General features: G+C 39.6%; 5 protein-coding genes and 1 long non-coding RNA gene across 13 annotated transcripts in view; 3 read left to right on the top strand and 3 right to left on the bottom strand.

Annotated features, from left to right (window-relative positions):
• LOC139443006 (uncharacterized) overlaps positions 1–9,207 on the top strand; it is an 11,743-nt gene extending 2,536 nt beyond the window's left edge. Inside the window, exons 2-3 of the long non-coding RNA XR_011651714.1 lie at positions 8,358–8,517; positions 8,745–9,207. This is a non-coding gene — a long non-coding RNA (uncharacterized lncRNA). The remainder of the gene's footprint in view (positions 1–8,357; positions 8,518–8,744) is intronic.
• An 18,573-nt stretch (positions 9,208–27,780) lies between these two features.
• LOC139443228 (uncharacterized) lies at positions 27,781–32,490 on the top strand. The gene is made up of 3 exons (XM_071224200.1): positions 27,781–28,288; positions 29,595–29,789; positions 32,255–32,490. Exons 1-3 carry the CDS (start codon positions 27,781–27,783, stop codon positions 32,488–32,490), a joined length of 939 nt encoding a protein of 312 aa, XP_071080301.1.
• A 12,597-nt stretch (positions 32,491–45,087) lies between these two features.
• LOC139443193 (uncharacterized) lies at positions 45,088–61,743 on the top strand. Of its 2 annotated transcripts, XM_071224154.1 has the most exons (3): positions 45,088–45,631; positions 46,503–46,700; positions 48,917–50,736. In XM_071224154.1, the coding sequence occupies exons 1-3, from the start codon at positions 45,088–45,090 to the stop codon at positions 50,734–50,736; spliced, it is 2,562 nt and encodes an 853-aa protein (XP_071080255.1). The 2 variants fall into 2 exon arrangements, 1 of the variants encoding a protein (XP_071080255.1); XR_011651721.1 differs by lacking the exons at positions 45,088–45,631; positions 48,917–50,736 and adding an exon at positions 61,625–61,743 and having other exon boundaries at positions 46,653–46,700.
• Positions 55,132–84,037, bottom strand: LOC139443192 (AT-rich interactive domain-containing protein 4B-like). The gene is made up of 25 exons (XM_071224153.1): positions 83,885–84,037; positions 82,893–83,003; positions 82,593–82,658; positions 81,827–81,920; positions 81,639–81,718; positions 81,254–81,351; positions 78,067–78,315; positions 77,472–77,551; positions 76,456–76,562; positions 75,621–75,693; positions 74,442–74,536; positions 73,926–74,020; positions 73,303–73,471; positions 72,867–73,109; positions 71,780–72,136; positions 70,729–71,114; positions 69,292–69,409; positions 68,710–68,777; positions 68,080–68,188; positions 67,455–67,686; positions 66,888–66,947; positions 64,709–66,538; positions 63,237–63,371; positions 62,408–62,554; positions 55,132–61,884 (listed from the first exon to the last, which is right to left on the bottom strand). Exons 1-25 carry the CDS (start codon positions 83,885–83,887, stop codon positions 61,847–61,849), a joined length of 5,043 nt encoding a protein of 1,680 aa, XP_071080254.1. The 5' UTR covers positions 83,888–84,037; the 3' UTR covers positions 55,132–61,846.
• A 9,448-nt stretch (positions 84,038–93,485) lies between these two features.
• Positions 93,486–240,576, bottom strand: LOC139444352 (alpha-(1,6)-fucosyltransferase-like). 7 transcript variants are annotated; one of them, XM_071225286.1, is made up of 11 exons: positions 240,505–240,576; positions 202,799–202,857; positions 118,236–118,442; positions 109,235–109,353; positions 108,190–108,370; positions 106,134–106,248; positions 105,244–105,481; positions 103,710–103,956; positions 103,153–103,329; positions 102,347–102,497; positions 93,486–101,735 (listed from the first exon to the last, which is right to left on the bottom strand). In XM_071225286.1, the coding sequence occupies exons 3-11, from the start codon at positions 118,427–118,429 to the stop codon at positions 101,412–101,414; spliced, it is 1,746 nt and encodes a 581-aa protein (XP_071081387.1). In that variant the 5' UTR covers positions 118,430–118,442; positions 202,799–202,857; positions 240,505–240,576; the 3' UTR covers positions 93,486–101,411. The 7 variants fall into 7 exon arrangements, with proteins under 7 accessions (XP_071081387.1, XP_071081388.1, XP_071081393.1 ...); XM_071225287.1 differs by lacking the exons at positions 202,799–202,857; positions 240,505–240,576 and adding an exon at positions 173,145–173,170; XM_071225292.1 differs by lacking the exons at positions 202,799–202,857; positions 240,505–240,576 and adding an exon at positions 158,521–158,546.
• On the bottom strand, positions 148,087–148,575 carry LOC139443659 (uncharacterized). The gene has a single exon (XM_071224603.1). The coding sequence runs from the start codon at positions 148,573–148,575 to the stop codon at positions 148,087–148,089; it is 489 nt and encodes a 162-aa protein (XP_071080704.1).
• Positions 240,577–241,241: the final 665 nt, after the last annotated feature.

Below are 241,241 nucleotides of genomic sequence, written 5' to 3'. Positions count from 1 at the left end.
CGGTCCACGTGGGTGGTTGTTTACATGGCGTCACCCGCTTACGCATTAACCAATTAAATTTGTTTTATCATGACGTCATATTGACCTGTCAGATCAATCGTATAAGCTCCGCCCACCGAGAGTGCGGTAGTTCCTACCGCAGATTCCGCGCACGCACGTACACACGCACGCAAACACGCACGCATACACACAGTGCGCACAGTGCACACACAATCTCAGATGCCTTCGATTACCTAACCTTTAAGAAGGGGTGCATGCACGATTGAGATAGGATTGTTCATAACACTATTGCGATACTATTGTATCAGCTTGGAACAAGCATATCCGTGGCGTAAGTAACAACGCATGACATCATCGATTATCTAGTCTGTTAAGCTCCATTCTGTTTCGAGGTTCTGTAGAATGACTGGAGCCATGCTGAATAGATCAGGGTGGTAACTCTGACGGTCTGATATGAAGTATTATCACATAATGGGTAGGTTTCTCGGTAGGATAAAGCCAATGGATAAAAACGATATCCTTAGGGGTCATACGCGGTTAAAGCTGCAAATATCAAATGTCAAGTAGGGACTACTTTCAGTGTTTACAGTCCCTATTTTACCTTTGATAGTTTCAGCTCTATCTGCATATGACCCTTAATGGATATCGGTCTTCAGCAATCCATGCTTGACGTAAAAAGCGACTATGCTTTGGCGACCAACGGGATCGGACGGTCAGGCTCGCGGTCTTAGTTGATGCACGTCATTGTATCCGTGATCGATGCTCATGAGATCAATCAATGAAATGTCTGGTACAGACTCGATTATTTACAGACCGCCGTCATACAGCTGGGATATTGCTGAGGGCGGCCACAAACAGACTAACAGGGTTTACAAACAAAAATGGCGTCACCCTTGCCATTCGAGGATCGAGTCAGAATTTACCATCGGGAATCAGGAGAAACCTAAGGGATAATTGCTATCATTATTAAAAGAATAGTCTAATATACTGACAATCAGTGTCTAACTGTGACGTAGCTAAGGCATTTTGCAAGCTTTGGCAACTTTGGAGACATAAATTGCGAAACAATTTAGCGAGGACACTAGCTTAGCGGCTTCAGTTTCCATATCTATGCTTGTAGACCTCTGTGGCTTGGAACCTTTTCTCCAAATTTAAACAGTTGGATTTGGTCGAAATATGTCCGAATTGTTACCTTGTTTCATTTTGTGACTGTGTGTACATCTGCTTGCACTTCGTAACGTTGTGACAGGACAGGCAGACTCCAAACAAACGTGAGGTCTCATAGACTAGGGTTAGAGCAGCTTGCCTTTGATAAAGGGCAGTTACTCCAGCAGACAGACCGAGGGATTGCTGCGGAAGGAAAGCAGAATCAATTTTTGTGGGCGATTGTTGTTTTGCCTATATGTAGTTACGCCACTGTATAAGAAACAGGATTCAGTAGGAACTGTATTGACTGTTGTCACTGTCCGACTGACACATCACTTACAGTCTAACGTAATAATATATAAATGCGCACATTCCAGGAAAACTTGCAATGTTCAGGTAATGTTTGTGAGACATGGGAAGAGATTTTTCGAGCACAGAACTGAAGAATGACATTATATGATAAAGAGGTTATCACGCTTGTGTGTTTGGGAATGAGATTTACCATCCCCAAACATTGTTTGTTGGACTGCTGGTAGCACTGACTAGCGATTTATACGCGATGATTAGATGGTGATAATATCAGGTATCAGAATTCAATAAAAATATTATTCGATCTCATTTTTCGACCAGTCAGACTGTAGAGCTCACTTATTTTTGATTTACAATGCTGTATAACAAGAACTGTAGCTTGGCTCACTCTCTACATGACACAGCTCACATTGATCCGGGAACAAGACCGGAAGCGACAGGTTGGACCGTCGGTACCATTTCAAAAGGAGAGTTGTTGCCTTATGGAACTAAAAAGATCGCCCATTCATGGATGGTTAGATCAGTCGTCTAGCGCTTACTATTAAGCTTTTACTATTTTTATATTAAGTAAACATGGAAACAGAAGTTGTGCCGTTTACAAGTGTGTGAGTGAGTGAGTATGGTTTTACGCCGCTTTTAGCAATATTCCAGCAATATCACGGCCGAAGACACCGGAAAAGGGCTTCATTCTTTGTACCCATGTGGGGAATCGAACCTGGGCCTTCGGCGTGACGAGCGAACGCTTTAATCACTAGGCTACCCGATCGCCCCACACGCTTATGATATAGTAGGAATCGTACAATGGACACTGCTTTAAGCAGAGATATTATGATTATTAAAAACGGTTTAAGGGCTTTTATTTATATCTATATTCTCCAAAACAAAGTAGGTGATATTCCCAAATAAGAGATGATTACAGAAATACAAAGAGGCATCACGTGATAGTAACGGATGGACATGAACTAGGAAGGACTATAGGTAACATGGCAATCAGAAGATCATGTTGGCAGTGTATCGTAAGGGTGCAAACAACCAAGAAAGACGATTGGTCACACGTTCGTTTATACGGCGTAGTCAATCTCCTTTAGGCAATTTGAGAGAGTCTTATCTTGTGTTCTTCTAGCGCATGGTCCTCTAATAGTCTATGGGGAAAGGTCAGTACTCATGCTGGTCATTGCACTCTGGTGATGTTTTGCTGCGGAAGGTAGTCTGTTACGAAACGTGTATGGTAAGCACAAGTGTTATCGTCTTGGAAGACCAAACGTGGACCAGCAAGGCGCGCAAATAGCACAACTGTTGGCGGCAGTATGTTGTCTTGGTAGTACTGTCCAGTGACCTCGTCTATGGATAATATGTGGCGTTCTGGCAGTCATAGTCATCCCGACCCATATCATACAGACCCGCCCCGAAACCTGGCATGTTGCATTACACCGATGTTCGCATGACGGTCGTGAGGACGCCTCCAGACACTTCCACGCCTATCCAGAAAGTTAAGATTGAATCTGGTCTTGAAAACATTACACGAGGCCATCGGCGATTCCCCAGGTTATAGACCGCCTCTGTGATCTAGTGGTAGAGCGTCCGCCCGGAGAGCGAAAGGTCCGGGGTTCGATTCCCGGCCGCGTCATGCCAAAAGACGTTAAACGAGGGAACTTATTGTTACCCTGTCTCGCGCTCGGCATTAAGGGGGTAAAACAAGAACTGGTCGGCTCGGAGTCAGTATACTGTGTCTGAGTGGGGTATTCGTGTTAAACTGCGGCATGGTATCTCAGTGGGCTAGCACTATAAATTGGCATCAGTCCGGACTAGTACAAGCAGCCACACACACACACACGTGCATGCACGTCGCTATATAAGTACAATCATCTTGGACGCGACGTTAAACCCAATTTCATCTCACCTCACCCCAGGTTATACGTACGCTTTAAACAGCTTTGGCGTCTGGCGAATGTGTCGGCTTGCTGTCCGTGGTACAACACGCGGTCGATTCCGGGGTAGAATAGGTCTTCAGCAACCCATGCTTGCCGTAAAAGGTGACCATGCTTGTCGTCAAAGGCGACTAACGGGATCGGGTGGTCAGGCTCGCTGACTTGGTTGATGCATGTCATCGATCCCAATTGCGTGGATCGATACTCATGATATCAATCACTGGATTGTCTGGTCATATAGCTGGAACATTGCTGAGTGCGGCGTTAAACAACAAACCAATCAACCAACTACAACACGCGGTCGCCGAGCACGTATCGTAGCTGCTAATTTGAACTCCGATGGCCTGGCGCAGGTGAACAGCGATTTGATTTGCTGTTTGGACACGATTTCTTAAAGCCCTTTTTTACGTATACAAACTAAATTTAAATGTTAATCTGTGATAAGGTTGACAGGTTGCTGAAACCCCTAAAGCTTTCGGTATTGGACGCGTAACTTTCTACCTCTGGAAGTCAGTTTTCAATGCTTTCTTATGACGACTGATCATAACATGTATTTTTCATAATCCACTGCCTTTTTTGGAGAGTATATTTACTAATTTGACCGCTGTGCTTAATGTGTTTTGATATTCAGTTTCACATTAGTGTCAATGATTCTCTGTCCACCGTTAACAGTTTGCATGCATTAGGTACTATATTTTCCATGCTTACAGGCTGCCTTTTAACCAAATACACAACCAGCCAACATATTTCTGCAGGCATCAAAATGACTACTTATTCTCTGTTGGTGAAGATGGGCAAAATTTGCTAACGTGTTGTCATCAAGCTTCCAACAGAAAGGGTTATCCCCATCAGTCATCCATGCGGACATGGTGTCAACTTTAGGGGATGATGTTCCTTCCTTTGCCACTGTTACAGGGTGGGTTGTGGAGGGGGAGAGAGAGGGGAACATCTCTGAACACAAAGTCCTTCAACTGCTAGCACTTTGGACATTGTCGATACACTACATGATGTGGTTATGGATGATCGACAACTCTCCACGTCAAACAGCCGATACAGTAATCATCTCTCATGAGGGGGTTGAAAACATTCTCAGGAATGAACTGGACCTGATGAAGGCTTCAGCACGTCCAACGCGTCTGACTCGCTCCAGCTTTATCACCACTCGTGAGAATGTAGGACGTTTTCAAGCAGAATCAGCTGATTTTGTTGAGCTATATATGTAACCATGGATGAGGTTTGGGTTCACCAATATCAATCAAAGACGAACCAACAGTCAAAGCAGTTGAAACATCACATCCTCTGAAGACGAAGGCAGAGTCTGTTCCATCAGGTGACAAGGGGGTGGATTCAGTTTTCTAGGCTTCCAAAGGAATCCTACTGGTGGACTACCCCCTTCCATCAGGTCAATGCACCTATGCACAAGTCTGTTGTCGCCATGGCTGCAATGCATGCCTCTGGCTTTGAACTCAACATCCTCAACAGATCAGATTTGGCTCCGTCAGATTACCACTTCTTCTCAAACTTGAAGAAAGAAGTTATGCAGATTGTGCAAATGTTGTCATATTTAGACTAAGAACTTTTCAACTACCTCTCGTAACTAGGGACCTATTTAACCCAGAATAACCATGGCGGTGCTGCTGCGAAAGAAGATGACATTATAATGTTATCATATCATTTCGATTATACATGACAAACCCTGAGGTGCCAACTTCTGACATCAACTACACTCAGTCGCCGTTCTACTATGTAACAAAGTAGAGCAATATTACACTGGATAGCCGAGGACCGTGTAGCAGTGTTTGTACATTCAACACACATAAACTGTTGCTATATTGCAATTTGATATAAAAAAATGTTCACAAAATTAATATTTGGATCAAACTTAAGAATATTCGTACTGCTATAATCCTTCAAAATTAAACCTGGAGTACGAGAGGGCGAAATTAAAAATAATGGGATCTGTGAAGACATTTGTCAAAAACAAATAATGATGGTCTTCATTGCAGCCACATTTAAATACTTGCAAAGTATGCATGACAACTTGAAAGAAATGTTCGTTGTAATTGACATGTAGTTTGGCAACGGTGGCAAGTCTGTTGTTAGTTGACTATACAACAACATATTTTTCGTACTTTTTATTGGACGGTTTAGTTGAATGTCATGGAATTCGGTTCGTCAGGTTGAAGACACTCCAGGCATCATAACACCGGAATCGTGGTTATGGCAGATCTGAATCTTCCACAGTACGGCGTTTATGCCGATTCACAGCACGCGTGTATGTTCTTTTTTATCTGACATGTGTCAGATAGCCTTCGAGTCGAACACTTTACTCGCAGACTATGAAACACAGGAACCGGCTTGACGTTTTGTAAATGAAGATAAGAGATATTGGATTGTTTATTTATATATCCCAGGGCTGTTAAAGTAGCTTCGTATGTCATAAAATTTTATCTGGTAATCTAGTGGCTACCAATGACAATAGAACGTGCTTCTTGTCAGATTCGTTTCTGATTTCTTTGAGAAATGTAAATGCATATCTGTGACTTTGGCAGCTGTCACGGAATTGTCCAAATTGGGTCGGAGCTATGCTATCAAGATTTATTATTACTAGCTCATCTGACTGAACGTCTAGTGAGCTTGTGTCGTAGCTGGTTTGGCAGGCGCCCGGGGTCCGACTCAGAAACCACTGGACCAGTGAAACTGAATATTACATGCTTCCCTCCACTAGCTACGGACGGCATCCATATTGAAAAACTATTTTCGGCAATTACGCAGCCATTCTATTTTCAAAATATAATGCAAGTTGGTATATATGTAGATAGTTGTAAGGGTTAACACGTATGTTTCGTTATTCACGATATTTTAAATTTCGACCTTTGTACTTTAACCATGCTCTTTAATACCCTCAAAATACATTTCCTCACAGTGTAAACAAAATGACCATGGAAATCAGAATACCGATGTAAGTCAAATTTGACAGGCTTGTTGCCACCAGTGACAAATCTCAATTTGTTCCAGAGGTTTAAATCCGATTTTGCAATATGGCCGCCTTGTCGGTCATATTGTATAAACTGTATATGACCATTACTCGGCCAGAATGTAATGCAGTTTCGTCACTTATATTTAGATTATTTGCCATATTTTTAATAATGCACTTAAACTTTCGTCTGTGGACGTTCAGTTCAACTTTCGCATGTATGTTATTCCTTATGATGACATCATGCTATTCATGAGCATTAGATTGGTGGTCCTGTGCACAGAGCACAGGTCACAAATCAGGTGAAGTTAAGCAACGTCGGTCTCGGAGAGTAGTTGGATGGGTGAACGTGTTCAGCAGCGTGACTCTTGAGAGTTTCAAGGGCCTCGTTCCTGCCCCACACTGAAGCACATGTGGTGTCGCCTAAGACAAGTGTTCGAAATGTGACTCTGAGGGCAGTAGAAACGGGTACCTAGTAGGATGAGATTGAAATGTGACGATCAACCTTCTAGCGCCTGGCAGATTGGGTTGTATACTCCCCAGGGAGTTGAGAATGAAAAATGAGTGCAAACTGATCCTGTATTTATGCAGACATATCCATACCTTTGTTAAGTGTCTGTCGTATTTGACATTATATACCGTTGACCAGGTGAGCTACAGTGCCATGGTACTATTTTTAGTATTTTTGCAGGAAACATTGAGTGCCATTCCTATTGGTCCTCACTAACCATAGTAACCGACGATTGTCGACTACAATAGATCGCATTTTCAGATTAGGTAACCTTCATGTTATCGCACCAAGGGCAGTATATATCAACGGCTGGTTTTCCTGGTCTTAACGTGCGGCGGTGATATCGCTGGAATATTGCAGTTAGAAGTTAGAAGTTTTCATATTAAGAAACAGGATAGTTACCATTAACTATTGTATCCATGTCATAATTCCTTTAACATATGAAATCGGGTCACGGGTGGCCCAGTCGCCCGAGAAGCCGCGATTCGATGTGCCGAGTTGTGTCCCTTTGGCAAGCCAGAGACCTATGATCCTGGGTTCAAATCTGTATGACAGGAGAAACTTCACAACTTTTGAGGTACAATCGAGCGTATTCTTTCTACTCAAGATTTCAAAGATCATAATATCACTCTTTCTCAGAAGTTGTTTTATCAAGGTTACAGCATTCAAAGCATCAGTAAAGCTTTCGCAAAGTTTTATGGAAGACATGTGGTCCAAATTTGACGCATCAGTAAAAAAAAAAGTGTCCAATGCAGTTCCTTTTTTGGCCTTGTACCATATGTTCCAGGAGTGTTTTACAGGCGACAATTGACTTGCCTTTGCATGTGTTTGTGACGGATTTACCCATAAAGTATCTGCCGAGATAATTGCAGTTGAGTGTACGTGGATGCTATATTCGTGCATTCTCTGATCACTTCACTTTAGTTATATAACAAAAACTACACCTGTCATCAAGATTACGTATTGGTGTCTCCAAACTGCAAAATATCTAATAACGAGGGCTCTACACTGATTGATTTGGTGACTCTTCCATAGACCAAGACCGACTTCGTGGTCTAGTGGGAGAATGTCTGCCCGGAGAGCGGAAGGTCCAATCGAAATTATCCATAGAGCCAAGTTACATCCACAAGGTAGGATCAACTTAAAGCTTGAGTCATGAATGTCTTAAAACAGAAGCATGAGGGTAGAACACACACACCCTCACACACACACACACACACACACACACACACACACACACACACACACACACACACACACACACACACACACACACACAAACACACATCCTACCTTCATTGGTCGTAAAAGGTTGTATTACGAAGTTTCAGTCACGCCCCACGTACGACACTGCAGGGTCCCCAACACCCTCTAAATTATCTCCCGTTCCCCCTAGAAGAGGGCAGCTTCAAGCATGGTATGGAGAGCTGTGATTTGTGATCAAACGTTTGGCCAAAGATATATCACGTCCATCCCTATATTACAGGTACGACAGGTATGATACAGCCCTCATATCAACACAACTGCTACCAGTACGAGTCAGGACGGGTTCCAATGATCTGAGGATGGAAACAAAATGTCGACTTCCCATTTCATATACCAAACAATGCTCAGTATATCCTGGGATTCAACGAGCCGAACTTCAGGTAGTTCTGAGAACGAAACCTTCATCGCTTAAATGTACCAGTCGCGTTTATTCTCAATCCAAGCCAGTCAACTGGCCCAACGAGTGAGCTGGTCGTTAGAGGCGAGTAATGTGATCGGGTGTCAGGATCGCTGACTTGGTTGATTCCTTAATACCTTAAGGTTGTTTTGTACAACGTCACCAAGGACTATGCCCAACCTTCCCCTGTACGTTTTGCCTGTGTTTCAGCATCCAGGCCAACTTGGCCCCGCAACTGGCAGCAGAACACTGGCGGCTCATTGAGAGGGCGGGGCAGGGGAAACTACTGGTCAGCCCCGCTGCCGTCCCGTGCTCGGGTAACCCCATCTGAAACTATTACGGTGTCCAATGGTTTAAAGAGTTCTTCCGCAATTGTGCCGGATGTAAGATTGACTACATAGCAACGCATGCGTATTGGTGTAACGCAGACACCACGATGAAATACATGCATGTGCTGTATAACAAGTTCCACAAGAAGATTTGGTTAACCGAATTTGCCTGTCCATCCCACAACTCTGTCCCGGATCAGCTCAATTACTTGAAAGGCATCTTGCCTCGTTTGGAGGCAGCATCATATGCGGCGAGCTTCATAAACCGTTTTTTTCACCTTGTTGGTTATATACAGTGGAATCTCATTAACTCGTGAAGACCATCGAGACTGTATCGAGTTATCCGTGATCTAGATCCAATTACAATAAACTACGGTTATGACGAACGCAAAGGGACCACTCATTTTAATTCGTTATAAGCATATGCACGACATATATACATCAAATGTAAAGGACCAGGAAATTGTTCGTTATATCCGTCAGTTCGTTGTAAGCGAGTTCGTTATAAACGTAGTTTACTGTATCAATAAATGGCTGGTGCTGCACTCTTTCACATATGCCGTTAAAGTATAATGATATACACAAATTCAATTTTGAACATAACGGACTAATAATGGGTGTTTCCTTGATCAGATCGACAACCCACTCAAAACACTGGGACTCAACCCATGTCAGATCCGAACCAAACCTTATTGCGTTTCAGGCCGAGTATAACGGTATATGATGTTCATCAGAACCGGACCTTATTGCGTTTCAGGCCGACTATAACGGTATATGGCGTGCATCATGATTGAATAAGTTAAAAGAACATGTAACACATGTATCCATCTATTTCTGGGTACCCTTTTATGATGAATCCGTGTCAGACACCTATGACTGAAAAACTGATGATCTAATCTTTGCATTACCTTATTCATTCATGTCACAAAACATGTAACCAGTGGTATACAAATAGTTTCTACACATCAATTTATCCATTTATGGTTATACATATTAACATGATCATGGTTTAGTGATCTATACATAATATTAGACACTTTCGCACCTTTGCCAGTTACTAGAAGCCAAACATTGTGCAATAGTTGCAATCAAAGCTATGTCGAGAATGAATATCATATTTTATTAATTTGTAACGCTTATGATGAACTTCGTCTTCAGTATTTACCACAGAAGTATTTTGTACATCCTGCTCTTGCTAAATTCAATATGTTTATGGCGGTAAACAATGAAACTGTTATTAGAAATGTTGCAACTTTTTTATACCATGCTATGAATGTTAGACTCCAAACACTAAGCCTATAAATGTTAACGATGGACCAAATATTGTACCACTGGCCGCTGGCCTACACATGTACATGAATAAAGAAATAGAAGCCAAAATCCAAACAGGGTGTTTAAATAGCAACACGAAAGGTGTTTTTTCCTGGTTCTCCATATTACATAAATGTTGGTGTACTGACCTTTCCGCATAGAAAAGTTGTACGCTTTCAATTCTTATAATTTCCTTAAGGTTACATACAACAGTTAGAATGGGTACAACTATAGCATAAGATAATTGTAGGGTATTGATAAATAACAGTCTGCTTTCTTGCAATACATTCTTATTCGCTTGATCTGCACTGCGTTTCGTTGCATATTTAACTTTGATTAATCTATGAAATATTATACCGTGGTACTTATAAACATCAACAAAATCTAATTAACACTCATGGGTTTTAAGTTTACATTTCATATATTTTTCACTTCCACCAAATATCAATACTTTTATCTTTGATATACAGTCCAACCTCGTTGTGTCGAACTTGGATGTGTCGAATTCACGGTTGTCTCGAAGTTATTGGGAGTCCCAAGTATCCAACCTAAGCCTAAAATGTTCCTGATGTCTCGAACCTCGGTTAACTCGAACTTTTTTCCAGGTCCCAACGAGTTCTTCACAACGAGGTTCGACTGCATTAACTCTTAATTTCCATATCCTACGGAAAGAGGCAACATTGTCAAGAGTGACTTGTAAATCGTTCTTATTTTACTAAAAAGTATTGTATCATCAACAAATAACATGAAAATCTTTTGAATAGCTATATCTATATTTCCATCAGGCAACACAGAGGATATAGATTCCTTAGCAACTGTGTCTTTCAAGGCACATTTCTAGGTCATTAATAAATAAGCTAAAGAGTAACGGGGAAAGTGCTTCATCCTACTCATATTTTACATTGAAAATATGTTGACAGGAAACCATTATGTCTCACAGTTGATTGTATGCCTTTTTAAAGATTGAATATAGTCCTGAAGAAATTTCATTTTACTCCAGCATTCAATATTTTTGTTCACAGACCAACCCATTTTGATTTTTCAAAATCTATAAATGCACAAAATACTTTTTGTTTTACACTTAAGAATTTTCATGAGACTATGTATTGTAAAATAAAAAAAATCCTCAAAAAGTTTATGTATTTATTAATTGGACAAGTGATTCCTTGTCAGGCACATTGCCACTTTCTAAGAGAACATTGAACAGTGTTATCAAAGAAGTTTGTTTGTTGTTTAACGCCGCAATTTTACAGCTATATGACGGCGGTCTGTAAATAATCGAGTCTGGACCAGACAAACCAGTGATTGATGTCATGAGCATCGGTCCAAGCAACTGAGAAACATGACATGCATCAACAAAGTCTGCGAGCCTGGCCATCCGATCCCGTTAGTCGCCTCTTACGACAAGCATGAGTTGCTGAAGACCTATTCTAGTATATCTTCCCCGGATCTTCATGGGTAGGTATCAAAGAAGCTGACCATCCACAACCTTGGCATTAAATTACATATGGACCTTTCAAAGGATTTTGAATGATCTGGGGGCACGGGTGGCCCAGACGTCTAAGGCGCCGCGATTCGCTGTGCAGAGTTGCGTCCCTTGGGCATACCAGAAACCTATGATTGTGGGTTCGAATCCCGGGTCGCCCCGATTATGTTTCTAGGTTTGTCAGCACCATACCCGTGCTCGCTGGTTTCACCGAAGTGGTAAACGTCTGAGGCCTGCATCACTTCGGGCTTTCCGCCCACATTAATCTGACACGCCGCGATATAACTGTAATACTGTTAAAAACGGCGTTAAACCCAACTCACTCACTCATTGAATGATCTTGAAAATAAAGATGGTTTACAAATTAGAAATATATACCTAGGCCAACGGGAAAAGAATAGTCGCTTGTCTGCCTGAAATAGCCAACTGATCCTCAGTAGTCTTCCCTTAAAGGGGAAGTGTACACGCAAAAATCACTTTCTTTCTTGTTTTAAACAAAACGGAATTTTAGAATTAGTTAGTATCAGTGTTTGAAAATATACACTCATTTTTCTCACAGTCAATGTAGCGAGCTCACAATAAGTGTGAAAATGTCATGCCGTTATGAGGCCTTCGTTTTCCGAGCTAAACTGGCCTGAGTTATCCCCCTTAGATTATGACGTAATTGGTGCCAATTTAACTGGGTCCCTGTCTTGTCACAACGCAAAAGATATCAAGTACCAGTTTATGGTGAGACAACATGGCATCCGATACCTTGCCTGGTCCGAAGAAGTTCCCTTGACAGTTCAAGAAATCGCAAAACCATACGATTTTAAACCAAAACGAGCAAGCTTCGCGGTATGGAAACGATGAAAATCAAGTGGAAACAAGAGAAGGCCCACATCACCTAATTTGTCACCTGACCCCGACTCGACATCTACACAATTAGGCCTACCAGTGACACAACGTGGTAAGAATAACACTTTGATGTGTGTATACCTAAATTACCTATATGCTCATTATTACGTTTTCAGAAGCGGAAACGTAATATTCTAAGAGACTTTTGTCACGCCTGGTGACCCGCATGCTTCGTCAGCAGGCCTATTCATCCTGTCCCACCCTGTTACGACCCTATCGCCGGTATCGGCATTGTCGTCAGTCTGACTTTGTCTGTATTAGGTGTAACTATTCCCACCACCTATAGGTTACTTCAACTTTACGGCGTTTGATTACAAAAACATCCCAGCCAGGGTCTTGATGAGAGTGCTGTCCCTTTAGCCCGTTTCCATATAAGGATCGTACACCATCCGCTTCCGATCAGTTTCAGCACAAGACCATATGTAACTAATAATAGTAACAAAAACGGCCTTCGGACTCAACTATAGTTCTTTTAATTGTTATTATTAGTTACATATGGTCCTGTGGTTTCAGAACCAGCAGGTATCTAAACTCTCACGGAAGACGACCGCAACTCAGGAAGAGCCAATATGCACAACACAAATGAACGAATAAGCGCAATTCATACAACGGACCCTTCCAACCATAATCGCGAATCTTACAGTATGTTATCAGTGCATTGTTGTCTTCTCAGTCGCGATTTTGGAAAACGAAATAATTTTAGAGTAATTGTGCTTAGCGTTGTATCTTGGACCGCTCGGCACCGAACAAAACAATAGCTAGGCTGCGCATCTGAGAAGATAGAACCACACACCTACATACACCACGTGAAACGCGTCTAATAAAGTCTTATGACGTCATTCCTTTATCAATTGGCACCAATGACGTCATATTGCAAGGGGCATAAGCCATGGTGTGTTTATTATGGAAATAGAACTCTCTGTAAATGTCAAAAATATGAACCGATTTTATGAACAAAATAAATTTGATACGTGTGATATTTTAATTGTTTTGCCTCCGAAACTACTAGGTAAATAATTTTCATGATGAAAAAGTACAAGAAAAATAGGTTTATTTTCGTGTGAACTTGCCCTTTAAGCCAAGCGTGCTAAGAGACGTATTCTCCCGAGGAAATCTCCACATGGGGAGATGATGACTGGAGACCTATCTTCACAACAAACATGACTTTGATCAACAAATAAGTGGGACATATAGATGTATATGTATCTTGCGATTTTCATCCGTTAAAAACATAATTCAGGTGTTTAAGGTACGCCCGGTTTGCTAGCAGATGGACAGGGAATAGCTTTGAGACCCAGGCCAGTAATCTTCAGGAGCAGTCTTCGTCAACACTCACTACCCTCGGCAAATACTATAACAATTTCTAACAAGAAATTGTCATTGACGTATTGAATGAAAAATATTTTTTTACTTTCCACTGTATTTCCTTCAAAGTCTGGCAAGCAGATGGTCTTTGTTTTTGTTTTCATCCGAGCATTGGCTTCTTTTCATAAATAAAAGCTACAAAGTCCTTTCCATAATCATAAGGCATTTCTGTTTAAAGCAGAGTCCGGTGTACGATTCCGAGTATGTTTTAAGCATGTTTTTGTGAGTCACTATGAAACAGTGATGATACCGGCTGTTCGTAAGCGTATCCTGCCTCACGGTGGCACCTGTCACAAACACATGCAAAGACAGGTCACCTGAAAAACAAAAAAAAGGGAATACGAGGCCTGGTCAAAACGTTCTAAGCCTGACTTACCGTGGGGCCATATCAAAATGAACTAGTCAATGTAGTACATTGTTTGAGTAGTTCTTGCAAGTGTATTTGGTCTGTTTAGGTCGTCTATTTATTAGTGAGAATGAAGATTCAATCAAGGAAATAGAAAATACCATACTGTCAGATAGACGTATTACCATTACCAACTTGAGGAAGACACAGGTCTAAGCCATGGATCCATTGAAAGCATTCATTACCATTTACAGATGAATAAGATATCTGCCAAAGGTTCTAAATTCTGATCTTAAAGAAAAAAGAACTTAGTATCATGGTGATGAAACATGGGTCTACCACTATGATCCCGAGTCAACACGTCAATCCATGGAATGGCACCATTCCACTTCTTCGGCACCAAAGAAATTCAAGTCTTCAAGATCAGTGAAGAAAGTTATGGCCACTGTATTCTGGGATGCAAAGGGTGTTATCCTTGCTGCTTACTTGGAAAGTCAAAAGACGATTATTGGAGCCAACTATGCTGATTTGCTTCATTGCCTGAGAGATTCTATCAAAGCGGCGAGGAATGCTGACTGCTGGAGTTCTACTCCTTCACGACAATGCATCTTCTGACACCTCTCGACTTTCAAAGGCTGCTGTGTGACAATGTGGGTTCGAAGAGCTTCCTCACTCTCCATACTCGCCAGACCTGGCACCAAGTGATGTCCACCTGTTTACTTAACTGTAAGAACACACCTTCGTGGAAAGCGCTATGACCACAACGATGACCCCAAAGCTGCCGTGAATGGGTTTTTCAGGGAAGCTTCCAAAAATCTTTTTTTCTGACCGGAATTGAAAAGCTTCACTGTCGATATGAGAAGTGTATTGAAAAGTAGGGAGAGTATGTTGAAAAATAAAAATTAAAAACACCTTGACAATTGTTGTTTTTGTTTGTTAGGCTTAGAACATTTTTGCCCCACCCTCGTATATGGTGTAAGTGACAATGGTGTAACACTGATCAAACAATTGTGAGCAAGGGTCATATAACGTTCTTTGAAGCCTTCGAAGAAAGACCATGCGCGATTGTCCCTCAAAAGTTATGTAATGTAGACACCAAAGGCTGGAGCTGCTGGAGTTTTACTCGACATTAAAAGGAAAGTTCAATTTAAGGGGAGGCAACTCTTGTATGACAATGTTATGTTCACTGCAATGAACATATCACTTTTCTCAAATTCAGAAAACCAAGTCTTTCACACTGAAGTATACAATAAAGAAAGTCCTTCATTGGGGAGGGATTTCATCCCAGTTTCGCAGAAGTCCTTCACTTCTATCCAAAAACTTCTCCACCACTGCTATGACCGGGTTCCAGTGAGTGTGGGTGCTAAAGTCGTTCATAAATACAGTCATGGGTTGTGGCAATGCCTGATTTGTGCATTGGTGCATTGTCCTGATTTCATACCACAGTTGCCTCAAAAGTGCAACATAATATAATACGTTTGTTTTCTGTCCTTTTGGAAGAAAGACCAGAATGACACTCTCGGCATTCCAGGACATGAGGACGATAACCTTTCCCATATCGTGGATTCTCGGGATCGTTTCTGATTTGCTGAAGTCACAGGCCCCCCAGGACGGAGGTCGTTTTCAAAGCGCTCCTTTCTGCCACGCTTAAACTCTGCTGCCAATCCTTTACTGTGGCACATGAAGGGACACCCTTCCCTACTGTCGTGCCCATATCTTTAAGGATCGGATTTAGTGTTAAGCCCTTTTGTACTTCATGACTGCACGTTTCTCTAGTTAGTCCATTTTCCAAAGGTCACAGCAGACTCCTGCTTATTTTACTGACTTTTCACAACAAAGCACTTTGCTTAATCAACTCAATTGTTTGTGGATATACCTCGATCACATCATGTAATCCACAAAACAATTTCAGTATTACGCAAATCCTTTTGGGTTAGGCTCAGAACTTATCAATGGCGTCCGCCCGTCATACCAAAAGACGTTAAAAGAGGGTACTTGTTGTTACCCTGTCTTGCGCTCAGCATAAAGGGACCAAAACATGGACTGATCGACTCGGAGCCAGTATACTGTGTCTGAGTGGGGTATCCGTGTTAAACTGCGCATGGTATCTCAGTGGGCTAACACAAGCATCCACACACACACACACACACACACACACACACACACACACACACACACACACACACACACACACACACACACACACACACACACACACACACACACGAACTGTTGTGTGTAATTCACGAACTGTTATATAAGTATTCATCGTACAATTGTGTTTGAAGGACTTCAAACAATTTTGGGGATCGACAATTTGGTCGCGCAAAATGCCCCTTTCATTCCTTAACATAAACTGGGGGATTGATTTCTTTGCGCTATGAAATTTATTAATCTATTTGTTAATCTTATGTTTACTCGGACGTGATACCGATGTGTGATGAGACAACCTCTTCATAGGATGTGGCGTCCGTTAAACTTTTATTTAGCCAATAAGTGTAGATTGTTCTAAACTCTCTGAACGAGAGAGAAGCTTCAGGTTTTCAGAGCAAGTGTTATCACTGTCTCGAAAATGAATTCAAACGGCCATTTACGCATATAAATAATAAAGTTATTATATTGTTTGCATCTTCACAAACAATGTGGTTTCAAGGCGCCATTGCATCTGCCCTCACATGTGATATCAATGGAATATCTGTGTTCTCTGTGGGTTTTCGTTTGTTAAATCGAAATTTTGGCCAAGCTCCGAGGGTCATACAGGTCGGGTTTCGGTTTACTCTATCTTCTCGATCTGATTCCCCAGATAATCGAGGATAAATCTGATATTACAGATAGGAAACAAAATGCCACTGACTATTATCGGAAAACACGCACTGTTCGGTATAAATGTACTGGTGGAATGGGGTTTAACGTCGCACCCAAGATTATTGCACTTATATAGCAACCAGTCACCTAGGAGCGTCACGAATAATCGCATCGCATCATTCAGTTGAAATCTTCTAACCCATGGCAATGTTGATGCGGATTGTGGTTGCCCTCATGGGGATTTCGTTTGTTTCGTCGGGACTGGCGCTACCGCCGAACATTTTAAAACCAGCCTCGAACCTCCCTCAACAAACGGGACTTGTAATCAGTTCCAACTCCAACGACCCCCTTACCACAGGACCATCTTCAATATCCACCAAGAATACAGGCAAGAGCAGTCCTTTCGAAGATATCACGGAAGACGACTTAAAACAAAATATTTTTGGAATCAATAATCTTCAAGTCGCCCATTCTGACGAGGAACAGATGACGGAAGATCATTGCAAGAATTCTTGTACCAGAAATACCTCATGCGTCGTTGCTGTGTACTGTGAAGCGAAGGAGTCACGGGGACCGCTGTGTATTGTCCCTAGCTTCGCGTGCCTCCTCACCGGGCCATTACAGAAAAAAGGAGGTCACTGCCATACTTATATCAAGGCTGATGGAGCTGGATATCTGCCTAGCTCTTACTCTGCTAGTCCATGTAAATACCTAAGTGCCCGTAAGTATATTACGCATATCATACCACTGACAATAAATGAAATGGGCTTCTTTGTATACGGATTTATTTTTAATAAATGGTGATCCTTATAAAATTCAATATTAACCTGGGATAAGGTGTATTTTTTACAGAGATTCTTTAAATTCACAGGAACATCCATTTTTCAGACATCTAACTGTCTGGCTTGGGTATTATGTGCAGCCTCGGTAAGTCTGACTTGGGTATTATGTGCAGCCTCGGTAAATCTGACTTGGGTATTATGTGAAGCCTCCTTAAGTCGGGCTTGAATATTATGTGCAGCCTCGGTAAGTCGGACTTGGGTATTATGTGCAGCCTCGGTAAGTCTGACTTGGGTATTATGTGCAGCCACGGTAAGTCGGACTTGGGTATTATGTGCAGCCTCGGTAAATCGGACTTGGGTATAATGTGCAGCCTCGTTAAGTCGAGCTTGGGTATTATGTGCAATCTCGGTAAGTCTGACTTGGGTATTATGTGCAGCCTCGGTAAATCTGACATGGGGATTATGTGCAGCCTCGGTAAGTCTGACTTGGGTATTATGTGCAGCCTCGGTAAGTCTGACTTGGGTATTATGTGCAGCCTCGTTAAGTCGAGCTTGGGTATTATGTGCAATCTCGGTAAGTCTGACTTGGGTATTATGTGCAGCCTCGGTAAGTCTGACTTGGGTATTATGTGCAGCCTCGGTAAGTCTGACTTGGGTATTATGTGCAGCCTCGGTAAGTCTGACTTGGGTATTATGTGCAGCCTCGGTAAGTCTGACTTGGGTATTATGTGCAGCCTCGGTAAGTCTGACTTGGGTATTATGTGCAGCCTCGGTAAGTCGGACATGGGTAAATGTGCATCCCCGCTTCCACATCATGGATGGTCTGTCGGTAACAATTTAGTAAAGGGAATGGAGGGTGTGGTTGTGATTATTTAACCAGTGGGAAAGGGGCTTCTGGCCCTGCTCCCGGGACTGTTCTCAACTCGAGAGGTTTCAACCCCACGCATAACTCAATATTATAAACTACAACCCTCTGTTCTGTTATGTCATAATGTTGAAAACATTTCAAAGCTACAAGCCATTACAAATATCGTCGGATAAACGGGGGCTATGACAGGATATATTTTTGTCAATGCTTCAAAACATACAATTTTTATATATATCCCGAGGACAATGTTGTTGTTTTCTTACCAAGGATCAGAATTAAATAATCTTTCCGCTCGTTATATCACTGTACTGTATTGTAATGTATGCTGCATTGTTCAGATGCTCAACTTTTTGTAAATAGCGCGTACCAGCAATACTGTTCCTTCTCATACTTGTTATCTTTGAAGTGGTTGGTTTTGTTTCCATTACTGAACTTGCTTAACACATACGACGAAAAGAAACAGTACTGTTCTTGATTTATGAAAATCTGGGGTCCCATATTCGTCAAAAAAGTTATAAACAAACGCTTTGCTTGATCCTAATTCCCCGATCCTCCATTACTAAGTTAGTGAATGTTATTTAACCCCGCACTCAGCAATATGTCACTATACCACGTCAGCCTCTCAAAAATCTGGACCAGACATATACTCAACAACAAAAGTTCCAGTGACACCAATATTTTAGTGTATTTTTCAAACAAGTAAAGTTAGGTTTTCAGTATTGTAGTACATGTATGGAATCAAGTCACAAAAACGCAACTGCTGCAGAAAAGCATGTATTCCATGCAAAAGTTGACTTTTAGGCAAGCCCCATGCATTTCACTACCAAAGAATGGGTATAAAAACATGTGCGTTAACGGGATTCCATATGCATTTGTTTAGCATCGTGCTGACAACAACCACTCAGAAAGACAACAAAATTACGCAATTATAGAACATTACGAAATGCCACGCCTGTCCGAAAATGAGTGTCTTCGAGCCATTGGTATGCTTGAAGCAGGATCGAGTCAACGTGATGTTGCAAGACAATTTAACGTCCACAGAAACATAATGTGGTGTTTATGGCAACGTTGGCAACAGATGAAAGCAGTCAGAGACCATCCTCGGAGTGGCAGGCCACGCCTAACCAATAATCGACAAGACAACTGGATTCGAACAACACACCTACGAAATCGATTCCATCCAGCAACAGTGACTGCAAGAAGCATGCCTGGCCTTCGACGAATATCTTCACAAACCGTACGTCGCCGCCTCAGATGTGCAGGGATTGTCGCCAGAAATTCCGCCAGACGTCCCCATTTTGACAGGAAACCACCGTCAAGCACGTCTACAGTGGTGCAGAGAGCGTCTGCGCTGGATGGCCATGCAGTGGGGACAAGTTCTATTCACTGACGAGTCTCGTTTCCACCTCAGCCACAGCTATGGACGGATTCGAGTGTACCGACGTGGCAGTGAACGTTACGTCAATCATTGTGTCATGGAAGAAGATCGGTTCGGGGGCGGCAGCGTTATGGTATGGGGTGGGATTACAGCAAGACAGAGGGCCCGTTTGATAGTGGTGGAGGGAAATCTCAATGGACAGCGCTACCGCGACGAGATCATCGGCCCTGTTGTTCTACCGTTTTTGCGTCGTCATGGCCCAGGCATTACCTTTCAACATGACAACGCCCGGCCTCATATTGCTCGACTTGTTTTGGCATGGTCATGTTTTTTTTAATGAAATCACGCATTTTCTGAAGTCAGTATGGCAAATTAAACCATTTGAACACTTAAAGGAGTCTTTTATCTGCTGCAAACCGAAATTGTTTCAGATTTGGTAAAAACTTAACTTTGCATTAAATCTTATTCAATGTCACAGGAACTTTTGTTGTTCAGTATAGTAACGAAAAACTGGGGTTCCTGTGCAACGATTGACGTCACCGATGCATTTCAGTTGTCTCTTGTGACAAGCATCACATCCCGTCTTGACCAGGAACCCGTTGTTGCACAGACAATTAATCCGACAAACATCATATTTGATCCCTTAGAACAGCCACACACGCTGCGTGCAGTTTAAAGCCGCCTTGAACGGTTTTCCCTTTTGTGAAACTTAAAAGCACTTGTATGGTACTGACAAATCAGGACAAAACTTCTTCTTTTTTTCTAAACCACGAGGGGGCACGGGTGGCCCAGTCGTCTAAGGCGCCGCGATTCGCTGTGCAGAGTTGCGTCCCTTGGACACGCCAGAAACCTATAATTGTGAGTTCGAATTCCGGTTTGCCCCGAATATGTTTCTAGGTTTGTCAGCACCATACCCGTGCTCGTGGGTTTCACCGAAGTGGTAAACGTCTGAGACCTACATCACTTCGAGCTTTCCTCCCACATTAAGCTGGCACGCGGTGTTATAACTGGAAAACTGTTAAAAGCGGCGTTAAACCCAACTCACTCGCGCTCTAAACTACGACCATCAGATCCATCAGGTTAATGGACGCATAGCGAATTGCGACGCCTTAGACAATAACATCACCTCCATGTCTTTTTACATCGTTCTTCCAGATCCCAACTGTCGCATTGAGCCAGAGATTGCTAACACAGTTGGATCAAGGAATCCCGAACTGAAAGCCGATGGGGTAGTTGTATACAAAAGAAGTTGTCGATTCTCCTTCATCAACGCCAACAGCGGCACGACGACGTCCACGTGCGACAGACAGGGCAACTGGGTTCAGGCCAACATGACCTGCGAAAGCACGGGTTGGTGCTCACATTGCGTTCATATGTATATATTGCAGGTTGTGACGACGATTTAAGAAATAATTTCTTTAATAGTTCTCTCCGACGACAAACTGTTTTTTATCCAGTATTAGGCACATATGTATGAGAGGTTTAGGCATTATGTGACCCAAACTCTAGGATGCTATCACAATAACAATATGTTTCACGATATTGTCCCAGCCACACGATATGTTTCACGATATTGTCCCTGCCATACAATGTTTCACGATATTGTCCCAGCCACACAATATGTTTCACGATATAGTCCCTGCCATGCAATGTTTCGCGATATTGCCTCACCACACGATATGTTTCACGATATTGTCCCTGCCATACAATGTTTCGCGATATTGTCCCAGCCACATGATATGTTTCACGATATTGTCCCTGTCACACGATATGTTTCACGATATTGTCCCTGCCATACAATGTTTCGCGATATTGCCCCACCACATGATATGTTTGACGATATTGTCCCAGCCACACGATATGTTTCACGATACTGTCCCAGCCACATGATATGTTTGGCGATATTGTCCCTGCCACACGATATGTTTCACGGTATTGTCCCTGCCATACAATGTTTCGCGATATTGCCCCACCACATGATATGTTTGGCGATATTTTCCCAGCCACACGATATGTTTCACGATATTGCCCCACCATACAATATGTGTCACGATATAACCCCTCCATACAATAGTTTTACGATATTGTCCCACCTTACGATATTTTTTATAAGATATTGTCCCTGCCATACAATGTTTTGCGATATTGCCTCACCACATGATATGTTTGACGATATTGTCCCAGCAACACGATATGTTTCACGATATTGCCCCAACATACAATATGTGTCACGATATTACCTCTCCATACAATAGTTTTACGATATTGACCCACCTTACGATATTTTTTTTAAGATATTGCCCCCATACGATAGTTATCGCGATATTGCCCCACCACACGATATTCATCACAATATTGCCCCAACGTAAGAGGTGCTCATCAAGATATTTCACACTGCACAATGCTTATCGTACAATATTAGTTAAGGTGCCTTTAAGGTGTCACTGTCAGCCCGACACGGTTCGCGTCGATACTACGATAGTTTGGATGTGCTTTTCTTCCTTTTGTTCACTCTAGGTTCTGTCGTAGTGATCATGCAGTTAAACTCTCTGACGTTGCGCAATGTATACTGAAATGCTGAGTTTAAGATTAAAGGGTCTAAATAATCAGAAATAACGCTTCTGTATGTATTCGTGCAAGGAAATTCCCAGGGGTTTCCCCAAGAATGTGGAAGAAGTCCGTCAGTGTTTACGACATTTCAAGAACACAGTCTCGTGAAAATGTCAATTTCGCGGCCATGTGACCTACCACTCGTCCTTGGGAAAAGCCGTATATCGTGTAAACTTCAAATTTATATTTATTCAAAAATATACACTTAAGAACGTCACTTGACCGACCTCTCGTTCAATGGAAAATCCGTACATCGGAAACTCCGTGTTTTCTCTATTATTTGTATGTATAAAGTCACGAACGTGGTTTCTTTACAAATTAATGGCTCTGCACATCACGATTAATGATATTAAAAAAGTGTTGAAAAACAAATTTCTGTACCAGAATTTTGGTGTGAAATATGTGAGTTGGGTGCACGGTCAATAACAACCATCTTGGATTTTTACTGACGGTAAACGGGCTCATATGGGCTTTGTAGTTCTGCTCTCAGATTGGTCAATCTCACTTCGAGGCATAATAATGCTATTATGCGGTATGCATCACGACATTGACCACCATACGGTATGAATCACGATATTGCCCCACCAAACGAAATGTATCACATTGCCCCACCACACGATATGTGTCACGATATTGACCACTATACGGTAGAATCACGATATTGCCCCACCAAACGAAATGTATCACATTGCCCCACCACACGATATGTGTCACGATATTGACCACCATACACGATATTTCCCCACCAAACGAAATGTTTCACATTGCCCCACCACACGATATGTGTCACGATATTGACCACGATACGGTATGAATCACGATATTGCCCCACCAAACGAAATGTATCACATTGCCCCACCACACGATATGTGTCACGATATTGACTCACCATAAGCTATTTTATTCAACCAACACCTTTCGTAATGTTTGTATTCCACTGTATGAATAAATGCTTTGCAGGCACAGGAAGCGTGACAGGCCCGGCAATGAATATTAAGCTCCAGGCGGTAGATGACATTATGCGCAATCAGATGGGGAACACCGACAATCAGAATGTTGACAATCAACCAACGCTGTCATCAGGCGGTCTCATTCCACAGATCCGCCTCAGTCCTACCGGTTTCAAGGCACGATTAACGACTTCTGCAACAACGTCTGCAACAACCTCAGACACTACTTCCGTAACGACTTCAGACACCACTTCCGCAACGACTTCAGACACCACTTCCGCAACGACTTCGGACACTACTTCCGCAACGACTTCAGACACTACTTCCGCAACGACCTCAGACACGACTTCGGTAACGACTTCAGACACCACTTCCGCAACAACTTCGGACACTACTTCCGTGACGACTTCAGACACTACTTCCGCAACGACTTCAGACACCACTTCCGCAACAACTTCGGACACTACTTCCGCGACGACTTCGGACACTACTTCCGCAACCACTTCAGACACTACTTCCGCAACAACTTCGGACACTACTTCCGCAACGACCTCAGACACGACTTCCGTAACGACTTCAGACACCACTTCCGCAACGACTTCAGACACTACTTCCGCAACGACCTCAGACACGACTTCCGTAACGACTTCAGACACGACTTCCGCAACGACTTCGGACACTACTACTACAACTACCACTACCACTACTACTACTACTACCACTACTACCTTCCCAACTACTACAGACACCACTTCCCCAACAACTTCAGACACCACTTCCGCAACGACTTCAGACACCACTTCCGCAACAACTTCAGACACCACTTCCGCAACGACTTCGGACACTACTACTACTACTACTACTACTACTACTACCACTACTACTACTACCACTACTACCTTCCCAACTACTACTACAACTTCTATCTGGGGTGGTTGGTAAACTAGTGTTGCCGACAGAAAATCCTCACACATGTTTCTGTACATTATTGTAAACTTAACAACTATAAAAAAAATATTATTCTAGTTTATAAACATGGTTATGGTTAGCTTTGTGCTTTTGTTTTACTGCCGGTCCTCTATTGTTCGCTTTTTGTAAAGAAGAAGCCCATCGGGTGTCCACTGTCATCGTAATGCTGGAATATAGCTGAAGTCCTAAACCGTTAACCATTGAATTCATCGATTGAAAACGTCGTTTGTTTCCTTTCCCACACTAAAAATAGCAACAGCGGCGAGTCGGGGACAGATTTTACCTTGATGAATGTTATAGTGCATTGCTACACCTTAGTTGCTGTTTCACATTCTAAGTCCTAAATCTGACATTTTTATACATACATGTACAATTGATTTAGTCAATAAACGCACTTTTTTCCCAACGTTGGACTTATTATCTGTCGGCTTGACGGTGCTACTTGGAACATAACCCGTAACGTGAGCTTTCAAATGGTGGGGGCGGCGATCGGGTAGCTTAGTAGATAAAGCAACCTCTCGTCACGTCGAAGACGAGGGTTCAATTCCCAACATGGGGACAATATGTGTCCCCCGCCGTGATATTGCTGGAATATTGCTAAAAGCGGCGTAAAACCATACTCACTCACTCATTACTTGGGGTTAGTGGCTAAAGCGTTCGCTCGTCACGCCAAAGAACGCAGAGATGATTCCCAACATAGGTAATTTGTGTGAATCCCACGCTTGTGTATTTTGGGATGGTAAATAACCTGTATTGGGAACAAACGTTATATGTTTATTCCTAATTAAGGATATTTACCATTCCCAAACACACTTACGTGATAATCTCTATTTATCTATTGCTCACAGGATCCACTCAAGGTATGTGATTTTTACAATTGCCCAATGATCATACTGAGTATTGGTGCTTGAGGATACCAAACGTAACAGTTTATTATTAGAGGAAATTGGTAGTCAATACTTGTTAATACCATATAGATTTAATGTTTTTAAGTGATAAAGAATTTCATGGTATTATACTTTGTTTTCTTTACTATAAAAATTGACTGACAAATGTCATTACCAATGTTACTATTCCCATGGTATTATGACACTTCGTATTTATTTACCCCAATCTTTTAATATGTACACTATTGTATAAATGATCTTTAAAAAAGCGTTTTATCTGATCCATTTTACCTTTTAATGTCAATTAAATATGTTTAAAAACAAAAACAATTGCTCGGGTCAAATTTAGGAAATTAAACAGATATAACTTGAACAATGCCGAAAGAATATCAGTTTCTAAAACTATATTTTGGGGTGTCATTTACTTTGACTGTCCCTATGTTTATGTATTTTTGGGGGGTAATTGATCAGCTTTTGTGTACATCACTTGTTTGATACGTGTTAATATCTACACCGTAACGTTGCAGTCATTGCAATAAAGAAGTTGTATATTGTATGTCCATCATACTGGTTTTCAACTCTGTGAAAGTTGTATACTGCCATAAGATAGGCACTATATAGTGAAGATCCAGTGATGAAAACATGTATTTTGATGTTTACATGAAGAGCATGAACATGACAGAGAAGACAAGACCTACTGGAAGTTTTGTTTGTTCGTGGTTTTGTTGTTTAACGCCGCACAGCAATATTTCAGCTGTATGGCGGCGGTTTGTAAATAATCGAGTCTGGACCAGACAATCCAGTGATTGACATCATGAGCATCGATCCACGCAATTGGGATACGATGACATGCATCAACCAAGTCAGCGAGCCTGACCACCCGTTCCCGTTAGTCGCCTCTTACGACAAGCATAGTCGCCTTTTACGGCAAGCAAGGGTTGCTGAAGACCTATTCTACCCCGGATCTTCACGGGCCGTACAGGCAAGTTGCATATGGTAGTGATATTATCTTCGTCTTGCACCTTGCGTCTATTTCACATCATTGCTGTGCCGTGTATGGTTATGTTCACACTCGCCACAACTAGATTACCAGTCTGGCTGCCGCGGCGCGGCGGATCGAGATTATGTTACAACCGTTCTACCTTTATGATTTTGTTGTTGTCGTCGATGCCAAGTATCAGATAAAGCTGTCATGATTTCTGGTGTATGTTGAATTGAATATGACACAGGTGTTCCAAATCGGAGATCTGAATCTCGGTTAAAAACTCTTTGTGCCATTGGTGGATAAAGGTAAGGCAAGTTATTTAAGTTATGATTGATGAAATGGAATATTTACCTTGATGTGTTTGCTCTGATGATAACGCATTTTGATGCCGTCGGTATGGGTCACGTTTGAAAATACATTTATCATGAAAATAGACCCACACCGAAGAGTGTTCACGGCTATCCTGCAGACAACATGATGGGTTATGATGTACCTGTTTGATGTATTACATTCCTCTGGGACATCGATGAACTATTCCTGACAGTATTATATGCGTTATGTCCTCTTTGTATTGTACGTGTAGTTTGTTTGTTTGTTTGTTTAACGCCGCACTCAGCAATGTTACAGCTATATGACGGCGGTCTGTAAATAATCGAGACAGGACCATACAGATCCAGTGACTGACATCATGAGCATCGATCCACGCAATTGGAATACGATGACATGCACCAGCCAAGTCAGCGAGTCTGACCACCCGATCCCGTTAGTCGCCCCTTACAACAAGCATAGTCGCCTTTTACGACAAGCATGGGTTGCTGAAGACCTATACTTTCGTTCTATCCCGGTGGGCGGACTATTCATATCTTTTGTATAATGTTTTAATAATCATAAGGATCTTGATAGTCAGGTAGAAAACAACGAGAAGTTTTACAAGCAAGTGAGAAAACGTATGAGACATCTCCAGGCCTGGTTTACCTCGGGTATTGAAGGTGAAATATGGGGTTTGACGTCGCCTTCAATCAGATAAAAATGCAAATAGCAAAAGGCTCAAGCTATATAGAACCAGCCAAGCATGAGCGCCCTATGGAGGTGTAGATAATGAGTTAGTTTACTGTTGCTAAGTGGCCGCGATGCCACCTGGATATACAGGTCAATCAGATAACATGTAACGTATTTATTGGCAATACATGTTCGCCTCGAGCCATAACATCATTCGTTTTGGTTTACCATTTATTGAGGGTACACTCATCGCACGTACATTGTTGCAAGCCATTTCCAATGCGTCTCGTTCTTCTCGTGTGTCTGCTTGTCATGGCATCTGTGCCAGAGAGCCAGCAGTTGGAACCTTCGGGTATACGCCTAGGAATCCTATTACAGAAACCAAAGAGTAGTGCCATAGGTACATTGAACACACTCTCAAGCCAGGGCTCTGCTGCGATGCAGTCCTCCAATAGACTGCCATCCAACAGCCCTGATCCTTACAGCGCCATACCGGAACAAGATGTACTCAGCAACACCTTTGGGATGGGAGGTATTCAGCTTGCATACAGTGACGGTGAGAGGATGAGCAAAGAAAAATGCAAGGAACGTTGTAGGACGGATGAGTCTTGCGTAGTTGCGATGTACTGCCATGAAACTCCAGTCCAGGAAATCTGTGCAAATCCCACGTCGTGCACCATTACGAAGATAGAGAAGGGAGGACTGTGCCATATCTACGTCCAAGCTGACAGTCCAAGCTACCTTCCAGACAGCAACTCTGCCAGTTCATGTCAGTTCCTAAGTATACGTAAGTATTTAAACGTTTCTTTCGTATAAAGGGCTTATCGTGTAGCAGCGAAATGTCTTATGTCTTAAAATAAAATAAACGAATTGAAATTACTCATAGATAAGATAACTAATAATGTTTGTTGAAAACATGTCTCCAAACGAGTTTATGATCATGTTAGTCAATCAGACAGCCATAATAGAGCTATCCAGGAAATAAAAGTCAGTTGGATTTAATGCCGCTTTTAACAGTATAACAGTTATTTCGCGGCGTGTCAGCTTCTCAGGGGTCTCAGATGTTTACCACTTCGATGAAACCCACGAGAACGTGTATAGGGTTGGCAAACCTAAAAACATAATCGGGGCGAACGGGATACGAACCCACAATCATAGGTTTCTGGCGTACCCAAGGGACGCAACTCTGCACAGCGAATTGAAGCTAATTAGACGACTGCGCCACGTGTGCCCCCTATCTAGGATTTAGTTTTGAATGTTAAACCCCATTCCACAAGGCGACGTTCTTCTGCGCTCTAAGGGGGCGCCATAGGTCTCCTCATTTTTCGGCTATCTGGGGGCACTTACGATCTGATTACGATCAGATAGCGTTCCTGTTGCGATCCAATAACGTTCTATGCGATCCGATAGCAACTTGAAGACCCTTGAAAACTTTAACACGGGGTATTCCGAACGATAGTTACGGGTTTAACGACTGAATCCATACAATCTAGACCATCTATTAGCCATTCCAGAATGTCTTTTGTTCAGGTTTCAAATATGTAATCGAGAATTTGTCAAAATATGTTTCGAAGCGTTGTCGCCAATTTGAAAATAGTGTCCTAAAGAACGAGAAAGCTGCCTTCTGATTGGTCATTCCATTGGTCGGTCAAAGATCGCGCAAGGTCGGTCTGACGTGACCCGTAATGGGATGTCCTCAGATCTTTGTTTAGCGGTAGCGAAAACTATACTGATTTTAATGAGATTGATCAAGTAGCGATCTGACGGCTTTCTTGGCAGAGCGCCACGCATCTTTGTGCAGGGAAGTCGACAGGGGGCGAACTTGACGATCATGGAGATCAGTTAGCGATCCTTAAACGCTTTTGGAGATCTTAGCGCTCTATATGGCGATCTATGGCGATTTGTAAGAGCGCCACAGAGCGCCGCTTAGTGGAATAGGTGTATTAAGAATGTATGGCAACAGATATGATCGGTTTCTTTGTGGCGAGCTTACCATGTATTGTTCAAATGTTTGTTGAAGTTAGTTCTTGTGACCGAAAAACGAATATCAGTACTCCATTGCGTTTGCGTTTACTCCATTGCGTTGTTTTCAGACCCAAACTGTCGCAATCCACCACAGGTCTCCAACACCCATGTTGATCAACACCCAACACCGGAAGATGGGGTCGTCCGATACCGGTACACATGTCTGTCAGCCTACGAAAACGTAAACAAAGGCTCGGTATTCGGTGTGTGCGACAAGCAAGGCGGCTGGATCGTACCCTCTCTAAGCTGCAAACCATCCACGTGTAGGTCCACTTTTTTATTTTCGCCCAGAGTCAGTCAGTAAATGAGCTAAGTTTATCGCCGCTTCGAACAGTATTTAATTTACCTCAAGTCATCTCAGCGTAAATATAGGAGCCGAAGTCCGACGTGATGCAATTTCTTGTTTACCACTATGGTTAAAACCACGAGCACCGACATGGTGTCAACAAACGTAGAACATTTATACACAGGGCGAATCTGGATTTGGAAAAAGTGATTTAGAAAGAACTAGGGCAACTATGGGATAGGAAACCACGAACATCGGATTCTGGTATCTAAGGGACGCAACTCTCCACGTCGACTTGGCTACCTGTGTCATCTTTATAACTAGAAATGTTATTAGTTCAACCGTAATAGTGAACAAAATATGCACTCTATGTTGAAACATGAACGTTTGCAGGAATTCTATATTTGGTTTAATGTGGGTTTTTTTATGACATTTTAAACCCGAGGGATAAAACCGAGAATGAGGGTTCAAAATCTCATAAAACGTGAGAGTATATATATTTTATCTAACTTATAAACCGAAAAAGAAAATCTAAACAACATTTATCAACATTTTGTTTAAAACATACTTTCCATGAACCTTAGGAAACGGGTGTAAAATATCTGTTGCTGGCGGACGGTACTTGAAATAGACATTCTTGAAAGCATTTCGATTGATCAGCTCGCCTCTAGCCTACTGGTACACTAACAGGGCGGTAGCGAGAACTATACTGATTTTAATGAGATTGATCAAGTAGCGATCTGACGGCTTTCTTGGCAGAGCGCCACGCATCTTTGTGCAGGGAAGTCGACAGGGGGCGGTGAGGTGAGGTGAAAAGGGGTGAGGTGAAATCCCTGGGATATTATATAAATATACGTTCAATCAGTATATTTGAATGACATTTAATGTTTCAATTATTTCAAATAATCTACGCCCACTGATTGATTGTACTCGCAGGGGTTAGGATTATATCGTTAACTCTCAAACGTCCCTTGGTGTGTTTGTCACTTCTCTTCGGGAACTACAGGTGACGTGTATGGTCTGACCAGTGAGGTGAATTGAGGTGAATGGGGTTTAACGTCGCGTCCAAGATTATTGCACTTATATAGCGACATGCATGTACGTGTGTGTGTGTTTGTGTGGTCGCTTGTACTAGTCCGGATTGATGCCGATTTATAGTGCTAGCTCACCGAGATACCATGCCGCAGTTTAACATGAATACCCCACTCAGACACAGTATACTGACTCCGAGCCGACCAGTCCTTGTTTTAGCCGGGCGCCAGACAGGGTAACAACAAGTACCATATTTTAACGTCTTTTGGTATGACGAGCGGCCGGGGATCGAACGCCGGACCTTCCGCTCTCCGGGCGGACGCTCTACCACTAGACCACGGAGGCGGTCCTCCGATCAGTGGGTCACATGCAGTAGCTGTCAAAACCCTCAAATACATGTTTAAGTGAACTTGTGTTACCGGGTACGAATCATATAGATTAAATTATATCATATCTCTGAAGTATGGTTAAATTCGCCCACTGGAGACTTTGTTTGTCTTTGGATTCGCCATGAGGGTGAAATCTTGGTTTGTCAGCACCATATTTCGGCATTGATTCCGGCTTCCCTCCCTCATAGCCGTTGCGGGACATTACAGAAAATATGTTCAAAAACGGCTTGAAACCAAACTCACTCTCTTACTCTTTGGTCTGTGTGCAGCTACGAAGCTTAAACTCCATGGGGATGAAGGCTTTAATTCATTTACAATCTTGACATTAGTGTTCCTGTTGAAATTTAAAAGATAATTAAGAGAAAAAATGTGTTTGCCGTAATGACCTACGCGTCCTCATCCCCCGACGGCGTATATAATAACAATCACTGGATTGATCACCACGACTCGACTATTTAAAGGCCCGTTCGGCGTGCAACGACAAACGAATTGAAACAATGCTCAAATCACTGGATGATTGTGGTAAAACAACGTGGGCAACATACTGGAGCTTTCTCTTCCGATATGGCTTTGGTTTCGCAAGGTTAAGTCAAGAGATCGGTGATATCAAATTGTTTGTATTTTGAACAAAGATTACTCGACTGTCCCTACCAAGCGGCTAACGGGATCGGGTGGTCAGGCTCGCTGATTTGGTTGATACATGTCATCGTATCCCAATTGCGTGGATCGATGCTCATGATGTCAATCACTGAACTGCCTGGCCCAGACTCGATTGTTTTCAGACCGCCGTCATAGAGCTGTAATATTGCTGAGTGCGGCGTTAAACAAACAAAACTAAATGTGTTTAATGCAGATGTTCCTAGATAATAATGATCAGGCTTTGCATGCATGAAATTTATGTTGTATGCTCTTGTCTAATGGGCCGGAGGCCTTGAAAACTGAATCCACTTTGTATGCCTGTCTGTATATCATGAAAGGATTCAACTTCGACTGTTCTATGTCACGATGTTCCCAATTGCAGCGAATGGAGTCCCATCCTCAATGAACAGTCTCGTCCAGAAGGTCACAGCAGTTGAAGGGAAACCGGATCAGCAACGTCCAGTTGAGGTTCCGTTACTTCCGTCAAAGGTGTTGGAGTTGTTTGGTAAATCGCCGGCTGCAGCCACGCCTCAGCCTCCAACAGATGCTCCGAATTCCATGTCGGCGTTAGAACAAGCTGCCGAGCATATCAAATCGCAAATTATGAATGGTACGTAAAGCTGGACCATCGGTTATATCAACACAGCTGGACTGACCCATGATTTCTTTGTTGGGCAGTTGTATGCGTAATAAAATATTTCATAGCGAATGTATGCTTTTGTCTCAGTTGTTCTTGCCCGGGGCAATACAATTAAACAATGCGGGCTAAATGTTTTGTTCTAGTCCTCTGCGCATGGTGCGTTGTTTAACGCCGCTCTCGGCATCATTCCAGCTATATGACGTCGGCCTGTGAATAATCGACTCTGGCCCAGACAATCCAGCGATTGACATGATCACATGAACCGATATCAGCGAGTCTGATCACCCGATTCCGTTAGTCGCTTCTTACGACAAGCCTGGGCTGCTGACGACCATTTCTAACCCTGATCTTCACGGGAACTTTAAGCTTTGTTCAAGACCATTGTTAGCACCTTATTTGTTCTAAGCATAAAATATTAAAGGCTGGTTGGTTTAAGTTCTCCCGAGGCGATGACGAGCTTTCAAAATGTTTATGATAATCAGGCAGGTCATCTAAAACAAACATATCATATGAATGATGTTGGCTATTTTTTGTCCGTGTGATCAAAATGTTTGGTGATCCGTGATTTTGATATTACACCTTAGAATGTCAAGATTGTGGCCATTTAAACTATAGCATACTCGTGACTATATGTAGGTACACGTTATAAACCATAACAAAAGCCGTGAAAAAAGTACAATAATGCAAATAATAATACTAATAAAACGTCAGTGCATAAGGAATGTTCCCACTCCTGTCTCAGTCACACGAAAGGTTGGAACAGCCCAATCAGAGTTAAAGCGGCACACAAACCACTGCATGAAAAGGACATATCACAAATCATTGTATGGCAAGAAATTCTCACGAATCCTTGCGTGACAAGAACCTCTCACGAATCATTGCATGACAGGAACATCTCACGAATCATTGCATGACAAGAACATCTCACGAATCATTGCGAGACAAGAACATCTCACGAATCATTGCATGACAAGAACATCTCACAAATCATTGCGCGACAAGAACATCTCACGAATCATTGCGTTACAAGAACACCTCACGAATCATCGTATGACAAGAACATATCACAAATCATTGTGTGACAAGAACATCTCACGAATCAATGTGTGACAAGAATATCTCACGAATCATTGCGTTACAAGAACATCTCACGAATCATTGCGAGACAAGAACATCAAACGAATTATTGTATGACAAGAACATCTCACGAATCGCTGCGTTACAAGAACATCTCACGAATCATTGCGAGACAAGAACATCTCACGAATCATTGTATGACAAGAACCTCTCACGAATCATTGCGTGACAAGAACATCTCACGAATCATTGCGAGACAAGAACATCTCACGAATCATTGCATGACAAGAATATCTCACGAATCATTGCGCGACTAAACACATATGCCTTCACAAGTGGTATGCCCACAGTGATTTCAGTGCAGGTGTTCGTGGGATTTATGCCTGGTTTGGACCACTGCGCTACCGTTATACGTGGATATGTGGGCACGAGTAGATAATGACACAGGTCACAACTTGTTTGTGGAGTGATGAGGTGATGTCATCCTTTATATCATAATAATGATGTCCACCTGTATCTCTCCGTCCCAGTGAGTTTTGCGTGTTTGAGTGATTAAATATTTAAGTTTGCATCGATAATATTTCAACCGTATAGCGGGAAAAAAGCAATGAGGATAAATATCACGGTTTCAAAAATAAACCAATCTAGATACATACAAGCTGCTCTGGAACGAACAGGAACAGTTGCAGAGTGTACAGTTTTGAAGTAGTTAATTCACGAATCATTGCGAGACAAGAACCTTCCACGAATCATTGTGTGACAACTGACAAGTACATCTCACGAATCATTGTATGACAGGAACCTCTCACGAATCATTGCGTGACGAGAACCTCTCACGAATCATTGTATGACAAGAACATCTCACGAATCATTGCGTGACAAGAACCTCATACGAATCATTGCGATTAATAATGATAAAACGTCAGTGCATAAGGAATGTTCACACTCCTGTCTCGGTAACACGAAAGGTTGGAACAGCCCAATCAGAGTTAAAGCGGCACACAAACCATTTGATTTATATCACCGCGTGTAATCTTGAAAGCCTAAAGTGAAGAGATCTTAGAGCTTTACCACTTTAGTGAAACCCACAAGCATGGGCATGGTGCTGAAAAACCCTGAAACATAATCAGGGCGATTCTGGGATTCGAACCCACAATTGGCCACAAACATATGTTTCTGGCAACTCTGCACAGGGCCTTGGACGCCTGGGCCACCCTATGCTTACGACATGGAAATCCATTCATGTAACAACCACCGGTAAAACGGTACAGGTCTGTTCACACCAATATAAAGAGTAACTTTCAAGCAGAATATGTTTACATGCTGTCTTTCAAAATTATGCTCTACAACTGTAAGGAAGATTTTACTGCTTTCTTGGACAGTTTGACTTTACTCATTGTTGGATTTGATAGTTTGACATTATATTAACATTTTATCATGCGTCGTTCATATCAACTGAATTGATTTGAATTAACACAGTTTTCTAGTACCTACTTCTAACGTAATTGTAGAAACATCGCCTGATGCTTAAAATGGTTACTTCTGTTGGGTAATAGTTTAACAACGAGGTTTCGGATTTTTCTGTTGGTAATTACAGTCTGTATGTATTGATGACCTTGCTTTATATATCTCCTTCTTTATACAGTTAGAGCTTTTAAGTTGACTAATGATTTTCATGTAAAAGTATGGCAAAAATGGTGGGGCCGTGGGGTTGTTCTTACCATACCGCCTAAGTGATATGACCCAGCGGTAGAAACTGACGTTTTAGGTCCACTAGTCCTTATAATGATAATATATAGCAAAACCTAGTCCTTATGATACCTTAACCATTGGGCAGTTTGGCAAGGACTAAAGGACTAGTGCCAATTTCTAACCCCGCGACTTCTGTCGTGTTATTGATCCCTCCATAGGGGACTGACACTATGGGTAGTGAACACATTAATCAGATCATAAAGACATGATTCTAATATCAATGACATGTCTATGAGACATCAGTTACAAGATCTGTCTGTAATGTCTTTTGGTGATTTGGGGGATATCACGGCAGTGGGTAATAGAACTACGTAATGACGTGATCACTTTATAGCACAAACATTTTCGGTGCATTCTAACCCAGCTTTAGTAAATCAATACGCATATAGATATACGAATATCTAATTTCTTTTAAACTCGAAGCTGAGTGATGTTTGGTATTGAAAATAGTCTATCGTTTATGTTTTCGCACTTTCTGCACGATACCAAATACAACTAATATTAATATGGATGGGCTTACCAAACAAATTACAAAGTTTATAAATAAGCATGTAAAACAGTAATGACACAGGCTCATAGTACAAATGGTTTAGCTAAAAAATTAGTTTCTACGCAAAATAGCATAGTATATAAACATGGGCCTACGCATACATAGTTTGTTGCAATGTCATAACTTCGCATTACCAAAATCTGTGAGTGTGTGGGTGTGTGGGTGTGTGGGTGAATGTGTCAGGTTTTACGCCGATGTTTGTAGTATTCACCGCGAGGGGTACTAAATATGGGAGAAACCGAACCCCAGCGTTCGCTTTACCAACAAGGCTACCATCTTCTCTGTATAAGTGTGTATGTGATCATATTATTAAGTCAATGCTTATAATTAAATTCGACAACGTAAAACATGTTTTATCTACAATAGTTTAACCAAAAACAGTTGTATCTATTAAAACAGACACAAATGACGACATTGAAAAACATCCCAGGTGTAGGAATACATAGTGTGGCGTGACATGAATCAGGTGATCGTTTAATTTATGCACATAACTTTACACGCCTACACAGTCAGTAGCCAATCAACGGAGAGTAGGATCAAACAATGTTCATTGGACCTGTCAATTAAGGAAAGAGGCAAAAAGAACTGCAACAGTCAGACTGTAACAAACCGGAAGAAATATGTCCGGGAGAAAGCGGCTGTTTCAAATTGCATGGTCAGTTACCACCAGATTTAAACATTACTTCCCTGTCATGATAAAAAAACAGTTGGAAAAATGCTAGTTAGAAATGAAACCCGAAGACATGAAAGTCGAACCGAGGCGAGTGGGAAAAAAACAGGCGAGCGAGCCTGCACGTTTGCTGTTTCATTCCTTCTTAAAGCTTTCGGTTTCAAAGGGTAGTTTGGACAATGAATATGCACGAAACTCGCTAAATGTCCTGAGCATGACGATACACGTGATCAGAAAGGGAATTACACCGACTGTAATATTGGGATTCCCCGACATTCCGCAGTAATAAATGTAGTGCGCCTCGGTGGGCGTGGCTTAATATTTTAAATTCATTGGGAAATGAATGCAATAACACGTGACCAATTCAGCTAATCAGAATACAGGAATTTCAATGAACACAACGAAAATTTAATTATATATTTATGATATTGTGTTTATTAAGCACATATAACAAGACTCATTTATGGTTCGTAGAAGAGTTATTGTGTTCTGGTGTTAGGAAGGCTGAAGACAGTTAAGATGATAATTTTAAAAATAATAAAAACACAAGTTCAAACCATATCAATGGAAAACACATCATCAAAACACAACAATGCTCTTAGCAGAAAGTGCACGTTTTTATTGTGTCGAAAAAGTGAAAATGTGAAAAACATGTTCCGCTTGGGCAGCCGAAACTACAAGCGCAATAAGGGTATATAAATGATACCGACGGCCTGGCAGACACTCACATTGATAATAAAAAAGCACACCACAGAAATGCCACGACTGACACCCTAACAACACGAGCGGGCCCTGGCTATGATACAGGTGTGACCAACCTATGCCCACATCGCTAGGACCTTTGGTTACTCCCGTGTTGCTGTAACTAACCTGATACAACGTTACAGACAGTCCGGGCAGACATCAGGCAGGCCAAGAAAGGGTAGACACATGGTAACTACACCCAATGAAGACCGGTACTTGCGTACTTGCATCTCCGGAATTGATTTCTGTCTCTGACGTCATCAGCGACGAATGTCTTAATGCATATGGTATGTCGACAGAAGGTGACTCAGGGCTAAAGGGCTTGAGGCCTTACATATATTAATGTGTTACCAGGTTTAATCAATACTCTACGCGAGTCACAATAATGTGTGTGAGTGGTGTATTCATGTTACATTTGCAACACGGTACCATGGTTGGCTAGTACCATGAAACTGGCACAGATCTTGACTAGTGCAACCAGCCACGCGCGTACACACACCTGCATGCACGTATCTATATCAGTTGAATCATATTAAACGCGACGTTAAACCCCCTTTTCACCTCACCTCGGTTGTTAATAAAGTCCAAAATTATATTATTTAAGACATGGCGTAATTTCGCTTCTGATATCACAATCTCAGGATGGAAGAGGGAAGAACATTGAACATTGTTTTAAATAAAAGATTATGTCCATTTGGCCTAATTTCATGTAAAGAATCAGATTTTTGTTGTTGTTGTTGTTGTTTAACGCCGCACTCAGCAATATTTCAGCTATATGACGGCGGTCTGTAAATAATCGAGTCTGGACCAGACAATCCAGTGATTAATATCATGAGCATCGATCCACGCAATTGGGATACCATGACACGCATCAACCAAGTCAGCGAGCCTGACCACCCGATCCCGTTAGTCGTCCCTCACGACAAGTATAGTCGCTTTTTACGGCAAGCATGGGTTGCTGAAGACCTATTCTACCCCGGATCTTCACGGGCCGTACAGGCAAGTTGCGATGGTGATCGAGGCACAGGGCCTCGGGAGCGTCAGACACAGTCTTCAACAATTAACTCCCATCCCGGAAGTACAGGTAACCAGCGTCAGAGGCCTAACGTCACTAGCACCATTTCCTAGCACCATCTCCAGTCAAGCTTTGACATTTACTCCCGTATCTGCTACCCTATTCCAGCGTGAATGCATTTCATGCATTAATTTTGTTTGATGGTTTCCAATCGGGTTTTCGCCTAGGTTATCAGGGACCCTGCCTGTTCAGATCTGCTGGTAACTTGTCGTCGGTCAGACACAATTCACAGTCAAGGCCAAGCTGAATGAAGAAGTCATGTTGTGCAGGATAGCTCAGCCCTACTACGACCCACCATTCCAAAGTTTGCAAGTTTCGCCTATTGGCTTGGTCCCAAAGAATCAAGACACCACATCCCCCGACGGGCCTGTTGAGGATAACTACAGATTAATTAATCATCTTTCCTTCCCACAGGGTACTTCAATTAATGATAAAATCCCACAATAAGAGTGCTCTGTTACCTACGCACCCTTTGACGAAGTCGTGACCATGGTACAACAGCTTGGCCAAGCAGCTCAGTTAGCAAAATTTGACATTAAGTCAGCTTTCAGGACAATTCCCGTACATCCGGCGGACTGAACTACTGGGCATCAATTTCCAAGGCTTGAATTATTTGGACAAATGTTTGCCCTTTGGTTGTGCAAGTTCATGTTCAATCTTTGAAAAGTTTAGGTCCTTTCTACAGTGGTGTATGCAGCTGGACCTCCCAAACGGCCAGCTTATGCATTATTTGGACGAGTTTCTCACATGGGGTGTGTCAGGCAGAGCTGAATGTAACCAAAACCTGCATATTTGTCTCAACCGTTTGAATCAATTTGGTGTTCCGGTAGCTGCCGAGAAAACAGTGGCACCTACTACCTGCATTACGTTTCTGGGTCTCGAGATCGACACAGTGGCTATGTATACCACAAGACAAAATCCGCGACGTTACCATGGACATCATGGGCTTGATTGAAACAGGTAAAAATAAGATCACAAAACACCAGTTGCAGTCACTGGTGGGTTAACTGAACTTCATATGCCACGCTATACCGATTGGTGGTGCATTCTGCCGCAGATTTATTGACCAGATATGCACTGTAAAATCGCCACATCATCGAATCCGGCTTACACGGTGGGTACAACAGGACCTATCTATGTGGCTAACATTCTTGTCGGGTTTCAATGGTATATCAGTGTTTCAGGAAAGTGAGTGGGATGACAATGAAACCCTGTAGGCATTCGTGCATATTTTCAAGGACACTGGGTCTCAGGCAAGTGGCCCCGGCATTGGGTTGAGGACGGTACCATTAGAGATATGACATTCCTGGTGTTATTTCCAAATGCGTTGTCTATGCGATTGTGGGGTATGTCTCTAGCTAACAAAAAGGTCTTATTCAACTGTGATAACACAGCGGTAGTGTACATGCTCAACAAACAATCCAGTAAAGGTCCTAAGACGATGTCATTGGTCAGACAGCTTGTTCTGCTTTCCCACAAGTTTAGCATTCTTTTCAAAGCTAAGTACCTGAGTACGCACGATAACATTGCTGACGCATTATCGAGATTTCAGTGGGACCGCTTCCGACAAGTAGCTCCAACTGATGACCACCACCAGACACCGCTGCCAGACAATATTTGGGGGATTTAGAAGCTGAAACCAGGAGACTGCTTTTACAAGCAATACTTGGTCAACTTACCAAACGGGTCTATCAGCATTTCAGCACTTCCGGTCTACCAATGATCTGAGGGATGAATGGCCAGATCCCATAAGTCACATTGTTCATTTCATTGGTTTAATATCCGTGAGACAATGCTCTATCAATACCGTCAGAACCTATATGTCTTCAATAGCAACATATCATAAATTAAATGGCCTTGTACACTGTTGCGACAATTTTCTTATCAACAAAGTAATCTCTGGCATGTCCAAGAGGCGTTCCCACCAAGATACTCGTAAACCGATCACATCTGATCTTCTTCACTTAATTATCTCTAATTTTCGTTTTGTATGAACTTCCACCTTTGAATGTTGTCTTGCGCCGCTTTCTTCGGATTTTTCAGTGTAGGTGAGCTGGTACAGGGCAGGTTTGGAAAGCCGGGAATCGCCATTCAAGATATCTCTCTGCGAGTTGCTGACGTAATATTCAAACTCCTTTCAAAGGCCGACAGATCCGGAAAGGACGTCTCTGTCTCCATTGCCGCGCTACCCTCCCACCCTCTCTGTCCAGTCAAGGCCATGTCGGAATATCTGCAGATACGTCCTCACGGTCCTACACAGGCTTTTGTTCATTTTAACCATACACCTGTTACCAGACATCAATTTCAGGCAGACTTGAAAAAAGCTCTCGCTCATATTGGCGTCGATACTTCAGAGTTCTCGTCACACTGTTTTCGGATAGGCGCCGCTACATCGGCAGCAGTAAATGGCGTGAGCCAGGAAGTAATCCAACAGCTGGGTAGATGTGGTTCAGATTGCTTTGAATCTTATATTCGTCTTCCGCATTAGTATTATTTCAGAACATAACCATGTTTTCTATTCCTACCCCTTAACTATTTTATGTTAATTATGGGTAGTAGGATCAAGCTACATTGCGAGGGCCGACCAGTTTGTTTGCCGGCATCATATGATTGTTTGTGGCTGGGAAGAGATGGCCGATGGGAGGATCTTAACAAGGATGTGGAGGCAGAGATGCCCTCACTTAAACATCCTAAAGCCCTAATTATCCACCTCGGGTCCAACGACCATGTCGCGACGAAATCAAGCGCTCTGTACCTCGAAATTTATGCGTCCCTTCTCCGGATACAGCTACTGTTGCCATCAACCAAAATCATCTGGTCAAACATACTGCCGAGGAGGCACTGGATGGGGGCACATTCTTACTCCGCCATCGACAAGGCCAGATCAACCCTCAACCGAGTTAGGGAACTCGGAGGTATTCAGTTTCGCCACCCGGCCATCCGGGCCATATATAGTGATATGTACATTTGGGATGGCGTCCATCTCTCCAATAAAGGCCAGTGACTCTTTGTCAACAACCTCTTGGCAGCTGTAGAGTTACTTTCGTAAATAACTTACGCTTTTGGCATTACAGGTCCTTACATCCAGTTTGATTTTAGGTGGTGGGCGTTTTTGGTTGGCTAAGCACGTTCGTGCTTGGCATAGTACTTTTGGACTCAAATAATGTATGCTATAGTTTACATTTCATTTACATCACGAAATTTATAGGCTCCTGATCTTCAGCGGGAACCTTCCATCCCTCTGCTCATCAGCGGTTGGGATTCCAACTTTTTGGCCTATTCAATTTCTGCCCGCTTTTCAACGGGATATGTATTATTTTCTTACCGCTATTGCTGCTGGCGAAACTGATTGTCCATCGCTGTTGCTGCTGGCAACTCAAGTTGCCCATTTAACTACATTTGCTTAACTACCCACAAGTACTGCCTCGCCTAGAGCTTAAACCAAATATATTCTTCTCTTATTTATTTGGCCTGTCTGGGCAACATGTCCTTTCAGGCCGTTTCGGTGGGGTGTGTTTCAATACTATACATTTATCCAGTGAACACATAATTTCAGTTGCAACAACGATATGACTTAAAACACGTGAAATGTCAAACATACGTACATTGCTACGAGATGATTTCAAAATTGGAACGCAACGGTTAACTCACAAATCGGTATATAACTGAATTGTAAGTGAGTGAGTGAGATTGGTTTTAGGCCGCTTTTAGCAATATTCCAGCAATATCACGGCGGGGACACCAGAAATGGGCTTTACACATTGTACCCATGTCGGGAATCGAACCCGGGTCTTCGGCGTGACGAGCGAACGCTTTAACCACTAAGTTACCCGACAGCCCCAACTAAATTGTGACACAGTAGGACAATATAATGGGTCAAATAATTGGCAGGAGCAAAAAGTAAAAGACCCTAAAATTAATGTTATTGCACTCACGATTGCTCAGAATATTGTCCCTGTTGAATGGCTAGAAACAGGTCTAACGGGAAGTTGTCAGAAATTCGTTATATAAACAGGTACCCAAACTGCACACGGCAAGTAGAGAGTAAAAACAAATCAGGCCATAAAGGTCTCGAATCACTTTCTTGTTGCTCTTATCATGGTACAGACAGTCTTCGGGGCACGGGTGGCCCAGTCGTCTGAGGCGCCGCGTTTCGCTGTGAAGAGTTGGGGCACGCCAGAAACCTATGATTGTGGGTTCGATTACCGGGTTCGCCCCGATTATGTTTCTAGGTTTGTCAGCACCATACCTGTGCTCGTGGGTTTCACCGAGTTGGTAAACGTCCGAGACCTGTATCACTTCGGGCTTTCCTCCCTCATTATGCTGACACGCCGCGATATAACTGGAAAACTGTTAACAGCGGCGTTAAACCCAACTCACTCACTCACTGACAGACAGTCTTTTGGAAATTTTCCAGTCGCGAAATTGCTCAAGCCTGCCATGTTTCATCTGCAAAACATCTGGGAGATAACTCTTATTAGAGTACACGGCCCTTATGGAAAGTACAACAAGCGGTTGCTGTAAAATGCTACGGCATTTCAATAATTTGCTGACACTGACAACCACTACAAACGAGATACAAGTCTAAGCCCGTCAGTGATTCGTTCGATCTGAAGAGCATTCGCTTAAAATGGCAATAATGACTTTAACTAGAAATCAATTAAGTATAATCGTAATGTAATGTGACACTATTCCAGTTTATCGCGATGAATCTTCCGTGGTGCCTAACTTTTAAAGTAAGACTCAGGGATCTCTATCTCTGAATTCTGAAGAGAGTATTAATAAACAATGCAAGTACTTCAACGGGTATGATTGCCAGTGCTTTGAACATATCTTTCTTCAGCATTTTCGTTTAAAAGACAACGGTGCTCCCCTTAAGATTTGATAAAGTATTTATTTCACCTATTAAACTCGGCAATCAGTCAGGCACAGTGCCAGACATATCATACACAGTACCAGACACAGTCAGTACCAGACATCGTACTAGACACACCAGACATAGTCGGTACCAGACACACGCGACACAGACACACCGGATACAGTCAGTACCAGACACACCAGACATAGTCAGTATCAGACACACCAGACATGGCCAGTACCAGACACAGTACAAGACACACCAGATACAGTCAGTACCAGGCACACCAGGCAGAGTCAGTATCAGACACACATGACTTTGTGCCAGACATGGTCAGTACCAGACACAGTCAGTACCAGATACACGCGATACAGATACAGTCAGTACCAGACATAGTGAGAACTAGACACACCAGATACAGTCAGTACCAGACACACCAGACATAGTACCAGATACAGTCAGTACCAGACATAGTACCAGACACCCCAGATAAAGTCAGTACCAGACTTGGTACCAGACACACCAGATACAGTCAGTACCAGACACACCAGACATAGTACCAGATACAGTCAGTATCAGACACCCCAGTCATAATGCCAGACACCCCAGATACAGTCAGTACCAGACATAGTACCAGACACCCCAGATACAGTCAGTACCAGATAGTCAGTACCAGCCACATTAGACAAAGTACCAGACACACCAGATACAGTCAGTACCAGACACACCAGACATAGTACCAGACACACAAGATACAGTCAGTTCCAGACACACCAGACAAAGTACCAGACACACCAGATAAAGTCAGTACCAGACACAGTCAGTACCAGACACACCAGATACAGTCAGTACCAGACACACCAGACATAGTACCAGATACAGTCAGTACAAGACACACCAGATACAGTCAGTACCAGACACACCAGACACAGTCAGTACCAGACACACCAGACATAGTACCAGATACAGTCAGTACCAGACACACCAGATACAGTCAGTACCAGACACACCAGATACAGTCAGTAGCAGACACACCAGACAAAGTCAGTACCAGACACACCAGACATAGTACCAGACACACCAGACACAGTCAGAACCAGACTGACAAAAGATGGTCAGTACCAGACACAGCAGACAGAGTACCTGACATGACATAGTCAGTACAAGACACACATAACATAGTACCAGACACAGCAGACAGAGTACCGGACATGACATTGTCAGTACAAGACACACATAACATAGTACCAGACACAGCAGACAGAGTACCGGACATGACATAGTCAGTACAAGACACACATAACACAGTACCAGACACACCGGACACATTCGGTACCAGACAAACCACATTGTATTGACAATGTTCTGTCTTTGCGCAAGTGGACATAGCGAAATGTGTAGTTCAGTCCAACTACTTGAACCTTGTCTGCATCAAATTACAACAGCAATTCTCGACAGCAATGTCGCTAGTTACATCCAGTTGGAAGCTGTTGAAACATATAAATTCTTAAACACTTGAAAGTGTCATTTGGGTAAAGTATATATAACTCAAAACTGTAATTATTGAGGGATTCTTTGATTGAAGTAAATGTACCAATAGTCATGTGCGCATTTTGATTGGCTTTCGTCCAACACGCAAGTCTTCTTGCAGGATAAGGAAAATATGCCTTAGATCCAATCACCGTACTCCAGAGTGTTCGAAGAAACCGAACTACGTAACACCATATTTGATTTGGAATTGAATATTATCTGAAATCTCAAACCATGCACTGTACCTATAAGAAAAGCCAGCCGCGCTCTTCTCTGGACTCAGATCACACGATCATTCATTATCGTCCACTTTCAGACCATGTTGAATCCAGCATGTATTTCCCTGGTAGGAGTGTGTGTTGCCTGGGCGATTCCGCATGTCTTTTCTTTCACGGGTCCCACTATGCTGTTGCCTCCGACAAATATCCCAAAGACTTTAAGTGCAGCATTCTCGAACCTAGTCAGCGGTTCAGCACCAGCACCAGCACCAGCACCAGCACCAGCACCAACAACAGCTTCAGGGACACCTAGCGCAGGATCGAGTGATGTTTTTGTTGACATCTCCGAAGACGACGTGATGAATAACAGATTCGGGTTCAGCAACATCAAGCTGCAGTACTCGGAGACCCACCAGACTACGAAAACCAGCTGTAAGTCGACATGCACTCGAGATGAAACGTGTGTCGTGGCACTGTATTGTGTGGAGGAGAAAGAGGATGCTCCTCTATGTTTGAACCCTATGCTGTGCAAAATGACACTGAATATTAAAAAAGGGGACTCCTGTCACATTTACATGGAAGCGGAATCAGAAGAGTTTCTCCCCTCCACATCTCCTGCAAGTTCTTGCAAGTATCTGACTATACGTAAGTACATTTCCTTTAAGAGAGAGTGAGTGAGTTATATTTTCTTGTCAATGTTATGGATCCATGAGACCTGACGACGAATGCCAAATCTAGGTTTTCGTTCTTAAATCTTTATTAAGAGATTTCGACTAGAAATGTACAGGTTGTGGAAGATATATGATTGGAATTTGTCTAAACTTAGTAGAAACGATCTCTAGGGAAGGATCATCCTCCCTCCAGCACTCGGATATGAAACCATCTATTATAATACAGAATTGTGAAAGGATCTCAGGGGGTATCCACCGTATAAAACCACCAGGGGTCAATAGGGAAATAATTGGTGAAGATAAAATATAAGTAACTGAAGCAACAACAATCATTTGTGAAGTTTGTTTCAAATGGTAAGGTCGCTGTCGTTGCCATTTGCTTATAACATCAATTCAGAACTAACTTTAGTTAGACCTAATACTTGTAACACCACCTAGGAATGTTCATGCATGTGACTGGTGGAGATTTGAGGGTAAAGAACGTACTCCACCCATGTTAGCTTGAGTATTCGCTACGAATATTGACCAATCTGTTAAATAGATGACTTGGGTGTGATCAAAGGTGGAATTTAATCAGCAAAGCATCCAGCCACAGAAAAAGTCAGTGGAGATCGCGTGGCGCTGAGCTCTAGCAATACGTTGTATAATTATTGACAAACTCAAACGATTTTTAATGATTGACAATATATATACTTCACGTACTTTTAGGTATTTCACGATACTAGCCACCTTACAATGTGACCCTACAACACAGCCATTACTATGTATGTTCAGCTGAATACACAGTGTCTATGATGCAGGCCTAGGCCACCTTCCGATGTAACCATAGAACACATTCATTACAGATCCCGACTGTCGGGATAAGCCTGAGGTTGCGAACAGTCTGTCCGCTAGAAATCCAACTCTGAAGACCGGGGGCGATGTTGAATACAAGTACAACTGTATAAATGGCTACGAAAACCTAAACTCAGGAACAACGTTAGCTGTCTGCAGCAAGCAGGGAACGTGGACTAAGCCCACCGTGGTGTGCGGGGCCCAAGCAAGTAGGTTATGATTGGTTGGTTGGGTTGTTGTTTAACGCCGCACTCAGCAATATTCCAGCTATATGACGGCGGTCTGTAAATAATTGAGTCTGGACCAGACAATCCAGTGATTAATATCATGAGCATCGATCCACCCAATGGGGATCGATGACATGAATCAACCAAGTCAGCGAGCCTGACCACCCTATCCCGTTAGTCGTCTTTTACGGCAAGCATGGGTTGCTGAAGACCTATTCTACCCCGGATGTTCACGGGTCTGTAGGTTATGAAGCTACTGGTAAACATACCTCGGACAATAATATTAATATGTACTGGAGACAGGAGTGGGGAATTCACAACAAACGATGTCTTCCAGCAGATGGGAAGAATATAAAGGAACTATTTGGGGAGAGGGGTAGTGGGACTGGAAATTATATTGTCCCAAAAACTTCTTGAACAAAATCGTTATGCTTGACATTGTTCAGAAACGATCAACATCGTTACCGCCAGCGATATTATATACCTGTAACGTGCTTTGCAGGATGTGTGTCCCAATAATCAGCGCCAAACTTCCAATAACGTAGGGGCGGTCGGGTAGCCTAGTGGTTGAAGCGTTTGTCACGCCGAAGACCCGGGTTCGATTCCCGATATGGGTACATTGTGTGAAGCCAATTTCTGATGTCCCCCGCAGTAATATTGCTGGAATATTGCTAAAAGCGGCGTAAAACCATACTCACTCACTCCAATAACGTTATTATCCAGTTATTTCAATCTCTTTACCTGAATACAACGAGATATTGATAGATGGCTATTCACGTAGATTGTCTACAAGGCCATTGATGACATCCTGGGACTTTCATTTGTCTGCGATACAGGAGGTATGCTGACAGCCAAGTCGTAGTGACATATAACGTAGGGTGAGTGAGTGAGTGAGTTGGGTTTAACGCCGCTTTTAGCATTATTCCAATTGTATCACAGCGTGTCAGCTTAATGTGGGAGGAAAGCCCGAAGTGATGCAGGTCTCGGACGTTTACCACTTCGGTGAAACCCACGAGCACGGGTATGGTGCTGACAAACCTAGAAACATAATCGGGGCAAACCGGGATTCGAACTCCCAATCATAGGTTTCTGGCGTGCCCAAGGGGCGCAACTCTTCACAGCGAAACGCGGCGCCTCAGACGACTGGGCCACCCGTGCCCCCCATATGACGTAGGGGCTCCACATTGCTAATATTCTCTTTGTTTACAGCCATTACTACAATGGTGGTGTTTTACGGCTTTGTCTAAATTTTGACACCTCGGAGTATCATTTTCTTGTGTATTTATAAAGGTAATACATAAAGTTATAAATTAAATTCATGAAGTGTTGACTATGGTAAGGTGAGGTTTGGTTAATAGCAACCTGAGAGTGGGGCCTGTGTGATGGGTGACCCATCTTAAAGGGAAAGGCATGTGTATAGCTGTCTTTTAGTACTTGAGGAATAAGCCATGTTTAAAGTTGTACTGTGTAAATTGGAACCTGTGCTTCTATAACCGGAAACAACGTCATTTGACTGAAGGTGATACACCCGTGAAGATCCGGGTTAGAACTGACTTTCAGCAACTCATGCTTGTCATAAAAGGCGACTAACGAGATCGGATTGTCAGGCTCGCTGACTTGGTTCATGCAGGTCATCGTATCCAAATCGATCCTGATAATGTCAATCACTGGATTGTCTGGTCCAGACTCGATTGTTTACAGACCGCCGTCATATAGATGGAATATTGCTGAGTGCGGCGTTAAACAAAAAACAAAAAAAACAAACGAAAGTGATACAGTAAGGCTGGATATAGGTTTGGCCTTCTCCATTACAGTACCTAGTGACAAGGTACTTAATCTGACATGACTTTAGTCAACCCGAATAATACCACACAAATTGTACTGGTATGAATCTGGGCACACTTTTTTAGCTATACAGAGAGAATATGCTCCACGTCCAGACAAACGAAGGCTGTCACTTGATTCTTGTGTTACTTGAATCAGTCTTAGCAGTTAAAGTACAGCCTCTCCTTTATCCGGAGAATTTCTAATCGAACCTAATAACCAGGACAGGAATATTGATTTTATCACCAATACAATCATGGCATATATTTTAAGCAAGCGTTTGATAATATATCCCATCAATAAGATAACACAGCTATAAGTTCACTTTGGTTCGTATTTCATCAGATCATTTTGGCGATTTGGTCCTTTTTCAGCATCTTTGAAAGAGTTTACTGGGTTTGCCTTGCCATCAATCCCTGCAGCCAAGCCGGCTGCATTGTTTACCCCTGCACCAAATTTTGGCACGCTTGTGAATGTTACTCCAAATCCTGGTGTCGTAGCTCCTGTCCTTCCGTCTTTAATCCTGCCGGTAGGTCAATCATCTGTGTTTGGCAGTAAGCCTAAACCAGCCACGACTACCACTACAACTACCACTACAACTACACCTACCCCTCGAACTTCTTCGATCACAACAACAACTACGACCACTAACCCACCTACGTTCAAGACTACCTCCTCAACTACCACCACGAGTCCCACCACGTCGAAGACAACCTCCTCAACTACCACCACGAGCCCCACCACGTCGAAGACAACCTCCTCAACTACCACCACGAGCCCCACCACGTCGAAGACAACCTCCTCAACTACCACCACGAGCCCCACCACGTCGAAGACAACCTCCTCAACTACCACCACGAGCCCCACCACGTCGAAGACAACCTCCTCAACGACGACCACGAGCCCCACCACGTCGAAGACAACCTCCTCAACTACCACCACGAGCCCCACCACGTCGAAGACAACCTCTTCAACGACGACCACGAGCCCCACCACGTCGAAAACAACCTCTTCAACGACGACCACAAGCCCCACCACGTCGAAAACAACCTCCTCAACTACCACCACGAGCCCCACCACGTCGAAGACAACCTCCTCAACTACCACCACGAGCCCCACAACGTCGAAAACAACCTCCTCAACGACGACCACGAGCCCCACCACGTCGAAGACAACCTCCTCAACGACGACCACGAGCCCCACCACGTCGAAGACAACCTCCTCAACGACGACCACGAGCCCCACCACGTCGAAAACAACCTCCTCAACGACGACCACGAGCCCCACCACGTCGAAGACAACCTCCTCAACTACCACCACGAGCCCCACCACGTCGAAGACAACCTCCTCAACGACGACCACGAGACCCACCACGTCGAAGACAACCTCCTCAACGACGACCACGAGCCCCACCACGTCGAAGACAACCTCCTCAACTACCACCACGAGCCCCACCACGTCGAAAACAACCTCCTCAACTACCACCACGAGCCCCACCACGTCGAAGACAACCTCCTCAACGACGACCACGAGCCCAACCACGTCGAAGACAACCTCCTCAACGACGACCACGAGCCCCACCACGTCGAAAACAACCTCCTCAACGACGACCACGAGCCCCACCACGTCGAAAACAACCTCCTCAACTACCACCACGAGTCCCACCACGTCGAAGACAACCTCCTCAACTACCACCACGAGCCCAACCACGTCGAAGACAACCTCCTCAACGACGACCACGAGCCCCACCACGTCGAAAACAACCTCCTCAACGACGACCACGAGCCCCACCACGTCGAAAACAACCTCCTCAACTACCACCACGAGTCCCACCACGTCGAAGACAACCTCCTCAACTACCACCACGAGCCCCACCACGTCGAAGACAACCTCCTCAACGACCACCACGAGCCCCACCACGTCGAAAACAACCTCCTCAACGACGACCACGAGCCCCACCACGTCGAAAACAACCTCCTCAACTACCACCACGAGCCCCACCACGTCGAAAACAACCTCCTCAACTACCACCACGAGCCCCACCACGTCGAAGACAACCTCGTCAACGACGACCACGAGCCCCACCACGTCGAAAACAACCTCCTCAACTACCACCACAACAACAACCCGTAGACCTGCCACAACGACAACATCGTTTTGGGATGTGTTTGTTGATGTTATGACTAGTTGGTAAAGGCCGATTGGCATCAGATCACGTGGTGCTGACACCAGCTATTGACCTAGAGTGTGTTTTTCAGAATAACGTTAGAAATGTTTGTAAATGTTGGATTTTTTGAAAAGGTCAATAAATTTTGAAATATTGGTCATCTACCTTTTTATTGAGGTGGGTGGAAATGAACATCATTTGCTACATACTCACGGAAGTAATATTATATACGTTTAACGTAACAGATTTACACGCAATATGTATACAATTATTATAAAACTTTTTCACAGGTGTTTATTTGATGCGCTGACCACAAATAGATCCTTGTTGCCTTTAAACCTTTGTTGCGACCATTACAATGATCCAGGGAAGTGGGGTAGCCTAGTGGTTAAAGCTTTCAACGAAGACCCGAGTTAAGTTCCCCACATGAGTACAATGTGTGAAGCTCATTTCTGGTGTCCCCCGCCGTGGTAATGCTGGATTATTGCTAAAAGTGGCATAAAACCATATGATCCATTGGTCACAACGGCTTTTGCTCCAGCATTGAAACTTGAGTGCTTTGACATAAATGAAAAAGAAACTCTATACAATACATGTTATCATAACACGTAGTTGAACCGGCACTTATTCATACCGACGTACTGTTAAGTCAAACTTTCTGTGACTATATGTCATTTGATATCCCTTATCTCTGGTGGTGTTAGCGTGGTGAGGGACGAGAACCCAATATATATTCAGGTCTCGGACGTTTACCACTTTGGCGTAACCCACGAGCACGGGTATGGTACTGAAAATCGTATAAATATTAGGTGCGAACCGGGATTCGAACAAATGATCAGAGGTTTCTGGCAAGCCCAATGGACGATATTCTTCACAGCACCTTAAACGACTGGGCCACGCGTAATATACATGAACTACAGTCGAACCCCACAGTCTCGAACTCGGATGTGTCGATTCCCCAGTTGTGTCGAATATCCAGTTATGCCGAAAGCACATGTAGTCCGTACCCCGCAAACTCCCTCTCTGTTTATCACTAACCCGGATGTATCGTCTCGAATTCAAGTTTTACTTACCAAGATGTGTAAAACGCATGTGACGAATCCCAGATACATGAGTTCGAAGCGACAGGGTTCGACTGTAATTTCAAAATATTTGCCATAGAAATGTTCAACCAGTGGTTTTCCCGACAGAGGGGTACAACATTTTGAAAGGGTGCATTGTGTAAAACAAATATTCAACACAACTGCGAGATGACAAGCAATCCCAGAAGCATTTGATGATTTGGTATGTGATATATGTTAGTCTGAACATGACATCAATGAGTTACTCATAGGAGTGTCATACGTTTACATTTAATACAACCGATAACTCTTCATACTTACAAATGTCGATTACTTACAGACCGCCGTCATATGCTGGAGCTGGAATATTGCTGAGTGCGGCGTTAAGCAACAAAGAAACAAACACACTTACAAATGTACTTGGAGTACGAAATAACAGATATTGATTTAAATTATTCCTCACAACTCATGTCCAACTGCAGTAATAATGACCCCATTCAATTTCACATATATTCCACACAACTCATGTCCAACTGCAGCAATAATGACCCCATTCAATTTAACATGTATTCCACACAACTCATGTCCAACTGCAGCAATAATGACCCCATTCAATTTCACATATATTCCACACAACTCATGTCCAACTGCAGCAATAATGACCCCATTCAATTTCACATATATTCCACACAACACATGTCCAACTGCAGCAATAATGACCCTTTTCAATTTAACATGTATTCCACACAACTCATGTCCAACTGTGGCAATAATGACCCTTTTCAATTTAACATGTATTCCACACAACTCATGTCCAACTGTGGCAATAATGACCCCATTCAATTTCACATATATTCTACACAACTCATGTCCAACTGCAGCAATAATGACCCTATCTAATTTCACATATATTCCAGACAACTCATGTCCAACTGCAGCAATAATGACCCCATTCGATTTCACATATATTCCTAACAACTCATGTCCAACTGCAGCAATAATGACCCCATTCAATTTAACATGTATTCCACACAACTCATGTCCAACTGCAGCAATAATGACCCCATTCAATTTCACATATATTCTAGACAACTAATGTCCAGCTGCAGGTAAAATGATCCAATTTAATTTAACATGTATTCCACACAACTAATGTCCAACTGCAGCAAAAATGACCCCATTCGATTTCACATGTATTCCACACAACTCATGTCCAACTGCAGCAATAATGACCCCGTTCAATTTCAAATATATTCCACACAACTCAATAATGAGCTAATTCAACAATAATGAGCTAATTCAATTTCATAATTATTGCAGAAAACTGATGTTCAACTGCGGCAGTAATGACCCTTTTTAATCTAATATGTATAGCAGACAACGGATGGCCGACTGCAGCCTTTCTGACACTATGCGGTTTCACATAATCACAGACAGCTGATGCCCAACTGCGACAACAGTACATTATTCTTTGAAACAAGCATTTCTATTATTCCATGACCACTTCAGAACACGATTCTGCAAGACAACAAAAATATAATGTAATATATGATTTAATGTAAAGGAAAGGAAATTAGAATCCACGAGTTTTACAAGCCTTTAGTATCAGTGAGCCGACCCGCGCAGAACGATGGCGGGTAACGTCCAGTTAATTCCAAGCATCAAGTTTGGCGCTGACAGTTTGCTGTGGTAGATGCATACTTGAAAATAACCACTTGATTTGAGCTCAAGTGAATTGTAGCTTATGAGCATAGTGGGTTAGAATATTTTCAGGCTTTCTAAAACTGTGACTGTAAATATCATTTTATCTTTTCTGCTTTCCTCAAAAGCGTGCTGAAGCGTATTGATATCCAGCAAGTGGATATTGAGAATTGCGCATGCCTGCTTTGCTTTGGGCTTTGATTCATATTTTACACCATCAATGCAAGGCAGGTGTTTTGTGATTTCAAACTATTGCAAATATAACGTACTGCTCTGCTGAAGATGGCTTTTACATGCCGATATGCTTAATATGAATATCATCAGCCGTTAGTCTTTGGATGAAGATCATTTACCTCTGTGCCTTGGGTGAAGATCGTGTTCCATGATGCTTTCGGGTAAAGATCATGTACCTCTGTACTTTGGGTGAAGATCGTGTTCCATGATGCTTTCGGGTAAAGATCATGTACCTCTGTACTTTGGGTGAAGATCGTGTTCCATGATGCTTTCGGGTAAAGATCATGTACCTCTGTGCTTTGGGTGAAGATCGTGTTCCATGATGCTTTCGGGTAAAGATCATGTACCTCTGTACTTTGGGTGAAGATCGTGTTCCATGATGCTTTCGGGTAAAGATCATGTACCTCTGTACTTTGGGTAAAGATCGTGTTCCATTAGTCTTTGGATGAAGATCATTTATCTCTGTGCTTTGGGTGAAGATCGTGTTCCATTATACTTTCGGGTAAAGATCATGTACCTCTGTGCGTTCTGTAATTATCCCATTCTGCTGTGCTAATGTGTATATCTCACACCAGTGAGGATTTCGAGCATGCTTTACATGAACCTCACCTCCTGTAAGTTCAACCAATGGGTACTAGGAATAATTCAAGAACCTTCTCACATCAACTCTCTGCCACAAGGACTGTGGAAACAAATGTATTTGGATACGATTTATGTTCGGGTTGTTAATATTTTATGTCCGTTTCACATGGTGTGTGTATAAGTTGGTTATACCCATACTTACCCTGTTGTTACATGGTGAGTTCTATCGTGTATAGTCTAACAGTCTGCTTGATGTGGGAAGAAAGTCCAAAGTGATCTGTTTTGACGTTTACCACTTTGGTGAAACCCACGAGCTCGGGCATGGTGCTTACAAACCTAGAAAAATAAGTTGGTCCACGCTCAGTTTCGAACCCACGATTATAGGTTTATGACACGCCACGCAACTCGCAACAGATGCCAAGAATGAATATCCCAAGTCACAATGTAAGGAAACAATACTCATAAATAGAATGAGAACCACGATTTAACATAAGAAAGGATTTTTTCTTTCAAATTGAAAAATATGTCTCAATGACATAACGTAAGATGATGTCCTTGACGCCCTGGCATCAGCAGAGTTTCCTGTAACATATTTGTTTCCCTTTATTAGGTCAATGGGGGCTAAAAAAACCGTGCAGTCCCTGTAGGTTCTTTCAGGAGCGTTGATAATAGGGTTTATCGTGTTATGAAAGTATTATGATAACCCAATCCGCTGAGCTTGGTATCACGATCTGATAACTATGCAAGTGAGGTAGCCAAAGTATGCAAGTGGGGGGTACCATGTCATTCAATGCTGTGGCACAACCATTCAAGTCACCAACAAACAACATGTTTATGAGGGATTTTGATTTATTGACTAAGAATAAATTATGTAATAGTGCATTGTATGGTTCAACACATACATAGTAGCATTGCAGATCATCAATTTGGACATTTTGTACAAAACATTTGGGAGAATGACAATCCATATGAAACAAGTCCTCACAAGGACCTATGAGTAGGCTCAACACAACGTTTGCATGATATTACATAAAAAGAAACATGTCACTGAAAATCACTGGAAACAAACACAAGACTTCTTGCATTCCAATGAACTCAACTCACAATCCAGGAACATTGGTGTAAGAATAACCAAGTCGACTTTCCCTTGATTAACACTGAATTATCACTTTCATAATTCTATTTTTCTGATGTAAAAAGGGGGTCTTCCCTAACAGATAAGCTATTTGAAATTGGGCACCATTCATAACAATACTCATTATCAAACAGAGGGAGGTCTAGTTTGATCATGCCTTGATGGACACCTCAGGATTCCAAATAATACATTCAAACTGGACTCGGACCCCTGCCATGATCAAGTCATGATATAGTCTGGCTCTGTATCAAGCTGGTTTGGAAGTTCCATCTCCCATGACCTAACAAACTTCTTATGACATTTCCATATACATCATCCATTTTCGCAGCGAAGCTCATTTGTCTGGCTTTCGGACCTTGTTTCCGAGAAAAGGCTTCCACAAGTATTGTATACAGCCATTAAGTGTGCATCTGTTGCTTTGTTTCCTTTCATAGTTACATGGTATATCACAATACCCTTGCAGCATGTGAAAGATTGGTTCCTATCTATTCAAGTCACAGCAAAAATCTCAATCAAACAATAAAAATATTTGATTTCCCCCCGTCACTTAATACATTTTGTTTTATTCCACTGATCCTTGACTTTTTGAACACATTAACAATGAACTCCCTGACAAAGAGCAAACAAATTTTATAAGCTACCAAGAACCCATCCTTCTCACACAAAAAACCCTACATTCAGATGTCTACATCAAGGTGAGAATTGTCATTGAATGGCACCCCCACTTTTCAAGCACCATCCCATATTGCACCAGTCTGACTTCATGAACTACCAAATACTGACATTGATTGAGAATCTGAGCAGCAAGTCGTTCCAGATGATGTCATAGTTCTGTCTCTCTACTACCCCTCAACGTCCCCATCATTCTTCTCAGTTAATGACATTCATACATAAAGGAAGCTGAACATACTCAATAAGGGGCATGGAAAATATTTCATCAGTTTGGGGTCCATGCAAACTTTAAGAGGTCACAGAAACAACTTGGCTGACTTTCATGTGGATTAGCAGACCTGCTACTATTTCATTACTGTAGGGTTAGATTTACTGGGCATATCAGATCTAATGGTTAATGAGGACATAAAAATGTTCAAAGCAATGACATTCTTAAGTCTTTGGTTCAGTGGTTGTAAAACATTTGTGATGAACATTGAACATCCTACTGATTTAACATGATACAAGCTACTCACACCAAATACAAGAGCACAAATCTGAAATACAGTTGTTAAGACTGAGAATGTTCACTTGATGACAGCTGCTTCCCTCCCAGTAGTTTCTCTATGACTAGATTGGTGTTCATCAATTAATCTAGCTCCAGAAACAAATCTGAGTCAGAGCTTTTCATCAATTTTCATTCAGTACTTCTGTCATAACACAGGTAATCACTTAAAAGTGGGAAGAAAGCCAAAAGTGATGCTGGTCATAGTTGTCTACGACTTTGGCCAAACCCACAAACACTGACAATCAGGTGAATCAGATAGTCAAACCAACGACAAGTGTATCCTGGCATGGCTAAGGGATGTAACTATGAACAGGGAGCAGCATCCGAGACTACTAGATTCACAGTGACCCGTTGAAGGATTATGGTTGTAATCCAAGAATACTTTGTTGGATGTGAGATGATTGGTTGGGCAGGCGTATGTTGGGAGGCCACTGCAGCTGGGAACACATCCTATACAGTCCGTCTCTATTGATGCTCTCTGTGTACATAAAGTACATATCTAATGAAGCTCTTGGTGTTCAGTGTTGAGACATGAGGTCACAGACAAATTCTAAGTATGGCTCATTTGGCAGAATCAATACTGTTATAAATTCATTTTAAAACATCCAAGATCCTCACTAAAACATATTCTAACAAGGGTGGCATTCACAGACAAAAATCTGCTAAACAGGGTCATTTTAATTTTATACAAATAAAACATGGGCTAAAACAATGACATTCTAGGTAGTACTAAAAGTGCATAATGAACAGTACATTTCAATCCAGTTTGTAGAACAATGCTTTGCCTAGAACTTGTGCATAAGTGTGTAATTATTGTTGCTTTGTAAGCAATAGTGGGTATATAAAACACCGAGAAAATATCTCTTTACATATCATGTGTGTTATGATACAGACATTTTCTCAAAATACTGCCATGGAAGTATTTCAACATCACAATTTCATACTGAACACTGAAATATAACCATATCTATACAAGAAATACATCCAGTTAAAATAGTTATACTTTGTTCATTTCAAGTACTTGTTCACAATTCACAGAAGTGTTTGAAATCACATATTGCCGAGTCTTACCACTCAACAGGCTTAACATAGGGAGGGGGAGGGAAGGAAAGATCTTCTACCTTACATCATGTAACGCAGGCACTATTATGAAAGTGGCAAGAAACACCTTTGACCTACAACTTGCAATCAGTTGGTCCAACCATGAAGGAACCATTGATTGTAACAAAGGCAACAATGGGTGTACAGCTAGTGGTGAAGTGTTTGAACTATACTATTAGTTTCCTGCATAATCTATAGTGTCTAATGAGTGATGATTAAATCAAACGTGGTTGTCAAAAACTATATAATGTAATAACATTTTTAATTACATAGAGAGCTGCTTTTAGCAAAATTCCAGCCACACCATGGCACATCACATTGACCTTTGGAACAAAAGGCAAAAGCTCACCACACTTTCAACAATATACTCCAGGTATTTTCAACAATCATGTCACAAATATATTCAAAAACAAATCACCCAGGACTGACTTTCTAGAAATCAGTTGGACTAGCACAAAATAATCCGAGCATAAAGACCATCAACAATCTAACACTGACCTAAGTTTGCCTTTTGTGGAAATTGGCAAGTCCTATTCTAGCACAATTTGCTGGCATCCCATGCAGCTCCAGAATACACAATGTTCTACAGGATTTTGAAAGTGTAGGCCAAACTCAGTAGCTGCACACCATACATATGCTCTACCCAGATCTACACAAGTCTCACTACATACACGTCCTTTCACTAAAAAATAATCTCTTAACGTCTTTCTACATCAGGAAGACAAAAAGATAACGCTTTTGTAACAGTCCTACAAATACTAGAATAAACAATTGCACATAGCTTACCGGTACCAAAAATTGGGAAAAGTGTTCAATTGAACATGTGTCATTGTAGTCTTTTCAATAGCATTTCAAATTTCAATAGCATACAATAAATGTAACGAAGCATTAACCATAAGCCTAACAAATATTTTACACAAGCTCATTCGTAAGCCACCAGGTGATGTGAATAGGCACATGAAAGTGGTAACTTAATCCATACACTGAATCTTCTCCACACTGTGTCCACAAAGGTGGGTGTGGCAGTACACTAACATATACCATGACGGTTGTATGACTTTTGTTTTATTGTTTAACTGTAAATGAACAAAATACTTTACACTCATGTACAATCATGATAACTTTACTCATATATTTTATCTTAAAAATTTCGTGGATTACTCTAAAGGTAAACTGCTTTTAGAAAACAAATACAAAAACAACCACCACTTATGTTTTACAGTTGAACTGACTTAATAGGTTAGTTACACTGATGACAAACCATGATTATCATAATACTTATTTGCTTTAACTTAGTAGTTTCGTTTCAGTTAAATGGTGGCTATTTCTTGCCAAATGTTACTGCTTTGAAAATAACCATCAGGACAAATAAACACCATATTTTCAAAACATGCAATCTCTTGAACTCAAGATTGGAATGTTTGACAATATATTTTGCGCACGTTTGATGAGATTTCATTTGTAAAAAGGCTTAATCCAATGCTCTGCCTCTATCAAACATGACCTGACAATATGCAAAAATAGCTGTATGTTGTACACATGACTGAAGATCACACACAGCCTTACAAGTTGTGACACACAAACTGGCCTTGGTTCTATCAAAAACGTCTGTAACCACTGCAAGACTAGGACTGAACTCTGGGTAAATCATAGCACTTTTTTCAACCAATCAACAGTGACATAACAAACAAAACATTGATCGTAAAACCAAGATCACATCTGACTGGGTGGTGTGATGGAGACTGCATATTTTTTGAACAATACCAAGCCCAGTGACCTATGTCATTTGTGGACTAAGTTGAGTACATGGCACAACTGAAATGCTGAACCAATAAATGCAAAGAAATAAAATATGGTTCTGATACAATCTTCATATTCTTTGGTTTTGATAAAATCTTCATCTTTGAGCTGAATGGTAAGCAGAAGAACTAAACAAGAAATAGCCGATTGTATACATACACATCACAGACCGCTATTTTATAACCATGGATTTACAAATGTAGCAGAAATATACACAGCCAACATTGTCCTTTTCACTCATAAGAAGCTTGACCTTGAAGAATCAGTATCTCAACTTGGCAGTCACGGTGGTATGTGATAATACTCTTATATATACAAAAACATTACTTCATAGCACTTGAAACCATGACAACCACAAAAGTGTATTCAGCATATTTAGATAGTTTTTTTTGGTCTACCTATACCATCTTATAGCATACAATGGCCAGACATTTCCTCAAAAGATTTCTTAAAAAAGGTCTCGTTTGGGTCGCCAGGTAGTCTCTGCAATTTGGATTGAGTGAGTGAATGAATTAAAAAGTATTGTGGCATTGATTCAGTCATATATCTATAGTAACAATTTGTCACCGGAAGTACTTGTATTCAAGGACTGGCAGTTGACTGCCCTCTTTCTTAGTGTTTATGTTTCTTCAAGATACTGTTGACGTGCACATGTTGAAAGACCAGTTGGACTGCCATGTCACACTACCAGCCCTCAGTTCAGACTGGGCACTTACTGGATGACACGGTCTCATCATCATCAAGCCAAGTCCATGTTTGAATATTTGAAGACCCAGGACTTCAACATGTTGTTCACAGTAAATATGATTTCATAAGGTGAAACACTGAATGAAAATGAAGCAATGTGGTACATATCACTGTAACATTGTATAACATGTATGGCCTTTCAAGAGCACTTTTATCAGGGCAAGATACATCATGTACACATCATCAAAGAACAATTCCTGCGTATTTCATACACAATATCAACCAGCACATTAGGCTGTCAGCCACAAGGACCATGTCCCCCTCCTACAGTCAACATGCACATGTAGATATCTCACAACATGTACAATAACCATCATGTAAAAATATACAAAATAGAATTGGTTCTCAGTGTGGAAGAAGTCACGGCAATGGATCCATGGTATTGCTGTTCAAGAAAACAGTTTCCTCTGTTTTGGAATACTCTGAAAGCACTTTGAGATGATTTTACTAAGATAACATACCTTTCATCATCATTTTGTAGTCATAGTAATATCAAGATATGTTACCATGGTTACAATACTCCAGATTAGCTACTCACAAGACTCTTATAATCATTGCGATACGACTTAACAGTTCAATTCTTCACACAAAACAACTACATTGCAGGGTTTTCACAAAATCCATTTTAAACAAGACCAACATAGGTTTGGCACACCAAATCAGTTTACTCCATAATGACCCAGGATGCAACTCGGCTCTAGCCTGCTAACCTGAATCAGTGTGTCTAATATTAATGGTATCCCAAGGACTTGTAGAATTTCAGGCTTTTTCAGCATCCTTCTGTTATCACTATTCAAGCTGGCCTGAGTCAAGTTGTATGATCCTGTGGTCATAGGACATATAAACATTGGTTCCTGAATTTGCAGCATGTTCACTAATGGGGTTTATAAATAACAAATTTCCATTCTTAAAATATCATTCTAGATAGCACTGGCTACTGTGTTGTCAAATCTGGTGTCGCTGATAATTTGCATACTTTTCCATATTTGTTCAGAACTATGATTGTATCACAAGATGTTCCATGACTGTAAACCCAACTACAATATATTACATGGCCCTGGCAGTCAAATAAACATGGTACCAAGGTACTAGCATGTGTACCGAAATGTTGCATTGAAAGAACAAAAAAGTAGGAATCCATAAGTCAACTCAGGGATAGAATCCTTCCACATTTACTGGTAATATCTATTTCATTATCAACTATTTCACCTCAATCAATTTCAAAATTGAAATGAGAGAAAATTGCACAAATGTTACCACGGTTACTGATGATAAACAATTAACAACTGAATGAGACTACTGGAATCATGAATGAGTATCAATGTCTTCACACAGGGCTCAGCGCAAGCAGTGACTGGGGCTTCTGATGCACTGAGGATGATGAGGATGCTGATGCTGATGCTGAAGATGATGATGAGGATGATTTACCGAAAGAGATGACATGATGATGACAATGAAATAATATGGATGAATGTTAAAAATCTAGGTCGTGGATGAAATGCAAGTTACTGGTGACACCTGACCATGTGTTTGCCATTGGTGGCACACAAACTTGTTTCATGAACTGTCGCAGTCCATTTGTGATGACTGGGAATCTGAAACACAAACATCATTATCATTAAAGTTGACAAAGAACAATGGTCATTCTTTTTTTTATCTTTTGGGCATCAATTGACATATCCTGTCTATACATAATTACTTGATTATTTTCCCAAAACATCAACAATTTTTTGTCACTTCACCCGGGTGAAATTATTGCTAGATCATGGCTACTACAGTGGAAGTAGAAGTGAAAAGGAAAGGCCAAGCTCAATGTTGCGGGAAACTATATTCTATCTGCTCACTGAGAACGACTTTCTGGGGTGATTTTGTTCAATTTATCTATCCAGTAATTTATGGTCAAAATCCCTAAAGATTCCTGGAATGATGTACCTAATACACAAAAATACTCAATCAAATAACCACACATTTTGTATGGAATTTTCGTAGTAAAGCCTTCATAATTAAAATATACGTTCAATAAGGTCTAATACTCCTCTTGATTACCAAACAAGAACACAATCTAAGTATCAAGGCAAAGCTGATGACTTTGAACCTGGAAATGATAAGTGGACTTACTTTCTCTCTCTTTCCGCTTTGCACGTTTCCTCCTTCTATCTATACATGCCACCTCCTGTTTGAGATTCATATAGATTTTGCGAATTTCTTGCATCTTGTCTATCAGGAACTCTATCCTTTTATCGCCCTCTAAGTACTTGCCTTCTTCTGGAATAACAAGTAAATGTACATACAACATGCCTCTCAAAGGGAGCCAAGTACACAATTCATTTCAACTAGTTTGTGTAACATTACTATTTTTGGAGAGAAAACTACAGTGACGCTGAAAACACTGAGGTGTTGAAATATTATTGAAAAGAACAAACATTATGATGGCACACAGCAATACTGAAGAAAAAGTTTTACTGTTGTGTAGGGTTGCAACGGATACACTATGAGGCAAATATGATTTGTATCACGAATAGAGGGTAACGGATACAAATATAAATATTATATTACACCATTAAGGTGTAGCGATATGGAAAGCCACAATATCTCGAGACACTGGTCACAATCTGATACATCTTGATATGCCAGAATAACATGTATTTCAAATGAGCAACGGGGAAGCCAAAATGATCCCAAACAGCACATTTGCAGGACTTGTGAAGCATTTTAACCTCACATTTATCTCTATATTTAGAGAGGGTTATTTATCCTTTCGTTAAGAAATTTAAAAATATGCATTGTGTATAGTCATGTATCACAATAAAGGTTTTTATTTATTCTGTATCGTATCACAAGCCACACATCCCATTGCATCAGAGTATCAGTGTATGGTTTCACCCTTAACAAACATGGTGCACTGCTTCTTCCCAACACCATGTGTTCATAATGAAGTACAACTCACCTATATTGAAGTTATATTTGGGAGGTCGGGGTGACCTGGTTTGAGCAGATTCTGGCATCTTCATTGGGGAGCTTGGTCCAGGGACATGAACCGGACTCGGCAGCTTCACTGTGTTGGTTTCATCACTGTCACTGCCTGTAATGCACCGAAGACAATACATGAGGTAGTCTGACACATCACTGTAACGATGGACCCCCAAAATGGACTTCACGCATTGTGCCCTTCTCATCCAACCCTGGGAAGTGGGACTGCCTTAAACAATAGGCCACCTAGCCTCACTGTTATCACATGAAAGCAGCATATAAACAGAATCTAAGAGTATAATGAATGATACCTTTGGGCATTGTTCGGATCTACATGTTCCAACTCAGCAGAATTCATCAATGGGAGGTAACTCCTTAATGGAGAAACGTACCAAGTACTAAGCCACAATCAGAAAATATGACAATAGAAACAGTTTCAGTTTAACAATGAAGAAAAAATGAGTATGTGAGTATGGTTTTACAAGAAATGGGGTTCACACATTGTACATGTTGTACCCATGCATGGAATCGAACCCTCATCTTCAGCTTGATGAGCAAACACATTAACCACTAGGCTATCCCAATGCCAAACAAAAAATATGTGCAGTACAAATATCTAATATGATGTTAACTTCATCATGTTCATCATGTGTTTATGACAAATATTTAATCAAATGCATTTTATATACATAAAATAGTCTGTGGGCAATACAAACACCTTATAACAAGTAGAACAACAACCAAACTTTCTCAGATGTAAGTTTGTTTGTTTTTTGTTTAACGCCACACTCAGCAATATTCCAGGGGGCGGTAAATCATTGAGTCTGGGCAAGACAGTCCAATGATTGACATCATGAGCATCGATCCAAGCAATTGGGATTGACGAGATGCATCAACCAAGTCAGCGAGCCTGACCACCCGATCCTGTTACTCACCTTTTACGACAAGCATAGTCACCTTTTACGGCAAGCATGGGTTGCTGAAAACCTATTCTACCCCGGATGTTCATGGGTCGCAGATGTAAGTAAATATATGTAAAATATGGACCATTAAACAGCTAAACAGTGAACATCCTGGTGAGATTCAGCATTATTGTTTTCCTCTTAAACTGACGAACCCTAACAATTGGCATGCTTTATGTCAAAACAAGATGATGGAGCGAGCTACACAAACATATTCTAAGTACCATGTTCAACAGAAATATTTTATCCTAAAACAAAACAGTGTGGCCTTTAATAATGGTAATATCCATGGGTTCATTCTTGTGTGTACTAACCTGCCCATACATGCCTCATGATCAAAACACTCACATAAAACCATACTAAGCATTGGTAATCACCTTAACAACAAGATGTACTTCTGATTGGACAGTGATTAACAAATATTGCTTATTACCATGATTACTCCCAAGTTAGAAAATCAGGTTCACATAGTAACAACGAAACTCACTTTGAACTGTTTTTATCTTCTTTTCTGATGCTTTTCCACCTTTACTAATTCGCTTCTTCTTCTTGGATGGCGTGGTGTCTACTGTCTCTCTTTTCCTCTTGCCAATAGCCACAGATGCTACTTCCACATCGTTACTACTTTCAGAACATGGCAGAGCACTGTTGTTTTCATTAACCTCCAAGGAGCTTGCACTGCACTCCCCAGCTGACGGTGACTCACTGCGGAGCTTAGCTGTCCGTTCTACAGAAACACTGTCTTTCATTTCGGGCCGAGCTTCGTTTGTCCTGATCGGAGCTGCTGGCTCAGCCTCGTTCAGCTCATGCTCAGGGGTGGTGGGTGGAGTATTGTCCAGCATGGTGTTCACACTTAACTCAGTGATGGGCTCAGCTTCTCTAGGTAGATCTTTGACAGTGGAGACAGTTTCGGCACTTGTACTTGGTTTTGGCGAGGGACACACAGGTTCAAATTTAAGAACTTTTGAGCAAGTATTTACTGGACTTGGTGACCTTGATCGGGGACGTTTTTCTTTTTTCTCTTTAACACCACTCTCAGCTGGCTCAATGTCACTAACTTTCACATCTTTAATCTTTTTAGAGTCCTTTTTAGCACACCTTTCCCCCTTCACTCCCTTCACCTTAGCACTCTCCTTTACAGAATCCTTCTTCACTTCAGTCTCTTTCTTTTCACTCTCCTTCTTACATTCTTTCTTTTCACTCTCCTTTTTACATTCACTAACAACGTCTTTTGAATCACTCTCCTTTTTTACATCTTCTTCCAAGACGGTTTTCTTCTTGACTTTTTTCTTAACCTTCTTCTTTTCTGTTTCTCCACCTTCCACAACATCAGGCTTGACCTCCTTATCAATGGTCAGGAACCTCCTGCCCAGGAGATCAGACTTCTTATCCCGTCTCAATACCAACTCTTCTGGTTCTTCAAATCCCTGAAAGTCATACAAGTCCATCGCAGCCTTCATCCTGGCTTCCTGAGGTGTCATCACATGAGGTTCTGCAGGCTTTGGTTCCACTGCAACCGGCTCAACAACCTTCTGTTTCTTTCCCTCCTTCGTATCTTTTTTTTGTTTCCTTCCCCGTTCCTTCTTCTCTACTTCTTTCTCCTTCTTTGGCACTTCAGGTTCAATCTTCTTAATCTCTGGCATTGGCAAAGGTTCCTGTTTCTTCACCTCTGACACAATCTCTTTAGGCTCTTCGGGCATCTTCTTGAAAGCTTCATGAAGAACTGGCATCTGCAGCAAAGCTTCTGAAGCCTCGTACCTAGCCTCATCAGCAGCGGTATCTGTTTTCCCATCAACACATTTCGTCACTAATTCCTTGAATGGTTTCTCAGCCACAAGTTCTGGAGCAGAATCCTTCTCCAAAGCTTTCTCAATCTCCTCCTTCTTCTCAATTGGTTCAATTTTCCTTGGCTCCTCAATCACAACAGGATCTTCCTTCACCTCAATGACCTCAGAAACTTTCTCTACCTCCTCCTCCACAACCTTCTCAGGCTCTGGTTCCATGGACGGACTGATCTGTTGCTCTCCATGGTCCATGTCTTCTTCCTCTGACTTCAACATCTCCTCTGTGCACTGTAACAATGAATCATCCTCTGCTGTAACCAGATCAAGTTCTCCGTCCCGACTGACATCGGTGTCCTTTTCCTCCACACTTGTGTCATGCTCTTCCTGATGAGGTTCCTCCTCCATGCTAGTGTCATGTTCAGATTCCTTCACATCAAACTCATCGCTATCTTTTTCCAGCTTATGCTCCTCAACCACCACAACAATCTTCTGTTCGGTTTCATCACTGTCAGAGTCACTGCTTTCATCACTCGCTGAAAATAACATGATAACTTTCAGAACATCAGTTCATTACTCCATACATACAGATTCAGGTTTCAACATGAAGACCAAGCTTTCTGGTGTTATCAAGATATTTAACAGTATTGAACTCGGCAATATTCTAGTTGCATATATGACAGCAGACTGTACATAATTCAGTCTGGACCACACAATCCAGTGATTATTATTGTGAGCAACAATCAACACTATCAGGGTACGATGATACTCAATCAACTAAGTCACTGGATCTGCATACCCAGTCCATTTGCTGCCTCTTACGACTAGCATATGTTGCTGGGGACCTCTTCTAACCTCTATAAAGATGATCAGAGATTTGCCTACCATGTGAAACTGTATCTGAGGTTTCTGTAATGCCAGAACTTCTTCGTGTAAGTCTCTTTGCTGAAAAAGCAATGATTAACTTTACAATTCCCTTTAAAGTACCTACGTATTAATCATATCCAAGTCATGAGGCAAGAAACAAGTGACATGGTTAATACTGCTTCAACTCTTGTCATGAATACTTACCAAAGGTATCACGCACAAAACAGTTTTGTTGTTTAATTATGCACTAAGCAATATGTGACAGCAGCCTGTAAATAATCAAGTCTGGACCAAGCAAACCAGTGAATAATATTGAGTGACATCCCACAACCTCAGGGTACAATGACACACTATGAACCAACTCATTGAGCTTGGACAAGACATAATTATTTACAGGTTATGATATAGCTAGAATACTGATGACCGAGTTTTGAAACAGACAAACAGAAGTTTAAGTCAACAGGTATATTGTCATCAAGTTATATGCTAACAAATTCAGATGCTAAGTTTCAGCCACAATAGCGTAAACCTATGGGCGAACTAACTGTCAAGCAACACACATTAATTATTCCCATGTCAACTTACGGGGCAGTCCCTCCATGACCTGTCCCTCCATACTGTTGGAGCGTGTGGGTCGGGTCTTGGAACTCTGGCCACTGCCAGGTGCTGGGGACTTGCTCTTGGGAGTAGGGGTACGGAACTCGGCACTAGTGCTGCCTCCAGGACTTGGGGTGCCGCTAGATGGCGGTCGACCTCGCTTCTTCAGCAGATTGCTCACCTGCTGCTGTTGAGTTTGTTGATGTTGCTGTTGTTGCAGCTGTTGTGAGAATGCAAGCACATTCAGTTAGGTGACTATTATTTATCACATGCTCAGATTGATCCACAAACTGTCAAATTGTCTGTTTGTTTGTTTGTTTGTTTGTTTGTTTGTTTGTTTTTCATTTAACGCCACACTCAGCAATATTCCAGCTATATGACGTCAGTTTGTAAATAATCGAGTGTGGACCAGACTATCCAGTAACTGACAACATGAGCACCGGACATGACATAACTGTTCATTTACACTATAAGATCTTGCCTGATATCTCGAAATGTGGTCTTATGGTCTAATTCAGGTACTCATTCTAAAATATACCTAATCCAATCTTCACTAGGATGAAATAATAATCTTTGTGTAACTTTCATTAATATTGGTAACAGGATTCTGTACCTTTGGAGATGGTGCTTTTGGTGAAACAATTTTCTTCTGCGAGTGTTTTCCTGAATCTGGCCTGTTGACAATGGAGATGATCCTGTCCGCCTTCACCCATTCATCATACCTGGAAGTTGCATAAAGAAACATTAACATTCTGTCGCAGGATTTGACAAGAACACAAACAATACCAAAGTTGGGTAGTGTGGTGAAATAGGGTTTCATGCCGCATCCAAGATTATTTCACTCTGATTGTTAGTTGGGATGTGCATGTGTGTGTGGCTCCTTGCATTATTGTGCTTGCTTACTGATATACCATGCCATGTCTCAGCGGATACTCTACTGAGACATACACAGACTCTAAGTCGGCTAGGCCATTATTTTATTTCCTTAATGCCGAGTGTCTGTCAGAGTAACAAGTACCTATTTTAACGTCTTTTGGCAGAAGTGGGGGATAAAGTTTTTCTCTTAAAGGAAACACAATAGGATGGCATGAAGTTTTAATTTCAATGATACAGGCTTTATCTTGCAAACATCTGGAGACCTTAACAAAGAAGGTCGAAAACTGTTGAGATCACTGACTGAACAAGAGATACTGATCAACGTTCATTTACATATCCAAAGCCAAGATTCTAATTCCTTCTTTACCTGTTGTTCCACCCTGCATAATGCACCAGGTAGGTCTTGTGAGATCCATCCTTATTTGCTTCAACCACCTGCAATTTCAACAAATATAACATTTAACATTGAGAAACAGTTACTGCTACTTTGACCTCTATTCCCCTCATATCCCAACAGAGCAGCCACAGGCAACTCTTGTATCACCTGTTCATGACTATTTCTGTAAAGATATTTCTAGCTCTTAAAAAATGGGTGATCTATTTTGTTATTTATATGATGCTTATGTGATTGTATGGCGCATCGTTTGAAGATACTGTCATACGTACTGGATAATGGGCTGGTGGCCCCTTTACGGAAATAAAACTTCAGCCACAGACAGGGTTTGATGAAACATACAAACTTGTGTGGTGCTGACCAACCTGAGATCATTATCAAGGTGAGTGTGATATGAAACCATGATCATTTACAACTGTAATACCAACCATCTAACTAAAAAGGCTGTGTTTGAGAAGGCCTGATAATAGTAACGCTGCTTCAGAAATGACACATCATAGGGAAAAATAAAACATGAAAGGTTCACTGATGCTTCCACTTCCTGGTTCTGCTCACCTTTGCTTCATACACCTTCTGGTTCCGCCCCCGACCGTACCGGACCTTCAGTTTGGTGCCGGTGGGGAACTCCTCCCGTGGCCGTAGGGAGATTTCCTCTTGTTCCTCCTCAGCATCGCTGTACAACACAACAGAAAGAATTTAACATGATAACTACACCGGCGTTCAGATTTCTCTCAAAAAACATAAATCATTTCCGAAATATTGCCATGATCAATCAGTGTTCCCACTGGCTTTTGAAACTGCCAGTCCTGGTGGACTGGCAACTCTAAAAGTTACCAGTCAACCTTAATTTTTGTCAGTCCCAACTTGAACAAATCAAAATATGTATGAAATTACCTGGTTATAATTCTTTCAATATCATGTTCAATGCCATGACATCATAACTGAAGTAACTAAGATCTACATGTTATTCACACGAAGCTTAGTCACAATTTTAGCTTTTTTTAGTGACTACGTTTTTAACCTCCGAAGAAAAGAAAAATGTTATTTCCTTGCACTACATGACAAGGGGAAACCCTGATGGTAACAGACAAGTTGACTTTGTTCCAAAACTATACTTACCGTATATGAATATGGCTGATGTTTTGCTCAACAACAAAGATTCATAAGCTAATTTATTTGCCGGTCCACATGGACTGGCAGTGACAAAAAACACAGTGACAAATTAACGGTCCAAGCCTACTTTTACTGGTAAAACCCTCTAAACTGCTAAGATAGTTGACAATTTGTATTGTTACTTCCGATAATAAGAGTAGAATGTCAAGATTGGAAAGATGGAACTCTATAAATAGACTTCATACCAGTCAGTAAAAACAAGATGCATTCATAGCCCATGGTTTAAGGTTTAATTATGACCTTCTCTTTAACGGTGTCCATGAACATTTAGTCCTCGTGATTTGTTTTCTTAGAGACTGGCTTATTATGCATATAATAAATTTAGGAAGAAATATATACCGTATTCAACGTAATAAGCACCCCGCTCTACATTCTCTAATAAGCGCCCACGGCAACATTTCCTAATATATTGGCTAGTGAACAATCCGAATTAGCACCCTTCCGAGTGATCAATTTACACAAGTCATTTATTTGTGTATAATACGCACTCATGTGTTATATGTACCCTTAATTAAACGCCATTAAGTTCTGGAAAAATATTTCTGTCATGTATAATACTTTTCTGTTATATCATTTCAGGCTGACAGCATAAACCACGAAATTTACGATCTTTCAACTCTTTCACGGAAATTATATTCTAATAAAGGCCCGCTATTTCTAATTTTGAGAGCACCCTTATTACGTCGAATATGGTATTTTAGTTGCATATTTGTAACAATACAAAAGACATGGGGCATTTGGCAGCTATGGACATGAAAGAATATTAACAAAGAAACAAAAATGAAATTGACCTGGCCTTTTCCTTATTTATGTACTTACTCATCAGATTCCTCTTCCTCCTGTAGCTTAGACTTCATGTCCTCCTTTGGTTTGGGGCTTTCTTTGGGTTCTTTCTTCTTGTCTTCCTTTTTCTCCTCCTTCTTCTGTTCCTTCTTGTCTTCCTTCTTACTTTCTTTCTTGTCTTCCTTCTTAACCTTGCCACCTCCATCCTCCTTTTTCATCTTTTTCTCTTCTGTTTTTTTCTCCTCGACTTTTTTCTCTTCGGCCTTTTTCTCCACGATTTTTTTCTCTTCAACCTTCTTTTCCTCGACTTCCATCTCCTCGACTTTCTTCTCTTCGACCTTCTTCTCTTCAAGTACTTCCTCCGTCTTCTCCTCAGGTTCTTTCTTCCCCTCATCCCCTCTCCCAGATTTCCTCCTCGTTACCTGGGATACAGTACATATCATCATAAAAGAGGAAAGAATCAATGATAACAGGATGAGTGACTATCATTTTCTTCTAGTCAGTCATATCATGGCGGCCTGGAAATACTCACGCAATCCACACAAGGATCATGTCTCAACAGTTAATAGACACCATTTTAATGGGGACTTTTCCCGCAAAACAAATGTATGAACAGGACATAAAGTGGCCAATGAATAACACATGGAGCTGCTTGTTGTGGAAGGATCTATATCAATATACAAGATCTAAAGTCCTTTCATAACAGCAGGGTTTGAAACTAGTCTAAAAGCTCTGCCTACCATTTTCATACATTCATAGCAAATACTCTGCTTTTGCTGAAAGGTTTACTGGACCAGCTGGCTGCTTGGTCAATAAGCAAATATAAATACTCTCTGCTCTTCTTCAAATCAAAAGCTTCATTGCACAATGGTAATTTGACAATAACTAAAACCCTCTGTCAGTGCCTTTTCTTACAGAAGAGACTACGTCACAGTCTTAACACAATGTCAGGGCTGGCCAAATTTAAAACATCCTTACTCAAAATACAGAATTTGTGTTTAAATCTTACGTAAAACAATCATTTCTATTATAATCTTAATATGACTTAACATATCAAGAAACAATCTACGTGAATGAGAATCCTCACCCTTTGTTTCTTAACAGATTTTTCTTCCTCTTCTGCTTTAGTCTCTTCTTCCTTGTCCTTTTCCTCCTCTTTTTCCTTTTCTTTCCGTTTTGGTTTCTCCTTTTCTACCTTCACGTCTTCCTTCTGTCTATCCCTCTGGCCTCGTGTCTCCCTATCAGACTTCACTTCATCCTTTTTACTATCGGACTTATCCTCCTGCTTGTCTCTCCTGGAAGATTTACGATCGTCTTCAGAAGCCTTCTTGTCATCCTTCTTTCCCTTGTGATCATCCTTCTCTTCCTTCTTGCTCTTAGCTTCTTCTTTCTCTTCTTTTTTACTTTTTGCTTCTTCTCGTTCTTCCTTTTTTGATTTGGCTTGCTGTGTGATTAAAAGCATTAGTTATTACTCTTTCCAAAATTAAAGCCAACAACAATTAATATTTTTACTAACCAATATTATCAATATGTAGTGTAGGACTCTAGCTACCCATATTAACAAATGGTAATGGTCACTAAATGGCAGGATCTACTCATATAGAATGTCATTATTATTACTCAAAATATCCTCGATGTTTTGCTCCCCCCAGATCAAACAGGTCCTATGTACTCTAGGCATGTCACAAGAGCAAAATAAAATGAGGATCGGGCAGCTACAATGTGTGACCTGTCTGACAGTGTGACATTGTATACACATAGATGGGTATCTATCTCAACTCATATCAATTTACCATCAGAGTGACTGAGTGAGTGAGTTGGGTTTAACGCCACTTTTGACAGCATTCCAGTTATATCGCGGCATGTCAGCTTAATGTGAGAGGAACGCCCGAAGTGATGCAGACGTTTACCACTTCGGTGAAACCCACGAACACAGGTATGGTGCTGACAAACCTAGAAACATAATCAGGGCGAACCGGGATTCGAACCCACAATTATAGGTTTCTGGCCTGCCCAAGGGACGCAACTCAACACAGCGAATCGCGGCGAAATAGACAACTGGGCCACCCGTGCCCCAATTTACCATCAGACATGACATAGCTTGAATGTTGCTGAAGTACATCACAACATCAGACACTTTTCCAAAACAATAAACTTGACAAACGACAGCTTACCTCTTCTTTCTCTTCCTTCTTCCTCCTGGCTTCTTCCTTCTTTTCTTTCTCCTTCTCCTTGGCCTCCTTCAGATCATCCCGCAGCATCCTGCGTGGAGTTGTCCGCTCTTTGCGCACTGGTTCTGAGTCCGACTCCTCCTTTCTAGTTGACACCTCGTCTTTAGTCCCAGCATCCTCTTCCACTTCCTTTCCATCTTCGGACTGACTCTCATCTGACTTCGACTTGCCCTTGTCGCTGTCCTCCTTAATTGAGTTCACATGAGCATTTATTAAAACTTTACAAAGTAACATATAGTCTTCTTATTTTATAAGGTCTAGTAACCCTTTGCTGGGCTAGCAGAAAAAAACAGATCCCACTAAACCATGGGGCTTGTTTGTTTTTGGGGTAATTATATCATATTTTACTCAGACAGAAGTCTTGATATGTTAAGCTCACCTTATCACTTTCTTTGGGTTTGACAGGTTTGGGAGACTTAGAATCTTTCTCTCTCCCCCTGAAGGCCAGAATGCTTCTTCCTGAACTGTGCCGACTGCGGCCAGGTCGGCTGATGGTCCCCATGGTACTGCCAAGCTTACGGTAAAAGTCTTCAAATGCATGGAGGAACCTAAAACAGAAGATGGGATTGATGCTAAACCGTGGAACAAATCCTGAAAGTTTTTCGAACAGCGAACATATAACCAGTAGCATGTAGGAGTTGGATCTCAAGCAGCAGGAACAGTGCAGCCACCACCAACTTTTAGTTACCTCCACTGAGTGACAGTCTTGCCATATGTGGCTCATGCACATGAATACACATGGTCTGCCATAAACCATAAAAGTGGAGAAGTCTAATGGTTAATGTGTTGGACTGCCACACAGAAGGACCAGGTCGGATACCTCACAAGGGTATAATGTGTGAAGGCCATATCTGCTACACTTTCATTGATTATATTGTTGGGCTGCTGCTCAAAGCAACGTAAAACCATTCTCACTTAATATTTTAATACAGACTTTTAACACATTATCCACCCTGGCTATTTCACTGATGAGCAAAGTCAATGAAGGAAAGCAGTACTCACTTCTTATAGGCATTCTTGATTTGATGTGAGGCAGTGTTTGATTGTGGTAGAGCCATCTTGGAGTAAACCAGTCTCCACTTCATCTGGTTAGTTACCTGAATATAGCAGCAATAATTAATTATAGAATGTGAAACACTGCTTATGAGTAGGATTGTAAATACAAGTGGTTAACAGGTCGATGGCAAAAATCTGAAAATTTGTAAACAAAATCTGAAAAACACTATCGTTTTTATTCCACCTAATGCACACTTATGCGTTAACAACAAAATAATTGTCCATGCTATATTCTAAATAGCCAAACTGTCAACACCTGCTCAACCAACACTACTACAGCCATGTTCACATATTCAGATAACATCTGGACATGTTTAAGAGCAAAAAAGGAAATCTCAAACGTTAACACCTATAAACAAAAACTTTCAGAAAAAGGTTAATTAATCAAGAAATGAAAATTCTCGTCTAACAAAATTTGAAGTTTAAGCAAAGTTTGCCCAAAACTCTCCAAAAAAAACCTACCCGGTTATAACCACCTAGGTTCTGTACAACCCTGAATAACTTGTACAGATTGAGGTCTCGTGTTCCAATACTGGGCCCTTTGTTGATAGGAGTTCCTGAAAAACACAGCCAAACCGATGAAACAAGGACATACTACCCTCCTACCACTAATAAACACTCACAAAACTAGCATCAGAAGGCCAGACCAATTATTATTTCTTTTGCAAATCACAATTTTTTTTATCTCCTGTTCGTTCACCTGAAGCAATACAATGTAGCTTTTGACTGCTCACTCTATATATGGAATTGTAAATTTTCATGAAAATTGTACCAAAGAATGAGCAGTGTATATTAGATCCCCTCCAAACATGTTTTCGAGCTTCACCTCTTTTCGAGCCCCTAAACAATATGTAACCACGAGCTTAATGATATAATCAAGGTAGACACTTCAAAGCTCATTGAAAACATCAAATGTTTGCCACTTGCGCTAGTTAATTTGCCGTAATTAAGCTTAACGAGGTAAGATAGTCAAAAAGTAAACATATCTAAAAACTTACTTTTTCACTTCTGCACATTTTTAAGCAAACTTGATGGGATTGTGATTTTACATCAGAACAATCGTATGCACCGATGATGTTTCGGCTGCTGTTTGTAAACTTTTTGTCTGTAATGTCATGTGATCATGTGTATCTATTTTTAACTTGACTTTTAATGGAGTGGCTCGAAATCAGGTGATGGTAACAAGATGGCACCCAATTGACTTGGTATAATCACGATCAAATTGACAAGATGTGGTCATTGACTATCCAACTGTATACAAAAATAAATATTCTCAAGGCAAGACTTAATTTTAGCGTATTGCGATTGTTATTGGAAACATAATGAGAAATACTTCTTAGGCGCGGGAAAACACAGTGCATGGGGATACAAGTGCACACTATACACAAGCACATGGCCCCTTAAATCCTTAATAAAAACATTTTTTTATTGAACAAGACAGACATTTTTCTTTTCAATCCTCCATCCAGCCAATCTGGTCCTAAGAATCCTAACCACAAGAAAACAAATTGGTCTGGCCTAAATATATACAAAACAGTAGCAACATTGCTGTTCAGGTCAAACATATCACACACTCCCGAATCCAATTTGAGTAAATTTCTAACCGTTTGTTTAATAAGGCAACAGAAGTCCAGAACTAACCTCTATCATCCATAAACTTATACAGCTGGGCTACAAATCGGTCCTTCTCTTCACTGGGCTCATCATCAGAGGACTGAAATAGGATTAAAACAAAAATATTGGAAATGAACAACAAAGCCGAGGAGAGAGTGAAGGGGGACACCTTAGAAGCTTTTTGATTGAATGACTTGGGTCCACTGCTTCTGAAACTAGCATTCCAGTTCATGACATGTATAATGTGGGAGTATAAAGGGACATAGACCATTGCCACATTTGTCAAATTGGTTTGTGACGATACGGGTTAGAATAGGTCTTTAGCAACCCATGCTTGATGTAAGAGGTGACGAACAGGATCAGGGGGTCAGGCTCGCTGACTTGGTTGATGCATGTCATCGTATCCCAATTGTGTAGATTGACGCTTCGGATATCAATCACTGGATTGTCTGGTCCAGGCTCGATTATTTACAGACCACCAGCATATAGCTAGAATATTGCCAAGCGTGGCATTTAACAGCAAAGAAACAATACATCTGTCAACATGGTCAAACCAAGTACAATGGACACTGACCAACAGAGGTACAAATACATTAAGGCAACAATCTAAAATTTATCTGAAAACATTTTACTTTCAGTTGTTGAACATGTTGAATGAAATGTGTTTTCATGCTCAGCGAGCCAGGATTTTGGGTTAAATGTGATACGCTGTGCCCAAACCAATTATTATAGAAGTATCAGTGCATCATGACAATGCACCAGCTTCTCCCTTCATGATGAGTTTCACAATTGTTTCAAGCTTACTTTACATGCTTTGATTGGTAATGGGGCTCTTATTTCAGACAATAATCATAACACCTACATCTTCATCACCCATGTCTTCTTCCTCATCAGAACCCAGCAACTCTTCTCTCTTCCATGGACCAGGCAGCTCATGATTGTCAAAATACAGGAGCGCTTTCTCTAAAGCTGAACAACAAATACAGGTAAAAATACAGCAGCGCTTTCTCTAGAACAACAAATACAGGTACAAATACAGCAGCGCTTTCTCTACAGCTGAACAACAAATACAGGTCAAAATACAGCAGCGCTTTCTCTACAGCTGAATAACAAATACAGGTCAAAATACAGCAGCGCTTTCTCTACAGCTGAACAACAAATACAGGTCAAAATACAGCAGCGCTTTCTCTAGAACAACAAATGCAGGTTCAGAGCATTGTCAAAATGCAGCAGCGCTTTCTCTTATTAGTCTAAAGCTGAGCTACAATCATAGTAAAAGTGTTTGTCCATTAAAAGTTGGACTGTGGGAGATGGAGTAGAGATTACACTATTATTGTACTATTTCAATTACTGTATATGAATCACTGCAAATCACCATGACAAAACGTTATGACATTGATACCAACTACAGGACGAAGTTTACCATGTTTACTTGTGTGTGGCCCCGTGAAGATCCAGGTGTAGAATAGGTCTTCAGCAACCCTTGCTTGCCTTAAAAGGCGACTATGCTTGTCAAAAGAGACAACTAATGGGATCAGATGGTCATACTCGCAGACTTGGTTGATGCATGTCATTGTATCCCAATTACGGGGATAGTCATAATGTCAATCACTGGATTGGCAGCACTCAGCAATATTCTATTCAGTATTCAATAATCAATGCTGGACCAGACAATGAGCATCGATCCACCAAATTGGGATCGATGACATGCATCAACCAAGTCTGACCACCTGATCCCATTAGACGCCCCTTACGACAAGCATAGTCACATGTTACCGCAAGCATGGGTTGCTGAAGACCTATTCTACCCCGCTCGGTTTAGTCATCTTGTACGACTGTATATTCTCACAAGTAGATCATATAGCACATAAAACTCACCAGTTTTGAGATTTTTATCCTCATTCTTGATGGCAATTTCACGTGTGAAATCCTTTAATTCTTTCTTCAATACAGACAAGCTGAATATAGAGAAAACAATTTTTGTAGTTTCTATCATAAGATTATGAGTAGCATTGAACTATAAGGCATAAACCTGTAGGCTCTAATACTGTTTCTCAATATAAGGAAATGTTAAGCTGTCAATTTGACAGCAGTCAATTGTATATTGAAACAGGTAAAAAGCTTAATTGATCATCGTCTTAGTTCTACATTGAAAACAGCATGCTTATCTCCATTCTACCATGTCTACCATGACAAAATGTTAACTCTTTGGCATGTTTGGTGTTGGCAAGAAAGCGAGTAAAGTGGCCTGGGATGAGTGTTAAGTTTGAAATGGGTTGCCAATTTGAATTGATTAAGGAACCGTGATAACTGCCTCAAAAATTGTTTCTTTACCAACAGATTTTAATCATCAAATGCATGCAAGGCAGTAGGCATGTTAAAAGACTTCAGCTCATTCCGTGTCCTCAGGGTAAATCCCTGGACATGACCATGATGACAAAAGAGACATAACAAATATCCATTTGACACTTACAATTTTCCATCTTTGAAAGACTTCACTAGAACGTGATCCTTAGTCTTGAGATCCATCGATGCAGCATCAGGAAGTACGACTAGAACAGGGTTGGGACCTCCTTTTCGTTTGTCTCCAGCCTCAATGACCATGACTTTGCCAACCAGCTCCTGCTGACGACCCCTGTAGGAAGCTCTTTTGGGCGAATTGTCCTCAGAACTACTTTCATCAGACTCAGTGTCCTCTTGGGCAAGATAAAGGGTGTTGAATCTGGAGTCAAAATAATTCTATCATAAATGAAATGGAAATTTTGCAGTCAGGAACAACTGTAACATATAAAGATAGAAAGGCACATGTTAAACAAATGCTTTGTTTGTTTGTTGTTAATTCTGACTCGCTCCCCGAATGACAAGGGTGATGCCATTTTTGTTTGTAAACACTGTTTGTTTACTGTTTAATGCCGCACTCAGCAATATTCCAGCTATATGACGACAGTCTGTAAATAATCAAGTCTGGACCAGACAATCCGGTCACTGACATCATGAGCATCGATGACATGCATCATCAACCAAGTCAGCGAGTCTGACCACCCGATTCCATTAGTCGCCTCTTACGACAAGCATAGTTGCCTTCACGGTAAGCATGGGTTGCTGAAGACCTATTCTATCCCGGGAACTTCAAGGGTTTGCAGGCTAATGACACGTTAGAAGTGTACCTCTGGATGCACTGTTCACAAATACTGATCATGTTGATAGTAGTGGTATAGGAGACATCATTTTGAAAAGCTAAACACGATCAAAGTTGATTCTTTCTATACAGAAATGTTACTGACAGTGTGTAAATCCTTATACACTCAACATCATTATTGAAGAGTCACCTAGGTATGTAGGGTGTCAAACATGAACATACGCCAACAAACTTCAATATGCCTGAGAATGTTGACAATGTGAGGTGGTGAGGTGAAACCGTGTTTAATGCCTTGTTCAAGATTATTGCCCTTATATAGATATGTGCATGCACATGTGTGGCTGTTTGGACTAATGCCAATTTTATAGGGCTAGCACACTGAGATACCATGCTGCAGTTCAACATGAATACGCCACTCAGACACAGTTTACCGACTCCAAGCCGAAGAGTCCTTGTTTCAGTCCTTTAATGCTGCACGAGACAGGGTAACAACAAATACAACCTTATTACGACTTTTGGTATGATGCGCTCTTCAGACAGATGTTCTACCAAAGAGGAAGAACATGAAGAACATGTTGTTTATGTCTATCGCATACTGAATGGAAGCTTTTATAAAACCTGAAAAATTCTAAATTCAGATTAAGGAAGCTGGAATAAACGGACACTAGAAATCTTTTAGTGTGGGATAATTTCTACCAGAGGTCGCAGGGTCAGTTCCAAGGAGTAAAAGTCAAGAACAGCTGGGGTATGTGACCAAAACCATGAACATCTTGCACATTCTCAAGAGCCACGTCTCGGTGATAATGACTAGCAAAGACAGTATCCAAGCTCAAAAAACAACCCTCCATGATGGATTTGATGGAACAATTGCTGTAAAGAGCCATGGTCAAAGTGACAGCTTGATGGGGGTTGTTGGCTCTAGGCGGGTACAGCCAGTGAGATAGTGTTATGACTAACTTCCGCCTGGGATGTAGACGAGACCCGACTGAACAATCGTTTCCGAGATCCATGTTGTGTCTTTGGTCAACGGAGGAAAACCCTTAAGGCTAGAACTGGGCACAGAATTAATTAATTATTGTCCTCAGAACCCACTATCGATGATAAGGGAGGAACGGTGAAGGATCTGTCCTGGGAGTTGATTCTTAGTAATGAAATCCCAGCACAGCACCCTCTGCGTCTGAACTGTACTCGGGATAACAAGCTTGGTGAAGGGCAGGAAGGAGATGGTGCTGTATTATGTGCCACCTGTCGTTTGGTACCAGGAGGAAATCCTGATCCATGCGAAATAGGCTGCCTGTGAATTGGAGCTTGAAGGACGGAGTGAGTTCCGACTTGAGCTCGTTGACAATCCATCCCAGTTGTGTGAGTAAATGATGCATGAAATCGTTGTGGAGGAGCATTTCCTGGTCCTGATGATTCAGTGACAGTCGTCGATGTAAGACTTGAACTGAACGTTCTTTGGGTGCAGCAATGTTCCCGCTGGCAAAGTTTGTTTTAAGCATATATATATATACACAGCATAGGGCGGGACAAAAGAACAGTTCTATATATCCATCAGTTGATTATAATGTAGTTTACTGTATTTTGGGGATTGTTCAAGGTTTTTTAAGGTTGACACTAAACAATCAACACTTTTCTATAAGGATGTTAAAATTCAAGGCCTTTTCAAGCCTGTAAGAATGTTGAATGAAGCCGAGTATATTTCAAGATGATCAAAGCCATACTTTCTATTTCCAGAAGTTACTGTCAGTGTGAAATTCATGATCATTTCAAGATGATCAAAGCTAATACTTTCTATCAAAGCATTAAATTATGAAATCTCAGTGTTAATCAACAGACCATTGTTTCGACCCAATCTAGGTGAGGTTAGGTGGAATGTGGATTAATGTTGTGTCCAAGATTGTTGCATTTATATAGCGATGTGTGCGCATGTGTCTATACTAGTCCGGACTAATGTTGATTTCAGAGTGCTTACCCACTGAGCTACCATGCCACAGTTCAACACAAACACCAAACTCAGACAAAGTATACTGACTCCGAGCTGACCAGTTCTTGTTTTAGCTCCTTAATGCCAACGCCAGGTAGGGTGCCAAAAAGTACAATCTTTTAACGTCTTATGTTATGACGTGACCTGGGATAGAGCCTCGGACCTTCCGCTCTACCACGGAGGTGGTCTCTCAATGTAGGACTTCATATCGTAAACAAAACAAAGGCAACATGATGGCCAGTGAGTGAGCAGGGTGAAAAGTATCACACTGCATAATCACAATAGGGGATAAACGCCTACAGCATGTAGACAACATGGTAGAGTTGACGAGTGTAGACATTTACCACTTTTGTGAATCCACATCAATGAGTTTGATTGTAAAAGCCCCAAGTTTTATAACTGTGTCTTGCACATGAGAGTCAAACCGCTGATACCACAAAGGGATAAAAATGTGTCCCTCTTAAAATCTGCTCTTGGGATTCTACATAATTGCAACATGCAGACGAGATATAGTATTTGTTCTGTTGAACTTACCCCGGTGACCCCATCTTCACTGTTCTCTTCCTACTCTTTGTCTGGAGTACAGGAGTACCAAAGTGTTCCGGATGCGATAGCGGTAGGTTGTCCAAGGTCTGCAAATACGCAACAGCAGTGTCAGAAAATAAGGAATGTCATGAGGTCCTCGAGGGTTCGAGTCATGTTTGTAGAATCATCAGACACCAAAATGTGTACATGTTTTGGTCATATCCCTCCTCCAACAGCCCACATTCCTTCTTTTTATTAAAACACAGAAGAACTGGTGGCCTGTCAAGTGTATGTCAACTGAACAACAGGATAAACAGTGATATCTCAGACTTCTTCTCTTCATGACTTAATAGAATGCATCAAACATCATTCAAAATTAAATTTCTTAACTCACCTCACTCTCAATGAAGTGTTTCTCGCCTTTCAAACACAACTGTGTTCTTCGTAATGTCTTTTCATCTCCATCATCAAACACTGAAATGCAAGGTTTGAAGGTAAGTATAAAGTTTAGTTAAGCTTTTCAAACAAGCATGACATTCAAATAATTGTGACCAGCAATTAGCCAAAGAAAGCTTTACTTACCCACTGTGTACATGCTCTGGTCTGTTAGCTTACTGATAACACCCTCCATCACCTGGCTGGTTTCTGGGTGTTTAATCTCTACACTGACTCCAACCTGAAATGGCAAAACAACTAATGACCATTTGAAGGAGGACAACAATTCAAATATCAAAATATTTGATCAGTGTTTGAAATAAGCGTCTGTATGGGTCCTTATGGCCTGCAAAAACATCTATGTGTTGATTTATTTGTCACAATAAGCTGCAGCTTTTTGTAAATGAGTCCTGAAGAATTTAGTCAGGGCCTAGAGCTCCTTAAATCTGTGGGTTTTGATGGCAGTATGTCATTTTTTTTATATTTCAAACACGTTATGAGATTATCATTAATTACTTTAACAGTTGTAAACAAAGAAACCAAGTTCTCCTGGACTTTAGGATATATACCAGCCACGTCAGTACCATGAAACATAATGCTTCCACACTCACCAAAGGCAAAATGTTATTTTCAAATAAAGAAATGCCATTGTACAAGTATCAGGCAATGACATCAACTAATTCAATTTTTGATCATGATGAAATGAAATGACTGCAGATGTGCATATGTGACACTTTGGAGGTGGACGCCTTTTGTAGAACTCAAAGGCTAATTATTAGTTATGACCGGGTGAATGATTTTCCACTACAGTCAGTAATATTCCAACCCTAGCATGGTGGCATGTAATATCTTAAAACTGTATGAAGGACTGGGTTTAAGGTATGTAGTATGTTACATTAAATAAGTACTATACCTTCAGCGTGCCTTTGACATTGTCATCTGTAACAAGCACCGATGTCTGGGTCTCTTTCAGAATCACCTGTAGAGAGAGATGTTGAAGATAGAAAATTCTTGAATTAGTACAAATGACAGTACCAATACCTCTAATTGGCTTCATGATGCATGCATCTCATAAGCTTATATTACAAAATCAGAGGGATGAGATAACTACCGTCTCACTTCTTCTTGGTGACATCATATCATAAACACACATTTGAGCTACACATAACTACATATACTTTGACATATGACAATGTAATGTCTACATTTTTACCTTGCATTTCACTGTGCGAACAATTTTCTTCACTTTGGCTTCACAGAAAGCACCTCGATATTTTGCACTGACATCAGTCCCAACAGGGAGGTAGGGGGGTTCATTCCCCGCCTGAAAGAGAAAGGAATTTCTGATATGGCATCTTGTATGTTTAGAAGAGAAAAGAATAAAGCCAATGAACATAACATAAGTTTATGTGGTTGTTCATGTTAGGATTTTCAAAAAAGGCACCATGGTGATTAGATGTTGTTTACTTCGTCACACTGTAAAACACAAAATAGGGGGTCACTATAATCTTCATCTTATGATGAATAGTTCATCTATCAGCTTTCAATCATATTTTTTTCGAAGAGGGTGTCTATGATTTCCGTATGTAACATGTTAGTGGGGAACAGAAACAAGTCGTTTCTGGAATAGCATAAATAAATAGTTGTGACATATACTACATTCGGGTATGGGAGAGCTGTCAAAACAAGTGAGGCCATGTTTGGATGCGTCATGATGGCTGCCATTCCAACACGAGTCGAAAACAGCTGGCTTTCAGCCAAATCAATATTCTGAAAGTGTTGCTTGACAAATGCACTTGGTTAAAGAAATGTGCCCGTAGATGCCAAATGTACTTCTTAAAGGTAGTACAGAATGCGAAAGAAGGAAATTTGAACGTAACATCACCTTCATCAACCTCAAATCATGCTTAGATGTCATTGCTTATGTTGCATTTAACGTCAGAAAAAATGACCTAGCGGTTTGTCAATCTGATTTCAAGTCTCCCCTTAACATCAAATTAAATTTAGACCAAATAATACTGTAAGTTAATACTCTTCTAAGCATCCGTTGGTTATTTTACATGTGTGTACAATTTAGTTTTGTTGGAATTAAGAAACACATTCAACGAAATCTGACTGATACTGGCATTGAATGACTCCAAAACATGATCAGCAGAATCAAGGCGTTCGTTAGAGAATGAAATGCAAAATTATCACACTACGTACCATTGTCAGATTGTCACCGATGAAACTTGACAGCAATCGGAGACAATTTTTGGATAAAACTCAGGTGATGATCGTTGAAAACATGAAATATTTGATCAACAAGTTCGGGACGGTCGACAGAGAACCACGATGAGAACAACAACTTGTCATGGAAAGTCCTCGATGCTGATTGGTTAACCGGTCCGTGAATGCGGAATGTGTCTCGAGATTGCGCGTTGCGCCTGCGCACTAGAAATGAAAATGGCAGCCTTTGGTGATTTGAGAAAATGGGAAGTCACTGGTTATTTTATCCATTATGTCTTAAATCAGGATTTTGCCACTGGAATAACCACGAACATTCATAGGAGAGGGTTTAAAGTATGTTCATCTGTGGTCAAAACACATGCTAGATATATGTGAGTGTAGTATTTTGTATTATAATGTAGTACGTGTGGGTTGAGAATGCCAATTTCCATCCGGGTACTGTGTGACCCCGAGGTCATGTTGACAGGTGGCGCTCTGCACCATGTGCCGGGAGCCCACGTGATTTTCTCCAGCTGACACTGCGAAAGGGTATGAAATTTAACAGAACAGAATGTTGTTGATTATATAATTGTATACATTAACTTGTCACAATCAAGTCTGAAGATTCAACACAATTTTTGAAAGAAATCACATCATGTATGTTGCTCCTCCTAAATGTATATAGGCCTATATGGAAGTCAATCATTTTTTATTTGGGTGGGTGTGGAATAATCAAATTGAGGCCTGTAATGTAAGCACATCTTTCTGTTAAAGGTTGATGTGGTAACATTATTGTACTCCACAGAGTGGATGTAGTGTATTGTTGCATTGCATGATGATTGCAATGACTAGATTTTGCAACAATATAGTCATAATAGTTAATGATACGTCTAAATGGTTCTGGGGACGGTCGGGAAGCCTAGTGGTAAAAGCGTTCGCTCGTCACGCCGAAGACTCGTGTTCGATTCCCAACATGGGTACAATGTGTGAAGCCCATTCGTGGTGTCCCCCGTGGTGATATTGCTGGAATATTGCTAAAACGGTGTAAAACCATACTCACTCACTCAATGGTTCTGTGTTTTATCAGAGACCATGTAATATCTATTATATGGTCTTTGTTTTTATTTCAGGCATGAAACAATTTCTGAGTGAGACATCAAATGCCTGATTCAATATTCTCAAACCAAAATCATAGAGATCAGCACAGCGAAGCCAACAACATAAGCCCTGTGCAGAGTAAACTGGCTTCAGTCATCTTTTCTATTTGAGGCAAACTGAAGAGTAAGCTCATGTGTTTTTCTTATGGGTGAGTTACAAAATATACTAATGGCCAGCTTGATTAGATCTAGAAGCCAGTGTTTATTAGAGCCTAGATTACAATATGAATATGCCTTGGTCATGTGAAACCAATCTCCCTTCAAACAGAATTCGACCCATGAAGATTCTGGGGTAGAATAGGTCTTCAGCAACCCATGCCAGATGTAAAATGTGACTGCTAGTCGTAAAAGGCGACTAACGGGATTGGGTGGTCAGACTTGCTGACTTGGTAGATGCATGTCATCGATCCCAATTGAACGGTGATCATGATATTTATAATCACTGGATGTTCTGGTCCAGACTTGATTATGTACAGACAACTGTCATATAGCTGGAATATTGCCGAGTGCGGCATTAAAAAACACAACCAACCAAGCAGAGTTCCTTGGGGCCAGCGTCCTTTGTCACATCGTCAAATCTTGCGCAGTCCATTCATGTGTTTTTTATCTGTTGCCTTTTGAACAAGTCTACAAACTTAGATAAACATAACTTTCAATGAGAAAATATCCTAAAACGTGGAAAAATATTTTCATTTGCATACTTATCCTCCACATGCTGTCATCAAAGACTTTTGGTCTACAACGACCTACGGAGAGCTAGCAAAATAGTCATATTGATGTGTAAAGGTAAATTGTCATTCACCTCACTGTCGCAGTTGTAGTATATCTATGTAATTATGAAAATCAGTGTGTAAAGTGCATTGAAAAGCTTGCATCACGCCCATCTGTTCTTGTTTCAGAAAAAGTGTGTTTGTTTTCAGACAAGAGAAAAGTACTGTCACAGGATAAGCTGACACAGTGTGGTCACTGGAGCAGGCAAATTCTCTCGTGGAATAAGGCACGCAGGGCAGAGTAAGCTTGGGGTTATCAGCTATTGTTAGCTATTATACAGACAAAGCCTCAGAACAGTTGATGTCCTGTGCCTTTAACACATTGTGTATGCTCCTAATTACCAGAACCCTGCTCAACAAAGCGATCTTTTTGTTATAACTATCTCATGTCTTTGTTCAAGTATACGAACACCTTCATTAGCGCTGCCGTCTCTTTGTGGAACTGGTCCCAGAGCATTAAATAATCCATGCACTGCGTATGGCCAATCCTCTTCATACCTAAAAAAAAAGGCACCTGACACTTGTCTTTGAGGGGCTAAAACAAAGATGGGTTGGCTCTGAGTCAGTATACTTTGTCTGATTGGGGTGTTCATGTTATGCTGCGGCATGGTATCTCATTGGGTTAGCTCTGTAAAAACAGTCTTAAGACTTGTACAAACAGCAATACACACTTGTGCATGCACATCGCGATATATGTGACGTAAAACTCCATCTCATGTGACCTGGAAGTTACTTACTGGAAAACTATGCACAAGAGAATGGCAGAAATCCTAGCTATGTGTTCTTGGCAGGCGATTTGGCTAAAACATTGTCTATTTTGTTCAGATTGGTCTGTGAAATACAAGTCATTTGTAAAAAGTCATAACATTGGTTAATACTACATGAACATGATGAAAGGAATAAGAAATTTGTAATTCTATTTTCTGATTTTTACTGATATTTTCTGCAGACTTGGAGCCAAATATCTTTCTCTGAGCAGTCTAGATAGATCCCTGGAAAGGTCGCCGCTTCTCGTCTTCATGCAGACATTGTACACATGCAGTTGGTGCCATATATGAAGACCATGGTGGAAGTGAGTATGGTCACATCATCACAATAGTTTTGTTGATCAAGACAGAAAGGAAATCATGCTAGAAGCATAGCAAGGTGCTCATCGTATTTGAACAGGCACACTAAAGTCAAGTTGTGGACTTGTGATACCTTTGCTTGATTCCATCATTCCATAGTGTGCAGCAACCCATGTGTGTTGTAAGAAGTGACTGACAGGATTGGGTGTTCAGACTCGCCATCTTGGTTGATGCATGTCATCGTATCATCAGTACCAATTGCATCGATAAATGCTCATAATGTTTGTTTGTACTTAATATTCCAGCTTTATGGCAGCGGTCTTCAAACAGCAAAAGATGATCATACCGAAAGTTGTGAGTGGAAATGATGACAGAAACTTATACATGTAATAGTGATAGTTGACATGATTCTGAGCCAATGAATGCAAATAAAGACGCAGAGAAACCGTTCGTGTCGGTGACATTCAAAATTAAATCATAATTGGTTGCTGTTAAAACAAAATTAAACAAAGGATGGCAAATGAAGTATGTGTGTGCAATATACAATTCCAAGATTAATGCTATGACTTGTACATATTAACATGGGAATTTGATTAAAATGCTTTTAAACGTAATTTTAATTGTTTTTAGCTACATAGGCCTGACTTCTTGATATTGCCAGTGGCTACCTGGAAAAATGTATTTGTAGCCATATGCTGTGGTGATATGGATTGTTATAATTAGGAATGTACAATTACATAACTTTTAGCAAACAAAAGAGACATTTTACCTAATTTTAGATTGGATCTGTCCAATATGGACATGGAGAAACAGAAACTATTTGGTGAAATGTAGTACTATATTTTTGTGTATTCAATCTTGACCAGAATATGTTTGGTGAGATGTACACAAATGTTGTGTAGGCAGTCTTTACCAGAAGATGTTTGGTGAGATTTACAATATTATTGTGTGTTCAATTTTGACCAGAATATGTTTGGTTAACTGGACAATGTTGTGTATTCAATTTTTACCAGAATATGTTTGTTGAGATTTACGATGATGTTGTGTGTTCAATTTTGACCAGAATATGTTTGGTTAACAGGACAATATTGTGTACCGTATGTGACCGCGGATAAGCCGACCCCGTAGATAAGCCGAGGTGTTAACTTGACCATTGAAATACGAAAGAAAATAATATGACCCGCAGGAATTGAAAGGCAAAAAACACTGCGAAGTCGGACTGCAAGACATGTGCCGGTACTCACAGGTATTCAAAAATATAAGATGAAAAACGTTTTAATTATATTGAAAAAGTCATTATTATTTCTAATAAAGATTTAACAAACCAGTGATCCACTTTCATAATGTGGGAGCTGTTTCTCGTGGGGTTTTTTAATCTCATAATGATCGTTATATGTTGCCATCAACAACCAAGCGCCATTTTGTGAAACGGTGTATATAGAATTATGATTCCGAAAATATATCAGCTGGAGCGAAGACTTGCAGTTTGAATTCAGCATCTTAAACATGGCGTTTCCGTTTCAAACTCATGATGAGAATGTCAGTCAGTACTTAGTTACTTAAATTGGAGATTTAACATGCGCTTTCCGACTGCAAGCGTATGTCGCACACAGGCCCGGCCAGGCCTTTTAATGTGTTTCCAAAAAGGGGTCAGTCAGTAAAAATGTACCAACTTTTATAACCCCCTTTACACCACTATTGTATGTTAATCCAATTGAATTAAATAAACTATCATACTATGAACACATTGAATGACCATCAATTACTCACAGGCTTCTCCAGTTTATTAAACTAATCTCTCGAAAACAAAGGAATTAAGCCCCTACTCACAACACGATCGCTAAGCACCCACAACTTGAAAATGTTTGTGTAAACAACATGACGATACCAATCAGCCCGTTATTATCAATGCTCATTTCCTTGTGTACAGTGTTGCTTTTTAAACAACAGGAAGCAATCACAGTGGTCACAGGAAACAGCTGATCACATGTTTTTGCTAATGGCAAACGGAATAACTCGCCGATTCAGTTGTTTATTTGCCTCTTTCAATAAAGGTAGACACTTGTTCACTATCAATTTATGAACTTTGCAAAACGTACGTAATAGCTATTGGCGATTTTATTTGGGGATTATATATTATAGCTGTGAATTACATATATTGTTACATGTAAAGATTGTGGAGTTTACGAAGAACGATAAACTTTGAACATTCAATTGAAAACTTATTATCGGAAGTAGTAACATGCATAACATTTTTTTAATAATGATAACATTGGTGTATAATAATAACTTTATTGATAATTTATAACAATAATGGCTCTAGTCGTGGCAACTTCCAAACTTTCGGGAAGTTGTAATCTATCAGACCGTCATTCAACGCGATGTTTCTGACGGATCACGATCTGAAAAATACTATCATGAAAGTGTATCCCGTGGATAAGCTGACCCCTTTCTACAGAATCTTTTCTCTGGTCCTCAAAATTCGGCTTATACTCAGTCATATACAGTATTCAATCTTTACCAGAAGATGTTTGTTGAGATTTACGATGATGTTGTGTCGGCAGTCTTGACCAGAAGGTGTTTAGATAAGAATAAGAAGTTCAGTCCTGCTTGCAGTCTTTTTGATTGCCTAAGATGTCTTCCACAAAGCTACATTTTTGTTTGATGCAAAGATATGTTATACTTGATTTCTTCCAGGCATTGTGTACAAACATTCACTCACTCCTCAGATATTGATACTCATTGCATAAGACTGCCCCTTGGTCTAGTGGATAGGGCATCTGCGTGGAGAGCGGCAAGTCGGCAGTGTGATCATACCAAAACATGTTTGTTTAAAGATGGTATTTTTTATTACCCTGCCTGGCGCTCGGCATAGGGCATAAAACACTGACTGGTTGGTTCAGAGTCAGTATAGTGGGGTATCCATGTTTGTTAAACTGCACTGTGGTATGTCAGTGGCCGAGCACTATGGCTTAGGTACGGACTTGGGGAGAAAAGCACACAGAGATGCACATGCTATATAAGTGCAATAATGTTGAACCATTTTATGCACGTAAAGCACTCCCAACTCTTGTGGGCAGTTGCCTGCAGTAGCTTGTTCAGCTAGTTCACTAAGTTTGTGCTCAAGCCCACAGGGCTCTAGATACTCTCTCGAGTCATTTGGTATTTACTGTCAATGTCATGTTATCAATCCCATTGCGTAGTGAGAATTGTCTTTCGGTGTCCAATATATTTTTCCAATATATTGATACACAATCTAACTGTTGTAATAGATGCATTAATTTTAGTTCCATAGGATATTTATAGTGTTTGTTGTGTATACACTAGGATTTGAATTGTCTGCATATTTCAGGGGGTGGACGGGTAGCCTCGTGGTTAAAACCTTCACTCGTAATGCTGAAGACCCAGGTTCGATTCCCGACATGGGTAAAATGTGTAAAGCCCATTTCTGGTGTTCCCCTGCTTTGATGTTGCTGGAATATTGCTAAAAGTGTCGTAAAACCATAGTCACTCACTAACTCTGCAAATTTCAGTTTATTAAACTGTTTATTTTATGCAATTATGCAGTGTATCAAGGGCTCTGAAGGAAGACATCATCCTCTTTATGCATTATTCATGGCTGTGGAATTCATGTATGTATGGCGTGTCAACGTACCATGATGTCGTGGATCATTACACATATCAATTACTGAATTGGCTGGTCCAGATTCTATTGTTTACAGACCACCATCAGATATGTGGAATGTTGCTGAATTACCTTTTTAAACAACGAACACACACACACAGTTATGTTTGCATGTACTTTTACATCTTCCTGAGGCAAGGTAGTTAACTGACTATAGAAGTCCAGTTTCCACCCTTGCTGAACTGCGCCGGAATTTCTGAGTTAGATTTTGTCTGGCCTAGTAAGTCCATGCTTAGTCAAATCAAAATCTCATAAGGAAATCATAATCTGTTTTTGTAAACAACATGACAATTGTCATGCAGATTTTGGTCAATTTTGGGTTGTGTTTTTAATCGACAAGCTCAAGTGTCTGAGTAATGCATTTTGCGAGATAAAACCCATCTTATTACAATATAGACCTTGATTATTGATCAGATCGTCTTTACAAGGCACCACCATTTTGTTCGAAGAAAATGCATGGGATATGTGATGTGGAATCTGATTGTTCAATGGGAGGGACTTAAACTTGTAATGGCTACTGATTGCGCAATGTTTGAGCCATGAAATTCCAATCTAGTTTGGCAGTGGTGCATACTGGTCTCCTTAGACAGGTAATGGCCTTTGTCTGGGGAAGATGGTACCAAATCTGACCAAATGTCATGTTGATGCTACATCTATAAATGGTCTGTCATCTTTAAGATTATTGTGATACATAATGATGGTTGTACATGTGTAGTCCACATAGCAAAGGCAAGGGAGGTAACTCAGGTTAAATTATGAAACGATTTACACTACTGTTCATTGGCTGAACAATTTGACAAAATATTAATGTCCAATCGAGGATCAAATGTTAGTTTATTAATTTTATTTAAACAGGGAGTAATCTCAAACTTACTTTGCCTTTTGTTTTTTCATTTGGCCATGCCTGGAAGCATCCTTTGAGATTCATGGGGGAGGAAGAGGAAGAGGAAGAAGAAGTTAATGAAGGCATTGTGAGGGGGTGTAGTTCTGTTTATGAACATGGGAACTCACTCAAGCACTCTGCCAGCTTTATTACATCTGCTGCTTCTGTGACAATCCTCACCAACATCTGAGAGGTGTGAGAATGTGTACCACTATTATTCCTCTATTTCAATGTCACTAAAATGATTGTGTGGCACAGTTAGCTCAGTCACCCAGTGCTGCAATTTGCATGCCAGAATCCTATGGTCATGGATTAGAAACCCCATTTAGTCCTGATTTCAAGGGTTTACCAAATATACGATATTTGGTGCTTTTCTTCTAATTTAAGATGACATAAACATGTAATGGCCACTGATTGCGCAATGTTCGGGCCATGACATTCCAGCCTAGTTCGGCAACAGTGCAAACTTGACTTCTATAGTCAAGTTAGGGAATTAGTTAGTTATAGTCAAGTTAATGCCCTTGCCTAGGGAACAAGATGGTACCTTTACAAATCTGACCAAACGTAGTGTTAGTGATACATCTATAAATGGTGTGTGTCATCTTTGACATGGTTGTATCGGCATGATCTGTAATTGTCAGTTACTGTTGCACTGTTACTTGTACAACCCTGAGACTTGGAAACTGCTGGTTCTTCAGAAGTTGACCTGATCATGTTCAAGATATACACGGTTTTGGTACTAGAAGTACATGGTGATATTAATCACTTTAGCAGCTTGGAGGAAATGGCTATGAAAGGACTGCTTCTGTTTTTCTTAATGTAGGAGAAAAGCACCATTTTGTCCTGATCTCAAGGGTTTACCAAATATGTCACAGGCCTGCATTATTTGGTGTCATGTCATGATATAACTGAATATTATTCAAAGCTATGCATCCAACACAACTAATGGATAGAGCATCTGGAGAGTGGAATGTCACAGACACTGGTCTGTCCAGGTCGTGTCATACCAAAAGAGATGTTACTAGTTACTAGGGATGGGTATTCAAGGTTTAAAGTGTATCACAATATTTTGCAATGCACAAGTACGTATTGCGATACATATGACGATATGTTGTATAATTCTAAATTTTCAAATTGGAAGCAATCTGATACATTAAGGTGTGAACTGAAGTCATTAATGAAACAAAGCAAGATGCTGGTACAACATGATGTTTTACTCATTCAAAATATATGCAGCCATCTTGGTCCTCCAGGATGCTCGCTCCTGGGCAGAGAGTGCATTTGGCAAGTACATAACATTAAACACAAGATAAAAATCCCAATTTTAAATCACCCAATATATGAAACATGAAAAAATGAAATTGTGACACTTATCCTGGAAAGAATGAACCTCAATTTACCGATATACCGGTAATACTTCACACCCTTACTTGTAACGCTGTCTGGAATTCAGCATTAAGGGGATAAAACCGGGACTGGTCAGCTTGGTGTCGGCTTGCAGCATGGTTTCTCAGTTGGCTTGCATTGTAAAACCGACATTCGGGTATGTACGTCATAATCATCTTGAACGCGACGCTATACCTCATTTCACCTCGCCCCACCTCACTCACTCACCCAATTAAGCTGCCAGGCTGATAAGTCACTGAAGTACTGTTCAACCAAACTCGCCCACTCACTGTTGGGCTTTCTTCCAACATTAGGTTGACATGTTGTGGCATACATTATGACTGAAGTACTGTTCAATGCACCAAGCGTTTTACACACACGCCATCAACCACTGGTTTGTGTTTTTACAGACCGCAATGATTTAGTTGTGATATTTCTGACTAGCAGCATTATGCTTTGCCCTTTGCTTGTGGCCAGTCATCAAAGGTACTTGCAGAGTTCTGTCCCTTGCTTGTGCCCAAGGCCCACGATCTGTTCAAATCAGGGATTATCCCTGGTTATAGTACTTGGTTTATGCTCCTGGGTTCCAATGAAGTGGTAAATTCAAATTTAAAGACAACGTAATACAAATTTACAAATGATCAGTTTATTCATTTTATGTCATTCTTATATTTATGTATGTATATAACAGGTGAAACAAGAATAAAATTTGTCTGAAGCAGATACCTGTGAGAAGAATTAAGACCTGTATGATGAGGGAGCAGGCTGAGAAACAAAAAGAAGCATGGAAGGCTCCGATAGTTTTATTATGTACAGAAAATTCCAACCTCAGTCTAGACTTCAACAAGATTGAGTAAAAGTGGCCAAAACACCAACCAGCTTGTTACAAAAATTATGTTTCCATTAAGGGTGTTGCTTATCAAATTTGTACATTTGATACTTTAAACTAAACAATTGACCACACCAAAATATGCAAATCCAGGATATATACATAGAGAAAGTTAGCGTCTTATATTGTGGATGCAAATGTAGAAGTGATTGTAACAGAAAAAACCTGGGCATTTACCCCTGGTTACCATGTTTTGAAAGTGGGGATATGTTCATATATACTGGAAAGTAGAGGAGGCGGCTCTTCTCTGGGGTCAGCAACATATAAAATAAGAATGATACCCTAAACAATATTGCATCACATCACATCAACTGATCAGGCTACAGCAAACATACAAAGACACTTTTGTACTACACCTGGTTTTAGATTTCTCTCCCAAAACAATAGGGGGTAGGGTTGAAAATAATGATATGAAAAGGAAATGAAAGAAAAAGGTGGTATGACAAAATCAAAAGTTACCTTTCTTCCTCATGTAAATTGTTTTCAACATTTGATTGGTTGACCAAGTAAATTTTGAAAAAACAACCAAACAATACAGCTTAATATTAGCAAGAAATCAAGGCAAGGCTCTAGTTTCTTCTGCCATCAGTTTCCTCTCTGGAAACACTATTGTGTAATAATGTCCACCCCAAGTTGAGTATACTCCCACTAGGGACTTCCAACTAGGCTAATGTAGCTTACCATGGATTTCATTTCTAAACTTGGTCTTCCACTCCTGACATATCACACCATTTTATCTACTGATACAAAAACTATGCAGTCTTGTCACATGCCAGAGTTGTCTCCCTTGATGGGCACACTTGCACAAAGTGATGGTAGCTGCATCTATTGTAACAACTAAACTTTGACCTATGATATAGTCGAAGCGCACAATTCTATTGTGCAAGGGTGGACCTTGGACACAACTTATGAAGTAATTTAATCACTTTGACCATTGTCATTTTTTGTTGAAGTTTATTTGAATATTACTTTTTTCTTTAAGAATAATCTAGAAAACTAAAAGATTAGTATCAATAAACTAGGGAGAGAAATTCCTCACCTATTGTGAAAGTTTCACTGAAGCTGCAACTAGCACAAGAAAAGAATATGATGTGTATGCTATAGATGGTCTTAAAACAGCTTTTGCATAAACTAAAACTGGACAAACAGATTACGAAGGAATGAATATGTATTCTCAACAAGACAATAATCACCTAGACCTTGTTCAACAAAGCAACCTTAGTCCTACATTCATCACAAGACCATGCCGAGCTCCAAGACAGCTCAGTGGATTGGAGTCCAGGTGACCTGCCACAATGCAAGCATGGAGCATCATCAAACATACATTGAGGAATAGATGTCCCACATCATCTGTCATCTACACATTATACATACTGACATTTATCATGCACTGCTGCTCCATAGTGCCATCTGACATTTCGACAAGCTTCATAAAGTGATCTTACATTTGTCCTGGGCATTTTCAATCAATATCCCAATAAAGGTCTTTAAAAGGATCTCAAATTTCTCCTATGTTCTATGAAATGGTTTTACAGTTGGCCTGGTCATGATCTGAATGTTGTAGTCTAAGATTGCTGATCGTCCAGGAGGTATTTCCATTGCACATCATTATATATACATCTAGCTACCTCTTGAACATAGCAAATACAAGTGAAAAATTAATGGATTTGTAGGATCCTCAAATTGGTCATACAAAGTCACATCCCAATAAAGTTGGGAGTGCTATTCTAGCTACATGGCTGAAGCCTATGTTTGTCAGCACCATACCCATGCTTGTGGGTTTTACAAAATTTGTAAATGTCGTACACCTAGGACCTGCTTCGCATCAGCTTTCCTCCCACATAATAGCGGAGAGCTGTGATCAAACTGAAATACTGTTAAAGCAGCTTTAATCCCAACTCACTCGCTGCATCCTGTAAGTATAGCATGAACAAGGTCCCACGCAAACAATGACATACAAAGTCGCACACTGATCCCCATGTTAATTGGCTGTTCAACACGCATGAGGTACTTGGGACTGGGGGAACCTCCGTAGGTTACAAAATTAGGTGTATCCCAGGGAGGAGGGCGATGTATCATTCCTCCTGTACACTGCCACATGGGGTACATTACTGAATGGATAACATTCGAATGTCAGACGGGAATAAAGTAGACTGGTAAAGGCTTCACCATTGTTCACAGAGCTGTATTCGAAATATTAAGCATCTTCACGTTTTGTGTGAGCAAGTTAAAATTTAACGCTTTATCTAAATTCTTTCTGCAGTACAGTGATTCCCCAACATTTGGAAAAGAATGTTACATCCTCATTGGTTATTTCTATTCAATTACTTAAATTTCACCTATGCATGGATGTTGAGTTGCTGAGAGATTGAGATCCATGAAAGTGGTAGACCAATAATCTGCCCTCAATACCAGTAAACACTGTGGTTGTCAAACTTGTGTACCTATATAGGAGGAAAAGCACTTCCAGAGGTTTTGTGTTCTTTTACCTCTATATGAGATCCCTTTCAAACCCAAACTTCTGACAATACATCTCAATGGTGAAACTGTATATTCCCAATTGTAATACTTAGATCTCCATTGTAAGCTTTGTTACATTCATGATACAACATATCTCAGGCACAATACAATGTGTAATGTATGTCAAAGATACTTTGAGTTAACAATTCTGTGGAAGACATTGTACAACAGTTCTGCTGCCACAGCCTATGTACAGACAACACCAACCCACACTGATGGTTTGCATAACATGTCCATGTTTAGGCATTTGATCTTATTTACTTGGTTTACCTATCTGCCAACTCAAAATTTCACATGGGAGTATGGGTTCTTTTTTTCCCCTCAGTTGATTAACAAATGCCTGTAACACAAATATTTTCAAAGTACCCAAGTCAATATAGCAAGGAAGCAATCTTTTCATTTTTCATTAAAAAGCCAGCTTTCTAAATAAAATCCTTTTTTCTCTTTATTTTTTATGGCCTTCACCGAACCTGGGTTTGGGTTAGATCTGTAAACCAAGTGATATAAAAACAAGGCCCACTATGTCCTCTTTAGGAGACAAGTCAAGAACTGGCCATGGTTCTAACTTTCAGTTTTGCTAGTTCAGTTTTTAATTTTTTAAGAAATCTTTTGACAAGGCTACACTTCACTTTGCAAATGTAAAACAAAATATATATTTTTCTTTGAAAGTGTGCTTTAAATCCACGGTGACTTTCTTAATTCTGCCCCAGCCTCTGCATATATTGACGAAACAAAAACATTACATTGGTTGGACCTTATATTTTACACCTTAAAAAATGATTGTACAGATATCTATTTATCAAGTTCCTCTCATTCAAGAATAATTAAATTATGAAAACTGCTTCATAAATTAATAATATTGCAAGAGAACTGGCTGTTAGCACAGCCTTAACCCTGACAGACACCCTGTAATATCCTGCTAGTGTGAATTACCGGTAGACAACAATAATTATAAGTAATTATCAAACCAGCACTCATCAAATAAGCAGAACACAGCTGGGAATAAATCCTTCATTTGCTGAAGTATTTCCTCAAAGAAACGAAATTCAGTACCACAAAGTTTTCCAGTTTTAACTCCATGCAATTATATGACCTGCATAAAAATTACACAGACTTCAATTTTGAGTATTTATCATGTCATAAGTAAAATATCTGCAACAAATAGAGTGCCAAGACCATTAACCCAACTTGAATTAGTTTTATGTGTATCTGTCAAGCTCCTCACAGCGATAGCCCATTCACAGAGCTCTCTACACTATCGCTGCCACAAGTCAAAGCTCCTCACTGTGATAGGTGACCACAACCATGCTTGGAGTTGAACTCGCAACGGACTGACCGTAATGTTTACAAACAAGTGATGACTGTCTGACGCCGAGAATTCTTGCTCCAGCTAAATGCCTTTATTTGTTTCTCAGTTTGAATTTCTATTTAATTTCAACGAGCATGTACTTGGTATAGTATGAATGTAATGGAAAAGTTGGGTGATTTTTCGTTAGTCTGCAATCTCAAACCAATCTGATTATGCAAACGAAAAGATAAATTCCCCTTTCAAATGTCAGTCATAAACCTTTTCTAATTTTACAGATGGCATTCACAAAGACATAAAAAGTTATAAATGTTACTACGTTTCGGGTTTGAGGGCAAATTTCAAGAATCTTGTAATGGCTGCACCCACACTGGTGGCAGCAATGTTACAGAGAGTGTAATGAAGGTATCACAAGCTGTGAAGGAGCTTGTGTATCTTTTGCAAAAGGGAGATAACTCAATCTTCTCGTCATGTCCTTCATTACAACTCCTCACATTACTGGCAGTGCCTACCTCTTTAGTTATTGATACGACTGTAAACTTCATACCAATGGTGTCATTTCTTGTGCACTTCGTAACCAAACATATTCTTCCTGAAGCAGTTCAGAAAAACAAACAAGAAAACATGAAAAAACAGTTGGACAAAAGACCAAAGAAACATGGCCTCTGGGTAATTTCAGTGTGATGATTTCTAAATGAGATGCAACAAGTGTTTAGTTCAGCCATCATTTGACGTAATACCTTGTATTAATTCATCAATAGTTACATATACAAAATATTTGAAAAGCGTGATATCTAAACTGGCAACAAATGTCACATATCATGTTAAAACTATATTCAAGTAAAACAGCATCTTTTCCTTGCTATTTCCAAACTATCACTCTATTCAAAATTAAAGCTTTCATTTATTGGAAAAATTTCTTGTATACAAAAAATAGTTATTTATCCAAAAATAATCCACATGTTGAACTGGTAATACACATATTTTACTATCCTGCTAAATTGAAATCATTTTGGAATTAACACATGTTTCATATAGGACAATAACCTATGCTGGATAGTTGAGGAAAAGTCAACAATTTACAATTATTTACACTTGTTTCATATTTGTGCCTTACCTCCCTTACAAGGCTGACTAAATATAGACAAGAGCATGTTTTCATATCAGCTGAGTTTTACAATAATAACAGACACATGCATTCTCCCATATGTTGTAACCTACATCATTGTGTTTCCATGAAATGCAAATAATCTTAATACAGTGTTCCAAATGAAAAACCTTGAAATACATATGCCTGGATTATGTTTCAATAAAAACCAGCAATCATAAACGTTAAAGAATAAAAGTTATTACAAAATGGACATATTTATTTAGCTAGGCACTGTCATTAAGCAACCAAAGTGTTTTTCCTTTATCAAAATATTAGTTGACATCTGCTAAAATTTCTCAAAAGGACTTTAAAAAATATTTCAACCTACCTTGCCCAAGAGAAAACTTCAAAAGAAAATTGATACAATTTTAATTTGCATTTTGACCTCCAGCATTATCAACTTTCTCTTATCCAAATAATTTTAAAAAAAGGTTTAAAACTGAACTCATTAATATCAATCAATATCTTGGTTTTATTCCATCAAAATGAAGTTATTTCTTCAGCCATATCTACACAATATGTTTCTGTGAACTAATGTAGTTCAAAGAGTCAATGATGTTTACATGAATATAAATACACCTAGTAATCATAACACACACTACAATGTACACTTCACCCTGTTCATAGGAGGACTGTTAAACATTGTCAGCCAATATATTATTTATCACCTCTTCCTTAAAGGGTCTAATTCTTAATGAGGCTTGTGCTGTAAGGCATCATTCCATCAAATATTAAAATATTTTCATAAAAACCTCCTTATATAACAAAATGAGCATGATCCAACCATACAATCAGGATATAGTATATATTCATCAACATTAAATTCTGTTTAAAATTCAGTAGTACAAGAAAAATGCTGAGGATGAGTAATGATTCCTAGTTGATCCAATCTCCCTGAACTATGCTAGTCATGCTGAACATTCACACCTTAAAGGAATTGACAGTTTATTTCCTGTTATTACAGGAAGGTTTTTTGGTTTTGGTTTTTTGGGGGGAGGGGGGACTTTAGTAAGTGAATTTCAAAACAACCATGCCGACATATTTTCTTTGTATTCTATTGTATTTTTCCTCCTGACTCCGTATTTTGCCAAGGACATCAGCAAGAAATGAACTTAAACCTGCCTACGTCAGATAAAAAAAGATTTTGAGACAAAGAGAAGCTAAACAAATTCTAAGGGTTTAGCGATGAACTTTAGATATCATGGTAATGTCGGATTGATTTACATTGAGACCTTGATAACTTGGAAGATTTTCCAACATAAAACTAAATAATTACAGATGACATTGTAATTACATTTAGAGTAAGAGAACTTAGTAATATGAAAAAATTATATCTATATCTCCACAATGGTTGACAAATAATTGAGTGCATCAGCCTTAAAAATCATTTCAGAATTAGTACACTTCCTGAAATTGACCAACCTGTTTTGGAATCTTTGTGAGAATATTCTCCCAGAGAGGAAGCATGTCATTACATCAACACTAAATTGTACTGATACAACATAACACATGTATCCAGGTTAACTGGAATAGGGGAGAGAAACATATTTGAAAAATCCTTGAATGTTTTATTTCAAAGTTTAATTTCGTAGCTAGTTTAGCATTGCATTCAATGAAAAACTAACTACTTCACATTTTTGTCCTTATTGGTCCTGTTACCATTAAAATCATGTCTTCTTTACAGAACAATGCCCTTATAACAAACTATGATAGCCTGAATACATATTGGGGACCTTTTACTTCTCTGCCATGGACCTGCAATCCTGCCGAACACATGTTATCGTTTGACAAACATCAAGATACATTGACAGTTGGGTCATTTTCAGAACCCACAACAATACTGAACTGATGACTACATATGACATGTGAATGTGGTTTACTCAATGATCAGAAGTACCTGCTGAAAATAGTGACAAATAGAAACGAGCGAGCAAAAGCATAGACCCACCACATCCATCAGAGTAAAATTTATAAAAAACACTGGCAGCTGACATGCATCATTGAAAAATAACAGACTGAACCATGACAACGGAACCAGCACCAACCTGTACATACCTGTCTAAACTGGTTTACACACCTTTGATTTATTTTCTGAGGTCCTAAATCTGCTTGATGAGCACTCTTCAAACTTAACACTTCCATTTTGAAACTGAAAACATCCATGTTCATCTCCCATTCTGTAGTGGAAGATTTGATTTTGAATAACGTTTAAAATATGTTTCTTATATGCAGTAGTAAAATACTGTTTGTCCCACCTCGTCAACTTCAAACTGATGTAGATTCATGAGTGTAATGGCAGCACCCAGGCAACAGATAGTCTACAGCTTTACTACAAGCTAACTTAAGAGCTGGAGGCTGAACATTACTATGAGCTCATTAAATACTGCAATATGTCTTAATATTTGAGATTTACCTATTTGAAGTTTTTCTTTTAACATATTGTGTATGACTACAGTAGGCATTGAGCACATAAGTATCATTTCTATCAGGCTAATAATAATTATGTCAAGAATTTAGGTACATAACAGGCTCAAAACAGTCAATAATATTCACCTACAACTGACCACAAGTGACCGAGCAGTCTCATTCTTACAATAAAATATCCATACCGTTTCAGTTCTCATGGCAAAGTTATTGTCAAATAATGACTGGGACTCAACATATGTATAAAAATAATTATTTAAAATCTGCCAATCTACAAGGGGCTAATGTCACCTGACTTCCTCTGCCTCTGGATATGTGGGGAATTTTACTACAGCGATTTCATTCTTCACTTTGTATGATGGGTAAAGGCCCGATTGTCCTGAGCGCCGGTTTACACCTTTAGAAAACCCATCCCAGTGGTTGCCAGCAATGCCCATCAGATCATCCACCTCCATCTTGATCTCGTGTTTATTCTTTGGTTCATGGGTTTCCAGTGCTCGCATGTTATGTGCATTCTGTCCTCCAAAGTAGTAGACATCGTCAAGAGACTTGAACCATGCTGAGGCATCGCCGTGCATCGTCTGCATCACTTCATACGCCACACGACACACCTGTGGAAATAACATTTAGCTTATTAAAAAGGTAGGTATTGATATTTTTCAAAAACTGCCCTCCTGTTCAGAGTCACTATGCATCTTTATAAACATTTCTATGAAAGAATTTTATTTCTGCATTAGTGAGTTAGTGAGTGAGTCACATTGTTTTAGGTAGCAATATTCAAGCTTTATTTCAGCTGCCTGTAAAAACTTGAGTCAAGACCAGACGACCCGGCCGGTGCCAGTGTTCTGTTTACAGGATGATAGATGGGAAGCCAGATTACTTGATGAGAGTGCTCTGCTTACCTGTAATGAGATAGTGTTCTGCTCACCTAGGATGAAATAGTGTTCTGCTTACCCTTGATGAGATAGTGTTCTGCTTACCTTCTCACCTAGGATGAGATAGTGTTCTGCTTACCTGTGATGAGATAGTGTTCTGCTTACCTGAGATGAGATAGTGTTCTGCTTACCCGTGATGAGATAGTGTTCTGCTTACCTGTGATGAGATAGTGTTCTGCTTACCTGTGATGAGGTAGTGTTCTGCTTACCTGAGATGAGATAGTGTTCTGCTTACGTGAGATGAGATAGTGCTCTGTTCACCTGAGATGAGATAGTGTTCTGCTTACCTGTGATGAGAATGTGCAGACCAGGTAGTCACACATTGACAGGAAGTGAATATCAAGGATGACGCCACGTAGAGAGCTGTCGGAGTAGCGTGTGCCGAGACTTGCAGTCTTGGAAATGTCGTTGTCACTGATGAACTGGTAGGTGGGGTACCTGAAACAAGCCAGTGCTCCATGTTTGTTTGTTGTTGATGCTGCAGTCAGCACAAGTCCAGCTATATCCTTACAGCCTATAAACAATCACCGCCTTCGTAGTCTATAGGTAGAGTGTCTGCCCGGAAAGACTAAGGTCATGGGTTCGATCCCGGCCGTGTCATACCCAAAGACACTAAAAGATTGTACCTGTTATTACCTTGCCTGGTACTTGGCATTAAGGGCCTAAAACAAAGACTGGTTGGCAAAGAGTCAATGTACTGGGTCTGCGGGGGTATTCATGTTAAACAGTGGCATGGTATCTTAGTGTAATAGCATCATAAAAATTGGTATTTGTCTGTCACGGAGCCTGACCATCTCATCCAATTAGGTCACCGTTTACAACAAGCTAGTGTCCAGGATACCAGTTCTACCCTGGGGTCAGTCAGCCATGTACAATAGAAAGAACTATGATATACCATCATATGATAATGTACATACCTTGCATTGGAAAAACTTTAAATCAAAATCACTTATTTTGAGCAATCTCATATTTTAATTTGTTAAGCCCTTTAAGTTTTTCATATCTTTAAGACAAGCTATGCACGAGGATCTTTCCACAAATAATCATCAACACATGCAGAGATAAGAAAAAGAAATCCAAAGTGTTGTCATACTTTTCTCTTGCCTCTCGAAGTAGATTTGCATCATCCGTGGCAAGGTATATCCTTCGTTGCTCAACAGGACTCTTTGCCTCCAGACGGTCAAAATATTCATTGACAAATTCCATGTACTCATCAATGCCATGGAAGGCTGCCTCTACACCCACTTTGTCTGTCCTCCGTACATGCACCCTGTAACAGGGGACATAATCTATCATGCTGAGAAGAAAGCTCAGGGAAGGGAGACAACTCTTGATGTTAAGAGCAACTTTGAAAAATGGGTGTTTCAATTCCGGTGTTCTTTCATTCACACAGTTTTTCAACATGATTACTCATTCATCAACCTCTTAATTAGTATTTTACAAAGACACTGTCCATATTACCCATAAAAATAAAATGCTTCAGACTGCTTGGGAAAACTTGATGTTCTTGCATTTTTTATTAATCTGGATCCCATGGCCCTCTTTATCTTACCTACCAATCAGTATCACAGGTAATAGGTGGCCTGGCCCATGAGAATTCACAGCAATCTAAGACTAAAAACATTTGTGATGAATTCTCCATATACGTACCCAACAATAGGGCTCTTAAAATTCAAGGCCTTCTTTGTTCTCTCCATGTCTTCTTTCAGATGTGGCTGAGGACGAGTGAGGTATTTCACAAACTGCCCGATCCACCAGACGGGTGGGTCACCATGCAGACGGAGGAGTCTTGGTGCAAGGTCTTGTGGGATAGCAAGAGGCATGAAGTCAGGTCGTGGATGCATACTGTCGACAATAGGAAGCTCAACTATTTTGGCCTTCTGTATCTGAGTTGCAGCTGTAATGCAAGAAGATGGTCATACACATGTCGTGGATTATTGAGATTATTATCCATAGAGATTAAGCAAGTTTAAACTTCTCATATTTCTGTTATATCATATTTGTTCGCTTTTGTGGTTGGAATGTGACACAGATCCTAGAAATGTTCAACTCTATGATGGCAAACCAGTGGTTGATAGCATGATTTTTCTACAGCGGAAGAAACTAACAGTTTCAGTCCACTAGTCCTTATAATGATAACATATAGCAAAACCCTTAAAAATGGCAAATTTCTATTAGTCCTTGTGATACCTTTACTATTGGGCAGTTTGGCCAGGACTACAGGACTAGTGCCAATTTCTAACCCTGATGAACAACAAGAATTCATACCTCTGGGGTTAATTGGATAAGGTGACAAAGATTCGGACAAGTCACTCACTTTGATCGTATGACTCTCATCAGTTGGCTATTCTGTTCGTTCAGGTTTAACAACGCACTCCGCAATATTCCAGCTATATATGCTGATGACCCAGGGCTCAAAGCTTACTTTTTATTAGCCATATGGCTACAAGTATTTTTTTCCTGGGTAGCCAGTGGTAAAATTAAGAAGTCAAGCCAATAGTGTAGGTAGCCAAAAGCATTTGAAATGATCTTTAATCAAATAACTATGATATGTACATGTCATAGCACTAGTCTTGGAATTGTATATTAGTGGAAACTGTACTTGAGTTTTGTTATTTGTGACTCGAACAATGATGCAATTTATATCACTAGATTATAAAGGTATATCCTTGCTTATCCAATAAACTATCAACTAAAATAGAATACTAATTACATTAAAATTTATGTATTTCAGTTCATTGTTGACTTTAGGAGATTTGAGTACAATTAGTAGCAGACATGTTTATTTTTGTGGCTACATATGTGTAGCAATAGAATTTAGTTGTCACAAGATATTTTTCCAGGTAGTCATTTGGCTACCTATGAATTTTACACAGTTGACAAATTAAAATTTAGGTGGCATTGGCGACAGTTTTAGTAGCAACTTTGAGGACTGTGACCTGTCAATAATCAAGTGTGGACCAGACAGTCCAGTGATTGATAGTATGAGCAACGATCCATGCCATACGGGCAAGAAAACATGCCGTCACCCAACTCAGGGAGCCAGACCACCCGATCGATTTGGACACCTCTTACAAGAAGCATAGCTTGCTGCGGACCTATCCTACCCCAGAATCCCCATGGGGAGCTGTTATGACTGGTAAGATATATGTCTGGGGTGGTTTCAAGGTGGTTTGCTACTCACGTCCCCAGTGATGAGCCTGCTCCCCTGAGCGTGTGTTGCAGGTGTTGCTGAGGGGCTGGAACACCGTCTCCCACCCTTTGGGGGCGTATCTCCAGCTCTTGGACTCAAGCACCAGGGTGCGCTCCGTGGCGTATGCTACGATCAGGCAGTACACAACATGGTGGAGCTGACATCCATAGCCACAACCCTTGTGCAGGTTGCATACGATCTTCTTGGCTGAGCCACAGTCTTTGGGGTTCTGAAAATAGGTCAGGTAGATCAGGATTTATGTTTTGTCAACTTATGTTTTCTACATATTTTTTAGATCACACACAAAAATACGAATTACTGCATTCATAAAACTGCCTAGCATAGAAAGTAAATTCCATTTAAGTTACCTCTGATTACGGTAGTCCCCATGCACAGTAGGGTCAGGGGTGTTTTGTTTGTGTCAAAATTTGTAAACAAAATATCATATTAGATAAATATAAGGATTTTTTTATTCACTTAGGCCCGATGCATGTATACTGTGGCAGTGATAAAATGAAGAAGAAGAACTGAACATTTTTTTAACATGACCATACTGAATGTTGGCAGTTTCTGGAACAACTTATAACATGGTATTTGATATTTCTAATCAACATGGATTATGGTATACCATATTTGACCGAAGATAAGCCGACCCCGTAGATAAGCCAAGGTATGAACTTGACCATTGAAATATGAACAAAATTATATGACCCGTAGATAACACAAGAGAAAATGAATTCTTCAAACGCATTTCAGTGAGCCTAAAGTTGAATTCTAACGTACAAGCTTGAACATTTGCTTTGAAAGAAAACATGTAAAAATATGTGGGCTTCAGTTGTAAAGCTGCTTTGAACAGCAACAGAATCACCGTGACAACCTACTTGTAAATAGTGAAGTCTCCTCTGTACAATGTCTCCCAGCTCCATCGACTCTCGGTCCCTCCACTCCTTCATGCCATCCACGTTACGTAGACCATCAAAGTCATTTCTCAGAGTCCTGAAATAAAACATCTAATTTAAAGAGAAGTTTCAACATTTGTATCTTCTTTACCCAATCTCATTAAAATCAGATCTTAGTTCTTGCTATCGCTAAACAAAGATCTGAGGACATCCCATTACGGGTCACGTCAGACCGACCTTGCGCGAATTTTGACCGACCAATGGAAGGACTGACAAGAAGTCGACATTAGCCAATCAGAAGGCAGCTTTCTTGTGCTTTACAGCACGAATTTCAAATTGGCCACTCAGCTTCGAAACATATTTTGACAAATTCTCGATTACAAATTTGAAACCTGAACCAAAGAACATTCTGGAATGGCAAATATATGGTCTAGATTGTATGGATTCAGTCGTTAAACCCATAACTATCGTTCGGAACAACCCGTGTTAAAGACACTTTCATGATCTGGTAAGCGATGCTCTGATTGGTCGGATGAAAGGTCGTTCTGACGTGACCCCAAATGGGATGTCCTCAGATCTTTGTTTAGGGGTAGAGAGAACTAAGATCTGATTTTAATGAGATTGCTTCTTTACCACACATATAGTGTCAATATATATTTTCTAGTGGTCTGTGCTTGGTACGACTGCTGAGCAGACAAAGTTAATTTTACTACTGTCACAGTTTAATGAGCTCCACACTCTCCAGATTTTTGTGACTAGTGAATACAGTAGAAATATCACCAACGAACACAATCTCCTTTAAATCCCCTCTATGGCTTTAGTTTTTCACAAGACCTTCAAGCAAGTCTCACTGAAAACAGTGAGTATGACATTATCATCTTATGTGTATACGTAGAAATATCCAGAGAGTGAGCATCAGGTTAAAAATTATGTGCATGAAGACCGATATCAGTGGAAATGATAAATATCATGGACATGTATTGCACTAAGCAGTATATTCATGACAATGAACACCAAAAGATGACACTGATACCATACCAAATTAAATGCCAGCAACATATCAGAACAAAAGGTTGTAACAAACTTTCCTGACTCTTTAACGTTATCTACAAAGTCGGGTGAGGTGAAATAAGACTTAAAGTCGTGTCCATCATTATTGCACTTATATAGCAATCTCATTAAAATCAGATCAAGGTTCTCGCTGCCGCTAAACAAAGATCTGAGGACATCCTATTACGGGTCACATCTGAACGACATTTCGCGAACTTTGACCGACTACTGAAATGACTAACTAGAAGTCGACATCAGCCAATAAGAAGGCAGCTTTCTTGAGCTTCACCGCACTTGTTTCAACCTGGCGACTTCCATTTCAGACTAGGCTTGAAAAATATGTTTACACAGTTCTTGATTGAGATTCTGAAAACTGAGCAAACGAACATTACGGAATGTCTAATATATGGTTGAGATTGTATGGCAGTGCTTCCCACGAACTGTACAACGCCTCCTACATTCAAATGACGATAATTTTGACGGAATTAGTCGTACGGGTCGAAACTGTCGTTAACGTTTTCGAGGTTGCATGATCAGAAAAACACATTCCGACTGTCACTTTCACGATCTGGTAAGCGACGCTTTTATTGGTCGGATGAAAGGTCGTTCTGACGTGACCCGTAATGGGATGTCCTCAGATCTTTGTTTAGCGATAGCGGGAACTAAGATTTTAATGAGATTGCTTATATAGCGACTTGCTTGAACCTGTGTGTTTGTGTGGCTGCTAGTACTAATCCGGACAGATGCCGATATATAGTGCTAGCTCACTAAAATACCATTCTGCAGTTTAACATTAATACCCCACTTAGTCACAGTATACTGACTCCAAGCCAACCAGTCCTTGTTTTAGCCACTTAATGCCAAGTGCCAGACAGGGTAACAACAAGTACCATCTTTTAACGTCTTTTGGTATGACGCGGCTGGGGATCGAACCCCAGACCTTCCGCTCTACCCTAGACTATGGAGGCAGTCAAAGTTATGTACATACCTTTGATAGTTAGCACCATCCCCCAGAATCTGGTCAACCTTGGCTGTAATCTCTGTGTTTCCCCCTGCACTGTCCTTGATCTTCTTTAACTGAGACCGCATGAAATACCAAAACTCGACCGCTGTATTTTCTACTTTTCGGAAAGATTTTTCGTGATCTGCAGTTGGTTCATTGGATTTACCTGTAAAGAAACTTGAACTGATGTATCCTGAAATCTATGCTTGAATTCATCCTTCTATTCCTCTCAGTGAACAGATCAGAAGAAACAACTCTGTAGTATATTTGATATGTGCCCAGTAGTGGTGGGATGATACACCGATGCAACACTTCCCATTCAAGTATTGATTAGGGCTGGGACGGTTATCTAGAACTCTATGGTTACACTATAAGTGATAAATGTTCACAATTTTTTCTGACTTTGCACACATTCCTTCCAACTTTTTATGTTTGCATAATGATAAAACATCAGTCAACTTCAGTGTATGCATGACCAGATCTGTTTACATGTGTGTCTAAATTTATTTTGGCAGGAGTATGGTCAAACTATTCCGAATCGAACATGTTTTTACCTATCTCTTGAGACCTACAGTGGGTACACAGGTAGGGTCAGGTAATAGGGGGGTGGGAACCCGGGTAGTAATTTTGGACTCGTCCCAGCCCTAGTATTGATCACACTCGCACAATAAGTAATAAATACTGATTCCTACCTTCAGTGCTTGCTTTGATAACTGTTACACAACATTTGGAGTGAAAATTAGTAGTGAAAACACAAGTATTTCATCCATTGTGCCAAACTTGTCACTGCCAACTGTAATTCGAAATTCTGGTATTTGGCCATCTTGTCTATGAAAAAAATTGTGTGCCTTTGAATCCTGATAGTGTGGATCGTTGCCCATAATATCTTTCACTGGATTGTCTGGTCTATTATTCACAGGCCACTGTTATATAGCTGGAATATTGCTGTGTGCAGTGTTAAAACAACAAACAAACAAACTAGTGATCTGCACATAGAGGTGGTATTACTACAAGTATGACAAGGGTCTACCTGGTGATCCTTGTTGGCTATTGACAAGTCTCTGGATTTCTTGGTTGGCTTTATGCAGTCTCTGCTGAAGACGGGACAGAGTGCCATCCTGGTTACCTCCCCCTTCCTCCTGAATCTGTCTGCAACAGAGATGGACAAAATATGAGGACAAACACAAAACACAGTGTAGATCTAGCTGTATTGTTCTACAGCAAGTGTGAGAGACTGAGGTCAACTTTAAACACCAACCCAGACCAAGGACCAAGGACCATGATCAGTATTTGAACCCACAACCAGTCAATCCTTGTAGAGATCAAAGTAAGGGACACAACTCTGCACAGCAGATAGCTTGCCTTATACAGTTAAGTCGTGAGACATTGATACTCTAGAAATAGAGAAATGTCCATGTTTGTTTGTTGTTTAACGCCGCACTCAGCAACTCAGCAATATTCCAGCTATATGACGGCAGTCTGAAAAAAATTGAATCTGGACCAGACAATCCAGTGATTGAGCATGAGCATCAATCAATGCAATTGGGATACGATGACATGCATCAACCAAGTCAGCGAGCCTGACCACCCAATCCTGTTAGTCGCCTCTTACGAAAAGCATAGTCGTAAGAGGCAAGCATGGGTTGTTTTGGAAGCCGATTACAGAGAATGTGATTTCAGCACTTTCACTTGATCATTTAGATACTTTCTACGAATAGTAGAATTTTTTCTCTCTTGGAAATTGACTAAATGTATCTTGGAAAATTGATATTGGCAATAAAATTGCAATCATTTGTTTCAGTTTACTTGCCCTTTATGTTGAATGTCTAAAACATTTAAAGGTTACAGGCCTTTACCCACATATCACAACAAAAACAAGATTATTAATCATAAACCGGTCAGAAGGTCTTGTGTCAAACCTCATGTCAAAACGTTATCACAATTTCATAAGAGTAACCAAATTATTTAATGTTTAAAAGCATTTACCCACACATCATCATAACATGGACAAAACTATAAATCACTGCCCACACTACAAGGTCACATGTTAAGCCTCATGTCGAAAGGTCACAATTTCATGAGAGTGTATGTTCACTTAACTGCTGAAACACTGATACTAGCACTACTCTACAGTCAAAATCTAACTGCGTCAGTTTAATCCCCGTGAAGATCCGGGATAGAAGAGATCCTCAGCAACCCATGCTTTCCATAAGAGGCATCTAACCGGATCAGGTGGTCAGGCTTGCTGACTTGTTTTATACATGTCATCATATCCCAATAGGGTAGATCGATGCGCATGATGTCAATCACTGGAGTTATTTACAGATCTCCATCAAATAGCTGGAATACTGGCGAAGGTGGTTTTAAACAACAAATAAACAAAAAGCATTACATGTGTTGTTAAAAAAGGGGGCAGTGACAGATATGAGGTGATACAATATCAAATACATTTTATTGCCGCTCCTGGGTCTTTGATCGCATCTGATATGTCTTAGGTAGCAGTATATAACTGTCTTCACATTCTTCACATTGCTATCTGACACTGTATCACCAACACAATACATAACCTTTTAGTAGCAAACAAATGGATATTAAATGTAGTGTGGCTGACACTAGGGTATTGAATGGTGTCTGTTTTAAGTGATGTGTTTGATGCCATTTAATTAAACCATAAAGAAACACTTCAGGATGTCTGGTATGTTTTTGCGTTCATTGTGCAATGCTAACTGTCATCAAGGAGGTGCATTGTGACCTATTATAAGTCTGTCTATTGCTGAGATGAAGTGCTGCAGTTGGGAAGCACAGACTATAAGTCACATCATCAAAGTCACAGTTGTAAAGACTGCCTCCATGGTCTAGTGGTAGAGCGTCCAAACGGAGAGCGTAAAGTCTGGGGTTCAATCCCCGGCCGTGCCATACCAAAGGATGTTAAAAGATGGTACTTGTTGTTACCCTGTCTGGCGCTGGGTATTAAGGGGCTAAAACAAGGACCGGTCGGCTCGGAGTCAGTATACTGTGTCTGAGTGGGGTATTCATGTTAAACTGCAGCATGGTATCTCAGTGAGCTAGCACTATAAATCGGCATCAGTCCGGACTAGTACATGCAGCCACACAAACAAACACACACTTCCATGCACGTCGCTATATAAGTGCAATAATCTTGGACGCGATGTAAACCCAATTTCACCTCACCACCACAGTTTACACTGCTCCAAATGTATTTTAGTTATTTCGCAACATTCCAGAGTTTGATGCAAATTGTTTGTTTATTTACAATTATTTCCAAGGTTGAGCTTGTTTGTTTTGTTGTTTAATGCCACACTTAATAATATTCCATCTGTTTGAAAGTGGTCTGTAAATAATCGAGTATGGACCAGACAGTCCAGTGACTGACACCATGAGCATCCATCTGCACAATTGGGATACGATGACATGCATCAACCAAATCACCAAGCCTGACCACCCGATCCTGTTAGTCACGTCTTACATGGATTGAGGAAGATCAATTTTAACCTGGATCTTCAAGCGTCTCCAAGGATGTTTATTGCCTACAGTGCAAGAGTGGTGCTATGACTCATTGTGACATCATTGTCACTACAACCAAGAAATTGAGAGAAATATGTCAATGTGGACACATTTATTCATTTAATGAAAACAGTGCACGCTAACCTAGACATTATTATGTTTTCCTTTAGATGAACATCCATGTGGATCTTCTAAAATATTTCATAAAATTTGATTTCTTTGTATCTTAATTCTAAGCATGTTTCCCTATATACCATATATACCTGTATATAGGACTCTGGGTTTCTTTGGGTTTCTTATAAAACAACACATAATATACATGTAACACTTTGAATGATTTAGTACTTAAATATTTTAGAAAATAGTTTATGGCATCCTCTGGTCTGACAAGGTCCCTTCATGTACATAGCACACCATTTATATCTCATGCACGTATCTCTAACCTGGGTTTGATAACCTTACATCGCATCACAACGGTACGATCACTTTCCGTTTCATATATTCCTATTTTTGTTAAAACCATGGGAATACACAGCGGCTGCAATCACTGTTTATAAAATATTAGTCCTATTTCTATGACAGAACTTAATTATCCTAATGCCCTATTATAATCAAAGTCTGTGTATCAGTCCGTATTTGGTAGTTTTTAACTATGTAAATATGCGTATGCAGTTCAACCACTGTTCGTTTATCAATTCATATTTTGGTATTAGCCAGGTAAACATCGCGCGCATGCACAACTTTTCCCTTTGTTCTACGCAGTCAGCCATTAATTGTGTCTCGTGTAATTTTAAGTGCAAACGTTATCCCACCTCCACCCACACCACCACCTTTATTTTCAGGTCATCGATCGCCCCCAGCATGTTGATCTTCTTCTCATCCGTTTAGGTGATGTCCTCCGACACTTATTAACACATTTATTTCAACTTGCTCAAATATGTTTATATCATGTTCTGGTCTAGCTCATGCTTTTGTAGGTCTTTTGTTTTGTACCACCATGCCATGTACATAATGGGATTCTAGTGGAGCCGGCGGCATCACAACGGGCATGTATCACCCCAAAATTATCTTCAACAATTCACAGTTGCTTTGGTGGGGCATACACCTTCAGTCGGCTACACCCGCCGGGGTATTGTCTGTTGGCTACACAGTTTTATGTAGCTAGTTTATACCCGTTGGGGTATCGTTGGCCAGCTACACTGTCATCTGTAGCAAGTTATACCCGTCGGAGTATCGGTTGTCTGGCGTCAGACTACAGCCGACTGAAGGCGTATCTCAATTCTGTCACGTAGCACAGCCTTAGTTAGCTAACCCATCGGGGTAAAGCAGTACCGTTCTATTTTGTCAATAAACAGTGTGCTACCGGCTCTACAAGAATCCCCAATCAACCCAAAAACAATAAATATTTTATTTTATCAGTTGCCTTATGTTGTCTTGTCCGAATCCGAGGAAATAAAATTGAATGAATGAACTAAGACAAAAGAAACAAAGTTTCATTTCGCAGCCATGAAGAAAATATAAGACACATATTTTTCCTTCATATCGGAAAGACAGACAACACCACATACCAACATCTCCAGAGTCTGATTGATTGATCCAACTATTGATGCACTGCAACCCTTCAAACACCCCTATTTCGGGTCCGAAAAATTCATCTTATACCCGGCGATATTCAGTACATACACCATTTGAGATTTTTGTCAATCTGAAAATATTCATAACCTTTCACTGAAGCTACTACCCTTGACACCTTGACAACTTTCTCTACAATTTACTGAATCTATGCAGTTGCCAATCTCATTAAAATCAGATCTTAGTTCTCGCTACCGCTAAACAAAGATCTGAGGACATCCCATTACGGGTCACGTCAGACCGACCTTGCGCGAACTTTGATCGACCAATGGAATGACCAATCAGAAACCAGCTTTCTCGTGCTTTACGGCACGAATTTCAAATTGGCGACTTCGCTTCGAAACATATTTTGAAAAATTCTTGATTACAAATTTGAAACCTGAACAAAAAAACATTCTAGAATGACTAATAGATGGTCTAGAATGTAAGGATTCAGTCGTTAAACCCGTAACTATTGTTTGGAATACCCCGTGTTAAAGTTTTCGAGATTGCATGATTAGAAATCACATTCCGACTGTCACTTTCATAATCTGGTAAGCGACGCACTGATTGGTCGGATGAAAGGTCGTTTTGACGTGACCCCTAATGGGATGTCTTCAGATCTTTGTTTAGCGGTAGCAAAAACTAGGATCTGATTTCAATGAGATTGTGCTGTTGCAGATGCCTTAAATTTGGCATCAAGTAAAATGAAGCCAAAGCAGTTTAGAAGATCAAGATACTCGTCATGCAAATAATGCAATAATGATACAACAACTTCAATAGTATTTTCACCCACTGAAACAGACTTGCAATAGTTAAAAATGCTACCAGTACTTGCCAGCCCCCAAATTATGGTCAGCCTAGTTATGAAACTGGTTTCCAATGAGAGAAGTCAAAGCTGAATGCTTTCCAACTGCAACAGAGGTTAGTTGGGTGTTAATCAATAAAACACTCCCAACCTATTGTACATCAACACTAACTGTACAAATGTCCCCACCACTGAGTATTCTATTCACAAAACACCTCTGAATGGCTCTTACACCACATACATTGATTATCGAATTACAAACTGATCAAATGGCAGACTCTCTATCGGTGTAATTGTAAGGTTTATTTATGATCAATAATTCATAACAAGCAAATGATACAGTTCGACCATATTAGCTTCCTCTTCAATTCATGGCCTCTGACTAGAGCAGGCAATTTCCTTTGAATAATGCATGATTTCAAAACAACACCAATGACTGGATACAAAAGCCATGACTTGAACAATGCACTCTGCAAGGCTCTCTCCCGTATTGCCATCCCAGTGCTAGTACTCTCACCGTTCGACTAAGTACTTAGCGCTAAGTTTACCTCACGTAACAGACCCGAGATCCCCACACAAAACAATCTTAGGGTAACACAATGACGGTTATTGTTGTAAGCTGAGACTGTTTAGAGCAAGAGTCGACAGGTTAATTGCTGTTCATATTGAAACAGCTTGTAGATCAATTTACAGACTGTAATGACTACAATCTACCCATAAAAATCGGCAATACAGCCTCCAGAAACACAGGACAGTACAACAGTCCCACTGGGAGGATGACATCTCAGCATATTGGTCATTAGGTCCTGATGTGAGTAAACCATCATTTCAGCTTGTGAGAAGTAGATTACAGTTTTATAGGCTAAACACTGCCAATCTATCAGGCGATACCATAATCATATCCCCTTAACAAACCCCACATGTAAATGGTCTTAAACTGTTTTGATCATACTACCGGGAAAAGACTTGTGCCCACAATGTAATGTGAGTGATCATCCACTCTAAATCAAAGAGTATCACATACAGATATGCTATGAAGAAAGGATTGACTTTCAATGCACTGAAACAATGAAATGGTTGAAATCCATTAGTCAACCTTTTCTTCATTGATACTACAGCTCCTAAATGCTACTTATAATGATGTCATATAGCCGCTAGTTTCAAGGTTGTCTGTTTATGTCATATCATCCAGCATTCAGCATTGTCTATCAAACACAAGAGAAACATTTTTTCACAGTGCTGTCTTTACTTGTGGCAAGAGTGAATGTGAGTAGCGCTACAGTTTTCTTTAAACATGACGTCAATACAGCTTAAACTGGAGGCCTGATGTAATAACCATAGAAGGAAACCATCGATGGAACACCGCAGCACGTTACAAATTGAGGAACATTTGTAAGTGCACATGTTTTTATCCATTAGCAGAAAGTATGCACAGTAACATATGGAAATAATGGTGTATTTCTAAAAATGAACATTCTATCCACATGGTTTAATACTCTTAATGAAGAGCAAATGACATTGTGATTGTATTTTACGGTGTCTTAATAAGGTAAATGACAAAGATGACTCTAAATATAAAGATATAAAAAATGTTTAGATTTTACAAGGAATACATGGTAGAGGAAAAATAAGATGGACTGCAGTGTATCTGGGCATTTTGAATACAAGTCCAATTTTTTTTAAATTTTGAAATATTTTTAAGAAACTTATCTGACTTGTACTGCTCTTTCTTACTCCTACAAGTACAGATCTCTTGATACATGTATGTTCAATTACATAATTATGTCTAAAATGAGACGAAAGGGCCGATTATCTACCTTGAAGAGTGAGTGTGAGTGAGTATGGTTTTACGCCGCTTTTAGCAATATTCCAGCAATATCACAACAGGGGACACACGAAATGGGCTTCACACATTGTACCCATGTTGGGAATCGAACCCGGGTCTTCGGTGTGACGAGCGAACACTTTATCCACTAGGCTACCCGACCACCTCCTACCTAAAATCTACCAGAAAATCTAAATATGAGCATGTCATTTTTCACCATGTTTGTTTGCTTACTACATGTGTACGTCATTCCATTTGTAACCAGTATGACTAAGGAATGGCCACAATTAACTTGCTCAAAATGGCTGGTGAGGTGTCCATGAAGAAATTCACATTCGAGCATGGTCAAAGGGCAAAGGGCAAAACATATGTACGTGTTGAAACCCACTACCGGTACATGTATATATATATACCAAATTACACAACATTTGGAATTGAAGAGGCTGAGTAATGGTCCAAGGTCAAGTAAAGGTAAAAATTTCAGATATTATTGTGAAAAACGTAACATACGTGTTGAGACGTACTAAATAGATACCACATTTCACTACATTTTGAACTGAAGAAGCTGAGTAATGGTTAAATGAAGCTTCACCTTTCAGTGTGGTCATACTGCAAGGTCAAATTGAGATCAAAAAGCAGAAGATATATTTTGAGTCCTACTACTAACTCACATGTAGCATATTTTGTTCCAATTTGAAAAGGAAAATGGCTGAGTAATAGCCATACATAGGTTTATCAATATGGCTGCCAAGGCAACCATATTGAGAATTTGATTTGAATCTTTTGAAATCTGGATGTCATCATTGGTGGGAACACGCATGGGAAGTTTTAGCTTCATAGGTCCAGTGGTTTCTGAGGAGATGTTTACCATACACAAAAGTTGAGACATGGTGCAAACCGGATGCCTGACACTCACGCACGACATCAGCTCATTGACTTTTCATCTGGTGAGCAAAAAGTGGAATCAGCAATTTTGATACATTTCAGTTTTACCTCTACCTTAAGTGTTGTACAAGGGTGGAAAAGATAAATCTAATTCTTAATCACATCTGATAACCTTCAGAACATTTTCTAAAAGTTTTTGCTCTTTTCTGAAATTATTCAGATCATGTGGACAAAAAGCACCCCAGTCATATCTATCTTCAGCTGAGAAAATAATTAAACAAGAACACAAAAATACCATTTGTGAACCAGTATTCACACAACCCACACAGTATTCCATAATGTATATGGGATGACATGCATCACAATGAAAACTAATGTTGAGAACATGTAGTATCATTACAAACATTCTTTAAATACAATACTGAGATGAATAAATGAACATCTGCCTCGTGAAAGTCATCAGGAAGGAATTTATAACATCTGGCCATTTAAATATGAAAGGTCTCTTTTTGGTAAAGAAAAAGTAACTACACTGCATTTTCTTAAAGATACTAGAAATAACAGAATATTTGTTATACCTCTACATCTTAAAATTAAGCATGTCCACAATATCAAGAAATACACAGAAATCACGTTTGTCTTAATTATTAGGGTTAGCCTAGTGGTTATAGTGTTATAAATATGTGTTGGATTCCCATGGATGCAATGTGTACAAGACCATTTAGTTGACCCTGTTGTATTGATGCTATAACATTACAACATGTAAAAAGATACTAACCCCCTCTTACTTTAGGATAAGATAGCTGGTGGATACATCATTTGCTGTTCATACTAAAGAACCATGTTCGATTCAACATGTGAAGCCTATTCCTTGTGACCCACATGGTCTTGCTAAAAGGTGTCAAATGCTATCAACCCAACCACTCACTCACCTATCCATCCACCCACTCACTCACATATGCTTTTACTCACCCACTCACTTATATATGCTTTTACTCACTCAGTCACCAACACACTCATTCACTCACACACTCCCTCGCACATTTCCTCTATCCACTCACTCACTCACTCACTCAGGCACCCACCAACAGAAAACCCAACTCACTCATTCAGCCATGCACCACCCTACCACTCACCTACTCACTCGCCTACTCACTCCCTCGCACACAAATCCACCCAACCAAATTCTTACTCACTGATCCACCTACCATTCACCAATCCACCACCTACTCACTGATCCAGCACCCACTCACTGATCCACCACCCACTCACTGATCCACCACCCACTCACTGATCCACCACCCATTCACTGATCCACCACCACCCACTCACTGACATACCACCCACTCACTGATCCACTCACACTCTAGTACTTACTTTAAGTCAGCTGCTAACTGCTGTAGCTCCAAGTTCTGGGCCTTGACCTTGTCGAGTTCATCTAGAGCTCTCCTGAGCTGCTGCTCCGCCCGCTGGTTGATTTCCCCGCCCTGCATCAGGGAGTTGCTCATGTAGATCATGATGACCAGCCAGAAGGCCAGGAGGCCACCTATCACCTTCCAGCTCTTCAGCATCTCTCACATAGCCCTGCAACACAATGGACATTGTATCAGTATTGGTCCGTGGTTACATGTCTCAGGTACAGACATAAAACTGATGGTTGCATCTCACACAGCCCTGAAACACAATGGACATTGTATCAGTATTGGTCCGTGGTTACATATCTCGATACAGACACAACACTGATGGTTGCATCTCACACAGCCCTGAAACACAATGGACGGTAATGGTCCGTGGTTACATATCTCGATACAGACACAACACAGATGGTTGCATCTCACACAGCCCTGAAACACAATGGACGGTAATGGTCCGTGGTTACTTTTCTCTATACAGACACAACACAGATGGTTGCATCTCACATAACCCTTCAACATTAAGGATGGTATTGGTCCGCAATCACATGTCTACAGTGCATTCCTCAGTCTCGCTACAAAATACATAACATAAGAGAAGTGTCTGTGACAGTGAAACATCTGGCATTCTGCAACATCATAGGGCATTGGTGCCTATTCTTTCCCTATTACCTCATGGAAGACTATTATAGAACTTAAATCATACCGAGTCCTGGTCTAAGTCCAACAGGTATCTGTAATTACTGTACAGCCTGCTGACTGAATGTATATTGTCCACCACTCAAGGAGTGGTCAATATCAGTCCCAAGATGAATTATAAACATCCACACCACACCCTTGAACACATCAGAGATGAGATCAATGCAGCACTCCTTATCAATAAACTGATTTAGTCAGGAAGTGAATGGGGCGTTGTGTGCTATTTCCTCGCTTCCCTAAATGAAAGAGATTTTCCTTTCCAGATAGACTCCCATGCCCATGGGTTTCACCAAGTGTTAAATGTCTAAATCTTCCATCTTTTAAGGCATTCCTACAACATTAACCTGACACAATGACATAACTGAAATACTTCTAAAATTACTCACTCACTTCAACTCTCGAAGTACCGGTATCTCCATTGTGGACATTTAATCCCCATTAATGTTACCTATTTGACAAAGATGGGTTACCGAGGATATTTTTCTGCTCTGGAATACCAGCCCTGTTCAACTAAGTGAAGATAGCACTCTGGCCATGACCGTGATAAGGTATGGAAGTTACAACAGTCTTAGGGCTAAGATCATTTTGTGGAGAGCTGATGAAGGAGACCATCCTTGAGACAATGCACTGTAGACATCTGGAGATTAATGACTCCTTCCCTACAGATGTCCTTCAATCAATACACATGTAATACTCACCATATCTTAAAGCTGGCAATTATCTTACCACTATTCACAAAAATATTCTCATCAGAATGTACCGGTAGATGTTCATCTACTCACATTGACTCAAATACCAACTTCTAATGCATTCTCTAAAAGCCTCAATCATGACTACACACATACCATGTCTCAATCATGACTACACACATACCATGCCTCAACCATGACTACACACATACTATGCCTCAAGACCCACAGAATAGGTCTTCAGCAACCCATGCTTGCTGTAATAGGCGACTCTGCTTGTCATAAGAGGCGACTAACGGGATCAGGTGGTCAGACTCGCTGACTTGGTTGATGCATGTTATCGTATCCCGATTGCGTGGATCGATGCTCATGATGTCAATCACTTGATTGTCTGGTCCAGGCTCAATTATTTACAGAACACCATCATATAAGTGGAATATTTCTGAGTGCGGCGTTAAACAACAAACCAACCAACTCAATCATGACTAAACACATACCATGCCTCAATCATGACTACACACATACCATGTCGGTATGTACTGATCAAAACATCGACACATTGTCTCCTCCTGATGATAGAATTACTGCTCGAAAGTGTGTCTCACAAACCGGCATACATTCTTAAAGAGCAGCCTGTTTGAAACGGAAAACCTTTTACTTGTACTGATGCAATTCCATTGTGTTCTTCCTGATATTAGATGGAGTGGCTCAATCAGTGAATGGGATTTAATGCATTAAGCAGCTCTATCTAGCTGTACAGCAGTAACCTGAATGAAACGCTGGGTCTTGACAGAGAACAACCAATGAGCATCAGTCAGCAGACACAGCCTAGGAGGAATCCCAGACATCTCAATCTGTGGTCAGCTTCTGACCCACATCTACACCTACCAAATCCAAGTTTTTATGATTACACATGGCGACAGAATCTGACTCAGACATGGTTCTGCAATAATGTCATCAATCAATCTACATTTGAATGTCAGCAATCAAGACTTTTTCCGATTGACTAAGTTACAATGTATCCATATATCACAAATCAATTCAGTAATCATCATGTTGGTTTGTTGTTGTTGTTTGCCCAAAATGCCAATACTCCAGCTACATATAGTGGCGTGGAACAATCCACACTGTCAGAGTAATATGACATGTTATCAACCAAAAAGCCTGACCACCCAATCCATTGAGTCACCGCTTGTGACCAGTAGCCGGGGACCTATTCTAACCTGGAATCTCCGCAGAAGATATGATTTGAAAAGAGGGGCCTCATTGTTATGAAATGTCAGTAATAAGTTACCATATTCACTGTAATGGGTACTTAGAAAATTTACAAAGGGGGAGTGTTCATTAAAACAGTACACAATAGTCAAATACTGAGCAACCATCAGTCTCGCTACAACATATACAACATAAGAGAAGGGCCTGTGACAGTCAAACATCTAGCACTTTGCCACATCATGGGCAGACTTTTACAGAACTTAATACAGAGTCCTGGTCCTGGTCACACAATATGGTGAATACAGTATGTATCACACATCAATACAGTTAAGTGAATGGTTTGTTTAACACCCAAGTTAGCAAACTAGATATATCATTGTGCCCTGAAGATAGTCAACTCTGGGCCAGGCAACTTGTGAATGGTAGCAGGACCAAAAAGCCATGTCACTGGGGACGATGACACAACCAGCATCAGTTAATGGGCACTTCATCTGCCCTTGAATCCCAGTGGGACTTTCACAAGGTCACCAAAGTGATATTAAAATATGAATCACAACGTGGATCGCATTACTTTGTTACATGATATGATAATTGTATTTGTACGTCATGTATAGATACAAAACAATACAAACATTTATACTGAACAATAAATGTTAGGGATCAATATTTTGGAAAAATATTTTTATGACGTGTGCTCTGTCTTCACTACAAAAAATATTCATGATCCCTAACTTTTTTGTTCAGTACATCCCTAACAGTTTTTGTTCAGTATATATAAGGGTGTACTCCAAAATGATGGGAACAAAAACTGTAAAACACTATTCTCTGCTCGTACAGCCACTGTTTCATCCAGTACTCAATTCTGCCAAACATTTTTTAGTGATGCTACTATTAAATTTTTTAAAGATGTGAAAAGCAGTGATAAACCCAACCCACTCACTCACTTAATTTAGATAGGAAAAAAAGTCACATGTTGAGTTTCAAATGGTCACCTTTCTATCCAGAAATGTATAGTATTGCAATAAAATGTACCATGGCAGCCCAAATAAGATCCCCTCTAAAATCAACGAAGCCACTGGTCCTGATGGCACAAATACAGGTTTAATCTTTACAAACGGCTTCATCTGCTTTTTTAACTTCTGGTTGCCGCATCACAACTTTAGGACAAGCAAAATCAGACAACTACATGATAAACACTGCAGCAAATTGAGAGATGTCCCCCTCAATCCATCAATTACTTGTGCTGAGTGGTGTGGGGTCACCTTCAGACATGTCCAGAAACATCTCGGCTGCCTCGACTTGACCTGGGTCAGCCATCTTGCTTCAGTAATGGAAGACATGACTTTCCATGACACAGGGGCCGGGGAGAACATGTGCCTGTCACCTTCGCTTTGTACTTAATGAATAAAGGTGTCAGACCAATACAAAATACTGACAGAACCTTTCTATTGCTTTACCATATTAGGGAAGGAATTTCAATAATGCTAGACCATTACGTCTGCTTCCGTAAATGTCCAGCAAGCCAAACACATGGAAAATGACTCATGACAGTGATTTTGAAGAAAAATATGCCAAAATGAAAATTCTTTTCTACTTATTCTTATATTAATGGTTTAATAACTAAAAAAACAAAAAAAACTAACGTTACAATCAACATTTTCAAAACAATATCCTGATATCTTGAATTGTACCTGGACTTTCCCTATATGTTCTTGTCCTACAATCCTTCCTGAACATATTCATCGAAGAACAGCCCTGAGGAATGCCATCATTTAATACTGAAATGGACATGCATGGTGTCTGTTATAATACAACACTAAATCGTGTGATCAATACACAAGCATTTTTCTAATAACACACTGAATTAACATATGGACCTTTGTAAAACATTTCTTCATTCACAAAAAAAGACAATTCATGAATATTTCATGAGTGTGGACTTACTGCTTGAGCAAAGCCAACATTTGTATTTATACCTGTTTGATATACTAATTACTTAGACCAGAGTGTGTTCACAATGACATCTCTCTTTCATCTTCGTCAACTCACAATATGGCTCCTTGTTCAGACAAGCTTTTTTCATTAAGCTCTACATCTAATATATAATGGTATGCCTTTGATAAAAATGAGCAGATTCCATGCTCTGATTAAATTATTCATAAATTATTAATGTTTTGGATGACAAATGAATGTCATTACCTTATATCTTAGTGAATACCTACAAGCAACCATATTTACCAAAAGATTAATAGAACAGGGCTTACATTGTGATACACACATGGTTCAGATTAGGGGTCTTGATGTATTGTTCTATTGATGCATTGCAAATTTACAACTGCCAATATAATATAGATACAAGTACTGATGATTGATTCATATTTTTATTCATTATCAATTTTCCAAAAGGATTATTTATGAAATCTTAATAACATTTCTCAACATTTCTCTTAGCCCATGTCAAAAAAGCTGCAATGGAAATTCTAAAATAAACATTTCTAAAACTCCTTAATATCAAAGGCACAAGTTCAGTATGCGTTTTATATATAGTATATAACAGTTTATTTGTTATACTCCATAAGTGAACGCACCCTATTTAAATTAAAACTTAAATCCCACTAGTTGCCATGGAAACGTAAAAAATAAAAATTTCTAAAGTGCTTAAATAGCAAAAGGCACCAGTTCAGTATGTGCCTGGTAGACATGCAAAATTTTGTAAGAAAGTATTTAACAGATTTTGTGTTACGCTCCGGAAATGAATACCACCCTAATAGAACCCTTATGCCATGGAAATGTAAAAAATAAAAATTTCTAAAATTCCTAAATAGCAAAAGGCACCAGTTCAGCATGAGTCTGATAGACATGCAAAGTTTCGTAGAGAAATATTTAGCGGTTTCTGAGTTATGCTCCGGAAACGATTTCAGGACGCACACACGCATGGAAGCACGGAACCCATTTCTATATTCCCCACAAACTTCGTTGGGGCGGGGGATAATTAAGCGATACATCAAAGAAAATACCAAAATGATATGAAAATGTCCAGACTTTGTCACTTTGTATTACAGTAGAATGCCAAACACACTCAGTGTCAAGTTCCTCATAAGCAAAGTTCCAAATTAAGCTGTTAACACCTTCTTCCCACAGAAAACAAATGAGTATGTTAGGGAAGATTTGTTCATGCTTCACTGTAAGGAAACAGAGAGGAATAATTTCTCCATTCATCATAGTAAGGGCATGAGTTGTTCATAATTAATATAAACTGCAGTTTGAATTCCAAGGCTGGCATTTTCATTATGATGACAGGGCACACTTGAACACCTCCATGATAAATTACACCAGCACACAAACCCCATCCACATAGCACAAGGTTCTGCCACCACCACATAGAGATTTCTGGAGTGAGTGAGTGAGTGAGTGAGTGAGTTGGGTTTAATGCCGCTTTTAACAGTATTCCAGTTAGATCACGACGTGTCAGTTTAATGTTGGAGGAAAGCCCAAAGTGATGAATATCTCAGACGTTTACCACTTCGGTGAAACCCATAAGCACGAGTATGGTGCTGACAAACCTAGAAACATAATTTGGGCGAACCAGGATTCGAACCCACAATCATAGGATTCTGGCGTGCCCAAGGGACGCAACTCTGCACAGCGAATCGTGGCACCTTAGACGACTGGACCACTCATGCCCCCAGTGAGTGAGTGAGTGAGTGAGTGAGTGAGTGAGTGATCATGGTATATCACCTTGAGATGGGAGGACATTATTCTATGTTATCAAATTTGCAAAATAATCTTTGGGATAGTTTACATTACAATCAGTCAATGAGCTAGGAAAAGAACATTCCTGGAACTTGATATGATATATTTTTAAAATGATGAAAATGCATTTTTCTCTTACAGGTTATGTGCCACTACACTACAGAACGCCCTTCCTTACACCAGCATGTATGGTGATCTCACTTTGTGGAACAGACCCCAATAGGAAATACATAAATATCAACAAATATCAAACCACAAACTGTCACCTGTCATCTTAAACCAGTTATTTCCATCTCTACAGTTAGTTATCATACAACTATCCTACATTTCACATCTGCTCAACTAAACATTCCGAACGTTTGGTAAACATTAATTTATATACAGACATTGAGTCTTGTTTGAAAGTCTAAAGAAAATACAAACCTACCATCACATCTCTGTTCAGAATCCCGCTCCTGATATTCCATATACATTACTACATCTTTGGAAATTTCATGCCTTCAATCTGTCCAAAGTGGCAGCTTCCCAAACTGTCCTGTGTCAGCTTGTATGACAAGCCACATTAGCAACCCCAATAAAGCTATCCCGATTCATCTCAGGGGACCTTCACTATCTTAGAGGCCTGTGCGGGGAAATGAGGCTCCATACCAGGGACTACAATGCACAGTTTTATTTTTACTCCCAGTCAAGTTTTGTTTGTTTGTGTGTTTGTTTGTTGTTTAACACCGCTCTCAGCAATCTTCCAGCTATAAGACAGCAGTCTGTAAATAATTGAGTCCCAGTCAAGTAAGCCTGCAGGGAGAAAATAGGTCCCAAGTAACCCTGCTTGTCCCAAATTGATTGTTTGTTGTTTAACGCCGCACTAGGCAATATTCCAGCTATATAATGGCGGTCTGTAAATGATCGAGTCTGGACCACACAATCCAGTGATTGACATCAGGAGCATCAATCAACACAGTTGAGATATGATGACATGCATCAACCAAGTCAGCAAGCCTGACCTTCCGATCCCGTTAGTCGCCTCTTACGACATGCATGGGTGAACTGGCTGATTGTGGGCCTTTTCATAATGACATTGACCATTGCTCAGGCTCTCAACCACTTGTCTGCCTGGCTGACCTTGATATTGTATTAGGTTTGATGTTGCTGTGATATTTCTGAATGCAGTGTGAATCAACATTTATTATCTGTGAGGGCAAACATATCGGGGTTCATAAGAATCATATGTACCCCAAGGTCACATCACGTCACGAGACAACAGGGTATTGTTTCTGTCATCCGGACGGCATTGTTGATGTCATTGGAATATTATCCTGATGTGAGGTCGGAATGACAACACACTAGAAACGACGTCATAACTGAAGATTGTTGACATCATTCGACAAATGTGGTTCCACTGGTGTTTCGACTTGCTGTCCTTGTAGGCAAACACTAAAATTTGTCTCTGTATGTAGACATCTTCTCCAGTTATACATAGAACATTATATTCGTGTTCATGTCATACTATGTTTATGACATTTGTGCCTAAATTCCGATATTTAGACACTCGTGTCGTAAACATAGTATGATATGAACATGAATATCATATCCTCTATTTTCTAACTCACAATACAATAAGCAAATACAACTATACCGAGATGAACATGGAATGGTCCAAGCTATACTTTAATACCACAAAAAGGCTGAATATAATTTACCTTTTGATAGATTTCTAAATAATCAATTCACATTCATTTCTTGTTTCCCTCCAGATCAAAAGAATATTACAAAAACAAGTTTCGCAATCCTAGCAAGTTCCTAAACAAGACTTTATACACCTGTTCACACAAAGTTCATGATCAGTCAATGAAGTGATATCTCTATAAAGCAAATCATTACTTTACGAGAGTGGTGTCTGTCATTTGCCGCTTAATTTACCAACAGATGAAACATATGAGACAAATAGTCTGTAGGTTACATAGACAGTGCAGATATGACCTTCAGTATTACGGCCATGAACTCCAGATGAAGACTCAGCTTCTAAACCATACACAGTGGCTGGTAACTGGATAAGGTAAAAATGTTATTTTTATTTAAATGTTTGTGTTTTATACAGAGCACATCACTAAGCCTGTATCATTAAACAGCAGATTTACATTTCCGTCGTAAAATCTTGTCAAATGTTACCAGACATGTGTAAAAGTTAAGCAAATGCTGGCTAAGGTTTACACTGATTGGTAGTTATTACTGCGCCCAATGTGATGTGATGAGAGAAGAGAGTCTGCACACCAATAAACTCCAGGACTTCAATCCCCAAAGTGGAGACACTGCTGGCACTACCATAAACGTAGGTTAAAGTACAGGCGTTATGACATTCCTACCACCAAGACCACATCAAGGAACGGGATCTTGCATTTCCACGACTAAAGGACACAAACATACCCATCACTTCCTTGTAATGCTTCTGGCCAGATGAGAGCCGGAGTTGGGTTCAGCATCACTATGAAAATAATTTCAGCTATCACGGCCTGTCGGATAATTGTGGGAGGAAACTACAGTGACAAAGGTCATAGACTGGTTACCACTATGGTGAAATCCATCAGCATGGGTATGGTGCTGACAGACCAAGGACCTTTATCAATTACAAAGCTGGGAACTCCCAACTCGCCACTCTGGTGCCAGAGACAACAGTGTAATCTCAGATTAACAGGTCATGGCAGCCGATGATCTAAATTTGAATCCTGGTAAGAGTAAGGGACACAACTCTGCACAGACAATTGTTGCATCTTAGATCCAGAGTTTGTTTGCTTTGCCATGTATAGTTTCTAAGATCATATATCTGAATAACAAGAAAGACAGATTTATCAGGCTATATTAATGTATTATGGGCCAGTGGCCTGTTACTGAAATAAATTCTGTCTGTCTGTGAATCTTCCATGATTTGGGTAAGAAATTACTGGGTAGCAAACATATTAAGGTCTATCATTTTGTTGGGAACTGACTCCACTCTTTCAGACACCAATTTCACCCACCTAGCTTATAATCGCCAACATAAGGGAGTGGGTATGAAGTTCTTCTGGTAGTAACTGGCAGTTTAGTTACAAAAATAACTAAAGATTAACATACTACATTTCAAGTGAAATAAGCTGCGGACATATCTAATTAAAAACAACAAACCCCTCTCCATATTCACATAAGTCTCCACCAAAAGTGGAGTAATGTGGTTGTTTGTTGGTTTGTTGGTTTGTTAAACGTGCCACTCAGCAATATTCTTGCTATATGATGTAAATAATCAAGTCTGGACCAGATAATCCAGTGGCTGACATCAGGAGTATCAATTTATGCAATTGGGATCGATGACATGCATCAACCTAGTCAGTGAGCCTGACCACCTGATCCCGTTACTCGTCTCTTACAAAGCAAAGTCACCTTTTACGGCAAGCATGGCTTGCTGACATATTCTAACCAGGATCTTGACAGGTCTCATGTGGTTCACAGTCACTGCCTTCATGGAATGTATCTTTTTCACCAAAATACACCAGCATAAATTAAAAAATACAGCCAAGACTTCCCTGCAGTTTGCCTGACAATTGAGTATTACTGCATCAAGTCACAGTGTCAAGATTTGGAGTGAACAAGGATTAGCCTAGTGACAATATACATACTGACAGTGTGATGCTGCTCTAGTCCAGGCAGCTGCTTCCTGTAACAACGGACATCAGTGTCCATTGGTGCTTCATGATAGTTATTACATTCAGTCAGCAGGCCATCCAGGAAACGTGTCAGTATAGGTTAGGCTAATGAATCAGTTCATCAGTTCATGAACAGTTTAATGCTGGCAAGTGCAGCTTATTTCAATCACACAGAAACCTATAATTAACAAAATATTCGGTTTTTATATTCCATCTTGACTAAATGTATCATCATTTGTAATTACTAGTTTCTGACATTCTAGCTATCCTAGACTAACATTTAGTCTCTGAAATCTTATATTACACAATTTCTTTCTTGACTCTAAAAAATAAAAAAATTCCCTATGCTGATTTCAGAATAGAGCTAGCTTGAGCTGGCTAGATTTGCTTTTGTTTGCATTTCTAGATTATTATTTTTCATAAAATAAATATATTCCATGATCATAGTGCAGGACTATAACTATCCCTGTTACCATGCATGCAATCAATAAACACTTCAAGTGACCTTTCAGTATTAAAACTTTATTGGCCTAAGAAACTAACAATCACTCCAAGGTAGAAATAGACATAACATGAAGTGGCGATAATCAATTTATCCTGAAGAAAGCAATAACCTTCCCATATACAGCATATGTGTTCAGCTAATCGAAGTACAGCCATGTCTATTATGGAAGCTGAGGCACCCAACATGGGGCTCTCCATGTCAGCATAGACAATTCAATCCTCATTCTACATTTGCCAGCCCATCAGTAAAATCAAACTCCAAGGAACAGAGAGAGGTGCCTTAAGGTATCTGGGAACTATCACAACAATCTACACCCACTTTATCTAGTCACTAATGAAGACATTCCCATAAAACTATCTGCTGCTGTCTTAAACAAAGGCCAACAGAGTCGGCTGAGGCTCAACATTGCGGGGCCGCACATCTGTGAATGGTAATTAACTATCTATGGTTTCCCAACAATGATATATTAAATGCCGAAGCATAGATATTTTTTCTTCAGATAAGCATTCAGTGAATGTCTACCATCTTATATCTCAGGAACAGCACACAAATGGTTTTCACTAGTTAGTCTCCGAAATCTTATATCACACAATATCCTTCTTGACTCTAAAAATAAAAAAATTCCCTATGCTGATTTCAGAGTGTGGAATAGAGCTAGCTTGAGCTGACTAGACTTGCTTTTGTATGCATTTCTAGATTATTATTTTTTCATAAAATAAATATATTCCACGGTCATAGTGCAGGACTAGGTTTTCACCAGCAATAGCATTAATAGAGATTACTAAACAAGCATGTGTTTCATACTGATTTGACGAAACGAGTGTCAGAATTCTTGTATTTCCTGAGGGAGAGCGAGGGTAATATATGAATTCTTACATGAGATTGTAAAATCAGTATTACACACATGTGAGTGTAATAAGTTTTTTATTACCCATTATTTCATAATCCTTTAGAGCACCCCTTCAGAAAAATGCACTGATCACCATCGCTATCCTAGAAACCCACAATTTGTCGAATGATGTCAACAATGTTTAGCTATGATGTCATTTCTAGTGTGACACCATTCCGACCTTTCGTCACAATAAGATTCAAATGACGTCAACAATGCTGTTGATGACAGATGACGGAAACAATACACTGTTGAGCTAGATGAAATATTGCACTTGTGCAAATACAGTTTTTATGAACTTGGTAATTTCTAACCCTATGGGTAATAAACATACTTATTAGCAAAAACAAGCAAACAACTACCTACACCAGTTGTGCACATAAAAAGATTTTTGACCCAAATTGTCAAATCATCTCATCAAGTGATCTGAAAGAGTTCATATTTTTATGAGTGGCACAGCCGTGTGTGAAAATGTCATCTGTATCAGAGTATAAGACCAACAAAGGCATGTACCATACTTATCAGAAATAGCATAAAGGTACTGGTAATCTAAGTGTTTATCGGCATTTGGAAGCTCAGTCTCACACCTACAAGGTTACTACACATGCAAGAGGCCGGTCACTTGACACACTTCCTATATACCCTATGTGTCAAACATATGGTTGGCTGTCTTTATACGCAGGGGACACTGGACAGTTAAACTAACATCTAGTCTCTCAAATGAACATATTTTACCTAAAAATAGTTGTTAAAATATAGTTATAAAACATAATAAAAGGAGCGAAGAGACTTTGTAGTAATATAGACTTGTCAAATATTATAGACTTGCATGGGCTGTACTGGATATATTCGTTTCCGGGTCTGTATGGAAGACTACAGGACATTTAACAAACAAGTTGAAAATGTGAAGTGTTAACTGGAGGATTTCAACGGAATATTTATGTAACTCGGAGTATCTGAAAGCCACAGTGGTGTCTGCATTTGATTGAATGCAGGACATTCTTAAGCCACATTTACTTAATTGAGTGAGTGTGTGCATGAGTGCGTGCATGAGTGCATGCGTGTGTGCGCGCGTGCGTGCGCGGGTGTGAATGAGGGTATGTGTGTGTGTGGGGTGTCCTAGTTTGGGACGGGTAGAGAGTCCTATTGAACTGGACAGCTGGCTTTGAAGGTTACTCAAAAGACAGGAGGCTAAATGTGTACAGCTACATGGTTAGTTGACCTGGCGACAAATTAATAAGAGATCATTTTCAATGTGGTTTCCTTCGAAACAAAACTTTGGATAGAGATCATCAAACCAAAATAGATTTCACAACTTGCTAAACAATCAAACTGCATGTTTAAAGGGAATTCTAAATATGTACTCAGGTATGGGAAATTCCTACTTCAGCAATTCTAGTTATCTGAAATCCTACATAAACAGTTCTACTTATCGTGAATCAAATAATGATAGACAATGAAGGATTTATTCAAACCCTATTAACTAAAGTATCTCGTTATACAGATTCTACTGAACATTAGCTACAGTAAAATACGGATCATGCTGAAGAAAGACGGTCACATAAAGATGAGCCAATCAGATTTACTGTTGCATACAAAGTTACTCCTGCCAACACTACGATTACTTTTGCAACATTTGTGAAAATATCATAGCAATGTCATGATGCACTGGACCTTTCTTTGCACAGTCACAATATGAGTTATACATGTTAATAAATATGTAATGTATTGTGTTGTATCAATATGTCAACCTGCGACATGATCAGAACTTGATGTATCACTGAATTGTCCAAACCCTAATAATTGACGTAACTAAAAAATGGTGACATCATGTATCTGTTTCAGTATTCAAGATCTTCCCACGAACACAAGAGATTCATTTTCCTCTGAAGACCTTGTGTCAGCATCTGGATGCACATCAACATTACCTCCATCATCCACAGAACACTATGTATATACTGCCTCCCCTCTAACAAGGAAAATAGACCAGACGTAAGTCCATGTAAAAGTATGGGAGTTACGATCATCTTAGCGGTACGATCCCTTTCTGGAATGGGGTCCTGTTCCACAAAGCTATCTTTGCGCTACGATGACTGTAATTAAAGCCTGCGTAAGGCAATGGGAGTTACGATCACCATAATATTAAGATCGCTTTGTGGAACGGGGCCTGGGACTATTAAATTCTCGAAAAAGGATCAAGACATCAAGTAAAACATCCAATTGTCTATTTCCCTCAGTTATAAGCCATATAGCTTCTTTTCCCCCCGGGATATTCGACACAGCTAAGAGACTGCTTCAGATTACACATGACTGATTTATCATCAGTCGTTATTAAAACCAGCAATCTGAATGCCCTGGGGCCACTTTGTGAAAAACAATACAATGGCTAGCCACCATGAGCACTGTGGCATCATGACATTTTATGTCAGATCACTTGCATGTCACTCCACAAATGACGGTGTTTGTACCGTGAGTACCCATACTGAGTGTTCAAAGAGTGAAAATGTAAAAAAAAATGCTGTGAATGTTTAACTAAGTATTTATTACATAACGAGGAGGTACAAGATTACAAGAGATGAATATCCACATAAACTATTCAGCTCATTCCAGCAATTGGGGAAGATGTGTGTTGGAATATAGGGACCTTGAAGTCATTCAGATACATCCAGGGTAGATACTCTTTAGTATTTTTCACTCATTAGGATAACGCAAAAGATGCCTGAGATAAGTTTGCACACTTGCATTCACGTACCTTCAGTAGTTTCTGAGAAAACTTGTCCCCATTTCACACAGAGATAAGTTTGCACACTTGCATTCATGTACCTTCAGTAGTTTCTGAGAAAACTTGTCCCCATTTCACACAGTACACACAAAGTAGAAAAGCATGGAGCAAGGGCCATGACTCTATAAGATAATGAATTCAAGACACCAATTTTCTGATTCATTTCTGATCATGAGTAGTAACATCAGTGTTAAAATTTCATTTTTCTAACTTTAAAATTTTTGTAAAATCTTTGTTCCATGCAGAAGTGGATGGATGGGAGCGTGGACAGATGGACAAAGTGCGTTCCTGTATCCCCTTCCCCGCTCCGTGGCAGGGGATAATAACCATGTGGCTCCTGTACAATTAGTAACCAATCATTCATTATACTGAGTTAGCACGCCAATGAAAGTCACATAAAAAACATGACAAGCAAAGTCTGTAAAAGTATATCGGTATAATACACAATTCAAGCACCTATAAAATGGACCATCCCCTGTGACAACAATATATAAACACTTATTAAATGTTTATAAACAATACAAGCCATGAGGGGGTGCTACGTGTCTTGCATGTAAGTCATGGGGTTTCACTTGCAACATGGTCTTATTAAGAACTGCCTTCAATATTTTTTTGCCTTTATGGAGCTATACACATAAATACCAGCTTGCAAAGTATGCACACGACTTTTAAAAGTTTTTACATATATTCTTCCATAAATGCAAAAACATATTGAAGTCGATTCTTTGAAAATTCCCAGGCTGCTTATAACTGTAGACAACAACATGAAATCAGTGACATCACTCAGCACAATAATGCCACACAAGTCCCGCCTGCTCTATTATAAACAAATCAGGAATCAGGAAATGTTTTTTTTTTCAGCTTCTGGAAACATAAACACATACAAAATTTTTGCTTGGATACACAATGAAATGGCATGGAATCACTTGCAATTTATATTTATATGTTAAAATATCAACTTTCAAATACTTTGGAGTCATGCTTGTGAAGGTTGAAAAGCAATAAATCTACTATATATTATCCATATGTCATACATCACGAACCAGCTGATTTAGCTCACATGGGTAATGATGCCAATGGCACAATCAAGTCACTAAGGATGAGCATGCATGTTCCTGTATACTACATTCAACCATGTTCAAGCTATGTCCCACAAGTCTTGAAATAAGGCATCCTAGTGGTTGACAGCATGGGACAGAAGGGACAGTTTCAAATGTTTTTTTAAATCCTTTTCAATTTTTCAACCCGAACAAATGCTTGCCCTATTTCTTTTCAACTCATCAGACACCAGGTGTAATTTCATGTGGATTCACAGACTTGCTCACAGTTAATTTCTCCCAAACCAGCCTTTTTCATACATTTTAATCATGACTCTACATGAATGCTTTTGTAAGTTGAAAATTGAAAAGTTGATTGAAGCTAAAAAAATTAGACTTATCAAAGATAAGTTTTGCTTGTCAGTTATTTAAACATTTGTGATAAATTTCAAAAGTTACCAAACAATTATACTTTCGTCCTCGGTCTATCTTGCTCTTTTGGGTCCATAGAAACAGGTATTGAACTCATTTGAAGTCCATAATTGTTTTGTCATATGATAGAGAGACCACAGCAGATTCAACATATCAAACGATGTTATACAATAATGTTAAGAGATTCCATTGTTACAATCAGCAACATTTGATTGGCTTAGACTTGGGGAATACCACTTCCAGTTAATTTCCATTCTATTTTCCATAATTCAAGTCAATACCGTAAATTATGAGACCTGACTTGGAGTCCATCAGCATTTCTGTCAAATGACACAAGGCCACTTCTAGCCCAACGAATGTGGGGAAAACTGTAACACATGTGGCCAACATAGAGGTAAGGGACCTTATGGGTGAAAAATCACTACTTATTTTTTTTTTAACTATTTTTTTTATCTTAGCAACCCAAAAATACAATTCACAGGCTTCAATTACAGAGACACTTGAATTCAAACATTTGGACTCATTTTCTGTAAAGTCCCATTTTTCAGGCTTCATGATAATCCTGATTCTGATCAACTGGCATCCTAATACATGTACCGGTAGTTATGAAAAGAGCTCACAATTTTGACATGTGTCAATCATGAATAAACATGATGAAATTTAAGTTTAACTGAATCAGAAAGCTTGACAACTGTTCATAATACAAAGTACTCAAAACCGTTCACCAAATACCGAAACAGTGATACTGGTCTACAAGAAAATACTTTACTATTTCAGTCTCTTATTTGTATTTGAAATTCAGCTTTCAACATGGAGAAAGAAGGTACAGTTAGATCACGTGCAGTCTTAGAGTGAAAAAGCAGACAAATGTTTTTTCACATTACAAACAAACACTACACAAAAAAACACAAGATATTTGCGTACAGTCCACACACAAGGAGATTTTTATGGAAGTAAGTTGACGTGGACGTTTCTTTATGACGTCAGAGCACAATTGTTTCCAAGCACCCACAATGCCCCTTCTTTCCTGGCAATGTCAATTTTATATGACAAATATGGCCTTTATGATTTACCTCATCCTCTATCAACTTCCTAAATATCAGGAATGTGAAAATCATCTATGAACTGCCAGACATATACACATTCAATGGCACCAAGAAGGCTGATAATGTCTACACAGAAATAGATACTTCCATGACATACTGAAATAGGCACAGTCATATAGATATTTAGCAGTGTTCAAAGAACAGTATCTTGACAACATCACAAAACTTCAACAACAAGACCGAAACTCAACTCTTTCATTCCAGATCTGCCCCAGGTCAATCAATATCACACATACTAAAAAACACCTGATCTCTCACGAAAAAAACCACCTTGACTCAATAATCATAATCTTCACTAGAGTAATTCTGTAGATTACAAAAAAATCAAACTCTATTTTCATCCCTTCATTTGATCTTAAATCAATGAAGCACTATTACTCACAGCAAATACTTGGGCGCAAAGAAGATTACATGTTGTTTTTTGTAATGCAAAATGTATTTTCATAACAAGATCTAAGACAGGGCCTCACAGAATCAATACAAAGACAGTGTTTTTCTGGTTGTGTGAGGCTCCTAATGAGGAGGTGTACTCATGTGACACATGGAGGACATATGGAGGAAGAGAATTAGATAAGTCATGGACTCATTGTGGCACTCTTTGGAGTACAAACTTTGTAACATTAACATAATTTCACTTCACATTAACATTTTCTAAATTGCTCTGAAAATGTCAATCTGTCTCATTCTTCAGACATCACTCATCCAGCCACCTCTAATTACCAATTCAGACATAAACCTCCATCATTAATGACCAGTTCAGCTCGAACCTGCCAACATTCACTGACCAGCTCAGACACAGCAATTCACCATCTCTGACCAGCTCAGACATCACCATCCACCATCACTGACCAGCTCAGACCAAACCTGCCAACATTCACAGACACGTTCAGACATCACCATCCACCATCACTGACAAGTTCAGACATCACCATCCACCATCACTGACAAGTTAAGACATCACCATCCACCATCACTGATAAGTTCAGACATCACCATCCACCATCACTGACAAGTTCAGACATCACCATCCACCATCACTACCAAGTTCAGACATCACCATCCACCATCACTGACAAGTTCAGACATCACCATCCACCATCACAGACAAGTTCAGACATCACCATCCACCATCACTGACAAGTTCAGACATCACCATCCATCATCACTGACAAGTTCAGATATCACCATCCACCATCACTGACAAGTTCAGACATCACCATCCACCATCACTACCAAGTTCAGACATCACCATCCACCATCACTGACAAGTTCAGACATCACAATCACCACTAACCAATTCTGATATCCCCAACACCTATCACTATCCAGTTCAGATATCACCCATCAACCTTCACTGACCAGTTCATCATAACCCACCTACCACCACTGACCAGTCCAGACATCACAATGACCACTACTTCCATAGCCTCATCACAATCTGTCAGCTCCATCCACTAAAATATAATTTTAAACATCAATCTTTTCTCACAGTGCCACAGACCAGAACATCTCATCCTCTCTAACGACCCAAATAAGGCAAGCTCCATCTCCAGCCTCCTCCAGCGACCTCTCCAAGGCTGACCGCTGTGACACTGGACTTGTGAGTGTCAGCAGCTGGTGCCATGGTATAACGCAGTTAGACAACCCTTGAGTAATAAGTCAATTCTTTCATTAACACCGGCAACACCTTCCACATGATGGGAGTCCTGAGTTTGGCAGACTGCATGATTACACCCCTGTGGCGACTGCTGCGATATATCATTATCAATGTCTAGTTTTTCTCAGCACCTCTGCACCTCTTATGACATTTCTTTCCCAAGATAGATTGATTCATGTGGACATGGCAGTCCTTGATTGGATTATCATGTTATATATTTTGTACGTCTTCACAAAAAGTGCTTGTGTCATCAGCAAGGGTGAATGCACTGATACAACAGTCAATCCAGACACAATGCAAACCCTGACTGCTAAATCTGATCGGAAGCAGACCAAGATGCTCCAAAATTAATTAACCAATTTCCTGAATCACATGTAGATTGTAAGACTGTTAGGTGCACAGCGCCCTGTTTTCATCTGTAACAGTCAGGAGGTGAGTCTGTGTTGTGTTTAGGGATAAACAAACTTCATACATGAACCAAAGGACCTGTTGCAGCATCTGTGCTTTCCTTAATCAAATTAAGACCTGACAGTGTCTCTTGGACAGAGGGTTTCTTTGTCTGCTTCAGATATAAATGTCAACTCCCCCAGGGAACGTCTGCATTAACGGAGGACCTCTGTAAGTAGTACTGACAGGTAGGAAGCAAAAGATATCAAGGTCAGTTATGAAAGCAAACATGGCCCTTGTGTCCTATGTGCAGTGTAACCAGAAGAGATATAAACATATGGAATGCTTCCCTATTTACAGACATCACTCTTCCCTACTTACAAACATCACTCTTCCCTACTTACAAACATCACTCTTCCCTACTTACAAACATCACTCTTCCCTACTTACAAACATCACTCTTCCCTACTTACAAACATCACTCTTCCCTACTTACAAACGCCATTCTTCCCTACTTTCAAACATCACTCTTTCCTATTTACAGACATCACTCTTCCTTACTTACAAACGCCATTCTTCCCTACTTTCAAACATCACTCTTTCCTATTTACAGACCTCACTCTTCCTTACTTACAAACGCCATTCTTCCCTACTTTCAAACATCATTCTTCCCTACTTACAAACGTAACTCTTCCCTACTTACAAACATCACTCTTCCCTACTTACAAACATCACTCTTCCCTACTTACTATCATCACTCTTCCCTACTTACAAACATCACTCTTCCCTACTTACAAATGCCATTCTTCCCTACTTTCAAACATCACTCTTCCCTACTTACAAACATCACTCTTCCCTACTTACAAACATCACTCTTCCCTACTTACTAACATCACTCTTCCCTACTTACAAACATCACTCTTCCCTACTTACTAACATCACTCTTCCCTACTTACAAACGTAACTCTTCCCTACTTACAAACATCACTCTTCCCTACTTACAAACATCACTCTTCCCTACTTACTAACATCACTCTTCCCTACTTACAAACATCACTCTTCCCTACTTACTAACATCACTCTTCCCTACTTACAAACATCACTCTTCCCTACTTACAAACATCACTCTTCCCTACTTACTAACATCACTCTTCCCTACTTACAAACATCACTCTTCCCTACTTACTAACATCACTCTTCCCTACTTATAAACATCACTCTTCCCTACTTACTAACATCACTCTTCCCTACTTACAAACATCACTCTTCCCTACTTACTAACATCACTCTTCCCTACTTACTAACATCACTCTTCCCTACTTACAAACATCACTCTTCCCTACTTACAAACATCACTCTTCCCTACTTACAAACATCACTCTTCCCTACTTATAAACATCACTCTTCCCTACTTACTAACATCACTCTTCCCTACTTACAAACATCACTCTTCCCTACTTACTAACATCACTCTTCCCTACTTACTAACATCACTCTTCCCTACTTACTAACATCACTCTTCCCTACTTACTAACATCACTCTTCCCTACTTACTAACATCACTCTTCCCTACTTACTAACATCACTCTTCCCTACTTACAAACATCACTCTTCCCTACTTACAAACATCACTCTTCCCTACTTACTAACATCACTCTTCCCTACTTACTAACATCACTCTTCCCTACTTACTAACATCACTCTTCCCTACTTACTAACATCACTCTTCCCTACTTATAAACATCACTCTTCCCTACTTACAAACATCACTCTTCCCTACTTACTAACATCACTCTTCCCTACTTACTAACATCACTTTTCCCTTGAATGTTTTTAATGGATATATTGAGTAAGTTTTTCTGTAATAGATATCATATATCAGTCTGATGTGGGAGGAAAGCTTGAAGCGATGCAGGTCATAGATGTTTACCCCTTTGGTGAAACCCAAGCACTGGCATGGTGCTGACAAACCTAGAAACATCATCATAAGTATTTACGATGAAAACACAAAACAGGTTTCTGGAAAGCCTGCACTGTGAATTCAAGCACCCTAGGTTACTTGGCCACTCATGTCCACTCTTTCTCATACAGGCCAAACATCCATCAAAACATCCTTGTATTTCTTAGGCAGGAAAATTTAATATTAACCAGATTTTAACCTACATTCTTTCGCACACCTTATTGCTGCATTATGTCTGCTACTGTTCAAAGGTGTCGACACCAATTTTTCAGAATTGACATCAACTCATCCAAAATTCAAAATTCCTTGCAGGGTATTCCCTGATGAGATTTGATGTAACAAAATGCCTTCTCTGTCACACGACCTCTCCTCTCACATACTGCTGGGACCTCCCGATCACATCATGCATACAGGAAACAACTGATGGACGATAGTGTCGTCTCAAGAGGGGCATCTGCAGCCACAGGCAAAAAACATCCAACTAGATAAACCTGAAAATGACTTAACTTTCTATGTAATGCCAACATTGCCTGCTTCAGGTTACTCAGGACTCGCAGGGAATCATCTAATTAGCTAATGAAAGTCCTTCCTTCCATCAGCTAGGAGAAAAGTGCTCAAGAAAGTTTGCCGAGAAAAAAATCCTGTCTACAAGTAATTATCTCCTGAGGAAAATAACCGAGAGCTTTTTGTAATTTGGGATTGGTCCTGCATCTACAAACATCAAGGTCTCAGCGGAAAGTTCTTCACAGCATGAATTTTTCAAATTTCATTCCCTAAGAGACATCAATGAAATTCAAGAAAACGAAAAAATCAATACGGCTCCCTTATGGATTTAGAATTTTGGCAAATCGCATGCCAAGCCTGAAAGTTTAACTTGATTAAACTGATAATTCTCCAAAATGAAGCCATTTGGTTAATCTAACTTTGCTGAAATGAAAAAGAAATGTACCCAGTCATGGTTAAATTTAACATTGTTTTAAACAGAGATGTTCACTTTCTGTACAGTATCATGCCTGCAAACCCAATGTTAATCAATAGAGGGATGGCTTGTCTGAGCTTCTGCACTTGCATGGTCTCAGATGAATTTCAAACATGATAAATCTGATGCATCTTCAGGGAATGTACTTCACAACTCTCTCCTCCCTCATCATCATGGTGGACATTATCAAATTACAAGATGATCATCATCATTGACTCGAAGTATATCGGATCCCAGTGCGGTATGTCTCGTAATACAATACAATGCAGCTGCTATCAAGAGACCTGACATTTGGAAGTAAATCTCCACAGAGTAATTGGTCTATTCACTTCAAACAGATTGAACTGTAAATAGGTAGATCATTCCTATATAAGGACCTGGATGGATGGTGGAGCAAGGTTCATAAGAAGATGGATGTTTGGAGAAGAGTTAGGGTGGATGGAGAAGGGTGTTTGGTGCAGGGCTTATGGTGAATGAGTGGATGTATGGAGAGCATCTATGTGTAGAGCATCGGTTAGAAGTGGACATGTGGATGTTTGAGTGAGGGTTGGAGATGGAGGGTGTCTTTGTGGAGCATCGGTTAGAAGTGTACATGTGGATGTATGAGTGAGGGTTGGAGATGGAAGGGTCTATGTGTGGAGCATTGGTTAGGTGTGGACATGTGGATGTTTGAGTGAGGGTTGGAGATGGAAGGGTCTATGTGTGGAGCATCGGTTAGAAGTGGACATGTGGATGTATGGAGCCAGGATTGAAGATGGAAGGGTCTATGTGCAGGGCATCGGTTAGAAGTGGACATGTGGATGTATGAGTGAGGGTTGGAGATGGAAGGGTCTATGTGTAGATGCGGAGATGTTAGGTGTGGAGATGTGGATGAATGGAGCCAGGATTGGAGATGAGTCGAAGGGTGGAGATAGATTAAATATTCCATCTGAAGAATTATTCCTGTGCACTATACCTATACAAGAATCCGAGTATCTTTTTATGCTTCATTGTTCATTTTACATGGAGTTTTGTTGTTTAGTTGTCCTCATCAACTTTCTAACAAATGTTTATCTCTAGCCTTAAAAAGCATCCAAAGGTTCTTTCTATTTGTGAAAAACTCTGATAACCACGCAGTTCCTGTTCCATGTGACTATTGTGAAAGCTTTCAGTTACATGCTTTATTTGTAATATTGTGAAAATGAGCCGCTGGCATAATGACAAAACTAAACCGTTCATTCAGTTGCCTTCAACACCCACTACATTTGGCTACCCTCCTTGTATGAGGCAAGATGTCAGCCCTCACTAATTACACCCATGTAACCAGGAACCAGGAATTCAAGAGGAGTGTGCTTCATAGAAGGCGATGGCACATTAATGAAATAAAGTTGTCAGTGAGTCTAAGCTTAAAGTCATTGATCTTCATTAAACAGCAATCCCCCTGGCTGCAATCCTCCTTCAATGTCCCCACTCTTCCAGCAGTGTACCCTCTCCCCCATCTCCCTTGTATTGTCCCCATTCCTCCGACCATGTCTCCATCCCCACAGTCCCAGTATTGAATCCCACACTACCAGTGTTGTCCCCACTCCTACAGTGCTGTCCTCCACCCAACAGTGTTGTCCCCAACCCCACAGTGTGGTCCTCAATCCCAAAGCATTGTCCTCAACCCGGGTGTTGCCCTCAATCCCAGTGTTGTTCGCAGCCCAACAGCGTTGTCGCCAACCCCACAGTGTTGTCCCCAGCCCCACAGTGTTAACCCTACCCAAACAGCCCAACAGTGTTGTCCCTGACCCCTACAGTGTTGTCCCTACCCCAACAGTGTTGTCCCCACCCCTTCAATGTTGTCCTAACCTCTTCAGTGTTTTCCCCACCTCCACAGGGTTATTCCAGTGCCCCCCTTCAGTGTTGTTCCTCCTCCCTCAGTGTTGTTCCTACTCCCAGTGTTGTTCCTAGTCCTACAGTGTTGTTCTTTCTCCCTCAGCATTGTCCCCACTCCAACAGTTGTCAGAGTGGGAGTATGCTAACAGAGAAGTTAAAGATGCTGTGACTAATGACCATAAAACTCTACTTCTAAATAGCCACCGTACCTTCTGTCTGGGAGGCCAACCTAACCATTCTAACACTGGAATAAACAGAAAATCAATAGAGGTGTTGGCTTACAAGGCAGTTGAATCACGAGCACCAAATGAAATTTTCTGCCTTCCACAACGGACACATCTTTCTCTGTTGCAGATGCATGCATGATGAACTGCTTTTTCTCAAACTGATTGAAATTGATCGAGAAATATCCTGTTCGTTACTTAAGCGTGGAGTGGCATGAGATACCCAAGTTTGGGTTTTTTTCATCTAAAGAAAATATTTAGCTGTCTGTTTTGACTTTAAACTGTCTTTTTTTCAAAACTGTTGCCATGACAACTTGGATTCCGGTTGAGCTGAATTTGAAAGAATTTTTGTCCTTAATTTTGAATTTCAAAGTTTGTCAATATCATAAAGAATTACTAAATAACATTCACATCTGACATCATACGACATACCAAAATTCATTAATTGTACAAAAATATTAAGCATGACTACCTTCAATCATATATATGACCGAGTCATATAATAGAAAGAAACATAAGAGCCACAAGGCTCTGAAGCTCACTTGAATTTTAAAAGAAATAATTCTGGCGAAACTTAAAAGCACATCAGGATTCCTTAAGCATTTTTTACAGAACCACGGGGTCATTCACACAAAGGTTCACCTCCATAAGCCTTGCAATTTCATAGTAGATATCAAAATGAATTAACACCAGAAATAACGCATGAAGGTCAAAGGTCGTAGATTGATCAAAAATCAAAATATGCCCACAAAAGTATTATGTGTTATACCGCATATGACATGTTTGCTGCTTACAAATTTTCATAATGATATATGAAGAAATGGTTTAGTAATGACATAATCAATATGGCTACCAGAAAATTTGTGAGCTAATTTTAAAAATGGAATGCATAGGTGGGATCATTCATAAAAGAATCCGATTCATACGAGGGTTGCTTGATAAGTTCTGAGCCTCACATAGAAAGTCTTGACCTAAAAACATTAAAATGATTTATTTTTAAACATAATCACCTTCCACATTGGCTATCACAATATTCTCCACAGTTGCAATGACATCATCATTCAAGTCAAAAAAGGGTTCCAGTTAGAGCTTTCTTCATGTTTGGGAACAGATGGAGGTCTGACAAAGCCAAATCAGGAGAATAAGGTGGGTTCTGAAGGAGTTCAAAGCCACGCTCACAGATTGTAGCCATGGTAATGATTGATTTGTGCACAGGCACATGGTCCTATTGGAAGAGCACACCTTTTCTCAGCTTTCCATGTCTCTTAGTTTTAATTTCATCCGGTAATTGCCTCTGTTTATTGTCTGGCCTTTTGAAAGAGTGTCCACCGCAATGACACCATCGGCATCCCAGAACATGGAAGCCATAACCTTTCCAGCTGATTGGACAGTATTTGCCTTTGTTGGTGGTGGTGACATCAAATGCCTACCCTGTTTTGATTGTTGTTTGGACTCAAGCTGAAAGTGTTCACAAATCCTTGCAAGAACTGTTCTGAATCAGCTTCAAACAGACCTAGATTATCACAAGACATGTTGTGCCTTCTGTGTTTTGATCAGATGTCAGAAGCTTTGGAACCCAATGAACTGATACTTTCTTCATTGCCCAAGTTTCTGGGAAATGCCTGCTCAACTAGCAATATGATGCTCAATCATTCGCCAGTCAGTCATCACCATATGATGGATTCTCAATATGATTTCACATGTTGATGATGAGACAGGCCTTCCAGGATGGGGACCGTCTTCAAGGCTATCCCTGTCATGATTAAACACTGCTCCTCACCACCTTAGAGTGACATACGAAGGGCCATCTTTCAGAACTGTTGGACTCATATATTCATGGATGGCTTTTAGTGTTGAGCATGGGGTGCAAGTACATGACCAATGGAATTCCTCAAGTTTCTCCATTTTCCAAAGGTCACATGTCCCTGTGTAGTTTACTGTCGCATGCAAAACAATTTGATCAATTTACAAGTTTCTTGTGAGGTGAAGTGAAATTGGGTTTAACATCACGTCTAAGATTATTGCACTTATATAGCGACGTGCGTGCATGCACATGTGTGTGTGTGTGTGTGTGTGTGTGCGTGTGCGTGTGTGTGTGCTTGAGAGAGGATGAATACTGGTGGATATACCCTATACTGTCAGTTTGTTTGTTTGTTTGTTAATTAACGCCATACTCAGCAATATTCCAGCTACATGATGGCAGTCTGTAAATAATCCAGTGATTGATATCATGAGCATTGATCCACGCAATTGGGATACAATTACATGCATCAACCAAGTCAGCAAGCCTGACCCCCCTGATCCCATTAGTCGCCACTTACAACAAGCATAGTCGCCTCTTAACACAAGCATGGGTTGCTGAAGACCTATTCTACCACAGATTTCACTCTTTCATGGATGGACAATGATTGATATCATGAGCATCGATCCACACAATACGATGACATGCATCAACCAAGTCAACAAATCTGACCACTCAATCTTCTTTCGACAAGCCTTTTGTTTCAAGCATGGGTTGCTGAAGACCTATTCTACCCCAGATTTTCACGGGAAATATACTGTGAGAGAGGATGTATACTGGTGGGTATACCCTATACTGTCAGAGAGGATTTAAAACATAGTTTTGTTAATACTTAACATCATCGGAATAGTGTTTCAGCTATCATAATACTACTGCACTAACAGTGTAATAGTTTTTAAACAATCATAATACTATTGCAATAGCATTATAATAGTGCAATCTATTGAACATATCTAAATGATTGTCAGCACTGCACTGACAGAATAGTCTGATTCATGCATCACAAGATATATTCACAGGGAAAGCTCTTCGCTGCACAAGCCTTTCAAAAGATCTCCTGATGAACACATCAACCATTTGCTGACCGTACCATCCAATCATGCTTCAGCTATCATTGGCACAATAAACAAGGTGTTGTTTTCAAGCTCAAGTCAATTGATAATTATGCATACATATTTGCAGTATGGCTTAATCACCCTGGGGAAATATCTTGGAGAGGTATGGAAATTTGGAGTAGATGTATCTCCACGGAGGTCACGACTAGCATCTCAATACCTATCACTTATTCAGGAACAGGCTGTTTTCATAGCATACCTTACATAAAGCATGTACTACCCTGTAGATCTGTTCTTTGGCTCACGTCACTTAATTACTTGCTATCGATATTATCACACTGGGCTCTTGCAAGACAAGTTATTTCATTTACGAAGTGCATGAATGTTTAATTTCTTTGGCTTGAGGAAATATTGTACCCTAATATATACTGATGAAACAAAACGAGAAAAGGGAGTCTCGGCTTTGTTAGGAAAGAAAGCCTGAAGTAGTAATGGTGTTCTATGTTTATCCCTTTGCTGAAACCCTGGAGCTTGGTGGTCTGGTGCTGACAAACCATGGTGTGTGTGTGTGTGTGTGTGTGTGTGTGTGTTGGTCTGGTGCTGACAAACCATGGTGCGTGCGTGCGTGCGCGGTTGCTTGTACTTGTCCGGACTGATGCCGATTTATAGTGCTAACTCATTGAGATACCATACTGCAGTTTAACACGAATACCCCATTCAGACACAGTATACTGACTCCGAGCTGACCAGTCCTTGTTTTAGCCCCTTTATGCCGTGCGCCAGACAAGGTAGCAACAAGTACCATCTTTTAACGTCTTTTGGTATGACGGGTCCGGGGATCAAACCCCGGACCTTCCGCTCTCCAGGCGGACGCTCTACCACAAGACCATGGAGGCAGTCTCCTAATGAAGAAGAATCAGGGATTCAAATTCCAGGTCAGTGGATCTTGGCATGCCTAAGGGACATAAGTAAGGGATAATTTAATTGACCCCCAACAATGAGAGAACATTCCAATACATAGGTAATGATTTAAGGTAAAAGTAGAAAGTTTGATGCTTCATCTAATGAAGTGTGACTCAGTGTGTGTTACGATGCAATCAGTAATGTTCTACCAATATCATTGTGGCCAGTAAATAATCAAATCACATTAGTGGTTGTAAGAATGAAGAGTTATACACATACCATTGAGGTACGATAACATACCTTCAGTCAGATCAAACATCATTTTGTCTCTATAAAGAACTTGGATGTGGGGACATATTCTGATACAGAATCCACATGGGAATATAGAGTGCAATCATGTTTGGGCAGTGAATGGACTTCATACATTGAACTCATCCACATAATAAAAGCCAAAAGTTTAACGGCATGGGAATCCAATATCAATCCAATATCAATCCAATATCAATCTACTATCAATCCAATATCATCATAATAAACAGTAAATGGAAAAATAACAGAACTGGAATCCTCTTCCTACAACATGACAAGACCCTAATGTAAATGAGCAGATGACACCGACATATAAAAAACTAGGCCTGTTTCTACTTACCTTGATAAGCTCCCATCAGATATTTTTCCACTGTCCAAAACATATTCCTCCAACATTATGAACACAGGCTTTCCATCTCAATGTATCCCATCAGTGAACAGTTAACTTACATTTGACCAAGATGGCGGCAAATACCGCCATTAGAAACCAATTTTCCTCCCCAATATTCAATAGTTCAAAATTTGATCTCATGAGTAGAGAATCTCGTTCCTACCTCGTCTTCAGGATCCTTGGTGGCCAATAGTCTCTACGATGTCTGTGGGGCCGGAAAGTTTGACACCTTCATCGGCCACTAATATGATCTAATCAAAGGACACATGGGAACATACAATAGTTTCTGATTGAAGTCAATTTCACATCAAGCAAGAGCCCAGGGAGTGTGTCAGCCTTGAAATCAATGCTACATCAAAGTGAGAGCCTCAGACATAAGCAATGATTGACACATATGACATCAAATAAATGCCAACAATTTAAGGATATAGCCTCTCCAGAACCATCAGGATTTGTGTAGTGAAAGATAACAATGAGCTAAGACATTTTCTCCATGCCCTGACACCAAGGACAGACCCTTGTAAAGGGTTCAACTAAAACTGTTGGCAACATGTGAACGCCTCTTTCATTGTTGTTCGTTTATTTGTTTGTTTGTTGTTTAACACCGCACTCGGCAATATTCCAGCTATATGATGGCGGTCTGTAAATAATCAAGTCTGGACAAGACAATCCAGTGATTGACATAATGGGCATCGTTCGGACTGATAATTACTTTGAGTGCCATTTGAGGCTGAGTGAGTGAGTGAGTGAGTGAGTTGGGTTTAACGCCGTTTTTAACAGTATTCCAGTTATATCACGGCGTGTCAGCTTAATGTGGGAGGAAAGCCCGAAGTGATGAAGGTCTCAGACGTTTACCACTTCAGTGAAACCCACAAGCACAGGTATGGTGCTGACAAACCTAGAAACATAATCGTGGCGAAACCGGGCTTCGAACCCACAGTCATAGGTTTCTGGTGTGCCCAAGGGCAGCAACTCTGCACAGCGAATCGCGGCGCCTTAGACGACTGAGCGACTCGTGCCCCCCCATTTGAGGCTGAGCCAGGTACAGCATTCATTGACAGCATGAGCAACAAGCCATGCCCTGGTGCTACAATGACACATGATCTGCCAAGTCAGACATTGTGACCAACCAATCTTCATTAGATGGCTCTTCACGAAGCATGGAGTGTTGAGGACCAATCTGCCCCCAGAATCCCCACAAGGCCATCTTGAACTGATCAAAAGTCTTTTAAGTCAACAGATAATTGCAACAGTTCACAGTAATATCACTTGCACAGGTCTATGATCTTGCCAGTAAGGGCGTATGACTGGGTCATCAATGCTTAATGCATGGGCAGCTGTGTGGTGACATTGATGAATGGAGGTTTTCCGTGGACCACAGTTAAAAATGTGAAAGATGTTTGTGGAAAATGTATCCATTGGGATAGTTTCAAGGCAAGAGACACAGGGGCCTGCATCAACTGATTAATTTAACCTTTGCTTAACCTCGAATGAGATCATTTGATGCCGATCGGATTAAGATACCCATATGGAGGACTTTACCGCACCTAGTCTTGAGCAAGAGAACACACTACGACATGTTTCATCCTGCTGAATCATCCCACATGCTTCATCCTCTCTACTCATCCCACATGCTTCATCCTGTCTACTCATCCCACATGCTTCATCCTGTCTAGTCATCCCACATGCTTCATCCTGTCTACTCATCCCACATGTTTCATCCTGTCTACTCATCCCACATGCTTCATCCAGTCTACTCATCCAACATGCTTCATCCTGTCTACTCATCCCACATGCTTCATCCTGTCTACTCATCCCGCATACTTCATCCTGTCTACTCATCACACATGTTTCATCCTGTCTACTCATCCCACATGTTTCATCCTGTCTACTCATCCCACATGCTTCATCCTGTCTACTCATCCCACATGTTTCATCCTGTCTACTCATCCCACATGCTTCATCCTGTCTACTCATCCCACATGTTTCATCCTGTCTACTCATCCCACATGCTTCATCCCAACTTGTCACCAGAGATAAACAGTATTTTATTCTAAAGTTTTTAAATGGTACTTTTTATAGCCGCAAACTACCACATCACTACACAACAAAAGTACAACAAAAAGACCAAATTGTACCCAGACCTTTGTGCCAGACAAGGATTTATACATTTGCAATTTCCATCCATTTTCTCTAACATAATGTTGATTTTACAATGCCAGTTGGAGTCTGATTTGCCATTCTGTCTGGGAAATGTCAGATAAAGTCTAAGGATACAACCTAATATTAAAATCTCTCACAAGAAAGTAGATTTAATGAAAAGGAAACAAACAGGTCTTTGTCTAACATAAACAAGTTTTAACTAGAACAAACAGGCTTAAGACAGAACAAATATACTCTACACAATATAATACTAGGCAGAATGTAATAAAACCTGAGTATGATTACAAGTCATTAAATGGCGCGCTTTACCTCAGAGCCAATCTCTTCTGTTCTTATCAGAAAACATTCCATTTCATGCGAAACCATTCTTCGGACTGACCTTGGGGCTTCTATCAGGAATGTGTTCTTTGTGGATTTATACAGTGCATCTTATCTAGATACTTCATACTCCAGACTGCTAAGTCATATGCTTTTTTGAAGTGGATGGTCTTGAGTGTTGATCAGAAGCTGCTGACATCCTTGGATCTCCTAAAACTGGATTAAAGCCCCCACAAAACATGCTTCTGAAACTTCATCTTGGAATTAGGACTACAGTGAAACCTGTCTGTCAGGACCCTGTTAGTGTAGACCTTCTTAGTGTGGACCCTGACAGATGGACCTTATTGCTGTTGACTCTGATAATGTGGACCTTATTGCTGTTGACCCTGACAGTGTGGATCTTACTGGTGTGGACCCTGACACTGGACCTTACTGGTGTGGACCCTGACACTGACTGTGGACCTTATTGGTGTGAACCTTGACAGATGGAACTTATTGGAGTGGACCCTGACAGATGTACCTTATTGGTGTGGACCCTGACACTGTGGACCTTATTGGTATGGACCCTGACAGCATGGACCTTATTGATGTTGACCCTGACAGTGTGGACCTTATTGGTATGGACCCTGACACTGTGGACCTTATTGGTGTTGACCCTGACAGTGTGGACCTTATTGGTATGGACCCTGACAGTGTGGACCTTATTGGTGTTGACCCTGACAGTGTGGACCTTATTGGTATGGACCCTGACAGATGTACCTTATTGGTGTGGACCCTGACAGTGTGGACCTTATTGGTATGGACCCTGACACTGTGGACCTTATTGGTGTTGACCCTGACACTGTGGACCTTATTGGAGTGGACCCTGACAGATGTACCTTATTGGTGTTGACCCTGACAGTGTGGACCTTACTGGTATGGACCCTGACACTGTGGACCTTATTGGTGTGGACCCTGACACTGTGGACCTAATTGGTGTGGACCCTAACGGATGGACCTTATTGGTGTTGACCCTGCCACTGTGGCCCTTATTGGTATGGACCCTGACACTGTGGACCTTATTGGTGTTGACCCTGACACTGTGGACCTTATTGGTGTTGACCCTGACAGTGTGGACCTTATTGGTATGGACCCTAACACTGTGGCCCTTATTGGTATGGACCCTGACACTGTGGACCTAATTGGTGTGGACCCTAACGGATGGACCTTATTGGTGTTGACCCTGCCACTGTGGCCCTTATTGGTGTGGACCCTGACACTGTGGACCTTATCGGTGTTGACCCTGACGGATGGACCTTATTGGTGTAGACCCCGTTCCCTGTCAGTCTCGACTTTGTTAGTATGGGTCTTGTTAGGGTAGATCTTGTTCATGTGGATCCTATTGAGTGTGGAGCCTGTTAGTGCAGAAATTCTGCTGTCTAAACAGTTACGATAAGTAAACTCAATTTTACTTATGGAATATCACTAGTTTTGCAAATTGATTGGGATGTTATAATCAGTCATGGGTGGTACGGTTTGTTCTAACTGATAAATCATCAAATATAATTGGCTGCTAAATCTTTGTGCATCTTTGGGGAAATTATTTCAATTGAATCACGAAATTTGTTTGCCATTTGTTCCCAAAAGGGAAATACTTGATTGTGTGCATTTGAATCAAGAATGCTGTCATGGGTAATGATTTACAGCTAAATTGAATGGTTTTACATTTTGAATCAAACTTGGGGGAGTTGTCATGACGAACGAATACCTTAAAGAGTAGGCTACCACCATGCTACATTAAGAAACTATTTTGATACTTAGTTCGGAACATATATAACGATTTACAACATATGAAAAGTCAGCACTTGTTAAGCACCAGTATTCCATTTTCATCGACCAGTGACTCAATCAAATTAACAGTGGCTTGAAAACTTGTGTACACATTATTAGAAAAGCATATTTTACCATTATGTCCGCAATCATATACATTCATAAAGTTGCTTCATGATACAAGTATCACATTATTGCAAACACTGAGATGAACCAATACTTGCTGGGCCCCAGTGTAGCAGCAGACAATGTGGACAAACAGTTGATATTTCAGTGAGACATTTAATCCTGAGTTCCCACCATCAGCAGCCAAATGGGAACAATTCTTCATTATCCTCAATAACATCTTCTGTTCGCAAAACATATTTTTTATGCTGAAACAACTATCCTACATGTCCATCCATAATGAAACGAACTTCATGTAGCACTGTAAAATTTGCCAACTGTGGAGTTAAAGAGACATAATTAATCTCAGCCTGACAAAATGAAAACACAAAAGCATCATTTAGAATGGCAAGAGTCACTACAGAAAGCAAAGAAATCGGTCTTACTGTCTTCAAATTGGAAAACCCTTTGAATGTCTTTTGTTTGTTATTTCCAGAATCTTCTCTTTATGCAACAAAAACCATCTGATCACGTCTCCTCCAAGGATCGAATGCTTCCTATTACACGATAAACAAATACCATTACCCCAGCAAGCATAGCACATACATAATGCACTTTTTTAAGCATAAAAAAGGCATTACGAGTGGTTTGGGCTTTGCGGGCAGCCCAATCAGGCATTAAGGAGATATGATACTCTAATCAATATTAGAAAATGGAGATTTATGTAACAGGAGGGGGAAAGTGTTCCTAATCTCTAACAATGAATATTTTATGGTTGGCTCAAGCCCTATCAACAAGGCAACAGGCTTTATACCAATGTGATCACATCTGTAACTCCGCGTTTCCGAGCCCTAAATCCTTGACAAGAATCATAAAAACTTTCAAGACAAGACACATGGAACCTTCAATGGAAAATTTAACACAAACCTGAATATCGCTCGTGGAGGCAGAAAAAGCTTTCATTTGGCTGTTGATTGAAATGGGGAAGACATTGTAATTATCTTTGGAAACATGTAAGCCTGGCACGGAGATATCATACTTACCCCGCATAAACAGCAGCAGCAATTGTATGATACAAGTTGGCAGAAAGTCGGATGAGCGTTTCGTTATAAAAACTACTAGTTGAGAAAATCAATACCACAGAGGTACCCAAGCAACAACAATGTATACCGAGATACTCACGAGAGTTGCCGATCCTAGTATCATCAGACGAAACTACTCTGGCAGCAGCCACGGCGATATTTGTCCTGGTCGTTAGTCTGCACCAGAGCGTCAATACATCCGGCCAGAGTGTCCACGATCACGACAAAGGCTTCAAGCCAAAGCTCACATGACACATATCCCAAGCAATCAAAATCACCTCAGCGATCAGACTTAACTCAGAATACGAAATTCATAAAACCTACGGCTGAATCGAGACTATTTTTGTGCTCAAGCATGATCAAACCGCATGAAAGATCGTATCTTCCTTTATAGCACACTTGGACGGAAATTAATGTGACTCCACTCCGTGTTTGCTCCAAACATCTGATATGGCTCCAGACTTGGGAACAAGACTTAACGAAATAAATCAGTGTTACAGAAAATTGCACTGCTGAATAATTGATGTGAATCAAACATGCGGAATAACACATGTCTTGTAATAAACCTCTTCTCAGGTGCTACATAATGAAAGCTCCCCGTTCAGTCATTAATTTCTCATTAGACTTCAAGCATGTGTGTTGGTTGGATACGTAAGTGTAACTACCGTTTAGATTTCAGACCACAATACACTGTTACAATACAGTCGAATGAGCCGATTGATCAAGCGTCTCTTAAGAAACAGTTATAGACTAACTTGAAATCAGTACAAATCACACTTCGAAAGTCACAAGATAAGCAAGATAACCAATTGTTCACCTACATTTTAAGGTTAGTTTTCCTTCCATCCTACTCATAAAAGACAAAGGTTTGGGTTATTTTATGTCAATAACTACACCATGTTTGATACCTTTTAAACCAAGACCACATACCGTTTGATCACCCATCCAAGTTATACCCATATGCAGAAGCCATTGCCAGTACCACCATTTGTCAGCTTTTGCAAGGTACTAAGGTCCTCACCAGCCGCCAAATCCACAGGGTTTATGTTTCTGATGTAGGAACTGCTCTGTTTGACACAGTAAGAATCACTCCATCACTGTGATAAGATTACTCCCAGTGTTCACAGAAGTTCACCTCTGTCTGCCTCCGGCACTGGTGCAGAGTTCCAGTTTTCATACATATCATTTCTGGGGCAAAATTAACCTTAGAAGTGTAAGGTATGACTGTGATAGAAATATGTCTGATCATCAAAATTTTGACTAATTTTAATCTGCATACTGCTTGGTCAGAACTCAGGGATTTCATCTATGCTTTTCAGCCCATCATCGGTTACCATCAAGTGGCATCACAAATCTCTCAGCCACTGAAGCAGATTAGCTGTACTTTTTACACTCAGGACACTTGTTATTACAAACTGAAAAAGTTGGAGACTTATTGTATATGACAATTACACGTGTTGATATATCGGACATCAAAAGACACTTGGATAAGATTCTCTTTTCTTTAATTGTGCTACAGGGCACGCACAAAGATGTTTAGATGTGCCCTTTGAAATTTAAGGGTGACCTCAAGAAGACTCGTTGACCCATCGACATACTCCACATACATATAATACATATGAATGTACCCGTGAAGATTCCAGGGTAGAATAGGTCTTAAGCAACCCATGCTTGCTGTAAAAGGTGACTACCGTATTTTCTTGAGTATAGTGCGCACTTTTTTTCGGAAAAACACAGCTGTGTAGAAGGGGGTGCGCATTATACACGAATTATGAGTTTGGATGTTTTTTCCTCCCATGGAAAGACATTACGTACCGTGAGCACGAAACACCGGAAATACCATGTCAACAAATCCATACTGAAGTAGGCAAAATAATGATGTAATTACACTGTCTGTCTATAAAAAGTGTTCTTTGTATTTCTGGACTTATGTTTGTAACTTACTTCATTAATTTTATTCAAAATTTCTTATAATATTGTTTTTATTAATTTCGGCGAAATCGTGTGTGAAGCGATCGGAAGATCGCACAACTCACCGTTATTAACAGCAACCACGGTCAGAATACCGCTATTGACGCCTTGAAACGAACTTTAGTTGACAGAGAATGGATACATATATCATAAATGACATACTTTGACTCGTTAAAAGTCATATTTGTTTTTGTTTGACGATTCTATGTCAACATGAAATTCTCGCGCTCACGTGCTCACGTGCGCGTGAGCCTTGACGGTGACTGGTCAGACATGTTCCATGTAAAAAATAATACCCGGGAATAGCGATCAGCTGCTTCGCTTAGGGTTATTATTATTTTAAATATGTTTAGTAAAGGCTGCATATAATTAAGAAAATAATGGAATATATTATTCCTGATAAATAAAATAGTTTCAGATACAATTGTTGCCGATCCTTGCATTAAAAATCCTATAAAGTTATATCACTGGGTGTGTCTTGACCGAATCACCGGTCGATTCCAAGAAAACGTGTGTACAGCTGATTGCTGTTTCCGGCTTAGTTTACGAGAAAATACACAAGGCAATCTTAATCCCTAGATATAAAACAATGCCTAGCAGAACAATAAATACTATTTAAACGGTAAATAAACATGTCTGGTGATTTTTTATCTCAAATTTCGAATTTGTACTGACGAAGTTTCTCAGCACCCGTTCGTTTGCCGGACTTCGCTGAAAGGGTACGGTGTAAATTTTTTCTGCGCATAATATTCAAATTTCTTTTTTTCCAAAATATTGAACCCGCTAGAGGGGGGTGCGCATTATACATGGGTGCGCACTATACTCAAGAAAATACGGTATGCTTGTCATAAAAGGCGACTAACGGGATCGGGAGGTCAGGCTCACTGACTTGGTTGATGCATGTCATCGATCCAAATTGCATGGATCGATGTTCATGATATTAATCACTGGATTGTCTGGTCTAGACTCGATTATTTACAGACCGCCATCATAAAGCTGGAATATTGCTGAGTGCGGCGTTAAACAACAAACCAATCAACCAACCAAGGTAATAAGCAATTTGCCCTTTTTCCTGTCATTTAGTTTCACAGTACTCATTTCAATTCCCGAATCCTTGTATAAATAAATCTAATTGTTCATAAGACATGGCCATATCTTCATCATTTCCCTTCTGTTGGTCTAGTTTAATGGAGCAAAAGTACATTTATTACTTACGAGGGCAAATATATTGGGATCCATAACAATCATATGTGCCCTAGGGTTAATTTAAATCACGTCAAGATGAATCCAGAGAAAGAGAGTGCTTATACAGTGTTATATCAATTCAGGGGAGCAATATCTACCTAGCAATAAACTGTACCTATAAGCAGGAGGTCAGCCTGTAGACAAATATAAACCCTTTCCCCAAAGGGTCTAAGCTGGAAAATGTAAGCGAGTCTGGAAACAATTTTTCAACAATGACAAGTATAGCAAGTAATTGGACATGCCCTGTTTGTCCCAGCATCAGGTTGTGTTGTAATCACTGACAGCATCTCAACGAGAGGAGAAAGTAGAAGGTAGGACGCACAGGTCGTCAGTGTCCAGTCTGGGCAAGATTGCCTGATTAGAGCTCTCAGTGATGTCTCTTGTTTAATTAGGGTAACCACCTGTTGTCTCATGGAACTAGATTGTCAACCTGAGTTTGTGTTCAATAGAGAACCAGAGTTGATTATGCAGGCCCATCAGATAAGATCCCATCTGGATTGGAGGTTTCAATGCTTCTACACAGTAATTGGATTGGTCGATGGAAATACTGAGATGCACTGTTGTCTCTGTAATATATAATGTTCAATTGAATACCAATCTACACTTGTGAAGACACATGGCTATCTGATTTGCCAGTCAGTGTCTTCTAAAATCCCATACACGTCCGCTGGTCATCAGTTGGACATCTTGACGTCATGATGATGTGACATTTACACGCTCATTGTTGGCACTTTGAGTTTCTATACTGAGAATTCACTGTGGGGCTACAAGGCAGGTCAAATTACTTTGTAACTTGTAAACTTGTAATTATTAATCTGTTACATTTGTCAAAAGCAGGGTTGGAGGGATCATACGATCTCATCGTTCTTGCATGCCCAGAGATCGAAGACTGCTCAGCTCGTAAAAGTCTGTACTTCCTACCATTGAAACAAATAAGTACTTTTTTCCCATATACACACAAGAAGTTAATGGAGTCTGGCTTGCAGGAAATAACACAAACAAATGAGACAACTCTGCAATAACAACTCGGATGATTTACTAATCTAAGCGGACTACTGAACTACAGATAGAGCAATTAGTAGCATCTCTCCAAGAATAACGACAGATACATAGCTGTAATCAATCAGTCGGCGGGAGTAAATGGCCGATCTGACCCAACTATCAGTGTTTGCTGTTAGGGGAGACACAGAGGGGGAAGTGAATGAATGGTCAGCAACATGATACCATATCACAGGGGCTGCTTGAAGACAGTCAAGGACGAGAATACATGCCATTCGACAAATTATGATGAAACAGAGGCAGATCAAGGATGTTGAAAAAAGGGGGGCTGCACAGAATACCCAAATCGTGAAGGTTGACATGTAAGCTGTTTGAAAATGGGGGTAACAGAATACCCAAATCTCAAAGGTTGACATGTAAGGTCTTTGAAAAGGGGGGTCAACAGAATACCCAAATTATGAAGGTTGACATGTAAGGTGTCTGAAGAAGGGGGGTCCACAGAATACCAAAATTATTTTGGTTGACATATAAGGTGTCAGAAAAAGGGGGATCCACAGAATACCCCAATTATTTTGGTTGACATATAAGGTGTCAGAAAAAGGAGGCTCCACAGAATACCCCAATTATTTTGGTTGACATATAAGGTGTCAGAAAAAGGAGGGTCCACAGAATACCCAAATTATTTTGGTTGACATATAAGGTGTCAGAAAAAGGAGGGTCCACAGAATACCCAAATTATTTTGGTTGACATATAAGGTGTCAGAAAAGGGGGGGTCCACATAATACCCAAATTATTTTGGTTGACATATAAGGTGTCAGAAAAAGGAAGGTCCACAGAATACCCAAATTATTTTAGTTGACATATAAGGTGTCAGAAAAAGGAAGGTCCACAGAATACCCAACTTATGAAGGTTGACATATAAGGTGTCAGAAAAAGGAGGGTCCACAGAATACCCAAATTATTTTGGTTGACATATAAGGTGTCAGAAAAAGGGGGGTCCACAGAATACCCAAATTATTTTGGTTGACATATAAGGTGTCAGAGAAAGGGGGTGGGGGGGTGGGTGTGTGTGTGTGTGTGTGTCCACAGAATACCCAAATTATTTTAGTTGACATATAAGGTGTCAGAAAAAGGGGGGTCCAAAGAAAACCCAAATTATTTTAGTTGACATATAAGGTGTCAGAAAAAGGGGGGTCGTATGACAGTTGACATGTGTCTGGAGAAGGAGGGGTGCACAAACTAGTGTCAATGGCTTGCAACTCTAACTACATCATTGCAGGCAAACCAGTGACTGAATTCATGAACATCGAAGAAGGCTGTTGGTAACAACAACATACAGTCAGATTGCTTGTAACCATCCAAACCTCTAAGGACCCTTTTGCCCGGATCCTCACAGGAATAATGATGGAAATATAGACTACTTATACTCAGCAGCACAAATCCAACTGTCATTTCTTCTTTATTGTAGGGTTTTCCTCGGCCTAACAAAATCTATAAACAATGCTTTTTATGAAGAAACTCTGCATTGAGGTTGCAAAGGAAATTATTCAGTCTAGACCAAATATTTTTCTGTCAAAGGCAAACATTTTGGTTTGAGAAATATTTGGCTTGACAAAAAGTGAGAGCTAGAGCTACAGTGCCATTGACCTGACCATGAGTCTCCTGTAACAAATACAGAAAAGGGGGATCTGATCATTCTTTTCAGAAACCTAGTAAAACTCGCTCTCAGTTGTCAGAGTCTGTGCTGCTTAACAGCCAGAAAGCACTCCTAAATCTTGAATGACCTTTTCATTCAACAACACATTTCACATAGATCTAAATTTTTAACCCCAAAATTGTTAATGGACAAGAGATTGTGAAATTCTTTTACAATGACCGTGGAAAGGGAAAATCAGTCCTCCATCTTCATTAATGATCATCCAAGAGTTGCAATCTCTGTTTGCTATTGACAAAACAATTACTGCTAAATCTTAGTCTCTATTGGGTGAGAACGACCAAAAATATGGCCTCCGGGCAAAAGAGAAAAACAGCATGGAAGCACAATGCCTGGTCAGCACTGCTAGAAAAACTGTGAGTAAGCAATTATTTCTGGAGAAATTTCGACAAATTGATCATTGTGATGGAAAGGGGGTCAGAAAAAGCGAAGAATGTAATCAAGAAAAAAAATGGCTGGAGATAGAAGCCTTGTGATTTATTGAGTTGGAGAGGTGTCTATTTAATCATCAAATCGATAAGTAATATTTCAATGCAACCCACTGGATATTTCCGCTGGAAGCAAATGCTTTATGTTACCTCGTCTTCTTGGCATAATAATGGATATACACCACTGCTTGATTCTCTAGGCGCCAGGATGAAGCTTACAAAACTTAAGGGGTTTGCATGCTGAAGGCTTGCTTGGAATGTTTTTGTCCAATGAAACTGTGAAATACATACAAAAATTCAGTGAAGGAGATTATGTTCAAATAAACATCAATACTTCTTCACATAAAGGATGTGCTCCAATGTGGTGAATAGAGCCGTCGTCCTGAGACGGATAAGCGAGATGGTTCTGACCTGTGGTGTTGCTTGTTGATCTGTATGGTATGAATGAGTAGGGTTTACCCAGCCCTTAATATCTTCCAGCAATATCACAACTGGTGACACCAAGAGGGGCTTGAACCATTGTACATTGATGGGTGAATGCCTTACTGCCAAGCCAGCCCGCCACCCAGCACAATCAGCAATGAGTGGTCAGAGGCCTCAATCCAGATGAGCTCACAGCACTGTCCTCCACCCCCCTACAGTCAGTGCAATTCTCATTCCTGCTTCAGTCACCTAACATCACCATTAACATAAAGCAATGGGGGCCTACTGCATTGATCCTTACAGGACCTAAATGTGATCTGAACATGATATATTGTGACCTAAATGTGATCTGAACATGATATGATTGAGTGCTGAATGTGACTTGAACATGTGATTGTGTGACCTAAATGTGATCTGAACATGATATATTGTGACCTAGATGTGATCTGAACATGATATGATTGAGTGCTGAATGTGACTTGAACATGTGATTGTGTGACCTAAATGTGATCTGAACATGATATATTGTGACCTAAATGTGATCTGAACATGATATGATTGAGTGCTGAATGTGACTTGAACATGTGATTGTGTGACCTAAATGTGATCTGAACATGATATATTGTGACCTAAATGTGATCTGAACATGATATGATTGAATGCTGAATGTGACTTGAACATGTGATTGTGTGACCTAACTGTGATCTGAACATGATATATTGTGACCTAAATGTGATCTGAACATGATATGATTGAATGCTGAATGTGAATTGAACATGTGATTGTGTGACCTAAATGTGATCTGAACATGATATATTGTGACCTTAATGTGATCTGAACATGATATGATTGAGTGCTGAATGTGACTTGAACATGTGATTGTGTGACCTAAATGTGATCTGAACATGATATATTGTGACCTTAATGTGATCTGAACATATGGTTGAGACCTGAATGAGACCTGAACATGATATATTGTGAGCTTAATGTGATCTGAACATGATATATTGTGACCTTAATGTGATCTGAACATGATATATTGTGACCTTAATGTGATCTGAACATGACTGTGGCATTAATGTAATCTGAACCTCATATGACTGTGGCCTAAATGACTGAATATGATCCGAATGTGACCATTTTTGGGTCATGACAAAGCTCAGGTCATATCAAAATGTAAAAATACCATGGTGTGGTCCTGTCCATAGGGTTCCTTTCATTGGTAACTACAGAGAATACTTTCATGAGATTGTGCAGAAATTCTGCCCCTTCACAAGCCACTGAAAAAAGACATGGAGCCTGATCTCAGTCAGGAGTGAGTGAGGGAGTTCAGGTTTGCGCTGCTTCAAATGTATTTCAGTTATTTCACAACATTTTAGAGTTTGAAAAGTGAGTGAGTATGATTTTACACTGCTTTTTGCAATATTCCAGCAATATCACGGCCGGGGACACCAGAAATGGGCTTCACACATTAATATTGTACCCATGTCGAAAATCGAACACGGGTCTGTGGCGTGACGAGCAAACACTTTAACCTCACCGCCTAGAGTTTGAAAAAAGAACATGATGCAGATAGCAGATGTTAAACATTGACTTGTTTATTTACAGTTATTTCCAAGGATGAGTTTGTTTTATTGTTTTGTTTGTTTGTTGTTTAACGCCAATAATGTCAATAATCAAATCTGGACCAGACAATGCAGTAATTGACACCATGAGCATCAAGCTGCCCGATTTGGATACGAAGACAATAATCAACCAAGTCACTGTGTCTGAGACCGCCAGCAGATGTAGATGTGACCCATTTGTGGAAACCCACCAACATCGTGCTGACCGATCAGGTGTCCCAGAGCTCGGCTGATTCTTGACCAGCAGAACCTGGCAAATAGCAACACCTTAAGGAAGTCTCTTCACTGTGCACCTCGAACAGTCGTGCATCAAGAGTCGCTTTGCCACTTGTTTTAAGTCAATCTATCGCCAAAATGAAGCGATGAAGGCAAGTCTTTAGACCAAAGTCAAAGATAGGGTGTCATATATCATTGTATACGTGAACGAGAGTAGCACAGGACACAAGACAGAAGACTGAACATTAGATGACAGACAATCAGGTGTGAGTTCGCAGGTTGTCTACACCCATCTTAGTACTATCCATTCTACAGCAACATTTATATATCACTGACATTAGTCACCTATTCCAGTCACCGTTTCCTTCAAGTATCGGAGTCTCAGGACCTGCCAGAATCTACACAGACGACGAAGACTTTCTTCTAAATATCTCCCTAACCACCAATTCTATCAGTCAAAGACAATGAGATAATGAATCCACTTAGATTTCACTTGTTTATCTAGTCTAACAGCATCACATATGTATGAATGGTAAAGAGGAAATGAGTTTGAACCGTAACAGTCTCCAAACAAATTGCTTTTCAAATGAATACATACTTAAGAATGTACACAAAACATCTATATATCACAGTATTCCTTCAACCTTGAGTTCACATTGTGAGTGAGCTGACTTTAATGCTGCTTTGAACATTTCCATTATATTATGGCATGTTAGCTATAGTGGATGGAAAACCCAAAGTGACACAGGTTATAAATGTTTTTATGACTTTGGTGAAAATAAATGTATGGGTATGTTGCCTACAAACCAAGGATCCTAATCTCAGCCAATCTGGTATCTGAACCCTATCTTTCAAACATTTTCCATCTTCCCAAAGCAAGAGAGTAAACTGACTTTAAAAGTCCAGTTTCCACCCTTGCCAAACTAAGCTAGAATTAGTGGGCTCGATCATAGCGCCACCAGTGGCTATTACCAGTTATGTCCCCGCTAAGCCTCTTCTATGGACCAATGAGATTCCACCTCTCGTATCAATTGCGTTTGTTTCACCCAAAATGTTGGCGCCCAGTTAGGATGATCTGATCGATAATCAAGATCTATATTGTGATAAAACGGGTCTTACATCGCGAAATACATCAAATCACGTGAGCACCTTGATTAAAAACATGAAAAGATTTGGAAAATATCTGCTGACAACGAGTTGGCGGTGCACATGTTTTGCAAATCCTGCAATCGACCGAAATGTGCACGACAGTTAACAAACCAGATTTCGATTTCGATGCGCGATTTTGATTGGACTATGCATAGACTCGTTAGTCCAGCCAACATGTAACTCCATAATACCAGCCTAGTTTGGCAAGGGTGGAAACTGGACTTTTATAGTCAGTTAACTCACTTGCCTCGGGAAGATGACATTTTCAGAATCTCCCCTCAAATGTACATATCATAAAAACCTTACACATACAAGTCTAATTTTACAGCCAAATAACATCACATTTTCGATGACCCTCCAAAAAAAATATACACATGTTAAGTCGAACCCTACCCTAAACAAAACTGCCCTATTTTCAAGGACGCATCTTCTTATTCTCTTCAATCAAACAACCCCATACATTACAAGCAATGCTGCCATTCTGCAAACTTACCTTACACAAATAAAACTCAAAGTGAAGGATTGTGAAAGTTCATTTGTTTCCCATCATGCTGCAGTTAGAATTTTCCAAACTTGTCACAAAGGCGAGATGTATTGTTAAATCAGAACAAATGTATATTAACTAAAAAAATAACCTTAATTCAATGCCAGGAATGTATTCTCCATTTCATTATTCCGAGAGGAATGCAGCATATATTGATCTGCCAGGCATACAACACCTCATCATACAAAACATCAGAAAGTAATCACCATAAACAGTAACACCAAATGGACTCATTTTGCAATATCTGTAAAGGTCGGATGTTCTTAAGTATGTGCATTATTCTCCAGCATAACCTAAATAGTAGAGTCACTGTGATATTCTTGTCTCGTACCATCAGATGTTCCAGCGACTGAGAGCTCTGACAGGTTCTTGCATGACATTCCAAGATATGCTGACAAGGTCATTAACAGGAACAAATGCTTGTATGATGGGCAGACAAGATACCTTGAATGTTAGGGTCATAACTATGACTTCTTGAAGCAATTATATGTGTTTGATGTAGGTAACTCCAGCAACCCATATCTAGGTCAGAATAACCCCATTATCCTTACTCTTTCTATGCTTGTCTTAAGAGGCGACTAATGGGAACTGGTGGTCAGGCTGGCTGACTTGGTTGATGCATGTCATCGATCTCAATTGCCTGGATCAATGCTCATGATATCAATCACTGGATTGTCTGGTCCAGATTATTTACAGACCACCGTCATATAGCTGGAATATTGCTGAGTGCGGCATTAAACAACAAACCAACCAACTAACCTTACACTTTCTTGGCACATGAGTGATCGAGATTTGTTTAATACCACTTTAAACAATCTTAATTACACGACTTCATGCCAGCTTGATGTGGGAGGAAAGCCAGCAATATTGCAGGTCTCAGATGTTTACCACTTGGTTAAACCCAAAAGCAAGGGTACTGTGCTGATAGTTGTTATGGAATTTAGCTTCTAATTAGTGCTAACCAGATGCTGTATTGTAAACATACATTCAAGACGACTGTTGAGGCAATACTGAAAAAAAAGACATAACATTGCTTGTGATGTCACTTGTTACAATTGACTGTTCACACTTTGAGTATACAGATGTTGTCTGCCTGGTAGTGTCATATAAACATGCTTCACTTTTGGAGAGTTACCAGTTAGTCATACCAGTTATTTTGATCAATTAACAAGGCAAGAAACCTGTATCCATAAAATAATATTATAGCTTAAAACATGTTTGATACCTTAAACTCACAGCCACATGGGAACCAAGTGTAGAATAGGTACCAAGAACTGTTACATTGTTGTTAGAGGTGACTAAACTGGATCGGAGTGCAGGCTCACGACATTCTTACCCTTTTCATGAACACCTGGTGACATCACTGATTTTCAGTTGGCCATTGATAAAATTTTCATTGCTATTTTGCTTTTACAACCTCTGGAATCTGTTTTATCAGATAATGGACGTTGATGTTTTATATTTATTTGAATGAATGTCATGACACCCCAACAGCTTGAACCAATAATCATAACACCAACCATTGCTTTGTCAGTGTTATTTACGGGCTGCCATGAAATAAATGGAATAATGCTGACTGTGAAGTTAAACAACATTCGCTCACTCAGCCCTAAGCTCACAGGCTTAAGACCAATGAAGATTCTGGGGTAGAATAGGTCTTCAGCAACCCATGCTTGCCGTAAAAGGTGACTATGCTTGTCGTAAAAGGTGACTAACAGGATCGGGTGGTCAGGCTCACTGACTTGGTTGATGCATGTCATCGATCCCAATTGCGTGGATCGATGCTCATGATATTAATCACTGGATTGTCTGGTCCAGACTCAATTATTTACAGACCGCCGTCATAAAGCTGGAATATTGCTGAGTGCGGCGTTAAACAACAAACCAACCAACCACAGGCTTAAACACTGGTTCCAAATAACACATGCTATGCATGCCCATGTCCACATGATACTTACTCTAAAAACAAACTTCTGTTAATCTCAAAGAGATTCCACAGATCAGCTTCTGGTAACACACTAACTTTTGCATTTAGTCTCAGAAATGTGTAATAAAACATTATATGATGTCCCATTTGGGTGATTGTCTAGACAGATGATAAAAGTAACTGCTGAACAAACAATGATTTTATCAAAGTTCAGGTATATTCAGTTCTGAATAGCAGTCAAACACTGCTACACCAACACAGACTGGAGGTGTTTTTATTTACTTATCAAGACTGAGAATCAGGAGATGCCTGCAGATAACTTTTCAACAGTGGTTTGTTAATCCAAATAATTACATTTGTTGCAAACTCGATTTAGAATAATCTGATGATAACTGACAAGGACCAATCAGTGAGGGTGGAATCTTTTCATAATGCTTCGTACAAAAGAGGCCATATTACAAAAATATATGCTTATCAGGGTTGATTTTGCTACATCTAAGCAGCACCAGTGCAGATAAAACATTGCTAGTGCAGTAACATTTATTGCCAGGAAGCACCCAGTGCAGGTAACATTTCTCATCACAGCAGTTATGTTTGACAAAAGTGGAAAACAGAATTCTTTTTTGAGGTTGTTTACTGGATATCATTTGAAAAGACATATACAGAATTACCCAAAAATACCACATCGCAAGTTTATGTTCTCTTTGAATATATTTAATATTCAAAATAACTAAAAATACAGTGTTTCAATTTGTGATAAACTGTTGCAGTCAGTATTTTGGTTGTGCAACTGATTGAATGAAATCTTACCCTGCGTATAATGTTTAAGACATACTGTCAGTTGTTTGATATGAAAATTTCAACATAGATCTGTAAAGTAATTGGCATGTTTTAATCACCATTCCCATTACTGAATATTTTCATCACTATCTTCTCCGAAAACTGTTATATCTGTCCGTGACCTTCCCTTGACCTTACCCCCTACAATAAATGACTGGTGCCACTTTGATTAATAACAGATCCCTCCAAATCATCTGAGAGCAGCTAGGCCCAGACTACAGGCAGAACCCATCTTTAAATGCTGATGATGAAGATTAACAATGTAAATGGTGCTGCTGCAGGCTATAGACTTGATCTGTTTACTGAGGGAGAAATGCCCTGGGCAAATCAGTTGGGGTTCACAGAACTCTCAGCGCAACACACTTAGAATAACCAACAAGCTGTGAGGAACTATAAGTTATCTGTTCAGAGTGAAGGAATGGTGTAAACCCTGGCAAGGGAAGACAATCCTCCTGTCAACGCGCATGTGTTGACGGGGAAATTAGCTCAGATTGAAGGCGAAGAATACGTTGAGTCCAAACTTTTTTAGTCGGCAATAAAACAAAATACAATTAGAAATATGTCGAGCGGAGATTCCAACTCAACAAGTACAAGTGAAGTCCAGCAAGCAGGCGTATCCTACTCGCGGCTGTACATACAGGTGCTGTCGGAATACCAGACTAACTAACAGTAAAGATGTAAACATATATATACACTATTGGACAACAATAGACAGTCAAAGAGACAATAGCGTTGCCCTTGACATGGGGCTTATGGATGTGATTACAGACACGGCCCGAGGAAAATGGATTAAGGCTATAAATGTCATAATGTGAAATGCTGTGTTAGACAAAGGTTCAACTGACCACCGTTACGCATGGATTACATCATGTTAAAATAGTTCAGGTTTCCTAAACGATACTGTACAAAAAGGGTTGTTGTTGTTCAGAAGCTACAATTCTTTAACATTGAGTTGTCCAGAGTGCAGTTAAGTCACTCTGTGACACTCCATTGAACCTTATTTGAAATATATATATATGCTGTTTCACAGAAGGCTATGTGAAGACATTAATTATGTCAAAAATTGGATAAAAAAATAAGCTAACTTAGAAGGAAAAAAATCCTTTTAGGTATATTATTTACACTAATTACAATTCCCGGACATATATTTCATCAGAATGTAAACAGTCAACAGGATCATGAATCTCTTTGTAAGTATATCTATAACTAGATGATTGTTTGTTTATTGCTTAATGCCACACTCAGCAATATTCCAGCTATATGACGGCGGTCCGTACATAATCAAGTCTGGACCAGAAATATAGTGATTGACATCATGAGCATCGATCCACACAATCGGGATACAATGATATACATCAACCAAGTCAGCAAGCCTGACCACCCGATCTGGTTATTCGCCTCTTACGACAACCATAGTCACCTAATACGGCAAACATGGGTTGTGAAGACCTATTATGGGTTGCTGAAGACCGATTATGGGTTGCTGAAGACCTATTATGGGTTGCTAAAGACCTATTCTACCTCGAATCTTCATGGGTCAATAACTGGAGTAGTTAGACAATGTAACTCTGTATTTCTGTGACATTGTATGCAATAATTAACATTCCTGCAGTTCAGTTACAAGGAGGGGTTAGATGTTGCCAAAACTGAAACAGAAAATACAATAATAATACAGATAAATCCCAAGAGCATGAGCATGGTGATGACAAATGTGGCAACATTATCATGGGGAATCTGGGATTGAACCCACGCTCATTGGTCTCTAGCACACCTAAGGGACACAACTCGGCACAGAAACGTGGTACCCAACTGGGACACCCATGCTCCGTAGTATTGCAAATAACTGACTTTCAACTTTCACTTTCCTGTCAAGCCAAGACACCTGTCATGAAAACTATAAATATTTATAACCTCGCAAGAATTTTCCTTCCTTCTCAAATTAGGGTCTGGCGCTATTGGAAAACTGTCCAGTAAGAGACAAACAGTAACATGATTCGTTTTCTTATACCAAACTCAACATTCATTTCGCTCTCTTAAACATTCAGCCAAACAATTGAATTACCAACCAAATTTGACAGAAAATTCACAAATGATTCTACCCATTTTTAGAATATTTATATATAGAAGGCTATTACAAATGAGCAGTAAGTCAAGTCACGTACACAGTAGACACCAAGTGTTCAGCTCAGCATTACCATAATCTTGCACTATTGGCATAGGTAATTGCTCATTTGGAACCTATATATATGGGAGCCTGTACAACAAAAAGCAAATCCATGTCCACCCAAAATGACCCTTGTTTTTTGTGTTTACTAGACCTTGTAGAACGTAATGTCAGAGAGAAAACTGTTTGTTCCTGTGCATGACACATGTTTTGTCTGAGTCCTCCAATCCGTGTGAGCTGCAAGTCTACTGTGGCCGACAAAACCAACTGTGAAGTAATGATGCTGTTCTTTGTCATTGGAATTTCAAACATCCCTCACACCAGATCAATCTCAAAACTTGATCCTGAATTAACAGACAGCAATGTCTGGCATCGTATATCGATTGTATTTGTCGATCAAGGTTGTTAACGTGGACACTAGTCATATTTTGGGATTTGGTTATTGTAACATCAATATTGCCAGCATTCTGAATAAGCCGCCTTTATTCCATGTTTGGTCAGCTGATTAAACTGGGGATTGGGTGGCAGCAATGTGTGACCTGGTTGTCAAGGTTTGTCTGGCCAGATTTAATAGTGACAGGTAGCTGTGGAATAGGTGCAATATTGCTGACTACAGCGTTACGATCACTCAAAGCTTAGGTATTTTGAGAAAACACCCTGAGGCGAACTATGACAATTGTTTCAATGGAAATAAATAGTGTTGCAGCTACTGTACCTCCTGTGCCTTGACATGGAATAGTCCTAGCGCCTTGATCACTTCACTAGAGCGCTTGCACATCTGTCATAACTGACATACCATTTCTCCTGATTTTCTATATTTTTTCCAGACCCGATAAGAGGTACAAAAAAAAATAGTTCCTTGAATTTCAGACACAGGTATTAAATGAAATACTTTTGAAAAATGAAATAATTAATTATGTAAAAGCGCATAAAAAATAAGAATAAAATCACAGCCATATTTGAATATCAAACCTGTAATCATACAGATTAAGAACATTTAGTTAAAACAATTCAAGACTTTGAATGCAACCAAATTGTTGATAAAAGCACCTTTCCATGCCAGGTCCCTGACATTGAAGTTCCATGACCCAGGGAGCCCTGTTTGTGTAATTGGGCAACTCTGGTCAGTCTCTTGTATTGCCGAACGTTGCATCTGTAATGCATTTCAATCACTGATGCAAAGCCTTTTCAATTTCAATGACTAGAAAAATATCAAAAGCATCAAACTTGCAAAAACGTTCATGCACTGCCAACATCTATAGAAGTATGCCAATGATATATGTATAAATAAGCAAAGCACAAGCTTGTAATTTCATTAAATCTCACTTCTTCAAATGCCCACAGCAATGTTTTACAAGTAAAATCAATTGATGTATTGCACTACTATGATAGGCCTCACAACTACAATCCTTACTGTAATTTAGAAGAAGTCTTATTCCCTGGAGGGCATGAGCACTTCCATCCTGCACTCAACAATTTATTCACCATTATTCTGCTTCCAATATTACTGTAGAACTTTATTCACTTTAGTATCAATTATTCTCGTCTTATCCCGACAAGGCTACGTACTTTTCAGAATAAACTAATGATCATAGCAAGTTTTTTCAACTTCCCCTTCAAGCAGGGTCTAAATCTTCTGACGTAATTGCTAATGACAGCCTTTGATCACTGTATGCTTCCATTTTTATGATATTCCTGGATTCCATCATTTAGCCCACCTGTGTCCCAGTAAGCTGCAGCTGATGAGGCACAGAATGTGAATGTTCGTCTTACTCTCTATCATTCAAAATGTGTGGCATCTCTGATGCTAGCCTTGATCATCCAGGGCCCACTTCTTGGAGGAAACATAATAATCACGAAATAAGAAAATCAAATGTGAATATCTTTTGAATGAAATACAGAAATATACCTTCTCAGACTGTGCATTGTGTGGACAATATGTACCAATGTCAGAGCTACAGATAAGCGTATTTGTGTAAAATACCCCAAAAAAACTATTCAAAATTCAATTACTTTCAATTAACTTGCGTACTGAAACGCATGCATTAAATAAAAAACACAATTGTTTGAAAAGAGCATGCATAAATACCCAATGAAGCCTTTTCAGCATGCGTACAACAGAGCTAATTTCCGAAACACAATAACGAGCTAATTTTCTTTCCGAGTCAAAATATATCCAGAACCGTTATATACATCTAAAACATTATTTCAGGGTTTTTTTAAATCTCAAAATGCTTACTCATTTTGGGAAAAACCCAATAGAGTGATGAATGGGTGAGTGAAAAAATCTGTTACCCAATGAAAAATGTAATAACCCAATTAAAATAGAAACCTTAGAGTAAAAACTCAATTGCGCAAAAAGTTATCTGGAGCTCTGCATCTAGACACTCACATGCACAGCAGATGGTTCCTTTAATTCTGAAGTCATGGAAAACCAATCTTAATCTATTATTTGTCCTTTAACTTCTGCTAGATACAAAATATTACTTAAAGAAGATCAGAAGAACACCAGCCAAAAACCTGCTGATACATACAGGAAACACATCATAAATCACAACTGACAAAAGTTCTGCACTCTTCATACATTTTAGCTAACTTAACGTTTCATCTCGTCATTTTATTGGTGATTGTAAAACTAATATGAGTGTGTGAAATTTGAGAGCAAAAAAAATTCAATGGGCCTAACAGCCAGGATATATACTATCCTTTTCATTTTATATGAACATTATGAATGATAAAATATATTCTTTTTTTCAAGTACCTATATTTGGAAAACATGAATACTGAATTTGGTAAGATTAAAATGTTAAAGAAAGACTTTGCCTTATTTGATTTTTTATGCTGTCTTGCTTTTGTGCTTAGCACTTTCCATGGAAACATTCAAAATTCATTTTCATCCATTGTTAAAAGACGTCACTACATTCCAGAATGATGTCATCAGCTGTCACAGTATATAACCAGAAAGTTCTATGGAAAATTAATGATACTTTTTTGGATTCAAAACGCCTATACACACACTTTGCAGATGTTATTGAGTAATTGATGACATGGCTAAAGCAATCGGTACCTAACAATATTTCTGGACACTGAAGAATAAACACAGCAAATCTGTAAACATGTTAATCTCCTAAAAAACACATGGTCAGAATAATGTACAAAAAAATCAGTAGTTGTCTTCTATGTTGAAATATGTGAGTGAGTGAGTCTTAGGTGTGACAAGTGAACACTTCAACCACCAGGCTGTCCCTGAACAAGTTGTGAGTGAGTGAGTGAATGGGTTTCAACATCACAATTATCTCAACTAACTGAGCCCTCCTGGATCAGGCACACCAGTGGTTGATGGAATGATCATTGATCCATGTCGTCAGAATACTCAATTCACCATCAATTATTCCATCCCCTTCCACTTTCAAATGTTCAATATTTAGTTTCTTTAGCCCTTTATTAAAAACAGTCAAACTTCCTCACACAAAAAACAACTTATATTTTGTTGCTTTTCTACAATTAACACATCCAAAACGGACAGTTTTGCATAATTGCAGATTTTTTTGTATTGACAGATCAATTTTTCCTTCATGAATATTCAGCTGCAGCCTCAAAACTAATTTCTTGTCAATATTAAGCAAGCTGCACTTTCGAACTGCCTAATATAAGTGAAATCTAACTAAGCACAGTATCGACCATCTAATTTCCCCAAACAGCTTAAGATGAAAATGTGGATTTTAGAATGACAGGTGGGCCAAGCAAGCATTCCCAGAAGCCTTGCAAGAACAAAAACTCAGGATAAATTGATCATCAAGCTGACAGGCCATTCACCAATGCTTTGAAACGAAGCATCTGCGAAAACTACCCATTCAAACCAAATTCAAGTCACACAGACCACACACAAAAATAAACCCTCCAAATACAAATCTTAGCTAAAAACATACAGTTAATGAAACCTTTGCTACTGCAATCACATTAGAGATAGGTGAAATATATTACAATTAGCTGCAGTTCCGCTTATTTTACCCTAAGGGAAATTTGTCATTTACATAGATATTACTGTCATTGATCAAAGAGGATCAGCAATTGATTAAGTGCTGGAAATTGACGCATAGCGCAGCCCATGTGGATTGGGGTCAGACTGTCCGGTGATGATATTGGCAATCGTCAATCATCAATCCCCACTCTCGGACTCTTCGATTACAGCATGCATGAGCTCGAACAAAAACACCTTTCTTGACTTAGGAACATGGGCTGGCAAGCTAAATATGTTTGCCGATAATATTTGTCAAAGTTCATGATTTTTTCCCTTGAACACCAATCAATAAATTCATTAAATAACCAATTTTTCCATGGATCACATCAAAGTTTTGATTTTTGAAAATACAGATTAACAAAGAGAATTTTTTAAAGCTTTATTTAGAATTCTCTAGGGCTGTCTCATTTCCCTATGAAAACGAAACAAAAATTCTGAGCAAACACTCCAATGTAACCAGGCTTAATTCTGGCTATTTCCAGTTTTTAATCAAAATATTCAAGTATTAATCTTTCATGCTCTCATGTTTTGAGGACAAAACAAATACTGACTTAATGCCTAGTCACAGAGACAATAAAGCAGGTACACAAGAATGTCCATCAAAATGTCCTTGTCCATGAAATGCAGGATCGTTATCACCACAAGTCACCACAGAGGAGGGAGATGTCAACATACCAGATTAACAAATTCACGTCTTCGAAGCAAAGCGTTTCTGTGACTGTTTAAACAAGGTTTAAAAAATTGAAAAACCTGATCAAGTATCTTGCTAAAGGGATATTATAAATCATGAAACATTATAGATTATAAAACAATAATCCACATAAGGTTTTATAATAAAATTAGAAGATAAAAAAATCTTCACTAGTTAAACAACATAGATATGATAAACAAACAAAGCTTTGAGACAGACATTTTCAACTGTTAGAACAGAGCAATGGGTCTGTAGCTCACATGTTTGAACTTTTATTCTCATCAAATAGACACAGTAACAGGAATTTATCTAAAGACACAGGTACATTTATTTATGTGAATCAACATCAGATGAATTAAATAAATAAATCTAAATTAGGTGAGGTCATCTCTTGGTCCATGATCAAAAATTAATTTGAGAGATTGCTTAGATTTTACTTTGTGTTTGTTTGTTGTTTAACTCTGCGCTCAGCAATATTTCAGCTATGTGACAGCGGTCTGTACATAATTGTGCCTTCACCAGACAATCCAGTGATTGACATCATGAGCATCAATCTACGCAACAGGGATATATGATGACATGCATCAACTAATTCACCAAGCCTGACCACACGATACCGTTCGTTGCCTCTTACTACAAACATAGTCGCCTTTTACGGCATCATGGGTTTCTGAAGACCTATTCTAACATGGACCTTCAAAGGTATTTTACTTTGTGGAAGACATAGTTTAGAGCTGAAGAGGGAACATGTAGCATAATGGGCACTCCAAACTATACATCTGTTTAAAAAGTATAAGATGGACAACGGCAACCATAATGAGTGAGTGAGTGAGTGAGTGAGGGAGTGAGTATGGTTTTACGCCGTTTTTAGCAATATTCCAGCAATATCACGGCGGGGGTCACCAGAAATGGGCTTCACACATTTTACCCATGTCGGGAATCGAACCCGGGTCTTCGGCGTGACGAGCGAACGCTTTAACCACTAGGCTACCCGACCGCCCCTCAACCATATTGGATACCTCAGCCATAACTGATGTATACTGTATTTGGCTGTCATATTATCCTGAAAGGGTCAATTTGGCTCGCCACAATTGTCAGACAAGGCAAGTCAAATATTGCAGATAATTCAAACAATTACCTCTGGGTACTGAGCTGAATTTTGTCATATGATTATGTAAACAGTAATTTGCCAGGAATAAACATTGGTATTCTTGTATCCTTGACATGTTTATTTGTTTGTTTGTTGTTGACCGCCACATTCTTTAATAATCAAATCTAGACCAGACAATCCAGTGATTGACATCATGAGCATCAATGAGCAATTGGGACACGATGACATGGATCAACCAAGTCACCGAGCCTGACTACCCGATCCTGTTAGTCGCTTCTTACATCAAGCATGGGTTTCCGAAGATCTATGCTAAAGTGGACCTTCATGGGTTTACTTGACATGTACAAAAGATGAATATTGTGAAGTAAGACAGTGGATGATTTTTGTTTTATGTCACAGTATATTCCAGCAATATTATGGCAACCTGTAAACAACTGAGCATGGATGAGTCAAACCAAATTCAAACCCACAACCAATGAATCATGGCACTAACTTAAAGGCTCAACTCACTACAGCAAGTTGCATCATCTCAATCCACTGAGCCACCTACAATCCCAACCATTGTAAGTTAAAGACAGGAGTTACAATACGCACACATTATATAGGGGCACAACACCATCTTCCCAATACGAAAGCTACATCACATATGGCATACTGGTGAGATTACTCTAAGAAACATGATGCAGTTTGGTTGGTTGTTGGTTGGTTTGTTGTTTAACGCTGGACTCAGCAATATTCCAGCTATATGACCGTGGTCTGTCAAAAAATCAAGTCTGGACCAGACAATCCAGTGATTGATATCATGAGCATCAATCCATGCAATTGGGATCGATGACATGCATCAACCAAGTCAGTGAACCTGACCGCCCGATCCCGTTAGTTGCCTCTTACGACAAGCATAGTCGCCTTTTACGGCCAGCTTGGGTTGCTGAATACCTAATATACCCGGATCTTCGCGGGTCTGATGCAGTTTGAGTACACAACTGAAGTCCACCAAGCTCCTATTGAGGCAGTATAGAATTATTTTAATACTCTCTGCACTTATTTTTCTACCATGGCAATCAACTTATAAACATTCGTAAGTGTTCTCATTTATTTACTACAAAGCACCATACTAAAATGAAAACAGTACTTTGCACTCCCTTTTTAAGGAGTAGTCAGTCACTACAGTTGTTTAATTCCCTTCCTGTCAGCTACTAATTTTGCATCATTGTCTATTGCTACAGTTTCTGTATTGCCTCACTTTCTATTCCTACAGTTTCTGTATTGACTCAATGTCTTTGGCTAGTTTTGTATTCCATTATTGTCTATCACTACAGTTTCAATAATCCCCCAAGTCGCTACAGATGATATATATTCCCATCCTGTCAGTCACAACAGTTTTGATATTCCCTACCTAACTAAATCACCAGTGAATACAATTTGTATATTCTATTCTTAACTCACCAGTAAATAGTTTTAACATTCCCATAACTCACCCAGTCAATATAGTTTTCATATTCCCTTCTCACACAGTCAATCCAGTTTTTGTATTCCCTTCCTAACTCACCAATCAATACAATTTTCATATTTCCTTCCAAACTCACCCGTCAATACAGTTTTCATATTCCCTTCTCAAACAAATAGTCAATAGTTTTTTATATTCCCAACTCAACCCTCAAGTCAATACAGTTTCCATATTCCCTTTCCAACTTACCAGACAATACAGTTTCCACATTCCCTTTTCAACTCACCAGACAATACAGTTTTCATATTCCCTTTCCAACTCACCAGACAATACAGTTTTCATATTCCCTTTCCAACTCACCAGACAATGAAGTTTCCATATTCCCTTTCCAACTCACCAGTCAATACAGTTTCCATATTCCCTTTCCAACTCACCAGACAATACAGTTTTCATATTCCCTTTCCAACTCACCAGACAATACAGTTTCCATATTCCCTTTCCAACTCACCAGACAATACAGTTTTCATATTCCCTTTCCAACTCACCAGACAATACAGTTTTCATATTCCTTTTCCAACTCACCAGACAATGAAGTTTCCATATTCCCTTTCCAACTCACCAGTCAATACAGTTTCCATATTCCCTTTCCAACTCACCAGACAATACAGTTTTCATATTCCCTTTCCAACTCACCAGACATTATAGAATATAGTTTCCATATTCCCTTCCTAACTCACCAGTCAATACAATTTTGACAGCAAACCAACCAAACTTCTGGGACAGACACAATTATCCCTTCAATCTCCACAACAAACAATTTGTCACTTTTCACTGACCTCAGAGGTCAATGTCACAGGTCAACACTTGTACAAATGCACATTGGAATTCCAGCAATCATGTCTGGCTCAGGAGACGTATTCCCTTGGTCCAACTGCAGCCCTAGGGGAATGTGACTAACACTCGCTTGCCTCTGAATTCATTACTTGACATTGCATCCCAACTATAGAGTAGAAATGAATATTCTATCTTGTATTCAATTTATTATTATGCTCTGTCAACATGGGATGTAGATGTAAGAAAAGATTTCTCAATTTTGAATATAGACATGTTTTGTTTCAGAAGCATATTGTTACATAGTACAATGCACAGCAGATACCTGCTCTGTAGTCTAGAAGTAGAGTGTCTGCCCAGACAGCAGAAGGTACAGGAGTCAGTATACTGTGTCTGAGTGGGGTATTCATTTTAAACTGCGGCATGTGTCTCAGTGGGCTAGCACTATAAAATCGGCATTAGTCGGGACTAGTTCAAGGAGCCACACACATGCACATGCACATGCACAATGCTATATAAGTGCAATAGTGAGTGAGTGATTATGGTTTTATGCCGCTTTTAGCAATATTCCAGCAATATCACGGTGGGGGACACCAGAAATGGGCTTCACACATTGTACCCATGTCGGGAATCGATCCCGGGTCTTCGACGTGATGAGCGAACGCTTTAACCACTAGGCTACCCGACTGCCCCTGTAAGTGCAATAACCTTGGACGCGACGTGAAACACCATTTCACCTCACCTCTCCACAAGGTCTTCTTGTGTAGGTCTTCTAGTTTATGTATACAGTTACTGCTTGTTTGTTGTTTAACCCACCTAACAATATCCCAGCTATATTGTGTCAGTCTGTAGATAATCAAGTCTGTACTACCCTGTCATTGACACTATTAGACATGACATAGGGGTTCAACACAACGACATGCAACTAACCAAGTCACTGAGACTGACCATCTGCACCATTAAGTAGCCTCTTAAGACCATCATAGAGGGTCAATTCTGCAATTCTAACCGAAATCCCCCAGGATGCTAGACCCATTACACAATTTTCATGTGCAACACCATTCTGAATGGTTAGTTTTTATAATATGATAAAACTTTCAAGAACATTAAAAACTAATATCATAGTGTATTTGAAAGAATATATACAGTTAAGTAAGCACCATGATACTATCATACACCTTGTCACCATCAACATCCTTAATCCTGATGACATGACTCAGAATTCGAAGTATAATTTTCATTTGACTCTATGCGAATCCATTCATGCATGTCGTAAAAGGCAACTAACGGGATCGGGTGGTCAGGCTTGCTGACTTGGTTATTACATGTCATTGATCCCAATTGCCTAAATCGATGATCATAATATCAATCACTGGATTGTCTGGTCCAGACTCGATTATTTACAGACCGCCGTCATATAGCTGGAATATTGCTGAGTGCGGCGTTCAACAACCAACCAACCAACCAACCATTCAGCTGTTTGGTAAAACCAAACACTTTTTATTCTGTTTAAGGAGCAGGTAAATGAAACTGGTGGCAGCAACCAGCCAGAAATTAGCGTTGTTTGAATTATTTGAACCATACTTATTGAGGCACAAAATTTCAGCCCAAACACCATTAAATTTGACGATGCAGTTTTTATTCATTTCTTGAATGAAGGAATTAATTATTGATTCTTGAATTATCCTCTTTTTGCCGAATCAACACTAAACTGCTAACTTAATTCTCTTTTAACTGATCCGCTTGTTCTGAAATTGTTCAACATTCTACTGCACTGTTGTTGACTCTTTAACTTGTTCATGTTGAGCAAGTAAAGACTCGACAATAGGAGCCACACACTTAATGAACTCTTAATGTCTGCAGGGCAGCTATTTCAACATGGAAACGAGTTGGCCATATTACATAACATCCTTTGGCAGTAAATTATATGAAATGGGTTTCAAAAATATACATAAATGTCAGGAAACTCAATTCATCCAACATATTATGCAACGCTGCAATACACTGGTAGATCATTTCTTACATCATAATTAATGATATTAATTGTAGACTTAGTGTTGGGCCTCCATGAAATTAAATCCCATCAATATAAAGCCTGTTGAGAGATTAATACATTTGTAATATTTGGCCTACGATATCCATACCTCCCACACTCTCAACATAGACAAGGATAGAGGATGAAAATAAAAATAGAATTGCATAAACAGTTTTTTTAAGAAATCTTTTGACATGTCAGTATAAAACCAAAGAAATTGAAACCAAACAGAAATGCAGTTTCTAGTTGTTGTTGTTGTTGTTGTTGTTGTTGCACTCAGCGATATTCCAGCTCTACGAATGTAAATAATTGAGTCTGGACCAGACAATCCAGTGATTGACACTATGAGCATCAATCTTCTCAATTGGGATACGATGACATGCATAACCAAGTCAGCGAGCCTGACTACCAGATACTGTTAGTTGCCTGTATTGACAAGCATAGTTGCCTTTTATGGCAAGCATGGGTTGCTGAAGACCTATTCTACCATGGTAACAGTAATAATATCCTACAAATACACAACCATTTCCTCCAAAGTTTATCAACGGTTGCATCATATAACAAGCAGTAGTGTCAGAAACTAGTTCACCTGGCGTGTTCACTGATAGGTTAGATCACTGATCCAACAGAGGATGTTGTTTATGCCAAAGTCACCACTATTTTTACCACTGCTGGATGTAAATAACTGACCTTGGCCAGCAGACCAGTGGTTGACAGTATGACCAATGACCCACATCGGTGTGCCTTGATCATACAGCCAGGTTACACATAAGCCTCATTAGTTGCCTATAAAATATGGGGTGTTGGCATTCTATTCTGCCCTAAATGTCCTGATGGTTTCACAACAGTCAAAGTGGCGGTTGGGTAGCCTAGTGGTTAAAGCATTCGCTTGTCACGCCGAAGACACGGGTTCAATTCCCAACATGGGTACAATGTGTGAAGCCCATTTCTGGTGTCCCCCGCCAAGATATTGCTGGAATATTGCTAAAAGTAGCGTAAAAACATACTCACGTAACAGTCAGGAAACAAATATAACCAAACAAGGAAAATAGAACGAGATTCAGTTTGCCCAACTGAACTCTTGTTACATTTTTGCAATCGAATCTATCACAAAAACTATTTTAACAAAACATACATCACAAGGAGAGAGGAAAAGTAGGTCATGGTTGTTTTGATGAGAATATTTTCAAAAGAATCTTAAAAATCAAGTTTCACCAACAATACAAACAAGATGCTTGAAAATTAGATTTCACCAACAATACAAACAAGATGCTTGAAAAGAGCACATATATATTTATCAAACTGCAATTTAAAAATACATCAATAAATCTTTAAAACACATAAAACAAGACATTTATACATTGGTCTAACTTAACATTTGAACATTTCATGACAGCATTGGTGTCTCATCCGCACACTGCTGTACATCGACGAGCTGGACATGTAACATGCATTGCTATTGTCAGCCATCACATACTGACAGTCTGTCTGCTATGAGGATTTAAAGGCTTTTCACATCAATTGGCTGTGTTGTACAGTGTGTTTGATGTTGAAGGCACTATGGTATCAACATGATTTTTTTCAAAGGAACAAAGAAACTTGACACAGTAATGTTATGGTAACAAGTATCCATGTTAAATATGAGCACATTTGGTAAAGCAGATTCTGAGCTGCGCATGATGTTACCTGCTGTAGTCTTGAAATATTATCATAGTGGATTTATGCACAGTGTGCACACAGGTTTTTACGTTTAGACATCCATGAATGCAAAAACATATTTACCGTATTTAACATAATAAGCGAGCTGCTCTAATAAACTCAGTGGTACAGAATGTGTTCAAAGACCCTTCTAAGCAGGGGTCCGGAAAATTTAAAATCCCAATCGGACATTTTCATTTATGCCACGCCCCCTTCAAACAGCGTGTTTTAGTACGACTTTTTACACACAAATTACAAGTTGTTACGTATTCATAATATGATAAATTATGAATTGTTTCAATTTAAATTGTTTACAATTTACCGGACAATTAATAACAAATAATATCATTTTAGATATACATGGAAAACATACGTTTGTTTCTGTTATAATAACGATCTGTCAACGTTGTGAACAGTCTAATTAATATTCATGAGTCTGCTCAAGTATACGCGTCTTAACATTTGGATCGAGATTATTATCCCATATTTGGTTATCACGTGACCTCACGGGAAAAGGTTTTTTTTAAAACTAAAGATTATTTAAAAACAAGACAGATAATATAATCCAAAAGCCTAAACTATCGTTGATAGCAATAGTTATTTGAATACTTTTTCATCTGTACGTAATTATTGACCATAAAAAATTTGATATCGATCGTCACAGAAAGCAAAATGGCGGTCAATCAAGATTCAATATACGAGTAGCTACTGAAAACAATAAAATCTGCAAATCCTCATTGTATGTCAACCAAGTAAAAGTCGTTAGCCACGACTTACAAAATGATCATTCAGACTTTGAGGGTTTGGCAGATCCGCTCGACTGATCTGCATCGGTCGACTGGCTGTCGTCACGCTTTTGCTTCTTGTCTGAGGTTACGTATCGTAGCATTGTGAGGATAATGAGGTACATCGATGATGCAAGGTATTTATGTACAGTTGTAAACACATTTTACTCAAATTAACAAGATGTTCTCAGTAATAAATCCTCGATTAATCAGTGTCAACTCAGTTTATTGCCTATTACAGTGATTGACCGATTGGACTATCATTCTACATGTTCTAGGTACGATGTATTTACAGCAATCAAAACAAACAAAGCTTGTCAGTGTAGATAATCTTCATTGTGTTACAACTGCAGACAGAAATTGCTCAGTCCTAACTGTTGATCATGTCCGGTCAAAATTTAAGAATGTCCGGACAATACTTTTTAAAATGTCCGGACAGAAAAAATTTAAATGTCCGGTAAGCAATATTTTAAACCGGACATTTGAGATTCCCAATCGGACATGTCCGGCGCATATGACGGTTTCCGGACCCCTGCTTCTAAGTAAAGGCTATGATTGTGGGTTCGAATCCTGGTTCGCCCCGATTATGTTTCTAGGTTTGTCAGCACCGTACCTGTGCTCGTGGGTTTCACCGAAGTGGTAAATGTCTGAGACCTGCATCACTTCGGGCTTTCCTCCCACATTAAGCTGACACGCCGCGATATGACTGGAATACTGTTAAAAGCGGCGTTAAACCCAACTCACTCACGCACTCACTCTAAGTAAAAGGTTGGACACAAATTTGAAAGATTTTGACATGCACTTGATGCATGCAGACATTAACATAAGGTTGCATTTTTCAATACAATAATAGATTGCACTGGTGCATGTTTTCAATAGCAAAATGAGCCCTGCAGTACATGTCTGGTGTTGTCTTTTATTATTCTCAATTTCACCATAAATCTATTTCTACGCAGGTGATTGCTATTGTTGGGTTATTTAAAGAAACAATCTCACAAAATAACAATATCTCTAATATCAGTCTGGGAAATACAATTAATGTTGTGAACAATTATATCCAGCAATTGTTTATCAACACACTCACATTAACACTGGCTTCTTTACAAAGTTTGTAATGTCCTATTAGCACCAGCCAAGAATTCTCCGAAAATGAAACAAAGTAGGTTTTGCCTGCACAATATACAGGATGGCACTTTTACCATCAAGACCTGTATCCAAGAACTGGGGATGCGTGTTATATTCAAGTGCATATTATGAACACGAAAACACAATATTTGTTAGGAGTCATCGATGGAAGAGGTATGCTCTGTGCCAGTCGTGGACATACATTATTGATTTGCAGCAAGATCTTGTTGACATCCTTAGAATATCAGTAGACATGTGAAGATCCGGGGTAGAATAGGTCCTCAGCAATCCATGCTTGCCATAAAATGCGACTATACTTGTCATAAGAGGCGACTATCGGGAAAGGGAGGTCAGGCTCGCTGACTTGGTTGATGCATGTCATCGTATTCCAATTGCGTGGATCGATGGTCATGAAGTCAATCACTAGATTGTTTGGTCCAGACTCGATTATGTACAGACCACCGTCATATAGCTGAAATATTGCTGAGTGTGGCGTTAAACAACAAACAAACAAAAATATCAGTATGAGCCTTCTTTAGAGGAAGGTGTTGTTTTAATAACCTGAACATGCTGAACAGTTACAGAAAGGTAGTCAAATTTCATCAAAGAAACCATTCAACTGCAGTGAAAAGTTCATAGGTTTTCCCGCCTTCTGATCCCTTTTAACATGTTTAGCCAAGCTTCTCAACCAATCAGATTGCAGCAGGCCCTCCCATTTGCTTAACAATTACAATGACAATCTGCGTAAAACACACACACCAATTGAAAGACAAGACCGGATTACAAAAACAAACATCCACACAAACCCTAGAAAATGATCTGTGATAGTGTCCGGAGAGAAAGCAATGGTCCTGTTTTCCATCTTCAAAGCTGATTCACCTCGGATTTCTGCACTCTCAACAAACATTTACTTTCAAAGTTAATGCACTTCCAAACTTCATATATCACTTGCTACATGGCGAGAAAGGGAAATTTGAATCATTTCTCTCACGGCACGTTCGTAAACAAAGTCAACGCAATGACTTGAAAATTGTTCCCACGAGGTTTGCCATGCAATGCCTGCTCAACATTACTTGATGGAAGCCTTGTCAGTTCCAATGCTGAAGACCTAACCTTGCCCAGTGTGATGAATGCATGGCAAATTGCTGCTGAATACTTCATTGAAGTAAGCATTTCATCCTTGGATAAAACAGACCGGGGGTGGAGAAATTCCTCAATTGGAAATCTTTGACAGTGATGAGATTGATGAAAACCAATTAAGATTCAGCATAAATCTCTATCAACATATTCATAGGTGACAAAGATGAATTATCTACTTTTTTTTATATTCTGCCTTTCTGTAGTCAAGTAGCATCATGTATCTTAACTGACAGGCATCATAAGAGAGAAAGAGCAGTGCATCGTTTTTCACTTTAGGAGTCCAGTTCTGTAAATGTAAATGATTTAAGTTTTAATGAAGCTTTGTGCAGTTTCTAGCAAAATCATGACAGAAGAGACATCCAAAATTGGCATCAGATATTTTACCCATGTTGGGAATAAAACCTGGATTTTATAAATTACGAGCAAAAGTTATGTCAAGAGATCAAATGTAACAAAGTCAAGAAATCTACATTCCAAAGGGGAACTGACAATTCTGAACCAATACTAATTGTGTTACAACTATTGCAAGACTACATATTAATTGCAAGATTAATAATTAGTTTGGAAAAGTAATCAATGATCAATTAATGATGAATGACAAAAAAAACAACCAAAAAAACAAAAAAACTGAAGTTAAGAGCATTCATTTTGTCATGTAGTTAAAAACCAAAAAGCAAAACACTTAAAACAATTTACCAGACTCTGCAACACACCCACATACATCTACTACAATATTCTGCAACACAGGTATCACCAACAGCAAGTAGAAACACTACAATGGTTAAACTGCCACAACAGTCATTCAGTGTTCATAATCAAGCATGATAGTCAAGAAGTCCTTCTCATGACCCTAATTTAAAACATGACTCCTTTGTCTTTGACCAAGCTCTAACCAACTGAATTCTTAATTAAACACCACTTGGCAATGACAGAACTTCTTTTTTCCCCTATCATTTAGAAAAACTTCATGAAAAACAAATACAATCTTTTAACGTCTTTTGGTATGATGCAGCTGGGGATCGAACCCCGTACCTTCCGTTCTCCAGGCAGACGCTCTACCACTACACCACAAAGGCAGTCACGTAACATGTGAAAAGGTGTCAACAGCTGTAAATAATTAAACATTAACAAATCTAAAACCAATACACAATCATGACGATATTGTTATTTATGGAGTAAATCATAAAATGTAATCTCATTTAAATCAGATCTAGATTCTCGCTGCTGCTACACAAAGATATGAGGACATCCCATTATGGGTCATGTCAGAACGACCTTTCACGAACTTTGACCGACTATTGAAATTCCTAAGAAGAAGTCGACATCAACCAATTACAAAGCAGCTTTCTCGAGCTTTACGGCACTTGTTTCAACATGGCGACTTCCATTTCAGACTACGCTTGAAAAATATGTTGACACGGGTTCTTGATTAAAATTTTGAAAACTGAACAAAACAAGCATTTAGGAATGTCTACTAAATAGTTGTGATTGTATGGCAGTGCTTCCCCCGTACTGTGCAATGCCTCCTCCGTTCAAATGTTTATCCTAAGGAAGCGAAAAATAGACGATAGTTTTGAAAGAATCAGTTGTACGAACCGTAACTGTCGCTCGGAATACACCGTGTTAACGCTTTCAAGGTTGCATGATTAGAAAACATATTCTGAAAGTCACTTTCATGATCTGGTAAGCGATGGTTTAATTGGTCGGATGAAAGGTCGGTCTGACATGACCTGTAATGGGATATGTCTTCAGATCTTTGTTTAGTGATAGCGAGAACTAAGATCTGATTTTAATGAGACTGAATAAAATGCTATGTGAATTTAATCTAAAAATCATGCTAGAATCTATAAATATATCATAAAAGCAACAATCCATTAACTATCACAAACTTAATGTGAAACGAACACTGTAAATATTCATGTTGTATTTTATTGCTATGTTCATCACCCAGTTGTGTATATCTTTCATTTTTAGCAATGGATGAATGTTATTTTGAAAAATATTTTTTCACACCCACTCTTGCGCACATGTTGTGGAGGGGTCCTCCCATTTGTCAGACAGCCGGTTACACAGCCCTTTACTCATAATGGTATGACGCAGACACCAGCAATCTCTTGGGAGTTTTAAACGGCTTGGTTAACATGTAAATATATTTGTTTTCACTTAAGTTTGTGAGATAGTGCTTACTACATGTTTTCATAAGTGAGTTTAATCGACTTTGTCAACATAAGCAGTTTGTTTTCGCAAGTGAGTAGGCCAATTAAAAGTAAACTGAAATCCCTTTAAAGTGTATGTCTCCATATTATAATGTTTCACAGTTTGTTGTCACAGATATGTTCACTGAGTAGATTTGTTTAGTCTCATAGCTAAATTCATCTGAGCTGTTTTTACTGAAATTACCATATTTGACATAATAAGCGCCCAGGGCGCTCTCCAAATTAGAAATAGGGGGCTCTTATTAGAAAATTATTTTGGGGAAAAAACACATCGTTGAAAGATAGATTTCGTGCTTTATGGTGACAGCCTGAAATGTTTATGTGCGACAGATATATTTTCCCAGAATTTAATTGCCCATAATTAAGGGTGCATATAACACACGAGTGTATATTATACAAATAAATAAATCTTGTGTACATTGATCAATCGGAAGGGGTGCTAATTGGGATTGTTCACCAGTGAATATATCAGCAAATGTCGCCATGGGCACGGGGCGCTTATTACATCGAATGCAGTAGTAGCTATATTATACAAGACACGTGATCAGAAGAATGGATACCAAACAAAGGCTGGAGCTGCAATATGCAAAGTCGAGTACGTCAGATCCACCAGAGGAACACAACAGGTACTTTAAGAAGGGTACTTGCACAACAAGAATGCTGTGAGGTAGACCTGTACACATTGGCGAGGTGTGCGGAAGACTTGTACTGGCCAATGCAGCATTGTTGGTGATGACGTCAGGACAACTTCAGACCAGTCATCCCCTAGAACAGCCTGAGAAGCTCAAGTTTGTCAGCAACCTGAGAAAAAGGGCCAAAGAAGAAACAACCCATATGCAGTCACTCTATGAGGACTTAGCCACCGAAGACGAAGATCAGATTCCGTATCTACCATCATTCCCCAGCATGAGCAGTGCCCTCTATCGACATCGCCTCCTACAGATTGACGATCATTATATATAATGTATATGTTATGTATGATACTTCATGTATATAAAGTAAACTGAGCAATATATTCCAAAGTATAATGCAATAATAAATCAAGAATAAACACTGATTTGTATACATTTTGTTTTCTTTTGTACCAGTTGTCAGACCATTCTATTCGGATTTAAGGGAATATATCACACACCTGATGTGCCCTCAACCATAAAGGTTGTTGTTTAAAGCTGTCTGACAAATGGGGAGTCTGACAAATGGGGAGTCTGACAAGTGGGGAGTCTGACAAGTGGGAGATGACTGTGGAGGGTGATCATTGCCGATCAACGATATCTATTGTGTAGGACACAATTATTATAGTGAAAACAAAATCATCAGCATGTACTTCACAGATACATGAATCATGATTTGTATTTTCATATATATATATATATATTCATTTAGATACACATATACACGATCTCATCACTCATAGACTGACGTTGACTGAAGCTTTATCTTCATTCAAACATATGAAAGTCAGAAGGAATGTGCGCATAGTAACAAAGAAATGCAAACATTAATGAATTGTAGTGTAACCATATAGTTCTAGATAATTTTTGTCATTAAAAAATATATCATATGACTAACCATGGGTCCAGGTAGCCCTGTGAGTAACAAACTGGTCGATGAGATCACTAACACACACATCAAATGGTACAAGCTCCGTGAAAGAGTTGAGTGAGTGATGATTAACGTAATCTCATTTTAAATCAGATCTTTGTGCTCGCTACTGCTACACCAAACATCAGAGGACATCCCGCAACAGGTCATGTCAGAATGACCTTTCCCAAACTTTGACTTTGACATCAACATTAGCCAACCAGAAACAGCTTTCTCAAGATTTACAGCAATAAATTCAAAAGGCGACTTCCAATCCAGACTACACTTTGAAAATTGTCTTCACAAAATTTGAAAACTGAACAAAGGAAAAGTTTTTGATGTCTCTTCTGTTTCAAATGTTTACCCCACTGATGCAAGAGATTAATAATGTCTAGAAGTTACAATCAGTAAGCAGCCGGTAACTGTCATCCATAGTGCACCAAGTCTACCTTTTCGAGGTTCCATGATAACAAAACATATTCACACTTTTATTTTCGCATTCTCTTAGGCATCACTCTGATTGGTCAGATGAAAGGTCATTCTGACATTATGTGTAATGGCATGTCTTCAGACTTTTGTGTAGCAAAAACGAGCACTACGATGTGATTGTAATGACATTAGTGTTAACGCTACTTTCAACACTATTTCAGTTATATCATGTGGGAGGAAAGGCAAAAGTGATTCATGTCGTAGACATCTGTTTGGGTGAAAACCACAAGCAAGTGCTCAGTATTGGCAAATCTGGATAATGATATGGGCAAATCTTTTGAACCCATGATCAACACATCCTGACACAAGTAAGGGAAATAAGCCTTCAAAGCAAACTGCAAAGTCTGTGACCAATGCTGGTTTGGGTCTTTGAAAGGAATTTAGAAGTGATACACATGAGGAAGAGAATATATGGATGTCAACTTCTTTATTATGAGGAACACATTTCGGTGTATATGCTCAGGTGATGAAGGAGTAAGTATATACTCCGAAACATGTTCCTCATAATAAAGAAGTTGACATCCATATATTCTCTTCCCAATGCTGGTTTGACACTATCACTGGTCCATTGCTCCGACTCTAACATATTTTCTTAAGGACAAGTAAAATTATACAAATACTGGTCCAGTGATCTGGTGTTATTTTGGGAACGAACAAATTAATATAAGATTAAACAACTTTTGAAATCAGCGATAAATGGACTCTAAACTCTAAGCATCACCAGCACCCTTAACAACCCTGCATGGTACAGGGGTTACCTTCTTGGCTGGTTTGTCATCCTAATTGCACAACGAAGTAACACCCTTTAAAACTGTTTTTGGTCAGGACCATTGTGTCCAGTAGAGATCCAACAGGACCTGTAGAGTTTTCTATGTGGTTGTCCTTTGGGCCACTGATATATTTTGGTCAATGTGAAATACTGCAATAGCTCACCCTGTCATGGGGCGAGGGGCAGTCTTGTGGTTAAAGCGTTCGCTCGTCACGCTGAAGACCGTTAATTTCCCCACATGGGTACAATGTGTGAAGCCCATTTCTGCTATCCCCTGAAGTGATATTGCTGGATTATTGCGTAGTGGCGTAAAACCATACTCACTCACCCTGTCACAATAAAATACCAGATTTGGCATGATATGTAACATGGCTTACCGTTGGGTTTTACCATGAAACCACACCTGGATAATCTAGAGGCTGTGGCATTAGCATCAACAGATCTGCTCCAGAACCCCTGGTACAGGAATCAAGCAGATCACTAGGTATACATACACTGAACCAGTGAACTAACTGCGAGACATATGTTACATGTGATGTGTCACAAACATGTCTGTCAGCATCTGCTGCAATGTAATTTTCTCAGTCTGTCTATTCACATTTCTGATTATTTACTTGATACAGTTCTCTTGTTATGCTGAGTGTGCAAGTGTGTGAGTGTACAACATTTCACCAGATGTCTAAGATGCCACAATGTGCTACACAGAGTTGTGTCCCTGTGCTGTGAATTGTTGATCATAGGTTTGAATGCCAGATTTGTTTGTTTAATGCCGCATTCAGCTTAGTTCAGCAATATGATAGCTGTCTGTAAATAATTGAATCTGAACCAGACAAAACTGTGATTGATATCAAGAGCATCGATCCACGCAACTGGGATACGATGACATGCACCAACCAAGTCAGCCTGTCTCACCACATGATTCTGTTCATGCTGTTAGTCACCTCTTACGACAAGCATAGTCACCTGCTGAAATATTTTAGCATAAGGCGCTGTAAACAGGGTAGACAATTTCAAACAGTTGGTGCCTCATTATACAAGAGTCAATTAAAGAAATAATTTGAACATTTAATCCTGATAGAAAACTACACATTTCTATATAAAAATATCCTGATGTTTTCAATTGTAGCAAGGTTAAGACCAAACCTAACACAAAATTTGTAAATTTTCATGAACTTACCTGAATTACGTTATTGAAAGTGGTTTGGGTTTCATGTAAGAAATCTGTTTAAATCATCAAATTTCTGCAAATTCATTCCAATAATCATATCTTGATATCTTAATTTTAACTGAGTATAAATTTATTTTTTTTATCGGCAAATTACAACGCGTCGGTAAATTATTAATCATTTCAAGGTCATCATGTCAGTTGCAGAAATACTAACATTCAGGTAAATCTACTGTGTCATGTTGTAAAATTTGCAGAAAACAATTAATGACTTACAAATATTCATCAATCCTAATTTCAAATGTTGAATATTGACAATATACGAAAATACAAATCCCGTGTCATGATGTTAGCAGACGTATGAAAATCAAACATGGCATTCTTTGTTCAACCTAATTGCTATTTTAATATCAACAAAGTTTACATTGCCTTCACATATATATGCCTTGGCAAAAGTTGACGATCTTCTCAATCGAAGAATGTTTCATGAATCTTTGAATCCTGGTAGCAATATTTCAGTAAGTGTAAAGGTCACTGGATGGGATGTGACAGACATAGGTAGTCTGCTGATAAGCTTTCATAGCAAAACAATTACAGTAAATTTTGAAATATTACATACACAATAAACACAAATCACTATACTGTATCAGTAATCATCACTTATATGATATAACAATGTGACTTTGATGATATAATTGCTGATTATTTCATCCGTTTGACCTTGCATGATCCCGTGACCCATCAACACGCCACATGCAAGTTTCTCGGTATCTTTTATTTGAACGTTTGTTGATATATAAGGATTACCATTCAATGTTAAATGGAATATAAAGGGATATGATTCATGTATCTGCAATGTACACACTGATGATTTGTTTTCACCATAATAATTGTGTCCTACGCAATACGTCTACAGTTATCGTTGATCGGCAATGATCACCCTCCACAACATGTGCACGAAAATAGGCGTGACAAAACGTGTTTCAAAATAGCATTCATAAGATGCCGAATATGATAGGATATACACAAGAGCATGATGTATATATTAATGAAATACTATAAACATATTTTCAGTGTTAGTTTCTAATTAAATGTGGGATAGTTGAAGAATTTTTCCTTTATAATCATGATAATACATTTATCGATTCGAGCATGATTTTAGAATAATTTCACAGAGCATTTAAAATTTATTCAAGAAATATAAAGACTGCCATGATTGCATATTGATGATAGATTCGTTTATGTTTAATAATTTACAGCTGTTCACAGCTTAAAAATAGTAAGTTATATTTTTATATTTAGTGTAGTTATTTTTGTCCACAATGATTATGTGTATGGACACTATATATAGGTCAATGCATCAGCACAGTGTAACTGAGCAAACTTCAATTATTATCTTTAGTTTCAACATATTTCATTCAAAAATTATTATCTTTCACCTGAACATCGACTATATGAATAGGTAACTATTTGATGTCATAATTTAATTATATTATTCCATGACAACTAAATAAATAGAAAAGACCCTGATGAACATATGCATACACAATTCATATGGACATTTATCTTGTGTATGAAGTGGTTTGTTTCCAAACAACAATTCTAAAATATAATTGTAATATGAATACAATAAAGTAATTTCTTGTAACAGTACATGAGCTTTTTGTTTGTTTAATCAAGGATTGCACTTAACCATATATTCATAAGAGAATGTTATCTTTTGAAAAAGGAATAGAGCACATAGATGTACATTGACAATTCTTTGAGTTCTATTCTGTTGGAGAAAAATATATGGAAATATCCTACTTTATGCATTTTTTTCTTGGTTCTCACCTATGGAATAATGGTTTGTTGCAGGACTTTTCAGGTGTGTGACAGTGACACTCTCATGCATGTCCCAAAAGGAACATGAACCATTGTGAAATGTGGTCAAAAGGTTTTTGTCTATCAGTCACTGTAATGTACAAAAATTCAAAATAAATGCAGATCATCAGCAGCTTTGGATCTGACATCCTTGATAATTTGATGGGTTTCTGAATGTCAAGTCAGTACAGGTCCTTAACACATTCTATGTGTCTCAGCCTTCTGGGTGGAGTGACAAGAAATTGATGTCCCTGTATACATGATTAAGCAGATGTATTTTATACTGTCAGCCACACCTACTGACTTTATGTCATCTCATGTGGTTTATTTTCACATACATGTACTGCTGCAAACCTGTTTTTCCCTTGTATACAATCACAGTATCCAACTTCATCAGCTGGTGTGTCACACATTCCTCAGTTGGTGTTTATAAAAGTGCCCTTGCCATCATGAAACAAGAATTGCACAAAAAAATTGCATTGGCAATAAAAAAAACACTCATTTGTCATTCCTTGAATTATCTTAGGTTAAGTGCTTGAAATTTTCAGTGTCATAAAAAAAATAATTTTAATTTCATAAGGATTTTTTTTGATAGACCAACGTCAAATCATCTGACAAGTTAGAAAGAATTATAACTTTAAAAGTCCTCATTTCTGAGGTGTCCATACTCTTCGACTTTAAGGACAAAAAATGAGCTGTCATCCTGAGTTTGGTTACATAAACAAAAACAATATGTTCTTTTGTACCTAGAATAATTTAGTATTACAACTTTTTGTAATTTCAAAGATACACATTACTTTTTGTATGAAAAAGTTAATTTATTACCACTTTCCTGTCAAAACACAACAATTAACCTAAGGTTTACCAATTTAATGGCCTCTTCTCAGTGACAAGAATTTATTCATTTACTTTCCTATCTGATCACAATCAATCAGTTTGAGTTGTGCCAAATTGCCAATGTGGACTGACTTCACTCAAGGATCACATACATTTAGGTCAATAGAACTTGATTAAATGTTTTATCATAATGTTCTGCTAATTGTTTGCAATAAACATGAAAAAAGAAATATAATCATACAGATATTGTTTAGTTTTCTAGGGTACAAAATCACCAAGTACTTTGGGTACAATCTTGTTTTGGGTACAAAATCACATTTGTACCCAACATTCATCCAGTCGACGTGTACCTACTTTCATCCGTTCTGAAGATTGGGGAAGAGGAGTAAACATTTTAAAAACAAACCTTAATATTCTAAATTGTCCTTCTTGCAATGACAGCCCTATAAATATATTATGTTGTTGTTATCATTATGGCATATCAATATGTTATATTGCTCTCCGCTGCCGCTGTTTTCAGAAAATGATTTTAAAATCATTGAGCGTGGAATGCATTACGGTTTCGTATTTTCTTTGAATATGAATCTATTTCAGAAAAAGAAATTATGATAACTTACCAACTTTTGCATATTTAGCTTCCATGTGTCACATGCGATATGTGCTTCCGGTTTCAGAAATGATAGCTAAACTTTTGATTATTTTTCGTAAACTGCAATATTTGGCTATTGAATGTTTTACCTAGGATGTATATCAGTTCAGATTTTGCCTGTCATCCAATATTTGTCATTATTCCCAGTGTTTGTTGACTTTGTTCAACTAAACAAATTGCAAGTTAGGCCACACCCAAACGCTTTACAGAAACAGTGAGCGAACAAGATACTGCTGTAAATCTGATCAACATAAATATATATCAAATGGATTTAGAAGCTCATGTATAACGTTATACATCATTATACAAAGAATAACCTGCCGTAAATGACGAAAACTGATTTCCCTCTATGACGTCAAAAAACAAGAGAGAGGTTACACACGTGTAAAGAAAAGGGGGCATAATTCAACCATACTGAGCACTACTAAATTGTAACTCAGGTCACTTTGTGAGAATTAGCTGTGGATAAGGACAATATATTTTCGTGGTGATTTGTTCACGAGGTACCAAACTTATAATTCCTACACAAATATATTGAAACTGGATACATTTAGGTATAAACATACCCATAAGAAATGATGAAATCATACTTCATAAAAGAGGAAGTAATAGAGAAATGGATGGCCCTATCTAACCTATAAATTTTCCTGATAATGTTAGTGTAATTTGACAAATGTTACATCATTATTAATGGAGCACTAGCCTTATCATCAAATGTTATGAATTACTAACAAAATGACACCTTTCGACTTGATGTCACGACAGGTTTTATGGCATTGACAAGGTTGGAGAAAGAGGATACTGGTATTTTGATTAATTTATATCGCCCCTCATTTTCATTCATGGTATGGAATATCTTGATGCATAAAACGGAATTTGATGGGTTTTTTGACAAAACACCAAATGACTGCTTTTACCATGTAAATAATGTCTTGAATAGATAAACATTTGGATAGTTTACCGTGCATCTTAACTGGACAAGACACACACCTGTTTGGCATCAATTATACGTAATAAAATAAGGAAAAGAATATTTCCAAACAAACAAAATTATATTCAATATTGGACATATATTTTTTCATAATTATGTGATTATTTCTCTTCATCTTGACTCAACTGCTGTAACCTTGAAAATGGGGTCAAGGTCACCAGAACCGACTGGTGTCTGCGGTGTCTGTATGTACACCATAGTTCCAAATATGAAGACAATCCAGTGTTAAGTTCTTGAGATATCGCGGCAACACCGTTTTCCAACTCCAAAAGCAGATTTGCCTGCTGTGACCTTGAAAATGAGGTCAAGGTCACCAAAACCGACTGGTGTCTGCGGAGTCTGTATATACACCATAGTTCCAAATATGAAGACAATCTAGAGATTAGTTCTTGAGATATCGCGGCAACAAACAGGTGGGACGTACGTACGGTGTGATGAAGTAAGACAAGTTCTATGGATGATCAACTTCTGTATTACAATTAGTGCGACGTTTCGGTGTAGATCCTAACACCTTTATCAAGCAAGTGTATGGATGAACAACTTCTTTATTACAATTAGCGCGACGTTTCGGTGTAGATCCTAACACCTTTATCAAGCAAGTGTATGGATGAACAACTTCTTTATTACAATTAGCGCGACGTTTCGGTGTAGATCCTAACACCTTTATCAAGCAAGTGTTATCAAGCAAGCAATTGTAATAAAGAAGTTGTTTATCCATAGAACTTGTCTTACTGTTATTTGTTGTTGTATTTTTCATTGTAACCAAGAGAAATAGTCAGAAATTCCGATAAATATCATTGTCGTAGTGCATGATTTTGTGTCAGTCTCGACAACACCGAGGACAGGAACTTTGACAATTTGTGTTGAATTTATCAAATCATTGCAATGTATCTAAATTTTAATTCCTTAATTCTTGCTTCAATTCTTTTCCCATGCATATTTTGAAAATGTTGAGCCAATGCATGCAATGAATAGACTAATGGACAGCTCAAAATAGGAGAAAATGCTACACTGTGGAAAATCTGAATTTTGCTTTGTTTACATTTCAAACAAGTGCAGTTTTCCAAGCACAGTGATCGTTTTCATACCTAATTTATTTTGCTTGATTTCATATAGACACTTTGTATTGGTGACAAAGACCATTTATGATTTGATTCTAAAATGTAGGAGGAATTCAAGGATATATGTATTACAGCTGAGTTTGAAATATACATGATGCCACAGGCATCTCATTACCTTCATACGTGAAACGTGATTTTGTACACTCAACCCAATATGGTGGAAAGTACGCTTTTGCGTTCGTTTTTGCATATTTGCTGAAACATTCTAAACGATTCTAAGGTTATTGGCGACGTTTTTGAATGATCACTGGTTATTTGACAGATACCCATGATTACTAATATGCTAATTTTGAAATTCATTTCTCTGAGTAAATATCCAAACTTTAGATTTCAAAACATGCTGTAAATAACGCTGTGAATGATAATTTAGTAATGCGTAAAAAATGGCGACATTTACGATGCACTTAATTTTCAGAGGTCATTTTCAGTCATTTTGCTTTGCCTAAAATGACCGTGCAGTGGATGATATCACAGAACAGGGAATGTACCACAGTATTCAAAACTGCAAAGTGTGTCTGTGTGTGTGATGTAGAGGGGAATGTCCGAGTAACTCTCCATTCCTTAAAAATAATGGAGCAGAGGCCCCGCAGGGGCCGAGGCCCATTATTTTTAAGGAATGGAGAGTTACGAGGATATTCCCCTACTTAAAACTCATCCCTACTTTTACACTTTGACAAAATATTCTGTAGTTGAAAATATTTGAAAAATAAACCAGAACTCTTTGTTGTCCGTATTTATACTGCATGAGTCGACCTTGCGTGATGCACGAGGAATGCGTTCTCTGCCGCTGTTGCACGTGCGCCAAGCTCCGTGGCGAGTTGACATTTACAATGCATGGTACACGGCTCTTCATAATTGTGTTGGGTCCTAAACTAGAATTTATCAATCGCTTGCACATTGTTAACACATGCTGATGGGTTTAATTGGAAATATAGAGCCCCGAACAAGCGATATTTATGTTACCTTATTTGGTTTTTCTCGTCAAAGGTTTATCTAACTATCTATAAATATGAACATTGTTGTGGCTAACGTGCTCTAACACAAAATATATACATATTATTTTGAGCTTTTAAGCCTTATGAAAAATTGTGAAAATATTTAATAGTTAATTTCACATTATGCCTTCATGTGCCGCAGTAGCTGAGGTTAACAATTACACGTTTTCAAATCTAACGATGCGGGTTCGAACCCCGCTGGCGACACATGTTTTCGGAAAAAATGAAAATATTCACTTGTAAATAAATGTAAAAAAATAGTTCCGTCTGTTCCAAGTGGAAATTAATTCAAATGTTGCTTCAAGATAATGTACAGTTGACAAGCAACTCTCCATTCCTGAAAAATAATGGAGCGTTCAAACAATGGAATGACGTCACAGATGTTTTTTAAGTATTTTGAAGTTAATTCGACTTCAAAGTGAGGGTTGAGGAGGAAGGACATATTATGTCCCTCTGGCATTCAGAGGGTTAAGACAAAGCATGAATTGATGAAGACCAAGTTTGTCAGCACTCTAGGTTTCCCTGCTTAAACGACTTTATAAGGGTGAGTGCAGGATTCATACAGGATTTCAGGCACAAAAAAATCAAGACCATTTCAAAGCTTTCTACATGCCACAACCATTGGCAGGGAGATAGATTATACGGTTACCGACCATAAATAGTGTTTACACAAATTGTATCTTGGAAAACAGATTTCAACAGATTTTAAAAAATATATTATTTTATGTAATGAACTTGAGATGGGAATAGGTAAGAATTGGTTAGGGACATTATCCATTTTCAAAGCCTATTCAAGTCAGAACCTGAATTCAAGGCCCTTCCAAGACAAACCTAGTAATTCAAGGCCTTTTCAAGCCTGGCTGGAGTGCGTGAGTGAGTGAGTGAGTGAGTGAGTGAGTGAGTGAGTGAGTGAGTGAGATCTTACACTGCTTAGAAAATTGTTAGCAATATTCCATTAGTGTCGAGTTGGTTGGTTGGTTTGTTGTTTTATGCTGCATTCAGCAACGTTCCATCTATCTGACGGCGGTCTGTAAATAATCGAGTCTGGACCAGACAATCCAGTGATTCATATCATGAGCATCGATCCACGCAATTGGGATCCATGACATGCATCAACCAAGTCAGCGAGTCTGACCACCCAATCCCGAAAGTTCGCCTTTAACGACAAGCATAGTCGCCTTTTACGGCAAGCATGGGTAGCTGAAGACCTATTCTACCCCGGATCTTCACATGTCCATTAGTGCCGAGACAAGGGACACTGGGAATGAACAAGCTACACCCATGTTGGGAGTTGAACCCAAGGCGTCCCAACATTTCAAGCGAAAGTTTTACCACGAGGCTAACCCGACTAACCAATATATACCTAGAATAAGATCGGTCATATCAGTACATTTCAGTATTGTATAGAAACATCTTATATGTTCAAAGGCTAATGAAATGTAGAAGGCAATAACCCTGACGACTAGTCCAAACTAATAGATAAACAGTCAGCACATTCCAGTTAATTTGACTAAAGCTCACTTGGGTCGTATCCAAACAAATTTGTTTCATCGGCTAAACTAATTTAGACAATCTAGCTCATTCTGGAAATACCTTGCAACCTTAATTAATAAGAGATAAGAGTCCCCACTTCACACAGGGCACCAATTAGACAAATCTAGGCTTGCCACCAGACAGTGGAATTGTTCAGATGCTACCATTCATAAATGATTCCATTTGAAAGCCCAACAAAAGATCCATTAACATTAATAAATTTCAACTTAAAGTTAAACTTCTTTCCTTACTACAAGATTTACAGATTTTAAACAACACAGGGACAGGAGGAAAAAAACAAAAATAGAATTTCATAAACAAATTTTTTTTTAAATCTTTTGAAAAGTCAGCATGATAAAAGCAAAGACATTGAAACCAAAAAAATATGCTTTTTCTAGTGTTTCTTCAAAGAAGTATGTCACTTCCCACATCAATCTACTTTTTCCACACATAAAATGTAAGCACCCTTAGTAGGAAGATGAAAACGTCTGTTTTTGAAATAGTATTACATTCCACTTTTGTGACGTCTTGAATATGGTAACCAAATCAATAAGTAATAAAAACAAAAGCACCTAAGACATCTCATCACATTCACATTTAGACGATAGTAAATGAAACATCCATTGTTTCCAAAATTCCATAACAAAAAATCACATATCATTTCTGATCATGACCTCAGATAAGAATGGCCACAGAAAACAGTTTAAACACTGAGTCACAACTCCAAATGAAACCAACTACATATCGTCCAAACTATTTGACTTCTTACGATTATCTGTGCCCAGTTTGGGAACAGGGAACACTTCATAAACCTCATTTGCTACAAACCATGTCCTTTACCTTGATTACAGCAATACATGTTAAGGAATCATGGCTCCTTTCCCAGAAGCTTGGCAATAATTTGGAACCATCAGCTGTCAAGTTCCACCATATTGATCCTGAAATAAAATCAGTGCAATCTCGGTGGTCATCCCACCCCCAGAATCCCCTGAAAATCAACACGTCTCAGATCTGAGCAAATATGAAAACGCCGCTCAAGCATCACCCTTATAGAAATTACACGTTCTTCGTTTCAGTGCTTGTGAGAAACATGATACGAAAATCTAATGGGAGAAAATCGGATGATTGGAAACTGGGGAGAAATTCCAAGAATTACTGTCGTTTAATGTGGTCCACTTCCTTGGGCAAGAAACTATCTATCCTGCTGTTAAAGGTTCCGCTGCTAGTGCCAACCAATAGCTATGTTGATGAAATAACAAGCTGCAGACAGAATCAATAGGTTAAACAATATCACATGTCTCCCAGCCAACAAGTATGCATACATCTTCATTGTTGGCTGTGTTGACCAAGGTGCCAAGTGTACACTGATCACATAAAATCATAATATATCTTATTGTGCCATTTCAAAATAGGCAAATATTTGCACTGTAGTTAGTCAACAAATTAACAACATATTGTAAATGACTGTTCTACAGTGACCGGAGAAAAATTATTCTTAAAATCCTATATTAAATTACTTTCAATTTGGTTAAATTTGGAAAGAAAAATCCATTCAACATCTTGTAATATTCAGAATTTATTAATAACATTGGTAACATTCCTCTGTCAAACTAATTAACATTTAGATTTATTCTTGTGTCTATCAAATCTAAATGTTAAAATACGGTCGTTATAGTAACAAAATTTTAATTCAAAAGCAGAACTTAACCTTGTTTATTTCCGACTCATGTTTTATTCAACCGCTGTCTGTCAACTCTAGAAAGATACAATCATCACAGTGAACAAAATATCAACACCAACATAATTTGTTCGTTGGCAACCCAAAGTCTCGTCTTTGACCTTCAGATCTAGCTGAAATCTCTTTCAGCACAACCACAGCAGGCTGTTGTGGCACCAGTGGCATTTTTAGATGCAATTCACCATTCCATGGAAAATACCAGTGGCCATTGATTTTTTATTATCACCAACTTCTGATGAAATTTCTCTCTACAAAACTTCACTCTTTTAAGGTGTAGGCTGTTTGATTGTGTAAGTGTATTTTGAATGTTTTCTAAATCTAATCTTTTAGCTAATATCAATATTTTCAGTGAATATTTCATTTCCAAAACTGAAAGGAGATTCAAATTGTTTTCTTATTCCTTGTCTGCTCTACAGGACATGTGACACTGTAATTTCAATCTAAGACAGGACCTTTGGGTATTGTACTCATGTTTCTTTTTCAGACTGTTACAAAAAATCAATAATCGCTTTCGGTATGGTGAAATATATTTTGTCTTGCCACTCGCATGCATTCTTTGATGCATGCAGTTATCCAGGAGAGTTCTGAATTTATGTGACAGACATGATGTTATCGTGACCCAATACAACTCAATGTTTCGTTCTAAGGCAAGTGTGATTTAGTTTCCTGTTGTACAGATTGGTCTGACGAGCTAATATGGCCGAGTGATGCAACATGGCATGGCAAGATGATGCATTCCCTCAGACCAACGGGACACCATTTTTGCATGCTGAATGATGTGTGATCATGGATCTGAAAGCAAGTGTTATACTCCACATAACACAGCATGACTTAGTGCATCAGCTGTTCAATGCCAACACTACAATAAATATTTGGTTGACCGACTTTATATCCAACACGTGTTATCCGTAATTATTCCCAATGATCACAACACATGGATGAATCGGTTTATGCTGACTGGAGGAAAAGAGACTGTGTCTGGGGGGGTATCAATTAAACAATATTCCAGTCATATCACCTGGTATGTTTAATGTTGGAAGGAAGCGTAAAACTTTCAAGCATTGGATTGGTGTTGACAGACCAAGGAAACTGGGATACCATGACCAACGGTCCACAGGTTGGACACAGTCTGCAGTCTCTTGATGCTGTTAGTGAGCGGATGTGGTTCTACACTGCTTTCAGCAATATTCCCGCAATGTTTCAGCAATATCAAGGTGGGGGACACCATGTTGGGACTCAAACACTGGTCCATGGTGGAACAAGTAAATACTGTAACCGCTCAGCTGTCATACTGACACAAATCTTATTAGTAGTTCCAGTCTGCGTCCTAAACTCCCTGACCTATTCCAAGAGTTAATTGCTCCAAGTCCAGCGTCCAGAAAGGGAATAATTTTGGCCAATACCTGACATATATTCTTACAAGTAAAGGTCAAATTAATGACTATTTCTTGTCAACCAATTCATTTTTATTTCATTGTGAACAGAAAATGTTGGAATGTCATAGATTACTGAAACCAGAAATGTGACTTCAAAAGGCTGGGCTAAATTTATTTAAATTTTTCCAAATAAAAAAATATTTCACAAACCATACTTTTCAACCAACTGACAACATCATACATGCTGAATTAGTATATATAAACCCAAAGTATACATACAGAATAAATGTTAAAACCAGACAATTTTCATATAATCAAACAGGCCCAGAGTATTTCAGATTAGATATTTTTGACAAAACGGATTATTATAGTTATGACCATGTCAATTGTTTATTTAGCCTATGGAAGCTGAAATTTATTTTTTTTCAAGAATGTACAAGAAGGTAATGAATCATAATGAATATCAATTATTTCAATATATTTAGACATTTGAAACTAGAATCTTTCACCACATCCACAAGCAAAATCGTTTTTTGAAGGACATCGATAATGACTTTACCTAATACAAACAAACATGAGCAAGTGTGTGAAGTGGGGCTTATAAGCTATCATTAACACCGTGACTTCCTGACGAAGGAGAAAGAAGTTGCTTCAGAACATGGAGTATAAGGATACAGAATTTCATCTCTTTTACTCTTGGGTCTTGAAGACTATCAAGACCTTACAGTATAATAAGACTACTATAATACATCCAATCAAAATCGCTTAACGGATTCAACATCCTGTTAGTAACAACATGGCGACTGGCGTGCAGATTGTGGTTGACTTCAGGATTTGCAATACAAGTCATCAATCAAATGGGTGTCTACAGATATTTTCCCAGATCTTTTCATGTTTTTAATCAACGTGTTCAGGTGTTGTGTTACAATTCACATGCACTGGGTGTCTGATACAGGGAATGTGACACTTTCCTTCCATTAACTTGATCAGATGGTCGTGACTGGGTCTCACCATTTTGTTTGAAGCAAAGGTAAGTGGCACATCCGGAAGCGCTCATTAAATCTCCATCATCATCATCATCATCATCATCATCATCATCATCATGTGATATGAAAGGTGGAATCTGATTGGTCAATACATGATAGGCTTTTATGGCACTACGATTCAGCCACATAATTTCAGCCTAGTTCAGCAAGAGTGGAAACTGGACTTCTATAGTCAGTCAACTTCCTTGCCTTGGGAATATGTGTGGTTATTAACAAAAAGATCATTAAACTTTTTGTAAATTTTGATTTTTTAAATATTATGACAAAACACATTGAAAAAACACACCCAATATAAGATGTCATCTTAAGTAACAGGCGTGTCAAATTTCAGCCTTATCAGTATCAGAGGAGAAAATATTTAAGAGCATGCTTAAAAGGCAAAGCTCTTTCCACTGTAAAGGTCCTTGTCTGGGTTACCAGGGGTCACAAGATGTAAGATGTATTTTTTAAATAGTCCTTCACAAGAAAGAGAACTGTCTTGTAAATGCTGTAGGTCCACATCCTGGATGTCCTAAGCAAATAGTGCCTTTCAGTCAGGTGAACTAACATAAATCCTAATGCTGATTTTGGAATACATCGATAGCTCACTAGACTTGCCTATTTTACATCATCTAGTGTGAATGTGATTACACAACATTCAACAATTCCTCAGTCATAATGCAGACTTTCAAATTCATACAACTACATACTAATATTTGAAGGATAAATCATTGTACATTTCTCTGAGATAAGAGCACATGAAGGATTCTCAAGGTCCACTTTCCACAACAGATATTAACTCTGCTAACACAATATTTACAAGCCAGAATCCCCCCAACATAGACCAGAGACAACTACAGACATTATGACCCAAATATTGGTATCATTACCAACTTAAGCACCAACATTCCTAATAATCAATATAAGGAAACCCAATCAATTACACCAGCATTGACCAAGACCTCTCTTTCTATACAGACCCCTAATTGGAAACGACGATGAAATCGGACACCTGCAGAATACGTTTGACATCCTTACTGGACAATTCTTTAACTGATAGAAATTGCTATACCTAATTTGCTGAGCAATAATCGACCTTGACGCGTCATTGGCCACTCTCTTTGGATATTGATTTTCTAGCAACCATAATTTGTGGCCCTTAAGGGGGCCGTTTGAGGCACCAAGGGATCTGAAATGGCTCATTAAGGACTGCAATACACTGGCCTGGAATTCTTGTTGCAAGCTGTCGTCGAGTTCAATGGTAATTCAAGTATTCTAACAACCATATGAAAGCGCCTGAAAAACTAGCCTGTGCAGTCTTGAAACTTGAAAACCAGTTATTTGATTTCATTTATTTCGACTTTATCTATTCAGTTATTTATAGAAACTGTATTTTGTTTTTTTATCTTTCGCATTAAGTCATATTTCAATACCCTGTACAGTGACGCACACATTTGCTTGAGGTAATCACTATGTTTTGTATCAGGGAAACGAAATTGCTCCTCATCCATAGGGCTTAACATGGTACTGATGTTACAAGGCTCAGGTTAGCAGGGGACACTACTCACCTGACTGTATCATTGTGTAGGCTTAATGTAAAATAAATAACAGCCTTATTTCTCCATGTTTCCATTTCACCATTAACACTACCCTACCTAACATGGTAATTCAGTTACATATTGTTTTTTTAACATTTAGAACAATGTCAGAAAGCTGTCCTTTACACAGGCTATGTGAATATATGGTACACATGATACAAGGCTGACGAGTGAGTGAGTATTCTTTTATGCCGCTGTGAGGAATATTCCAGCAATATTCCAGCAATATCACAGCAGGGGACACCAGAAATGGACTTATACATTGTACCCATGTGTCGAATTGAACCCGGGTCTTCAGCGTGATGTGCAAACACTTTAACCACTAGGCTACCTCAACGCCCCTCACAAGGCTGATGAACCAGCATGGTCTGGTTGTGTGATTGGCTGAATTTTTTTTATGCCACTTTCGGCAATACTAAATAAGCCTTACACATAGTTGGAATCAAACCTGGGTCTTCAACATCACAAGTAAAAAAGCTTTAACCACTGGGCCACCCTACTGCTCAAAACAAAGTCCAGAGCTACAACAGGTGTTGAGGACATTCCATTAAGATCATGTCAGCCAAGGATTCAAAACCACTGATTCTGTACGGATCATGAACGGATGCAACTGGGATTTGTGGCACAAAAATCATTGTGATTTTATACAAAGTTGAACCAAAACAGGTACTTACCTTGCCAAATCTTGTTTGTCAACTCTTGCTTTCCAATGAAAACTTGACACCTATCACACCTGCAAAAAAAGTTTTAAAAACTTACTTTAATTCACGATCATTATTGTTGACAATTACAAGCATAGGCACTCCGATAAGGAGGTGGGGGTGATGATAGTTTCCATGGTAACAGAACATACAGGAGAAATATTATGTCTCGTTCACACGTTCCTCTGATTTAATGTTTGCAAAGCATGAAACCATATCAGTGCATCATGGCAAATGATTAACAGACATATGTTACATCATATTGTTACACCTATTCACTGACATAGATGATGTCTGTGGACTATGTATGATATAACTCACACACAAGTAAAATAACAAATTATGTCACTCATGTATTAATGTTGAAAGTCAATTAATGACCAGTGTTTTTAATTAATGGGTACTTTGGTTCATGTCAGGGTTCATAATGATCATAAGCTGATAAGTCCACTCAACTGACACTATAATGATAATTCATGAAGAACTAGTGACATTTTCTTGTGAACTATCTCTTTTACCATTAGACCGCCTCCATGGTCTAGTGGTAGAGAGTCCGCCCAGAAAGGTCGTGTGTTCGATCCCCAGCCTCGTCTTATCAAAGGACTTTAAATGATGGTACTTGTTGTTACCCTGTCTGGCTCTCAGCTAAGGGGCTAAAACAAGGATTGGTCGGATCAGAGTCAGTATTCATAATAAACTGTGGCATAGTAACTCTGTGGGCTCGCACAATTTAAATCTGCATTATTCTTGAGTAGTACGAGCAGCCAAACACACATGCAAGTGCATGCATGTTGCTATATAAGTGCAATAATCTTGAACACAGCATAGAATCCTGTTGCACCTCACCTCACCTTTTACCATTAGGGCATGATTTTAGAACAGATTTGAAGTTGTGTTTTATACAGCAATTATGACTTGAAAAATGTCAATGGTAAAAATATTTTAAAATTACAAAATGACTTTATGGTGATGGCTGCTTTTTCATCTACATGTGCTTTCCTCTTATCATGTTTAGATCATTTTCAACAAAGCATTTACATATCGGTCTTCGGGTTCAACTAGCTATTAATAGTCAACCTAACATGTTGACATTGTCAAATATTTGATCTAGACCATCAAAGCCTTGTGACTGTGTGTACCCCCTATGGTTTCACCATTGTAAGTTTGGCCCATCTTGAACAGGTACTCTACAATAGAGAACCTTTTTCCTTTCTGTATTTTTTCTTCTCTTTTTACCCCCAACTGACAGCCCCTCTCTGGAATAGCCTTGGAGATAAGGAAACACGAAAAGTAGTAAGGATGCCTTGAAGTAGATGACAACTCTGTAGCAGGACAAGTGACATTTCATTGTCGACTGCCACTTTTACCATCAGGTAGATGGCAGTCTGCGACTTTAGCCCATAGTCAGGAACGTGAATCTTGTGAAATTCTGTTTGGTGTAATAAGCTCAGCTAATAATAGTGAATATGAAAACACTAAACTCAACTGAAAATGATGCCAAGACACCATGTTTGGGCAAGTGAGTGAGTGAGTGAGTGAGTGAGTGAGTGAGTGAGTGAGTGAGTGAGTGAGTGAGTGAGTGAGTGAGTGAGTTTGGTTTTACGTCTGAGGACACCAGAAATGGGCTTCACAAATTGTACCCATGTCGGGAATCGAACCCGGGTCTTCGGCGTGACAAGCAAAGGCTTCAACCACCAGGCTACCCGACCGCCCCAGTTTGGGCAAGTAGACTCAAGTGTCCTTGGCACAGACTGAGATGGCAACTTGGTAGCAGATCTGTTTTGTGGACGTGTGAAAATAATTAATTTCTAACCTTACATGCAGTCTTCTGACAGTATTTTAATACAGAGACAATATTTACCTTTAAAATTAGGAAAATGCCAAGGGACCCTTGACAGTTTTGAACACTGCTAACACCTTTAAGGCTTTGGAATGAAATTCATTCAGCAATGCTCAGGAGAGATAATTTGTGAATACATCAAGTCATAGTCTATGCCCAAAATCTTATTAGTTTGCCAGAGCCAAACAAACCCCTGACATAAGGTCAGTCTGTCTTAAATGCCAGGCAGAGAGCAGATGCTACTGAAAATGTGTCGGAACAGAATAAAGTACTTCACTTGCACACTCAAGAAAATCAATGCTCCTAAACAAGACATATTACTGGAATATAAACAAAACTTCTGCTTAACATGTTTAATCGGTGGGATTACTGAATATTGATGCAACACCACACCTGAACGTGTAACATCTTGATACGTCAAACAAATAAGATAATACATGCTATCAACACTGCGATCTCCGTTCGCTAGTCGTGAAATCAATCAGACGTTCTTCGTCATTTCCTTCAGAATCCACATGTTTGTCACGTACTGAGGATGGTTTGGGTCAGCTAAGTGATATCTTTACATCTGCACTAGGGCTAGTTAGGTATTCCATGAACAGTAAAACCCTGTTAATTTGGATGGCAACATTTCTGTATAATTAAATTTCCGGATTTTAGAATCAGGTTTTTTTTATTTTAGAGTAATGTTCTTCATATACATACTGCTCCAAAAGATCTTCTAGGGCATACTGATGGAGGGTTTTCCACCAGCAGGCACCAGACTGGCTAGGTCCACACTACACTTGCACAAGTCTCCAAGGCAATAATTATTTGTTTAAATCATAATATCTAGGGTATGAAGTTGTCCCTATAAGACACTGGCATACTGTCCGCTTATCCAGACTTGCCTATTATAAGGATAGAATTACTATACACCCATGGACTTATCATTCAGTACAGCCTTGGAGCAAAGCTAGGCCCACACTAATAAATCATTATGTCTTTTTCTTGTTTGATAATTTTGATCAGGAGGGAAGATATTTTGTTTGATATCATACACAAATCTGAATAAAAGCCTATATATTACACAACGGAAATCAGCCATGTGATGCACTACCCTCTCAAATTGATGTTCTGCAAAAGGTCAAGCAACCATGAAACAAGCGTGCGGAATCACATATTGCTGGACACTCTGACCAGATGTCACTTATTGTTAAAATGTAAGGAAGGTAAAGCTTCAGACAGATTATTAATCCTGCTGACATGCATACATTCAGGAGACTCAGAGCAAACATGTTGTCAATTGGGGCAAATAGGAAATAAACAGGTGGGTAAAGAGGTTGACAGCTGTTCAACTGTCAATGTCTGTGTTTCACCATGATCAAAAGTAGCTGTTCAAATGTCAATATCTGTGTCTCACCAAGATAAAAAATAGCTGTTCAGCTGTATCATGTGTATGTCTGTCTCACCAAGATTAAAAATACCTTTTCAACTGTCAATGTCTGTGTCTCATGATCAAGAGTAGCTGTTCAAATGTCAATATCTGTGTCTCACCAAGATCAAAATAGCTGTTCAACTGTATGTCTGTCTCACAAAGATCAAAAGTAACTTTTCAACTGTCAATATCTGTGTCTCACCATGATCAAGAGTAGCTGTTCAACTGTCAATGTTTGTCTCACCAAGATCAAAAGTAGCTGTTCAACTGTCAATGTCTGTCTCACCATGATCAAAAGTAGCTGTTCAACTGAAGTTAATTTGGGATCATCAATTAACAGAGACTTGAACACTGTTTGTTTTGCATAGCCTCAGAAAATTTATTTTTGAATTCATTTTCATATCATTTTACATGTCTATCATAAATGTTGTATGGGTGAGGTAAAATTGGGTTTAACGTCGCGTCCAAGATTATTGCACTTTCATAGCGACGTGCATGCACGTGTTTGTGTGTGTGGCTGCTTGTACTAGACCAGACTGTTGCCGATTTATAGTGCTAGCACACTGAGGTACCATGCCGCAGATTAACATGAATACCCCACTCAGACACAGTATACTGACTCCGAGCCGACCAGTCCTTGCTTTAAGCCCTTAATGCTGAGCGCCAGACAGGGTAACAACAAGTACCATCTTTTAACGTCTTTTGGTATGACGTGGCCGGGAATCGAACACCGGATCTTCCGCTCTCCGGGCGTACACTCTTCCAAAAGACCACGGAGGCGGTCAAATGTCGTATAGATATGTACTTGCACGGTATATACATATTGTGGCACTTAAGTATCACATAGCTCCAACACATTATACATTTAGGTAAAATGCAGATATGATCAGGTTACAGGAAACACATTTAAGTTTAGTTGTCTCTGAACTAGCAATATTGATTACTAACTGTTCACAGGTAGGTATCCAAACAAAGACAATCGAACATTCAGGCTTCAAACAAACACTCTTCCCCACCCAGCAGTGTAAAATGTTCACAAATTTCCTGCCTAGTCATTGGACAACCAATATTGTTGCAGCACCAATCAATGATGTAATCAGATAAAATACATTACACATTTCCCAGCCATAACATAATTTCTCTCCCGATTACTCCTGAGTAAATAACAGTCGTGCAAAATCAATAGGTTTTTATGAAGAAACAGTTAACATTGACTATCTTTGAGAACACTTTCGACAAAATGTTCCCCAAAACACCAACATGAACAATGTGTCCAACCTACCATTGCAGGGAGTCTTGTTTTCATGTCTGCACAGTGTTTACTCGCATTGTTCATTGATCATCGCTTTGGTAAAGAGTAACAAACAGATTCATAATTGCAATCAATCTTTTCGAAAATACTTCAATCCATAGAACAAACAATCCATTATATCAAAAATAATATTTGAACAGGTCTATCTATCTCCCATAATACACTTTATTTGATATCAGATTAACCTTTTTTTAAATGGATGTGTAACCAGTATTTGTTTTCTAATCAAAACATTATGTCTGTATACAGAAATTGTAATTGGCACTAGTCCTTTAGTTAAGGTATCCTAAGGGTGAGTAGAAATCTGCCATTTTTAAGGGTTTTGCTATATTATAAGGGTAACGCTATTTTTCAGGGCATTATCATTTGCAGAAGCCTGAGGTCTTCCATTGACTGCCCGATGAAGGAGGGCAGTTGAAAAGACTGAGGGCTTCTGCAAATGATAATGCCCTGAAAAAGAGCATTACCGATATTATAGCTAAAATAGATGAAATTTGTTATCAAATAAAAAGAAACAACAATATCGGTTTTTCAAACATTTACTGCAATCAACAATGATGTCACCTATCCCTATCCTATGACGTCACCTAACAACGGCCGTGATAATGGCCCATCATCAAGGAATATGAGGGCATTATCAAGTTACAGTGACCCGGTTTAATGATAATTCTATCCATTTTAGCTATAAGTATATCGTTATAAGGACTAGTGGACTAAAAGTTTTCGTTTCTACCATACCGGTATGTGGAAATGCATGGTTAATTTGACATTTAAATCAATCAGAATGAACTCATTTATATATGAAAAACTGAACTGGCATGCTGTCCAAAGAAATTTAAAAGACAGTGATTGGGCGAGTGAATATTAACAGGATAATCATGGGTTTATAGTACAATCAATAATCTTATGGTTTTTTAAACTTTTATAAAACAACTGGTACCTCTGGCTGGTGGATAAGTTTTCACAAGCATTATCATAACCGATTTCTATTCTGCTAGGTCTTTACAAACCATGTTGTTGCATAGTAGTAAAATATTTAAAAGTAAAATAATTCATAATCCTGGGATTTGAACCTGCATATTGATTGCAATTCGTTACTGAAGCTCACTACAAAATCAGCCACTGAGGCATGGTAGGAAAAGTTTCTCAAGTGAGCTTTGAAAAAGTCTGAAATGATTATTTGGAGTAATAAATTAATATATAATATGTGATAAAATCAGTAATTCTTTCTCTTATAAACTGATCATAAACAGAAATTTGCAATTTGATCTGAATGATTTCACAGCAAAATTAATTGCCTTCTATATCTTTTAAAGAAACAGCTGCATTCTTGTTGTCGTTAAGAGAAACTTGTGTTACACATGCACAATTGAAAAGACGCTGATCCAGTCCACTATCTGTTTAGTGACTAAGTCACACAAACCACTCAAGTATTTGTCAGGATTGTAAACCCTGTGAGCAGCACTGGTATCTGGTTAGTAAGACCCAAATGTAGCAGGGATCAGGTTAGTAAGACCCTAGTGTAGCAGGGATCAGGTTAGTAAAACCCAAGTGTAGCAGGGATCAGGTTAATAAGACCCAAATGTAGCAGGGATCAGGTTAGTAAGACCCTAGTGTAGCAGGGATCAGGTTAGTCAAACCCAAGTGTAGCAGGGATCAGGTTAGTAAGACCCAAATGTAGCAGGGATCAGGCTAGTAAGACCCTAGTGTAGCAGGGATCAGGTTAGTAAGACCCTAGTGTAGCAGGGATCAGGTTAGTAAGACCCTAGTGTAGCAGGGATCAGGTTAGTAAGAACCTAGTGTAGCAGGGATCAGGTTAGTAAGACCCTAGTGTAGCAGGGATCAGGTTAGTAAGACCCTAGTGTAGCAGGGATCAGGTTAGTAAAACCCAAGTGTAACAGGGATAGGTTAGTATAACCCAAGAGCAGTAGGGATCAGGTCAGTTAAACATGAGAGTAGCAGGGATCAGGTCAGAAAAACCTGAGAGTAGCATGGATCAGGTTAGTAAAACCCAAGAGTAGTAGGGATCAGGTCCGTAAAACCCAAGTGTAGCAGGGATCAGGTTAGAAAAACCCAAGTGTAGCAGGGATCAGGTTAGTAAAAGCCAAGAGTAGTAGGGATCAGGTTAGTAAAACCCAAGAGTAGTAGGGATCACGTTAGTAAAACCCATGAGTAACAGGGACCAGGTTAGTAAAACCCAAGAGTAGTACGTATCAGGTCAGTAAAACCCAATAGTAGTAGGGATCAGATCAGCAAAACCCATGAGTAGTAGGGATCAGATCAGTAAAACCCATGAGTAACAGGGATCAGGTTAGTAAAACCCATGAGTAGTAGGGATCAGGTCAGTAAAACCCATGAGTAACAGGGATCAGATCAGTAAAACCCAAGAGTAACAGGGATCAGGTTAGTAAAACCCAAGAGTAACAGGGATCAGGTCAGTAATACCCAAGAGTAGTAGGGATCAGGTCAGTAAAACCCAAGAGTAACAGGGATCAGGTTAGTAAAACCCAAGAGTAGTAGGTATCAGGTCAGTAAAACCCATGAGTAGTAGGGATCAGATCAGTAAAACCCATGAGTAACAGGGATCAGGTTAGTAAAACCCATGAGTAGTAGGGATCAGATCAGTAAAACCCATGGGTAACAGGGATCAGGTTAGTAAAACCCATGAGTAGTAGGGATCAGGTCAGTAAAACCCATGAGTAACAGGGATCAGATCAGTAAAACCAAAGAGTAGATGGGATCAGGTTAGTAAAACCCAAGAGTAGTAGGGATCCAGTCAGTAATACCCAAGAGTAACAGGGATCAGGTCAGTAAAACCCAAGAGTAACAGGGATCAGGTTAGTAAAACCCAAGAGTAGTAGTGATCCGGTCAGTAAAACCAATGAGTAACAGGGATCAGATCAGTAAAACCCAAGAGTAGTAGGGATCCAGTCAGTAAAACCTGAGAGTAGTAGGGATCAGGTTAGTAAAACTCAAGAGTAGTAGGGATCAGGTTAGTAAAACCCAAGAGTAGTAGGGATCAGGTTAGTAAAACCCATGAGTAACAGGGATCAGGTTAGTAAAACCCAAGAGTAGTAGGGATCAGGTCAGTAAAACCCAAGAGTAGTAGGGATCAGATCAGTAAAACTTGTGAGTAACAGGGATCAGGCTAGTAAAACCCATGAGTAACAGGGATCAGGTTAGTAAAACCCATGAGTAACAGGTATCAGGTTAGTAAAACCGAGGGCAAGGGTTTCATCCTTTACCATGTTTACAGAATTGAGTTTTCTCAAGATATTATGCCAGGTAAAATTATCATGTCCATAATGATGTTTCTTATCTTTTCCTGACAACACACATCAGGTTCGACTATAGTTGTCCTACACTGAATACATGTGCAGAAGTTTGGATTTATAGGCAATGCTCTCTTCTATTTTGCACAAGCACAGAAAGCCTTAAATATGATGAGAATAGTTTGTTTCCAAAGGTGTGTGTGGAAAGACTTATTTAACATTCAGCATTTTGAAACACGGACTGTTGGAAAGTTGACAGTGTGACTGCCGTTAAAAAAGTCACCGGAAACATGCCCATAACACATGGGTGGTATTTGAGTGTAAACAGCTCTTAATCCCCTCTCTGCGCATAACAGGTTAATCAAGGCAACCATATAAGCATCTCTCCTGCTAATCAAACAGAGCTACACCTGCAGACAATTAGTTATGCATTAATCATGGTCAGTTGGGTTTAGGCCATGATTGGTCTAAGCTTTAGGTCATAATGATTACACTAGGCAATTGACAGGCAATCAAAATCCCATATGAACACTCTGTTTATTTGGACATGAAGGGGATTTTGTCACAACATTTCACGATTTGGATAATGTTCAGGCTAAACACAATTTCAAATGGCTATTGCTTTGTTGCCTGTGATTATCATCATGACAGTTATTTAACATGATATTATAAGGGTAATAATATTTTTTAGGGCAGAATCAGAAGTCCAAGGTCTGCCATTAACTGCCCGATGAAAGAAGGCAGTTGAACAGACCGATGGCTTCTGCAAATGATAATGCCCTGAAAAATGGCATAACTGTTATTATAGCTAAAATGGAGAGAATGTGTCCTTAGCATGATAATATCCCTATATCAACCCAATCAAAACACGCAGTCCAGCAGTTGTTATTCACATGATGGATACACAACAACAGAGATCAGTGTGACCCTGGCCTAGAAACATGTCAACAATTGATTATGTCACTATATGCTGCGTGACGTCATTCAACTTTGGCCTTCCATTCCGCAACATCAGAGGGAGACAGTTTTGTAAGTTAATAGAACATAAATTTTCAGCATTTCATGGACATTTAGATATGGTAATTGACATGGAAATGATTGACAGTGCAATGATTGAGAATCAGAATACTGTCTATTCATTGCACTTCTCCGTAATGCTCACTTTGTGTGAGTGAGTGAGTCAGTGAGTCAGGGAGGCTTAACTTCTTGACTGTCATAATTCCTACGACTTTTCAAATGCTGACAACTTCACAATTTTTATCAAGCATTTAATCATGTTGAATTATTTTGTATTATATTTCAACTTGATTTCAAGACATATTAAAGTAATCCTGTAGATGTTCCCTTGCACAGTAGGTCCCCAGTAGCCAATGCTTATCTCCCCCTGAGGATTCTGGGACACAGTAGGTCCCCAGTGGAGCATGCTTGTCTCCCAATGAGAATTCTGGGACTGAGTAGGTCTCCAGTAGCCCATGCTTGTCTCCCCATGAGGATTCTGGGAGATAGTAGGTCTCCAGCAGACTCACTAACCACAAACAAAACAGTCAGTGATTCAAATCTTCAGATATTTAGTCAGATGCCTCAAATGAACAACATAGTCAGCACTCCTGAAGGACAAGCTTTCAATGTCTCACAATTTTATACCACAGGAAAGAATTCTATTCATTTAATTCAAACAGTTTCCCTTGTTTATGCCGCTATCATGAAAACAAATGCACTAAAAACACAACCATGGCAACATTCAACATTCTCCTGCCTCAGCCATCCCACTGAGCAGCCTGCATCTCCAACTCAAGTCAAAGCCTGTTCTATGATCATACTCAAATTAATCAATGCCGCATTTGTCTATACCCAAGAGCAAATCGGTGTTGTTATGGCACATACACTATCATCCAATGTAACAATTTTCTTTTCAGCAAACACAATTTATTACTTGAGTCATATCGGTCTGGACTTGGCCGCAATTACCATGTCTGAGACCAATAATACAGCCTGACCCCCTTCTGGTCGGTTTTATAACCACTTACTGGCTTCAGGAAAATGGCAGACAGTTTGTCCCCCTGATAGTGATAGTCCACTACACACTAGCAAATAATCTGTTACTGCGACACATAAATGGCAGCTCTGACACAATATCAACATAATTAGCCACTCAAGCCATAAAATATGGAGGCCACCTAGGCACAGACTCCACTATAAAGCAATTCTGATTAGGATCTGAGTATGTCCAACATGGATGTACAGAGGCGGCAGAGGTTGGGCTCAATTTGTCTGGTGTGTTGAGTATGGCATGAGGCTGTGTCCCAGATAGCCACTTTAATAGAGGGACCTTAAAGTAGGCTTTGACTCAAGGCTACCATATTGTGAGCTGTCTGTCAAGAAGAGTCTTCTATCATTTATTAAACTGCAACCATAGGGCTCTGAAGCTCACCTTCATTTTGGACTAACTGAAATTATGTGTGTGGTTTTATGCCAATTTTAGGATTATTCCAGCCACAAATAACAGTGGGGGATACTAATATTTGGCTACACACCTGTGATATGGTGCATCCTATATGCATACACATTGGGAAACCAAGTATCATTAAATTGATCAAAATTATAGATTTGATGTTACAGTCAGTCAGTGATTATGGTTTTACGCTGCTTTTAGCAATATTCCAGCAATATCACAGCGGGGGACACCAGAAATGGGCTTCACACACTGTACCCATGTCGGGAATCGAACTCGGGTCTTCGGCGTGATGAGCAAACGCTTTAACCACTAGGCGCCCTCATCTACAGCGAATCGAGGCAACTGAGCATGTGCAATAATTATTATTCATGAAACCTGCCACATAGCAACAGCTGAGAATCCCTTGACTCAATGATTGGCATAGCACAATGTACACGTTTTGATGACACCGAATTTAATATTTGATCCATGCAGTGTATCATTGCTAACACAGAAAGATGCTATGGTGTTACCAGATTCATGGGGCATATGAGTGAGTGAGTGAGTGAGTATGGTTTTACGCCGCTTTTAGCAATATTCCAGCAATATCACGGCGGGGGACACCAGAAATGGGCTTCACACATTGTACCCATGTCGGGAATCGAACTCGGGTCTTCGGCGTGACGAGCAAACGCTTTAACCACTAGGCGCCCTCATCTACAGCGAATCAAGGCAACTGAGCATGTGCAATAATTATTATTCATGAAACCTGCCACATAGCAACAGCTGAGAATCCCTTGACTCAATGATTGGCATAGCACAATGTACACGTTTTGATGACACCGAGTTTAATATTTGATCCATGCAGTGTATCATTGCTAACACAGAAAGATGCTATGGTGTTACCAGATTCATGGGGCATATGAGTGAGTGAGTGAGTGAGTATGGTTTTCGCCGCTTTTAGCAATATTCCAGCAATATCACGGCGGGGGACACCAGAAATGGGCTTCACACATTGTACCCATGTCGGGATTCGAACCCGGGTCTTCGGCGTGACGAGCGAACGCTTTAACCACTAGGCTACCCGACCGCCCCTGGGGCATATGATGGTCAAAGGTGATAGCAGAGCAAAAAACAGGAATTGATGGATAAATGAAAACATGTCAAATCCTTACAGCATAACACCTGGAGCAAAACATTGTGTTTTGACAGGTATCATGATCACTTTTCCTGTGAACATGGTGAAGATCCGGAGTAGAATAGGTTTTCAGCAACCCATGCTTGCCGTAAAAGGTGACAATGCCTGTCATAACTGGATAAGGTAGTCAAGCTCGCTGACTTGGTTAATGCATGTGATTGTATCCCAGTTGTGTGGATTGATGCTCATGATGTCTATCACTGGATTGTCAGGTTCGATTATTTACAGACAGCCATCATATAGGTGGAATATTGTTGAGTGCAGCGTTAAACAACAAACAAAGCAAAACAAAACAAAACAAAACTTCTCTTGTGCATCACCATCATCTTCGCACTCAACATTAACATAGCTAAGGCATGTGATATATTTCTTCTGAGAAATCCTTTTCAAATATCTCAGAGGACATGTACAAGACTTTCTAAAATGTTACGACTCCCAATGGGGATTTGGTACTCAGAATCCTTCAGCTTGCAGGAAAAAGTGCATAAGAAATAAATGTCACATGAAGTTCTATCCCTGCTAAATTAGGAACAGCTATCAGGTGGCTTACTTCCAGCAACCTGCTGGAAGATTCTGCTGTTCAAGCAGACAGCAAAGGAGAAAAACACATGCGTAATAAACTACTGTATTTCAAACTAAAGCTTGGCTGGTTAAATTGTAAAATGGTCAGTGGACATTTGTTGACAAGGTAGCCTTAGTGCTACCCAATGAAATACCATGCCACATTTTAAAATGGGTACCCAACACAGACAAATAATCGAACCATGTATATCACCAACCTTCTGCTTCTTCAAACTATGAAGGAGATCAAGGCAAGCTGATCAACTGTATCAGAAGATGCTGCACCCTGACTGCTTCACTATGTTCACTGACATTTTCATCAAATCTTGGAGAAATCTTTTCCTCCCAGTCATTTTGAGTTTCAATTTTTTCAACCACGTAAAATATATGAAAATAGTTGCTTTTATATAAAAACATGGAAATCCTGACATCTGCATGAAAACAAATGTATACTACTCATTGTTAAGCCATGGTATGCAGTGACATATAATCAACATTCCAACCTGGATCAGCACCTAAATTGTATTACAATCCCCATAACCTTAACAACTTTATTGTTGGTGCTCTTGTGTCGTTATTTTTAGAAAATATGCATTTTGTAAATGTCTGCAAGCAAATGAAGTATTACCATGATTACATATGCATGAAACCCTGCTGGAGTGACACTAATTTGACACCACAGAATATCTATCACTCAGTCCCCAGCCTGTGCAGAGACACACAGGAAGTTCGTGTTAACATTACTAGTTACATGACAAACATTAATATCCCACTCAGATACAGTATACTGAACCGACCAGTCCTTGTTTTATCCTCTTCATGCTGAGCACCAGCCAAGGTAACAACAAGTACCATCTTTCAATGGGGCTTTTTATGACATGGCCAGAACTGAACCACAAACCTTCTGCTCCCAAGGCAGACATTCCATCCACTGGACCAAGGATGCAGATGATGTGAAGTGAATATCTAGGGGTTTTCTGTTGATGGCTCAGTCACCATCAGGAGGTGGTGAGGTACATGTATATCTAGTGGTTTTCTGTTGATGGCTCAGTTACCATCAGGAGGTGGTGCGGTATATCTAGTGGTTTCTGATGATCGCTCAGTTACCATCAGGAGGTGGTGCGGTATATCTAGTGGTTTTCTGTTGATGGCTCAGTTACCATCAGGAGGTGGTGAGGTTTATATAGTTCCCCAGTAATGGTTTTCTGTTGATGGCTCAGTTACCATCAGGAGGTGGTGAGGTTTATATAGTTCCCCAGTAATGGTTTTCTGTTGATGGCTCAGTTACCATCAGGAGGTGGTGAGGTTTATATAGTTCCCCAGTAATGGTTTTCTGTTGATGGCTCAGTTACCATCAGGAGGTGGTGAGGTTTATATAGTTCCCCAGTAATGGTTTTCTGATGATGGCTCAGTTACCATCAGGAGGTGGTGAGGTTAATATAGTTCCCCAGTAATGGTTTTCTGACGATGGCTCAGTTACCATCAGGAGGTGGTGAGGTTTATATAGTTCCCCAGTAATGGTTTTCTGACGATGGCTCAGTTACCATCAGGAGGTGTTGAGGTTTATATAATTCCCCAGTAATGGTTTTCTGACGATGGCTCAGTTACCATCAGGAGGTGGTGAGGTATATCTAGTGGTTTTCTGTTGATGGCTCAGTTACCATCAGGAGGTCACAGTGAGGTACATCTAGTGGTTTTCTGTTGATGGCTCAGTTACCATCAGGAGGTCACAGTGAGGTATATCTAGTGGTTTTCTGTTGATGGCTCAGTTACCATCAGTAGGTGGTGAGGTATATCTAGTGGTTTTCTGTTGATGGCTCAGTTACCATCAGGAGGTGGCGAGGTATATCTAGTGGTTTTCTGACGATGGCTCAGTCACCATCAGGAGGTGGTGAGGTATATCTAGTGGTTTTCTGTTGATGGCTCAGTTACCATCAGGAGGTCACAGTGAGGTATATCTAGTGGTTTTCTGACGATGGCTCAGTTACCATCAGTAGGTGGTGAGGTATATCTAGTGGTTTTCTGTTGATGGCTCAGTTACCATCAGGAGGTGGTGCGGTATATCTAGTGGTTTTCTGTTGATGGCTCAGTTACCATCAGTAGGTGGTGAGGTATATCTTGTGGTTTTCTGTTGATGGCTCAGTTACCACCATTAGGTGGTGAAGTATATCTAGTGGTTTTCTGATGATGGCTCAGTTACCATCAGGAGGTGGTGAGGTATATATAGTGGATTCTGACGATGGCTCAGTTACCATCAGGGGGTCACAGTGAGGTATACATAGTGATTTTCTGATGGTGGCTCAGTTACTATCAGTATGTGGATAGATATTTTTCATGTTTTTCTGATGATGGAGGCGTTACTATCAGCAGGTGGTGAGGTAAAGTGGGGTTAAAGATCACGCTAAAGATTATTTCACTTCTATTATGACATGCATGCATGTGTGTTTGGACCGGCATGCAAAAGTCTGGACTTATGCCAGTCTTACAGTGCATAAAATCCACTGAGATACCACATCCACTGAGCATGATGAGATACCATTATACGGACTGTTTGGGAACCATAAACACAAGTGACCAGATTACATATTGTGACCACTGATATTAGCAATGACCAGCCAGCTCTAGAAATATTCTTTAGCACTTGGGCTTACCCATGTTTTTTTGTTGTTTTTTTTGTTGTTTTTTTTGTTTGTTTGTTCTTTAACATAGCACTTGCTAATTCATTCGGCCAGTCACAACAGAAGGTATAATAAAACAAAAATAGAAATAGTTCAAATATATTTTTATTTGCCCAACCATATCAGCCATCTTTGACATATTTGATTGATTACCAAGAAATAAAGATTCTGCTACTAAATATACTCAAATCTTACAAAAGTAAAGTAAATATTAACCTCAAATATATTGACTATATTGACCCTATATTGACTTCATCTAACTTATAACTAGTCAAGTTATTTGTATGCCATTTCATGTACATATATGTTTCTGTAAAGTTCTAATCGCCAAGTACTTCAAGCAATTTAGCATATATATTATTCAACTAACTTACCAAACCCACTGACCCAAACAATTTTATGCAAAAAACATAAAAACACACTGAGCTACAAAATATATTTCTATTTTTTTTCCTCCAACCCATGCTACCTGTTTACCAGAAATCCATAATCCATAAAATAAAGAAAGGGGGCCTGAGTAAAGAGCAGGCCAACAGTGCTATTTCAGCCACATAACTCACACCAGTGCAGCCATCTTGATTCCATTGGATATCTGTAGGGGATGTAGTTTAGTGTAGACTTCTTTTGTATCTTTTTACTAAATCATGGCTGACATGGTTATGACGTTTGTGAACTAAAACTAACTCCCCCTTCTGTTTGACAGTGATATGGAACCTGAAGTGACGAAAGATTAAGTTGCTTGAACCATCGTGTTCACCATGGCAACCTCACGAGAGCCTTGTCTTTACTGCCTGTCATCTCAATCCAGTTTATGCTCTTGTTTTGATCAAATTCTACATGAAAAGGTCCTACACAGTCATAAAAGCATTTTTCAAAATGGTTGTCCAATAAGCCTCTTACACAATTTACAGAACCCAAATCCAATCTGGTCAGTTGTAGAGAAGCCAAAAACAATAGACATGGATATAAATTTTATGCTCAGGAAATAAAACCGTGAAAACATCTCTCTTGCTATAAATAACAACAATATCATGACAAAATGCCCATCAAACCACATGCTGGATAAATTCTGTAAGATAATGCAGCAATAAATCTTCAAGTTTTATGCCATGTATCATTTCTCCGCATGATCCTCAAACTGCATAAAACAAGTTACAGAGTAAAACAGTTTTATTGATCGCGGTGCCTTTTAATTCCACAGAACTGTTTGATCAAGATTTTAAACCGAAATGAAAGAGTATTTTCGACAGATAATTCATCACGACCCTGTTTCATGATGGGTTTTGTCTTCGTGGTTTTACTGCATGTATCAACTATTTATGATTACAAACTTGTCGGAACAGAATCAAAACTGGAAATTCATCTCCTAAAGCACAAATACAATGCCTTTGTATGCACTTTACTAAAATCAGTATAGACACTGTATCTAGGGCTTCTGTGAATCCATTCTAAAAATCTCAAGTTCACAAATTCCACATCACCTTATTCATGTTATCTGCCAGTAATGAAATCAGAAAGAAACCAGGAACCTTCTACTGTCTCCACAATGCATTTAATCACAGGGATTGTCTACATCCAGGCCTTAATGTCTGAAGCTTTCTGGAATGTATTACCTCTTGAGATAAGAAATTTTCTGTAGGCATACACAATCAAATCAGACATTTTCACTTTTAACGGGGTATGGATCATAAGAATAACAGACCAGTGGCCATGCCTAACTCTGCCTATCCCCGTCTTCAGCAATGTGCAGCAACATTACTTACAACCTTCGAAAACATTCACTGTATCCTTAGCCACTCACTGTTCCATTCCTCTGATGTTCTTTCATTTCCTACTTCCTTTTCTCCTTCTAGCATCATTCAACTGTCATATATACACTGAAATACTCACAACATCCCCCTTTTTAAACCACAGCCCTATCTCTTAGAAAGTCTATCCATCTTAGGTAGCAACCATTTGATTTTTTCTGAGGGGAGTGAGGGATGTCTGTATCCTTTGGACACTTGTTTGCAAGAAAAGGTGACATTATTTTCTTACACCCCCCTCATCACAAAATGATCCCTTATGCGTATTGCTTCATTCCCCATCATTCTACTTCCCTCCCTCCATCATCTTTCTACCTCCCTCTCCCATTTATCTACTCCCTTTTCCCATCATGCCAATCACCTCCCCATCATACCACCCACCTCATCCTTCTTTCAAATCACCTCCCCATCATACCACCCACCTCATCCTTCTTTCAAATCACCTCCCCATCATACCACCCACCTCATCCATCTTTCAAATCACCTCCCCATCATACCACCCACCTCATCCATCTTTCAAATCACCTCCCCATCATGCCCATTGTTCAAATAACCCAACTCCATCCCCGACCACTGTCTATCTCTCCTACTTACCCCATTCCACCTGCCTTCTCCACTCCACTCCACTCCACTCCACTCCACTCCACTCACTACCTTTTTTCAACTCTCCCTCCCCATTGTTCCACTCACCTCAACCATCTTTCCACTTAATCCCTCCCCATATTTCCACCCCCTCCCTCGCCCATATTTCCACTTCCCTCCCCTATATTGCCACTTCCCTCCCCATATTTCCACCCCCTTCCTTGCCTATATTGCCACTTCCCTCCCCTATATTTCAACCCCCTCCCTCGCCTATATTGCCACTTCCCTCCCCTATATTTCAACCCCCTCCCTCGCCTATATTGCCACTTCCCTCCCCATATTTCCACCCCCTCCCTCGCCTATATCGCCACTTCCATCCCCATATTTCCACCCCCTCCCTCCCCTATATTTCCACTTCCCTCCCCATATTTCCACCCCCTCCCTCGACTATATCGCCACTTCCCTCCCCATATTTCCACCCCCTCCCTCGCCTATATCGCCACTTCCCTCCCCATATTTCCACCCCCTCCCTCGCCTATATTGCCACTTCCCTCCCCTATATTTCAACCCCCTCCCTCGCCTATATTGCCACTTCCCTCCCCATATTTCCACTTCCCTCCCCATATTTCCACCCCCTCCCTCGACTATATCGCCACTTCCATCCCCATATTTCCAACCCCTCCCTCGCCTATATTGCCACTTCCCTCCCCATATTTCCACCCCCTCCTTCGCCTATATTGCCACTTCCCTCCCCATATTTCCAACCCCTCCCTCGCCTATATTGCCACTTCCCTCCCCATATTTCCACCCCCTCCCTCAACTATATTGCCACTTCCCTCCCCATATTTCCACCCCCTCCCTCCCCTATATTGCCACTTCCCTCCCCATATTTCCAACCCCTCCCTCGCCTATATTGCCACTTCCCTCCCCATATTTCCACCCCCTCCCTCAACTATATTGCCACTTCCCTCCCCATATTTCCACCCCCTCCCCTATATTGCCACTTCCCTCCCCATATTTCCAAACCCTCCCCTATATTGCCACTTCCCTCCCCATATTTCCACTCCCTCCCTCGCCTATATCGCCACTTCCCTCCCCATATTTCCAACCCCTCCCTCGACTATATTTCCACTTCCCTCCCCATATTTCCACCCCCTCCCTCCCCTATATTGCCACTTCCCTCCCCATATTTCCACCCCCTCCCTCCCCTATATTGCCACTTCCCTCCCCATATTTCCACCCCCTCCCTCCCTTATATTGCCACTTCCCTCCCCATATTTCCACCTCCTCCCTCCCCTATATTGCCACTTCCCTCCCCATATTTCCAACCCCCTCCCCAATATTTCCACCTCCCTCCCACCCCTATATTGCTATTTCCCTCCCCATATTTCCAACCCCTCCCTCGCCTATATTGCCACTTCCCTCCCCATATTTCCACCCCCCTCCCTCCCCTATATTTCCACCTCCCTCCTACCAGTCTTCACTTCACTCTATGTACAGCCCTGCTAGATTCAGACAGCTAGCGACAAATAAGACATTTCAACAGATAATGCATCGCCATAGGGATAGAGGAGTGAGAGTGACAAGGGCCTACATTAAAGGGGAGGGCAACGTCACTGACCTCCACTACTCACATTTAAGTGGGCAGCAGAAAAAAGCAGGCTTCTCAGACCTGAAATGTGAATCATGGCAGCTGAACAAAAACTGCAATCCTTCACTCTGACTGGGTCTCATGATAGACATTACAGCCAGCAGGATGGAAGTTCTGCCCTATCATCAAATAGAGTCTGATTACAAGGGACTCCAGGAAGAAAAAATCTTTGACTGAGAAAAATCTCCGTGATGTTTAGGTTCAATAGTGAAAGAAACTGCTGGTGATGATCCTTATTTTGATAACATGAAAGAAATGCCAGGGAAATCTGCTTTTCAACAGCTGCTGAAAGAAGTGTCATCAAAATACATTTGGTGTCATAAGACATTTCTCTCTCCCAGCAGTGAGCACAATATTACTGCCCATGGCAATGTATGACAACAGCTGTGATTCACCATGTTCAATAGTGTCTATTACATTATAGCCTTGGTTGCAGCAAACAGCAGCATCTCAATATTGCCTTTATCACCTATGCCTATGGACAACACCACCACGACTCCTCTTTAGTCTGGTTGAAGGTTGGCTACAAAATATCTAAGGCACAAACTAAAGGGTATCCATTACCAACAAAACATATCCATGGTAACACGAGTGGTGTATAAATCATTTGGACTATGGAATGATTAACATGTTGATTCAAAGTTCCAAGGAAAATAGTTTTCGGCAAGATTTTGCTCAAAGACATTCCAGTTAATTCAATTCAGGGAAGTATTGTTGTAAAGCAATAACATGATTAGCTAGGCAATTGTTTCTTTCAGAAAATTCAAAAGAAAAATACAATAATTATACTCATCATCAACATCATGCTAATAACAATCTCTGCCAATAGGCTAGTGAATGTGGTAGAGGCTGGTGTATGTTGTAGAGGCTGGTGTATGTTGTAGAGGCTGGTGTATGTTGTAGCGGCTGGGGTATGATTTAATGATTGGTGAATGGTTTAATGATTGGCGAATGTTGTCGAGGCTGGTGCATGTTGACAAATGTTGCACGCCTTCAATATCAAAGACACACATTGCTAAGTCTGTGACCTTACTGAGCTTTGCAATAAAAAAATCAATGAATTATTAAATGCACCTGTTAAGAAGATATATTAGGTTATACCATAAATGCTAATAGTTTAACAGTTCAAACACCTTGAATGTGCCACGAACACTTAGTATGTTGAATATTGTAATGATGTATACACCCACACCTGGGACCAACCATTGGGGCCAACAACGACCACATGTGCAAGTGGTGACATTGTTGTTACAAAAAGAAAATGTAACCATGGCAACCAGCACCGAACAGTTTTATATCAATTATGGCATATTGTGAATTTTCAAAAAGAAATAAAAGTCTTGTAGAATTGGCACTTGTCGCTGCCTAATTGGCAGGCAGTATTCCCAACTCTGATTCACCACACTTGTGTATCTGTGTGCTCTGCTTGCATTGTCTTTCCAGACAGAGGGAGTCAATTTTAACTTCATTATCTGTGGTAACCATGGATACAGGTACTTACTATGAATACCATAAGCCAAAAGTCACAATTTCCTTGAAAGATACATCGTTAACAGTGTCTGTATTCTTCTTACTTGATTTCAATTTTGCCTCAAGAATCCTTTCATTGGCAGAATATAACCTTACTGCAGAACGCACTGTTCAAATTTGCAAACAAAGAGCCATAGGATCCTCGTCATAAACCCCAATGTTTAAAAGCGAAGTTTCAAGGGGTTCCAAGATTAAGATAAATATAACAACTGAATTTCAAAACACTGCACATACTTTTTAACTCCTAATGAATACAGGTAAATTGTTTCAGTTGGAAGAAGCAGTAACAGTGACAAATTGTCACGTTTACAACTACATGCGATCTTAAGTGCCCTGTTCCAATATGCACCCCTGATCAACTTCTGCTACAGTCTGTAAGTAATCCTAATAACCAATCCCATACTAAGCTCTAAAATTTGCATGACAGGAGTGTGAGAAAGTGACACCTTACCTGCCTGCAAGCCCATGGCTCGCAAAATTTTGGTCAGACTAAACAAATGCTAAAGGTTCTGAAATGTTCCAGTGGATTTTTCACTATGGACACCTCTTAGCTGATTAAAAATACATACAATGTTTTCCAATTTATGGCAATGCGACCATCAACTGATCAAAAATATAAATATATAAAGTAATATCCGTAATGAATCAATGTTGCGAGATTAAAGTTAGGTCATCCTACCTATTATAAGTGTTTCTCATTTCAAAGATTTTCCCAGAGAGGGGCAGGCCGCCAGAAAAAGAAAAACAAAACTGAAAAAGGTCCCCCACTGCAGAGTACCTGTTAAAGATGGTCAAACTTACAATGTGAAACTTAAGGCCTTCCACACAGTCACAAGGCTTTGATGGTCTAGACCAATATCTGACAATTTAAACATGTCAGGTCAATGATAAAGAGCAAGTTGAACCTGAAAATTTGAATTCAAATTTAAATGCAGTGTGGACAAGGATCTAAGAGAAAGGCATACATAGATAAAAAAGCAACAATGACCATAAAGTCATATTGTAATTAAAAAACTTTCTTACCATTGACCTATTTTCAAGTCATACATGCCGCATAAATCAGTTCTAAAATCACTTACAAAATTTAACTTTACAACAGCTAGGTATCCTCTGCCATGTAGTCTCTGGCAAAATGGAACCGGATACTACATTGTAAATTTCTGAACAAGGTAGAAACATTCACACAGTTATGGATCTAGATCATTTAGATAGTTCATAAAAACATTTTGTTTGTTTGTTTGTTGTTTAACGTCACACTCAGCAATATTTCAGCTATATGACAGCGGTCTGTAAATAATTGATTCTGGAACAGACAATCAAGTGATTTATATCATGAGCATCAAGCAACGCAATCATGGCAATTGGGATACGATGACATGCATCAACCAAGTCAGACAGCCTGACCACCCAATCGATTTAGTCAATTCTTATGACAAGCATAGTCGCCTTTAACCATGTTAACAGCAAGCATGGGTTGCTGAAGACCTATTCTACCCCAGATCTTTACAGGTCATAAAAACATTGTTCACAGGTATGGATCTAAATCATACAGATAGGTCATCAAACACATTTTTTATTGATTAAATGAAAAAATTAACAGATAACCCTGATGTCCCTGATTCAGTCAACTTTCAAATTTACAACAACAAAAAATGCAATATATCATTTTCTAAGTGGGGCAGATTTAATATTTCAAAACATTCCTAAAATACATTCCTACAATATTTACATGAATATTGATAACATTTTGTCTTGCGGTTATCACAGCTGAACGAAAATAGTTGCACCAACCACAACTTCACAAATAACAGAGAGGCCCGTCTGTGTGATTGCCATTGTCGCAGGTTTTCATGCAATGTACTTTCTCAACTCAGGTCCCTGCTTTCTATGTGAACTATAGTGGAAGCGAATCCTGTATTGGAACACACAAATATAAGTAGCCAAGAGTTGCTTCCATTCCAAGTTTCAAGCGTTCACCTTATCTACACCAATGTCATTAAAATCAGATCTCAGTTCTCGCTAATGCGAATAGCAAGAACTGAGATCTGATTTTAATGAGATTGTACATACACCAACTGTCATTTATATATTCAACCATGGTTTTCAAAACATGTTTAAATTGTCAAACTTAGTACTTTTTTCAAGAGGCGGCATACAAATACAGATGGATAAAGGATAATTCAGCATTAAATATTTTTTCTTCTTTTAGTGGAAGGGAAATTTGCAGGTGGCAGTAAATGACAAACACAAGAATAAGTAAGTAGCCTTTAACCTCTTTCAACTTGTATAAGTAACTGTTGTAACACTATGTATGACAAATGGGTTTTGATTGGCTGTAATATGTGTTTTAACCAATCACTAGTTGTGTTACTTCACAAACCTTGACTGCCCTTGTCAAACATTGTGGAACATGAAATACACTGTCACATTTTTAAGCTACCGTATATCGCTGTGTATAAGGCGACCCCACGTATAAGACGACCCCCCTGTACACGCCTTAAAAATCAACCCAAAATCCTATACTCCGTGTATAAGGCGACCTGGAATGAAACACATCACAAGTCTGACTGATATACCGGTAGAAGATTTAACGTGCTCTTGCCGACTGTAGCGTATTTCGCACACGGACATCACAGATTAGTTAGTTACTTTGGAGATTTAATGTGCGCTTTCCGACTGATGCGTATTTCGCACACATCACAAGTGCGCACACAAACCTTATATATGCAATAAAAATATGTTTATCTTGCGTTGTTTTTTTTCTACAATGATAGGTCGCGTGTGTAACTCCGGCACACGTCGCCATTTTGTGTTTACACGGTACGACACCAAATTGGTGCCCGTAAAATAAAATTCATTTATGAAGTAATAACATATAAGAGACAATGGTGAGTAATTTAATCGCCAATTAACTATGTTGTAACTAACTAGGCTTATGTTTGCTTCACATTCAGCGTGTTTATTCCACAATCACTTGTACACACCGTCTCCAACACTTGTTAATACAACTGTAAAAACAGCGGGAATTGATTTCAGCTTCACCGGTTATCACATGTTAGGTCACATGTGCAATATGCAAATGATTACCGGTACTTCCGGCTCTCTACTCACGGATGTTGATTGTTTTACCGTGTCAGCTGGTTTGACAATCTGCGTCGAGGAGAGGGTCATTTCAACTTTATTTGCAGAAATTATTAAACTTTATTCAAGGAAAAGAGATACAAATCATGTTTATGTATGGAAATAGTTATCTGAACAGTTATTTAGGACGAAATGCGAAGTTTTATTGTCAAATGCTGGGCTGGCTATCGGACGCCGGTTGACATCGCCAGTGGAAAAAAATGTGAGATCTTCGACTCTGTGTATAAGACGACCCCCCTTCTTAGCCCCCTCATTTTAGGTACGAAAAACTCGCCTTATACACAGCGATATACGGTAGATAAATTTGAAACAGGCTTTCATCTTTTAAGGCCAGCAATATTTTGAGACTATTTCATGCACTGCATGACACTCTGAACTTCTTGTGTATATTGCAGATATTTTTACAGAGAGAAGATGTAAATAAATGCATAGAAGCTATTATCAAAATATTTTGTTGACATTTGGTTTCGATCCACTTGATCACCAACAACAAATTTAACTAGTTGTGTATGGTTTTATAAAGCGCCCCAATTTATCAATTTTCTAAGTGCAGGGGGTGCTTATTATAGCAAATACAGTATCATATTTTGGAGCTAAGGATGTCAGGCAACATGCCAACAGTGACATATGCTCTACAGTATTCCTGCTGCACATCAGTCAAATTAGCTCTGTTCATATCATATCATTATTTTATACAATCACTGAACAATCATGTCAACAGATCATCAGACTTTATCATGTTTATTGGATGCAAAATATATAAGAAATTGAGAATGGACACAAATAATTTTCCCAGCACAGCCATTTGGACTGCACTGCATAGCTATTTGAATAATATGAACCAAGTCAGTTGTAGCTACTGCAGGAGACTAAAACATAGTCTCTGAAAACATTTCCTTAGAATAATTGTAATTTATTTTTTTCAAAAGAACCTTTCCTCCTCTGCTGTTTTCATCAAGGAAACTATACTTGGTTCAGCTTGATCTAGACTTGCCTATGTATATTTATAAATTTGACAGTCAAGGCACAGGACTACCATGGCAGTAACAACAGGCTTTCCACACATCCATTGACAACACATGAAACATTGATATTGACTATTTCCATTTGCCTATATGCAAGTGATCGGTGTATGGTTCTTGGTAAGAAATGACATGGAATCAATGGCTTGCAGTATATACAAATTTGCTTTTTTTTATACAGGTAGATATATACAAGAAGCACTATACATCAGGTCAGCACATAGTGGTAGCGGTTGTTTCGGTGATCTGGATATTAGCTAGGCTAAGGGAAAGACCCTCCCATTTTTTGTCTCTGGGCCAAGACTTGCACATCTCCAGTCACCTGATATGGGTGAAATCATAAATATAAAGAACAGTAATTAATGAGTGACATCGTTGCACAGCTCCTTCAGCATGTTCAGGATGACTGACAGCCAATGTACCATACAATGGGGATTGACAATTGGGATTAGCATCTTAAACGTTATGGCAATTAAATGATTCCAGAACTATATACGTGGTGGCAACACGATAATTAGCCTTTGGAAATAAATGTTCATTCAGACAAAGGTTGTCCCAAATCAGTCACTCATGATGACAGTAGCATGAAAAGAAGATTATATTCTCCATGTTCAAATTTTCATCACTCAAACACTACACTTGCTTTAAACAAAGGAATTTCAGTTCGTAATTTGAGCAAGATTACATACTAATTTCTCTGCCACCATCAGATCCTAGCTGTTAGTCCGAACCAAAGTCTAGAAAAACCTCTTCTGGTCTAGTTAGATAAGCTTATGCTTTGCAAATCCTAAATAGACTAAAATATACTGAAAGTAATGCCAAAATATAAGTTTGGGCTATTTGACTCAAAAGTTTCTGGCACACAATGTATTATGTTGGTACGGCAGTAACCATGGTTACTACCCCCGTTGCCATGCCCGGAACTCCCCAAAATCATTACTGAGACTAGTGAGAGCCTGCAGGAAAGTACTAAAAAATCGAAAAAGCAACCAAAACGTTCAAAGGTCATGTATAAGACCTGGACAGGCCACAGGGACAAGTGAGTGATTAACACTGCTCTCTACCATGATAGAGCAGGACAGATCGTCATATGGAAGTCACAGTGGAGCTATCAGTTTTAACATAGAACAAAAGTCCATGTGACACAGGTTAGACCTTTATTACATGTGTGTAGCCCACAAGCCCAGGTCTGGTGATGACACACAAAGGGTTATTATTGGGGAGAACATAGGATGCGAATAATCAACCTTTAAAGTAAGAATCATCAACCGCATTCAGAGGCCAACATCAAAGGTCAAAGAAGCAATTTTCAATCTGATTTTCAAACTGCAGCATAATTGAATATACTTTGCTTTTTCAAATTAGTCGTCTAACACGCCTCATTATTCCTACAAAATGAAGGTGATTCATTTACATGATTGAGGGGGTTTAACGCAGCTTTGAACAGTATTTCAGTTGCATCTGGTACAGCATGTCAGTTTACTGTGGGAGGAAAGTCAAAGTGACCCAGGCTGGGAATAGTGGTGGTTATCAATCTGAATATCCACGCCGCACTCAGCAATATTCCAGCTATATTACAGTGGTCTGTAAATAATCAAGTCTGGACCAGACAATCAAGTGATTGATATCATGAGGATCGACCCACGCAATTGGGATTGATGACATGCATCAACCAAGTCAGCGAGCCTGACCATCCGATCCTGTTAGTCGCCTCTTACGACAAGAATAGTCGCCATATATGGCAAGGATGGGTTGCTGAAGATCTATTCAAACCCGGATCTTCACGGGTCTTGAGGCAAGATCAAGCTACAGTCAACTTATGCATGTGTATGTATGACCCGATCGTTTCATACATGTATCTGTACAGTTTTTGACAGTGCTCCAGTAAAACAATTCCCAACCGGACATTATTTCAACCCAACTCTCAAGACCTACAGCGGGTACCTGGGTAGGGTTTGGTAATAGGGGGTTCGGATACCAGGGTAGTAAATTTGGACTCATCCCACCCTAAATTTATATCAAATTGTGATAATTCTTTTCTTCTCATGAAATAATCACATTACATAACATTACTTTCAAGTCAGTCTTTTCTAATGAATATGCATCAAATAACACACACGTCCATTTCGTGATGAACATGATGAAAGAAAGTTGACCATATTGACTACAACAATTGAAATTATCTGGTCATATCTACCGAAATTATAGAATAATAAAATAGATTACAAGTATATCATATATATCAATTACTTATGATTCTACAACAATAGTCAATGTGACTAGTCAGATTGAAACTATTGACTGAGTAATCGATGAATCATTCCAGCACTAGTATAAAGGTAACACTATTTTTCAGGGCATGATTATTTGCAGAAGCCTGAAGTCTTCCAATAACACCCCTACGAAGGAGGGCAGTTGAAAAGACTGAGAGCTTCTGCAAATGATAATGCCCTGAAAAATAGCATAACCCTTATTATAGCTAAAATGGATGGAATTTGTTGTCAAATAAAAAGAAACAACAATATCGGATTTGAAACATTTATTGCAATCAACACAAATGCCACCGAGACACTTTTACAAATATGGAAACATTATAGAACAGATGACGTCACTATTCAACGTGATGTAACCTCTCACTATCCTATGAGATCACCTAACAACTGGCGTGATAATGGCCCATTGTCAAACAATATGAGGGCATTATCAAGTTACAGTGGCCCGCTGATTACTGATAACATACGGGCAATTTAATGATAATTCTATCCATTTTAGCTATAACTGTGGATATTTACTGGTCGAGTGAAACCCTAAGCATGTTAACATGGGGTGAAAATTGTTCCGGTACAAAATAGCAAAAACTCATTGTCCTCTGGTTTCACATTAGGTAGACATACTGGATGTCCTGAACAACAATGAGTTACGAACATGGGGAAACAAAAACTGGTCGTCTCCCCCATCACAGGAAATACCTGCCGGTTTTGAAGCAATGACTGAACACATTAACAAAGACAGCTTCAAAAAGCACAACACACAAAATCATATTACCATAACAACCATTGTTTCAACCCATGGACCAACTCCAACACACCCAAGCAGGATCAAGAACTTGTATTTCAACTCATGCTGCTTGTGATGGTGATAACAGCTGTTTATTTTCAGCATAAGATGTATTGATGTGAACTGTATATCCCTTGAAATATTGACTTTGTCCCGCTGAAAACTTGCAGATCAATTAAGTTTGATTTATGACATAAAACTGTTGAACTGCCTTGTTAACATGAACAGGGGTCTACATGGTCTAGTCACTTCAAGCAGCATTAGACATTAACTTTAGACTATTAAAATTGTCAAAAGACTAGGACTAGTATATGATAAACACTATTTTTTTCATATTGTTATGTCTATTGATACTAATGACAGTGTAGCACAGTGTTGATAATAACTACTGATTGACAGACTTCACGATTTCTACCTAATCTCACACAGCAACTTTTAACCCTCCACAGGCATGTGTTAAGAAAAACTTTAGGAGTCAGTTATATGAGCAGAGTGTTTAATAGGTTCAGTATGGTAATTGTCTACTGCGTACCCTTTAACAATCAGGGTTCCAGATCAATACGAAGACATGTGATATTTGTGCTATTATGGAAATTGAAGCAATTTGATCCAAATCAGTCTTCTACACAGTAAACATGTTTCCAATTACCACATGGACATGTATAATCAGTAATAGCAGGATGCTTAATTTGACTAAAACGGACGACATTACTTGATATACCATGGCAATTATCACACATGGTGCAATTCCCATGATTCAGAATCTATGTGGGGTATAATATCAAAGAAATACACTCAAGATATTGAAGAAGATATCCTGAATGGAAAGTAAAATTGTGAGAGCTGTAATGAGGCATGAAAATGTTGAATTCAGATACCACTTCATTTAATAAAGACATGACCTCCCCTACTCCTTTAGCCACCGTTTCCGGTGTAGAAGTACTCCTCCTTCACAGGCTAGGCTGAGTGGGATGATGGTTGCCGTGCTGCACTCAGCAATGATCCAGCTATGTCAATGGGGCCTGTATGAATGTCATCGGGACCAGCAAACCAGTGGTTGGGAGCATGAGTGACAATCCACACTGCTGGATTACAATGACACACAATCAGCCAGGCTACACATCATGATCACTGACTCTTCATGTTTGTGGGAGTTTACAACAAGCATGGGTTAAATATGGGGCCCAGATCACAGAGCGATCATAGCGCTACTATTGTCATCAGTCTATGTTAAAGTATAAGAGTTAAGAAAGTCATAGCGCTACAATCACTTTGGGTCATATTTGACTCTGGATCCCAACAAGGGTCTGATTAGATATAAATGTTTAATGTAAGTTTTAATTGTTCATTCACAAAAGAGCTGCAAGTGTTCCCATTTTGGTCAACTTTAATGATAAGCTTGCATGAGGTGCTGGGTCCCCATCTTAAATATGATCCAGGGCCCTGGAGACTTATCTTGCACGTCTATGGCTATGACCAGGCAAGCCAGATTGATACTGTAAGCAGAAGTACATGGGGTCATGTTACTATAGCTTACAGCCGACATGGTTCAAATCAATCTTCCTGGATAGTCTGATGGGAATAGGTGGAGTTTTCATAAATGACCATCACCAATAATTGGTTGTCTGAACTGACTGGTCAACCAACCCCCTATCAACTACAGTCAATTGAGTTTGCAACTTAATTTATTCTAGTTAAACGTTTCATACAATCATCATATAAAGTCAGACTTATGTTTTTGCGAAACACCTTTTGTTCCAGGGCTCCGTTCCACAAAGCCAACTTAGAACAACAACTATCTTAAGTCTATGTCAAAGCCTGGAAGTTACATAGTGCCATATCTCTGAAATCGTTTTGTAGAACGAGACCCTAAAGTCTCATTTGAAAATTCATCAACTACAACCCTTTTCTATATTTTTATGTCTCATAAAATACAAACTTTATACCATATTGATTGCCAACCATTGTCCATATTCCATAGTCAGGACATCACTCCTAGTCAACATTTCAAACAGCATCCATTCGGCCACCAGATACGCATTCAGGTGGTCGGTCACAATAGGGCCCAGGGGATGTGGTGCATTGTGAAGTCCTCCTCGTGTTCCTCAAGTGCACACCTAACAGGATACACGTCACCTGCGCCTGCACGCTCTCCTCCTTCGAAACCAGGCAATGAGAGTCCTCTATCTCATAAATGCAATTAAGATATCTGGGGCTTTGGACTTTTAAATGGCAGCATGTAATATACTATCAACATGATCAAATGCACTGAAAAGCATGAAATGTTTTCTCTAAATTCAGTTCCCATATGCTTATTGGGTTATGAGTATGACATGGGCGGATACAGCTTTTTTTAAAAGGGGGGGGGGGGGGGGGGGGGGGGTGCACAATTAAGATCTATTTATTGTCTTGGGGGTAATTTATACAGAAATAGAGATTTTTTTCGAAATAAAAAGGGTTGGTGCGCACCCCCCCTCTGTATCCGCCCATGGCATGATAAAGTCTCAGTCATCACTTGCTTGATAACGGTGTTAGAACCTACACCGAAACGTTGCTCCCAATTTTAATAAAGAAGTTGTTCATCCATATATCTTATCCTTACTTAGTACTCCAACTTCTAAATGCTTCTCAAAGAAGTTACACATTTAATCCAGTTTTCAGTGAGCTTTGGTTACATTAGTCTGAACAGTATTCCAGTTATATCACGATGTGTCAGCTTCATGTGGGAGGAAAGCCAGGAGTGATGCATGAATCAGATGTTTACTGCGATGTGAAACCCATGACCATGGGTTTGGTGCTGACAGACCTTGAAATATAATTTGGCAAATCTGGGATTTGAACCCACAACCTAGGTTTCTGGCATGCCTGAGGGTCTCCACAACTAGGCCACCACACAAGATACGTATAATATTGTACAGATCTATACTGGAAATTGCAAAAGATAGAAGACAGCATAATATAACACCATAGTTTATATCATTATCAGTCTATCTTCCTATTTTATGGTAAAGGGAAAACTGACGATCTTGACAAACCACATTCATCTTTGCCAACTAGAGACGTTAAATGAAGATGCTGGTGCTGCATGTCGTATCATAAATCATATTATATCCATACCCTCAGGCTCTGTTTTGCCCAGCAACACAGGTATCTTGATAGGCAAACACGTCTTATTTTTTAAAACATTATATTAGTTTGTTTGTTGTTTAACGCCACACTCAGCAATATTTAGGGCTGGGACGAGTAACTCGGGTTCTCGGGTCGGGTGGGTACAGAGTATGACCCGGATACCCACAGGTCTACCCGGACCCATGGTTAGCCAAGTGAGTTTAATGAGAAAAATGATCAAGAAATCCATGGTTATACTACACGTCATGTTCGCATTTCTTTCTGACTATGTATGCATTCCTTCTGACATTTATATGATTGAATAAAAGATAAAACTTCAGTTAACTCTGTGTTTGCATGACCAGATCGTTTCATACATGTACCTCTAAATACATTTTTCCAGGGCTACGGTCAAACTATTCCCAATCGGACATTTACCTACAGCAGGTACCCAGTTGGGTTGGGTAATAGGGGGTGGGTACCCTGGTAGTAAATTTGGACTCATCTCAGCCTTAGCAATATCCCAGCAATATGATGGCAGTCTGTACATAACTGAATCTGGACCAGACAATCTGATGATGGACCAGATGAGCCTGACCAGATGGTGTAATTAGTAGCCTCTTATGACAAGCATAGGTTGCTGGAGACTTATGTTTCCCGGCTTTCTGATGGGTTTCGCACTGTGCAACCATCATAACTGACTCATGACATCAAACTGTTTGTTTTGTAACGGAACGAAGACAACTCTAGGCATGCTCGACTGACAACAGAAGACTTTACATGAAAAGGTGTCAAAACACCCAAACAACTATAACTGATGAAGTTTGATGCTTGGTTGAATGTAGATTAGAGCTAATTCCCACCACAGTGGTGCACAGCCTTCCCTTGGTCATCGGAATCAATCATTCATCATCACTTTCATAATGCCACAATGTAGCGTGGAATCTACAGTCCTTATCTCTCAATGCATGACCAGAATACTGGTACCACTGACACAGTGGAAAGAATTGTCAGTACATATAAATGTTAACATAATCAACTGCCCTCTCCATGTAAGATCCAGAAAGCACTCACACATCTCTGTTCCAACTTCTGGCATCATTGATTGACTAATGATCACCTTACTTTGTGGAGTGTCTATTGTACTCATTTGAGCAGATTCTAGGTCAAGGTCTTATCCAATCCATGTTGCTCATAACAGGCAATCAAACCTAACAATAGATTAATACAGTATATAGAATGTTGTTTATGAACATGATATTGATGGAGGAGGTGAGTGAAATGGGGTTGAACGTCGCGTTAAAGATTCTGGCGCTAATATATAGCGATGTGCATGCACATGCATGTGTGTGCTTGCTTGTACTAATCCAGACTTGCCGATCTTATAGTGTTATCCCTCTGAGATTCAATGCCGCAGTTTAGCATGGATACCCCACTCAGACAGTATACCGACTACGAGCCGACCAGCCCTTGTTTTCCCTTTAATGCCGAGGACAAAGTAGGGTAACAACAAGTACCAAAATCTGGGTTTGAACCCTGTGCGTTCTTCCACTCGCCAGGCACACATTCTATCAACTAGACCACAGAGGTGCCAGATGATGGAGGATTAAAAATGTTAAAGAACAACTCATCAATATGACATTAGTAGTGACAAGGCCACAAGGAATAGATTAGATTTATATAAATGTGAGGCAGGAGGCATTTTTTCATCTTATATTTACTTTTTCCAGTCTGGCTTAGTGATACAGCTCATAACTCTGGCATGACATGAAAAAACAAACAAACAAACCAGAATAAATAACGCTCCACTTTAGGAAGGAATCATGGGATTTAACATGTTGAAATGTTTAATCTTGTAGAAATATTTCGATTCATTTAGTTCATCATCATCATCATCATCATCATCATCATCATCAACATATCTTGATGAATACCAAACAAATTCTTGATCTATCAGTTTGCTGGATCTAACTCCTTTGACATAATCACAATCTTACTTATGAAAAAAACTGTGAATCATGGTTTTTTAGTACCTGTTAATGTTTGCTGATTTTAGTCCAGTTGCAGTTCAAACAAACAACTGAAAACCATGGTGAAATTATTATTTATATGTTTAGATCTATACGTTACATCATAACCTACATAAACTTACAACCATTTGGATTGTCTAGCGGACCATAGCTGACGGCATCCAGCAATTTCCTTGTGTGTAATGAACAACAGCTGTCTCTCAACTCAATAACAGAAATGGATGTGCATTCTACTTTCCAATACGGCTATAGACTTACGGCTTATGACAGCTTGGACAACTATTATGAATGGTTCAATCATCCATAGGATTACTTGAGTACCGTGACACACAATCAGCCAAATGACACAGATATGGTGCTGACAGACCAAAAGTCACAATTTGGGGTCAATTGGATTCAAACCCACAATCAGCACTGCATGCCATCGGGGTACACTGACACACAATCAGCCTGCTGATATATCTTACTAAGGATGGCCAAAAAGTTCTGAGCTTATTCATGAAGTATGCACTGTACACCCTAAGAGTTTGCATGCATTAAGTACAATACTTTCCATGCCTACATGCTGCATTTGAACCAAATACTAAACCAGGCAGCATATTCCTGCAGGCATCAAAGTGACCAGGTATTCTCCGTTGTTGAAAACTTTTAACTGTCATCTTGTATCTCAAAATGAAAGGACTTAACTCCAACAGCCATTCATGTGAACATGGTGTCAACTTTAGGGGATGATTCTCCTTCCTTTGCCACTGTTAAGAGGATGGCACTAGTGTTTCAGAATGGAAGAGCGAGCCTTGAAGATGATCAAAGACCAAGAAGACCTTCAGCTCCCACCAGTTACGAAAATGTTGAAAAATACATGATATGAATATGGATGACTGACCACTCACACGTACCACATAGCAAATACAGTACGTATCTCTCATGAGAGAGTTGAGAGTGAGTGAGTGAGTTTGGTTTTATGCCGCTTTTAGCAATATTCCAGCAACATCACGGCGGGGGACACCAGAAATGGGCTTCACACATTTTACCCATGTCGGGAATCGAACCCGGGTCTTCGGCGTGACGAGCTAACGCTTTAACCACTAGGCTACCCAACCGCCCCCCACTCCAAAGAAGAAGGCAAGATCTATTCAGTCAGCAAAGGTGAGGCCCACGTTAAACTAAGTTGCTTAGGCAACTGTATGTGAATGCCAAGGCAAAACATAGTAAATAGGTCACTAATGGTATGTTTTTCCACAAGGACAATGCATAAATATATGCTCATGTCTGTTGTTGCCATGGTTGCCATGGTTGCCATGAAGATTTCCACCACTTTCCAAACTTGAGAAATGAACTATCTGACAAGCAGTATACAAATGATGATGACTTCATTTCCGTTGAGAGGGCCTTTTTACACAACCAGGAGCGAGACTTCTACCCCAGTGAGATCCAGGCACTTCAGCAGCAGTGTCAAAAATGTGTGGACCTCAGAGGGGATAATGTTGAACTTCATTGACGCAGTCCATCATAATTAGATGCAGAACTTGGGACCAATTGTGCACCAGAATCCCCCCACTGGGAGACAAACATAGGGTATTGTGACCAACTGTGCACCAGATTCCCACACAGGGAGACAAGTATAGGGTACTGTGACCAATTGTGCACCAGATTCCCACACAGGGAGACAAGTATAGGGTATTGTGACCAACTGTGCACCAGATTCACACACAGTGAGACAAGTATAGGGTATTGTGACCAATTGTGCACCAGATACAAGGGACCAATTCTTCACCTGAATCCCTTTGGATTTTTTGTTTCTTGTTTAATGTTGCACTTTGCAATATTCCAGCTATATGACAGCGGTCAGTTAATCGAGTGTCCAGACAATTCCCTGATTGACAACATGAGCATTGATGTACACAATTGGGATACGATGACATGTATCAACCAAGTCAGTGAGTCTGACAAGCATGGGTTTCAGGAGACCAATTCTATACAGAATCCCAATGGAGCCACATGGTTCAGATGTCATTGTTTAATCCAGTCTAGACTTCCACTTCCCGACCTGGGTATCATGCTGAATATTTCATCAGTTCATCATCAGCCCTCAATTAGTGACACTGTTGCTTACAGTGACACAGTCAGTAATGCTGGTATATCCAGTATATTCTAGTTCAACTGACAATATCTCAGCAAGTGTTGGTGTTGCTGTTAGATTAAATTTGCAAAGTGGGGTTATCGTGGTAATAAGACTAAAGGTAAACATGCTGCCTTGTCATGGTGGTACTCCGTGCTTGATTACCCAGATATGTGCAGTGCGAGAAGCTGTTGCTTGGCATCGCCTGCGATGACATAAAATAACGCCAAAAGTGGCATAAACATATGACAAAACTCAACTCACTCACTCAGTTTGCTCAAGCTATATCAAGTAAATGTCATTCACACCTTTGAATAGTGTTGGGGCGATATACTGATGCATTGCTGAATCGCGATTTTTTACTTTGTGATACAAGTATCGATAACAGTTGCACACTAAGTAACACATATTGATCCTTACCTTAAATGCTTCAAAAACTGTTACACTAAACACTAATCAGTAGCAAAAGTTAATAGTGAAAAAAGAAATATTTTCATCTGTTGTGCGATACTGTGTAAATCATCAGTGTGCCAGGTATTTGGCCATCCTGTCTTGAAACAGATGGCTTAACGGGCCACAGATAAGAGCTAATGCACGTATCATGAAACATATCGGATCGTGAGTAAGATATCCCGATATGTATCGGATCGCACAGTTGGTGTATCATCCCAGCCCTACTTTTGAAGCCAAACATACTTTCAGTTCATCATTTTTCATAAAACATTGAAGAAAAAAAAATGTATCATACCTTAAATTTAGTAAATTATATTTATATGATTATACCAGGACACTTCTGTAAAACAAATACACCCTAGGAAGATCTAAGTACAAATGTGGAATAATCCTTACGTAGACTTAAGCAAAAACTATTTTCAGCATGTTCAGTACACAACGATACACTACATAAAACCAGAGACCATAAAATCTATTTTATGGTCTCTGATAAAACCATATGTCATTGATGGCACAAAATTTGATTTTTTCATTCTATAACGAATCACTGGTTTCAGTGAGAGGGATCAATTGGTGGTTTGTAAATCCTAAAACCACATGAACCCATTTGCTACAGTACATGAAAACAAAAATTAGAAATTAATTAAATATGTGCAGCTAAATATTTTTTATTTCTTTTGACCTAAAGTTTGTAAACCAGTTTAGTGGAAAAAAATCAATGCCAATCCTGTTTAAAGTGCTGGAAGAGTAAGATTTGTTGATTAACTTCAGGTGTACAAGTATGTATTTATTTCTGTGAGATCACTTACTGAACCAAGTCTGTTACCTCAATTATCAGGCAAAGTTGTCACAGATAATATGGGTCAACCTATTCTGTTAATGAGGGGTAGCAGATTGCACAGCATTTACAAAAGTACTTAAGAATTAACAGCAAATCAAAGTCTGTACCACAGTGAAACAAATGAAAGAGCCTCAATTTAATGGGCTGCGTTAACTTCATGCCCCAAACGAATTTGTACCCCTGGAAATATGGAACCCCTGAAAATGAGAAATTTAGTACCCTATTTAGCATTATTAAATATACCTTTATAAGGTTATATTAGTGTCCTATTATAGTTTTTTACAGGTTTTAAAACATCTTACGTTTTCTAATGGCCATGTTCATCGTGATTTCTTTCGAATCGTGTGATGTCGTGTGGAGCAGTCCATTCATATCACGGGATAAAGAACAAAACAGTCCCTGCTGAGATGTCATAAAACAAGTTTATCACCACGCAATCTTTCACAGGCAACCACACATATATTCAAATATACATACAACTACATGTATCATCAAACAATGTACACTACCAAAAACACCACACATCAAAAAAAATTTCATTCACACTGAAAGTCACCATGTAACATCTGTAACATTCATGAAAACCCTCACATACATACAACTACCAAAGCAAATATTTCATTTTTTACATAAAGTAATATATTGCTTATTGCATAGGTGTCAAAAATTAAATGCAGTTTGGGGTGCGGATTCGTTTGGGGTAGGAAATTACATACACCCCATTTAATGCCAATGTCACTGCATACTGTAATTTAAGATAGGTTTACAAATAACTTATATGGTTCTTAAAATATATATGTTATTTATATTCCAATATGTTGGTGTGTCCTTGTCGTCTGGAGAAAAATTTTAAGAAAATAACATTAATCATGCTAATAGCATGTATTGACAGAGCATGAATCCTGTATCATCAGAGTGAAATACATTTACTCATCATGTTTCAACCCCGTTAATTTAGCAAGGCAGGTAAAAAATGGTGTCTGAGAAAGTCATACTAAGCATGCAGCGTGTGCACGCACCTAACCAAAATGCCAGAAAGTATATATGGTAAATGCACTCTTATCGATTGTTATTTATAAATATATGATAGATACCATGAATAATGTCAGTATTCATTTACAGATCTCCTCACATAATTTGTTTTTATCCATCTGTGGAATGTTTTTTGTAGTGTGTGTTTGACACTTTTGACTTTAGAGCCAAGGGTGTCATTCTCAAACTCACTCCAAATATAACAGCATGTTATCATACATGGTAAAGACTGCATTGACTGAATTCAGTAAGACACCTGCAACCCCGGGTATACATGCGCGATAATGCACAAAACACTCTTTTTAATTTACAAGCCGATTTCAGAAAACAACTAAACAGTACTGACAAGCTGAACGCTGTAGAGATCGAAACACGGAAATAAACCGGCTGTAATCGACATTCAGCGTAGAAATCCTCTTTACTGAAACAGTGGCAAACAGTAGATTGCAATGTATGTTTTGTTTACTCCTTTGAGACAGTTATGTGGATTAGTTGTGTTATTAAAGCTGATACCTTAAAAAAGCATCGTACGTCACTAGACGGTATTTTCAAAACAATTATAATGTTATGTCAACGACAACACTTATCAAACTCACCGCCCCTTCTCAGCAAGCCGAAGGTTTTGCTACGAGATCGATGACTCGTGTCAAAGTTTACATAAATCGGAGTTATCTCCCATGCAACATAGAACTTGTTGTCAGACAGAAACGGACTATTTATAACCGTTATTCGAACTGCACTCCATCGCCCGCGAGAGCTCATTGCAGGCATCCATACTTTTTTCATTCCTTTATTTCAGACAGTGATATTGACTTTACTGTCGATGCATATTTTGTATTCTAGTATTATAAAATATGTAGGGATAAAAAAAACATCAATTCTATAGCATAATTACATGCACGTTCAAATTCGACAATATTGGTCTCTATGCTATATTTAACATCAAATTGGTGTTTCACTTACATCCATGTGTGTTAAATAAACCAATACCCCACATAAGTAGATACATATATGAATCGACCAAAAAGACAATAAATTAACAAAAAGCCAAAGATACATTGTATTGCCGTCAATCATTTTTAAGCATTCCATACACCTTATAATGAAGAAGTTATCGAGCATACTCAAACATATTTGCTAACTGTTTGACTGAAATAGAAATAAATCTGTTCGTTTTTAATAACTCAACAATGTCTTAGATTCTCTAGCCCAAATTATATAGCGTAATCCTAACACTTACTCGTCAACATATCCAACATTTATTAGTTTCCGTTGTGTTCATGGTGTTATATATAATTCATTAGCAATAGCAAAAAACGTCTTGAAATTGCCC

The sequence above is a fragment of the Haliotis cracherodii genome, unplaced genomic scaffold (assembly GCF_022045235.1).
Source record: "Haliotis cracherodii isolate W230 unplaced genomic scaffold, xgHalCrac1.p SCAF_5, whole genome shotgun sequence".
Classification (NCBI taxonomy): domain Eukaryota; kingdom Metazoa; phylum Mollusca; class Gastropoda; order Lepetellida; family Haliotidae; genus Haliotis; species Haliotis cracherodii.
This window is presented reverse-complemented; position numbering and strand designations above follow the sequence as displayed.

Excerpts from the sequence above, each read along its gene's own strand:
- LOC139443228 (XM_071224200.1), top strand. The coding sequence starts at position 27,781 with ATGCGTCTCGTTCTTCTCGTGTGTCTGCTTGTCATGGCATCTGTGCCA. Across the intron at positions 28,289-29,594 it reads ATGTCAGTTCCTAAGTATAC|ACCCAAACTGTCGCAATCCA; the intron begins GTAAGTATTTAA and ends CGTTGTTTTCAG. Across the intron at positions 29,790-32,254 it reads AAGCTGCAAACCATCCACGT|CGAATGGAGTCCCATCCTCA; the intron begins GTAGGTCCACTT and ends TCCCAATTGCAG.
- LOC139443193 (XM_071224154.1), top strand. The coding sequence starts at position 45,088 with ATGTTGAATCCAGCATGTATTTCCCTGGTAGGAGTGTGTGTTGCCTGG. Across the intron at positions 45,632-46,502 it reads TTGCAAGTATCTGACTATAC|ATCCCGACTGTCGGGATAAG; the intron begins GTAAGTACATTT and ends CATTCATTACAG. Across the intron at positions 46,701-48,916 it reads GGTGTGCGGGGCCCAAGCAA|CATCTTTGAAAGAGTTTACT; the intron begins GTAGGTTATGAT and ends GTCCTTTTTCAG.
- LOC139443192 (XM_071224153.1), bottom strand. Across the intron at positions 73,110-73,302 it reads AACCCAAAGAAAGTGATAAG|GAGGACAGCGACAAGGGCAA; the intron begins GTGAGCTTAACA and ends AACTCAATTAAG. Across the intron at positions 72,137-72,866 it reads AGAAGGAAGAGAAAGAAGAG|CAAGCCAAATCAAAAAAGGA; the intron begins GTAAGCTGTCGT and ends TTAATCACACAG.
- LOC139444352 (XM_071225286.1), bottom strand. The coding sequence starts at position 118,429 with ATGCTGAAGAGCTGGAAGGTGATAGGTGGCCTCCTGGCCTTCTGGCTG. Across the intron at positions 108,371-109,234 it reads TAGCCAACAAGGATCACCAG|GTAAATCCAATGAACCAACT; the intron begins GTAGACCCTTGT and ends GTTTCTTTACAG. Across the intron at positions 103,330-103,709 it reads TTTAAGAGCCCTATTGTTGG|GGTGCATGTACGGAGGACAG; the intron begins GTACGTATATGG and ends CCCCTGTTACAG.
- LOC139443659 (XM_071224603.1), bottom strand. The coding sequence starts at position 148,575 with ATGAGTAGACAGGATGAAACATGTGGGATGAGTAGACAGGATGAAGCA.